Here is a 278,779-nt window from a genome sequence, read left to right as displayed (position 1 = left end):
TGCCACAACTGGCTCCACACAGCACTCAGAAGGACAAGAGCTCCAGCTCTACACTCCTTTGTGTGGAGCAACAAGGTCTGTTTAATGCAAGTGTAAGTGCTTTTCACCAGGCTAAAACCACCACGCAAACAGAGGGAACAGGTTAGACCGTAACCAAAATGAATACCAAGCAGCACAGTATGTGTTTGGGTAGAAATGTCTCCTGTGCTCCTCCCTCCACCTGACACAAACAAATAAGGCCATGGACAAGCACTGCCACTCATGCTCGGCCAAAGTTTAGTGCTCGTCAGCATCTTCTGTGTCACCAGCAACAGTGCAGAGGCGTCTCATGGCAGGAAACTTTTTCACTTTGAGGCTAGAATTTAGGCACGTTTTTTTCATCTCACTTCAAAGGTATACTGAAAGCCTGTCCCAAGATGAAGGTTTTAGGATTAGGTCCACAGGAGGAACATGCAAAGCACCTACCAATGAAAGGTGCCTCTTGCAGACCCCATCAGGAGTGCACACTGTGGCATGAGAGGCTCCCAAAGCTCCCAGAGAGGCTGGAAGATGAGCAAGTACTAGTTAAGCAAGCCAAGAAACTGGCATCAATGAGAGCAACACAAGCACTATCATCTTTTAAAGCATGCACAAACACAGAGCTGCAGCAGACACACATCTCGAAAAAAGAAAAGGGATGGCAGAAGACAGTGATGCCTCCAGGAAGGATTTCCCAGCGTAAGTTGCCTGGATATGACCACCTGCCTGTGGCACCAGTCACCAGCTTGTAGCTGCACACACGGTACCTTCCAAACCAAGAATCCCACCCATCCCAGTCTGCCCAGACCAGAACTTACACACCAGACACCTATTTCCCCTCTAACCTTGCTCCCAACTTGTCCCATATTTTGGATGAACAGTTTAGTCTTTCTTGCTCTACCACAGGCAGACAGAGCTTCAGACAGTGCCATGCAGTTGTTTGGCAGGGGGCAGAGAGCCTGCACATTATCCAGGTTTACTTCCACCAAAAGGAGCAGAGCAGCACATGCTGGCCTTGTAGCATCCCAGGAGTTGCTACTAGCAGGAGTCTTGCTAAAGACCCACAAACATGAGCTCTGCAGCACCACACAGTTATAACTCACTGCATCACAAACTGACCACACCTTCAAGCAGACCCAGTGGTCTCAACAGTGTGTGTGGAAGACAGGCCCAAGAACTGTGGAGGATGTTAGCTGTGAGATCACTCTCTTTGTTGCTGTAATTGAGTCAGGTCAGCACCAGGAACCTGGCAGTTGCTGCTCAGGAAGTCTGCTCTGTGCTGTCCATTACCTCTGCTCAGATCCCCACCCAGGGCTTCCAACCAGATCACCAAGCCACACTAAAAATAGGCAGCTCACAAAACCAGCTCTTGGCTCTCACCACTCCACCCTCAAAGTACAGACACTAACTATATTGCCTCCTGCAAACAAAGGAGAATTCACTCCTCCATCTATTTATAATCTGCTTATTCACAGCTTGCAAGCACAGATTCTTTTCAGATGAGGAGCTTGGGGGAAGAGGTTATGCTTTTTCTGGTTCCATGTTCTGCAGACCCAAGCACTCAATGTGGTCATTCCTTCACCATCTGAGGTTTTTCTCTTTCTTTTGGCTCTCACCTCTAGCCTTGGGGATATCTTGTCCATCACCATGCAGAGCATGATACAGTCCCACTCCTGTGCCTCTGCGAGAACATGGTAGAGCCAGGCATGGCTATGGTATTCTGATTTAAGTAGCATAAACCATCTTTGCATTAATATAAAATGTTTATACCTTCTTTACTCCACTTGTGACTCACAGTGTATCTGCAGGACGAAAAGCACCACTGGACACTTTGTTTAGGCACACATTCCCAGCTCTTGGCTACGCTGGAAGAGCTGTAATAATGAAAACAACAGTGGAAAATGTCTGGCTAAAGACTGGGTCAAAAGCCTCCACCTTGCCCTGCTGCCCAGCCCCACATCAGTGCCTCACTTTAGCAAGAGCTGCTGCCTGGCTTCTTGCAGCTTCTCTGACAGTTCCATCCTAAGTCTTTGAAATCCACCACAAAAGCAGCAATGCATTAGTCCACCTTCCACAGCTGGCTCAGGGAGTTGTCTGCAAGCTACAGGATAGCTGATCACTACACTAGATAGCCAGAAGCCAAAGCTACACCTGCTAACCACCTCTATGTACCTTACTAGAAAGACTGTAGTAATTAAAAATTTCCAGTTTGAAAGTGCAAAAAGAAGTATTAATAGCATTAAAGTGATGAAAGTGTCCATGGCATTGTCTACACTCACCAATAAGAACTTCAGCCAGGCTAATAACTCTGCATTGCAATCCCCAGAAAGACTGGGGCAGCAAACCTCTAGGGGTTCTGCTAACAGATCTGGAGGACTGAGAGCCTTCAGAGCACCCGATGGTGTAAAGGTAAATGTGCTGCCCTTAAATCCAACCAGCTCCACCAACTCTAAATAAGTGGCAATGCCACCTCCAGCAGTGCCCCCCTGCACCTCTGGGTGGCCAGCCTGTGCTGAAGCCATCACTGCAGCACTCAAAGAGGTGCCACAAAGACACCAGCTCATCAGTGTCACACCCACACAAACTCCTGGCCAAACTCCCACTCCTGGAGGTGGGAGGGCAGAGGGACCATCTGAGCACACCACATCCCCAAAGCCAACTCCCTGCTATGATCTTCCTGCAGGACATGTATTCTGGTAACTCTGCTCCTCCTTGCAAGCTGGGAAAAGGCAGAGATCCAGAAAAACTGCTTGGAGAAAACTGTCCTTCCCTTTGTGAATAAGCAGCCGGATGGGCAAGGCTACCTTTTACAGTGGTACTTGGTGGAGAAAGATGTATGAAGACTCACATTGTGAGCTGACCAAGACTTGAGTTACTGGTCAAAGTCACTGCTGTGGTGCTACAATTTTACCTTTAGTTCTGCACTTCTGGTTGGCCTATTTTAATTAAGTTAAAACAAGAGTCCAGAAAACTGCTCTTAAAATTGTTTCCTGTATTTATATGTAATTCTTGCACATTTGGGCAGGTACCTGTTCACAGCTGGCCTCAACTCAGGACTAAGAAGTGCTGGCAGTCATGACTCCCTGTTTTATCAGACTTTTGCAACACAAGAGAAAATAAAAAACTAAAACAATGGGACACGTGATAGACACAAGAGCCAAAACAGACATCAGGCTCAGAAGAGTAAAGCCCTTTGACTTGCTTTTGTAAATAATTTGATTTCAAGTATTGGGAGAGTGGGTGTGGAATTGGGCTGTTACACCTTGATCATGATTTTACAATTCAAAGCTCAGAACAGCAGTACCAACCACAGGCCCTACTGAGTACACACACAAAGTCCTGTTCCATTTTCCTACATCACCAGCTAGAAATTGAACACTGGACCCACAAACATCAGTATCTTCTCCATGCCAGCTCAGTAGGCCAACCACAGTATTTTGTCCTACCCTGCTTTGACCGTATCTGTTAAAGAAGGCCTTTGAAAATGGTAACTACAGGAGCCTTTACAGCGTTAGCAGAGCTCAGAACTTTTAATATCTACAGGCCAGATTGAAAAGAAGGAGCAAGTGCACTGCCATGGAAGACCCCAAGCCAACAGTACCTTTTACAGAGTTCTCTAGCCAAGTGATAGAGCTTTTTTCCCCATCTGAAAGGATCCTTGAACAAGGAAGAGTGGAATTTGTTAGTCCTCTGTCACAAGGTAGATGAAAAGCAGACACTTCCTCAGTTAAAATACTGCCCGGATTTTAGTTACTACAACTACTTCACAGGCAATAAGAGGACTAACTTTTTTCTGCCATATTCATTTACACTACTCAGGCTGGAGAGAGCCACAAACACTTGAGCCATGGCATGCAGTCTCCCTTCATACTGGCAGGCAACAAATACAACCCGAATGAAGGAGAGAACATGCTACACAGCCTCGGTGTGTGCTCACACACTGTACAATCAAAGAATTCTGTGTGTATCCCCCACCCTTGCCCTTGCTAAGGTAATCAAAGCAGTAAATTATCCTTAGGGGCTCTGTCAGATCAGGTTTCAAAGTTGATCATTTCCCTGCACAAGAACACAGACTTAGCTTAAAAACCAAAATAAAACATAAACCCCATGCCTGTTCTCCCTATTCTCCTAGGACTCTAAAGTTGCTGTGTGTTGCTCAAAATAAAATAAATAAAAAACTCTAAACAAAACACAAAACGCCACATTATTGTGCTTCTCATGTCATGTGAGAATGAAAAGGCTATACTGTACTAATTCAATCCAAAATTGCATCAAGATTACTTCACCAGTTCAGCAAGACAACTGTGTCTGCACAGCCTGCCAGAGCTGCTGACAGCAGTCACAGCAAGAGCGAACAGAAAGTTACACAGCCTGTCCCCACACTCCCCTCTCAGCACCAAAATGTCAACCCCCTTCTCCCAGTGACAGGTAGCAACTTGCACTGTCACTCACTTGCTGAATTTTCAAAGACAGATGTTGTTCTTTTCCCAGTGTTTGGGTGATATAACTATTTTGTTATCTTCTCTGCATTCCCTCCCTTCAAACCTCCCAACTTGTGATGGCAACAGGGAGTTTAACCAGATCAAGGCTGCGGATGCACAGAGCCATTCCACACCACCCTGCCATCCACTGTGCCCTCATCTGCACCCCCAGGCCAGCCCTTATCTCACACCGGGGCTGGAAGCTCCTGGGAGCAAAGGCTGCCTTTCTACCTTGTTGTTTGCACAGCACATAGCACAGAGGCCTTCACACACTGATAGGCTTCAGGTGTTTTAACAGTACAAACAGGAGTTGTGCAATGCCCTGGGGATGTCAAACAGCTGGGCTCTCGCAGTCCCTGCTTCTCATACCAACCCTGCAAACAGGCAGAGAGTATTTGTTTGTGCAAACCAGTACCACTGTGTGAGGAGATCAGAGCCTGCTGCAGCCAGAAGGCATTCCTCACAGTTAAGTTCCTTGGAAATCCCCTTGCATAAGGAGTGCCTGGGGAATTCACACAGCAGTAACGCCTTGGACCCAAACATTCATCACTGGCATCATCAATTAAGGCTTATGTTTTAGAGGTGTACAAAATATCCATCTCTATCTCCACTACAGAAGATAAGAGTGATTTGGCTGGAAAAAGGAAGTGTAAACACCTAAGTGAATCCACCCCAGCTAGTTTTTGGATCAGGGATGAAACAGTCAGGACAAAAGCAAAATTACATTTTTTACCTTTTCTCTTTTGAACATAATTCCTCACTACACAAAGCTGGTCTCTGGCCTCCAGCAATGAAGGGGCATCTCAGGGAGACTCATAGTGTCTGCTTTTTGTTCATCTCTATCTCTTCTTCTGCCATTCTGGGGGGCTCACCTGTAGTCAGGGGTAAGGGTGACACAAGACTCCTCCTTCCTCAGCCTGGCCAGGAGTGCTCCACCCTCCAGCTGCAGCCTGACCAACCGTGTGTCTTCAAGAACATTCTTCATCAACTGCCTGTAGTTCCTCAGCAGCACAGCTGCATCCTGGAGGGGTCACAAGAGGGAGATGAGCATTTACTGCAATCTACAGGCAATGAGGGAACAGGCAAAAACCAGCACCCAAGCCAGAACACACCCAAACCACATCTCACCTGGGCCCACCCTAGCAAAGAGTGAGGTTGGTTCCCACAGCTGTTTCTCTCAAGCCTGCCAAGTCCAAAGTGATAAACAGTGCTCCTTATGCTCCCAATATTTCCCCACCAGGCTAAAATTGTAACCCAGTTCTTATCATCTGCTGTTCCATTCAGCCTCCATTTTCCACTCACAGCTGGCTCCTACTGTTCTGAGCACCTGGACCTGCACGGCTTCCAGCCTTGGGACAAGATGCATGTGAGAGGTTTCTGGATATACAGATGGGTGCAGGAAGGCCCAGAGAGGCCACTATAATATCTTCCATTGATTTACTGCTGGGACCCTCAGTGCAGAGCAGGCAGCAATCTCCCACCACACTGAGGTACAGCAGCTTTTCAAGAGGAGGAACAGAATGTTTGTGACAACACAGGTTTGGTGCTTGTACCTTCCCCTCCTCTTGCCCATTTCCAGACTTCTGATCTGGAGGCAGCAAAGCTGGAACCACGCACAGAACTGTGCTGTCACCTAACTTTATTCTACCAGGCCTTTCACCTCTGATGACAGGTGAGGGACAGGCTTACCTCAGCTTTTTCTGGTAATTTTCCAGATTCCACTTTGTGAATAGCTCCCTGAAGGAAGGCACAAGCACCTTGGCATCCTTGTAGCAAGTGTTCCAGCTTCTATGAGAAAAAAGACCAAGGCAGAGATCATTGCCTCACAGCTGACAGGAAAGGTATCTTTTGTGCTTGCAGAAAGTTAAAAGTACAAAACCAAGAGAGAATCAAACACATTAAGCCAAAGGTTCAATTACACTATCTAGTGAGGCTGAACCAGCAGAGAGAGGCCCATCATACTACTCTAAGGCCTCTGTACAGACCTTATAAACTTGCATATTAGTGCGTGTATGGGGAATGCTTTATAGAAAAGAAAATCAGTCCACTTATGTCCCACATTCTTCTACTATTAGCATTTCCTGTAACTTCTCATGATGATGAATCACTATGCATGAATTTCAGAGAAACAAAACATAATACGACTACTTGGAATTTTTCTACTTTAAATCATTTCTCTTTGTGTTAAAAGTAGCATAAACTAAAGAATAGGAAACTGGAAAGCTTTCAAAATGAAGCACCTTAAGCTATGGACAAATCTGAAATACTTCCTCGCTCTGGAGTGGGGGGAAGGGGAGAGAAAAACAAACAAACAAAAAAAGACCAAACGTTTCCTAAGGGTTCGTGAGGCACTATTTTTAAGAAAAGTCAGATATAAAGCCTACGTATTGTCAGATGCCACCCTCTAGTCACTGAAATGAGAGAAGGGAGAAACAGCTATTCCAAAATAACTGTGCTCAAAACAAAACAAAAAAGCAGCTGTTTGAATCTTTACTGAATTGAACTCCCTCCTCCCCAGAGTGCTGGAACAGCCCCAGCAGTGACAGATTAGGAGGCAGGATGCAGGTGAGATCACTGAGACAGGAAATAAACGCTATTTGCCACTTAGCTGCAGAGCTAAAGGGGCTGAGCACGTGGGCCATTATCACACACAGTACAGACAGGCAATCCATACAAACTGATTCCCATATTAACTCCCTTTGGTAACATTTTACATGTTAAGATGTAAGACACAAACAAGCAGCAGTCTGGTACCACACTCCTTCCTTCAAGAATGACCCTTCTGCACACACAGAGCACCTCAACTCTTAAGGTATTCTCAACTCTGTCCAGAAAACTAACCCATAACCTCTTGCAAAGACTCTCTGCTTCCTCACTGCCAAATAAGTTTCAACTTCTCAAATTCAATTCCATGCACCAACATTAGGCTTCTGTACCTCTACAGCATCAGCACTGTGGCATACTAGTATTTTTAGATGAAAGTTTAAAAAAATGGGTTCCAAAATAAGCTGGAAAAGATGAGTTAGCATTTGACACATGCCAAGCCTAACTGCTATAGCCATAGTGGTTTTATCAATGACATCTTGATCTGCTTCAAATGCTGCACCGCGCCATGCAGCACTCCAGGCAGCGAAGTTGGAGCCAAAAGACCACTGGATCCTCTGGAAGCTGAGGTGACAATTCTGTCATCCACCAGGGTGAGCAAGTCAACCTCAGTGTGAAGACAGCCAACTCATGTGCAGATTTACAGAGATTTAATCCTGTCTAGTCTCAGCACGTCAAACAATTCTTAACTCTCAATACAGTTTTTTAAAGATTCAACAAGCACATAGTCCAGAGCACTCAGGCTCCCTCCACAGCACAAGTGGACACAGAGCTGGGTACTGGTGCTACAGATGCAGATTTCTGGCAGTCTGCACATGCCCTGCTGCATGGAAGTAAAAGATATTCCTAGGAGAAGAATTCTGAACTGATTAGCAGGGACTTCTAAATCTCACTCTTGCAAGGACTGCAGTTTTCCTAAAGGGTTCTTAGCCTGATCTGGGGAACTTGCTACAAAACCAGAAACTTTAACTATTTTTATTACTCAAATTGTTGATTGTTAGTTCAATGAAAACACAACACCAACACGTTCTCCCGAGTTTAGTTTGAGAAGTGCATGTTCTTAATCCTCTGAGTATAACTGAAGAGCCACTCCGTATCAAACAAAACAGGATTCCAGTTCAGATTTGACCATATTTTAAAGGGAAGGAAGAATTAATGCAATTCAAGCAGATGAGTTAAAAACTAAAATTTTACTTCCTGCAGTCGTGCCAATGGGGTCACAATGTGCATCCATTTTATGAAGACAGTATTAGCATTCTTTTGATAACAGAGATTCATTTGCACACACAGCTATTACAGGAACATTGTCTTTTAATGCTTGTAGGTTCAGCTGCTGACAGGTTCCTCTTGCTTCCCCCGTTACCACTGCTGGTCTCAGACACCAAAGCACACAAGACATCCTCCTACTCACCATGCGGAAGCTCAACCAGTCCCGGTGGCAGTACGGGAAGGTCCCATCCAGTTCCAGAGGCAGCTGTGAGCTGTCTATGTGCTTATGGAGGGATTTCATGGAGGTGAGAAGTTCAAACTGCACAGGAATAGAAGAAAAAAAAAGCACGCTTGCTTTTGAGTGTGAGTATTGGAGGAGGAGGGGAAGACAGAACCTTGATGTCTTTATCTTGCACAGAAACACAACACACAGTATATATCACTACAATATAAAGGAAAAAAAATCAATTCAATCTTAGAGCAGCTTGGTGAGCAGCTCAGTGGGCAAACCCTGAAGGAATGCAGGCCACAACATGCTGTTCCACCAGGCAGAACATCTGTGATGGAAGTCTGGCAGCAGCCAGCCCTTCTCCAGAGCCAGCACCTCCCAGTGTAAGCAGAGCAACTCCCTTCTATGTTCCCACATTGTGCTGCGATTTGCATTTGTTTGGAGAGTCTGGGAGGTTAAATCCAGCCCCTAAGTTTCCTCACCTCACTTCCTGGAAAAACAGTCTAACAGCAGCTTCTGCCTTCCCCTCAACTCTACACTCATGACAGCAGCTGTTTGCTACAGGAGTTTCATGGATCTTGACACAGATCACTTGCCTTCTGTGAGTCTCTAGGACCTCAGAGCATTTTTATACCCACTAGAGCAACAAGTGCTCCTGCAGGTACATGGAAGCCAGCCCAGACACAAACTCAGGTGCAGACATTTAACTCCCACACACACACTGTGAAGTTCCCACCTCCTTACAAAATAGTGATGATGCTTCCAATTCCTCCTGCATGCCCATGTCTTTATTAGTCTTTCCTCTGGTTCCCTCCTACACTGTTTGTATTTGTTCAATGTGTTTAATGTCTTCTGTAGCTCTCACTGCATGCACATGCCTGCAGCCCCCATTTTGACTTCAAATTCTTCCACATGGGGGCAATGAGGAAGTGGACTAATAGCATTTGTTATTCTTTAGTCTTTTGGGACACTACAGCACACACAGAGCAAGCAAACCTGATGCCCATCACATCATCTTCATCCACAGAAACCAAAAAGGAAGTCTTGGCCTACTCTGAAGCCTACAGGGTTTCAGCAGGCACAGAATTTCAGTCCAATCTTTTATCTTGCAACAGTTTTAAGAACAGAGGGAGAAGCCTAAGATGCAGTTTGATCCTCTATTCGCTCGCCACAGAGTGGCTGGGAGCCTACATTTTCTATACAGCTATGGCATACCAAGGCAGTTTTATGTCTAGTGAGGGAATTCACCGATGTTGGGATAACTTTCCTTCATGTTACTCTTCCCAGACATTTCAGCTGCAAATGCCCACCTCCTCTTTCCCTTCTTGCACAGGTCTCTCAGCCACTGACAGCAGCACGTGAGGAGAGGAAACATGAGATATACAAAATCCAGGAAAGCAACAAGCACCTTCAAAGGTGGAGTTCAGGATTTAGCCTAATGTGATCTCCTCCTGACCAAGAATTTCCCTCCTTGTTAATAGGAGAACATGAAAAACATCACTATTACTGTTAATTGTGCAGGCCTCTTCCAACAAACCCTCTGGTCTTGAGGGCCCCAGCAGCCTGACATAATGTCAAATGGCAAATGTCACTGATGGACTTGGCAATAAACAGAGCATGACAGAGATCTGTTCAGATCCCATAAACATTAAAACCCCATAAATACCACACCTGTAAGGGCCCACAACCATAAACACAGAGAACAGCTACAGAGATTTCATGTGAGAATCACCACACATCAAAGACAGAAAACTTGTTTGGAAAGCTAAACAAAGGACGTCAAGAGCTGCCCAGCAAAGCCCCAGGTTCCATTACCTGTCCTGCTGGTGGCTTCTCCATCCGAAAAGTCAGATCTCTTTCAACCAGAAGCAGTACCCCATGGATACAAGGAGGATCCATGTCCTACAACAGAGCAGAGCACAAATCCATTACTGATCTCTCTGGGATACTAAGGAGAATGTATCATACCAGGTTTGTACACAAGATTGCAATTTGTCCTTCAAAGGCATCTACGAAGCCCAGAAGGCAGTCACCAGGATTAGGGAAGGCCAGTCTACAGAGCACCAGGGCAACGTCCTTAGGGTAGTTTGCTTTAGATCAACTAGTCCTGCAATATTTAAGAAAGTGATGGAAGAGGTCAGGTCTTGGCTGTACTAAAAAAGCTCTTTTACACAGGGAAGTGTGTCAGGATTAAAAAAAAAACAAAACCAAAAAAACCCAAAACCAAAAACCACTTTCAGTGTCCAAGTCTTTTCTTGGTAACTTTCCTGTTCACTTCACCTAACTGAAAGGAAGTTGCCTTTTTATTTCCCCCCCACAGTGCCACAGATGTCGTCTTGTCTTTACTTACTGCCAATTTACAATCAAGTACTTGCATCCTGTTTCTACTGTTCAACCGACAGAAATTCCAAATACAAGGGATGTCTGGAGCTGTAGTTCAAACCCAGTGATCCAGGAGCAGCTCTGCAATTACAGAAGCATTCTACACGGAAGTGAGAAACAGGCACGGAGAGCGACAGCAGGAAGAGGGAAACGTGGCTGAAAGATCCAAGACCATGGAGACAGGGCTCACCACAAACATGATGCCTGGACCAGGAAAGCAAAGGGAAGAGCCATTTAAGCTGTCATGCCACATGGTTAAAACAAGAGCCATCCCATTCAGATTGTCTCCTGCACGGTTTTTCCTTCTGCAAGGATCTCAGGAACTTGATTCTTTGTCAAGCAACAAATCCTTTCTAGTATTGCTCAAGCTGTGAGGAACCTGCCACAGAGCAGGCCAGACAGCAAAGGAAACCTGTTTAAATAAAGAGCTCCAGCCCTGTGTAGGGTTAAATACCTGCCAGGAACAGCAGAGCCAGAGTACAAAGGCAAGTGGACCAGCAGAGACTGAGCCACCTAATGTGACACTGGTCCCTGCTCAGCAATTAAGAAACAATGCCAACACAAGGAGCCCCAGTTCTACAACTAAAACCAGCAGCAGATATTCCAGAGCAGAGGAAGATGACCTTTCTCTCATCCAGTCCTAAACCAGGATCCTTTTAAACAGGAAGGAAAAAAATCTCAAGTGGAACATCTTTCCAAACCATGAGAGGTTTCTAATTCTTCTGAAATCCCCTTCTCCAAAGGTAATTATTCACACTTTCACTGCTATTCGAACACTGATCAAAAGGCCAAAAAGAATTTACTGCATAATTAGACTGCATTAGGTAAATACTGAAGGTCATTTGAAGAGAGGGTGGGGAGATATTACAGCTGTATCAGCAGCTCTGAATTTATCTGCTAGAAAGGATGAAGACTAGGCACAGCTTCAAGACAGATGATGGTACTAAACAACTTGACTCTTACACAATCCCTCTTCTACTCCAACAGTCATGAGATGAGGGATAAAGGTAGAGATGGTGTAACAAGAGGTTACCACAATAGCCAAAACACTCACTTGTTTGTTTGTTACTTCTGAAAATAGAAACTGAAAAACCATTCATAAAGAAATCTGTCAGGGGAGAAGTTCATGGTTTTCCAATCCAAGAAGCAGCTGTATTTTCAAAGAAATCAAGTATTTTTCATTATATTTTTTTTAATTTAAACAGCTGAGAGAAGCTTAACAGCACTGATGGAGCAATCCAGAGACTGAAACAGTTTACAGGAGCACCTGGAAACAGCAGGATGCTGAGGAAGCTTTCCTGCAGCTTCTGCACAATGCCTTACCACCTTTGCTAACAAAGCCAGCTACATGGGAGTAAAGAAACAGTTTCACACATAGAAGTGAACTCCTCACCTCCCACAACAGGTAAAAGTGAGGACAGCATAAAATAGAGGGGCTCAGAAAGCACCAGGTTAAATACCCATCCTTTTATAATTATTCTTTAAGAAGAGAATTAGATACTTCCTTCAATGTTTCTCAGACTGAAGTTTCAGTCCAGGCTATGGCCAAACTTAAGACTGGCACAGTCTGAAGCCCAGACTGCCAAGGAATGTCTGTGCAGAGGGGACAGTGCCCAGATATCCCAGTCAATCTCAAAGTACCCATTCCAACGAAGTGGCAAGAAGCCCCTGGTCTTTAACATCAGACCAAGGTCCTCTGTACTTCTACAGTGAGTGGGAATGCAAATACAACTCTTGAACAGAAAGGTTTGCACAGAACTTCTCTGCTTTCAAATGCTGAACTGATTCTTCCCAATCCAACACACAAATACAGCAGATTACAAGATTAAGCATTTGAACTGATCTGTGAAATTCAAAAGAATCTCGGTCTATGAAGACTCAGGCAGAGGGAAATCCCACAAGTATCTGCTCACTGAAGGCCAGTGCCATGTTCCTCTGTCCATGCCCTGCCTGCTCAGCCCAGCACTACTGATCAGCAAAGTTCCTCTGAACAGATGCCCCAGCACAGAGCTTACTGGTGACAATGTGTGACCAAACCTCACAGCGTTCACCTCTGCAAAGGTCCTTGCTCCAGAGCATCATTACACAGTTTTCCACAGGAACAAGCATGATCTTCTCTTGCAGTGTGTACACACTGCACATTTCCCTTCACCCCTGCATAGAGCTGCAAGAGTTCCTCCTGCTTCTTCCTGACTCACTTCTACAGAAGCTCTTTATTGTGCCCCTGCTCCCTCTGCACCCACTGCTGTCTGGGACAGGAAGACTGCCCAGTCACCCAATATTCTAAAAAGGAAGGAGGTAAAAAAAGTCTTGCAGAATGCAATTGCCCCAACCCTGAAGGCAGAGAGGACAAGCTTCCCTTCCACCAGTTCACCAGGTGGGTCTAGGCAGAGCAATGGACGTGGTCCCAGTGCTGTAGGGAAAACGAACCTGAAAGCACCAAAGGCTGTCTAGTAGCATTTAATTTCATTTGTGCATTCATTCTGGAAAGATGGAGATGTGGAAGAAGGATTTCCTCAGACTGACAGATCTTGACCCAGAAACCTTTGCTCCCCAGGATCAGTCTTCACTCCCCAGGAGACTCTCTAGGCCTAACAGATCCAAGCACTGCAGCAGGAAGGGATTCTGCATTAGGGGCATCCAATCTGTGCTTAATCACAATGGAGCAGTGCTTCCCACTGCTGGGTCAAGAGGAAAGCAGGCCTTCAGAATTTAACAAGCAACACTGGACTTCAACATTTAACAGCTCCCACCATTATTATCATAGCAGGCTTCACAAAAACCATGTAAGTAAAATCCTTTTTAAGTAGAGTGTAGGACAGCAGAAAAATGAGCTCCCGACAGTCTGCCAGAGGTAAGAGACACTGAGATGTGTCAGGGATTTCAGAAAGGACCCCAAGGAGATGATTTGCTCTGTGACCTTAGAAGCATAACAGTCTCTGCCTCTGCAGCCACTGGCCACCAAGCCCTGCTGTACTCTGAAATGCTTAGCTTGCCTCAGTTTTCTGTATTACACACAGTGTTCTGTATTACTCTCTCCTTGTTCCAGAGCAGAGGAGAATATGGCCATGGTATCATGGAACAAATGCTGAGGATCTCCAAAGGGCTCAGAGGGGCCAGGGGATTACTGCTGTGCCATAACCAGATGATGAGCTACCTGAAGGGGTCTCCTTTATGGAGTTTTTAGAGGAGTCAGTGTAAGATTCAAAAAACCATAAGCAATCAACCTCTGTCAGTCACTGTTACCTGGAGCACACACTCAGGTCCAGCAATGTGTCTTGCAGTACATTAATCTCTGTTAAGTAACTGTTGCACCACCCTGATAAGGAGACGCTCAGAGCCAAACAGCCATCACAGCAGGATATTACAGAGACACTGCAAAAAGCTTTACCCCTCCCTCATTTCAGAGGGGAAACTTAAGGTTAAAGTAGCATTATTATCATGCTTGTATGAGAGTGGGGACAGCCAGAACATGTTGCTGGTGTCCAAATCATCCCACTAAGACCACCGTGCAATTTACACAGGCAGTCAAACACTCAAAAGGTTTAGGAAGTCCACTGCCATGTGGGCACAGCATAAACAGAACATACTTGTTTGTTACCTCTGCAGAACTGAGCAGGGCACCAGAATACTCCTTCACCACAGAGAATGAGGATGCTGATAGAGCTCACAGCTCCACCCAGCCCAGGAAGCAGGAGGACAGACCTCTGACTCAGACCCAACTCTCAGATGTGGCACTGAAGCACAGAAACCACAGCTTCATTAAAACATTGCCCTGTTGCAGTTTGCAGAGTTTGAGTCCTAAGAGACCTAAGCTCTGATTTAAAAGAACACCTGCTTAAACAGGATTAGTCATCACTACAACCCAGCATTTCCCTGGCTTTCTAACAGAGCAGACAGAAACTATCTGGGAGCAGGGGCAACACAGCCCATTGGTTTTCCAAGTGACTGATATGAAAGCCTTTGACCTGAAGCAATATAGAGTTACAGAACATCCGATTCCAATCATTCACTGACAGCTACATCAACAGCTGCATGTGCTTTTCCACCTGGCATGGCAAGCAGTTCCTTCTCTTCCCAAGGCAGCAGGCAGAGGCCTCTCTTCCTCCCTTCTCTGTGGTGAGCAAAAATCCCTGCACATTTCACACAGACCTTCAGTGCAGGGGACAACACCTACAAGCAGGATAATTCGTAACAGCATTTACATTTGGGCACAGGCTGTTTTGAGCATGAAAGTGAAAATAAAGTTGGAGGGATGGGGAGGGTTGTTCTCCCCTAACTCAGACTTGCTTTCATTTTTTTTGCTTTGTCTGCAATCTGGTAAGGCCGAATCACCCACCTAAAGCAGGGTTGGCTGCATGATTCCACCTCCCAAAGCCAACTGAGAGCCAGGTGCCAGATGGAGGCATAAGCAGCAGATGGAGATGTACCATGCCAGCACAACAGTGAGCCAGCCAGTGTTCCTCTGCCCAAGCTCAAGGCTCACCTGCAATATGCTGAATGCCTTGAAGAGAGCAGGAACTGGTGAACAGCGACGAGCATCCACAAGAACAGTTAGACCCAAAGCCTGACATTCTGGTCTGCAAGAATAAAGATACAAAAGGTCAACTTCATCACCAATGAAAATCAAAAAGATTATGGATACAGAACATGTAGTCATAACAGGGTGAAAAAACAGTACGTTATGGCTTTGTAAGGACAGGGAACTAACTAGCCACCTTCTCCTAACCAAAACATGTATATGGAAACCATCACTGGATTGCTCAGTTTTTACTTCTGCTATATGATTTCTGTGATCTCCACCCAACTTCCCATTTATCCAGTTCCTAGAATACATATCACTGATAGCAAAGGTGTTCATACCCGCAGGGAAGGAAGAGTCTGTCATAGTGAAAGGCAGAGCAGTGCAGCAGACCCCAGCCTGCAGACTCCAGAATATATTTTCAGCCAGACACCAAGGCAAATTTCCTGAACTCTTGCAGATCCTCCCTCCCTCTCAGCTAGGAGGGATGGCCCTACAATATCATGTCACAACACTACCATGGAGCTGCTGCATGACTGCCCCATCATAGCTCCCAAATCCCATTTTCTGAGCTAATGAATGATCGCAAGAAGGGCTTGGATTCATAGCAACACACAAAAACATTCAGTACATAACCAATTCTACCACCCTACGTGCAGAAGGCATATATAGAATACACAGAGTACTTGCTGAACACAAAGCTGTTCACCCCAGCAGGAGATCCCCACCTGTTTTGGGACAGTATGGACAAGGTTCCTAGGCCAATAAAGTCACAGAATCACAGAATATTCTGAGTTGGAAAGCACACACCAAGCCCATCAAGTCCAACCCTTAAGTGAATGGCCCATACGGGGCCACAACCTTGGTACAATTAGCACCATGCTCTAACCAACTGAGTTAATCTCAAATCAACCCCTTCTATTCACTGCCTCCATTCCCGCATCCCCAAAGGGCAAAGTGGACAGGGCAGCAGCTGTCCCCTCCATCAGACCAAGAGTGCCACAAACCTTGGGATGCTATGCAAGTACAGCAGAAGGCGTACAAGCTCAGTGGTGTTGCAGTGGGGGTTTAGCCAGGCTGTGTTCCTTGTTGTTATTATGGCCACTGCACGTCCCGATTTATCTCTCGTACCTGTAACAAGAGGGGGAAAGTCACACAAAGAATTCAACAGAGCCTGGCTCCAGGTGTGTTATGCCTCATTTTCTACTACAATTCCATCACCTTCCTGGAAATCCACCACAGAACTCAATATAGTGTATGTTGCAGATGGCTGGAGGCGATAAACATACTTCCAAAGTACCCAACTGCTGCCCCAGAGCAAAGTAGCTGAGTTTTGCTTATCTTTGTCTCATGGTAGTGTTAAATTTGGACTGCTCTAATCTACCCACACATTTTTTATAAATATGGCCAAAGTTGGCTAATGCTAATCCAGCCTTGTGAGAAAAGCAAGAACCTCAGGAACTCAAGATAAAGAATCTCACCTTAACATTGCTGTCAGATGAGAGAACACAGACAGGTGTGCAGAACATGCACTGTGTAAGGAGACTGGGCACACACACTGCAGGCTGAGCCCAGCACATGAGCAGCCATCTCCTCCTGGGAGCAATGTCCTGGAGCAGGAGCCCAGAGCTGCTCCTCAGAGGTGGTAGAACGGACAGCCCAGGAGCACATACCCCTGCCTGTCTCCAGCTCTGACAAGGGAGAGTCAGTGCCAGGCATTTATTAGTTTCAGAGCTCGCTCAGAGAACAGATAAGGCACAGTATGGGCAATATGGCTGAGTTGTGGTATGCTGAGGAGGGAGAAACCCCTTTGCTTCAGTTAGCCAGAAAGGACAATGCTTCTCTGCACCCCATTTTACAAAAGCCCAAAGACGTAATTTATTACAGGAGGAGAAGGATGTAACAGTGCCTGTTCTGGAATGACACCCTCCAGCCTCCTCTCTAAATGCAAAGGCAAGATAAAGAGCAGGTGGACCCCTTTGGAGACCCATAGCTGTCTCTGCCACTCAAAAGCAGGCAGTGTCTCTGGAGTGAAGCTGCTCAAGTGACAGCACTCACAGGTCACCAGGAAGGTGATCTGAAGAACAGCAGAGACAACATGTCTATTGTGTGAAAAGTAATTTTTAAGAACAGGAGCCATTTCCTGTCATACAAATTGTATGAGAAAGAGGCAGTGGCAAAATTCCCAAGCACAGGAGAAAACCAAAGGCTTAGAGAAAGCTGTGTCCTTCTGTCTCTTCTGAACTCTATTGCTACCACAGGAGATACTGTATGGACCACCTCTCTCCCCATCCCAGGGACAAGCATGCAAGTTGACAGGTAAAAAAGGACACAGATGGATGGCCCCAAGCATGGAAAAGCCCCCTGGACTGATGTAAATCTGTCACTAGGACATGATTTGAGTAAGGGCCACAGACACAGATGGGCATCATTTCAAAGCAGGGCTTCTTCCCTCCCAGGGACCAAAACAGTGACACAGGCTTTCTCCTTTAACAAAAATCTTTCATCATCTGTGGGATTCAGGAGGACTTTTATTACTCTGAAATGTTGTGGCTTAGACCCTACATAATCAAAGAGATGAATTTTAAAAAGCTTATTAATATACCTTGTTTCATAAGCCAAGGGGATCATCACAAAATAAATAAATAAAGCAAAATAAATAAAAAATAAAGCACTCGATTACTGAAAAAATGGCTCAATAACCTGTCTTGGTAAAAACTCTTAAACACTGAAGGAACTTTTTTTGTCCATCAGAGGCTGGGCATCACCAGAACTTCACCAAACCTGGAACTTCCATAGAGTAGTCTCAAAATTGCTTAACCAGGTCAAAAAACCAACCACAGCCACTGGGGCCCAGTCTCCAACAGTGGCATAACCAAGATCATACAAAAGCAGAAAGCAGAACTGAAACTATCCTAAAAGTTTCAGCTAACTATATCAGCTACTAGTTTATTAATTAGCTTTTGTTCACTCTTCACTATAAAAGGTTTTTTTTCTAATGTAATTATTGTATCATTACCAATGACTAACATAAAGCATTTAACTGAGTGGTGTGTTCCCTTAGGTGTGACAGTACAGTTGAGCTCATGCAATAGCACAGCCTGGGAGCTCCTCTCAAAGATCCCTCTCTAACCCTGCAATTTTTTGGCTGTTACACACAGCACAAAAACATCCAACCTGATCAGCAGACCTGAAGATTAGAAATTCTTCTTTGGAATTTATTGTAACAATTACCTCTCAAAGCAAAGTCACATGTCTGAACGTACTACCACAACCCTACCCAGCAACTGTTTTTTTATTTCACTGTCTTCCAGATATTGGAAAAGTCTTAATTTCCCTTTCTCCTTCCTTGCAGAAAAGTGATTTCACCTCTTTCCCAATGATCTTATGAGATAAACAACCTTCCACTCTTTTGCCGTAAGACAATCAGTTTAGTGACAAGAAAGGGATGTCACCCTTCTCTGCATCACCTCCAGTATTTGCCACTTCCTTTTATAACACAGCCCAAACTATTGGAGAGGCATTACCAACAAGTACTCAGAGGTAAAAATCACTCTTGTCTAGTCCTCCCACTCCCTTTACACATCTGAGGTCAAAATTGGTCTGGCAGCCCCAGCACATTGTGGGAGCCCCCTGTGCTGCCTTTCTGCTCTCCTTCCCAATTCCTTCACATTACACAGGTCAGCCTGACCCCTGCTCTGCTCTCGGCCCACTCACACGTGGCTCCTGAGTTGATCAAATGCCAGCATCTTCCTGCACCACCACGGACAACCCTCCCACTGGCTCTGGAAGGACACAAGCCCACAGGGGCTCTTTGTACAGATGCTGCCAAATGCTGTTTCTCCCTAGAGAGGTAGATCTCACTTCCTCTGCTTTACTCACGTTTGGTTAAACACAAAGACATCTTGTGTGGGCCTTGCACACCAAGTGATCCTGCCCAACACCCTCAGCTTTGTTCACCCCTCTGCCAGTGTTTGCCCCATGCAGAAGTTTTATCAGCAGCCATTTGATACTTGCTGCTCTAACAGATGCAAACACTGAATAATGTCTGACCTACAACTTGATCTTGGCAGAACAATTCTGGGGAGCCCTCTCTTGATAGCTACTTTTGTCATCTGCTATTCAGCTAAACTATCATTTATCCCACACACTGCTCATCCACACTTCACTGGGATATTCCTTTCAACCCTATGTGTCATGAAATCAAATGTTTTCTAAAAATCTAGTATATCTAGGTAGCTACACTCAATCAACCAAACTTCTAATTACCAAGAATAAAACTGGTTTTCAAGAGCCCTGTCACAGAGCATCTTCTACACACCTATCCTTTAATTACCTACCAAGGGAATCAAGTTCCTATTGCTCTGACCAAGCCTGATGTCAGGCCCCCCAGCCCATTATTAACTGCATCCTCACTCTTCCCTTTTTGAACTCGTGGTGAGGCCACAGATTTGGCATTTCTGACTCACACATGCTTGGTTAACATTTTGAGACTCCTGGGAGCAAATTAACATTACTTTCATGGGAGGGAAGTTCTACTTCCTGTCCTGCCCATTCAGAAACTTTAGAGGATTCAAGAAGTGTTGCTTCTGGAGAGGTTTGAGGTGAAAGAAATGGAACTGGCACCAGTCTCCGGTGCTGCAAAACAGAGGCTCATCTCCCTTGCCCCACCTGCAAACCACATTTCCCAGACATTCTGGCCCAGCTACTCACCAGGCAGGTAGGCAACTCCACTCCTGAGCACTTCTGGGTTCACATCCCTGACTATGGTAGGTGCAAACTGACCACCCCAGGCAGTTCCAGATGTTGGGGATGTTGGGGGAGTAACTGGTGTCGAAGTTTCCTCCAGGGCACTGACTTTACTCACTGGTTTCAACACATTCGTGCCAGGTGCTTCTTTTCTCAGCTCTGTTCCTTCTGATACCATCCCTGTAAGACAAGCAGCAAACAGAATCTCAAGCAGAGCTGCACCCAAAAGGTCCCATGTAAGTACTGGACAGGGGAGGGATGTGCCCCCCGCACTCTGCAGCTCCTTCAGTCCTCGTGCCAGCCACACGTGTGTTCAAAAACTGGTTAGAACATTGATACTACCATAATTCTAAAAAAATAAAGCAATTTATTGTGAAGTTTGTGAAGAACAAAAGCTCGATTCAGATCAGGATTACTGTAGTCAAAGTCATTTTTGAAGGTAACATATCAAGCAGTACATGTCTGCTCACAGCCTGGTGCAGTGCAAGGCCCTGGCTGAGCTCCAGCACCCTGAGCTGCTGAAGTGATAAACCAGCTTCTGACAGGGAAGGCAACTCCATCAGAGCAGAGTTACTCCCTCAACACCACTTTCAGATTAGTTCCTGAAAATATGAAGCCAGTTTAAGACTGACAAATCAGCTGGAAATTAGCCAAAGAGACCCTGTTCTGCTTGTCCAGACTTTTTAAATTAACAGTTAATGTGAAAGTCCAAAACCTATTTTAAAACACTGAAGAACAGGATGATTACACCAATCAGCTCCTGCTCAAGAACTACAGAGAATGCTTCTTTTGTCTGACACCTCAGCTCTGAAGTACCAGTTATCAGAATCGGTTAATTCTAAAATTAAATATCCTGGCTACTACATGGAAACTAAGGCTACTTTTATCAAGTTTACATTTTCATGTAAAATTATCTGAAGAAAAAAAGTATCTACCCTCTGTGTAAGAAATATTATTCCCCATTTCCCAACATCACAAAAATTAGAAGAGTACGCCTTCAATAATTCATAGAGTTGGACCAAGGGTTGGACTCGATGATCTTGGAGGTCTTTTCCAACCCAATCGATTCTATGATTCTATGATTTTCAGCATCCTAAGCATACAGCTTGGCTATCCCAGTGTTTACAAAAACCTGTAATAAACAAAAGGCTGTACTGCACTGCAAATTCTGATACTTCAGTATCTACCAACACAAATATCAACCTTTCCTCAGGAAAACAAGAGTGGAGTATTTATTTCCTTGCTATGAAGTCAGACATTCTAATTGCTATTTAAAATTGACTTCAACCATCCTACCTTCCTGCTGCATCAACAATGCTGCCACTTGACTCAGTTTATTTACTAACAGATTCCAATACTTCATTAAAGAGCAGGACCAGGAACAAAGCAGTCCTTGAAGTGGCTTTCAATACAAGTTTTAGCAGTGAAGGAGATTTACAGGTTGAGGCTTAGCCTGAACTGCTTTCAAAATTGCTAAAGTGGGTGAGAGAAGTGCCCTGAGCAGCATGGCTCACTGTGCCAAATTACCCATCCAACACTGGGGGGAAGCTGGGAGGGGCTCTGGGGCTCTGCACCATCGAGGTCACGATGGAGTAGCTGCTCCTTCCTCTTTGTAACACCCTCTTCAGGAACATACCCGATACCAAGTTTGGCATCTGCTGCATTTGGCCACATAAGCTGCTACAATGGCTTCAGGGCTCTGCCCAGTTCTGGGCCATTCCAGAGTGTTCCTCAGCCTCCTCCTCCCAGTGGTGCAAGGGGTCATCCACTTGGGATAATGCTGTAGATCTTCCTGAAGCACCATTTTAGAGGAGCACTGATGTCCCACACTTAGGGTTTCTTAAGTATCAGTCATGTACATTGTGCCCAAAGGTTTCACATTAAGGGCTGACAGACTTTCTAGGAGAACATGGAATCACCTACCAAGGAGCTGTAAGGCCTGGCAATAAGCAGAACCACACAGTTTGTAGTAAAGGAATCTGCACTAAAAGACAAAAGCCCACAATGAGGACCAAAAGGTGGCATTTAAAGAGGACAAGAAAGGGAATACAAATAGCTATGTTCCACATAGCTACCACACCAGGGCAAGAGAAAAATATAAATGTTCATGACAACTCTGCCTGGGATATCTCTTAGGAATGAGGTAGCAGTTCCCAAAATCTAAAAAGAGAAGCATTTTGCTCAGCCCACCATGCACAGTCCTGGGGCTTTTCAGCCCTAGGAGAACCTCCTTGGAGCTGTGCAGCCTCCAGACTTAGCCCATCTTGCCCAGATGAGCATCTTCCCTAAGCTGTTTCTGGGGCTCAGCTCAGATATGCAGACCCCACTTCTCTGGAAGAGGCCTAAGCACAGTTTGTTATGTGCAATCTGGGGCAGAGGCACTTCCTAAAGCGGAAATTGTAGAAGGAGGAGGATTACATCTAAAAGCAAACTGGGAACAGGGACATCTGAATTTGCCATGTTTGCAGGTTCCACCTCTCCCCGAGGTCAAGGAAGTGGTAGAGGAGGATTTGCTTGTGTGCATTTCAAAGAGACATTAGCATTTTCCCTGCAAACTGCCTGGGCGCCAGTATCATCTATGCTAACATCACACAGTAACTGGGAGCAGGAATGGAGCGCCCTAACAGGTGCTGCTGAATATGCCCCAGAGTGGCTTTTCAGGTTATTTCTTGAATATCAAGATATTTTCCACCCACAAAATAGAGGAATTCTTTCCAGAACTGCAAAGTTTCAAAACTCACCTTCACTTACATGTTAGTCATTAGGAAAAAAACAGCAGTCACATTATCTGTGAATGGAACCAGTGTAAATTTTAAGCCACCAACTCAAAACAGTTCACATTTGTCTCTCAGACTTTATTTTATTTATGTCTTTCCATGTAAGACTATATTTGTGCAGAAAATAAGCTCGCTGGGAGTGGAACGAAAGGGAGAGAGTTACAGGACAAGGAAAAACCTGCAGACACAGCAAACTCGGATGCCCTAGTTCTGAATGTGTACTTTGACATAATCTACACTATCTGCTGTAAGAAGCAAGCTCTTCCACCTCACACAGAGCAAATCATGCCTCTGCCCACTGCTGCTGAGGTGTGAACTGAGGCGTGATTTGAATTGACCCAGCACAGCTTAAGCTTTGCTGTTATTTATAGTTTAGACAAGATATCCACAGTTTCCAATCACAGTAGCAAAATGACCCCAACAAGACAGTTACAGAGAATTTAACTCATCTACACAGTGAACGGCTGGAAAAGTAAAGTCCATGTGTAGGACATTTGCTTCTCTTTGTAATTTTATCTCTGAATTATCTTATTAGTATATCTCTGAGGGTTTAATGGTGCTAGATAAGGGGATGGCTTGTTTGGATCTCAAAGTAATCAAAGGTAATTGAAAGGATTAAGCTTTTAATAGTACCAGCTATAGTGTTTAAGGCATACTCCCAGCATTAACAGATATTTGAGCTTCCCTTTGCCTTACAGTTTGTTTGGTTAGCTTGGGTGTTTTTTCTAGCAGTTTAGGTTTCCTTTTGCCTTACAAAACACTGAGATAACAGCATTTGTTTTTTTCTACACTGCAATGCCCAAGTTTAACATCAACAGACTTGAGCCATGAATGTCATTTATTTTAGCCAAATCTCCAGAATCATTTATGTGGTCTTTCATTACAAACTCCACACGCACTCCAGAGGGGTCCAACATTGCTGAAATTTCCAGCAGTGGCCAAGACTCATTCCTTGGAGCAGCAAGAACATCACACTTATTATCTCCTAATGACCTGGACCAGGCTAATTTTAGATAGAAGAGATGGGATCAGTGAACAAGCAGCCACTGGAATCACGAGCAAAGTGTCCCCCCAGCACACAACACAGACTAGGTTTTCTGAGGCTTGGTCCTGAGCAAACATGAAGTCAAGGCAGGTTCAGCTTGGCCAGGAATGGATACCCACGGCACGGTCATTTCCTGGCATACATCCCCTGGGAGTCACAGACAGGCAGAAGGGGATCTTTTTCTTTTGATCTTGGTGGTAGATGCTCAGAGACATTAACATCAGAAACAGAAACTTTTGGGCTAACCCCTCCATTTCAGAGAAGAGAAATGCTTGTCACTCCAAAAGGAACAGAAATGCCTGGCAACTGTGGGCTTGCTTTTAACTATGGAATTAAACTATTTTGGGGATAAGTTAATGAAAATTTATTTTAATCAATAGACCCTAATCTAGCTCCATTAGGAGGCTGCCAGGTAAAATGTGACTTTTGGACACTTGAGAAAGTAGCTGTGTGCAGCCAAACAGAGTCATGCTGCAGTGCTGAGGGAGGCTTTGGCCACACAATCTGGGACCAGGGCAAGCACTGTACTGGCAGCACATCCCCAGACAACCGGCTCTGGATCTGCTCCCCCATGGGATCAGACAGTGTGGGTCTGTACCACCAACCGTTTCAGCTCACTCCGACATTTCAAGCCGGATGATTTTCCTACCCAGGGGTCTCAGGGAATAGGAGCTGTTGAACTGGAATGGCACGTTTCCCCCGCCCCCGCCACACACACGCTCCTCGGTGTGATCTGCATATCCAGCTACAGCTTTCCAGACTCAGCAGTTTGGCGAAGCCCACACCGTGTCCATGCAGCACTGCCGGCCCACAGTCCGGTGCAAAAGGTGGACACCTGGATTGCCCCCTCAATTCTTTGTGAAGAAGCACAGCTCCAGCACAGGCACCAGAAAATTGGGGTACTACCTGCTTGAACACTCGTTCTGAGTTGAAGTTAGAGGCTGAATTTCTCTGTGATCTCCCACTCCAGTTAAACAGCTCTTACTTGAAACATAATCAAGCTGAAGAAAGCACGCGAGAGGGGAAGGAAGGGAAGGGGGGAATCCCTCAGCTCCGCAGTTTGCTGCCCAGATCAGTTACCAGCACACAAATTAGTTGATCTTCAGGTCACATTACACAGCCAGTATTTTACTGTGGCATCCACCGCTGCTTCCTCCTGCCACAACCATCTTCCTAAAGCCAGTTTCCAACACTGAAAGACTTGTACAGTTACACTCTCACCTCAAGCATTCCTATTGTGTGCATCCATAATGTGTACATCATGATGGAACGGGTGGAGGTCACCAGCAATCAGATTAACTGAAATTAAAAGTCTCTTACACTGGAACTTTGTTCTGTACCGATGTAAATTTGCAAAGAATTATTAAACAAAATACCACAATAAACCCAATTGTGAAGAGAAAGCTAATTTCACACCACAAACATGACAATCTAACCACCTTCCTGTAGTTTGTGCTATTCCCCCAGATTCTCCCAGCAGATGTACTCATCAAACCCTGCTGGATAAGTAGGGCTCAAGCAGTACTCCTAGAGGACTTGGCTTTCAATCCATGTGACCAAACAGACAAACATCCAATAGCTGTACCTTTAGGAGATGATGCCCCAGAAGTTGCTTCTGGGTGGAACTGCAGAGTGGTGGGCTCTGTATGCCCCTCAGCAGGGCCTGAGGACGGTGGTCCAACCTCCAGTTCCTCTTCAATGGATTCCAGTGTTGTTGAGGCTCCAGTCTTTGACTTTTCTGCATAAGAAAAACTTCCCTGGTTCTCCTCCATTCCTTGCAAGTCCTGCACTGCAACATTCTCTGGGTTCAGCACAGAGCTCTCTTCACTTTCATGGCCCTGGTTTTCCACCACTCTTTGTGGTTCCTCAAACCTCTCTCCAGACCTCTGGGTTTTGAATTGACTTGAGCCTTCTGCTTGTGCATCAGAGCCCAAAGAGTCACTGTTATTTAATTGTTCTGCCATCTGACCCCCCTCTGACTGCATGGTTTGGAGTAGTGTGGTTTCTTCGGCCCTCTTATGCTCTTGCTTTTCACCATCTGACAAAGACCCACCTGTAGGAGCTTCAACAGAACAGTGACTATGTCTAGTCTGGTTTTCATTGGCTGTCAACATATCCTTAATCTCTTTGACTTCTTCTTGGTTGTCCCTTCTTCCCACCTCAAATTCATCTCCTTCTCCTTGCTTCTGTTCTGGAGAATTTAATGAGGAACTAAGATTTGCTTCCTTATTGCTGCAGCACGAACCTCCATCTGCCACGTTCCCTGAAGGACAGCCTCTGTCCACACCTACATCTGAACTCTCAGGCAATGTAGTGGCCTGCACTGGCACACTTTCATTGACATTCTGGCAAGAGACATCAGAATCTTCCTTCACTGTGCAGCATGGTCCTGAAGGTCCTAGGGCAGACACAGGACAGGCATCCACCTCTGTTGGTTTATTTTGCCCCTCAGTCAGTGGTTCCAGCAGCACCTCCTCCTCCACCACAGCATTCAGAACTGTTTCTGGGCTCTGCTCCGATGTTTTGACACCAGCATTTCTGTGAGGTCCATCACTCTCTTCCTCCACGTTCCCAGGAGCACCAGGTGTTTGTGCTTTGCAGCTGACACCATCTCCAGCACACACATCACTGTAGCTGCACAATGCATATCTCCAATCCAGGGAGTGTTCACTGCAAGTCTCCTGCTCCTGCTCTTCTGTGCTGCAAGCAGGAGACTCAGACACAGGAAAATTATTCCCCATGTTCCCAGGACGAACTGGTATCAGCTGACCTTCTGGAGACAGCTTGCCATGTGCCATCATTTTGCTGCTTTCCAATGGAATGACATTTTTAAGAACTTCTCTAGGAGTGCTCAGAGTGTCCATCTGACAGTGCTCCTTCTGCATAAGTGCTGACTGAATTAAGTTCTTGGAGTAGGTGCTGTCTTGTATGACAATAAGGCTGTGCTTGCCTTCAGACTCATTCACTCGTGCTCTGGGCTGAGTTAGGTAATTTAAAGCCAGAGATCGAGTTAAAGAGCCTGATTGTGGCCCAAATCTGGGCAGCGAAACTTCTGCCAGCTCAACGTACTCCCCTTCAAGGTCACTTAAGTTCTCTTGAGGCACAGGACTCGTACAGACACCATTGACAAGAGCCTCACTCAGCTCTGGAGCTGTGCTGCTAATGACCAGGTTGTCTTGACTTGGATGTTGTTCCTGCAGATACTGAGACCCCAAGTCTGGTGAACTGCACTCAGTATGGTCCGTGGGGAGGCACAATATTGAACGTTCCTCTGTTACTTCTGGAGAGATGATACTGTTTTCAATTATTTTTGGTTTGTTTATAAACTCAGGATTAACCACTTTATCCCAGGGGATACGAAATACTTTATCATCAGTGGTCAGTAAACAATTTTCCAGTGCTATACCCATCCGCTCTCCATTGAACGTACTCAGCCATTCCAGAGTAAAAATAGAGGTATATGAAACTTCTGGAACCACCACTTCCTCTACATTATGCTTGTCTTTTGCCAAACACTTCAATACAATTCGTGGAGACTTCTTCTGATGGGGGACCACCTGCAGGTAGAAATCACCAGGCTCCAAGGCTCTCCAGTCAATGGAAGCCAGCTGGATCACAATCTTCTCGTGGATACACAGGGGCCAGCCCTCATGGCGGAACAGCAACCCACAATAACGAGCCTATGGAGACAAGAGAAAGTGTTTTCAGCATCAGGAACAGACTTCAGCTCACGCTTTTCAATCAGAGATCAATAAAACAGTTGAACTGAGGGTCTCTGGTTATTGGTGTATGGGAGTTTTTCATACTGAGGTCTTCTCTTTAAAAAGCAGAAACAAGAAAAGCTACCAACGCAAATCACATATGCAAGACAGGCAGGGACAAGTTACACTGGGAGGCTGCAGGAGACACTGCAAAGACAAAGCAGGAGAAAGAAAGCAGCAAATGAGGAAAGCACAGCAAGCCATGAAGAAGGCAGCAAGTCCCATCAGCAAACTGTGAGCAACTACATTTAACATACCAGCAATTTCCTCATTCCCTGAGCAGCACTCAGGCCAAGTCTCAGCCAAATCCCAGTCAAGTAAATGAACTGAAGTTCCACAGCTGAACTGACTTGACTCAATTATTTACACAACTTCAAAAACCAATTTCAGTGCTTGGAACATGACTCTGTTTGGGAGTATTTAAATTAAGACACGATACAAGCCATCAGTTCCACAATTAATTTCATCTTTCTCTGTACGACAGGGTTTTAGATTCAATTCATTCAAATCCTTTGCCATACAGCAGAGAAACCACAGAACTAGAAGGAACTTCCTGGATCCTAACACACCTTGAAACAAGAGGTACTGGCATAAAGTAATCTCATTCTTATGTTCATCAAGCGTTACCCTTCAGCCCAGACAGGTTTCTGTTTCTCACTGCACCTGATACAAAGTTGCTCAGAGGCTTGGAAGTCCAAATCACCCTTCAGATCCAGTGAGTCCTCCTCCTCAACCCTGGAGCTCATTTTCTGGATGTGTTCCAAATTGCTTAGATTTATTAAGCCATGTCACATCACCTCAGCACATCTACCTTGATCATCTCGTGGGCCTGCCTGAAGTCTCCTTCATGACGATTTTTTTTTTTTTAGAAACAAATGTCTTTGTTCTACTTGTTCATTGTGCAGAACACTGTCTATAACGGCACCAGGATTTCCCAACTGTGCTAGAAGCATCTCAAAGTTAAGATCCTACTTGTCTTTCAGACACACCCCTACACTAACCCAGTCACCCACTAGTTTTAATTTTCAAACTGATGACCCCATTTCACAACAGAAATTCTGCCTGTGGAGGCACATGCCTGCCCTCCAAGCCTACCGCTATAAAAATTTAAGTACAAAGTTTTAGAGCTCATCTTGTGCAATACATTCATCACCCTCCTCTTCCAGGTTACTGTTTGTGTCTACCAGGCTGGTTTCACCACAAGTATGTCACATACATACTCTTACTTTTTATGCCAATGTCATGGATGAGAAGCAGTGAGTGCCTCATGACTCCTGCCTCCAACTCAGTTTTCCCTGCAGTACAAACACCCTTCCTTGCTCCAGTTTGTTGCCCATCTTGCAATACTTGCAGAAACCTCAATGCCTTTGACACAGTAATTAATTTTCCCTATGACTCCATAATAAATCCTTTATGAAACAGATTAGACAATGAAACTTATCTCTCTAGAAAGAGATGGCTTATGAAAAAAGGCTGGTACCTGCTATGGAGAAAACCACATGAAAATGTTACCCAGTTTTTAATGGGTCAGTTAATTCAGTCCTTGCTCAGTGCGTGTTGTTGTACACTCAGCTTGTTCTCTGTATTTTGTTACTAGCCCTGACTTAACAGATTCAATAAAATCCCTGTTACCAGACATTTGGCACTACATGGTAACTTCTTCCACATTCCAGGATGGAGATCAGCCAGTCCTATTTCTTTGACATAGTCACAGGATCACAGAATCAACTGGGTTGGAAAGGACCTTCGAGATTATCAAGCCCAACCCTTGGTCCAACTCCAGTCCACTCAAGTCTGTATCATTTCAGTCCCAGCAGTTTTATTTCTGTTCACTCAGTGCAACCACCCTCCTGTTGTACCTACATGCTGTATCACTACAAAACTGAACCTTACTTTAATTTTCATTCCCTTGGAGGATTGTATTAATACTATCTTTATATCCTAACCTGGAACTCAGATCAAACTCACCTCCCTTACTTTTCTGTTTCTACTAAATTACAGCCAAAAAGCCCTATAACCAAACACACAGCTCCCTCAAAGGCACAGAGAGCTAAACTTTGCAGTCTGATGTTCCCAGACTTTCTGATCTCCAAGACACAGATGTGTTCACCAGTTGGTTCCTTTCTTACAAAGCACAGTTAAACTCAGCAGCCCTGGGCTGCCTCTTCCAGCACAGTGTGCAGAAGCTGCTGCTGGTTTCAGCCTCAGGCTGAAGGCACTTCATGGACTTTCCATCAGGCTCAAGACTCACACAGCACCTCAGTCAACAAAGCACAGAAGTGCTCAAGTCAAGTACTTTGTACCAAAGTTTTTAAACAAAAGAAATATGCAATTTTCTATAAGAGACTATGAAATTGCACCCTACACACCAACCTCTTCTGCCACTAAATATCTCCTCGTATATATATTAAGGCCATCTGTACCAAAGTTTTTTCAGTGGAAGAAGAGGCAGACATAGATATCAGTTTGCAAACTATAACAAATAGTTTATAGGACTGAAAAGTAAAAGATACCATTAGCAGCAACATTAACATAAAGCTGAATTCCATCTGCACCTCCCTGACACAGGCATTCTGTTAAAATCTGGATGCAGAGTAATCTTTTGGGGGCTACTCATACATTAAGAAATCCAAAAGCCCAACCTCACTGCTTAGATAACTTGTTTGCCTACTGACTGACAATGAGAAAAAAACTCAGCAATAAAATCACCAAAACCAAACTGCAGAATGCATTGACAATTCTGGAAAACCCTACAAAGCCACAGTCTAAACTGCAGCAAGAGCCAGAGTAACATCCAAGCAGGAATTTAAGTCCCTCAATAGCCCAAACATTACAGAGCTTTAGAACTTTAGAAGTAAAGCATCCTCATGCTGCTCCTGCTCCAAAATGCACCTTCAAAGAGAAGATTACATGAAGAGGCTTATTACAGTCCTTTTAACATTTCATTTTGAGGCTCAAGTATTTGCTTTTCTCATGTCCAAACACTACTGAGCTAAACCAGGCTCATCAGAGGAGTGCCAGGAACACCCTCTCCGCCCAACAGCTGCAGCCAGGAATAAAGCTGGCTCTGAGGAGAGAGCTGGGCTCCAAGGACTAAGATGGCACGGAGGTGGAATCTCCCAGAGCTGGAGGGATGGTTAGGCTGGAACAGATTGTTTAGCTCAGGATGTCACCTGAAGGCCAGGGCAACACCTGGTTTTTAACTTTGTGCTAAGCAGAGACAGATCCCTTGGAACACCCCGTGCAGCCCCTGAGGAAGGAATCACACACAGCCTGCTGATTTTAATACACCCAGCTGAAGCCCATGAACTTGTCTAACACTTCATGAAGCCACTTACACTTTTGTCACTGCAGAGGCTGACAAAAATCTAGTGCTCTCAAGATTTCCTACAGTAGTTGTTCAGACCAAGGTCATGTCTTTTCCCTTTAGTGTGTTTAGGCAAAGCTCATATGGAACAGCTGAACTAGAAACTAAGGAGGAAGCATTGCAGGCAAAACTTTCAAAAATCAAGTAGTAAGAAATAGCCCTTTGTCATTTCAGACAGTAAAAACAAAGGAAGGGGCACACAGTGAAGGTTTGGGGAAGAGGAGTCCACAGCAAGTGAAAAAAAATTTCAGCAATAAAAAAGTAAAAAGCAAAAAAGCAAACATCTAAATAAAATATTGAACCACCTGGGACAACCTCTAAAGAGAGTACAAGGTACCTACAGTTTCCTTCTCCTGATCTCCCTGTATTGCCACCCTGGAAGTACAAAATCATGAGTCAAGCCCAGAAAGGATCACCAGCAATGAGGAAAGACTCTCGCTGCTCACTTTTCCATACAATTCCCTTCTCAACAAAAGCTTCCAACACCTAATGCTGAGCCCTGGGCAACCCTTGCTGGTGGTGGCTGCCCCACCAGCCCCACACTTTGTGGCTCCTGGGCAGGCCAGGGAGTGTCAGGCAGGCCCCCAAGCACAGCTCGTGCCCCTCCACTATCTCCCCAGCTGTGCTGCACGTGTGGGACAGACCCACCGTCCTGGTTCCTGCTCCCACAGCAAACCCCAAACACCACAGCCCCCACTGCCCGTCACCTGAGCCCAAGCTCCAGGCCAGCCCAGGGGGCCACCAGCACCCACTGCTCTCACCCCTCACAACTCAGGGACCCCCCAGCACCCACTGCCCTCACCCCTCCCAACTCAGGGACGCCCCAGCATCCACTGCCCTCACTCCTCCCAACTCACGGACCCCCCAGCACCCACTGACCTCACATCCCTCTCTCACTCTGGGTCCTGCAGCACCCCCTGCCCTCACCTCTCCCACCTCGGAGCCCCCACCGGCCCCGCCGCCCTCGCACCTCTCCCGCCTCGGGGCCAACGGCCTCAGGGTCAAGTGCTCCTCGTGCCGCACTGTCCGTCAAGGCAGCCCCACGCTCCTATTGGCCGACGTGGCCCCAGCTGTCCTCCCATTGGCTGCCGGGGAGCGCAAGGCCCGCCCCGCCGCCGCACCCGCGTGCCACCCGTCCTGCCCCGCGGGCAGCGCGGGCTCCGGGGCCTGTCCCTGACCCTGTCCCTGTCCCTGTCCCTGTCCCTGTCCGGCGCACCCCTCCTGCTCCCAACACTTCCCCGTTGGGACGGCAGCACTGTGGCTTCAGCGCCCTGCTGCTTCCCCTCCCTCTCTTCCACCACCTCCCCGGCCCGAGGCACCGCTGGAAGCTGCCGGGATCTCAGGGAGTGGGGACGTTGCTACTTTGGTTGCTTCGGTGAGGCCGATGTTTTGGGGAAGACTGTGAAGTGTCTTGCAATAATTACCAGTTTGTACAAACGAAAAGGCTTTTGTTTCTTTAAAGGGGAAAAACGTGTGATGCACCATCGAATTAGAAAATGCTGCTACAGATACTGATGAATAATTCCTATTCCGGTGCTCAGGGTAAAAAAGAGCAGCTCCCCAAAGTTCTTATACACAACCTCGGATCCTCCTTGGCTTACAAACACACAGCTGGCAGCAAGCTGGAGACTGATTGACGATACAGTGGGATGGGACAAACACTGCACCAAAACACACTTGCGAGATGTGCAGCTTACATGGATCCATCCTATGTGATGGGTCTTTCCCCACAGCATTTCTCCTCAAGACAAATTAGTAACTGATTGTTTCAGCTTCTATTTAATATATTTCTTCCTCCTAGAAGTCCCTTGCCCTGTACCGCGAGGACTTCTCTCAAGAGCCTGGCTACACACCTGCTCTGCATTCAGAGACAAGAGGGCTAGACCAAACCCAAGTTTTAAGTTGTTGGGGCTGGTTGTTTTGTTTGGGTTTTTTCATCTGCAGACTTGAAGCCAAGTTTGTGATGGAGGCGTTTGACTCATCATTTCTAACATTTAGACTCCCAACAGTAACACACGTTAATCTTGGACTCGTTCTGGCACTAAATGTAACGTGACTCCTCGGGGCTACTGAGCCTTGCGACTGTTCCAGCACTCATCAAAGGGGAGCTGAAGTTCTGGGAAAAACACCGACTGACAGCATTTTGCCCCACATGTCCTCCTGCCAGTGGCAGGAGCCCGACAGCTTCATCCACAAGGCCAGGGAACGGCTGAGGTCAGAGGCCACCTGAGTCAGCCATATCCAGCAAACGCTTTGCTAAAGCTTTTCCTGTCAATCCCTTAAGCCTTCTGTTCATTGTTCCTGGTTATGGAAGGTGAAGGCACTATTCCACACCTGATCTCGGCATGGGTTTAGCTTCAACAACCACTTCTCAGCTGTTTCCTAATTGTCTGCCTGCCCTGTGGGTCTCACACCTCCCACCTAGGCTGCCGTACTTACTTTTTGCCAGCCGTTTTACATACGGGAGCCGAAAGAAAACTCTCCAAGAGAGCCTCCACGGGCCTTAGAGAGCATGATGTACTCACACAGGCATCCTGCTGAATGCACTGCAGGATGTGCTTGGCTGGAATCAGGAAGTCTATGAGGTAGCGCAGTCCATCCCCACGGTACGTCTTCTCCACCACATCAAAAACTTGGCACAGAACAGTGGCTGCGGTAGCCTCAAACGGAGGGTAGAGTGTTGATAACGTACTCTGAATGCAGCCGTCCAGCGACTCCGAGTCCTGCCGAGAGAGAAAGCGTTAGTGGTACCACTGCACGATTCGCCCTGGTGCCCTGACGAGCCCCACGCCCAGGAGCGCGGCCATCTCCAAACGCAGGAGGAGCGGAGATCAAAGGACAAAAGAGCTGTCCTTTCTAGCTTCTTTTGGCACCAGCGATTCCAGGTAAACACAGAAAAGCTCTCCCAAAACGGGAGTGGAGTGCTCACAGAGTGCTGTGCACAGCGGCGAGAATTCCCAGCTTTTGCTTACGCAGCAAGTCCTTCTGCTGCCTGCGCGGGGTGGGGCGGCTGTTAGACCACACCATGGCACGTGAGCGCGTGTGAGCGAGCGAGTCATGGGTGGGCACCTCAGCGGGACCATGTTCTGGGTACCCAGGGCTGGAGATACCAGCCAGCACTTGGGTACATTAAAGCCCAGAGTTACGCTCCTCTGTGGGCTGAAGGGAGTTGCAGGAACAACAGCTGGGCTGAAGGTCCTAAGCCTGCTGTGCTCTGGAGTCCCAGCACAGGGTTAGTTGTTGGAGCGCTTGGTCCCGAGGACAGCCACTCACCAGTGCAATTCCTCATTATTCAAACCTGTTTGCCTCTCATGAAAGGCTCCACTCCAGGAGCCAGGAATTTTCTGCAGTGAGAGATGCCTCACAACAGGATTCACAGGCTGTATGTGAACAGAGCTGCCTGCAGTCCCTGAGCACTCACACTGATACGTAGGATGTCTGTTTCCAGCCCAGGGATCAGAGGAGATGGCTTCCCTGAATCCACCTTCATTTGGGAGAACCTGCCAGCCAGAGCCTGCCCATGGTGTCAGGACCAATTCCAGTGCCAGAGGCCAAAACCTGAGTTATTGCATGGGTGTAAATCAAGAGAGCTTGCCAAAAAGTAACAATAAAAAAAGTAAAGCTGTATGTATCTGGGGAGAGGATCAGAATCCCTCCTTTCCTTTCTATTTTAGAGGGGATCCCTTGGGCTAACTTACAGCCAGTGGGAGTAAGTTTTGCTACAAAACCAAATGAAAGTTTCCTCAGGTGTCTGGCCAGATCCTCATCTGATCTAAATCCACCATGTTTCACTAGGGACAAGAAAAGCATTTCAGTTGCTGGCCCAAAAGCCCTACAGCCTCCTGCAGAACAGGAACAGCCACATGGACATGCCTGAAAACATACCTCAGTCCCACAGAAAGATTGGGAGAGAAAGTTAAACAAAGCAGTGCCACAACAGCTTACGCCACCACCAGGGAACAGTAGGATGAAGGGACAGGGAGGAAGTAAAGTTTCACTTCTTCCACTCCACAGCAGCACATGTTCATCATTCCAAATACTTTCACTGGCCTGAGAAAATGTACGTCTCAGAGCAAGCCTGAACTGACCTGCAGCCTGAGCAGAGATGATGCTCCTCACAAGCCTTCCCACCTCTCACAGCTCAACATTCTCCAAGTTCCTCCTTTTGAGGGTTGGGTGGTTTAGGCACAATATAAACTCCCTGTTCTGTTGTAAAGCCTTGTAGGACAGCCTGTGGGCCTGCACAGCAGAGGTGGGGACACCCAGGCGATGCCTCCACAATCCCTGCCTGCAACAAGCTGGCAGAACACGTGTGACAGGCAAACCACACACTGCCTGTGGCATGGCACTGCTTCCTTACCTTTTCTGCTGTTTCTCCAGATGTCAGCAACAAGCAAGGCTCCTAAAGTGTTCACACCTTTTCTGAGAAATCAGCTGCCTCCTGCAATACTCCCCAAGGCCAATGCAACCAGACAAAGAGAGGTTAAGGAGCTGTTTTCCATATTCATAGAAGCATAGATTATCCTGAGTTGGAATTCTTAATCCAATATTCTTAACCCAGGGACTCAGAAAGCAGGAGCCCTACATGCACACTTCCAAGCACTGAATGCTAGGGATGAGCATTTAATCCCAGCCCTAAACGGGAGAAGGCTTTTTTAGACAAGTTCCTTCCCACTCAGAAAAATAATAACTTCTGTTGACACCAACCTGTCCCAGCAAGTGCCTTCGACCTTGTCAGATAAAACTGGCCTTCACACAGGTGCTCTCCCACCCAGTACCAGCTGCCTGCTTGGGCACTATCACAGTAGCATTGCTGCTGGTAGCATTTGACAACAATCTCCCTCTGACCCTCCACAGCCCACAGGTTCAAACCATCAGTCAAAAACAGCTGGGGTTGATTCTGTGACATCTTCTGTCCCCGTGCTCTGCCTGAGCAAAATTCTTTCAGATATCAATTCCTCACCAAAAGAAATTTGTTAAGTTTACTGTTGCAAATAAAACAAAGAAGTCAAAATATTTGCACATGAGTCAGTGCATCGCTCTAAGGTTCTCACACCATTCCTGCTGCCTTAGCAAAGCCTTCACAAAACAATTATTAACATTGGCACCGAATCAAAAATCCTTTATATGGTTAAAATAAACCAGGTCGTACATTATCCTTTCTTTAGTAAAACACAGAGTAACCATAGCCTGTAGCCATTGCAGAGTGCACTGCTAACAGTGCACTCCATAGCACGGAAGCTTTATCTCCCTGTGGCTAGACTACACCATGAAGCCATGATAGCTGTGCAGGCTTCCACGGGACAGAAAGAAGGTTTCAACTCCTGCCATTTAATAGGAAGAGATGTTTGCCCCAATCTCTGCTAATTCCACATGAAAAGTCCTGAACAGGGAGTAAATTCCCACATCCTACCAAGCCGCATGTGATTGTAGCACCAGCATCCTTGGGCAGCTACAGAACAAGGGGATGGATGCAGCCTTCATGTGCCACAAATGACTGTGGAAGTGACACCACTTTTCAGTGCTCCCACCCACCCAGAGTTGTCACCCAGGGATGTGTCCTGCCAGGGTAGAGGGTGAAACATGGCAGTGCCTCGGAAGCCACCTTGAAAACACAGAGGGTGGAACATGGCAGAGCCTATAACAGCAGGAGATTCACCTCTAATCAGGGACTCATTAACCCAACTCACAATCTGAGGGGTGGGACTGCTTATTTGTATTAATTAACTACTCAGATTGCAGAGGGGTCAGAGGACAGGGCCTCAGCAAAGACTGTAAGAGGACACATGGTCCTACTGTTGACTGTGGAAGCCCAGATGGCCAAGCCACCCTGCACTCAGGGCCTGCTGCCACGCACCGCAAAGAGGCACAGGGAACTCACACAAACAAGAGATGGGGATAGTGCCATGTGGTCCAGGCGCTGATAAACCTGAAGTCCAGAGCCCATCCTACCTAAACACATCATGGAATCATAGAACGCATAAGGTTGGAAGGCACCACTGGGAAGTCATCTAGTCCAAATGCCCTGCTCCAGCAGGCTGTCCTAGATCGTATTAGGGGTCCCCTAAAGCATGTCATTCCACATGATTTTTTAATATCTCCAGAGAAGGAGACTCCTCAATCTCTCTGGGCAACCTACTTCAGAGCTTCCATCCCTCAGCTCAAGCTGGCAACACAACCCCCAGCAGGCATGAGGAGAAACTTCAGTGACCCAGGATGAGTGGACAGCATCTGGAGAGGAGGAGAGCAAGCTAAAACTAGCAAGGATCCAAGGAGATGGCACTCCTGCCCCAGCACACTTCCACCACAGCCAGCCCACAGCGGCCCCCAAGAGCTGACAGAGCCCAGCACAGGAGCCTCCTGGGGAAAGCAGCCTCCTTCAGGGACTGCAAATTTCAACCTTCCCTGCGTCCAACACTGTTGCCACATCCCCTTCACAGAAAAGGTCCTGGACACTTGTTCCTTTTCAGCCACTTGGCACAAACACTAACCAAGGCGCTTTCCAAGCAAACCAGAGAGCATCTCCCCAAGCAAAAGATGTCTTGGAACTCAAATGCTTCTTTGTCAATAGCACAGGAGGACCTATGAACTCCAGCTCACTGCCACCACTCCACCACACCTCCCAAAAGAGAAACATGCTTTTAAAATAACTCCTCTATAAATCAAAGCGCTAAATAAAGCCCAGGTTAAGGTCACGTCCGGCCAAACTGGCTTTCACTGCTGCTCAGCTGGGAGCTGGCTGCAGGGGCTGGAGCACAGCAAGGAAGAGGAAAGCAGCACATGGAGATGGGATGGGCTCCATGGGCTGAACCATGTGACAGGAACAACCCAGCATGGTCCCACCCAGAGGGCAGGGGAGCAGGGAGAACCCAGGAGGACATCACAGCTGGCAGAGGGCTTAGGTCTGAATAGGGATAGCAATGAATGGGGTAGGTGGGCTGCCCTCCCTCTCCTGCATATCACAGGAGCCACAGATGCTGTGAAATGAATAAAGCCATAAAGACTGTTGTGGAAAAGCTCTGCCGCTCAGCCCTTCTCCATCACAAACTGCAGCAATACCAGGTGTCAAGCAGAAACGACGTTACAAGTGCTTGGGCAAAAGCCCCAAGCCAAAACTGTGGTAGTCAATACAGGACTAAGAAGGAGGCAGCAGGAAGAGGAGCCTGGGATCTGTTACAGACCTGCTCAGGGGACACATCTACCTCTCCTGATACAAGCAGCTACTGTAGGATCTGAGAGGAACCTGCCAAGAGGCATCTGAAGTAACCAAGACCTTCTTGAGCTTTTCTAGGTGTATAGATTGAATGTGCTGCCTACCTTTGTGGGCATGAAGAGAATGACATAGCAGCTCCAGCCACTGGGAACTCCTGTCATGCTACATTTCTTTCTGACTCAGGACTCAGCTTCTTCCTCTTTGAGACCTGCTGCTCACCAGTTAAGTTTAAACCTGGAGAACCTCTTACAGGTTTGGAGAACAGTAAGTCAGCCTGCCTGGGGAGCAGAGAGAGCACACACACTGCGCACAGCATTAGAATACCTATGCTCTTCTAGCATGAGACAGCAACCCAAGTGGCTCAGGACAATGAAAGTCAATGCAGGGTGGGGGCTGCAACTCTGCTGGACCCACCTGGGCCCACAAAGCCTTGCCAGCATTTTCCCTACAACTCACCCAAGCACTTTGCTAATTTTGCCTACAAAATGCTGAGTCTTGGTCAAGGTGAATGTGAAGAGGCACAGATCTTCCCTGCTGACAGCCCAGATGCTGTCTGTGGACTCCTAAAAAATATTGTTATAGTGAGACCAGACTAACTGTTTGACTAACCCATGACTTATGGCAGACAACACTCCTTTCCAGCAAGCTGGAATACCCCATGTAACATGCTGAGGATTCATCCTGCAGCAGGAGTTTAGATAAAGAACCTGCAGCTTTGCTGTCAGAAACCCAGACCCCATCTGGGCCAACAAAGAATGGAACTACATGTCCCAAAGTGCCCCGGTTAAATCCAGAGCTTGCCGTGGCTTGGCAGAGCAAGGAACATAGCTGGGCAGTGGAGCAGAGCCCAGAGAGGCTGCGAGCACAGCGAGTGGTGCCCGTGGTACACCCAGCTCTGAGTCACCCAGTGTCTCGGCTCCCGCTCAGCAGGGAGGCCGTGCCAGGAACTCCCGCAACTTTGTCCTCCTTTGGCCAACTGCCCAGAGCCTGGCCACGTCCTGCACACACCCACATGCCTAGGTACCAACAGACAGTGCTAGAGCAGGACAGAAAACACAAGAGTCTGCAAAGGTGAGGGGAAGAGATGACCCAACCCTCACACACTCCAGACTGGAAAGTAGAAATAACAGCAAAACTGGGAAGAGGCAGAGCTCCAAGCAACACAACACAGCGCCTGCCCGTGGCCCCCAGCCAGCTTTGGGACTGGGAGAAAAGGAGCTCACAGCAGGGGCTGAGCAGGGCTGGGTTAGCTGGTCCCTCCGCCAGCAAAGGCTGCCGTGCTGCGCCGCTTGGCTGGGACTGCTCAGCTCTCAGCTGACGTGAGAAACCTCATTTCCAGTAAAAACAGACCTCTGGGCTTTCCATGAAGCCTTTCCACTTTCTGACACAAAGCCGAAAGACAGGCTGCTTTGCCTTTAAAAACGAGACAGTTCTCTGTTCAAAAGATCTTTGGCTAAAAACAAGGCTTGTTTTTCTGACAAAATTTGAGATTTCCCACTCCATTGCTGCAGGGAGGAGAACCCTCCCAGCCCCATTTCCTGAGCCATTCTAATCACAGCGGCAATGAGTTCAAGACAGAAAAATCTTCCCAGAGCAAGTGCCAGCTCCCCCCTCTGCTGCTCACTCTGAGACTCAGGGGGAGGCTGAGAGGAGGGCGCCTGCCTTCGGCACCCTGCTTGCCTCTGGATAAAATAATGCACTATTAAGTGGGGCAGCTATAGAGGTAGGTATTCCCACTCCTGTAATTATACCACCTTCCTGTGAGATAACCAGGAACGGCTCTACCTGCTCTTTGGCCTATTGTTTTAGGCTTTTCGGGGATAAAAGCACAACACCCTGTTCCACTTGGGAGGAAAGTGTTTGCAGTCTCACCCAGGCCAGCTTTGCTCAAGGGCTCTGCCTCTGAAAGCAACCTGCCTTCTGCATGTCACCATAGCATCCCATGCAGAGGGCATGGCTGTAGCCTGGCTCTGCTGCCCTGCCACTGGGGCAGGCAGGATGGCTCCACAGCCTGTGGATAAACCAGCTCCTACAGCCTTGCAGGGAGTGGTGCTCAGCAGACAGAGCTCAGAGAATCATTTCCAGATGCCTCCCTCTGTTCTCCCAGCCCTTCTCTGTGTTGACGCGGCTGCGGCAGCCAAAGCAGCTCCTACTGGGCAGCACACAGGATTATCATTCCAGGCACTGCAGGAAAACAAGCGCTTGGAAGCGATTAACTCATGATCTCTCATTTAATTAAACAAAGGGAAAAATGATGTATTTGCTTTTCAGCTCCCAGTTCCCTCTTCTGCGCATGCTGTAGGTCTGGGCTTGCGCAGCTGGTGAAAGGCAGGCCCAGAGCTGGGCAATCTCCTCACCAGCCTTGTTTTCACTCAAGGGGGACATCCCAGATTGCTCTGAAAGTGAAGTGTGACCTCCTGCGAGCTTCAGCTTTGGAGCTAGTGCACAGCCACACCAATGCTGTCCTTATCCCGGAACAAAAGGCAGGGAATAGCAGATGGCAGAGGCAGCCTGGTACAGGTACATCCCTGGCTCTGTACCACCCTGCAGGTGGCTTAACACAGACATTATCATATGGCAACATGACTGATCACCTGAGCCTGCCCTCCAGCCCAAGAGCTAGGTTTACATGGGTCTAATACAGCATCCTCCTCCTTACTGACCTTACTTCTCTCTACCCTTTCCTTTAGGTTTTCCCACTCCAGATTCTCTGAAGCAGAACCTGTAACTGTCTCCTTTGTCTGTGCAACACCCAACACATCAGAAAAGCTTCTGAAAACTGCTGAACAGATTGAAGAGGCCAAAGCAGGGATGACCCACAAGCCAAAGTTTTCTTTTAGCAGAAAGGGGCAGACCTGGGAAGTGGAGATAAGCCTTTCCTCATGGGTATGTGTCCTGCTCACAAATGAGCTCTCAATGAACTGAGCAGGAGGTAGGTGTTATTCAGACCAACAAATGAGTCCTGCTGCCAAAGACCTGTTACTTTCCATTAGCAATAGATCAAGGATATGATACAGGTGTTTAAAGGGCAGCTGAGAGAACGGATCAAAGCCCTGTCCTTAAACAGTCATCTTCCAGCTGAAACCAGGGCCCACAAGTGGATGAGAACAGCTATATGTAAAACACCATCCTTCAGCTGGACACCAGCTTATTTTGGTTTAGTTTAATCAAAGGATTAAGTCCTTAATCCGAAATAACTGTCTAAGCACATTTTTTTTTTAAATATCATTGGTATAGCTCTAACCATGCAATTAAGAAAGTGTAATTCTGTGTAAGAATTCTGCGTAATGCAAAGCTTTGGGTACTTTTCAAACACCCTTCTCAGCAACAGAATCATGCTGGAAAAGCATTAGCACATGTCAGCCATGGTTTCACTGCCCTCACGTGCCTCTCCACCTCCTCCAGACTCCCTGGAGTTCTTCTCTTAGCTCCTGCTGCCAGACTGCATGCGCTGCCCTGGCTTGGGCACCAACAGTCTCGCCATGCCACCATATGCCACAGTCCAGCCAGGGATCTCCACATTCAAAGTGTCATGTTCCTACAACAGGCTTGGACAAAGCTTGCTAAATCCTGTTAGATATCGCAGACAGAGCCAAGAATTTCCCAGGCCACTTCTATACAAGTCCCAGGGCATTGCAGCAGACTCCCTTTCTTTACAGAGCTCTTCTTACATATGCACTGAAAACCTTTCTCTCTGCTACCCAACAAAGGAAACTGCTTGAGCTCATTCATCTTATTATTGACAGCATTTGCTCCACTCTCAACTTCAGGCATTGGCAACTACCTGGCAAACCAACCCAAGCAGTAACATGTTGTGCCCCTTCCCATTTGTGCCTAATGTGTACCAAGTAACAGGGCACTCCAGCCTGATGAAAGATTTGTTTATACCAGCCAGCTATAAAATACCCTGGGTAAGTTCTTTACCAATCAGGTCAGCTCATTTTAACACCTTTTAGATATAGGCATTAGGCCATAGCCAACTCCTTGTGTTCCGACACCCATCTGGGGGCATCTTACAACAGATGGGCAGCCGCCTGTGCTCAAAAAAAAAAATGATAATCCTTCAGCAGACCAGCTGACAAGTGCCAAAAACGATCTCCATGGGGTCAGTATTTAGATTATTAGTTCTGTGCCAGTGTTGTACACGTTCTGGGCTCACGTTCAGATCTCATCCCTTCCTTTGCAAGGTGCATGAGCTGCTGGACAGACTCCCATGGGGGCTCATGGATTCTCCACATCTCACCAACTTAATAATTGAGGGTGGATGCCATGGAGAAATGACCTTGTTTTAGTTAAAGGGTTCCCAGATTGAATGTAGGAACTAGGTAACAGTCTATGGTCCCAGGATCCCATAACAGATGAGCCATAGTTCCTTTTGGCCTTAAACACACTGTATTACCATGTGCTCATGAAATACAAGTCCTGCTATGCCAGAAGAGAACAGAAATGCTCTGGAGTTGCAATTCCAGAAGGAGCCAGCTGACTGGAAGAGAAAACAGTAAGTGCAGAAGGATCTTCCTTGGAGAAGAATATCCCTGCACACCTCTGATACAAGAAAGCAGCTGACAGCAGCAATCAGATCCCACCTCTGAGGAAGAGGCTGTAAGGAAGGATGAACCAGAAGAACAGAACAGGCAGTACAGCCATGCCCATGGCTATGCCGTTTCAGCTATGGGCCACCCCAAGGGAGAAGTGCTCCTGGTTACAGGGACCCAGATTTGCTCCAGCATTCTCCAGGCTCACTGGGGAACAGAAACACGTGTGCTCAAGCTCTCCTGCCCCTGAGCAGCAAACCTGAGACAGAAGTCAGATGAAAACATTTCCCCTCTATCTGGGTACAGCACTAAATGTATGCCTCTTGGAAAGCTAAGTAAATCAGTCATAAACTCTTTGCTTTTACTAAACTCCTGAGTTAGAAAGGGGTGAACACAGGCTTTTAAAGCTACTCCCTTTATAGCTTTTTTTTCCTAAACAGAAAACAGTCTCACGTGTCCCATTATTTCCATACATATCAAAGGAGGGTGGAGATTTAACGAGCAATTTCTAAAAGATCTTTGTGCACAGAAGGGATGTATGCCAAAACGTGGGTGGTTATAAGCCCAAACACAAAGGAGAATACATCCACAGGCATTTTTCCCCTTGATCCATTAACGGGTCTGCATACCAGCCTCCTGAGCATATGAGAGGGACCTTGTTCAAAAGGTAAATGTATTCAGCAAGATGACAACAGGCAGCAAGTAACCCACATCCTTTAACCATGTTGGAGGCTCAGCAGTGCCGGGTTTTTGTTGGGAGGCACTGAGATCTCTGACAGGCAGCCTCAGGGAAGGTATCCTCCTGAAGGAACCTGCTCAGGAAGCCTCTGCCACACCCAACACAGGTGCAAAGCTCAAGGTGGACACCTAGCTCAGGTCACCAGAACTCCAGCATCTTTCCTTCTGTGCACCACACACAGAAACACATCCCATTGGGGGTGACTATAAAGCCCCATGGAGGCTCTCCTCTTCCATATCCACCAGTGTCTAGGTTGAGCACATGCCAGTCTTTGCCTGGTCCCCATTTCCCTTCAGCTGAGCCATTTGATTCTATTCAAAAAAATGTCTGGTTGCACCAGCTGGAGCAAGGGTTCATCCTGGCCTTCCCAGCCTGATGGCAGAATGGTAAATTCAAGCAGACAGAAAGACTTTCAGATTCATTCTGTGCTGCTTTGATCTTTGAAGTTTCAGCTTGGTGTCCAGTGATGCAAAAAATGGGATACATACGAAACCAGCCAGGAGCACTTACCACAAGAAAGGCTCCATTTTTTTGTTAATTTTTTAATGAAAGACTAGGCCAGCCAACAGAGATGAGGCACTCGGTGTGGCAGAGAGGTATTAGCATGGTCAAACCTTCAGAGTCAACAAGGGCACATCCACTCACTTCTCTGAGCTGCAACTCAGGTACCATGAGTGGTGTGGAAAGTACAGAGCATCCCATGGCCAGACGTGAGCAGCTCACTCCAGAAGCATCTCCTTGCTTTTTATTGCTTTCCAGTCAGCGACATGTCTAATCCTTGTGCTGCTACTCCCTTTTTCAGACCTTGGATACACTGAACTCTGCAGGACTGGAACAGGGGGTTCCCTTATGGGTGGGGAGCCAGGAATACAAACAAAAGGTGCTCTGATTTGAGTGCCCACAGGTAGGTTCAGTTTATAGTCCCCACAGAAGACACCTTCACTGTTTTTACAGAGATTTTTTCAGCACTTCGGTGCTAAAGGGGCCTGTAGCCCCCTGATGTGACTTTCACCCACACTCGGCCACCAGTGCTCAGGTTTAGGCTGTGCACACAGCCCGTAGGATGGTTCAAGTTTTGCACAGATTGGTTGCAGACAGGGTTATGTTTGAGATGAAACTACAAAATTAGGCTTCATGAGCTGAGTGGCTGTGCTTGTGCCCTAGTATTTAAAGGCAGACTTGCCGGCTATCATGAAGTGACCAGCTACAAGATGCTGACAAGACATTATGATCTCTTCTGCTAGCAGGATGTGCCCTCAGGCTGATTGCCCATGGGGCTAGATGGCAGTATGGCCAACAGGGGGTTATGCTACAAGATGCTGGTTTTCCCAAAATAAATGCTGACACTCAGCACAGAGTTCTCCTTGGACACCTGCAACACCTCACCATAAGCACTTGCTGTCTTGCCTTCCCACGTGGTACTAGAACACATTTAGCGATTCCTGGGTGGAGATGCCTGGATGCAGCTGGCCTGTCACCCGCATTTAGCCATTATTTTTAATGCTACAATGAATGTCATGTTCACCTGCCCAGTGCTTTTGGAAAGAAGCTGGGTAAAATGCAAGTTGTCATCCCTGTTACCCCAGAGGAGGTGCCTTCAAACTGCTTCCATGTGCTCAGGATTATGTGTCTGGACTTTGTCTGCGTTCCAACATCTTACTCACGGCTTTGGCACAGAAATAAAGAAAGAAGATCCCCAATGCTTAAAGCTCTTTGTGATTCCCAGACTCATTTCCTTCCCACCCTGGGAGAAGACATAACTGGACAATAAAAGACCCTGTTTTCTGCTGAAACCTATCCTCTCTCTTACCAGCACAAAGGTGCCACCTGAACTTCTCCACAGGAAGCACCAGGCGAGGTGAAGCCCTTTCCCATTTCCTAACAGGGAACAAGGGCAGACCCCCAGTCACAAAAACCATGATGGGATGAGCAAGGTAGACAGAGCCCAGCCAGGCTTGTGCTTTGCTCACACCATTGGGTTTCCACAGCTGCAAAAGTCACTTGTAGTGGAAGTGGGTTACTTTGGACCAAGGTATCTCACTGCATTTGGTGCTTTAGGCACCCCTCAGCGGCCACAACCATATGCACTTGTACACACACCACATCAGCCCTAACACTGAAACCCCAAGAAGAGGAATCACCTGCCTCATGCAGAGCAGGGCAGCCAGCAGTTGTCCCTCGCCAGATATCCATCAGGAGCCAAGCCTCCAAGTGTCCTGCAGACTGTTGGAGGCAATGGAAAAGTCTCTTGCAGGCCAGCAGTCTGACACATGTTCACTGAGATCCCTTTTCTTTGCCTGCAGAGTTTGATTCACCAGGACACTAAAAACTCAAGTTAAACAGAATAGCTTGGAGCTGCAGTCACAACTTGATTGCTCACAAAAATGCATCTCCAAAAAGGCAGACTGGTCTACCACAGCATTGAGAATAGACACCTGCCATGGACCACAGATGTCCACAGTGGCAAGAGCACCCATTACTGGGTCTGTGGCAGCTTGACCTCTGCTTCCTGCTCCTTACAGCTGCACTGAGCACCTGAGAGGCACATGATCCCTCCTCAGCAGTGATACACTGTCCCTGCAAGCCCATAACCCACCATGGGCACCTGGACTGGTCATCGGACTGCCCTACACAAAGGACTCTGCTTCTGACAGCTTTTACATCACACATTAGAATAATGTGAAGAAGGACCTGAAGGGGGATAAAGCACTTGGGAATCAAAAAGTGACCTCCAGCTTGCAGGAGCAGAGTAGCAGCAGTTGATCTCTGCCTCAGACCTCCCAGAGCAGTTTCACAAGTGCTGCTCCAGCCCCTCTGGCAAAATGTAGCCCATGGGACTGCAAAGGACAGCCTCCACCCTGCACAGCCCCAAAGAGTGCTCTCCTTCAATCTCAACTTCATACAGTAACAGCATAGCCCAAAAATTGCCAGGAACACACAAGGCATGGGGTGAGGGAAAGAAGTCCCTTGACTGAGATGAAGAAGTGGAAGAAGCAAGATGCCTGCAGACCTCCATAGCAGGACAGGAGAGAAAAGCACATCATGGCTCTGACAGGCATGTGAGGCTACACAGCACCACAGAATCCTCTGCAGAGTAGCTGGAGTATGGCAAAGGGAAAAACATGGTCTGTAAGGTTAGCTCAGGGTGCAGAAGTGAGAAGTTGGTCAACTCATCCTTCGATGAAAGCCAAGCTTTTTCCAGGCTCAAAAGCTGAACTTTTAAGAAAGAGCAAGTCACTGCCAGGCACAGCAGCAATGTGAGCTGCTTGTGCCCCTCACGGACTTTGTTCCCTCTGCTGTGGGAAAGCAGCCCGTGACACAGCAGGTCACCTCCAGATTTAGGGCTGCAGAGCACATGAATTCCAGCCTCAGCCCAGAAGCAAACTGTCAGAACACAGGTTGGTGCTCAGTGAGATCTCCCCACAGGGCCAGCAATTCTGCCAGTCTCTGCCAGCCCAGGGCTGGGCACCTCTGTCTGCAGGGCAGCACCAGTGAGTCTGGGCAGGGAATGGCCAGGGAGATCAGGTACTCTGCAGCCCACGGGGCTCACTGGCCTCACCTCTCCCCAGACAAGGATCCCTTGCAGAACTGGCACTGAAAGGGAAAAGTCCCTGCTTAGCTCCAGGGGTTCTCTGACCTCCAGATGCCCACCCTGGGCAGGAGAAAAGAAGCTGATATTCTCCCCTTCCCCAGACTCTGCAAAGGAGGAGTGCCCACAACCCCAGAGCAGGATTGGCAAAGAGTGAGGGCAGGAGGAGAGCCCAGCATCCAGGCAGCCCGAAAGACAGGCCCCATCCCAGCTCCTCTCTCCAGCACTGCACTCCAACGGGCAGGCACTTAACAGGGGGTCAGTGCCAACAAGCGCTCCGTGTCCCGGCTGCCACCGTTCAGGACTGGCACCAAGGGTAACCACCCGAGTAACGGGAAGTGCCAAAAGAGTATCCCACTCCCAGCACTAGTGCCGTGCACTGGCTCCAGGCAGGCTGCCCCGATAGCAGCTCCATCCCGCTCAGCCCTGCTGGTGCCCAGGGCAAGAGCCCTTCACAGAGATTTTCTTACCATGTTCCCGGCCTTCTTTATTGCCCCTCAATTCCAAAGACAGCGTCTTTTCTCTTTTTCCTCCATGTGTACGACGGGGCGTCTCCTCTCCTCTCCGACGTGAACCACCGAAGCACTTTGAGTTCTGGACTGTAATCCAAGCCCTCACCGCCCCCAGCACAGCTCCAACTAATCTAACTCATGACATTACCGGGGCTGAGCAGGGGACCTCGAAGGTTTCTCTGACAGCCAACTCCAGCGCTAGACAGCAGAAGGGCATAGCGAGAGCAGGGCGCGGCGTCCCGCAGCCCTGCGGGGGGCCTTGGGGACACGGGCAGAGCCAGAGACGCTTCTGGGCTGCTCCTTACGGCATCGCTGCCATCCACGGCCCTCGGAGCGCCGGGGCCGCCGCACAGACCCGCTCAATGAGGGCGCGTCGTGGCAGGGAGCTGCTTTTGCCCGGGAAGATCTGAATAGCTGCTAAAGGAGAACAAGCCCACGGCAGGCATCCCAAGAAGGTCTCCAGCTTCGCAAAGGGGTTTCCAGCAAAATCCTCGTCTCCCCACCGTCCCCCGCCCACCCGCCCCTCCTTTTGGCTTGTTTTTCTCTGAGTCCAAAGAAGTTTCTCCGCTCCACGAGGTCCTGGGGCAGCGCTGCAGGTTAAGCAAAATGACGAGAAACAAACAGAGAGAGTGCTCTGAAATACTGTTTTTCTAACTTCTAAAAGGAAAACAGAGAGCAGTGACCGCTTCAGGCAACAGCAACAAACTGCACTGGGATCGGGAGAGAGATGTGGAGACCTCACCCCCTCCCAAAGGAGGAAGTAATTTAACACGGCAAGTTTCTCCACCCCTCCATTAATTGTTTAAGATGGCCAGGGGCCAAAAGCAGTGCCCGAGCACTAGGAAGGTCACCAAACAGGCAGGCAGCAGCCTACAGAAGTGACAACGGGAAAGGGCAGAGCCACAGAGGCGGAGAGGGAGGAGAGAGGCAGGTGCCGCGGGGCATCCCAGGATCCTCTGACACACAAAGGCTTTGTGTAACGGGAAGCAGGGCGGGAAGTGACACACAGGCAAAACCTTGGAGCCCTGGGCACGAAGTGCAGGGCCTGGGATGAGAAACTGCTTCCCAGACCAAGCAGTGCATAGTCTTGGCAGCCTCAGTGAGGACTGACCCTCCATCAAGGAGTCCACAGTGCTGGTACGGGGTTGTCCCCGCTTCTGGGAGAGGTTACACAAACCAATGTATCTCAAGAGGGAAAGTGACTCAGACCTATAGCAGGAGGGAAGGCATCTCCTGGATGGACAAGCTCAGTAGAGCAGCACAGGGTGCTTGCCTGATGAAGCTGGAGCAACTGGTACCAACACCTCTGCTGCCTTGGCTCAAGGGGCAGATTCCCACAGCTTTCCCAAGCCCTGCTCCAGAGGGCCAGCAGCAGGGCCCACACAGGCTGGTCCAGCTCAAGACCACCTTCATGTACTCATTTCCCAGGGGCAACTGCCAACACTTGGTCCTAAAACCCCATTGCACATGATGGCCTCATAGCATGTTTTCAGATCTAACCAGCAACTGAGCAGCCCCAAAGCCAACCATTCAATCCACCCACTGCTTGGTGTGCTGCTGCATTCCCTGTGGGCACCAAGGACAGGTGACAGTCCCTGCAGGGTTGCAGTTTGCTTTTCTTAAGAAAAATGAGATGTCCTCCTCCTAAAAGGGGCTGCAACACTGACAGTGACCAGAGCTGGGCAGCTGTTTCACTGTCCGCACTTGGCTTGCAAACACCCTGTGCTTGCAGAGGCTCCCCCAGGGCCTCTGTAGGCAGTGTCCATGTCAGGTGACGGTAGTTGCTAATCCCAAACTGGGTGAAGGAGAGCATCCCTGCCACTGCAACAGGTATTAACAACCCAGCACAGGCACTACCTAGTTGTTGTCATCTGCAATAACTCACTTGAGATCTTAGATTTTGTCTGTGGATACAGGACAGCCTTTCTTTCTCCATCATATTCATTGCAAGAGGATGAGGAACCTGGCATAGTTCCCCCCAAAGTCTACGACCACTGCTTTCACCATCTGCACAAAATTACATTTGTAAAGTAGCTTTGGCCTTCATCTATTCCCAAAACGCATCTCCCAGCCCACAAACATGGCTACATTTGGCCAACCTTTGCAACATCTTCCTGCAGGTGCTGGGAGTGACCCTGACTGCCTCCCTCCCAGAAAGAGCACCGAGAACAATGTCTCTGCAGCACTCACATGGCTGGCAGGGACAAGGCTTATGCTATCAAAAGTGCCAAGCTATTTCTGTTGGAGACTTATCCACATCACAGAATAAAAGGAGGTAGAAGAGATCCACCTCACCTCTCACTCCTAGATGTTTTATAGAAATGTCCCTGCTTTTTCTACAGCTGCAGCAATACATGTAGGTTCCCCTCCAGGAGGCCACAGATGCCCAGGACTAACCCAAATTATAAAACCATAGAGGAACCCTGAGGTGCAAGGAACCCACATGGATCAGAGTCCAGTTCGCGGTTCTTCACAGGACAACCCCAAAAGTCACACCATGTGTGATCGCACCATCCTTTTACACAATTGTTTTTATCCAGCAAATAGGTCTCTGCAATTACCCTGGGGTCTGCAGGGACACCAGTCTCCAAGTAGAGATCTGAAGCCTTTATGCTGTCTGGCCACCAAGGCTGGGCTCTTCAGGGCTACTTCAGCAGATGAGGAAGGCACCACAGAAGTGCACAGAGCCTGATTCCTATCCCTTTTTCCATGACAACTGAAAGCTCTCCGCAAGCTCCCAAGCCAATACCACTCAGGAGGATGCAGGAAGTTGGAATTTATAGAGGCAGAGGGGGAACAGGCTGTTGAACACAGGAGCAGCTTAGAGCCCAACCTCACACCTCCTCCCCTTCCTACACTGCACTCCAAGCTCAGGAGCACCCCCATCACAGTTGGAGGCAGTGACGTGATTTCCTGTGCTGTGGCACAGCACTAAGGGGAACATCTCACTGCTATTTACTCATGGCTGGATTCTAATATAGTTTCTTTTTTTTTAAATTGTAAAGTGGCCTTTCCCTCTTCTCCTGCATTGTAGATCCATTTCCCACATAAGCACATGGGAGACAGCTGTAGCCAGCACTTCAGTGGGTGTTAAAAAGCCCCTCTTGACTGAGGCTGACAACAATGCTGTGCTTGTTCCCCAGCACAGTCTCACACTGTGTCCTCACTCTTGCATGAGGCCTGTGCTTTCCTCAGGGTGGGTTTAATTGCTGGAGCCACTGCAAAAGGCTGCTGTCATCCATGCTGGCAGAGATCTGAGTGCTCCAGCTTCCCATTCAGCAGACCCAGGTCCTTTGCATGGACTAAGGGGCAATTTTACACCGAGGGAACCTTTTTGGTACCCACCTGCAGCACCTGCTGGGTATTGCTAAGCTCTACCTGTCCCAGAGGTGAAATACAGCAAAAGGCAGCAGATGCTAATATCAGGAAGAATGGGGAGCTCAACTCTGAAGATTGTGGATCCTTCCCAGAGTTGAAAAAGAAGGAGACGGGAGAAGGGTCAGTACAACAACTGTTCTGAAAACTTCAGACCCTCATCTCTTTCTCCTCTGTCCCCTTCCCCTTTTCTTGATCTAGTTTCTGGTGCTGCAGTATTTCTCAAGTGCCTGAAGCAGTACCACAACCTTGAGCCCTGGAAGAACTGGGAGAGAGTGCAGACAGAGGTAGACAGCAGGGAAAGGACTTCTGCCTTTGAGTCAACACCAGCAGAGTTCTGCTTATTTTTAGTTGTGCAAATCAGGAAATGCTCAATTCTTTTATGAATAGGATTCAGCTATTTTGGAAGAAACACAGGACAGATGTTTTAAATGCCAGATAAGGACATCTCCTAACCTAGGGGAAGTTGTGCAATATGAATGTTAGCAGGATGATTATACTACAGGGGCCAAAAGCTCTTAGGAAAATACCACCATGAGGTCCACAGCAATTTAGCATGCAGTCCTCAGCACAGGGAAATTCCTATGGCCACAGAGACTCCTGAGGGAAAGGAGAGTCCAGGAGCAGGCTGTGGCACAGCAGTACTCCAGGACCTACAGCTCCTGCTGACCCATTTATCAATGGATGCCTCCATCTACGTCGAGGAATCTCATCTCCAGACTGGGTTTCTCCACTAGCTCCTGCGTCCATAGACATGGCAATGCAGACATCCCATGGATTAAGCTGTACCCAGAAAGTGTGTGGGTGTGGGTGTGGGTGTGTGTGGCTCAGCTTCTCCAACGAAGATTTGGGAAGGGCTGTCCCCACGTGGGTGTGCCCTTCCAGCCTGCACAGTGGATTTTTTTTCAGGTGAGGCACAGCGTGACCCAGAAAGTACAGTTTCAAGAAAGGTACATTAAAATCTCACCAAGATATCCACCATGAATCCTCATAGAATATCCTGACTTGGAAGGGACTCACAAGAATCATCAAAGTTCAAATCCAATCATAATTCCTTTCCAATGGCAGCCTACAAAAGCATGGAAAGCCACCAAGAAACAGCATTAGACCCAAGCTCAAGGAATTGCCTTAAAACCAGCAATAGATTTTGCTCAAAACAGGTTTTGTGAAAGAAAAGCAACAAGTGCTGCAGCAAGTAGAGCTGCAAGCAACCCCCTGCACAAGCGTTTGAGGAAAGAACTAGTTCTCTCCCCATTAGGGAGACAAGAGCCAGTTGTATGAGTTTAATAACAGTTAAACCTTTATTTCAGATCACAAGTAAAGCAGGTCTTGGCTTCACAAAAGCACATCTTGGTTTAACTAATTAATTTGATAATCCGCTATTTGCAATCCTCAGGAGACATTCAGCTTCTAAAGCAAGTAATTACCACTAAGTGGCAACCTCTTTGTGAGGCCCAGTCTGATTAGGGAAAAAAGTTTCTTAAGCCAGAAATATAATCATGGTGTGATTTCCCAGAAGGACTGGAGGAGAGACTACATAACAACAGCTGGTCACACTCACCATCTGAAGGAGCAGGAGCAACTCAATTACTAGGTCTCCAGCTACAATTCAAGATGTTGTTCGGAGCCACGTGCAATTATGGTGCGCAGTTACCCATCAGGAGGCTTTACAGGAAGTGTTTTATAGGGACAGAAGTCAGGAATGTCCCACTTAGGGGGTCTCAAATATTCACATGTGCCATGAGGAAAAGGGGCTGAGGGGAAATAAAAATAAAAGAAATAAAATATACACATCAGGCCTGCTGCAGCATGTGTTGAGGGAGGTGACTCTTCCTCCTCTGCCCTCATGAGACCCCACCTGGAGTACTGCATCCAGGTCTGGGGTCCTTAGCACAGGAATGACATGGACCTATTAGAGCAGATCCAGAGGAGGCCATGAAGGTGATCCCAGGGCTGGAGCAGCTTTGCTGGGGAGGCAGGCTGAGAGAGTTAGGACTGTTCTGCCTGAAGCAGAGAAGGCTTTGGGAAGACCTTAGAGCAGCCTTCAGTACCTAAAGGAGGCTTACAAAAAGAGAACAAGTTTTTATGGAGGCAGAGAGTGACAGGACAAGGGGAAGTGGTTTTAAAAGAGGAGAGATTTAGATTAGATGTTAGGAAGAAATTCTTTACTCAGAGGGTGGTGAGGCACTGACACAGGTTGCCCAGAAAAGCAGTGGATGCCCCATCCCTAGAAGTGTCCAAGGCCAGGCTGGATGGGGCTTTGAGCAACTTGATCTAACTAGTGGCATCCCTGCCCTTGCCAAAGAGGTTGGAACTTTGAGGTCCCTTCCAGTCCAAACTATTCTATGATTCTATCTGCAAGCTCAGATAGAATCTGAGCTTGCAGTCCCCCAGAGAAGAGATCCAGGCAGGGGAATGCCAGCCTTATATCCTCTCTGCCCAGATATTAAGGCACACTTTGATGACACACAGTGCCTTCCCAGACAAGCCAGCTGGACTCCATACATGCAGAGCACTTGCTAATTAGAATAGCTCCAGGCATCCACAAGTGCCCTGGGGTCTTGGCTCAGCAACAGCCTAGCACTGGCATCGATTTCTGCCCGAGCCCACAGGACAGAGTCTTCCTTCTGCACACATCCAGGACACCCATCTCAGGCTGAGCAGCTTTGGGCTGGGGGGGCCAGAGGTGCCTCCAGGCCTTGTGAAGTGGCCATGCTGCACACCACTCATGGGCTAACACCTCTACAACAATCTCCAGTGACTTCTCATTGAAGTCATGTCCGCAGCCAGCATGGGTAGGAGCAGGGCTTGGATGGAAGCCAGGGCTCCTGCCCCAATCAGGCACCCTCCCAGTAAGCACATTTTCTCTATGGTACCTCAAGGTGTTTCCCCTCTGCAACAGACTCCACTCTTGGGTGCTGGGTCTCAGCATCCCAGGGCTCAGAGCACTAGGCAGGTGCACTGGTTGGCAGGACACGACTATAAAGCAAAGAAGATCCCTCCCCAGGAGCCTGGAATAGAGACCTGTAGGATGCAGAGCCAGGCAGAGGCACACCTCTCTGGGTGTGGGTGCAGTCAAGAGAGTTTAAATGGTTTAAGAGGGGCTGCCCGTCTGTCTCCATGGAGTTTAGGCACTGTTAACCTTTGCTGAGAACAAAGTGCTCTTGGCTGAGAAATCCAACTGCAGTTTCAGAACTGCTGCTTCAAAACTCAGCACCATCTCTGAACAGAAGAACAGATCAGCTTTCTCTGAAGAGCAGCCTAAAACTGGCCTCTCTCTCTCCAGATCCCATGTATTTAATGGCACAGGAGAGTCATCTGTTTACCTTCCCTGCTGGCAGTGATGTTGCATGCTATTTAGTCCTCACAGCAGATGTTTACTCTGAGACAGCACGCTCACCTCTGAGCTAGACATGCCAGTGGGCACCCACACCCTTCCTGTCCCAGTGCCTCTCCCACAGACACAGGAGATATGGAACACGGGGTCACACGCTGCTGTACATGCTGTCCTCAGTCACAGCTGCCAAGGCCCACTCCTCTTTCCAGGTCTGCTTGACAGAACAAGGGTTGTGATGACAGATGCCCCTCCATGGCTCCACACCACCAGGAGCCCCCCCCAGCTGTGTCCCTGCTCTGTGCCCAGCTCACACCTGAGCAACCAGCACCCACAGGACATGTGCCCAGCCCACACCGAGGGTATATCCTACTAAGCACCAATCATTACCACACAAGGGCTGGGGCACATTTCTGAGCTGAAGACCCATCCCTTCTCTTTCCAAAACTAACCTAAATCCAACTATGTCCTTCATGGAGGGACAGCTGACCACTCTAACCAGGCAAATGGGGACCCCCACTCTGACCACTGGCTGCAGTCTCTGCCCTACAGTTCGCAGAGCCATGGCCATCACCCAGGACCTACCTGGGGCAACAGTCAGGGACTCTGAACCAGGAGCTGTGACCCCTAGAGTTGTTACTTCCCTTGGGTGCACATTCTGCAAGCCCCTCCCCAGCCCACCGAGCCCTTCACAAACCCAAACACTTACAGCCAACACTTGCAGAGCCTGTGCCCAGCAGATCCCAGCAGTTCCTGCAGACCATTCTCCCATGGCAGAGTCTCCAGAGAGAAGGAAAGCTCTCACCTGCCTGCAGTTTGCTCCTCCAGAACAGGCAGACAGAAGAGCAGCTGAGTTAGCTCAGCACTCCCTAAGGCAGAGCCATGGCCCGAGGGTGCAGCTCCAGCTGCAGTCAGTGCCTTATAGAGCCAGGTGGGCGTTCCTGGGACCAGCTCTCACAGCTGGACTGTGTTGCCCACTGAACTCCAGTCCCTCAGGTCCTCCACATGTTTCTCAAAGTACCCTTAGTCTAACTGCTGTTTTCTGCAGGGGAATGGCAACCTGCTCAGAGCTGAGTGACAGTGTCCTCTGGTACAGGAGGGACCTGCTTTGTCCCCCACCAGCCTTGCCCAGCTGAGTAGCAGCTGAGAAAGATCTCAGCCATCCATCTGTCTCAACAGAGCAGCTCTGCAAGACTCCAGGCCGTTTAAGTCACTCTGCAGCAGTGAAAGAGCAGTTTGGGGTCAGGGTCTTCTCCCAAGGGCAGTCTGGAGCCAACTCTGCTGTCTGCAGATCCAGAGCACAGGAGGTGATGGAAAGGCTCCTCAGATGCCACTGGGAAGGGCTGGTTTGACAGGAATAGGAGCAGTTTGCCATGGAACATCCACAGCTGGCAATTAGAGGAGTGAACCTCAGGCAATGCTTATAGCAAGGATGCCAGGCAGGAACACAGATGGGACACAGGGCACAGTGGGATCCTGGAAGAGGCGGTGTGATGTGGTTCACAGCTCCTACACCAGGAACCCTTAATTTCCATGCTGGAGGGAGAGGATCCTGCACCAGGAAGGAGCACAAGACTGACATGCTGATGGTTGTGCCAGCTGGAGTGGGCACCTCCCCTCCACAGCACCAGGGCTGGAGAGCAGGGCAGGAAAGGGTGTGATTCAGTGCCATCAGCAGCAATAACAATGTGTCTCCTGAAGGAGATGAGCAGCTTCCCCTTCAGACAGACAGGGTGGAGGTCTCCTGCCTCCTGCCATCAATTTCTCCTGGTTCCCTCTCACTTGCCTTTTTTCTATCACCACTGCTGCTCTCTCCCTCCTTGCAGAGGGATCTCTGCTCCCAAACTGAGTCACAGGGTAAGGCCAGTTGCAGAGCAGCCACAGAAAGGGACTGGGAGGCTTAAACCCTTCTGGGATTCATGCAGGACTGTTGGACTCGGGCCAGGAGCCTCTGGAGGAGCTCGGCAGGAGGTGGGACAAGCACTTTGAGAGCTTTCTTCCCACCACAGATCCATGCAAGTGTGTGTTGTCTTTTTCTTCTTTATACAATCATAGGGGTTGGAATACAATTAAGGGGTTGGAACGAACCTTGAAGATCAAATAGTCCCGTGCCATGGGCAGGGACACCTCCCGCTTGACCAGGTTGCTCAAGGAAGGCCTTGTCCAGCCTGGCCTTGAACCTCCATGGGCAGCCCATGCCAGTGTCTCACCATGCTCACAGCAAAACAAACAAACAAACAAACAAACAAAAAAGGTTTGGTTTTGGGTCATATTTTATAGCCCCTGCCTGTGTTTGCTGCTGGGGGAGATGAAGGTGTCTGAGGAAGAGCGTGCACAGTTCCCAAGCAGTGTGTCCAGCAGCTGCCTGTACACCGCAGCGGCCATCAGGACAGTGGGAGGGATCCGAGTGGACCCGACCGCGCTGTACACCAAAGGAGGTCTGAAACCACTACAAATACATTACTGCTTTACCTCCCCTTTCACGGAGTTGCGGGGCCTTCACACTGCGCTGCGCTCCCGCTCACACCGCGGCCTCTCTCAGGGGGCGGCCGCCATCTTGGGGGGGGGGGGGGGGGGGCGGTGCGGAGGCGAGGCCTGGGCGCGGGGCGACACCTGCCGGCGGTGCTGGGCGGCGCGCGCGATCCCGCCGCTCCCGCTTCTCCCTCTTGTCCCGCTGTCCCCGCCGCTCCCATTCCTGCCTCCGCTCCCGCTTCTCCCTGTTCTGCCGCTGTCCCCGCCGCTCCCGCTTCTCCCTCTTATCCCGCCGCTCCTGCTTCTCCCGCCGTCCCCGCTGTCCCCGTGGCTACTGCTTCTCCCGCTGTCCCCGCCGCTTCCGCTGTCTCCGCCGGTCCTGCTTCTCCTGCTGTCTCCGCTTCTCCCGCTCCCGCTGTCCCCGCCGCTCCCTCCGTCCCCGTTTCTCCCGCCGCTCCCGCTTCTCTGGTCTTTCCCGTCTCTCCCGCTGCTCCCGCCGTCCCCGACCACCGAGCTCCGTGCGGCAGCCCCGCCGCGGCACAGCCGGCGCCGCCTCCTCTTCCGACCCTGGCCGGAGGGAAGATGCTCCCCCTACACCCCTGCCCCTCCATCCCCACCAGGTTGCGGGCGGTTTGGTTGCCTTTGGTTAAGCTGCACAGCCCCCGCACGTGGAGCTGGATTTATAGACAAATACAAGCACAGCGAGGTATCTGCCTGACTATTTCCCCTCTTCGTTGCACTCCTTCAGTCTGTAATTTCCTGTTTGCTCCTAAAGAAAGCTATTTTTACTAGGGAAAAAAAACAAACAAAAAAATCAAACGTTTATAACAGTCCTGTCTGTTCCCTGGCAGGATAAAGCAAAGATTGGAGTGAGCCTGGCAGGCGTCATGGATTAACTCGCCGGCAGCAGCCTGTCCCACCTGCTGGCTCCACAGCCCTTCCACCCCGACACAAGTGGCTCATGCTCCTTCCAGCTGGCTCCTACCAGCAGCCCCACACTATTACATGGGAAACCATCATACTTATTGACTTTCATAGTTGTTTCTTTTTTTTTTCATCTTTCTGGGGTACCTGTCTGAAGCTTCTGTCAGCTTTCTCTGTAAAGAGGAGAGGGTAGGGCTGTCTACTGGAAATATGTGTGTCTACATGCACGTACATGGTCGACAAGAGGAGAGCCTGACTTTGGGAGATGGGCCTGTCTAAGAGAGCAGACAGGAGCCAAGTGTCCAGGAGAAATTTGGAGGGGCTGATACCTGCACAAGTGATACTCATGTGGCCCCAGAACCAGCCATGCCTTGAGGAGGGCTCTCAGGGCACCTCTGAGCCCACAATTCATCCAGCTGCCTGTAAGAGCCTCAGAGCCCAAAAACTGAGAGGGAGCCACACACAGTGAGGCCTCAGGTGTGTGCACAGTCAGAAGCTGACTTTGCCCCAGCCAGCCATGGAGCCAAAGCAAAGCTTTAACTGGCTCTCCAACTCCAACAGTGTAGGCTTAGCTGGGCTCCAAGAGGCAAAACTGGTGTGCCAGCAGGGATTGCCCTGCATTGCTGTGAGAGACGAAACCACAGATACAGCAGAGCTACTGCAGAGTCTGATCTCCACTGGTACCCCGTGGCCCTTCCAAGCTTTTCTTCATAGATTTTCCACAAGTTTGGGGTGACCTGTGGTCTGATGGAGACCTGACTAGTTGGGCTGGTGGCCACCTCCCCAGAGTGCCCTTAGCATGCTCCCTCCCTCTCCAACCAACCCCCCACAGGTTTCATTTACCTTCAGGACTGCCTGGCTGTGTGTCCACAGACGGCAGGATAAGACAAGGTGAGAGGAGCCCAGGCAGATTCTTCAGGGATCTTTGCCCTCCTGGTGGCTGTGAGGAAAAGCTCTGGCTGGCTGCGGGGAAGATCACAGCTCTGCAATCTGGAGTGCTTTTAAAATCAAAGCCTCCACCATGTTGTCATTCATCCTGGGTGTTCTGTGGGAGTCCCCAGGAGTAGCAGCCTGGTCACACAGTCGTCCAGGGATTCCCACAGTTTGCGCCTCCAGGGAAAAGCAGGGAAATCTGAATCACGAAGGGTGGTGTGGATCACCCCATCCAGCTCCTGCTGACCTAAAGATCTCACTGATCTTGTCTGTCCTCAGCCATTCTACACTGCAGCCCGTTTCCCTGCACAGCCGGGGTGTGGGGAAAGCCTCCTGGCCAGTCCTGCAGCCCGGCGGGTGGCACAGCCGCTGGAGAGGGTCCCCAGCTCTGCGGGGAGCGCGGGGACAGTCACTGCCGGCAGATGTCGAGCAGACACGGGGCAGCCGAGGGGCTGGCTCGACACGCGCCCGAGGGGTGCAGCGCGGAGCACAAAGGGTCTCCCATCCTGGCCGCTCTGCCCTGGAACGCAGCTTGGGAACCACTGCCCAGCGCAAATCTGTTCCTCATTATCCTCCCCGGCTGCCAACTGATCCCAGCTCCGTCACCAGCCGCTCGCTGCACAGCCCCGGCCAGCTCGCATCCCGTCAGCCGGGCAACTTCTGCACGGCTTCACCAGCCAGTGCAGTGGAACAGACCCTGACCAGGGCTGGCATCCCCTCTCCGGAGGTAATGCCAGAGTGAAAACGAAATGTTCACCAACAAGCATAGAAGGGTTCCACTGAAAGCAGGGATGAGGGATAGCTGCTTCACGTGAGAGGAGCAGGAAGGCAAATGCAGGAGAATTCAGGAGAGGTGTTCAGTCTGATCATACCCTGGTGAGATGGATGCCTGCCTGGTTGGCAGGAGCAGGAAGGAGCAAGGAACAGACTGATGTGCCTTCAAAACAAAATGCCAGAGAAAACCAGCTTTAGGAAGACAAGGCAGAAGGGATTTACAACAGGGCACAGAGAAACTAGATCCCAAGTCTTCTCGGAGACACACATGGAAGAACAAGAGGCAACAGGAAGAACCTACGCCAGGGAAGTATTTACTGGGCGTAAAGAGAAATGAATTCTCTGCAAGACTGTGCAGCCATGGTGTGGCTCTGGGACAGGGACAGTTGACTCCTCCATCCTTGGGCACATTGCAAATCCAGAGCTCTGAGCTACCTGCTCTAGCTTTGCCATCAGCCCTGTATCGAGCTGGGGTTGGACTGGAGGCTCCCCCAAGCCCCTTCCAACCTAAAATTGACATGATGCTTCAACTTGCATTGTGCAACAGCAAGGTGGTGATTTTAAGACTCACTTGGAAGACAGCCAACACCAATCCGCTGCCCACAACTCTTCTATCTGGTTAATGCCAGAGCTGCCTTACATCTCCTGCTGACTTCACAAGTTTTGGTACCACAGAGAAAGTGGAGGAGCTGAGTATCAGAGGAAGTAAATCCCTGTGGAAAAAATGTGAATGTTTAATGGCAGGCTTTAACAGAAGCCTACGTGCAAAATGGCAGGTCTGTGATAGTCAGCTCTGGGATGAGGTTTGCTTACAGTAAGTCAGAGGGGTTGTATGTTCTGGGTTACAGTCTGAGTAGCAGCTCCTCTGGTTGTGCCTTACTCTGTCCTAAAGAAGCAGAGGTTTGGGCACATGTGTTTGTGGTTTGGTTCGTTTCTTGCGTTTTTCCACTGAGGCACTTCAGTATTTTTAGGCTGAAAGAGACAGCTCTGTGCTGTGCTGGAAGGATCAGAGCAGTCTTGTGCAGGCAAGATGCTGTAAAGTGAAATATAGAGAGTGAAGTACAAGTATAAAAACTGACAAAACCCTGTGGGGAAGAGCGTAGCAGGAGCCACCATCCTCGCTCACAACAGGGCTGAGGTTAAGGATGGGAAGAAGGGGCTTCAAGCTACTGGCTGGTGGCATGGAAAGCCTGCACACACATTAGCTTCTAGGGTCAGATATCTGTGTGAGCCAGCAGCAACCAGCACCAGCATTTCCTGAAGCTGAGATGTCTGCTTTCCCTCCATTGAAGAACCAGGAGGCCATAGACCCACCGCTTCCAGGAAACAACCTGGTGCACTGCCAAAGTAATCCTGTCTGCAGGAGAGGCTGCCACTGACGTCCAGCACACAGAGCGCAGCTCAGCCAGCATGGCCGTGGGATGCAAAGCAGATGGGGAATGTTAGGAGGAGAAAGAGCTTCCACAGGGGGCCAGTGCAAAGTTCCCCAAGGCTAGGAGCTGTATATGACCCTGCCAAAAAAGGTCTGGGGTTGATGGTTCTATACAAGCCAAACATCCACCTTGTGAATCAAGTAAACACTCTCCTTCAGGAAAAGCGGAGGCAGGAGATCAAGGGAAGAGCAAAACCAGCACACACACCGATGCAGGGAGGCTCCTGTGATCCAGAATACCCTGAAACGGACTTGTTTGGACCATATTTTTGGCAAGGAGAAAGGTGGCACAGACATGGGAAGATGTGGCTTCCCAGCACACTGCTGCTCTGCTGCTGCTACAGCTCCGGGCAGGAGGGCTGCTCCCCCTGCACCGCCTGGCCACGGCTGCAGGCAAGCACCTCTTTGGAAAGAATTTCACATTTTCCGGAAACATTGTGGAAACCAGGAAATCCATTTAGGCACATCGAGGCTGAGAGGGGGGCTGGGGCCTCGGGTGGAGAAGAATGGAAAGGCACAGGGGACACAGTGCCTGTGAAGGAGAACCGAACCATGATGGGCTGAGGTACCCAGACAGCAGAGACCAGACCACAACATCTGCTCCAACTCCAGTTTATTTAACATTACAAAATACTCTGCATATATTCTCACATTATAACAATATTCTTGCAAATAAGATATTAAGTCTTGAGTCATTTGTGGTGCCCATGGCTACAGAAAACACTGACCCATCTAAGATTTAATATGGCCTAATATCAGAAATCAAAACCAGAGTAAGTCATACCTGAAATGCAAAACTATATAAAAACCTTTTAAAAACCTCATGCTTATCTGGTGGAACAGATAAAAGGTCTCTGCTGAGCCCTGCCACCAGTGCCAGGGCTCCCATCAGCTCACTTCCTCCACACTGGGCTCACCCACCCAGTGCATCCAAATGTCCTCTTGGCACCTGCTGTCTCAGCACACCCATAGAGCTGGAACAGGCAGGTTTTTTACCCACTTTGGGATATTAACAGACCAAGTCCCCATTTTTCCCTAAGAGGAGCACCCCCAACCCTCTTGCACTGCCAGCGCCCAGCCATTGTGCTCTTTTGTGTGCTGAGCAGTCCTTGCAGAGCAATCCTTGGCCCTTGGGGTCACACGTGGAATAATGCACTATGTGGGCCACTGCCACTAGGTGCCACCACCCTCTCAGGAGGAAGCAGGGATGGCTGGGAGGCAGGTGGTGGGGCAGACTTTTGAAGATGGACTCGGCTCACACCCATCACCCCTGTTCCTGATGTACATTCATACCTGCTGCTGCCTTCACTCCTTGCACCATGGTCAGCCCTCACAAATTATGGGCCCCAGACAACTGGAGGGACTGGGACATGGGCAGGATGAATGCCAAGGATGTTGTGGAGGGCAGCTGCCTTCTACCAAAGCCAGAAAGCTGAACACTGCAGGTATTTGGAACACATCCAGACAACAGGTGTAGGCTGGCACAGCAGGTTGGCTGCTAGAGGAGTCCCTGTGCGTACAGGTTCACTAGTCCAGCTCCTGGTGGAGCCAAACCCCAGGAGCGCTGCTTCCAGTCCTGAGAAGGTCATGGCCTTGCCTCTGTGGTGCCTCCATAACCAGGGGAACACAGAGCTGCCATGGCAAGGAGTCCATCTTTGGTCTCCTTGCTGAGCTCCATGCATGCTGTGAGGAATGAGCACTGTGGCCACCTTGAAGTCAACAGCTCAGTCACTGGGTGTGGATGGGCTCTCATGCACCGGCCTCCACTCACAGTCATTTCTCCAGAGGTCTCCCACTCACAGCCAGGCTGAAGATCAGCTCGTACTCCTACACCTGTGAGCAGCCATAGCCCATTAACCAGCACCTCCACACCTCAGGGCAGCATAGCCACAATAGGATCAAGTCCAGTGGGAATCCCAACCCCCCTGGGAGGAACATCTCAATCCTCCTGGCTGCTGAGATGTGTAGGGACCAAAGAGGATGAATAAGGTTTGGGGTCTGTGCCTCCCCAGGTGGACAGGGCTGGTACCTGCTGTTGCAGCACTTAGCCAAGTTATTGACCAGGTTTGCATCAGCAGGTGCATGGGCAAAGCCTTCCCTGGAGTGCAGCTTCAGGAGGAGTACTGGGTTCTCCTGCCACTCCTGGAATTTCTGGAGACACACAGAAGCTTTACAACGCAAGACAGCAGAGCAGTCAGCAGGTCACAGCCTGTCTGCAGCCCCCAGCCCCTTCCCCACCCACAGGGTGCCTCAGAGGTGGCTTGCTCTGTTGAACATCAGCCACCTGGGCTCCACGGTGGGTGGCACCCTGCCCTGCTCCTCTGTAGCCATCAAAGGCTGCAGTTCCTGCTGCTCAGGGCTGTCTGGGCTGCTGTCACTCTGTGACCGGCCAGTCTTGGAGATGTGGCTGGGGAACTGGAAGCAGGATCTCTGCTCTGGCATCGCCTGGCTTGCAGACTGGGGTTGTTCCTCCAGCACAGGGCAGGCAAATCTCCTGTGCTGAGGTCCACTCTCAATGCCTGGTGGGGAGGCAATACTCTCCAGGGAAGAGATGCTTTGGTTCCAAGCCTTCTGCATATCCACTGGCACGATTTTGGTGGTTTCCGAGGAGACATAAACAGCCAGATCAGCCTGGTCTCCTTTCCACGGCAGCTCCTTTTCTGCCAAGGTGGGTGATGGTGGGATGATGCAGGGGCTGGGGCAGACATCCAGGCTGCCTGTGGATGCAGAAGGAGGCACAGTGAGAGGGACTTGCACAGCTCTCAGTCTCCTCTTGAACCCAAGTCTTTCCTTGAACCCTGCAGGCATTGCAGAACAAACCGCTACTGAATGGCCATAGAATCCTAGAAAATATCCTGAGTTGGAAGGGATTACAAGGATCATGAAGTCCAGCTAGTGGCCTTTTGTAAGTCAGTCCCAAGAATCACACCATCTGCTGGCCCAGGGATGCAGGAGACACCAGGGAGGCTCTGCCATGCCTCCTGAGGACAGCAATTCTCCCATTCATGCTCTAGTGACTTTAGTTTTGCCTAGGCCAAGACAAATTTTCTCCACAGGTGGAGGAAAGACAAGCTACCCAATGGCAGCTGCCCTGGTGGGGAGCATTGGTGCCTACCAGGAGTTGTCTTTCCCTGCAAGACCTCATCGGTGGCTCGAGCGACAAACACAATGCCTTCATCGTCCTCTCTCTCCGTCTCTGAGCTATCGCTCTCCTCCTCCTCTGAGCTGACCATCACCAGGACAGGAGCTGCAGCCAGATAAAGGGAGTGGTTTTGGAGGATGGGGCACCCTCCCCATGGGAGGATGGGGAAGGACTGCATCCATGGGAGAAGGATTTGGTGCACGTGCAACCCTGGATGCTCTCATGCCACTGAGCTGGCAGTGAGCAGGCACAGTGGGTGCTCCCATTCCATCCCACCAGGTGCTTTTGCCAGGATCTGCCATCCTCACCTGCCACTGGCCTTACCTGACTCCTGCCAGGGGACATTTCTCTGTGTCTTCCCATTGGATGCCTCTTTGGTCAGGGAGATGTTCTTCTGTGAGGGAAGAGGGACTGGGTGGGACCACCCCTGTGCAAAACCCTAACCCCAACAGGTGGCCCTGCCATCCAGGGTAGCCTTGACCATGCAGATTCCCACTCTAGTTACATGGCAGATGGCAGTCAGTGGTTCCTAGTCCTTATGCTTTGCATCCTCACGGCCCTACAACAAACTGCCCAGCTGAAATGGCTTCAAAAGCGTCCAAACAAGAGAAGACATCTAAGGCTCAATTTAAGGTGCAGTGCCACACTTCTGAGACTGGATCTGCACCAACATTCAAGCTGCTTTATACTGAGTGCTCTTGGAAAATCAATGGTCCCAGGCTTGGGACCACTTTGCTCAGGGAAGAGCCACTCCACAGTAGTGCTGGCATGGTAGGGACACACGGACATGAGATACCCACATGCTCACATGCAGCATCACCAGAACTGAGATGAGATGAGCTGCTTTCACTGCTGGCCATGGAGCTGCCAGTGCCCTGCAGCGCCTCACCTACACCCCAAAGGAGCTCTCTGACTGCATTGTGGGGGGAAGGCAAACCTCAGAGATAGGAAAACAGCAGAAGTTTTGGAGTGCTTGCCTTTTTCCTGCCCTTTTCCTTCAGCCTAGCCTTGCTCTTGGAGAAGCAGACATTGTGCTTTGTGGACTTGAAGGTCTCCAGACGCCTCTTCATGTTCTGCCGGAAGATTTCTTTATCTTGGCGCTCTTGTTTATCTGGAGAGATGAAGTGACGGCTGTAGCTGGCCTTGTACTGGCCGAGGAAGAGGCAAAGAGACACAGGGTGAGCAGCTGGCCCCACAGAGCATCCTCCATCCCTGCTCCTCTTATGGGTGCTGCTCCCCTCAGGGTCAGCCGCACGCCACGGCCCGGGAGCGCTCACCCGCCGGCGGGGCTTGTAGAGGCTCCCTCGCAGCACGTGGTGCATGGCAGCGTCCTCCTTGTCCCGGCGGCTCCGCACCGTGTCAATCACCTGCAGGTCCAGGCATGCACCGCTCCCACTCTCCCTCCTGGGGGCAGATGAAGATGGAGGGGTTGGACTCCATGCCTGCATTGTGCTAGCCCCCTGCCAGCCCTGGCACAACCTGTCTCCAGGGAAGAGGGCGGCTGGGAGGTCTGCCCAGAGGCTCCAGGGGATGCTCCTACTCACAAGAGGTTTGTGACTGATGACTCTGACATGGACGTGCGGCTGGGCATGGAGGGCAGCGCCAGCTTGGCTGCTGAGTGCACATGGCCACCCTGGGAGGTGGAAGGCAAGGCTGGCATTGGGGCAGCAAGGACCCAGCTGGACTGGGAGGGGTCCCCACTGCCTGGCCAGAGGGTGCACATGTAACCTCTACTGTCAGGGCCATCTTGCCGACTGGCCCCCATCATGTGCCCTTACCTGATCAACAAAGCTGATAGCATCACGGATGTTCAGCTTGTAATAAACATCCCAGATCTCATCCCGCAGCCTGTAGGCAGATTTCCGCATCAGGAGCTGGCTCAGGTACTTCTTGTCGAACTGTTCCCACCTGTCACGAGATGAAGACAGGCACTTTAGCTCCCATGGGGCACCACGGCCAGAGATACCTGCCCACACAAGGCTGAGTGTCCAAATCATGGCAAAGGGAGACTGTGCACACAGGGCCTGGCTGTGCACAGGAGATACTGCCAGGGAAGGCAGGAGGGTAGGGGACATGCTGACCCTTCATCCCTGCCCAAGGGGAAGCCAGAGACCAGCAGGTCTGGGGGAGGCAATGGGAGTGGGACTGAGGCCAGCATGGCTGCCCTGCTGGAGCACTTCCCCTTCAGGAAACAGGCTTTTTGCATCCTTTTCCTGTCGCTGTGCTGCAGATAAACACTGCCCAGGCAGGAACAGGGCTGTTCCCTCCTCAACGCCCAGCACAGCTCCATCCACGAGGAGGCACAGGGCCACTGCCACCAACACAGACACCCCACATCCCTCCAGCAGCTTCAACCTTGGCAAGCATGCCAGCTCCACACCATTCCTAAAGGTATTCCTGACCTCTCTCTGGGATACCTTTGGGACCTTGATTTGCTGCACAACAGCAACCAGATGGTACCTATCCAGACTGATGGACAGACATAGAGCCTTCCTGGTCCTGCTGTGCTGCCTACAGCAGGCATGTCTTCCTGTAGGGACCTTGGGATATCCCCATGGCTGGCACATTCCTCTGCCCACCTGATGGCTGGCAGAGGATCCTGGCTAAGACACTCACTTGTCCCGCCAGTAGTGGTAGCCGTGGTGCCCCACGATGTCCTCCACAGCTGCCAGGATGTGGTCAAAGGCCTTGAGTGGGGGAAAGAGGGTGAGAGTGGTGGCAAGGCTGCAGATACCCAGGGATGCCGAGGCTGTGCATGGCCCTCGCCCAGCCCCACTAGTGTGGGAAGCCAGGAAGCCTCTGGCACTTGCACCTACGTGCTCATGCAGCTCCTCATTTAGCGTGGGCTTGTGGTGGTCACTGCGCTTCACCTTCAGCCATGTCACCAGAGGTTTGATGGTGAGGCCCTAGAATGGCAGGAGAAGGCAAGGGAAAGACTAGGAGGGCAAGAGGGTGCACATCTGGGGCACGGGGAGCAGAAGCAGCACAAAGTGACCAGGGACAACGGCTGTGCCAGACAGGTGTGCTCCTAGCAGCCCAACCCCCTGTGCCATGTCATACCTCCCCAGTCCCCCTTCCCTTGGGCTCATATCCATCCTCCCTCTGGCTCCCCTTCTTGGGATGCAGGAACCCCAGAGCCAGGGCCCATCAGCAGCTTTGTAAAGAGAATCACTTGTCCAGGCACATGCCATCACTGGCCTTGGAGCCAGTGCCAGAACAAGAGGCCAGGTGGGGAAAGAAAACGGGCCATGGCCCGATCGCAACAGTTACCATGGCAGTCCTGCACATTTGGTGATGGATGGGGTGCCAGAAGGCACCAAGGACCAAAGGTCACTTGAAAAGAGATACTTTCCCCAAGCATATATCCCCAGGCCAACTCTAGGGCTAGAAAGCACTGCTGGAGGAGGGCACAGTGTCCACCCTCACCTGCACAATGACAGTGAAGAACACCACCACGATGGTTGTTGCCACAAAGTAGTCCTTGGCTTTCACTTTTTCCCTGTCCAGCAGGATGACCAGGGCGAAGGCCACGGCCCCACGGAGGCCACCATATGACATGACCACCTGGTCGATCCTGTCCAGGGGGATGAGACGGAAGCGGTTGAGCACACAGGTCTGAAGGACAACACCTAAGGAAGAAGGAGAAGGAGAGCCTGGGATGCTGGAAGCACCCTGCCTGCTCCTGGAGATAGTATAAAATCCCATCCAGGAGCAATGGCTGGCCTTGTATGCCAACCTTTCTTGGACAGTTCCCCTTTTTGGCATGAAAAGGGCCAGGTGCTTCTGGCCAGACACACAGCAAGGCAGACTGACCCACGGCTCTGAAGAGCAGGATAAAGAACAGGGTTCCCAGCACCAGTGCTGTGTCCCATGCCCACTTGGAGGTATCCACAGCTGAGATGCCAAGAAACATGAAGATGATGGTTTCTGAACTGCTGGCCAGTGTCTTCATGGTGTATTTGACCGTGGTGCGGGATTTCTGGGAGATATTGGCTTCCACATACTTCTTGCAGCAGATCCCACAGAAGGTGACTCTGCAGAGGGGCAGAAGGAGCTGGCATGGCCCTACGGCAGGATGAGGAGTGGGTCTGCTCGCTGCCTCTTTCTGCTCAGAACTGCAACCCAGATTTCCTGGAGGCCTTTGGAGGACCCCAGTACTCACGCCAGGATGGAGGAGAGCGAGACCATCTCAGCAGCAAGGTACGCAACGTAGGCCAGGAGGAAGACAAAGAGTGGCTCGATGATGCGCACGCGCTTGGTGAACCGCGTGATCAGGGCCAGGAGGAAGGCGAAGAGCAGCCCCACAGCCGTGCCCCCCAGGCTCACCAGGAAGAAGGAGGCTGTTGGGAGGAGAAGACCCATCTGCACAATAAGTGAACGGGCCCAGCTCCTGTGCCCCATGGCCACATCATGCTGGGTTGGCCAAGCCCTGTGTTCACACCCAGGTCCCCACCAAGCACCTCACAGAGCATGGAGCTTTGGATCATCACAAAGCATCCCCAAGAGCACCTCTGTTATGGAGACAGGCTGACAGAGTTGGGGTTGTTCAGCCTGGAGAAGAGAAGGCTCTGGGGAGATCTTAGAGTCTCTTCCAGTACCTAAAGGGGCTCCAAAAGAGCTGGAGAAGGACTTTTGACAGGGGCACGGAGTGACAGGACAAGGGGGAATTGTTTTAAACCGACAGAGGGCATGATTAGATTGGATATTAGGAAGAAATTCTTTGTGAGGGTGGTGAGGCACTGGAACAGGTTGTCCAGAGCAGCTGTGGCTGCCCCATCCCTGGAAATATTCAAAGCCAGGTTGGACCGGGCTTGGGGAAACCTGGTCTAGTGGAAGGTTTCACTGCCCATGGCAGGGGGATGGAACAAGATGGTCTTTAAGGTCCCTTCTAACCCAAACCATTCTCTGATTCTCTGCTGACAGCCAGGATGTGTCCACTGGGATGGAGACGACAGACCTGGGTGCTCAGTGCCCACCCCACAGGAAAACCACATCCATGCTTGCCCCTCTCCATTTCCACCGTGGAGAAAGAGGCAGGTGGCACATACTCACCTACCCCCTTCACGTAGTCTGTGGCACGGATGTGTGCTGGGCCCAGCTCCACAAAAGAGTTGAAGACCTTGTACAGAACCTGCAGGCAAGGCAAATCCTTTGAGGAATGCAGGATATTGCCCTGCCATTAGAAGGGCAGGATGGACCCTGTAAAAGAGGCATCTCCTGCCACAAACCTGCCAGGTGAGACAGCTCATCTCAGCCGGCAAAGCCCCAGGGCCAAGAAAGAGGAAAGACCAAGAGAGCATGGCACGGGTCTGACCCTAGCTTGGGGATGTCACCTGCATCCTCTGACCTGGGAGAGTCCAGAACCCTGGACCACACTGCGCTCCACATTTGGGTCCCCCAAGCTGCAACTCACCACAGTGACAGCATCATTCAGGAGAGACTCGCCAAACACAATGATGAAAAGGGTCTCATTTACATGGACCTCTTCAAAGACAGCAAGCACTGCCACAGGGTCCACAGCTGAGATGAGGCTGCCGAAGAGCAGGAAATCCATCAGCCCAGCTTCAACACCTGGATCTGATAGGACAGAAGGACCCAGGTGAGGCGAGTCATCCATCCCAGAGTCCCTCTAACCAGGCTGAAACAAGCCTGTCCCTCATCTGATCCCAGCTGCAGCACCTCAACTGGGAGTGCACTGGGGTGAACCCACTGAGATTGTTCCCAGAGCTCTGGGGTGCTCCTGGTAAAGCAGAGGCTCAGCACATCCTTGCTGCAACAGGACAGGAGCATGAGGGATATCTCCCTTAACATACATGTGCATTGCTGCTCCTGTACCACCAAAAGAGGTTCAGCAGCCTCACCTGAGGTTCAGGCATCAAGCAGTTCCTTAGGTGTCAGGAGAGCTCAAAAAACAACCCAGGCCAGCCAGGGCCAGTGGCTCCAGCCAAGCAAGGGAACACGGCAGCGAGCCAGCAACACTAGCCAAGGTCAGCGACAAAAATAGCAAAGACATGAATCAGCCCAGTGCCAAGCAGGGCCCATTTGTCCTGCACACTTGACCATCCTGCCAGAGCACTATTCCCAGGATACCAAGACCCAGAGCATGACTCCCAGAATGCCAGAACCCTGTTTGTGCTATAATTCCTAGGAATCTACGGCAGGGAGAGACAGTGGGCTATGAAACTGGGGTGCTTTGCACCTCCAAACTATTTTTTGTGGATGTGCAGCCCTACATACCCACCCATGAGCCTGGCCTGGTGCAGCCCCCAGAGTGCAGTGCCGGTGGCAAAGGAGTTCCAGAGTGTGCCCACCACCGCGTAGGTGAGAATGGCACCAATGTTGTCGAAGAACAGCCGGCTGGGCATGAAGTACCCCGAGTCCAGGACGATGGGGGGCAGAAGGAAGAGGAAGAACATGTTTGGCTCCAGCTGGTATTCGGCTTTCTTTGCCACAGCCAACACGATGCCCCCCAGGCCCAGCCCCAGCAGGATGAGGAGGCAGCTCTCCGGGACAACGGATGTCACCTTTCTTGACAGGTGGAAAACTAGAAAGAAAAGAGGAATGAAAGCATCAGCCAAACAGGCACATAGACAGAGCATTCCAAATCCTCAGGCTCTACAGACAGGTTGGATGATGCATGGTGGATGGGGGGAGGACAAGGGAGCACCTAAGGAAAGGCTGCTTCATGGCCATGTGCACACTGAAGACCTTCCAGCTACCTCCCAGGTCAGGATTTTAGGTCCCTCATGCTTTGGGATCTCCCTCTCTTCCTCAGCCACTGTCTAATAAGCCAAGCAGCCAGGCATTTTGCTTTTCTTGGTTTCTGGTATCTGCACTTACAGGATTAAAGCAGTCAAGTGAGCACGTTCACAGTGTCACACGCATTGCTGGCTGCTATTTGAGCGAAGAAATCCTGGTTCACTGGGACATGTTACCCCACTTGGAGCCAAGGATGCTCTGTCTTGGTGTTGTGGTGACCTTGTTTGCATCTGTCTCAGCAAGCAGCCAGAGCAGCCAGCAAACCACTGCAGCACAAGCCATGCCAGAGCACAACCTCCCTCGGCACCAGATAACCTACCTGCATGCAAAAACACAGGCACTCGGGAGCTGCAGATTTAGAGATGCTCAGAATAATCATTTTATTCCATGCAGGGTTTGGACCAAATCTTAAGCTACCGTGGAACAGGATGTATTTTGTGAAGCAAGCAGAGGGTGCCCTGGTATTCATCCATCAGCAATGTGGCAGTGAGCCTGCAGCTCAGGCACAAGTCAGCAGGATGCCAGCACAGGGGACTTGCTCCTCCAGACTTTATCCCCAAGGCCAGGTGTCCTATGAAATCCCAAATCAGTCCAGATTCCAGGCAGGCAACCCCCATCCCTATGGGTTTCTCCTCCCTAGCACAGGGTACTGTATTTTTGCTGTCCCCCAAAGAGCAGTGACTGGGGAAAGGCTGTCAAGGGTCACAGCAGTTTTGCCTCCCCCCGCCCCCTTCACTGAGTTCTGCCATCACTTGTGACATCCAGCCAGGTCTGTAGCATGACTTGGCCATCAGAAGAAGAACCCTTCTCCTGGGAAGAGGGTTCCTCCAGGGACTTCCAGAGCCACCTCTGTCCTTGCACACTCAGCAGGTACAAGGACCATCAGAGCAGGCTCTGAGCCATCACTTGGCTGCAAGCCCAGCCCTGCTGCCAACCTAAAACCCAGTACCTACGGCTCTTTAGCTGGATTAAAGGTGCCCATTGTGTGTGCCAAGTCATCCCTCCAGAAGGAAAACTGTGCTCTGGTCGTGCATCAACCCGAGGTCACTTGGCTGCTTCTCTCCTTCGGAACCCCCATGGACTAAGGTCTACCTAGACCAGTGTCCTGTCTCCAACAGCACAGACCTGGAGAGGAGCCCAGGAATAGGCAGTGCTTCATCAGTAGGTTTCCATGTCTCTATACCCTTGTCATTCTCCTCTGAACCTGTCCCAGCCCTGCTCTATCCTTTCTGAGACAGGTCCAAGTGTCTCTGAGATGTCACCCTGGGAATTGAGGTCATGGCCCCCTGATGTTCTCCCTTTCTTCCTTCCTAACATCTCTTAGGTGATTTGCTTTCCCTCACCACAGCTGAGCTCTGAATTTGAGGAGATAATTCAATGTCAAAGATCTGGTTCCCAACTAGAGACAACATCTTTGAGCCCACCACCCAACATGCAAGCTAAGGGCCACTTTTCCTCTCATTGAGGACCTCAAGAGGTTGCTCCTTGGCACAGCAAGCCCTGTCCATGCCGTGCTGGTGAGCCCCAACAGTGGTCTTCTGCATAACACACTTGAAACAGTGCTGCAGCCAGCAGGGGCAGAGCAGCGAGCACAGGGATGGCATGACCTGCCAGCTCACCAGGAAAGAGCACCCAGACCAAATCTCTGCTGTAACTCTGCCACTGAGCATCCCAGCCACAGAGCCTGGGGCAACCCCCTCATCCCCAGCTGCCTCCGCTCACTGCTACAGGCTGCAATACAGCCCTTGAGGTCATAGTGATATGGACACTACAGCCCTCCAAGCAGACCCACACCCTGGAGAAGGGCTGGCTGAGCTTAATCCAAACTGAATTCCTGCTAAATGACCATACAAGCTGCTGCAGAGCCCTGTTCACTCCACATAAGCTGCTGCAGAGCCCTGTTCACCCCACACAAGCTGCCTTCACCAGGGGATGAATGGTGCTCGCTCAGCGCTTGCAGCAGGCTGTGAAACCTCTTCCCACCCACGGGAACAAAGCTCTGAAGTTTTCAAGAAAGGAACGAGGAGTCCAGCCCCTTTCTGCATACTCAGGAACATTGCCAAGATCCCTGTTCCCTGCTTCAGCAACCCATCTGCATTCCCCATGCTGTGGAGGTATGTCCTGGCTGGCTGGAGAGACCCAGGAGAGCCTGCAGGGATGCTGTGGGGACATGGGTCCTGGATGTCATCTATCATGGAAGTGTTCAAGGTCAGGATGGATGGGACTTTGAGCAATCGGGTCTAGTGGAAGGTGTCCCCGCCATGGCAGGGGGTTGAAACTAGATGAATTTTAAAGTTCCTTCCAACCCAAACCATTCTTAGTTCTATGTATTCTTCCCCCAAGCCAAAACACTTGGGCAAAGAAAGGAGCAGCATCAATGGGAAAGACCCTGTTTGTCCAAAAATCCCCTGGCTGATGGGGAAAGCTGCCAACTTCCCAAGCAAATGGCAGCACATGAGCTCCCCTGTGTTGCCGGGAGCTGCCAGTGGGGACAGGCAGAACGAGCTCTAATTTTACATGCACTAGTCAAGGATTTCAGCATTAAAGGTTCCCACAGCAACAGTAACTTAGCCACATGTGAATTAACTTCAGAGCCATAATCCATACACAGGCATCCATAATATAGTATTTGCCACTGAGAGGACTTGGGGCCAAAACCTGCTGTGCTCCTCTGGAGTCTGGGAAGTGGTGAAACACCTAAACAGGAGGAGCTGGAGACAGAGGTGATGGTGCGAGGAGAGATGGTTGCAACCCATGGGGATGCTGCTGGGTTGAAAAACATCTGTCAGCTGGGAAACCCCTGTCCATGAGGCAGCTGTGAGTAAGGAGCATACCTGGGGCAATGCTCATCACATCTCTCTTCCCCCCACCCCATGCTCTGACCAAGGATGGAAAAGAGGCAGTAAAGCCTGGATGATGCCCCACTGTGCAGGAAGGCAACACCCAAGCCAGTTTTTCCCCGCCCCGGATGTTTGCTGGCTCAGGGCACCCCAGCATCGTGACTGCCTCTGAGAACAGAGCCCACAGTGTCATTTCCCCATCACCCAGGCATGGGGCCACTTCCTCCCCTGCAGTCACAGGGCTGTGAGCTGACAGCCCAGTGCCACAACCACAACGGTTCCCCTGCGCCAGCCTGTGCCCCGAGTCCATGGCCACCACAGCTGGCACGGTCATCTCTGCTCCCCAGAATCCTCCACCCCTGGTTCATCTCCTCTGTGCACCCTGGGGACATGCCAGCTCTGGGGACATCCATGCCAGGGTGCTGCCCACTGCCCTGTGTCCAGGTCTGGATATTCCGGATGTCATTCCTGACTCCGGGCTCTGAGCATCCATTGGACCCATTGGATATGCTAAACCAGGCAACCCGAAGCTACGAATCATCAGGGTTCTGTCTCCCAGATGGAGAGGAAGAGTGACCATCAGCTTTTCTCAGGCCTGTAAAAGTGTGGCAGGTTTGGGGGCTTGGAAAGGATCCCAGCCTGCACCCACCATGGCAAAGTCCAGGGTGATGAGGGGAGCATATCAAGGAAAACCTGCACAGGGAGCAGCTCCAGAGAGAGGTTTAAGAGAAGAAAATAAGAGCTGGGGAAGGCAATTGCCTCTGTCGTCTTCTGCAGGTAGGAGGGACACACTCAGCTGCTGGAGGTGGCACAGCTACAGCAGAGGACTGTCTTTTCAAGCTTACAACGCCCTTTAATTCATTCCTCGCGATGCTTCAGGTCTCCCTTGCGAGAAGGCAAGGAAGGAGAGGAGCGTGAGGTCCACAGTGATGCTTGGGACAGGCAGAGGCCAGTTGGTGGTCACAGCTATAGCTGTCCCCTGTGTACCGAGTGCTGCTGCAAGTCCCTGCCTGCTCGGAGCCTCCCCTGCCTAACTCTGCACACACTGGTTCCAAACTAGGAGGGTCCTCGCACCCCCACCACGGGGGCTGTGCCCACAGTGGGGTCCCCGAGGAGGAAACCTGCCTCAAGGTCACAGTCTCATGGCCGGGGCCCAGTTCTGCAGGCAGGGGTACTGCGGAAGACCAGCCCCTGTGGACCCTGCTTGGCACCCACGCACGGGTGTACCCTCCCCAGCGCCCTGGGTGCTGGTGGGGGAGCCCAGCCCTGCGCAGCTCACACACACCCTCCTTGCGCCTTCCCACGCAGGCTCTGGCGGCCGACCCTCCCCCGGCTGCGTGGTCCTGTGCTGGGGAGCGCGAGAGCCCGAGGCGACGCCGATCCGGAGTGACTCACTGGAGGGGACTGCAGGTACGGACCCGTCCCCGGGCTGCTGGCAACACATCCTGCCTGACACCGGCACAACCAAGCCCTTCCCGGGGCTGGGGGGCGGGGGGCTCAATGGCTTCCAGTGCAGTCCCAGCCTTTGGGAATACGGGACATCCTTTGGGGCATCTCTTCCCTTCTCCGTGCCCACCCATCCACTCGTCCATCCATCACAGGGAAAACGGCCTCGGGCCCCCACCTCGTCCTTCGGGTGGTACCTTCACCTCGTCCCCGCGCATCACGCCACAGCAGGGCACGGAGGATGTGGCATGGAGTGGTCCCCGACCTCCGCAGGCTGGGGTTGGTGACTAGCCGGGTTTATCCCCATGACCTGTGTCCCGGTACGCAGTGACACCTCTCGCGCCGGTAGCCCCCGGGCTCCCCGGAGATGCCGCATCCCTCCCCCGCCTTCCCCGGGAGGTGGGCACGGCTGCTCCCGGGGGACCGGGGCGGGAAGGGACACGGGGACACTTACCGATCTTGGCCAGGCTGGCCACCAGGATCCAGGCGGCCACCAGGCAGGGCGCCTGCACCTCCTGCCACTGCCACCGCAGCAGCTCAGCTCCCGCCGGAGCGGCGGGGCCGGCGGAGGCCGCCGAGGGCTGCATGGCCCCGCTGCTCCCGCCGCTCCGCTCTGCCGCGGTCCCGGTCCCGGCCCCTGCCCGCGTCACACGCACGTGGGGCCGCGCCGGGACGGCCCCGCGCCCCACGCCATGGGCCCCGCCCCGACCGGGACCGGCCCGCCCCGGACCCCCAGCACTGCCCCCGGTACTGTCCCGGGTCCTCCGGTAGTCCCCCACACCCGCCGTACTGCCCCAGCCCCACCCCAGTACTGCCCAAGCACCCCATCCCCCAGTACCGCCCCAGAGCTCAGTACCTGCCCCGGACCCCAGTACCACCCTGCTTGTATCCCCCTCCATCCCAGCTCATCTGCACCCTCCTGGAACCTCCTGCCCTGCATTAGTCCCCTTGCCCCATGCCAGGCCCGTGCCCCTGTCTCAGTCCTCCCTGCAACTGCCCCACTGCCACCTGCATCATCCTGGTGCCCCCACACTTGGCCTGGTGGCCCCAAGCTCATGCCAATCCCCTGGCACCTGCCTGGTGTCCCCTGCATCACCTTGGTCTCCTGTGCCTGCCTCAGTGCCCTTGCTCTGGCTGAGTTGCCCCACACTCATTCAGTCCTACTGATCAAAATTCCCAATCTCCCCACACACTTCATCACACTCTCAGCCAGATCATTCCCAGCTGAGACCACCCACCCTGCCCCAGATGCTGCCTGAGCACCAGGTTACCACCCGTGGGGGGCACCAAAAATTCCTTCTCCCCCTCACCTTCTCAGCCCCTCTCAGAAACCACTAAAAGCTCCTGCTTTTAGTGCCCCATCCAGTTCCCCATCTCTCACATCCTTTACTTGAGGCTGCCAACTCCAGGATCCTTTGTCCTGGGCAGGCAGCAAGGAATGCCCAGGGAGCTCAGAGAGCCACAATGCTGCTGGGCAGAGGACAGGAGGGGACACTAGCAGAGAGCTTCATGGAGAGCCATCTCTGACCTGTGTCTGTATGTCCCCAGAGCCAGGACACAACACCTTGGCCAGACTTCTTAGGACTGGCGGGGCATGGACACTTTTGGATGCTGAGTGCCAGGCTGAGCCCCATGACCAGAGGAAAATGGGCTGCAGGACACCTTCCTGGCAGCCTTAGTGCCAGCACTTCTTTGCATTGCTCTGCTTGGGCACAAATGTACTGCAAATATTTGCCAGTTGAAGCCAACAGCTGGGGAATGCAGGCTGGAGCCAGGAGCAAGGGGAAAGCTCCCTGCCCACTGCTCTATCATGTCTGACCATTGTCACTGCCCAGGTAATCTGTCAAAAACTAAAATGGTTTTTGCACAACCTTTCCCTTGTGGAGTTGTGCTCAGTGTGCCCAGCAACACTTCATAGAGTCATGGAATCATTTAGGTGGGAAAAGCCCTGTAAGAGCACCAAGTGCAGCTGTTACCCCAGCATTGCCAATTTCACCACTAAGTCATATCCCCAAGTGCCACACCTACACGTCTTTTAAACACCTCCAGGGATGATGACTTCACCATCACCCTAGGCAGCCTATTCTAGGGCTTGACAACCATTTCCATGAAGAAATTTTTCCTAATATCCAGCTGAAAACTCCCCTAGTGCAACTTGAGGCCATTTCCCTTTGTCCTGTTACTTGTTACCTCGGAGAAGAGCCAAACTCCCACATTGCCACAACCTCCTTTCAGGGACTTCAAACAGTTGTAGGCTAATGTTGACTCCAAGAGTGATGACACCTTCTTCAGTTCCCAGTCCCATCCCTGGTGCATCCATATTTCCTTCCTGGGTCCCCCAAGGCATCCTGTCTCTCCTTTGCATCCTCATTTCCAAGCCTCCCATAGCCTTGGCAATTAACACAACATGGTCCATCATTAGCATTCACACTTCGGATGTATGACACTCTCGTGAGAGCCAACACTGGCCTTGGAGGCTCTGAGCTGCCCTGCTTTCAGGGCAGCACCACAGCACCCATGACTTCGGGCAGCTCATCCCATGCCACTTCCCCGCTGCGCTGCTTCCTCCATGCCCCAGGATGGGGAGGTGCAGTCCATCTCTGCTCCAGTTCACCCGGGGCAAGCAGCCCTACCTGGCCCCCCGGGGCAGCCCGGAGCATCCTGGGGCCTGGGTCTTCCCAGTGGCGCCCTCCTGGTCCTGAAGCACCTCTGACGCGGGAGCATTGCAGAGCGCGGAGCATCCCTGATTGCCGGAGCATCCCAGCGGAGCACCTCAGAGTCTGGAGCAACCCTCACGCCAGAGCAGAGCGCCGCAGAGTCTGGAGCATCCCGTCGGGATGCCCGCGGGAGGGCGCACCGCTGCTGCTCCGGGACGGGGCGGGACCGAAGGGGCTGTACCGATGGCCGTGTCCGCCCCGCTGTCCCCGGGCGCGGCGCCGCTCGGGGCCGCGGCGGCGGCGGGACCATGGCGATGGTGGAGGTGGCGGAGGCGGCGGTGCCCTGCCGGGTGCAGTACCTGGAGGATGCGGATCCCTTCGGCTGCGGCAGCTTCCCGGAGCCCCGGCGAGCCCCGGTTTACGCCGTGGCGGAGGCGCTGGCCCTGGGGGCGCAGCTGCCCGCGGTGCACCGCCTGCTCGGGGCCCCGCTGCCGGTGAGTGGGTACGGGCGGCCGTGGGGAAGGTACCGGGCAGACATCGGACGGGGGTTGGGGAGGGGATTGCTGGCCAGAGAGGGCTGGGGGACAAGGAATGGGGCGGTATACCCCGGGCAGCAGTCCCGGTGTGACTCACGGTGGGACGCGTGAGCCCCCGCGGGAGATGCCAGCTCTCGTCCGGCCCCGGATGAGTCGGCAGGGAGGAAGAGGATGTGCTTTCTCAGAGCAGGCAGGAACCCAGGCAGGGGGAGGCAGACGTCCATCCCCGTGTCGTCGGGGGAGAGCCAGGCAGCGTGCGCCCACCCTGGCATCCCACGCCGGCTACCAGGAGTAGAGCTGAAACTCAACGGGAGCGCACCGGCTCCCAAACCCCGGGGACCCTTCCAGTATCCCCGCTCACTGGGGCAACTGGGCCTTGAGGAGGTGCCAGTGGGGCTGGAGGACTGTCAGCCCCTCATCAGCCTTTCTTTAGCCTCCCATCTCTCTGGTACGGCGGCAGCTTTGCCGCCAGAGAGCAGGGCGAAAATTCGTGCTGAGCAATTTCCTCCAGCCGGGAGAAAGGCAGGAGAATGAAGGTGACGCGAGGCGTTGTTATCTTGCATGTGGGTCCTCAGGCCTGCCTCGGGCTGGTGAAAAGAGGCTGGGAAATGGAGGAGACAAGGGAGACGGAGAACCTTCCCTGGGTATCTCCTATTGGTGGTAGCATCCTTCACAGGATGGGAACAGGCTTGTTTTCCTCCTTAGGAACACAAGACCCAGGAGAGCTTTGGCAATGGCCGAGCATCTGTCTTGCAGCACCACAGGAGTGCAGGGAAGGGAGGCAGGAACCCAGACTGGCTGGGGGTGTGGAGTCAGAGCCGGAGAGGAGAAATGGGACAACAGGAGGGAGAAATCAACTTGGTGTGCCTGGCGCTGAGCTTACAGGCCTGTCAGGGGAGAGTGGATTGCTGTGAGACCTTTGCCTGCACCAAAAAAACTCCCCTTTATCCCCCTTTTAATTTTTCTTGAAGCAAAGCACCAGCGTCTCATGTCGCCGTCATGGGATTTTTAGGCGATTTTTAGGCGGTGACTAAACGGAGTTTGTTTGGGAACAAACAGCCCAGAGACATGACGAATGGAGCAAACTCAAATTTCAGGCGTGTGCTCTGCTCCCTGGGCAGGAGCTGGCTGTAACAGGATCGCCTGCCCGGAGTGCTGCCATGGTGGCACAGGGAGGGGACTGGACGCAGAGTTCCTAAGGGCAGGAGCATTGCAGGAAGGTCCTGTGCCCAGCAAAGGTGTGTTGATCCTGGGATTTCGGGTTCTGTTCTCTGCCTAAGCCAAGCTCTGGATGTTTTTTCCTGTAGTTTCCTTGCATCACCCCACGATCCTTAGTGAAATCGCAGGTGAGCTGGTAGGACCCTGTTCTGGGTTTATAAACCAGATTCGTGAGTTATATACGTTATACAGGTTATAAACCATGCTGCCTTTACTACATGGAGCTTTCTGAGCCAGCGAGGTCTGCAGTGTGTCCCACTGGTGACCTGGGGTGCTGGCTGGGGTTTGTGTGAGCCGATGTCTTCACTGGGAGCCTCCTGCAGCAGGATTTACACCCTGTGGAGTGAGATCAGTCTCCTGAAACACCTAGTTCAGTCCAGTTTCAGAGCTGGCACCCTTGGAGCCATGCTGATGTCGTTACCCTGGCATGACCAGCTGAAATCTCCCCTGGTACTCTTTGTGCCAGGTAGCGCTTAACTCCATTAGTCGCCACCCTAAAATTAGTAAATGAACAGTTGGAATTTTCCCAAGGAACTGGCTGTAAAAAAATTCAGCTGGGGATGCCTGGTGCCAGGTTTGTCCTGCTGGGCAGTGTGCCTGAACCTGCAGAGCACTGGGAAGAGGATGCAGTAGCCGGGAGGGAGCTGGGCTAGAGGTTCGCATATCATCATCGACACATCAAGCCACAGGCACCAAGGGGATGAGCTGCCATGGAGGAGCAGCTGGGTCCTGCCCTCCCTGGGCACAGCAAAGCTGCTCCCCATGCTGGGAACAGTCTAGAGATGATGAGCAAGAGGTTTCTTGTGCCGGCATCGCTGTCTTGAACAGCCTGTCCTGCCCCATGACACCCTCGGTGCTTCCTCTCCCTGAGCACGACCTGTCGCTGATGACTTTTTCATGTTCTCCGGAAAGACTTTGTGCTTGGAAATACCTTCCAGCTTTGTTTTCTGCTGCTGCATTGTTTGCCTCCAGGCAGATACTATCTCCTCCTGCTTTTCAGCATTTTTCTAGTACCCTTGGGCGATGCTCACAACCTCTACAAGCAGGTTTTGACAGGGCAGGTTTTTTTGGCTGCCCTTTCAGTCCCCAAAGGACTGTGTTCCCTTGCCCCCAGCACTATCTCACCTCTGAATCTGGGGATCTTTCCAAACAATTGCAAAACCCAGAGCTGGAATTTTGCTTGCTCCTTCCTCCCCCGGAAACCTGGGAAGAGCAAACAGCTCGCTGGCCTCAGTACCATAAGTTCACTGAGAGCTCTTGTGCTTGATAGAGGAGCTGCTGGGGTGTGAAGTGTGCAAGCTCCATCCCACAGCCCTGTTGCCCTCTGTTTCCTAAAGGGCTTGAAGAGGGGCTTTGCTGAGCATTTTTGCCCCAGTTAGCTTCTGGAAGGCACCAAAGTGGTGAGATGAGTCCTCAGTGGCACTGCTGTCCCCCAGTTTGTTGCATACTTAGAGCCAAGTGTCAGTGCTCAGCAGCCCCCGGCACTCTTCAGCTCCCAACTCCCTCCTTGATGGATCCAGGGCAGGGACTGCAGCCAAGTGTTCATGCCGTGGTTTTACCAGGACACCGCTGCTCCCCAGCACTGGGGTCCTCACACTGCTGCAGCTCTGTTGATCAGTAATGAGGGATCTGTTAATGAGCAATGAGCCTGGCTGGAGTAGCTTCAAGAGGGACACATGTGAAGTTCTGGGCCAACTCTGGGTGACCTCAGGAGATCCCTCCTGTCTTGGGTATTATTCCCCACCCCCGTGATAAGGCAATGGCAGTGTTCCCATTCACTTGCTGCCCATCCATCATGCAGGAATGGACAGGAGGCAGCACCTGAGTTCCCTGGCAGTAGACACCCCTCTTAGCCCTAAAACTGAATCGTGGTGAACACGCTTGTTTGGAGTGGGGCTTGCTCCTGTAGCGTAGCCCTATAAACCTTCAGTCCTTGGATGTTTTGGGAGAGTAAGCAAAGGCTGGTGGTGCCAGGGGTTTCTGACCTGCTGGTGCCTTGTGTTTAACTGCTGCCTACTATACTACATAAATAAAATATTTTTTCTGTCCTGTCCCCATAGCCTTTTCTAGAAGAGCTGCAGCAATGTTGGGAAATTGTGGTTGCTGCAACAATAGAGTGTTAGAAAGCGAGTAAAAGTGTTTCCTTTGCTGGCAGATAAAGAGGATATTCACTGCCTGGCCTTGGGGCATCTTCCCATGTGGGGATGTCATGAGAGGGGTGAGCAGGAAGATGTGATGCTGTGGTGGGTGGTGTGAGTTCGGCTGTGAGTGGAGGATGTTTCCATCCTGGAGGTGGAGATGTCTCCATCACAGTCCCATAGAATCCTGGAATGATTTGCATTGGAAGGGACCTTAAAGCGATCATCTAGTTCCAGTCCCGTGCAGTGGACAAGGACACCTTCCACTTGACCATGTTCCTCCAAGTCCCATCCAACCTGGTCTTGAAATCTTCCAGGGATGGGGCATTCCATGCAGACAGAGGAACCTTTTCCAGGTCCTTGTCCCCTGCTGGGGCTGGCACCAGCATCTTGTCCTCAGCAGGACCCCAGTGTGGTGGGTGAAACACATCTGTGCTGTTGCAGGATGGCTGGGACTCGCATGAGCTGTGGGCTGGATGTGTGAGCGTGGGACTCTCTCCTCTCCCAGCTCTGCTTTGCCCTCAAGTCCCCATTGCCCTCAAATCCTGGCTCATTTTATAATGGTTTTCCGGTTTTCCAGGCAGGAGACAGATGGATCAGAGCCACCCTGCACTGGGAGCTGTCAGCAACCCGTGACCCCAGCATGCTGTCCTCAGCAGCATGACCCTGAGGTCCCAGCTCAGATCCTGCAGGGCATAAACCCCTTGTCCAAATATCCAGAGTAACCCTGGCTCTGGTCGATGCTTCCTGGTGCGGAAGTGCCCCCTGGGATTTTTGTCAGGGCAGCAGGAGCCTAGGACAGCCTGTCTTCATGCCCAGGGGATGGTGTTGGCCGAGGGGGTAGCAACCAAACCCAGGCCCAGTACTTGAAGCATCCCTAGTGGGAAGCACTGCCAAGCTCACACAGGAAATACATGAGATTGGGTCCCAGAGGCTTGGCCTCCCCCTCCAGCTGGGACGTATCACTGGCCCCGTAGGAGCTGGGGATGTTGGCTCTGGCTTGCTGGGGCTCTGGCAGCCCAGAGAAGGCAAAGCTTTTGTGCCGGAGCTGATTTGCTCTTTGCTGTGTTTGAGTGTCTGGGTGAATGCAGGGATGCCCAGGAGGATTCTCGGATGCCTGTGGGGATACAAGGATGGCTGGGAGGATGCAGGGATGCCCAGAAGGACGCAGGGTAGCCAGAAGGATGCAGGGATGGCTGGAAGGATGCCCAGGAGGGTACAGGATTGCCTGGGTGGCTGCAAGGATGCCTGAGTGGATGCAGGAATACTGAGGGATGAAGGAGAGCCTGTTCCTGTGGAGGAACTGAAGGTTTCCCCAGTAAGCAAATCCTGCATGGGGTCAGTGTGAAGCAGCCAGGAGCACCTGCGCAGTGCCAGCAGGTGTTTGTGCACGTTGCCATGGCTGGCTGGAGTGGCTGATGACCATGGGAGGTGGAGCAGGACATAAACGTCCAACCCAGCAGTGCCTTGCTAAATTGCCCATTATGCCAAGGTGTAGTCAGTGTTAATTACTTCAGTGCATATGGCTTTTTTACTTTGTGTCACACTTGCAGTGAATTTATATGTGTGAGCTCTTGCACAGCCTTGAGACTCGAAGAGATGGGAATGTCATGGAAAGGAACCTCAGTGAGTTGCAGGAGCCATACCCAGCATTGCTGTGAGTGTCCAAGGCCACAGTGGGGAAAGATATTGGTGGGAAAGACAGAGGAGCTGTGACTGTTCCCATCTGAGCTCCTCAGCCATGGGGCTGTGCTTGGAGCTTTGTTGCAATTTGTTGCAGTGGGCTTTTAGATGGCTGATGGGTGCCCACCTCTTTACCCCACTGCTGTTTGTACCACTTGCTCTTTTTTGCAGCAGGAGCAGCATTAATAATGAGGTTTTATCCCCAGTCTTTTAGCTCCTGCTGTGCCGATCTGTTCCTCGGAGTTGGGGTGGGCAGGGCAGGAGGGTTTGCAAATGCTTTAGGAACAGGTCCAACTGTGCTGGGGAGGCAAAGTGCTGGCACTGCCCTCCCTCTGCTTCTACTCATACCTCAAGTGTGAATTGCCCTGTCCCAGGAGACCTGCCTGGGTGCTGTGGGGTGTTGCTGGCTCCTAAGTGGCTCAGGGGCTTTGTGGGTGTTGTACCCACTGGCTGGGGTGTGCTGTGGGTGCTGTAGGTGGACTTTCTGGGAAAATGCCCTTGCCCCAGCCTTGTCTCAGGCTGTGCTTTTCCCCAGTGGAAAATGCCACGTGGACGTGGGCTGAGTTGTGTCAGCCAGGGGACATCCCTGTGGGGCTTGCCCTGGTGTGGGGTGTCCCTGGCTGGGCTGGGTGCCTTGGCAGACACAGTCCCCACGGGTGCAGGCGATTCGTCAGCCCTGGAGGGAGGAGGATCCTGCTCCAGTCACAGCCCTGCTGACTAAGAGGAGCCCCAGGGAGGGGAGCAGCCTCTTGCCATGGCTCCCACCCAAGAGATTGCCAAGGAACCTGGCACTCAGCCTTTCCCAGCCTGGGGCTCCACATTTCTCACTAGTTAGTGCTGGGATGAGGTGAAGGGTGCTGGGGCATCTGCCTGCATGGCCAGTGCCTGGGGACAGGTGGGACCTGTCACCCTGCTCCAGGATGTGTTTGCCTGCTGGGTTCAGTATGGGCAGGAGAGTGACCCAGGAGTGCTCCAGGAGCCAGGAAGGCCATGGTGGGCACAGGGGCTCATCCTGGTTGTCTACATCCCCAGCTGGAGGACTGCACACTGCAGGTTTCACCCTCTGGACACTACCTGGACCTTGACTTGTCCCTGCTGGAGCAGAAGGATGATCTGGAGGGTTTCTATGAGGAGGTCAGGTGAGACATGTGGGGTGCCTGAGCCCCCTGGAGACAGGACACGGGGGCCCCGTGTGTGTATGAACACCATGGGCAAGGGGCCAGGGGCTGGGGTGGTCCCACTGCAGGTGCTCACATCACGTTTTCCTCTGTCCTAGGAAGGGGAGAAGGCCGACCCTGATCCTGCGCACACAGCTCTCCGTCCGAGTCCATGCCATCATTGGTGAGTTGGGGCTGCTCCCTCTTCCAGGCTGGTGTCTCAACGGGCTCATCCAGCCCAGATGGTGGGGGTTTGGCCTCTGTGGTGAGTTTTGGCCAGGCTTTTTGTGATGGAGAGAGGGAGCAATACAGCCCAGAGCTGCTCCCGCCCCGTAACCCCTCCCAGATATCAGGGCACATGGTCCCCATGGGGCACCCGCTGGGTTAATCCCCTCCACCCTCAGAGATCGAGGTTTTTGCCTCTTGGGCTGGGAGTCCACCGCCCACTGCAGTTATTCTGGGTCATTTAGGCAAGCTCTAAATATAGCTTTGCGGGAGACAAACAAACAGCTCTTGTGCAGCAGAAAGTGCTGCCGTGGTTTCGGGCAGCCTGCTCCGACGTCCTGCAAAATATTTGGGAGTCTCAAGCTTTTTTTTATTCTTTAGCAGGGGGAAAATGAGCACTGAGTGGAGTGATGCCAGATGGGCATCAGCTGGCTGTGCAGGGATGCATCTGGGCCATGTGGGAAGGGGCAGGAAGCCCAGGGTCAGGGTCATGGCCATGCTCTTTGCCAGCAGTTCCCAGGCTCTATCTGAGCTCTGGGCTCTTCTGCTTTCCCCTCTGGCTGCTCTGCCTTCCCTCTCAGCTGCTCTGACAAGCTGACAAGCGAGCGGAGGAGGCTGCTGGGACATTGTGTTTTACAGGGCATATCTGTAGGACTCTTTAGACATTTTGTATTTGGCTTGCTACAGCTCTAAGCCTGACCCAAATAAGTTGGGATGCCTGGCTAACTCAATTTTTTAGTGTGGGAAGTGCTGACTCACAATGGTTTTTGTGTCCTTGTGGGGCTTTCCAGCTTCCTGTTGCCCCAGCTGCTCCATGCTGGCTCCTGTATGAGGGCACCATCCCCATAAGCACATATGGGGACAGTGACGCTCCTGTCCCCAGGCAGCCAGTGTCACACTGCCCTTCTGCCCATCCCCATTCTGCAGTTTTTCCCAAGCCACAGGGCTGCTGGGGGCCCTGGGACCATGGCATGGCTGTGCCTGGGGGAGGGATGGTTAAAAGTAGCTCAGGCTTCTGCCCGAGTTCCTGTTTAGGTTGTGCTCAGGAAACCAGAGGGGATATTTGTGTCATTGCTGGCCAGAAGAAAAGAAAAAAAAGGAAATAGGAAAGTGGGAGGGCTGAAATACGTAGTTGTGGAGCAGCAGCTGCTTCCACCCAGAGTGTCCACAGCTGAGGGCAATGCCAGCATCCTGGGCAAGTGGCACAGGGGTTAAGTCAGGATATGGGAGTTCCAGGGAAGCTGGGAGCCCCTGTGGGTCAGGCCCTCATGCCACATTTCTCCTTTCCCCCCAGAGAAGCTGTACAACTCACAGGGGCCGGAGCTGCGGCGGTCCCTCTTCTCCCTGAAGCAGCTCTTCCAGGTACGGTGATGCTGGTGTGGTGGGAGGCCAAGGGCCTCCCCCAGCACTGGCTGCCCACCCCACACTGGGGTAACACCTGGCCTTCACCCCACAGGAGGACAAGGACCTGGTGCCCGAGTTTGTGAACCTGGATGGGTTGACGTGCCTGATCAAAGTGGGGGCAGAGGCCGACCAGAACTACCAGAACTACATCCTGCGGGGTTGGTATTTGGGCACAGGGTGCCTCTGGAGCAGGCTGCCTACAGGAGCTGTGAATGCTTCATCCCTGGAAGTGTTCAAGGCCAGGTTGGATGGGGCTTTGATAGAACTTGGTCTAACAGAAGGTGTCCCTGCTCATGACATGAGGGTTGGAATGAGATGGTCTTTAAACAATTCCAGAATTCTATGCTTATCCCCAAGGAGGAGGGCTGGCATGCAGGGGGTGAGAGCTGGCAAGTTCACCAGGGCTACTTTTCACAGCTCCCAGACATTGCTGTGGCAATGCTGTGCAGGGATGGAAATGCCCAACCCCTGCCTGCCATGCCATCAGTCTGCCCACTCTCTGCCTTACAGCCTTGAGCCAGATCATGCTCTTCGTGGACGGGATGCAGGGTGTCATCAACCACAATGAGACTGTCCAGTGGCTGTACACACTGTCAGGAAGCCCAGTAAGTGTCTGTTTCTCCTGGGGGGCTGTCTGTGCCCCTGCTGCACCCCCTTCCCTGCCATCACCTGTCCCCTTGCATCATCCCTCAGAGGACGTGCTCCATTCTCAGGCCTCAGGGCTCAATGCCCTGGTATGTTTGCTTGTGTTAGGTACTGCTCCCACCTATCTGGAAGTCACCTAGGGTTGGCAGAGCTCTCTGTCCTGATGTGGCCACCTTCCTAGGCAGAGCTTGAGTTAGATGGTCCTGCTCCAGGTCTGGAGCCAGTGCCCCTTGGCCATCAGCATCACAGCTGAGGTCCCTGGCCCCATGACAAAGCCCCCAGGCATAGGCACCCCAGCATCATGCTGGCAGCCCCCTGCCACTGCTGTTGTCCCAGCTGCTATCCCTTGTCCCAGTTTCGCCTGGTGGTGAAGATGGCACTGAAGCTGCTCCTGGTGTTCGTGGAGTACACAGACCCCAATGCCTTGCTCCTCATCCGCGCTGTCAATGCCGTGGACCAGGCGAGAGGTGGGTGCAGCCCCAGGCTCCTGCAAGGTCCCCACAGGGGGATGGTGTCCCCTCCTTGTCCATATGTCACCTGCACTTGCTGCTTTTCCCAGGTGCCTGTCCATGGTCCAACCTGATGGCCATCCTGAAGCAACGCCACGGGGCTGACACAGAGCTGCTGGTGTTCACCATGACACTGATCAACAAGGTCTGGGGGGGTGTCCCTGTGGTGCCATGCTGGTGGGGCTTGGGGTGAGTCACCCCAGTCCCAGCAGCATCCCTCTGGTCCTGCTCAGACACTGGCAGCCCTCCCGGACCAGGACACCTTCTACGACGTGACTGACTGCCTGGAGCAGCAGGGCATGGAGCAGGTGGTGCAGGAGTACCTGGGCAGCAAGGGCACCGACCTTGACTTGAAGCAGCAGTTCACACTCTATGAAGTGAGTAGGGCACCTGCAGGATCTGGCCACATGCCACATCCAGTGTCAGCAGGGAGGCTGTGTTCATGGGGTGGGAGGGGTGCTGCTGTGCCCAGTGCCATGTCCCCCGGCCCCTCCACAGAGTGCTCTCAAGCTGGAGGATGGCGTGGAAGAGCTGCCCTCGGGGGGACGCAAGGAGCGGAGGAGGACAGACGAGGGCCGGCGTGGGTGGAGATCCCAGGGCAGCTGCCCAGAGCCCAGTGCTGATGCCCAGTCATTTCTGGAGTCCCCTGGCACTCCAAAGGAGCCCCCAGCTGAGGACACCCGAGCTGTCCCCTCACCGGGCAGCCCAGTAGAGTAAGTGTGGCTGGAGGTGATCCGTGGTGGGGGGTTCCTATTGGAATGGTGAAGACACTGGGATGCAGTATAAGCAGCAGTCAGATCTGTGCCAGTGCCAGGGTGAAGGGCAGTCCTGTGGTACTTGCCCTCACTCCCTGTCACCTCTTCTTCCAGACCCTCTCCCACCAGCACTTACAACAGCGCATCCAGCGTGCGGCTGGCCCTGGCCTCCCCACAAGCCGAGAAGGAGCAGCCCTCAGGCCCAGGAGAGCGCAGTGTTTACAAGTAAGGAGCCAGAAGGGGCTGGGCACATGGGGATCCCCCAGGGTGGCAAGATGGGCTCCCAGGAGCATGAGGTGTGCCTATTCCAGGGCACACTCTGCCTTTCCCAGGGGGAAACAGTCTGGGAAGGCACTGGGGTTGGAGACATATGTGGTGGGGCAGCGGGTATTAGAGGGTTTGGACAGGGGCTCCAGGGCATCCTTTGGGCACTCACAGCTCTGCTCCAGCTCCTCATTCTCCTCTCTGCCCATGCTTGTCCTCTCCTCTGCCCACTCTTTCTATCTTTCCTTTTGCAGGCTGCGCCAAACTTCCCCTGTCTGGTAAGTGCCTGGGCTCTGCATGCGCGTGCTCCCTCCCAGCACGATCATAGAATCATTGGATCGTGGAATGGTTTGGGTTGGAAGGGACCTTAAAGATCACCTAGTTCTAACCACCCTGCCATAGGCAGGGACATCTTCCACTAGACCAGGCTGCTCAAAGCCCCATCCAGCCTGGCCTTGAACATTTCAAGGCATGGGGCACCCACATCTTTGAGCAACCCATTCCAGTGCCTCATCACCCTCACAAGGAAGAATTTCTTCCTAATATCCAATTTAAACCTACTCTCTTTCAGTTTAAAGACATTCTCCCTTATCCTATCCCATGATGCTCTGGGGGGAGTGGGCACTTGCACCCACCTCGCTGCCCCCATCCTTCGCCTCTCCCCTTCAAGCCCTGCCTGCGGGACCCCAGCCCACTCCCCCCATCACCAGCATCCCCCATAGGTTGATGGAACCCTCTGATCCCCACTGTGGGGTGAGGTGTCCCTGCTGGGGGTGGCACAGCCTGTGCCAGGTGTCCTGGCCTGGTGGGGCAAATGGTGTCCCATCTCACCAGCAACCAATGCCATGTGGTGCCTGGGCAGGAGGGGACTTGCTGTAGCTCTCCCAACTCCCCATGAATGCTGGGGCCACCAGGTGACAGCAGGGTGAGGGTCTCATGCTGGAGGGCTGCAGGACACATGAGCCCCAGGGGGCTGCCAGCAGTGGGGGCTAACCCCTGTTTTCCCTCAGGCGGGAGGATGCCCCCTCCTTGCATGGGGACAAGCCTATTTTGAGGAAGTTTGAGTAAGTAGAGGCATGAGTGTGACTCCAGGCGTGTGCTTCCTCGGGCCAGTGCCTGGCTGGAGGTGTCTGGGCTTCAGCCATGCAGGGCATGAGGAGCAGGAGGGTCCCTGGATGTCTCTACCTGGGCACCCTCCTGGATTTTGCAGCTTTTGTATGAAGGTTGCAGTGAGCACCAGTCTTTGGGACCAACTGGTGACAGTGGCACCCTGATGGCACAAGCCTTCAGCTCCCATGGGGTCTCCTCCCCGAGCCATGGGGGCATCACCTGTCTCTGCAGGGCTCAGAGGAGGCTGGATCCTCCAGGTCCCCAGTGCAGTGTGGCCAGTGCAGGGGATTTCTGTGCTGTGGGACTGGCTGTGCAGTGTGGCATGGCATGGTGTGCCCATTGTCCCCATTGTCCCCATCCCTGCCTTGCTCCCAGCCAGTGTCCACCCCTGTCTTGCAGAGCTCGCTTTTTGGAGAACCTGGCTGCAGCCCAGAAAGAGAAGATCTCTTCCATGGCCAAGGGACGGCTTGATGTCCTCAGTGATGCTACACTGGAGCATCCTACTGCTCTTGCATGGGAAAGCACCCCTGATTCCAGGACAGAGCCATCCAGCATAAGTAGGTGCTGCCAGGGTGTGTGTTCCCAACTTATCAGGGTCCCTGAGGTGGGGGTTAGTGGCCCCTCTGCCCCCATCCCACAGCTGTGATACCCAGAGCGAGGCAGGAGCTGATGGTTCCTCCTTGCTCAAAACACTGGCATCTGAGCACACCCTACCAGGGAGCAGGACCCCAACTCTACATAGAACCCAGCACTACCTGCCCCCTCCAAGCGTGTTGTCCCAGCTTCTCCCTCTCTCCCTCCAGGGTCTCGCCTCGCTCGGTCTGACGCCACCGACTCCTGCAGCACCATCTCCTCTGACACCAAGTTTATGCTGGACATGCTCTATGCCAAGGGCTCCTCAGAGCTGGGGAAGGAGAAGGTGTTCCGTGAGGTCCCGTCATCCCCTCAAATCCAGGGTGAGGCAGAGATGGATGCCAAGGGAGGTAGCAGCCAGGAGCAAGAGAGTGCCTGGCTCCATGGCAGGGCTCCAGATGGGCCAGTGGCCAGTGCCCATGCCAAGCTGGTACGTGCCATGTCCAGCATAGATGCTGAGACCCACACACAAAAGCTGGAGAACACCGGGATGATGCCCATCAAGAAGGACATGGAGCTGACATGGGAGCGCCTGGAGGCCAGCCCCATGCAGCTGAAAATCAAAGACCTGGACTTCACTGATTTGGGAGAAGAAGAAGATTTTGACATCCTGGACACAGGGCCAATGACCAATGGCTCCTTCCTCCATTCTGGCATTGAAGCAAGGAGTGCTGGAACTTATATGGTTCCCCCTCCACCTCCTCCCATCCCTGGTTGCCCAGCACCTCCACCTCCACCTCCTCCCATCCCTGGTTGTCCACCACCTCCACCTCCACCTCCTTCAGTCCCTGGTTGCCCACCACCACCACCTCCACCTCCTGCCATCCCTGGTTGCCCACCACCTCCACCTCCCATGGCCCCTGGCTGCCCACCCCCACCAGGGCTGCCAGGCTCCTCAGCAACAGACGGTCCCTCCCAGGCCAAGAAGAGGACAGTGAAGCTCTTCTGGAAGGAGCTGAAGCAGCTAGATGGCACTGTGGGGCCAGGCAAGTTTGGCCAGGGGACACTGTGGGCATCACTGCAGAATGTTGAGGTCAATGCTGCAAAACTGGAGCATCTCTTTGAGTCACGGTCAAAGGAAGTGCCAGCTTCAAAGGTACCGATGGGCACCCATCAGCCAAGGGGACTTGATGGGTGGGAGGAAGGCTGTTTGTTCCTGTGGGGACCCTTGGCATGCACTGTCACCCCTATGCTATGCCAAGGATGGGTACTGGCAGCCTGGAGGCTTGGTGGGGATGGCAATGGGCAGTGCACAGGTTTGGCTCACCATGGGGTCTGTGATCGACTCTCTGTGCCCATGATGAGTTCATGAGCCCTTAGCCTGGCTGTCCCCACCTATCCTGTCCTCTTTGCAGAAAGCCATCGATGGGAAGAAGGTGGTGGTGGTGCTGGATCCCAAGAGGAGCAATGCCATCAACATTGGCCTCACAGTGCTGCCACCTGTCCACATCATCAAGACTGCTGTGCTCACCTTTGACGAGTTTGCAGTCAATAAGGAAGGGATTGAGGTGAGCCCAGCAGAAGCTTGGCCCCTCTGTGGTCCTCATGCACATCATTTCACCTGGCCAGGAGACCTCCATGCTATGATGCCTGGGGTGACACGTGTCATGATAAAATGTCTGGAGCCTGACATATCCCTCTTTCGCTGCTGTAGAAAATCCTGACCATGGTCCCAACTGAGGAGGAGAAGCAGAAGATCCAGGAGGCCCAGCTGGCCAACCCTGATGTGCCCTTGGGCTCTGCGGAGCAGTTCCTGCTCGCCCTGTCTTCCATCAGTGACCTCGCGGCCAGGCTCCAGCTCTGGGCCTTCAAGCTGGACTACGAGAGCCTGGAGCAGGTAGAGAGTCATGTACCCATCTCCCTTCTGCCCTCCCACGACTGCCACCCCAGCAGCGCTGAGCGCTCGGCCAAGCATGTTCGTGGTGGGGACCAGCCCAGTGTCCAAGCATGGAAGAGGCCATCCTGGTTGGGGATGGGCTGCAGGTCCCAAAGCCAAGCACGGGCTTAAGTTGACTAGGAGGTGATTGTCATCCTGGGTGAATGCTGAAGTTCCCAAGGGAGAGGGTGGCCAAGGGGTCTCACCTGCCTCTCTTGTCACCCAGGAAATTGCAGAGCCACTCTTTGATCTGAAGGTGGGCATGGAGCAGCTGGCAAGAAATCACACCTTCAAGTGCATCCTGGCCACACTGCTGGCCATGGGCAACTTCTTGAATGGTTCCCAGGTGAGGAGCAGGGTGAGGACCAGCCATGGTGCGTGGGCATAACCAGGAGGGACCATGGAGAGCCTGAGATGGCACCTGGGGCCGGGTGGGGACCCAGTGGGTCTGCAGAGTGGAGATCTGGTGGAGGAGGGATGGCGAGTTCCTACTGAGTCCATTGCATTTCAGAGCAGAGGGTTTGAGCTGGGCTACTTGGAGAAGGTCTCGGAAGTGAAGGACACAGTGCACCGTCAGTCCCTGCTCTACCATCTCTGCCAGATGGTGGTAGAGAAGTTCCCAGAAACCACTGATCTCTACTCGGAGATTGCCTCCATCACCCGCTCTGCCAAGGTGAGGCAAGGCAGGTGACACCCGGGCAAGGAGAGAAGGCGGGTCCTGTAGTTGCCCAGCTCCAGCGTGGCTAAGGGCTGACATCTCACTCTTCCAGGTTGACTTTGAAGAGCTGTCCAACAGCCTGGTGCAGCTGGAGAGGAGGTGCAGGGCCTCCTGGGATAACCTGAAGGTGATTGCCAAGCATGAGAGCAAGCCAGTGCTGAAGGCCAAGCTGACAGAGTTCCTCAAGGACAGCACTCAGCGCATCATCGTCTTGAAGGTGGTGCACAGGCGTGTCCTCAACAGGTTGGTGACTTGAGGTTCTGGGGACATAGCAGAAGCCCTGCAGTCCTGTTGGTCCTCCATGACTGATGTTCCCATAGGTTTCACTCCTTCCTGCTGTACCTGGGCTACCCGGTGAGCGCAGCGCGGGACGTGAAGGTGACACCCATCTGCAAACTGCTGCGGGAGTTCGCCCTGGAGTACCGCACCTGCCGGGAGCGCGTCCTGCAGCAGCAGAAGAAACGGGCTGCCCACCGTGAGCGCAACAAGACCCGGGGACGGCTCATCACCGAGGTTTGGGGACACTCAGCTGGATGCCACCAGGAGGGGATGCCACCAGGAGGGGATGCCCCCAGGTGATGCCCCTCACATCCCTGACACCCACCTCTCCTCCCACTGCAGACCGAGAAGTTCTCTGGCATTGCTGAGGCCATTTTGCCACCTGCCGTGGTGTCCAGCAGCCCCAAGGAGCAGATGGAAGCAGGTCACGAGAATATGAAGAGTGTGCTGACCTCCCCAGTGGATATTCCTGCCCGCCGCAGCCGGGCCAGCCAGGGTAGGAGTGGGATGACAAAGGCACTCAGAGCATGCCCGGCTGGCTGGGCATGGCTGATTGCCAGTGTTCTCACTGTCCCATGCAGGAACAGGGCATTCCACCCCAACCCAGGGTTCCTCAGCCCAGGAGGATGTTCCCAGCTCCCCAGATGATGCTTCAGATGAAATCATGGACCAGCTGGTGAAATCAGTGACTCACAATGCCAACCCCCGGCCCTGTACCAACAAGGAGCGCAGGAGGTCCCGTGGCAATAGAAAGTCCTGTAAGTACCATCACTGTCCCCATAACCTGTCCCATCTGTCCCCATGCTCTGTCCCTGTACTCTGTCCCATCTCCATGTCCCTGTCCCACCTCTGTCCCTGCCCAGGTGCTCTTCCCACCTCTGTGTTCCTGTCCCCTTACTGTTTCCTATCTCTTTGTCCCTGTCCCTGTGCCTTGTCCCATCTCTATATCTCTCTTCCCATGCTCTGCCCAGTCCTTGTACTCTGTCTCATCTCTGTCCCTGTCCCCATCTTCTGTCCCATCTCCATGTCTCTGTGCTCTGTCCCCATGACTTGTCCTATCTCTATGTCCATATTCCATGTGCTGCCTGGCTCCTTCCCCCTGGGCCACCAATAATCTGCCATGCTAAGCCCACCGGGCCACAGCAGGATGTACCCTGAGAACAGTCCATGCCACTGCCCTGCACTGCCACTCCCCCCAGCATGCCAGGACTGCTGTGTCTGGGCAGGCACCCAGTGTGTGGGGACCCTGGCACTGAGTGCTGCTCGTGCTGCCAGTGCCACACTCTCCTCTTCCTGCAGTGCGACGGACGCTGAAGGGAGGGCTCAGTGAAGAACTGGTGCAGGCACTGGGCCTGGGCCGGGCGCCCGGCATGGATGTCTGAGGCAGCCAAGTGGACTCATCCTGCTCCCCACCACCAGCAACCCCAGGGCAAATGTTGTGGCAGGCCCTGTGACACACTTCAGGATTGGCACACTCCACACCTTTGGTCTCACCTCACTTTTCCCGCCTGGTCTCCAGCTCACTGAGGTGCAGGAAGCAGGATGGGAGTGATGCCCCAGAGCTGCTCCATGGTGACTGGGATGGAGGATGCTCAGCATCCGTCCATGGAGGCTCAGGGTTCATCTTCTCAGCAGTATTATAGGGGTCAAGGGACTGGACCCAGGCCCCCCCGGGAACTGGGTCTGGCCCATGGCTGCTGTGGCAATAAAGTGATCTGACATGCTGTCAGTGTCCCTTGTCACTGTACCTGAGAGGCCAGAATGATGTGGTACTGCCCCCTGGACAAGCCAGTATCCCTCAACCCTGCTGCCTGGGGCAAGCACTCAGTCAGCCCAGTGGCTTGCAGGCACCATTCTGCCTTTGGGGACAGCATGATCCCATCTGTACTGGGACATTTGAGGGACCTTTCCAGAAGGAGCAAAGACTGCTGCCAGGCTCAAGGCTGCACACTCAAGGGCAGGAGCAGCAGCTCACGCACAAGGCCACAGCACAGTAAAATCATGTCTTACCTCACATCTTGCTTATAAACCTCTCCTGGGGGGTTTTAGGCAGATGTGGACCTGGGTAAGAGGCAAGGTGGTTGTTCCCCTCCAGGACCAGATCTGGGGCACAGTAGCCACGTTGCAAGCCTTGACACCATTCCCTGTGTTTGGCAGAAACAGGCTACCTGGTGCTGTAAATGCAGCAAGGGCAGCATCCGTCTGTCCCTAAGGGGGACTGGAAGATGTCCTTGCCACCTGCGGTTCCATCATGGCTCATGCCATGCTACACACAGATTAAACCCCACACTGGTGCTGGCTGCAATACTCCCCGTGGATAGATAGCATTTCTGAGCATCCGCCTGTGCTTTGGGCACTGTTATCCATGGTAGAGGCATTTGGGAATGGTGTCACGTCATCCATCATGGCAGCTTCTCCTCGGCACTGCCCTGGTGCTGCCTCCAGCCCTGAATCCCACACAGCAGATCTCTGTGGCTTTCAAGGAATGAAGAAAAACTCCACCAGGCAGGGCAGCTTCTTCCTCCTGGCTATCTCTGCCCAGTGTTGTCCCTCTCCCACGAGGCTGGACATGCTGGTGGCCTCAAAGGTGCTGGGCAACAACAGCCTGTTCCAGCTTGTGGCGTGTCTGAGATGCTCCTGGGTGGCTCTGCAAACAGCAAGATACCACGCTAAGAGTTGCAGGTGTTCCAGAGGTGGCCCAAGATGTTGTTTGGCTCTCCAGCCCTCTGGGTACTTGACGTGGGGCTGCAAAGAGAGGACAAAGAGGTTATGATAGGCAACACTAAGCCAGAGCAGGAAGCAGAAAGGGATGGGAAAGCATCTTCCTGAACTCCTTAACCTGCCCCAGGTGCCTAAGTGATGTTACATGTGACAATCCCAAGTCTATTGCTCCCCAGGGCCTTGTTGGGGGAAACTGAGGCAGGGTGCTGGGGAATGTGTCCCCCTCCAGGTGGTTTGGTGGCACTTAGGGTAGCCATGTGCTCAGCAAAGAACTCTGCCAACACGTTTGGGTTTTTCCACTTTTCTTTTTTCAGCCTTGATGATGTTTCCAGGATTCCCAGCCCAGCCCCGGGCACATGCTGCCCTTGAGCGGCGCCTGAAGTGCTTGGCTTGGCTGCAACACAAGTGGCTTATGCCAAAAATACAAAGGCAGGGGCGGCCGCCCCGGGAAGGAGGGGGGGTGGAGGGATGCTGGAGACACCTTTGCGAGCGGAGGCAGGTTCGTGGCTGTCACATGAGGCTTGGTGGGGACCTGGGGCATGGATGGCCTCAGGCAGATCAGCAGAGCTGGGGTTGGGATGCTGCACCCCCAGCTGACTGATCCGGGTGAGATGAGGTGACCCTGTCCGAGCATTCCGCCAAACCCATTCCCTCCATTCCTTCCTCCATTCCCATCCCTGTGTGGCTCCCAGGGCCACGAGCTGTGTCCTGCTGCCACGAGGGGGCACGGCGGCCACGCGCAAGGCGAGGCCACCCGAGCCACCCTCCGCGTCCTGCCGCTATGCAGGCACTCGCCGCTGGCCTTCAGTTTGCAGTCCCCACCTTGCCTGACACCCGGGGGGGCTGCACTCTGCTCCCCCTCCATCCTGCCTCTTTCATGTGCCCGGTGGAGTGACAGCCACGTCCTTGGTCCTGGCCGTTTGTCTGGCTGGTGAGGACAGGCTTCTGTCCCCTGTGCTCAGATGTGTCTCCAGCGCTTGTCCCTGGCCCCCATCCTGCCCTGGCCCCCGTCCAGGCAGTGGGGAGGAGCAGGAAACAGCGGGGAGGACCCCAGCAAGTTGTCCCCTTCCTTCTCCATTCCATCCTTTCTTAGGGACTGTGCCCGTACAGGGTCCTGTTTGCTGCCAGCCCACGAGGTCAGCTCCAGCCTCAGCTACATGGGCATGCCACCCCCAAGCTCAGGGTGGGGGATTGCCCACAGTCCTGGCCTTGTGGCTGCCATGAAACCCCACCATCTTGTGTGAGAAGCACAATTCCCACCAGGGATAGCACAACCCCACCTCTGTTGCCAAGTCAGAGCCACCCAGTGCATTTCTTGCAAGCACCAGAGCACTCTGACTACCTTCTGGGAGCACTGTGATCATTTACCACTCCCCAAATTCCTCCTCCTGCCTCAGCTGGAGGACTTCTCTACTTCCTGGCCCCAGCTCTCTTAAGCAACTCCAGGCTGGCAACACACTGCATTCTGCAACCACCTTCCCCAGCAGGATGGAGGTGTGGGATGGGAACCAGGTCACAGCTGCTGTGACCTACTGCCCTCTTCCCTGGGGGCAGAGGGAGCAGTATGTCACTTGGAGTGTGGTCCAGGTGGCTTCCCCGGGCATCTGACTTGTGGCCAAGGGGAAGCCACATTCCCCCTGTCTCCATCATCCCAGTGCAGAGGTAGAGCCCCTGTCATGGGCATGGAAGAGATGGGAGATGGGAAGGTGATGCTGGGCTGGCAAAGCAAGCCTGGTAAGAGTTCCACACATGCCTCAGGAGGGCACCAAGCATTAGCGGAGCTGGAATCACTTTGGAATATCACCAATGCATCATAGCCACACCAAAGGAGCCAGGTCTCTGCAACCCAAAAGCAGGTCTGGTCTGGAGAACCGTGGTGCAGAGAGCCCAGCCAACAAAGAGGCTGCCAAGGTCATGCAGGCACAGTGACACAGGGTCCCCACTGGGGCAGAAGGTGAAACCTCTCCCAAAGCCATGAATGCAGCTGGAAGCAGAGTCGTGTTTTGTAAATACCTGGGGATCCTGCACAACCTGAAAAGACAAGTCAGAGACAGGAATGTTCCGAAGACAAGGGGATTTGGAAATAGCCAGACTCAGGGTCAATGCTTGGCTGAATGCTCCACATTGCCAGCAAGACTGCCCTGGGGAGCAGCCCTGGTACTTCCCAAAGAAGCTGCTCAAGACACACCACCATGGGAGCAGGGAGATCCTGCCCAGACGCTGAGGAGAGGTTTGGGCTATGCCCATCATCCAGCTGAGGTGTGTGGAAACCCCCCACAGATGGAGGATGAAAGCTTGGACAAGGCTGATCCCACCAATGTGGCATCAGATGCAGGGGGATGAAGGGCACTAACAGTCACCTTTGGTTTACAGCTTCAAAACATAAGGAAAGCCCAAAAAAGTCCTCGGTCAAATAAGGTGCAAGGCTTTCTGGAGCTTAGCCTGGCTTAGCTGAATCACAGCTACCCGTGGATCTGCACTCCCTGGAGAAGAAAGCCACAATAACAGAGTTCCCGCTACAGCAGTGAGGTTCAACCAGAACCACTAGAACTGCGCAAGTTCAGTGGTAGGGCACAAATATTCGGTGCCAGGAGTAATTAATCACCGTCCTCTGCAAGACACTCTGGGTCAAAATGAGAGTTAATTCCAGACGGTGCAACAGCCTTTGTCAACCCTGAACTGTCTCCGGCCCCAGATGCCAGGGGCCTCTGGTGTCCCAAATCTTCAATGTGAAGGATAAACCCACATCCATCCAAAGGCTGTTTGAGGACATGGTACGAGACAGAAGGAGCCCCATGTGCTATAGTCAGCAAGGCATATCCCCTTTCCTGTGGATTTGATGGTCCATGGTTGGTACCCAGACCACAAGTGACATACAAGGGGGTTTCAGCCACATAGTTCCCTCTCCTGAGACAACTGCTCCCAGGGAAGGACTCCCTCACTCATGGACTTCCTCACTCATGGCCTGAGTGAGGAAGAAAGTGCTGGCAAAAATCTCCATCAGTGTCGAACAGACAAAAGTGCCCTGTTAGGCACTCGCCTGGGTGGTGTTTCCTGAGGAGATAATAGCCCTGGAAGAAGGACTTGCTGTTTTGGAGAAGATTAAGTACCTGTGGGAGCAGCATGTGGATGAATCACAACCCTCATGGGCTTAGAGCCCCTGGAAATGGCTCATGGCACTTTGAAAACAATGTTGTGAATCTTCTGCAGATCAGATTAGGGAGTGGAACAATTATCTCAAAACCTGTTAGTCATGGGAGGCTCCAGGAGCTGGAGGAACAGCCTAGGGCAAGGGGAGCACTAGGAAAACGTGTGTCCCCCCTCCCGGGGACCTGCGTGAGCAGCCCCAGGAAGGGTGTGGGAGGTGGCTGTGGTTGAACCAGCCCCACTTCCCCTGCAGAAGGTGAGCTGTAATTAGCAGAATGGGTACGGAAGAGCTCAAGTAGGTCAAAAGGTAAAGGGGCTATCGCTGGTGTTTCCTCACAGCATGGCGCAGCTGGGAGGCACCTCAGTGTTGAGCAATGGGCAGATGAACAAGGCCAGGTGCTGTCTTCAAGGGAAGATCTGCCAAGGTCACCCTGACAACACGCCAGCCTTTTAGGGGAAAGCTGGGGAACAACCAGAGCCAGCGAATGGTGCTGCTGGTCCAGCCCCACTGCACTGGACTTCATGCTGAGACCATCCACAGGAAGCTCTGACTGCCACAACAGAGAACACCATGGCTATCTACAACCCAACTTGAGGCATCCCACAAGAAGGGCACCCCAAGACCATGTGTGAGGAGCTATAGAAGGGATGGATAGATTGACATCCAACCCAGTCCTCAAGGGGATTGCAGGAATTCATATTGTGTTTTGGGAACAGGCACATCTACCTTCTGTGAAACACTGTTATGAGTGCAGCCTCTACATTCTGGCTCTCTGAAAAGCATCATATCCCTATCCCTGCTCTCTTGCATGCCTCAGCACCTCTGGCTTGGCCAGTACAGTAAGGGATGCTCTCCCTTGGAAAACAGCTTTTCTCCAACAGTTTTCAATCCCCAGTGAAGTGATGAATGGGGAAGTTTAACTGGGCCCAGTTCAGAGCCCAAGTTCCCCGAGGCTCTGCCTTGTGGTCACCTCCATTGTTCTCACTGAGTTCAGTAGCCCAGGGCCGCAAGCAAGCAGATTCCTGTGGGAGAGCCCGCGGATATGCTGTTGCATCCCTCCTCCTCTACCTCACCGGCATTCCCAACATTCCCTTGAGCACTGTGAACTCAGCTGAGTGCCACCACCACGCCCCTGCAAAACCACTCCAGCCTGTTTGATGCTGGACTTCTGCAGCGCTGCCGTTGTCATCGCCACTGATGAAATGTGTTTTTCTGCCAGTACCAGGGAGGTTGTTTCCAACAAGGATGGCACACACATCCCTGGCACATGCCACCACCACACCAGGCCTTGCAGGATTTGGTGGTGCAGCCAGTGCTGATGGAGCATGGCTGGCAGAGCCTGGCTCCTCCAGGAACGGAGAGTGGTGTGGATGCTGGTACCTGAAAGGCCATGAGGAGGGCACTGGGGGTCAGGCCCATGGCAGGGACGCACGAAGGATCACCAAGTACGGAGACTTGGTGAAATATTAAAGCAGGTGCTTAATAAAGCGAGCCCAGCGGCAGCAATTACCCTGTGTAATTAACCTGGGAAGGAGAGGACTTTGCCCTTCCAGACAGGTGGTGCAGGGAGCTCCTGCGGGTACCTGCTGAAGATGGCACAGACCTGGCACCTGGCACTGCGTGACAGGGCTCCCACGAGCCTCACTGGGAGAGGCAAGGAGTCGACCATCCAGCATGGAAGCCATGCTGGAATCCCAGAATCACAACAGGTAGGTGGGGGGCAGGGTGCTGTCCGCTCTGGGTGCTGAGAAATGGTTTGGGATCTCTCAAGGGTGTTGACCCCAAATCCCAGGTTGCAGCTGGGAGGGATTCACACCTCACCTGCCTGCTCTGGGCACCAGGATGAACCAACCAAGTGTGGCTGGCCAAGGCACTGGGACCCTGGTGGCTCAGCACCCATCTGGTGCCCTCCAGCAGACCAGCAGGTCCTGAGGGCACCACCCTGCACAGGGAAACTCAATAGAGGGGTGGCCCTGTGGGTGGCTGTGGCCTCTGTTCCCCATGTCCCAGCTGGATGTGGGTGCTGGTGGCACTGGTTCTGGCTCAGGCAATGGGCAGGGGAGCCTCCCTCCCACCAAGCCGCCCTGGATGCAGTGCCATTTCCTGCCAGGAAGCTCTGCCGAGCACAGGCATCAAGCCAAGCCATGTCAGGCTGAACTAAGCCAAGCTGAGCTGAGTTCAAATAAACTGAGCTGAGCTGAACCAAGCTGAGCTGAGCTGTGCTTACTTAGGTGGCATGATGATGAACCAGCCTGAGCCAAACTGTGCTGTAGGTGCCACAACATCTCAAGCCATGCTGAACCAAGTTGAACCATGCTGGACTGAGATGAGCTGACTTGCATCAAGCTGAGCTGTGCTGAGCCAAGCCAAGCTGAGCCGAACTGAGCTGAGTCAAGCTGAGCTGAACCAAGCTGAGTCAAGCTGAGCTGTCCCTACCTAGGTGACATGATGTGATGTCCTAAGCTGTGCTGAGCTGAGTCATGCTGAGCCATTCCAAGCTCTACTGAGCTAAGCTATGCCTATTGAGGTAGCATGAGGTCTTCAGGCATGCTGAGCTGAGCCAAGCCAAGGTGTGCCAAGCTGAGCTGTGCCTGCCTAGGTGGTATTATGTCCCAAACTGTCCTGAGCCAAGATGAACTGAGCTGAGCTGAATTGCACATATCTCGGTGGCACAATGTCCTGAGTTGAGCTGAGCAGTGCTGAGTTGAATCACACCCACTGATGCCACAATGTCTTGAGTAGGGCTCAGCTGAGCTGAGCTGAGCCAATCCAAGCTGTGCCAAGCTGATCTGTGCCTTACCTGGGTGGCATCATGTCCCAAATAGGGCTGAGCCATGCTGAGCCATGCCAAGCTGAGCTGAATTGTGCCTACTGAGGTGGCACAATGTCCTGAGCTCAGCTGAGCTGAGCCAAGCCAAGCCAAGCCAAGCTGAACTGTGCCTGTCTGGCACATCAACATATCCTGAGCTGTGCTACGCTGTGCTGATCTGGCTGAGCTGTGCATATCTAGGTAGCGTGGTGTCCTGAGCTGTCCTGAGCTGAGCTGTGCCAAGCTGGACCAAGCTGAATCATGCTTTTTTAGGTGGCATAATGTCCTGAGCAGGGCTGAGCCAATCTAAGCTGTGCTGACTCGAGGTGAGCCGTGCCTATTGAGGTGGCACAACGTCCCGAGCAGAGCTGAGACGAGCTGAGCTCTGCCTACCCAGGTGGCATCATGTCCCGAGCTGGGCTGAGCTGAGACATGTCAGGCTGAGCCATGCTGAGCGCACCTACCTAGGCAGCACAATATCCTGAGCAGGACTAAGTCAAGCCAAGCTATGCCAAGCCGAGCCGCGCAGAGCCGAGCCTTGCTGAGCCGTGCCTACCAAGGCGGCATGATGTCCCGAGCCGTGCTGCGCCGCGCCACGCCAAACCACACCGAGCCGAGCTGGGACGAGTCATGGGTACCAAGGCGCTCCGCCTTCCCCCCCGCCCGGCCGCGGGTGCCAGTGCCGGTGTCCCGGTGTCCCGGCGGCTCCCGGTGCCCGGCACTCCCGTCCCGCCAGTCTCCCATTGGCGGCGGCCGGTCCCGCCCCGCCTCGCTCCCCCGCCGGGCGGGTATAAACGGGCGCGGTGGGGCGGGCGAGCGGCAGCGGCGGGGCCGTGCCGGGCCCGGGATTGGGACCGGGATGGAGCCGGGGCTGGAGCGCTGGGCGCACGGCGCGCTGTGGGCGGTGCTGGCCGGCAGCCTGGCGCTGCGGGCGGCGCGGCGGGCGCCGGGGCCGGGCCCGGGCCGGGGGCTGGGGCCGCCGCTGGGCCGGGGGCTGGTGCTGCCGCTGGCGCTGCTGGCCGCGCTGCAGAGCCTATGCCGCGCCTGGCTGCCGCTGCCCCTGGGGCTGGCCCTGGCCGCCGCCGCCGCCGGGCTGCTGCTGTGGCGGGCGGCGCCCCGCGGGCTGCTGCCGGTGGCGGGCAGAGCCGTCCTTGTCACAGGTGAGTGCGGGGACACGGCCTCGACGCCCCGACGGCAGCGCCTGGGCTCGGCGGGGAACGGAGTGGGGTGTCCCGCAGGCACCGGGACGATGCTGGCAGCGCGGTCCCGCTGGGGACCAGCCGCTGCTGCCAGCGCATCCCTCATCCTCCTCCACGTCCAAGCAGAACTGGTCAGGCTGTACTTGCCCCCGAAGCAGGGAGTTGTATTGGCCCCTCGAGTATTGAGTACCAGTTGCAGCACGATGTCGAGAGCTGCTTCGTCTGGAAGCCCCAAGATTGTATGGGATAGAGCTAGAGTGCTGGCTTGTGACCCCCTTGGCTGGCCCAAAGGCTACCCTCTCCTCTGCTCTGAAGCTGTACTTGTTCTTGGAAAGCTACTTGTGGCCTCTCTAGAGGCTGCAACAGAGCTGGCTACCCAGGGCTGAGCATCACTGCTTCATCCGGAGCTCTGTCCTGGGAGCTGCTGAGGGCAAGTGAGGCTGTTCCTCCCACTGTGTGGTTCTCCTTGGGAAATGCTGCCCACTCCCCTTTGTTGGGCTGCCTGGCCCAGAGCTCCTCCATGGGGAAGGTGGCTACACAGGGCATGTGCTGTGTTCTCAGCATTTGCACAGCTCTGTCTTGGTACTGAATCTCTTTAGGATATCTTGGTATACAAATGCTTTCCCCACTCCTTCTGCCTGGCAGGGGAACTGTAGGATGATGAAGAGAGCTGGGCTCGGCAGTGCTTTGCTGTGAGGCGATGGCAGTAGAAGGGTGAGGAGGAGGTGCTGGAGCTGGGGTGGATTTTGCTGCAGGTGTGCTCGGAAGGTGCTGCTGGCTCTGCATGGATGCAGAGGAGAGGGAAACTTGTGGGCACAACCTTAGTGGTGCTCCCAAGGACAGGAGCCTGCATCCTGGTGGGAATGCCTGGGCTGAGCTTGGAGACTCCCAAGTGGGAGAAGGGGATTTATGTTTCCTAAAAAATTGAGGCAGGAGCTCTTTCCTCCTTCCAGCTTGAAGGGCTCTGTGGCATTGGTGGGAAGTACAGGGAAGCCCCTCTGGAGGAAGACGATTGAAGGAGCAAGGCGGTGGATGAATGAATGATTCAACTGAGTGAAGGTCAAAGCCCTGTTGGGGCAGGGCTGCCTGGGGAGGACAGGTCTGATAGCCGTGTACTCAGAGGTGCCCTGTGGCACACCAGCTCTGGCAGCCCTGGCTCTCTGGCATTGCCTGTATAATTAGTGAGTCAGTGGCTGGAACAAGGTGTTCTTACCCCGGTGTGTTGAGGTGACACCTCTGCAGTTCTGGTGTGTTTGCTCTTCGCCGTAAATACTTTGTGGTTTTACAGGTTCGAGGCGCAGCCTGTGGTGCGGGATGTGTTTCTGTACTGCTGCTCCACCAGGTGCCTGCCAAGGGGCAGATGCAAGGGCTCCTCTGCTGGGAATGGCATCCCTCACTTGAGTATCTGCATGGTAATTAGCCTGATACTTTGGTGGATTAATTCCAGACACCTCCTGGCAACTAGGTATTGAGTCGCTGCTGGTGTCTCCTGTGGGAGCAGCCGGGGTGGGGATCAGAGGATCAGCTCTGGCCTTCCTCCTCTTGCCAATGGGAAGCAAAGTCCAGCAGAGTGAGAAGCATGGAGTTGGATATCTGGGGATGCTGGGCATCTGTGAAGGTGTGTGAGGTCAGGGACAACGCTTCTGCTGCTCTGTATATTGTGCTGGACTCTGCAGGTCAGATGAGAAATGCCACAAAATCCTTCCTGATGCCAGCTGTAGAGTACTGCAAGCCTCAGTCTGAAAAGCTTTGGGCATGATTTCCTTGTATGCACTTCTTGGCTGCTGTCTTAATCTTGTATCAGGTTCAGTGATGCTTATCTGGAGCAATGAAATGTGGCTACGGTGCTGTTTTATCTCCCAGTCGATGTGTCACAGCACTTCCAGCTGCCCACTCTCCCTGGGAACAACCCTAAGTTGAGCTCTGTGTGTGATGCTCCAGCCCCATGTGCTAGTCCGGACATTGCTGGCTAAATAAAACTTAGTTTATGGGAGGGAGTGAAGGAAAACTAACTGTGCAGCTCAGTGGGAAAATAGCTGAGCAGCTGTGGAGCTGCTGCAGAGCGAAGCTGCTGACCCTGTGGTAGCAGCAGGGACTGGAAAGTTGTGGCGTTTCCCATCTGTTGCAGGTTTGCATTTCGGCTGTTGCACGTGGGACTGTGGCTTGGCTGGAGCAGGAATGGGCAGCTGCCTGCTGCCAGAGGGGAGCAAGGAATGCTGTTCTCTTCCATGGTGCATCCCCTGGGCTAGCAAAGTAGGTGGTTGCTTGTCCCTGCAGGGATATGTTTGTCTGGGACTGCAACCTTGGAGCTCTTGTTCTTCATCCCAGTGGTCCAGCTTCTCCAGGAGCATGGCTCCAGTGGATGCAGCCTGGCTGGGGGCAGGGGTTGAGGAAAGCCTTAATCCTGTCTTCCTAGAGGAGGTCACAGCTGTTTGCAGGGAGGAGAATACCCTCCTGTGCAATGGGGGGGTGGGAGGGGTCAGCCCCAGGAGGATGGTGGGGATGAGAAGGGGAGTGGAGATCAGCTGCTCCAGTCCAGGATGGGAGGGAGACAGCAGCCATCTCTGTGCCTCCCTTGGTGTGTTGTGCTTAGCCTGACCCTGCCTTAAAAATGAGCCCATGCCTGGCATAGGCTTTGGCCAAACATGGGACCCCAACATGCCTGTGGTGTGGGCAGCCTGGGTATGGGCAGCTGCCTGACCTGAGGCTGATCTGGCACCAGGAAACTGCAAGGCACCAGATTCCTCTCCATGGTGTGTGACAGGGCAACCCGTGGTGCTGTGCTGCTGGTTGGCACCCATGGGCCAGTGGTGCCAGTGGCTCACTGGGAGCTCCTCTTCCCAAATCTGCAGTGGCACTAATTGGGTGTCCTTAGGGCCACCGGACTCCTCAGAGCCGTGTGAGCAGAGGAGCGGTCTTGCATTCCATACTCTTTCCCATCAGGAATTGATACTAAAAGCAGAACCTGTGCAAGGGTGATGGTCTGCAAAAGCAGCCTTGGAGGGAGGTTATGAACTGCGGTTGCTCAGCCTCTCCAGATCCATGCTGACAGCACTTCAGTGCAAGCTTTGGCTTTGACTGGGTCAGTTTAGATATGAGCCTAGACCATCATTTGGTCCCTGTGATCTTAGAGGATGCCTGTGAAATTCACTGAGTCCATGCAAGCCACCCAACACAACTGGGTATGGTGCTTGGAGGTGGTGAGGGGGTGGCAGGGAGCATCCCGGGGCTCCACTGTGCAGCTGGAGCAGTGCAAGCTTCTTGCTGTTGTGTAGCTCTGCCATGTGTGACTGCTTGGGGTGGTTCTTTGGACAGTAGCCAGTTGCCCGATTTACTGCAAATCCTTGGAAAAGACCAAGTGCAAATTAGCCCATAGACCCTGCCTGCCTGCAGGGCTTTGCCAGAACAGAGGGAGAACAGGAGTTATGTGGCAAGGTATCAGTTCATGCAATTCAGCTTGAATGAGAAGTCGAAAACAGTGAGCTGTTGCTCTGTCTGTGATGGCTGCACCTGAATTAACTCTGAAATAACCTAAAACATCAGGATTGCTGCCTGAGGGAGATAACTTGTGTCTCCTGCATCCTTACTCCTCCTTGGTGCAGCCTATGAAGACAGGAGCACCTGTGGATTGATCTGTCTTCCCACAAATCATCTCTGTGAGCAAAACTGGTTGGCAGGTCAGGCTGCCCAGACCCAAACCAGCCCTGTTCTCCTCTCTTCTCCTTTCTGCTGCAGGGGAAGCATGGTTTTCCTGGTGGGTTGCTCTCATTACAATCGCATGGCCCATTAACAGCCTGAAATAGGTCAGAGCTTCAGATCATGTTCAAGGTTAACAGAGGTTTTGCAACTTGATCATAGTCAAGCTGCACTTCAGCATTTCCCATGGACTCCACAGATGTGGAAGCATCTGGTGACTACAGCAGGACTGAGTGATTCAGTCCAGATGTTGGGACTCACTTTCTGCGGCAAAGGTAAATGACTTTCGGTGGTAAAAGAGCAGCATCGCTCCCGTCTGGACTTTGATATTGTCTCAGATCTATTTTCCAGCTAAACAAGGTGATTGAGAGATTTCAGGGGGTCAAGGCTTTGGGGTTGGGTCTGGGATGGGCACTTCTGTGCCAGGGCATGGCTGGAGCATTGGCACAGCATGGTCACAGCCTGTGTTTGGTGCTGAGCCTGCCAGCAGCCTCACCATGAGAAGAGCTTCAAGTAAAGGTGCTTTAGTTCTCCACAGGTGACTTCTACTCTGTTTCTGGAGCTAGTGAGCCAGCTCAGAGGTACCTGAGGTCTTTCCCCAGGCTGAGTGCAGGGGGGTTGGGACTAGGTGATCTTTAAGGTCCCTGCCAACCCAAACCATTCTGTGATTCCCTATGTGCAGGCTGATAATCAGCTTATTCCCTGAAGTTGCTCTGATTTTTCCAGAATCTATTAAAAATTAACAGCAGAGACAACTGCTCCCTCCAAGCTGAGGTGGGACAGGACCAAAATCAAACACCTAAACTCCAGCTCTTGTGTACAAGCAATTCCTGGCATATTTAAAACAAAAAAACCCCAAGGGCAACATTTAACTCTAGTTAAATGCTGGCATTTGGGAGCAGAACAGGAAAGCTGCTTTCTCTCCTCTTTGCAGGGGTGAAGATTTCCCACTTCTTTGTCAGCAGCCCTCCATGGATTTAGGACTCTTCTTCCCCTTTTGAGGTTTCTTCAGAAATAGATGCCCACCCCTGCTCACCCCAGGCATGTGGACAGATATGCTTGGCTTTTTCTCACTTATCTATAAAAAAAGCACTTTCAAAGCCTGCTAATGACACAGACCTGTTGGGGTGGGGTGTTTTATTACCACTGATCAAAAATGATGAGCACAGCTAATTAGGAGGAAAAGCGCATTGAGGTTTCATACTGTGGGAGACCAGAGTTGGTAGAGAAACCCAAGCAGACTTGATTAGCCCTCGGGGTTATGCAGGGACATGAGAGCAACAAAGCAGAGACTTCCCTGCTGAAATGAGATTGTCAGATGGGAACGGATGCTTTCTGAAGGAGAGAAGTGTAGGCAGTTGCTGCCCTCTAGTCCAATGAGCACATCTTTAATGAGGTCTGGGATTGTGTTACCCACTGTTGAGTCTAGCTCCCCTCAAGCTGGGATCTGGTTACTGAAGAGCCATTGCTGCTTTTACTACTGGTAGCACAGGAGTGGTAGACTTGCCCAGCCAGGGTTTTGTTTGAGTAGGGATGGGGTGAAGTGGGCTCTTTAAGATGTTTCCACCAAACCTAGGCAAGTATTTGCCTTACCTCTGTAGTCTTCTTTCAGTGCTGGTCTAACTCTCTAGCTGTAGGGTTTTTCCCTAGGAGGAAAGGCTGCAGGGCTTCTGTACGTCTTCACCTGATGTCCCTCCTGCTATCTCGGATCTGAAATACTGCTATGAAACCTCCAAGGCCAGGCTGGATGGGGCTTGGAGCAACATGGGCTAGTGAAAGGTGTCCCTGCCCATGGCAAAGGGGTTGGAAGTGAATGATCTTTAAGGTCCCTTTGAACCCAAACCTTTCTATGGTAAGGTGAAAAATGCCCAAGGCTGTTGCCTTCACACTGTTAGTGCATTGCTATAGGTATAGTTTGGAACATTTTACTTTTAACCTCCCCAGCATATGCCAGTTACCTCCTCCACTCCCTTCTGGCTACTGTGGCACATCCACCATCTCCAATTCCCATTCTTCTGTCCGAGCTTGTGCCTGCTTCCATGCAACATATCACTTCTGTTTCCTCCTGCCCTGGAATGCTGCCAGGCCCTGAGCTTTATCAGCTTCCCCCTTGAGACTTGGCTTCCCTGTCACACATGGTGCTGTCCTGGGATTTTCTGGCTCTAAGGCTGTAATCTTGAAAAGCAGTTTTTGGCTTTACAGGCTTTGTGGTGGTGCTTCCTCTTGCTGGGTGGTTGACCCTGTTGAGCCAGATGGTGGGGACTCCAAGGCAGGCTGGGAATGAAGAGGAGGGATGGGCTGGTGAGCTGAGGTACCTGCCCTGATCTCTTCTGTGGCAGCTTTGAATGTCTGGCCTTTTATAATCATAGAATCTCTGAATGGTTTGGGTTGGAAAGGATCTTAAGGACCATCTTGTTCCAACCCCCTGCCATGGGCAGGGACACCTTTCACTAGACCAGGTTACTCCAGGCCACATCCACCCTGGCCTTTAATGCTTTCAGGGATGGGGCATCCACAGCTTCTCTGGCCAACCTGTGCCAGGGCCTCACCCCTCTCTGAGGATCTGCCATGACAATGCTTGTTCCTCTCCAGGGTCCTGGTTACCAGGTGGGGATAAGGTCTAACCTTGGGTGTGCAGCCATCCTGTGGGGACTTCTGCCCCTCCTTCAGCTGCTGTGCTGGACTCTGCCTAAGATGCAGGGCACATTTGGGTGCTGCATTGCCCAGGTCAGCATGATTATATCCAAGCACATCAGCCTGGAAGTCCACCTTCATGCATTTTGGGGAAAATGCACCAGAAGTCTTATGATACTCAAACTCTGACTTTAAAGACCTGGTGAGAGCTGCAGGTGGAGGGTGAGGATGGGACAGCTTGAATTGGGTATGGAAAGGGTTGATGTGGCTTGGGGTGGACGTGGGGTACAGCTCTGAGCCTGGGGGCTTAAACAGCTTAGTGTGTTTCAAAAGCAGTTCAGGCAGTAGCTTGGTGTTTGCTTAAGTGTTTTGCTCTGTTTCTAAAAAAAAAAAAAGGGTCCCAAGCTCCACATGGATCTGGAAGCTGCAAGAGAAAATAGTTGGTGCAGCTGCAGAGCCCATCCTGATGTTGGGATGGGCAGGGCTTGCACCAGTTTTTTTGCTTGCCTGCACTTGTGGCACATGGTGGGAGTTTTTCTTGTAACAAGGAGGGTGATGAGATGGTGCCTTACAAGAAAAGTAGAATTTAATCACCAAAATACCCATGAACTGGTAGAGCTCCATTGAAACCACCATAGCCTTATTCTTGTGCTACAAACTCTGAGCTGCTTTGGTCAGCACTGTCTCAGCACGGCTTTTTCCCTATTGGCATCAACCTGTGAGTTGCCCACAGTGCTGTGGGGAGGTTTGGCACCCTGTCCTGCCACTTCAGGGCTCTTCCATGGCTGATCTGTCCCACTGTGTGGCCACAGATTCTCCTGGTCCTGCAGTGGCTTTGGTGCTTTGCTGTCCTGGGTAGAAATACCTTCCCTGAAAGGTCCCAGGATGGTGATGGCTCATAGTGGTCCACATAGAAGAACTGATCTTCTTTGCTGCTTGTGGATGACTTAGACCTGCCTGTAGCAGACCTTAGGGATGACCTGCCTCTCCTTGCTCATTAGCACATAGGGAAGATGGATATGGGGTTTGGCTGGTGGTTCTCCAGCCTGCTGGGAGTCCCTGGAGAGCCCTTTTGCAGCCCAGCAGGTGCCTCACCCATGGCTTTCCTGCCACCACTTTGTTCTCTGGGAGCATCTCAAGTGCTGCATCTCCAGTGCCACATCCCAGCTTTCCAGCCTGGCTCCCACCTGGCCTCCTCCTGTCTAAGAGCCCAGGCTGGTGTTGCTGGTGCTGGCTTGGCACAGATCTGGTTGAGATGTCCTTGGGCCATGGATGTCCTTCTCAGCGACAGCTCTTCCTGATGGATGCCTTTAGCAGCTTGTCAGCTCCATGTTCCCAGTTCACAATGTTCCCTCTGAAGGTGATTATTAACCCGGTTATCGCCACAGCTCTTCACTACTTCCTCTTCTTGGAGGAACATCCATCCCAGTCCATCCCAGATTAGTTCTGATGTAGAGGCTGTGCCAGCTGATGTCAGCACTGCCGTCTTATCTCGCTCATCCCTGCCCGAGGGAAGCTCAAATCCTTGTCTGTGAGAGTCCTGACACACCTTTTTGGGAGAGGATCTCCCCTCAGTGGAGACAGCAGCTGCCGGAAGGTGCCGTCCAGCACTGGGTGCTGTGAGCAGCTGCTTCTAGGAAATTCCTGTAGCCTTTTTCTGCGAAGCACTGCAGTGGTGCTGCCACTGACACTTCCTCCCCCCTGCCTGCTCATGAGCCCAGGGTTGCTCCTCACAAGCAGCAGCATTACTGCTGTGCCAGGGCTGGTTATTTCCCAGATCCCAGCCTCCTCGAATATCCCACCAGGCACTGGCCTTGTGCAGGGGGAGGTGTCTGGGCTCATTCCTGTCCCGGCTGCCCCAGGGGACTGACAAGCTCCTGCCTTCATTAGCGCCACTGGTTGCAGGCAGCATCTGCTACTCACAGCTTTGGTGGGGAATAAGGCATCTGGGTGGCTTTTAGTGGCAGTGCTGGGGTGGACTCCTGACACTGATTTATCTTCCAGCTGGTCTTGTGCCGTTGGGTTTCCTATGCTGCTACACCAGCTCCTGAGAAATGGGCTTTAATTCAGGAGGTGGGCGCATCTACAGCAGCCTCAGGGCTCCTCGTCATCTCTGCCTGGTTGCATTGGTTGTCTAGGCAGAAAATCAGATTTCCTCCCCTTCTCTTGGTTTGTTAAGTGGAAGATAACTTCCCGGGTGGAGGTGATGGCGTGTGAGGCTCCAGAAACACTTGGCTAATCTGTTGTAATTCATACCATCTGGCTATTGTCCCCGGCACAGGAAGGGGGTAGGTCAGCCATGTACCCCCTGTGGTGATGGACATCCCAGCTCTGCCTTCTGCCATGGGTTATGGGTCTCCCTGGGGAGCTGACAGTCTGTGTCACCCTTACCAGACCCATAGAACCTGCTAGAGGGATGTGGATAGGGCTATTTATCTTGGAATATGGGAGCTATCTCTGTCCAAGTGCATGTGCCAGCTGTACCATGCAGGAGGGGTCCTGGGGGAGCAGGGGATCTCAGCAGAATAGGGTAAGTGTGTGCCATCCCTGGCTCAGGTCCTGCCCAGGAAGGAGGCTGAGGCAGGGGTGCCCACCCAAGCTGCTTGAGTGGGTGGCTCCTGCACTGTCCACTTGCTGGGGATTTGGGGATGGGATTTGGGTCATCCCTGAAGGCATCTCCTGGCTTTAATTTAATTTAATTACACTGTGGCTTCCTGAGCCCAGGGGCTGAGGACAAGCAGCCCATCCCAGATCCATCTGTCTGTGCCTGGGCATGTGGGCTGCTCCTGGGGGGCTCTGTGGGGAGTGGGAACATGGCAAGCCATGACACCGTGTGACACACTGGCTGGAGTGGTTTCCTGATCCTGTTGACAGTGATGCCACCAGCTGTGATGGGTTAAGGGCTGTGGGTGCCCCTGCCTGGCCCCACTTCCCTGGCAAGACCTCAGGTGTGGGCAGGTGGTGGCCAATGTCTGGCTCAGCTGCTGGGGGCACAAGTGCTCCTGCTTTTCTCTTCCTCCCTCCCTGTGCCCTGCCCTGCTCAGGGCTGACATTACCCTGTTATTGCTTCTTGCTCCAAATGTGTGCAGCATCCAGGAGGTGTTGGCCACAGGGCCTTGCCCTGCCCATGCAGTGTTTCTGGGCATTTCATCCTGCCTGGACCTGCAGTGACCAGGGACCTCTTCCAAGTCTCTTTTGGGGACTGTCATCCCCTCCCCTGGCACCATCCCTGCTTGGTGCCACCTCACCCTGGGCTTCCTCAACCACAAGGTGCCCGTTCTCCCAGGATGAAGCTGAGATGAACATACTCTTAGTAGCTGAGTTGGATGAGTTCCTGCTCAGGTGCCCAGCTGAGCCTCCCTGCAGTGTTGGTTGCCTGGCTAAATCCCATCTCGTGCCTGGAGAAGCTGGATCCAAGATGGTGGTGAATCCTGTCAGGGTCAGAAGGCCATGTTTAGTTTGGCATCCCAGGCAGGATTTGAGCCTGAGCCTATGGAAACAAGGCTCAGTGTGTTAATCCATTCGGCCTTGGCACCCCAGCTCCCCTCTGGTTGATGGTGTCCTTGAGCCTGGCACTGTCCCAGGGCTGGGACGCTGGTGACAGTGGTGACAGCACTGCAAGAACTTGCAAGGCATCTTGGACAGGGTGGTGGAACATACAGCCCTAAAGATCTGTGTGGGAGGTGGGATTGATGTCCTGGGATTTGAGGAACAGCAGGGGGCACCCAGGTAATGGCCTGCAGAGCTGGGGAGGGGATGATGCTCCTCTGGGTGCCCAACCCAGCTGGCAAGTGCCTGGCTGGTGAAAGATGGAGCATCCTCAAGGGATGCCCCCAGCTGACAGGTGCCTGGGGAGCAGCCCCTGGGTCTGCTGACTGCCCACACCCTCAGGGTAATGCTGGGGGAGCTGGTCCATCACAGGGATGCTCAGCCCTGTAGCAAACCCTCTTCAGCTTCCACACTGGGGGCCCAGGATAGGGTGGCTGTAGAGGCAGCAGCTCCAGGGAGATGCTGCTGTGCCCAGGCACCCACCAGGCTCTGGGCATCTTCACAGCCACGGAAATTCTTCAGTCAAGCTGTGCTTTGCACTGCTGAGGTTTTGCAGGTCTGCACTGCTCCTCTCCCATTGTTCATGGCTTGGGGATGAGAATGCACAGCTTGTACTTCAGGGATGAGGATTTACATAGCTCAGGGCTTGAGGGTGAGGATGTATACAGCTCATGGCTTGGTGATGAGGATGCTCAGCTTGGAGCTCAGGGATTAAGATGCACAGATTGCAGTTCCACAGCTCAGGGATGAGGCTGCACAGCTTGGGGCTCGGGGCTGAGGACTCACAGCTCGCATCTTGGGAGGGGAAGCCACTCCTATGTTGCATTAGGATGAGTGCTGCAGCCCCGTGCCACCAGCCCTCAATCACGTGCCATGCCTGTGGTGGGTGCAGGGGCAGGGGGTGGCTGTGTTTTGGCAGCTCCTGGGCCAGAGCTGTGTTATTGCCCATTTCTGCTCTGCTCAGCAAACTTGCAGTGCTGATTTTGAGCACGTTGGTGCTGGTGCAGGAGCAGGGTGAATACCTGAGACAGCAAAACTTTAGTGCACTGCCATGCCTGACTCACCTGAAAGAAACGTGTCCACACCAAACCGGGACTGCGGCTTCAGCTGGCTCCTGTCGGAGAGGAAGCACAAGCGGCGCAAGTGGGCTGGGAGCTGCCGGGCTGGCACAGCCCCGTGGTGGCTCTTCTGTCACTGGTGAAGGGCATCTCTGGGCAGTGGGTGCACGATGCTGTGGGGCCAGTCCTCTTTGCACTCCCTGAGTGGGTGGGAGGCCACCCCAATGGCAATGCTGGAGGCCGAACTTTTTTGCTTGCTTAAGATAAGCAAGCAAAAGGCTTGTCATGCTGAAATCCCAGTGGAGGCTGGCATGTCCTGCTTCTGGGGGAGCCACTGGAGTGTGTGGAGCTTCTGTGAAGTCCTTGGGAATTGCCACTGACCCCCTGCTCCAGCAAAACCCCGTCCGGCCCCTGGTGCGGGAGTTTGCCCCGGCTTGCCGAGCCTGCGGAGCGAGCGCTGCTGGATTTTGTAAACTGGATTCGGGCTCTGCTCTGCTCCTGCTGCAGCAAAAGCTTTTATCTGCTGGCCCAGGGTCCGTGGGGATGCGATGGGGGGTTTCATGGCACCTGCTGTCCTCTGCTGCGTTCCCTGTGCTGATCTTCTCCTGTGCTTGGTCTGACCATGTCCCTTCCACCGGCACAACTGCAAAACCAGTTGGCGAGCTGGGAGCTGGGGCGGGAGGAACTGGCGCCGGCATCTCCTCGTGATGCAGCATCCTGGGAGGGCGGCGAGCCCAGCGCCAGCCTCGCCGGGGCTGCACAGACTGGCCGGCTCCAGTGATCCTGGTGGGGCCAAACCAGCGGTGACGGCTCCTGCGCCAGTTCCAGCGTGGCCAGCTGGTGTGCTGGTGGCCATGGGGAGCAAGCATGGCTCTGGGCTAGCTGCCCTGCTTTGGGGCCACGTGTTATGAGCCCAGGGGCTTCACTGTCCCTCCCTGCACTCTTGGCTAGGCCTGAGCACAGCAGATGCGAAGCTGAGCAGCGTCAGAGACCTTAAATAACACCAGAGCATCCTCACCCTTCTGGCCCTGGGCCTCCTGCCAGCCTCCTGGGAGGTTTTTTTTTGGTGTGTGTGTGTGAATAAATTAGAACTTCCGAAACAAACCCTCTGACCGCCGTGCTCCTCTAAGGCAAAACAAATCCTCCCTGGCTTGGACAGCATGTGGCCATGTTTGCTCCCTCCTTGCCAGACCTGCCTGAAACAATTGGGCAAACCTGTCTCTCTCAGGTTTTTGGGATGTTTTGAGGCTCATGTGGTGGTAGGAAACTTCATGCTTGAACTGGAAGCTTTTCTTGCTGGCTGTGTGGGAGCAGCACAGGTAACCGTGTCCTGTCAGCTGTGTTATGGTGAGGCTGTGGCCACGAGCACTTTTATTTTTAAACCTTATCTTTATTGTAGTTTTCTCCTGCACTGCTGGGAAAGGTGAAATGCCCCTTATCTGTTTGGCTTCTGGCAGCATGAGCTGTTCCTGAGGAGAGGTGGATGTGCTGCACGGGCAGCACCTTCAGCATTCCCTGTGGCACTGGGGTGTCGGGGGTGGGGGGGGGGGTGTGATGTGGGGGCAATGCCCCAGGGTGATGCTGAGCCAATCTGGCACACATCCATGATGGATGTTGGCTATTGCATGGGAATGGGAGGTCCCTGCAGCCCCTTCCTGCCATCTGAGCACCTCCGGGGTGTGTTATCACTCTGGCCTCTGGCCAGAGGCTTAATTATTGGTTTCTGACGCGGCAATAAGCTGAGTTGGGGACTGGCCCAGAGCCGCTGAGCTGATGGTTTAGGTGGCACCTGAAGAGCTGGAAGTACCCTGATCCCAGCCTGGGGGTATGGAAGCTGGTGGGCAGCCAGTTCTTGTGCCTCCCTGATGCTGGTGGGAGGGGTGCTGGGATCTCATGGGTGACAGTCCCCAGAGCTGCCGTTGCATCCATCCCGGGCTGGTTCCAGGTGCCACACAGGGCCCCTTCTCAGGGATGTCCCAAGGAGCACCCAAGGGTGCCAGGCAGGAGGGTGCAGGGCCATGGGGCTGCCCCTGCAGCACTCCCCTGTTAATGGTTAATGTGCCTGGGCAGTGCCTGTGGCACGGAGCTATCAGTGCTGCCATCAGCCCTGGGAACAGCCTGTACTTTGCTGCAGCTGTTTGTTTGCATCCCGGCCGCTCCACCCTGGCCACCGGCCCGCAACATCCAGCTCCCACCCGGGCTGTCCCCCAGCCACCCCGATGGTGGCTCTGCGGGTGACTGTCACCTGTAGTGCCCGTTTGAGCCGAGATGGAGGAAATGAGGCTGGGATCCAGCATGGAGAACCCAGTGGTCTCCAGAGTGGGACAGCCCGGTCAGATGCTCCCCTGAACGATGCAGGGTAGCAGGAGCAGACCAGAATCCCTTTCCCCCTACACTTTTTAATCCCCTTACCCCCAGCCAGGCCAGAGAGTCCTCTGCCTCCTGGCCACTACTTCTGGGAGGCGAAAACCATTCCACAAAAGGCAGCATCTCCCACGAAGCCTCATGCCAGCTCTGAAAGGTGCTTGATGGAGCTTTTAGAGGCTATTTTGGGAGTTTATGGCTCCCACCCCGCATTGCTGCAGGGCTCTGGGCTGTCCTGGTGCCTTGCAGGTGCCTGAGGGTTTACATGCACCTTTAATCAGAGAGGCGCTTGGGGTGATGGGGTTGCAGATAAGGGAATGTTTTCTTCCGCAATAGAGAAAAAACCCCAGCTCCGCAACCTGCGAATGCCCCAGGGCAAGGTCACGTCTTCGTGGGTCAGGATTTGCAGCAGGATGATAAGGCAAGGTGGTTCGCAGACAAGGAGAACTTATACTGGGGTAGAGTTTTGGTCCCTGGGGCTGGTCCCTGGAGGCGGAGAGGCAGAGCTAGGGGATCTCTGGAGGCTGGGGACAGACAGTGGCTGTCACTGGCCACTGAAAGGCTCCTCCTGTCTCTTTCAGGATGTGACTCGGGCTTTGGGCAGGCGACAGCCCAGCACTTGGACTCCATGGGGTTTCGGGTGTTCGCCAGCGTGCTGGACCTGCAGAGTCCTGGTGCCCAGGAGCTGCGCCAGAGCTGCTCATCAAGGCTGACACTGCTGCAGATGGACCTGACCAAGCCGGATGACATCCAGCATGTCCTGCAGCACATCCAGGCCCACACCAACAGCACAGGTAAGAGCCCTTGGTGGCCCCCCAGGACCCCTTTCAGCTCCACCTCAGCTTGCAGTTAGCGTGGCAGTGCCAAGTCTCCATACTGGGCTGCATCCCTATGGGCACCTGTGCCAACAGCCTCTGCTAACAGCGCTTGTCCTTGGGCACTCTGCAATTCCTCTGCAGGACCCCTGTGAGCCTGGGGAGCAGCTGGGATCCCCTGGATGGGGGTCCTGTTTCAGGTCACCTTTTCAAGCATCCCATCCCTGCAGGACTCTGGGGCCTGGTGAACAATGCTGGCTTCAACGACACCATTGCTGATGCTGAGCTCTCACCGCTGGGCAAGTTTCGCACCTGCATGGAGGTGAATTTCTTCGGCTCTCTGGAGCTCACCAAGGGGCTGCTACCCCTGCTCCGCTCCGCCGGCGGCCGCATCGTCACCGTGAGCAGCCCTGCAGGTGAGCAGCCTCCCACCAGCCTGGGCACCCCTGGCACCCCCAGCAGAGCATCCCCATGGTGTGCTGTGACTCCCATCCCCCGGGCACCTCTGTTTTCCCAGTCAGCTGCATCAGACTGGCACCAGGCACCATAGGATGAGGTGGCAGCATTGCTGAGCTCCACAGTGGGCACAGGGAAATGGGGAGCCATGGGGCCTGGGGACAGGCTGCCAGACAACAGCATGGGCAACCCAAGCCTGGCTGCCATGCGCCTCCATCATGGATGACAGCCCTGGCCAGGGTCCCCCACCCTGACTCTTTTTTTCTCCATTAGAACACATTAATCCTCTTTGGGCATGATGACCCCTAGCTTTGGCTGGATGGGGAGGTAAAACCAGTTTCCTCTTCCCTTCCCACCCTTTTTTCTCCATTAAAACATTCATTTGAATCTAATTCCAGTTGTTTTCTCATCAAAACTAACCTAAGCCCTCCCCTTGTACAAAGACTGGAGGCACAGCCCTTCAGAAGCCAACCCCCAGTCCCTGCCTGCCCCCGGCCATGCAGGCACCCATTTGAGCATCATTAACTCATCCCTTCACTCCTACCAGGTGACATGCCCTTCCCCTGCCTGGCAGCCTATGGGGCTTCAAAGGCAGCCCTCAGCCTGCTCATGGACACCTTCCGCAGTGAGCTCCAGCCCTGGGGTGTCAAAGTCAGCCTCATCCTGCCTGGCTACTACAAAACAGGTAAGAGGTTCGGTGCCTGCTGGCTGCCTGTGCCCACAGGCAAAGGGCTGGTATTCCAGGGAGGCAGATGGAGCAATGGGAGGAGCAGCTGGTGGTGCAGGACGGGATGCAGTTTCTGAGCATCTCCAGATATGTCTCTGGGAACAGTGGCTATCCTGTGGCCATTGAGCTCCGGGAAATAGGGTCAGGATCAAGTTCTGCCAGCAGATTCTATGCCAGCAGGGCTTGTCAAAGCAACTCAGCCACATTTATGGTAGTACCATCCCTGCTGCAGGCAGTCTGAGACCTCTGGTTGAGTCCAGGGCTACCAAGAGCCACCATGGTGCTCCCATTGCGCTTCCCTCATGGCAGATCTTTGCCAGGGCTTCAGCAGGACCTTCTCAGGAGGCTGGAAGGTGACTTGGGCTGCTGGCACCCATAGCAGGCGGGCTGGAGGAGGACGGGCCACACAGCTCACGGGCGGACTGTGTCCTTGCAGGGACGACGTGCGACCCTGCCTTCTGGAACCTGCAGAAGCAGCGGCTGTTGGCCAGCCTGCCCCGGGAGCTGCTGCAGGCCTATGGTGAGGACTACGTGGAGGAGATCAACCACCAGTTCATCCAGTTCATGAAGGTGGCGGTGGAGGACCTGAGCGCAGTGGTGAACAGCATCACGGACGGGCTCCTGGCTGCCAACCCAGCTGTGCGCTACTACCCAGGGCAGGGCCTTGGGCTCATGTATTTCATACACCGCTACCTGCCCTATTTTGTTCGAGACTTGTTCTTGAAAGGATTCTTCATCAACCCCAAGCTGCCCCGAGCGCTGCGGCGAGAGCACCACAACGAAATGAAGAAGGCCTGACCTTGGCCGGCATGTGGCCTTTCCCAGGATTTCCAGGCACACCAGCCCCCAAGCGTGTGCACAGCCAGAGGCGTCGCCCTTCCTGCACCGTGGGGGAACAATCAGCACTAGACGTTAAAAACCAAATTTCTTTCCAAAATCAGGTAGATCTATTTTCTATTGTGTGAGAATCAACATTTTCTAGAGACCTTGGTTTTGTACTTTTTCTAACCGTGCATCCTCCAAGGGGCCCATCCCTGCCTGCACAGCAGCTCTGCACCACAGGCTGGGATGTACCTCAGGCATTTCCTCAGCTACCCACCACCTTCCTTACTGCTCTCAGAGCTATTCGTCTCCGTCACCTCTTGGCTGGGTCAGGGCTGGGACCCTGTGGCTGCTGCCTCCCTGCCACTCATTCCACACTCCACATGCTCTTGGTGAGCGCAGGGGCCAAGGCCAGGCTGCCAGTGCTGCAGAGCTCTTCACGAGATGAACTACGTGATTGTCACTTTTTAAATAAATCCATTCTTGATATTCCAACAGGTTCTGGCTGTCTCCTTCTGCAGTGCAGCGCTGATGCTCGTCAGGGAGGCCCTGCCTGTGGACAGAGCTCAGCTGGGTCACACTGGCACCACGCTGGGCAGTGGCAGAAGCCATGTGTCGGACAGCAGGTGCCATAGGCAGTCCCAGAGAAGGGGTCAGTCTGCCAGGAAGGGCTTGTGCCCGCTCCTGGCTCCTCTTCAACCCTATCCCAAAAGCTTCTTTTTGCTTTGCTCTGCTCCAACTCTGTGGTCCTGTTGTGGCAAGGATGGAAGGAGTGATGGTGCCACACATGGACAGCCCCACACAGGGTGACAAGCCATAGAGCTCCCTTGGGTAGCAGCCCTCAGCTCAGCACCCAGCTGCACCTACAGGCCAGGCACTGCCCTGGGCCCCATGGGTGGTATGACCACCCTGCCTCTGGGAGAAACAAGTGTCCCAAGTCACACAGGAGCCACACCAACCTCCACTACCACAACTATCAGATTCCCTGAGGAAGAGGCCATGTGGCTGATGGAGGCTCTGCCTAGGGCTGTGGAAGCAGGTGCCAAAGTAAGCAGGAGAGCACAGTGCAGTAGGCAGATATTTATTGATGTAGAGAGGAGGGAATCACAGGAAAACAAACTGCAGAGGTGACCACAGCACAAGCTGGGACAGAGGCGCTATCCATTCATTGGTCCCTCCCCGCAGCAGCATCCAGCATGTTTCCCATCAGCAAAGCTTCTCTGCTGCCACAGCACATCTCCCAGAACTCGAGTGCAAGTAGGAGCTAGCCAGGACTGAGCAGCAAGGAACAGGGCTGCCACACCATGCCCAGAGCTTGGCTCCCACCCCAGACCAACAGATAGGCAGGCCCTGGGACACATCTGCCCTCACCAGGGTGACCAAGGGCTGCTCTGTCCCATGGCCAGCAGTGCTGTACAGCTCCATGGCACTGCCAGCCTGCCCTCCACTGGGGAGGAGACTGGATGTTTGCCCTGGGGTTGTGCAGGGGTCTATCAACATATGCAGAACCCAAAGAAGCCCAGGCTCTGGCGAGGTTGTGGCAGTAAACTGTGAGCTGTGGGTCTCCTGGGCAGGAAGCAGCTCAGCCAGCTTATGGAACCCTGTCCAGGGCAGCAGGGAGACTGAAGAGAGCTGCTTGTGCAGACACAGCAAGGCTGCACGAGTGTAAATGCTGCCAGAGTGGGAGGAGTGTGTTCTACAAGCACTCTGGCTCAGCCATCACGTTCCCACAGGCTCCGTCCCAGTCTTGGCTAGGGTTGCTCAGTCTCTCCCAGGTCAGGGTTTGCTACAAGGGGATGCAGGGATTGCACAGCAGCACCGGCTACGCTACAAACCACACTCAAACTACATCTCACAGGAACAACGCTGGGTAAGAGGTGTGCAGAGCACTGAGAGAGGACCCCCAGCCATGGCAGACCTGACCTGTTCCTCTGCAGCGCTGGGACCCCCTTGGAGGCAGCCCCCCCAGCTTGTGCTTGCTCTATGACCATAAGCGCATACAGCAATTAGTACAGGAACACTGGAACTACTGGATACACAGCAGGAGGTGCCCCTCCTGCTGCACAGGGCCAGCCCTGGGCCACTGGTCCCTCTGGACGCCTCACAGCACACACAACTCAAACTTCAGCTTGTGAATAATTTAACTAGCAACTATAGAGTTTCCTCATCTGATCCAGTTCCACAGATGGGACATCCCTTGGAGTCTGGGCAAGGGACAACTCAGGGAGTTAGACAGGAGTCCCTCCGGACTCCAAGGGTGGAAGGGCCAGACAAGAGCAGAGCAGGGTTAGAAGATGGGAATGTAGTTGTCAATCTTGGTCCTGTGCCTCTGGGCGATGCACTCTGCGATCCACACAATGTTGCGGCACTCCTGCTCCTTCAGCTTCACAAAGGCATAGAACACTCCAAAGTGGAACTGGTTGAGGAAGGCCAGCTTGTTCAGCTTCACCTGGGGAAAGCCCAAAGGAGGACATGTCACTTGTCCACCTCAGATGGGAGGAGTTGTTTAAGGTAAGTGTGGACCCAACTTGGCAGGGCCAGTGACTTCCTAGCAGGCTGGAATGCTCAGCACAGGTATCCTGCTCTGCATCTCTCTACATCCTCAGGACAGCTCTTACCTAAAGCACATGGCTCAGGACAGGCTCTGACATTTGAAGGGGGAAACATTTGTGACCCTCAGGTACTATGAAAATCTTCCTTTCCCATGTAACTACACTCTGGTTTACTATCAATGGACCAAATATCCACCAGCAGCCCCAAACGTGCTTCAATCTGTCTGGGTGAGAAAACATATTGAGCATCATGCTGGGCCGCCATTCTCATGCAGGAGCAGGGGGCGAACATGCTTTTCCTTTCCCCAAACCTTGTTAATCCTCAGCACTGCTAACAGGGCAGCAGACCAGCTTGCTGCCATCCTGACCTTTGCAAATGGCACATGCCAAGAAGTACCTCAGGTCTCACCTCATGCTCAAAGAACCGGTCTTCAAGGGTTTTGTCTCCAGGGTTGCTGCCAGCCCCTTCAAACAGCAGCTTGTACTCCTGTGGGAAGGCATTACATGAGGATATATCCCACACCCAAGCTCAACAGCACCTGGGGGCCCCCTATGTCAGACAGACACACCAGCCTCCCTGTTAGATCAGCAGAGGACACCAAAATGAAGAGTCCTGCCCCTTCCCCAAAATGTGAAGTTCTCAAAGCCATATTGTTACTTTGATCCTGCAGGAAGAGGATATCAGGTACAGCCCCTTCCATGTACAGACTGAAGTGTTTGGGCCAGGCCCCTGTGCCCACACCCACTGGTACATGCCTTGGCTGCTCAGTAAGGGGCACTGAGCTTTCTGACTCCAACAGGTCCCCTGCCATGCACAAGAGCAGCTTGAGAACACAGACCCATCTAAACATGTGCTTCCGGGTCAGTGTCTCCCCTACAACTGAACCAGAGCTCAGGGCTGGAGACAGGACACACCATCTCTTACTGAAGACACATTTCCGCTCCCAAACCAGGCAAGGAGAGACTGTCATTGCTACCACATTGATACCTCAAGGGTTTGGTGGTGAGGGCAGTCCCACACTCTGGGACAGGGCACACAGACTCCCAATCAGCACTGTAATGACAGCCATGACTGACAAGCCAATGGCATCATAGATAAGCCAAGCCCGACTTGCCCAAGCAGAGCACAGGACCAACAGCAGTAGCAGAAGACAGACATCCCTCTCCCCAAGTTCTCCAATTCACAAGTTCCCCCAGATCCCTGAGAAGTTCTGATCCAGAGCAGGTCCTTGTACCAGTCCCCAAGGCCCTCACCCCAGAGCACTCACAGGATAGTAGTCAGCAACATTTTTGACTTGCTCGTAGTCATCTGCCCTGGCCAGTTGAGCCAGGCCCTCGGGGTAGAGCTTGCCACAGTGTGGGAACAGCTTGGCTCGGTCCTCCTTGGACAGCTCAGTACCAAAGGAGTTGATGGTGATAATGAAGGCCCTCCGGTCAGCTTCAAACTGGAGGAGAAGAGCAGTTCACCTTGGGATGCAACATCCCTCTCAGAGACCAGCAGATACCACAGTTGCTCCGCACAGAGCCACATCAGAGGGCAGCATGAGGAGCCTGCCAGGACATGTACAGCTCTCCAGTGCTCAGCCAGGCCAGGCTACATGTAAAGGGAACCATTATGTCCTACAGCTGATGCCTGGGGAGCATTCAGGTGAGGAAATCTCCAGCCCAGGCACACTCCAAATCCTGCCCAAGTCGTGTCTCTCACCTACTGCTCCTGAGCCCTGCACATCCCACAGCATGTGTTGACATGGAGAAAGGCTGTGCCCTGAACAGCTCTGGTTGCTCTCCTGATCATTATCCATAAGAGAGAATGAGTATGTTACCACAAAGCCAACAAATTTGTCAGCACCTGGGAAGATCAGGACTGGGGAACCAAAGTTATATGCAGGCAGTGTTGCCCAGGTCTCCCAGTGAGCAGGCAGAGTGGGCATGGGGTTGCTGAAGAGTATCTTGAGCACCCTAAATTTGGCAGGCAATCTGGGTCTGAGCAGAGAGCAATGAACATCAGTGCCACACCATCCAGCTCTGGGAGTTTCCAGACTTACCTCCAGGATTGGGCACATGGCATCTGCTGTGGTACCTCCCAGTGTCTTGCAGAACTTGTAGAAGGACTCAAGGTAAGCCTGGAAAAGAGAGGCCAGATGAGCACTCTGTTAAACAGCTTCATCTGCCCCACAGGGCCGTTCAACAGAGGACAAACAGCAAGCAAGGAGGATCCCAGATGCTCTCTAACACAGCACAGGCACTCTGGCTCCATGTGAACTTGCCTCCACAAGGACAGTGCTTCCCCAGGAGCTGCAGACATGAGGGGTTGTGGTTGGGTTCATCCAAGTGAATGCATGAGCTTACTGTGGGCAAGATCCCCAGGCAGCAAGGCTAAAGTCTATTTTTCTCCTTTGAATCATCTCACTCATTTACTGAAGTCTCACGTGGTTTCCTGACCCTGCTCTGGCCTCCAAAAACATGCCAAGCCACACAACCATAGCTGCAAGACCAACACTCAGAATGTACCGCTGTGTAAGCAGAGTCAAGAGATGAGACAGGACATCTGTGAAAGAAACCAGCCATTCTAATTCTCTTTTCACACTGTGGCCTCTTGGTCTCCATCCCAACTGGAGCATTGCAGAAAACATAAGGCCAGGGACAGCTACTCTGCCTCCAGGAAACGTAATCCTTTGTGGAGATGTACTGTAATCCAGCTGGAAGATGACTGTCTCCCAGGGGGAGCCCAGGGAGGCTGTGCATGGCTAAAAGAACCGTTCAGCAAAAACGTTCCCAGAAGAAGTGATCATGTGATAAAACACTTCCCTGGGCAGAGAGCTGCAACCAGAGTCACTTCAAAGGGATGATGGAATAAAATGATGCTGAGACATCACAACAACTCCAGGACTGAAGATGGACCAAGAATGCACATGTTGGACACTCTCAGCACTAGGAAAGCACCTGGATTACTGTGTTCTGTAAACATTTGTTACCACACAGTGCAAGAGGAGAGTACTGGGGTGAGCATCACACAGAAAAGAAACATCCTCTCCCAGCACTTGCCACTCTCAGGTGGAAGAGAACACTGGTCTGCAGTGTTACTGCAGGAACAAGGACATGGATAATGGAGTTTGTTTGAGGCTGACAGGAGAGGGAACACGAATAAGAGTTCAGTCACTATCTCTTCCCTTATCAGTTCATGCACAAACCTAAGGCTTTAGAAGCAAAAGCAGGTGTACTCAAATATGCAGCAGTGAATGAGGATCTGGTATCACTGACACCATGGAAACAGAGTAAAACAGCCGCACTGGGTGCCCTCCCAGTGACAGCAACTTACAGAAACTCTCTGGTGTCCTGAAGCCCTTATCCCAGGAATGAGGGTTTCTTTGCATTTAATGATCCCTAATAGACTTTCACTTCTATGAACCCACACTCTCTGCCTCCTGCCAGCCTCGTTTGTTGTCAAATCCAGCCTAAAGTAAGACCTGTGGCCTGTCCATCCACGTTGACTTTTCCAACATTATCTGTGGATACCACCACAGCTGGGATTCCCTCCTTTTCCAGGTAAGCAATCCTAGCTATTTTCTGTAGTTTTCCATAAAGAAGTCATCATACCCAAGCCTTTAAATGTGTCCTCCTTATCACCTTCTCTTGTTCTACTCTTCATACTTGCAGATGAGAGGAGTCAGACAGTCTCCATGTCAAACACACTTAACAGATGGATGCAGCAGCACAGTGATAACTGTGCAGTTCTTTTCTACTGTTAGGAACATGTTAACTTGTAGAGAGACACTTGCTTAGGTCAACCACTACCCAAGATTCCATTTAGTAGCAGGAAGGAACAAGGAGACCCTCAGCGTAGAAGCAGTTAGGATTATCTCCTTGTTACTGTGATACATCACATTTATCCACACTAATTATCCTGCTTTACTTTATTGTCCAGTCACAAAGCTCCTTCAGGTGGTTCCAACGAGAAGGTTGGCAGCAAAGGCCAACAGTTGTAGAGCTTCACTTCAACATATCCACTGAAAAAGTGGAACAAAGGGAGCAAGCACTGAAGATAACAATGCCAGGACACCTCAATTGCAGGACTCGGCTGCTGACTGCCCCCTACACTAAGCACTGACCACTTTTAACCTCTGTGCACCATCCTAAACACACTTCCATTTGAGAACCTTCTCACTTGTCATTGCAAACTAGAAACCTTTGTAATGGCTTTCCTCCTTCCACTCAACCCTTCTGTCAACACGCTCACAGACTCCTTCAAAAAACTTCCAGTATGTCTGGGAGGCAGCACTTCCCCTTCCCATGCCAGTTCCTCACAGACAAAGGCATCCATCCCGGGCACCCGCCTGTTTCTTGGAGCAGCTCTCTGCAGATTTCACACTGGATTTTATTCCCTAATTTGCATTGTATTACACATTTTTCAATCCCTAGGGAGAGAGGTGACTTCAAGTGAGAGTCTGTAAGCAACAGTCACCTTTTCCACCCCTGTAGCCCTGTGATTTGTTATGTATGAAGCCCCTCTGTTCCCCAGGGGCTGCTCTTTAGCCAGAACCAGTCCCAGCACACATCAAAGGATACCAGGCACCTATGCTTCCATTTGGGGGTAGGAAGAGCAGAATGCAAAGCACTATCAGGCCCCAAAAAGGTGATGGGAGAGGACATGGTAGCTGGGATCCAAAGAGATGCCCCCCCAACCTCCTTCCCAACCTGTCGTCCCTGTGGTCAGTCTGCTCCCTGTCTTTCCCCTCCTGCCTCACCTCAACACAGAGGCCTGTGCTCTGCATGGCTGTGGGTGTTTATGCACACAGCCATCCCTCCCCATTACAGCAAAGGCCAGGACATGCCAGAGGCCACAGGCAGCTGGGCGTGACTGCCGACACACTACTCCTTCTCCCCTCCCTTTGCCTTCTTCCCTTCACGCCTGACCTGCTCTCTGCCTCTCCAAACAGGCCACAGCTTCCTTGGGAAGCAGAGGTCACACTGACTGCAAAGCTGGCTGTGACCAGCCAAAACAAGGTTGACAGATACAATCTGCATCCCACCCTTGATCCAGAGAGTTGAGATGGAGCGATAGCCACAGCCTGCACATAAACACTGCCAGCTAAAACCAGACGGGCCCTGTAGAGGAGATGACAGCTCAGGACAAGGAGATCCTTAGCCCCTCCATATCCCTGTGCCAACACTCTCCCCCAAGCTTGCACCTTTTACACTCCTCTGTCAAGAACAACTAACCCCAAACACGGTCATGGAAGGCTTGGGCAGACTGTTGGAGGGTCTTCAGAAAAGGCTCAAGACAGGGAGCCAAGCCCGGGGGAGCCCTTCAACCAGGTCTAAGATCTGGTAATTTTGAATGCATTTAACAACACATCTGAACTCCTGTGGTGAGGGAGCAGCCCTCTCCTGCCTGCCTGGGGCCTGAGCAGATTCAGTCAAAGGCAAAATCTCTTGCACAGACTCTAACAGTTCCAGAAAAAACCCCCACTCTGCCTGGCTCTGGTGCCCTGCCTTAGCAGGGCTGTGTGATCAGATGTCAGGCCCCTCCAAGAGCACTATCTTTACTTTCCAATGGATGCAACTAGTTCTTGGCCATGTTTAATCATCACTCCAGGATAAAACACACACAGAAAGCAACATCATTTTTATGTCTACTCCACTAGAAAAACACCCTTTCTTCTTTAATTGAAGAAACGCAGCCTAGGTTGGAGCTCCTGACCCAAGACAGAGCCATAGTCACACTAGTAATAAACATGTAAATCAACATCTCTTTCCCTTCCCAAAGACTCATTTACCTTATAAAGCGTGTTTCGAATTATTTCAATGTTCATTTCATCCAGGTCCTGTTCAGATATGCAGTCTTGGAAGAAAGCAGCTGAAACAGAGCCACAGACAGAGTTAGCACTACCCTAACTAGACCCATGCTCAGCACTTTCCAGACTCCTCAATGACACCAGGCAGAAGCACACCTGGGTTGAGCTTGTCCTTCCTAGTCCTGGCCCTTATCTTCAGCAGCCGCCAAATTGCCATGACTCAAAACCCCAGGCTCCACCATGGTTCCCTAGGCCATAATAATTTTTGGGGTTCTCACATGAAGATCTTTGTTCACCTTTTAAGTCCTATGGTTGGGCTAACAGCCTATTCTCAGCTCTAGCCCACAGCTCCAGTGTCAGAGCAGTCTGTATTTACAAACAAGCAGACCCTAAACTGTTTCCAGTTTGGGCAGGGGCTTGGAAAACAAGGCAGCTTCAAACTGCCCACTGCTGCATGGCAGGAGCACTTAAGCACCTGTGAGACAGCAGCCACTGAGTCCTGAGAAACTGATGCTTCCCCTTCCTTCTCCAGTATTTCAGTGGGATTGAGAAGGCATGGGGATGCCACAGCTCCTACGGTCTATGACACTCCATGGTTGGGTTGGAGTCAGGAGTTGTTTCTCCTGGGCAGGTCTATTAGTCCCACTTTCCACTTCTTCTGAGGGTTTTTATTTCTCTAGCTGGAGGTTAGCAACAGGAGACAGGATGAATGAGTAGGATTTGGTGGGATGCTCAGCCCTACACACTTTGCCAGAGTACCTCTGGGGGGGAGTTTGAGAAGTTGTTGTCCCCTACAGAACACAGATTTCAGACTGAACACAGGGTGCTGCAAGCTGTAGATAAAGATGAGTCTTGTACATCTCAGTGTAACCTAATGCTTCTGTGCTCTTGTTTGCAAGTGAGTGGTACAATAAAACCCAGTGGTGGGACTTTATGACTTCTTTAACTCTCACTCAGCAACCAACTTTGCTGAATTTGCTACAAAGAGAAATCTGATCTGTCTCAGCTTACACAGTCCAGCTGTGGGTACCAGACACCACATTCACGCTGAGAACCGACCAGTGCTCTGCTCTGTGTGACGCACCAGGTGCGCTGCAGGCTCACACCTCTGGCCTGCACCACTTCAGAGCACGAGCTGCCTGGCAGGGACAGCAGCCACACTGTGGGGCTGGAGGGTCCTCAGCAGGGGTTACACCCCTGCAAAGGTTTCTCTGCAACAGCACCAGAGCCCAGTGCCACGTGGCTGGGGGAGCATTGCTCCCAACAGTTGGCAAAAACGCAAACAGAGTGTGCCAGGACTGGTTTTTACTGCAGGACCCGCTGGCCAGCCTGGATAGCTAAGCAGTGGCTACTTCAGAGTGGCAGAGGAATGAGTACACAGCTATTTCAGTTCCTGGCCCTCTAATATCCCAAATTAGGCTTACAGCAAGTCTCATTTTGCCCTGCTAACCTATGAAAGCCATTTGGGGTTAGGCATTCCCACCAAGCCACGTAGCTACTCAAGTACTTTTAGGAGATAGAGCTGCTGTTTCTTTGCGTGTGGTCACTGGAAAGAGTGCAAGTTAAACAACTGGAGCCTGCATGCCTGCTTGTTTAGGCAACACAGCTACTCCCCATGTTCCCCTGTTGAAGAAATGCCACACTGGTTGGTACACAGCCCCAAGGGCATGGCCAGGGCAAAGGCCTGGAGAGTCAGTCCAGCCAGGGCAGAAACAGGCAAAACTAACTCATGCACAAGTACATGAATGCACAAGAGGCAAAGACCCTCGACTGGGTCTGCATTCTTCAGAACCACCTCACCCCTGACATGGGGTATATTCACTCCACACACTCCTGTAGGCTTTAAGATCTCAGAGCTACTGTCTCTGAAATACTCTGATCCATCTTATTGCCAAAATGGGAAGGTCCCCATTTACTTGTGAGGAGGATTTTCTTCCCACATATCATCCCTGCAGTGGGCTCAACTCAGCTGCCTGCAAAGCCTCACTTCTCCTGCTGTGCTGTTGCCCTGCCTTGCAACCCAGATCTCTTGAGACATGTTCTTCCTCCTTTGCTGGGCAGAAGTCATTTTTCCATGACAACTACTTCACTTGCCCCATCATTCCACGGAGCATTTGCAAAAGCACTTTCAATTCCAAAACCAACTATCTCTATCAAAGACAATATGATGACTGAGTGTTTTGTTCTTTCTAGCAACCCCAAAAGAATGATTAATCACTGACTCAGGCATATCTCATTACATTTTTGCCCACATAGGCTAAACTTACAAGTCACCTGTGACTACCTCTCCTACTACTGCAAAAAGACTACCATTTTTTCTCCAGAACCAATTCCCACACCTTCTATCTTTAGAGAACATATCTGTCTGATTAGCTGTTCACAAGACTCTTGGTTTTAGCATTATATGCCTCCTCAACAAGCTTGTAGCCCTAAAACAATATACCTCAGCCTGAGACAGAATACCTCAGTGCAGGATCCTGCTATATAATGAGTTTTAAACGGCTTTTGGAGATTTCTTTGCTTACTGTGGTTGTTTGGGCTCTTTTTATATAAAGAGCTTTCATTTAGCTAGTGCTAATTTTAGTATTCTCAGACCAAGACTGGGCATGTGCAGATCTCTGTAAATATCTAAAAAAATTGCCTAAAGAAATTTCCCAATGGTCCAATTAAAAGTGCTGGAAATCAAGTGACTCCTTCCAGAAGACCTGATAGCCCTTCACTAAGAAAGCTCAAGGCCTGGTTCACACAAACCAAACTCTCCAGCAGTCTGCACTACCACTGTGTTGGCCTGGACACTTATCGAAGGGTACAGAGAGCTAGCTGGTCCTCCAGAGGAAAAACTGGCATAGGACAGGCATAAACCTGAACTCAAGCCCAGCCACCACAGGCAATACAGCCACAGCTGTGCATTACCCACTGCTTTGTCTTCCTGGAGCACAACTTAGGCTTGGCTGGAGCAAGTTAGACTGGGGAAGAAAAGGACATCTGTTCCATCACACACAGCTGAGAGGTATTTTGACCGGCTCCACTCACCCAGGGGAGTGTCCACCAGGATTGCATTGTAGAGCTCCGCGGGCGTCTGAGCAATGTTCACAGCTTCCATCTGCTCAAAACTTCCCAGGGGGTGGCACTTGGGCACCAGTTCGGAGATTGAACGCTGGTGCAGAGTCCCAGTGATCAGCAGAATGACATTGTCAATCATGTAGCTGTACCTGGAGGAAAGAAAGGAGGACTGAAACAACACAAATAATATGAAACCCACCACCAGGCATACATCATCTCCCTATAAAAGGCCCCAGAAAGATGCGCCCTTCCCACACAGAAACAGTAAGGCACCTCCCTGGTGCCTGCCTATCATACCAGCCTAAGAAAAGGCGGTCATGCATAATCCCAGGCTGTGATTTATGCCACAGCTGAACCACACCATCTGGGTATCGCCCACCTAACACCAAAGAGCATGAGATTGGAAGGGACTTTTGGAGGTCTCTGGCCCAATCGCCTGCTCTGAGCAAGGCTGGCTTCAGCTGCTCAGGGCTTTGTCCAGATGACCTCAGAGTTATTTGCAAGGATGTGTATCTCACAACCTCCCCAGGGCTCTGCTTCAGTGTCTGACCACACTCACAATGAAAAGCCTTTTCCCAACATTCCCCCATGGCCACTTGTCTACTGTCTCTCCTCCTAACATCCCCCACCTCCACGAGGAGCCTGGCTTCAGCTTTCCCACACCTCCCACAAGGTAGCTGGGAACATTTGTCCTTCCAGCATTCCCATTCCCACTGCTCTCCTCACATTGCCATGCCCTGCAGAGAGCCTGTACAAAAGTGTGCGTGGTAGGACAGCAGCAAAGAGGAATGCACAGATAGCCTGAGCAGAGCTCAGCTCCAGTGCCAGCAACACCACTCCATCTTGCCAAGAGAAAGGAGGAAGGGTCACGTTTCTGCAGTCCTGCTCCCTTCCAAAAACAACAGGGCTGGCACAACCTTCATTCTTGCCCTCACAAAACTACACTCAAGATTTTTCACACCTCCACCACTAAAAGCTACAAACTTCTTTGCATTAGCCCAAGCTATGACATCCTTAACTCAAGTTCTCTGCTTATGTTGTTCAGGATTAGCAGATTCAGTCTTTGGCACTGCAGCAATGGGACATTCAGTCTGGAATCACAGCACTTCTCAGAAATTCCACCAACACAAGCCCTTTGTGGCCCTTCTCTCCAGTATGTCCATGTTTCTCCTGCACTGAGAAGCCAAGAACTGGGCACTGCACACCAGGTGAGGCTTCCACCAGTGCTGAGTAGAGGAAAGAAAACCTCCCAGTTCTCCCCAACCAGCTAAGCCACAAGCCAACCAAGAGGAGAACTTGAAAAATACCAAGCGAGATAAGGGGTCTCTTCCAGTCAGCAGAAGTTGCCATTGCAAATGTCCCTCAGCAGCACAGGGAAGAGGCACAGATCCTGGAAGAGCAAGATAGTCTGCATTTTACACTCCCTTGCTCTCACTGCTAGTTCTAACTCTAAAAAATTAGATAATGGAAAAGACCTGAAGAAGCTCCTTGGCAAGAGCTACTCCAAAATAAACGAGATCAGGACTCAAGTCAAATGGCAGAAGCAGCTATGCAAGTCTGGAGCTGGAGCTCTGCTGAGGGTCAGGCTTCCCATGTGTACTGAAGAAAGGGAAGTTAAGGCCAGCACCTCGGGACTGGGGTGAGGGCAGGGATGGCAAGGCTCTGCTGATGTTTGCCAGACAGGCATTCAGATGGTGCTGGTCTTTGCATTTCCAAGCTAACAAGCAGGACATAGTGCAGCCCTGTTTCCCTTTAACCACATCAAAGGTAACTAAGCAGAGCCAGTTAAAGGCAGATTTCAGTAGTTTTTATTAGATGGGCTTACTGCCTCTCAAATATGCTCAAAGGGCACGCCCATGAACAAACCAAATCCACACCTTAGTTCCTCAAACAGGTGCTGCTCTTTTGCTTCCACACTGCTGGGCTGAGTAACGCACCTCCAGGCCCTGTGATTTTTGCAGAGCCCTTCTGTGTTTGCGCCTGCCTTTCCTGGTTTAATCTAGAACCAGGGCAAACAGCACAAGCTTCAGGTACTAGGAAACCTCCTTTTTTGACCTTTAATCCACAAGGTCATTATCTTCCCTTCTGTTTGTGCAGCTCTCACCATGGAGATGATTGCAATCTCCAGGACAGCAAGAAGGGCCTGTTTATGAGAACTGAGTAAGTCCCTTGCAGTAAAAGCAATTGGTTCCTGGTAAATACAGGCATCTGCACCCTAACACAGATGCATCTCCACAAGGTGTGCCACAGCAAGGACACAGAAGATCATTTCCCAGCTCCACCATCTGCCCTCAAACATGCAAGATTCCTTAGTGAGACACAGTAGCTTTGATACTCTCACCAACGCAAGGCAACAACAAAGGTGAGACCAAATTTGCTACTTCAACTCAGTCTACAGTGAAGGAACAGGTAAGGAAGTATGGTCATCACACAGTGTGTCAGCACACCTCCTTCCTGGCCCCAGCTTTACCACAGGTATCATTTTCCACAAGATATTTGCAACTTGCAAGAAGCCTGGCCAAAGTCAACTGCACAAAAAGGAACTGAGGAAAAATAACCAGAGCCCTTCTGCTCACAGGTTTTCAGAGCACCTTACTGGAGTCACACCAAGCTCATCCATGCCCTCCCAGTCTGGGTGTGCACAAAAGCCATGGCAAGGTTTGGGGAGAGCTGCCAAAATCTGACCCTCCTCAGATGTGGAAGCTACACCTTCTGACTGATGGTCCCAGGAAAGACAACCCAGCTGGGTGCCACGGCCATAGAGGAAAGCACGGCTCTCATTTAATTTATACCCCTTAACTTGCTTGTTTCCTCATTCTTCAGGGAAGTCTGGGGAAACACATGGTCAGTAGTTCAAATGCCAAGGCCTCTAATGAGGCATCGACTATTTTAAAGACACCACTTCAATCTTGCTGTCAAAGGATTCATCCCTGCAGGGGAAGTTACCATGTGCAAGATAGAGGGGAAATTTCTCATTCAAATTTCCATTGTGACAGCATTTCAAATCTTCATGATAACAAAGGAGATACAGCAGGACAAAGGTCTTCTTGTGCCTGCCCAGGCCAGGCAGACACCAGCACCATGACCTAATCCTTTCCAACAGTTCCATTTCCTTCATGCAAGCCCAGACCACACTTATTCATGTTCAGTCCCTGCTTCATCCCAGTAAAACCAGTCATGCCTTAGGCACTCGTGACTGTGAGGCAAGTCTTCCAGTGCCAGGGCAGCTGGAAAAGCCTCTTCTCGTCTGTGGAAGGGGCAACACTTTCTTTCCTCTGCCAGGGCTCAACAGAATACATCTGCCTCTACCAGCACAGCTGTCCCACAAGCACAGCAGAGGTCCTGGCTATGCTGGCATTTTCTCCCAGGCCCAAAGAATTAGATTCATGACAGTGGCAGCAGTTTTCTTGGGAACCTCCAACTACTTGTGTAATAGAGCAGCTTTTGTCATCATCTTCCTCATCTCCTGTAAGGCTCAGAGCAGCTTCAAATGTTTCAGCTTTCACAGTTAAGGCATGCTCACATCCCTTCAAGAGCCTTTCAACCTTCACTAGCTGTCCGAACAGCTAAGAAAAGCACCAAACTACAGAAAACATGAGTACTTGGTCACTTGCACCCCATCAAGGCTTTACTTCAGTCCACTTGGATAATCTTTTCATAGCAAAACTCTCTTAGGCACAAACATGTTTGAAAATCTTGAGCTGCTTTCTGCCCAAGCACATGGGCACAAAACCAGTGTATGCTCAGCCAGAGTTTGATGCACAGTTACACCCTGCCTTGCTCTTCCTGTCACCGCTGAACTGAGGTGTGGTATATTCCAGAAATTCACATTCACAGAAATACAATTTTAGCCAATACTGAGAAGCATCAGTAACATCTCGCACAAGAGCAGAATTTTTTATTAAAGGGCAGAAAAAAGTCAGCAAACACAGAAAAATCATCAATGTCATCCACAGCAGGAGAGAGATGATGGTTTACAGCTTCCTGAAGTCCAAGACAACTGGAGTCAGTATCTTTGCTCCTCCAGCGACGTCCACTTCAGGATAATACACAATGGGTGACACTCTGATAACAAGAATGAAGTCAGGCCAGGACATGCCTAGATAAGCCCAAAGAGGTGGGTGGGTGGGGAAAAAACTTCCTTTCAGTAGCAGCAGACCAGAGTTCATTCTCACTGCTGGTTTTGGGAGGTCTGGTCTCAGGCAGATAGTGCAGAGACCCCTCACAGAGAACAGAGGAGAGCCAGCTCCCAAAAGGTAAAGTCTGGGATAGTCATCCATGGATAGTTTCAGAGTAGAATCAAGCTGAGTAGAGCATCTGTGCAAAAGACATGTACAGGTACTTTATGTTTTCCTCCCTCTGGTGTTATTTAAGTACATGAGACATCCAAGAAAGGCTGCAGTGGCCCTCTGAATATTGGGAAAGGCTGTTTTAGCAGGGGAGCACGTGAAATGCATGAACACTCATCACATGGGGCATTTACAACTTGGCCTCAAGGCACTTAGGCATAGCCCTGCAAGGCAGTGACCCCAAAACAGTTAGAGCTTCTCCCTCCCCCACTTACTAATCTAATCTAATCATAAAGAGTCATTGTCCTACAGCAGATAGGTTGTTTTTTTATTGCTTTCTGTTCCAGGATACTAAAGAAACCGTTAACAATACTGCAAGTGGTCACAAAGCATGACTAATGACGGAACATTGCATGACCTGCGATTCTCAGGGATCCTCCAAAAGTTGAGCCAAACTGTAGCTTAACAGCTGCTCTGCAAAGGGTCATGAGGACAGCCCTCATGTCACAGCCAACACAGAGAGCAGTGGGTCGATGCAGAGGTGCATGGCAGGGGTTTACTGGGATGGGGTAAGGTATTTCATTGCTCAGGCAACTTTAATGCTTTCCAGCATTAAACCCTAACACAGACTACTGTGAGCAAGGCCAAAGTCCCTATGTGACTGCATTGGGCAGCTACTCAGATTACTATAGAAGAATGTGTTCATTTTGGGATGAAAAAGGGAAATCTCCAGTGGGATCAGAGCAATGCTCTGCACTCGGCATGAATTCTAGAGGCAGCTTTAAAAGATAATGAAGTTGTTTTGACTATAGTCTCTCTAGCTTCCCTCTTGCAGCTCATTCATGTGCTCAGGGCTTGTTGGGGGAAGTAACTTCGGGGAAAAGTTTCAGGCTGGTTATATTGCTGCTTCCTTGGGTTTGTGCACAAATACACAGACCCACCTCTGTATCCCACTGGATACTGTGCTGGTACACAGAGCCACTTGTCACACCTCTCTCAAGCTCCAAATGTTAGGCAGTCCAGGGGGAAAGCAACACACAGACTTCAAAGCACAAAAGAGCAGTGCCTGACACTAAGAATAGTGCCAACAGCTGAGATGTTTGTATCTGGAGGGTCGGTTTAAGATCATTAGTAAACAACTGCACAGCTGTCCTGAACTGGAAAGGAGAGGCACATCAGGAAGAGCTCAGTGCCTCACTGAGACTTGTTTGAGTAATAGACAATGGATGTGAAGAGAGTCAAATCCTTGAATCAGTTTTTAGGCTCATACCAGACCATGTCAGACCAGCGGCTTCTGGCCAGGAGCAGTTCTGCCCCTCATCTGCAGCTGAGGCTCACACAGTCCAGCAGGAGCAGATGCAGCATGTGATGGTCTCCACTCAAAGTGTCCTTGCTGATCTCTTCCTATCTTTGCACACTGTCTTTCCTAGACTCACACCAACACAAACCACACCTAAGTAGTAGGTTCATGAACCTGCCAAAGAGAAAGCCAAGAATTTCTCAGCTACCACAAACCGAGGGCACTCAGCCAATAAGTGGGTGCCCTGCTAAACTTAGATCAGCAAGACCATTTCAGAGCAAAGAGTTATAACTCCACAGTAGTACAGAGGCTGTGGCAGCCTTTCAAACCCAAGTATCCAGGAATGTTCTCAGCATTAATCTATATTTAGCAGCATCTCCACATGATTTTTACCATCCTCTAGTCTAGGTCTCTTGGGATACTGACCTCAGTTTTCCACTTGTATCATCTGTTAACCTCTAAGCAGCGATACAGTGTTTGCTGCATGAAAGGCTAACGAGAAAAAAGATAGAAGTACTTTTAAATTCAAGGCTTTATGAATTTGACACTGTGTGCTAGGTCAGTACAAACCCCTTGAAACACCAGGGAATGTTTTGAACACCTTGTAGCCTCGTGCAACAATCTCTGATTGCCTAAACTTGATGCCTGAAAGCTTGAGAAACACTAGGCTGATATGCAAAGCTGAGTGCTGGCACTCTGTGCCATGCTGAGCAGACTTCAGCACTAATTACACTTTAAATATTGTCCAGAAACATCTAACCACGCTGCTTTCACACAGACCAGCTGCAGAAATAAACCTGCATAAACTTTTTCTTATTTTACATATAAAGTCCAAACCCCAAAACATTTCAAGGATATAAAACAAGAGCAAAGGCTGCTCTGTTCCCTTTATCCCTCGAACTTTCTGTAGTAGTTCTGAAAACTGAATGAGTTTAATGGCCTAAAAGCTTTTAACCTGCCTCTCAGTGAATATGTGGTCTGGACCCACCTGAAGTGCAGAACATTTCTGTGCATGCAGACCTGCTGCCAGCAGAAGAAAATTCATCATTCCACTTGACATTCAGCAAACCACATGAGGCAGACACAAGATTTAGCTCAGCCTCTAAATATTGCGGTACTCAGGCAAAGCTCTACATGAGTATTGAAGTACAGACTTCAAACCAGCACACAGAATGGATCTAAGAGAGGTGACTAAGACCCAAGATGCCCCCCAAAGCCTTCAGAAGCAGTGCCCTTGGCCTCCAGGCCTTCTCTGGGCTGAACTTGCCCATCTAGAGCATTGGCTGAGGCAAATCAAAAGGAAAATTAAGGCTGCTAAGGTCTAGCACCAGAAAACCTTGGGAATGGTTTCAGTCAAGGAGTGAAGCATGTTACATGGGAACAGAAGTGCTCAGTGAGCATTCACACAGCTGAAGGCACCACACACAGGTTGTCTTCTAGAAAAGTCACAAGCACACAGGTCACAAGCACACCGAGGAGCACTGAAAACTTCCTAACACATATGTTCTCTTCCCTTCCTGTTTTATGCCTCTAACAGACACACTGTTCAGCCTGTCAAGGGAAGGGCTGCAAGGAGGAACATGGGGGAAGTACAAGGATCGTTCCCATGAACTACAGAATCATCAGAAGAATTCAGCTTTAAAAAAGCCCAGGAAGACAGAGAAGTCCACACACTCCCATGGATGAAACCACATCAGCTTGAACAGAGATGTTATGCAGGGGTGGTAAGTTCTCTCCTAATCACACAGAGCTTGCATGCCAGAGCCCCTTCTCAGGGTTGCAGTTTCAGTACAGATTTCTCTCTTAGTGAAACAGGGGCTGACATCTGTAGCCCATCACTTGCTTTTGCTGCATCTTTACTGCCCCCAGTAACATTTTGTTAGCTCTTCTGATCACTGCCACAGCTCACTGTTTGCTTGGCACCATGTTAACACTTTCCAAAGGAAGAACAGTGATGGTCAGGAGGAACAATGTTATTCCAGTTCAAATCCACTGACCAAATGAAATGTTTTCCAGGCACCAAAGGTCTGGGAAAAAAGCATACCCTCAATGTAACATACAGTGAAACAGAGCTTTCAAAGATTCCCTTTGCAATGAGGGCACCCGCAGGCACACCACAACTCCCACAGTCACCACCATGCAGCCCAGTCCATCATCACAGACATTGGTTCTGGGAAACTGGGATAATATCAGCATCTGTTGGACATGCAGGAGAGCAGATGCAGTTCTGATGCCACCACCCAGAGGACACAACTCTGTGATCATTTCCACACCATTAGCTACATGCCCTCTTATTTTAAATATTGCATAATCCCTCCAAGAACTTGGCTTATCAGTTCAACTTTGTACTCTCTGCAAACAGGGAAGCTGTTTGTCAGAAACCTGCTTTGCCAAAACCATCTCAGCCAGAAAAGGTTCTTAAACCTTTTATTGCAGGATCCTCAGCCACTATGGTAATTTCTTCTTCCTAATCCCACCACCACCAAGGAGTCAACAACTAACTGAAATAGTATAGTACAATTTTAACCACAGCAGCATTAGGAAGGATCCCTCAGATTGTTGCGTTTGCCCAAATGAACTGCAAGTGTCTAATGGAAAGCATCTGGAGTTTTTTCCTTCTGCAGGAAAGGACTTCAAAAGGCTGCAGTCATATTTTGTAACCTCCAGTTATGCCAAGATGCACACTCCATTACATTTAGAATAAAGACAGGCAACTTCCTACTCCAGAGAAGAGGATTACTGCTCTTCAGCTCAAGTAGCAATTGAAACACTTTGGCTCCAGAAAAACCCTGCTGCAAAATTAAAACTGAACTCTAAGCTGTGCAGCAGAAACTAGATCCATCCAGTGCAGGGGAGAGGCAGAGCAGGACTGGGTCAGGGAGAAGGTAACAGAGGGAAGTGTCAGCTAAGAAAAGGCATGCGCAAGGGGAAAAGGTACATGCAGCCTCATCAAAAACATGCCTTGTGACCACAAAAACATACTGAGAGCCAAGTTCCCAGCTGCATCCTCAGGGCAAAAAAAGAACCCAGTTCCCAGCCCTTGCAGACTGGCAAAGTAAAGATAAAAGATGACCTAGTCTGTCCTCTGACAACAGGCTTGATCACAGATTTGGAAGATATGTTTAGACCCAGCTCAGTCCCCGACCTCACTCTGACAGCACACTCAGTGTCCCCACACTTACCAGCAGCTCCTCCACCTGAACACAAGATCATCAACCCCTTTTCTGCCCATCAGGTTGCTGTGAGGGCTCAAGGGCCCAGCTGCTGCCAGAGCCCTGACACACCAGGCTGCTGCAAAGCCAGGCTTTACAGAGCAGGGAAGAGACTCTGCTGAAGCAAGGGGGAAAAAACCCTAACAAAACAAAACAAAACCAAACCCTTTTCCCTGCCACTGGAAAAATACTAAAGCTGACAATCTGACCAGGCTACAGCAGGCTAGAGTCAGGATTCTTTATCATAGTGTCACCCCTATCTAAACCATATACAGGAACACTGGAAGGAAGGAGAAATGGGACATGGCACCGTGTCATGCTAACACAAAGAACAAAGCCTTCACAGAAAGGCAGGGCAGCACATCACTGAGAAGAACCTAAAACCCACTTCCATCCCACAAGTCAATATGTGCTTGTTGAATTCAGGAAGTGGGTTTTGCTGTTTCAAGAACACTTAATACCTGTTTGTTGCTGCCCTGCAGAACAGCGCTGCATTCCCTCAGCCAAACAGGCCATTGTTTGTGTTGGAGCAGAGATGTTAACAGTCAATTTGTGCCTATCAGTCAGAACCTACTATGGCTGGCTCAAAGACATGGGGAAGTACCAGCAGTCTTCCAGCAAGGAGCTGCGTGGCAAGATGCAGAGCTAGCAGGTGTTTATAGAGACTGCAGCAGGCTCAGCAAGTCGAGTTCTCTCTTGCCACAATATGCAGTGGCAGAGGCTGCCAGCTACAGTCACCACTTGAAAAAACAAATTGAGGAAGTTGGCTGATTTCCCTTATTTTGGTACTAAGAACGTAACACTTGCCACAGAAGAGTTCCTGGAGAGGACTGGAGCCAGGAAAGAGTCAGCGTGGTGCCAGGAGAGGATCACAACAGGACAAAAATCAGTGTCAGCAAGTGACTAGGGGAACAAAGACCGTGCTTTGGGATTGCTGCCTGGCTGCATTCTGGGGTCAGTTTCGTTTGTGTGCTTTTAAACACAGTCCTTCCCTTAACTCCCGTCCACCTCCCCAGGTGACCCCCCTCACTCAGGCTCGGTGCGCACCTGGGAGGGGCAGCACGGGGCTGGAGCGCCACCTTCCGGCAAGTCACGGGCAGCGCCGCCTCCCTGTCCTCCCCGGAGCCGGGCACGGCACATCCTCCTGAGGCCGAGCGAGAATTCGCACCCTCCTTCCGGTGCTCCAAAGCCCTTGCAACTGCCCCCACTGCTGCTTCTCCTTCCCCTGGCCTCACCCAGTTCACGGCCTGCTTCCAAGAGGCAACTGAAATGAGGTGGCATCATTTCACGTGGGACAAACGGCGTGGCTACTGGCAGGTTGGTTCTGGACCCATCAGAGGGGACAAAGATTTCAGCTGCTACCAAGATCAGACCGTTCCCCAGATCTTCTCAGCAACGTGCCCTGGATCAAGATCTGAGCATCCTCCAAAACCAAGCACAACAGTCACCTGATTATTAACTCAAAACCACCCCAAAGGTCCAGCAGGACATTCAGGAAGGAGAAAGTCTGACTATTTTTTAAATGCTTGATCCAGCTTCTGGCACCAGCCATGCACACCCTGGCCACCCTCACTGAGCTGGTACACAAGTATCAATGGGCCTTGATGGACCTGTCTTGTGTGAGGTTATCCAAGAGTCTAAGAAGGCAAAAAAAGTAAGTACATACAAAGAAAACCAGCAGTGAGTTCAGAGCTGAACTGGATATGCTGCAAAACATTTCGTTCCATTTTGAGCCAGACACACCTACAATACCATTTAATCTCTGTTTACAGCTCAAGAGAGTCTCAGTGAACTCAAGCTTTCCTCCTGCAGATGCCAGCCCTGCTCAAACTTTCCACATCTTTCTACCATTTTTTATTTCACTTCAGTCTGTACACTTTTAGCACACAGATACATCCAGCTGAGTACAATTTCTTCCTCTGACCACCTGGTGCCTCAATCGCCCCAAGCTGTCTATCAGGAACAGTCTTCACCATTTCCTGCTCAAGTTTCATTAACTGCCCCAAAAGAATGGAGTGGGAAATGGCAATGTACAAAAGGCAAAGATAAATCACCCCATATCTGCGTGTGCAGCCAGGGTAAAAGATCAAACAGCACAGGCTTGTCCCGGTGTCCCCCAGGCAGGCAGGATGACATTGGTACCTCTGTGTGCACAGGCACAACTGACAACATCCTCTGTCTGAAAGTTCCTACAGCACTGCCTCCATACAAGCCTGGGGTAGAGGAAAGCCACTGCCAGCTCCAAACAGAGCTGTTCTCCTCTCCAGCTATTTGGGATATACATGGGACACTTCACACTGTCAGCAGACAAAATCTGACATTTCTGTCCCCTGCCCCAGTCCAAGGCCTCCAACAACCCCCAGGATGGCTTCAGGAAACACAGTCTCAAAGGCAGCCCAAGAAGACACATCTTGTCTACCCTCTTTTCTACTAGCCCTGTCACCAAATACCAGGTTTATCAAGACAAGATTTTAAGACCCACTGGGCAAAACTACCACTCTCTTCCAACTCCTTGTTTCACCGTCCTCAATCTTCTGTTTTAACTTGTCTATAGTGTCAATAGAAATTAGAGATTCTAATACCCTGACAGTGACCTTGGACCAGCTGAAGTTGGTAACACCTTCTCTGTCATTAATACCCCAGTGGTGTGATGAGTGCAGACCCAGAGGAGACTCTTCCATCACTGGTGCAGCAGAACCACGACAAAACATAACTGAACACTTGCATTCCTTGCACAAAAGGCACTGCAAGAGAGTGGAGACAATCCATATGGGAAACAGCTTTTTCCTGCTTCACCTTTGCCTTTCTCTAGGCAGCACTGCAGACAGTGGCATTAAACCAAATCTTGTGGGTAAAAAAGAAGAGATATGAGTGAAGACAAACTGAGGAAGAAACATCCTGTGCCGAATGGAACCAATATATTCAAGAAGAGATTATGCAGTAGCAAGAGACTGAGATATCTGCACAGAATGAAGTTTTGCCATAGAGAACTCATCAAAATGAGAGTGACAGAAGCAGCACACAATCAAGTTAAATCAAGTTGAGGACAAAATATCAGTTTAAAAAAAAAGCAATTCTAACAGCTGGTAAGAACCAGCCTTTCTGACTAAACAAGATGTTTAAGGTCTTCTGCACAACTTGAGCTGGATGTAGACACTGGATAAAGGTCAACAGGACTGATGTAACAGGAAACTGGTTCTCCATGGCCATCCGCAGCCTTCCTGCCAAGTCAGGCAGTGTGTGACCAGGGCAGCCACAGCCTGAAACCTTTCAGTTCATCTTTTTCCACACACTACTTTTCAAAGTGAGACTGACAGGCAACAGCAAAGTTTTAAAGTCTGCAAGACACTCCTGTGCTGGCCAAACTACTGCTATGACAGAAGCATTAGTGATTACAATGATAATTCCATAGAGACTAAATGTTTTCATAAACCCATAAGGCAGCAAAGGAAAAGCATCAGAGGAGGACAACCTACCAAATATTGCCAAGCTCAAACAGCACCAATTTCTTTACAGCATATTCAAGACGGGCAAAGAGATGTTTTTGAAAAAATTGTAGAGAGAATAGAAGAGATTGCTCCATACAACTAAGATGAACTAGAAATTGCTTCATGCATTGCAAACACTGCTGCAAGATGGGAGCATAGTAACAACTTGCCCCACATTTGGGTCCAAACATGAAAACTCCAGGAATTTGAGCAACAAGCATATATCAAAAAGCTATTAGAAAACAGGAAAGGCTTAAGGAGACAGGCAGCTTTAGCACAGTGACCCAGAAAATAACAGATACGAGCCACTGGGTTAGAAAAGTGAGATAGTGGTAGTGTCCAGACACAGAAAGAAGTGAACACAAAGGTGCATGGCAGAGACTCAAGTATTTACTCAATATGTGCAAATGCAAGAGATGCCACAGACATAAAAAAAATTTTTTAATTTTTCAGCAACCACAAAGGTCTTCCTACATCAACCTTCATCATTCAAAAACCTCTGTCTGGTAAGCAGGATAACATACACACAACTAATGGATTAAATACCACTTGCCAGAGTGCCTGTGATGAGCCCCGGCTCGCTGTTCCAGAGCTGGTGCATTAACTGCTACTTGAGAACAAAGTACAATCTTCTTCTCAGAGATGCAAGCTAAAGGGATGTTCTACTGAACCACAAATTCACTTTTGTCTGTGAGACATCTCCTGGGTGGTTAGAGGACACCACTGGCTGTGCAGTTTGCAAGCCAAGCTAGAGCTTACAGGAATACAGACAAAGGAAAGGAAAAATGTGAATTTTACCTCCGTGTTTCAGATGCAAACTAGAACAACTGGAATCAATCTGAGGCTGGCAAGTTCATTTTATTACTGAATAAAACAAGAGCAGCATGCAGGGAAGCAAAGGGTTGTGCAAAACCACCAGAAAATACCTCGAGAGCACTGTGCTATTTCAAGCTTTTCACATCAGCAGAAACTGCTGTGGAAGCACCGTGTATTTCCATGAACTGCTGAGGCTGCTGCAGCCCTGTGTTTCCCTGCTGAGCATTCCAGGCCCTGCCTTCCCCTCATGCTGGCATTTGTCGGATCCCAACGAACTGTCCAAGAAAAACAAACCAGTCAAGGGTTAACACGAACAGGAAAAGCTGTTCAATTTTTTGGCCAGCTCAACTCCCTGAACCAGTTTGTGATGGGGTCAGAGAAAGGCCCACAGACCCTGGGGTGGGACAGGAGGATCACTCAGCCCTGATGAAGCCTGATTGACCTCAGTGGCTCAGAACTAGCAGCCAACTGCCATCATGCACGTGCACATCATCCCTACATTTTCCAGCAGGACTGTATTCTTTTAAAAAAATCAAGCATTTAACACAATGACATCTCTAGTAGAGACTGAACCAATTCTTCAATAGGAGGCAGCCAAGCAGCTGTGCCAAGGGAGCGCACACATTCCAGGAGCAGAAGACTTATAACAACACAGTGACACTGATGCAGGAAGGATTTTTGATTTTCACATTTTATAGATTTTAGGAACACAGTAGCTGTAGCAAAGCAGATTTTTAGTGGGTTAATATTTCTAGCAGCTTAAGTTTAATGTCTTTCTATCGCTACCCCCTGTCCCAGAACAGGGAGTTTAAATTCCTTAGCTGTTTAGTCTCTTGTTCAAGGTAGAAGATTGAAAATATCAAAAGAAGACACAAACACGGGGCAGAGTGACCCAGAAGTAAGAACACTGGAAAACCTCCAAGAGCCCTTTGTCTGCTGAAGAAGAGGAAGACTGACGAAGAGAGGGTCTCATCGACCCCAGACCCAATTCCTAAGGGGGTGGGACTGGGGCAGGACAGAGGTGGAACTGGAAATGTGTAAAGTGATGATTGGATGGATCATATTATAAAAGCTATGGAAATTAAAGCTTGCCCTCATACACGTCAATGTATTCCTGGGCAAGCCTGGGTGCTCATTAAAGTAACTACCCTTTATCTTATCTCCTACTAAAATTTGGCTTGGAGTCTTTTTTACAGACTTTTAAGGCATCACACAGTGCTGCTGGTTTGAGACCTTCAGATACAACCAAAACAGTTTTATTCAAGAAGTGGCAGAAAGCACAGCAGGCACAGGGCTGAGAGAGGGAAGCTGATCTTGAGAGCTCCCAAGTCTCAAAAAATAGAAAGTTTCAAATGCTGCTCATGAACAGCTGGAACTCACGTGATGAAGTCCAGAAAACTTGCCAGGGGCTCGTAGGCGTGGTTCCTCATGTGACGGAACTCCACCACCATCTTCTCCTTCAGCTTGTCGTCTATGACGGACACAGTGAGCGGGGAGGCTTCATTGGCCAGGAAGTTCCCATAGTCTGTGCTCTGGAGGTGCAGTTTCAAGTCTGAAAAAGAAAGAAAAATTCCACTCTACAGGGTTTTGTGTTGGGTTTTTGGTTTTTTCAGCACAGCCAAGAAAGCTGTTGCTCAGCACTTCTTTAGGCATTTTCTCCTCTGAAGAATCTCCTAGACAAAACTTGTGGGTTCAGTCATACACTTATATTGGTGCTCAATTTTATCATGGATAACCCAAATTCAGGAAAAGATCAGTGCTTCAACTTATCAGCCTTGTTTCATCTTAAGAAGGAAACTGAGCCACCATCTGTGTAACTGAGCACACACTGGTGCCAGCTGTTCATTGTGCTTGGTCAAGGTGTAAGCTTAGTCATTTTGTCGGAAGTTATTTGCTAGAAATCTGGGAAGGAGAAAAGAAACAACTTAAACACTCCCTCTAGCCCAAAGGGCTGTGGTTGCAGGCTTCTCTGAAGTATCACAACCAAGACTCCAGCTGTACCCACAAGCAACTTTCCCCAGACAGGAGTGATGTGGAGGCATCTGAAAAGCTTTAAAACCCAAAAAGACACAGTCAGCTTGGTATTACATCATCAAGCCAGCCCAGTTAATTGCACTGATAAAGAGAAATTGGGCATTAAGAGGTAGAGAGGGGCTGGTGAAGATGAAGGCCATTTAAATCCATCTCACAGGGCAGGCAATCCCTGCCCAGGATGGAAGAACACGCTCAGAAGTCTTCCCCTCCTCCAGTTTCAAGCAGAGGAAACCTTTGTTTCCTCTGTTACCCCTGCTGCAGGTCAGGTGCCCAACCAAGCTGCAGTCCTGGCCAACAAGCAACCACAACATGCTGAGCTCTGTCAAGATAAAAGCCCTATTTGAGCCAAAAGCATTTATGTGTCTCTATGGAAAAACTGAATCCAAAACTGAGAAGCATCATATAATCCTACTCCTCAAAGCTCTACTAGTTGCACTGGTACACAGTGTTCATCTCCCTTCAGCTTCTCCTCAGAGGGCCAGTTAGCCAAGCATCCTCCCAGGGATTCAAGACCTTTATGGGGAAAGGAGAGCAGCTGGAAGAGTTGAGTCAAACCAGATGTGAACACATCATCCAGAGAAAACAAAGAAGACATTTCTCCCTAGTTTCTCTGAGGCAGCAGTGCTGAGGCTGCCTTTCCCTTCTGCTGAGCCATACAAGTCCTCAAAATCAGGGCATCTGTGGCACCCAGGTCAGAGCAAGGACTCAGCCAGGCTTGAGGAGTTTTGTGTTTTGATATTCCACCCAGCCACAGACATGAGCTGGAGAGCTCCACCTCAGCCTCCAACCCGAACTTGTACAGCACAATATCATCCTCAGCCTGAGGGATGGAAATTGTTATTGATGGTAATCACTTCCTAAAGCCTACAAAAAGCCCAGCTCACAGGCAGCTCCCTGTGTGCAAAGGGTTCTCACCCATCTGTTCTATAATTGCTTGATTTCAAAAAGCTAAGATATAGTTATAGAGGAGGAAATCTACTGGAATTACATCTTAATGAGTTTTTGTCCTGCTTGTGGAAGCTCTTGAATCATGAGCTTTGGAGTCTGAGTGGAAATTAAGTTCTGCTCACAGATCAGGACTTTACTAGTTCACTTTTAGCAGAAGCTGGAGAAAACATGAAGCAAAACTGATCAATGAAAATGTTCAATGAACATGAGAGAAAGGGTCCTGGTAAGGTTGTTACACCTGTAAAATGAGGTTGTGAAGAAGGGGACAGGGTCCTGAAGTAGCTACAATTATATACCTCCTACTTGCAGTTCCCTGTAACTGTGCAGAACACTAATGAAAGCTAAGCCTGCCCAAAAAGGCATGTGATGTTGTTTTGCAGGACCTTGGAGAGGAAGCAGCTATTGCATATCCTACCAGACCAGTCTTCAGTATGGAAGCTTCCAAAGGTTACAGCTTGTTTCCTCAAGTCCAATATCATTGGTTTGTTTGGTGTCATCACAACCAAAAACTCTTATTTGAGGTTGCAAGAAGTTGCTTTGCTATGAGGTCACTTGATGCCAGAGACACAGCGACAGGAAAAGGACAGTTTGCTGCACCTCCAGGAAGTCAGAGCTGCACAGCATCTGGACCAGAGGCACACAGGATGCACGCTGTGCCTTGCAGGCTCTCCCTCAACAGCCCTGAGCAAGATCCCACAAGCTGCTTGGCTAGAACATTTTGCCCTGCTCCATAAGGGGGTTGTCCCCCCAACCCCACAGCACAAGAGCCAGCACATTATGTTGCAACTGGAATAAAGGCCATGTTTATGTAACACTTGGAATTCATTTTTACAGGGAGGGCCAGCCACGAAATGCAGAAACTACACTTTTCTGAATCTCAGCATCCAAGCAGACAAAACAGAACATACCAGATTTATGAACCCTGACTCCATGCATCCCACAGTGTACCAGTGCCTTACACGAGCCTGTCCTCCTCCAGATGCTGGGCTGGTCACTGAGCCTCAGCCAAGAGGGTGAGCTCCCAAGTTTAGGAGCTTTTAATAGAACTATTCACATATCAGGCTTCTCAGTTAAGAACAAATTAATCCCGTGGTTTCACAAATCTCCTGCCAGAAGAGATGTCTCAGTAGCACGGTGACTAATAAGTGGACCCACTGCTGAGCAAGCCCCATGTTCTCCAACAGCCCAAGTTCCTAACACAAGTTCAGACTGAGCTGGAGTCGGGTTCTGGCAGCAAGAGCAGCCCCTTGGCAGGGGCAGCTGCCACAGATCCCACACGCTGCATGTCAACACGATGCCGGCTGCAAGTCTTCTGACATGCCTCTTCCTGAGCTGCCTGCTGGAAGGGAGGGAGACCTGCACCTGGAGCCCAGCTCCTCCCAAGATGCTCCTCCAGATGCTGACTAACAGCAGCACATGGCCTCAACCCAGCCAGTGATTTTAAGAGGTATATTTTCCTGTTATGGCATTTTTCCAAGCGGTTCACACACTTTAAGTAACAGACTGAGCCAGTATTTGGCAAGAGAGCACTTGAATGACCACAACACTTTTACTCACTCTCCTCCCCACCAAAACCTGGTAAATTATGACCAGGTCACAGCACCCAGAAAGCTGCCTTGTGCAAGAGCACAACAGCTTTTCAGAACAACAGCCTTTTTCAGCTGAGTAGGGTAGTGCTTGGGATTACCATGACATGTATTTACAGCCACCTCCATTCAACTCTTGGATCAGGCACTCTGGTTTTTATGCAGCTGCCTGTACATAGGCCCCAAACACAGCAAAACTTAACACACTGTTGATGATCCAACACAATCCAGATGACGCTTTCTCGAGACTTCAGATCCACAGCAATACAACCATCCTCTCCTGCAAGTTTGTTTTGCCGTAACAAGGAATCAAGCCGTTAGTCTGGCAGACATCTGTCAGTCAAAGCCTGTCCTGTAAGTCCTGCTCAGACAGAGTGATCCATGGCCCCATCAGCTCAGACTTCCACCCCTTCCTTCTTCAGCATCCTGCCTTAACTGCATTGCAGATCTCTGAATCAAGTTAAGGGCTCAAGCACTTCCAGGCAAGGACTGATCTGTCTTCTCAGGCACAGGCACAGAATCAGCTTCTGCAACTTCCAAGCTGAACTGATGTTTTTGCACAAATTATCTGCTGTAACCCCGACATTTCCCTCCAAAGCACCTGGGGCCATCACTGCCTATATAAAAATCAAAATATCATTTGCAATCTCGCAGGTTGGAGGCAGTAAGGCAGCTGAGGGATTACACAGCAGATCAGCTACATTGCCCACGTCTCCCTTCAGGAGACTGCAGTCATTACCATTTGCTCTGTTGCTGTTTATTTGGTCTGTTTATAGCCACCTCAGACACTTCTGAAGCTTATTCTCTGAAATCTCACCCAAAAAGTACTCAAAAACCCTTTGTTTCCTGCAGAATGTAAGACCTTTCCTGTGGTTGCACACCACCAGCAGTGATGTACTGCTGTCAGGCAGCAAATTCCTCTGGGCCACACAAAGAGAAGCATCATCTTTGGCCTTTTTTCTCCATCAGTGTCTCACCTTCAGCTCTTCACCTGTTTGAGATGTCCTCAGCAACAAACAGCAGCCTCTCATCCCTTCCTGGCACTGAATTCACCTGCTCTCAGAGCTTCAAACCCAGCACAGTCAGGTTGTGCTTTCCCAAGCAGGCAGCCCGCTCCTAATCTGCCCAAAAGGCAAGGTCTCCTTTCCTCCTCTGCCTGAATCCCCAACGAGCTTCTCCTCCCCTCAACAAGCAGACTGTTCACAGCCACAGCTGTGACCTCAGAGGTCCAGGGCACTAACAGGACATCAGCCCAGCACCTTGTGCAGTGCTTTAGGGGACAGGCAACAAATCACTCAGAAGCTAAAATAAACAGAGCAGAAAGCAGCCTCATGCTGCAGGAGCTGACAGCTGAGCAAAAACAACAAGATGAAAGCACTGACAGGCTGCCGAGCAGCAGTACCTGCCAGGAAACCCGTCACCATCATCTTCTAACAAGGGGCAGGACCCAAACAAGGGCTGAAGCTGCAACACTACTGAGAAGCTGACCTCGGCTGCTGCTTGAAGTTTAGCTAAAAGAACCTATGAAGTAGGTCCCTGCCCAGTAAGGGAGGCCAGAACAAACAGCAAAGAGCCTCTGCTGAACCCTGCAGGAAGCCAAGGACCACAGTGTTTGTTTGCCACCATGATCTAGCAGGCTATGGAAGTGCTATCATTCTTCCAGTAAAAAATGTTTTCCTGGAGCTTGGTTTAACAGGACAGTAGATTATACCAGAGGTTATACCAGAGGATGCAGGACAGAGCACTGAGATTAGCAGGACAGCCGTTCACACACTGTCATGTTGTGCATGAGCAGCCAGCATTCACAAGACAGGAATGGTCTACACTCTCCTCAGATTTCACTGTGCCCCAACACTCTGCCTCATCTGGCAGGAGAAAGCTCTTGGGGACAGTCCTCCTGCTCAGTTCCAGCATGCAAGGCTCAGCTTTTCACACAGGGCTGCTGCATATGCCAGGAGACAGAGCATCCTCATCATGTAGGTGAGGATAAAAGGTCCCCACCACATTATGGCTTGGCTTTACACCCACCGAGTTCAGACCAAACCACTCTGAGTTCTGGATGGATCTGAGCACAGCCACACTTCAGGACCATCAAGTGGCCTCTCCTTGCTTGGTAGCACAGCAAAGCAGCTGCACAGGAAATTATCTATCCCATTCCCCCATCACCTGTGAGAACATCAGGAGCTCCACCAAAAGCACTCCTGGAAGCAAGTCTGGAGCTGCAACAGCTTCTCTACACAACAGAGGAGGACATGCTGCCCATGTGGTTATGCTGAAAGGGAAGACCAACTCCAGCCTTTTTGGGGTCCAAATTCCAGGATCCCAGTCATCAAATGGAAAAGAGAAGGGTAGCACAACCTCTCCACCTCTCCTCTCAGTGAAAAGAGACGTGCTGAACACCTCAAAGCAAAGGGTGCCTCTAGGGGATGACCGTGAAATAAAGCACACACTGAAACCAGCCTGGTGCAGAGAGGACACACTCCATGGACAGATCCCACCTCTCCACGTGTACATCACTGTTTCTGTTTCCATACAGTGTGTGAGTCCCCAGCTGAGCTGATTACATGGACAGAGGCACGAGCAACCACAGAGTGGTGGTGTCAGAATCACAAAGCCTCTGGAAAACCTCTCCCAGCAGAGGCCCACAGGCTTGAATCATGTCCTTGCAACTACTCAGCAGGCCACTTCACCCAGCCAGCAGCTGGATTTCACCACACCAATCACCTCTACAATACTGGCAGGTCAGAAAGAAAGCAGTTTTCTACACTGTTGCTGTGGAAGCAAGAGGAATTATTAGCAATAGGAGACTCATGAACATTGACCTGAATGTAAAGGCATTCCTGGTTCTAAACAAGATGAGTTTGTGCATTTCTCAGGCTCCACGTGCTTTTTGCAGTAGGCAGAATTGCAGATCAGCAGTAAAGTCAGCCCATAACCAACATTCTGGGCCCAGAATAAACTCAGCTTCTTAAAAGTGGCACCAGTGACCAACTGTATCAACAGCTTTTCATTCTCCAGAGAGGATACCAGACCTTCCACAGGCTACCACAGCTTTAGGAGTTGGAGATGACTCATCAACCTTTCGACAGCAGAAATTTGGATGACTCCTAAATCTGGTTGCCCCAGATAGATTCCACTCAAGCACAGATCTGTGTTCACACCACTGGAGGCTCCAGGTCCTTCACTGACACCTTGCGTCAGAACCAAGAACTGGATACAATGCAGAAGGCCAGGCAGCTTCCAAGCAATCCCAGCACAGGAGCACAGCACAGGGCCTCTGGCTGAGAAACAGTCAAAGCACCTGGACTTTTGGAGCTGAATGAAGGGATTAAACGTGTTATTGATGCAGGGTTTATGAGAAAGCTTAAGCCAAAACAGCTCTCACTGCCCCCCTCGTTCCTGGACATGTTTTTCTGCTCTTATTAAGGCCAGCTCAGGAGCCTGACCACAGACAGCCCATTTGGCTATTTCTGACTCAACAAGAAGAGCGAGCTGGAATCAGGTTACTTTGTGCTCAGACAAGCAGAGACAACAGAGGATCACAGAAAAGCGGGATTTCCTCCTTCCAACAGTGCTGCCAGCCCAAGTTCTGAAGCACAGAAGTTAATCCTGTTGTGCTTCCAGACCGATCCAAGCTTAGGAGAGGGAGCAGCATTTCAGAGCTGGAAGCACAGCATCCTCCAAGCAGTGCCAACAGCAACAAGCTGCTACCCAATTCCCAGATACCCAATTTCCAGGGCCAGGCCCAGAACAGCCTTGGTCCTTCAGGATTTCTCCACGGCCAAGGTGACCACTTGCTCCAGGACAGGGACAAATCTGCAGAGCCAGATTTGCACACAAGAGGCAGCAGCAAAGACAAAACAGAGAGCAGAGAAGCATGTGTGAGTATTTTATGCCCCAGTACTTATTCTGTCTGCTTACACGCCAGCCACTGCCTGGATTTAGTGCAGACAAGTACATGGAAAAGGAAGAACGCATGTTAGAAGTTTATGGAGCACAGAAAACAAGTACTGAAATGGGAGAACTGGAACTAAAGGGATAGAGGAAAGAAACGGTCTGACCACAGACCCGTGTAAGTGACCAAGAGCAACACCCCTTTGAAGGCAAACACCTCTACAAAAGCTCACCAGGCAGGGGCACAGAAAGCCTGGTGGAGGAGGAACAAGATTGACAGAGAACTTGGAAGAGCCTTCAGGTTCTGCATGAAGCAGGACAAGGACCACAGCAGGAGCCACCACCAGAGAACTGCCAGGGACAGAACAACACAACAAACACATGGGAACTCCAACCTGACTCATTCCAAATACAGGAAACACCACTCTGAGGGAGAATTAGGTTTGAGCAACTTGGTTCAGAAAGCAAGGAAGGGAGAAAAAAAGGGAAGCTCTCAGTACAGAAAGATTCCAAAGAGGAAGTCAAGTGCAGGGAAGGTGATACAATCACAGTTCATGTCGAAATTTGTGACTACCCAGACAGCAGGAGAAACTCTCACTGCCCTCTTTCAGGAATGACAGTGATTGCTGCAAGCAAAGAGCTGCAAAAAAGAGAAGCTGAAAAGGAGCTTCTGACCTAATTAAAAACATCCTGGGAATTTTTAAGGCAGAGGCTGGGGCACATCCCAGCACCCTGTTTACATTCTGTTGTTACCTGGAGCGAGCAGCTCCAGGGTAACTTTTATCCAGGGGTCAACTGGTCAGGGATGCATCTACATACTCAAAGGTAATTAACCACCTAGCAATGATTGTCAATACAAAGCTGACTCTTAACAAATACTTTGGAAGAAAGAATGATCCAGTAATTATAGTCCCACTGACTGAAACGACCAACATCTCTGGGTATTTATGTTTCTAGTCTAGAGTTCAAGAGAGGCCTGGTTTTAATCTTTGTGATTTTTGACCCAGGTTGTAGACACCACTGAGTGAAAACTGTCAAGCAGGTCACCGATCAGAGCAACAGTTTAGCAGCAACTAATTAAGCTGATGAGCTGACCACAAGTGATCTCAGAATCCCAGAACAGTTTGGGCTGGGAGGACCTTTAAAGGCCATCTAGTCCAACCCCCTGCAATGGGCAGGGGCACCTCCCACTAGACCAGGTGGCTCAGAGCCCTGTCCAAACTGGCCCTGAACATTTCCAGGGATGGAGCAGCCACAGCTTCTCTGGGCAACCTGTGCCAGGGCCTCACCAACCTCACTGTAAAAAAAATGAGTGTCGCAGAGCAAAATCTCCACATTTCTCCAGGTTTGTACATCGGATTCAGAAAAAAGATGATGGCTGGGAGTCAGAATTAGCCTTGAGAGAGAACTCGAGATCACTGGCAACAGGTAATTAATTGGTGAATTTACTCAGATGTGCACTGGTTTTTGCCCACTAGTGATCCTTCAGTAACAGCAGGTACTTTCCTGGGCGACCTGATCTCCTTAAAACTAATCACGGGTATCAAGCCTTGTTAGATCACCCCAATAACCTTCTGGCCTCAAAAAGGCTTCCCGCCGTTTAGGGAGTGCAGGCACAAAGCCAGTGCCACAAGCAATGTCCGACAAAACCCACCCGGCTCCCAACAACCACAGGGCACGCAGCAGAGCCATTCAGACACCCCAGCAGAGCCCTGGGAGCTGCCTCAAACCGCTGTATCAGCTGCTGCATCACACGGCCGGGCCGGCCGGGAAACTGAGTCAGCCGAGGCGGGGCCGGGACACGAGTGCGGCCTCAGCCCAGGGGTGAAGAGAGGACAGGACCTCAGAAACGCCGCTGTCGACACTTTTCGCTGCCGTGTCGCCTCCCCAAAGCCTCTCACCATCTCCCCTAAGCCCGGACCTGACCCTCAGGATGGCGAGGGAAAGGAAGGGGTGGGGGGGAGTGTTCCCGCTCGCTCAGACCCCCCCCACCACTCACCCTCCAGGCTCTCGCACTGCACCAGGTTCACGTAGTCCCCTTGCCGGAGTACCCCCGCCTTGAAGCCGCGAACCAGCCCCTCCAGGTACCCGTTATCCACGTTGAAATACAGCTCCGGGAAGCACGACATGGCGGCGGGGACGGGCCGGGAGCGCCGCCGCCTCACGTGACCCGCGGATCACGTGGCACGGCCCTTCCCGGCAATCTCGGCGCGCGGGGCGGAGTCTGAAGGGCCGCGATGGCGGCGGGGCCGGGGCGGGGCCGGGGCGGGGCGGGGCCGGGGCGGGCCGGGGCGGGGCCGGAGCGGGGCGGGGCCGGAGCGGGGCGGGGCGGGGCCGGAGGGGGCGGGGCGGGGCCCGGGGCGGGGCGGGGCCGGAGCGGGGCGGGGCCCGGAGCGGGGCGGGGCCGGAGCGGGGCGGGGCCCGAGCGGGGCGGGGCCCGGGGCGGGGCGGGGCCGGGGCGGGGCGGGGCCGGAGCGGGCCGCGCGGTATGGGGTGTTCGGTACTGCAAAATGCAGAATAGAGAAGGTTATCTTAGGTCAGGGTGGTCTTCGGTGTAAAAGGTTCGTAATATTTTCAAGTCTAAGCAGCAGAAAAGGTGGACTGATCAGTGGGACTGGCGCCAGGCAGCATCCCTTACTCAGGGGCATCCTGGAGCTAACACAGGCTTTAGGAGTGTTGTAAATCAAGTTGTTGATGTTTATGTATACGTTGCTCATTTGGCAAAATACTCCAGGTCCATGTTTTCTGTCTATGCATCTATCTGTCTGACTGTCTATCCATCTATCTGTCTGTCTGTCTATATCTCTCTATGTGTCTATCATCTATCTATCTGTATTTATCATATATCTTATCTGTCTATCTAATCTATCTATATGCCTGTCTACATATATCTATTATCCATTTATCTATCTATCTATCTATCTATCTATCTATCTATCTATCTATCTATCATCTATCTCTATGCCTATCTATCTATCCATATTGGTCTATCTGCATATCTACCTATCTTCTCTATCTTATCTGTCTGTCATCTTCATTATAATACTAAAAATCACACCTACAGGTCAAAAAGACCCTGCCCAGGTGAGGACCTTTCCCCTGAGCATGAGTGGAAGTTACCTGGGCTAACTGATTTGTATGGAAATTACTAATCAATCCTGACCGAGGGGCTGTGCTTGGGAAGTAACTAACTCTGAATTTGTGTGTAAATAACAACAGAAGGCCCAGTGGGGTGTGCGGGGTTTGTGGAACACCACTGAGCACCCAGAGGCTCGGGCAGCTCCGAAATCAATAGTGTCTCTTTTGAGTGTATCATTACTGGCTTGTTGCACATGGAATGAACAGGATTTTTTGGGCAGCAGCAGCAGAGCCAAGACACCTCCTGTGGAGATGCCCCTTACCCAGCCAGGAAGGGCACCTTTTGTGTGGTGTGGAGGTGCCCTGGGCTCTCATCCAACTGTGTGTAGGCGCCCTCACCTCCCCTGGGATCCCCAGCAGACGCATCACACCATTCCCACGCAGCAATGGCTTTTGCAAAGGGCTGGTTTATTGGAGCAGCAGAGAGGGAGGCACAGGAGGGCAGGGAGCAGCCCCATGGGGTGGGCGCTAGTTCTTGCCACAGGGGAGGTTGGTGCTGATTTTCCTGCAGTAGCAAAAGGCATTGAAGAAGCGGCAGTAGCAGGTGGCACAGGGGTCACAGCAGGGGATCTGGTGGCCGAGGCAGGACTCCAGGAGACGGACACAGCGGCGGGGGGAGCGCTCCTCACGGCCCGCAGCCTGCAGCTCTGCGGATGATGGCTGGAGGGGAGAGAGGAGGAAGAGGAGGGGAGGAGTTGGTGCTGGACCACTGTGCCAGCAATAGAGAACTGCATGGGAGAGGGCCAGGAGTGGCTGCTGAAACTGGCCACTGCCAGCAGTGGAAGCTGCTGTTGTGCCCAACTCTGGGCTCAGGCTGTTGGGAACCATTGCTGAGCCCTGTGGACTCTCTGCAGGGTTCACTGCCTCATCCACTGTGGCTCAAGGCCCTCCTGCACACAGTTATTTTGAAGCACAGCCTGGACTTTAGTGAAGGGTGCTGTGTCCTCTGCTCAGAGGGACTGACATGGAGCCAGGCAAAACATGGCACTGCCTGGTGAGCTCTTGCTCTGCAGAGGCTTCCTGGGCTGTGCTTGAGGTTAATTACATGAACTGCAGGAGCACAGGCTTGCACCACCCTCCTTTGTAGGGTGCTGCAGCTCGTTGCAGCTCTGAGCAGCCTCAGCTCATCCCAACCCTGGCTGCTCCCAAGGCAATGAACAGATAGTCCCTTCCCAGGCAGCACCATGTTGGGCTCCAAACCCCTTTGGCCCTGGGAGCTGCTGTAGCCTAAGGCTTTCCTGCTCTTTGAGGTGTCTGTAAGAAAGCTCAGAGTTACCTGTGGTTCCAGCATGCCACCTCTCCTCACGAGGTCACCATCGGTTTCTTGGACCTCAAGGGCCATCTGCTCAAACCCCAGCCTGGGAAGAGGTCCTGCAAGATACAGAGAAACTGGACAAGGAGGCTGCTATGAGGTCACCTCTGGTTCTGCTCCCCATAGCTGTGTGTCCCCACAAAAAAACTGCCCCACTTCCTGTGGGTGGGCAGGCAGCTCTCATCAGCCAGGGCTGGAAAACACTGTGCTGCTTTAGGGGGAACCTCACTTCAATTGTGGGGCATTTGTCATTCCAGCAAGCAGCTGGTGGGGGTCAGTGGAGAGTGGGGTGCCCCAGGACTCACCTGCTGGCTCTGCAGATGCCTCCTTGGCTTTGCGCTGCAGGCTGGCGTGGTGGGCTCTATCCACCCCCTCCAGCCCGATGCTCGCCTTCTGCAGGTGGCCACAGCTGAGGTCAGTGGTGTGGAGGTCCAGGACAGCCTGGATCCCTTGCAGCAGCCCACAGCACAGCAGCAGCACGTTCAGCATGGTCCTGGGGGACAGCCTGTGCAGAGGGGCCCAGCCAGTGTCAGCTCCCGCACTGCTGTCACCCCCCAAGCAGTGCTGCAGCAGCGAGGGGCAGCCCTGCCAGCACAGCCACTGTGCCAGGCTGTGTGCTCCCTTGGACTTGAGACCCCTTTTCTGGGCTCCCACACACCTGGGAGTATCACGTGGACACTTCAGAGGTATCACACCTGCTGTGGGGCACCCCACATGTGGGCACATTCATGATCTCCCCACAGAGAGGGCTGAGCAGCAGAGAATGGACTTGATCAATCCTTTGTGCAGAGGTCCAGGTCTCCCTGCCCCACTCACAGCCTTCAGCAGCCACCAGACCATTGAGGGGCACGGGATGTAGCCAAAACATCCGGCATGGCTCCTGCCAGCTCAGAGCATGGAAATGCCAGTGGAGGCTGGGCGCTGGGCAGGAGGAGGACCACAGCAGGCCCAGCTGGGGGAAGGACTGGGCAAGCTGGTTTGGGGGACAAGCTGTGGGCTTTGGGGACCTGAAAGCTGTAAAAAGCAGAGACACTTAGGGAGCAAAAGAAAAGGGGCCAGGAGGGGCTACCACAGTTGCTGCTGTCAGCCAAATCCTGGGAAATCCAGTGCCTGCTGCTTTAACAACCCTGGGACTCCAGCCGCTCAATGGTGGCCACTCCTTTCCTCCCCATCCCACAAAACCACCCAGCTCTTTGCTGGGACAGACCCCTCTGTGCCACAGGGAGCCCCCCACCCGTGGGTGTTGCACCCCACATGCTCCCAAGACCCTTCCCATGGTAAGCACTGACCTCTCCCAGTGGAGAGGGGGCTTGTTGTTCACTGCTCCACCAAGCCCGCTGGAAGCGCAGCCACCGCTCTCTGCCTCAATGTCCTCCTCCCCACATGCTTACTGGGATTTATATTGGCTTTTTATTAATTAAGTGCTGCAGCCACATGACTCCACTAACTACTAGGTAGGTGGGATTCTCTGGAAAACGGGCTTTGTCTGGAAGGAGAACAACTACTGGGGCAATGCATGGGAGGGCGGACTCCCATTCTGTGCCCCGCACAGCTGTGGGAGGGACAGCTGCCTGCTAGCTCCAAACTCCTGTTTTTTGGAAGTGATCCCCGCCGCTGTTCCAGACTTCTTCCCTTCCCAGCCATGCCTGAGCAGCACCAAGGCTGCAACCTGAGGACACCTCCTAGTTCCCAAATAGAGAATTATCAGGGCTACGCACTCCTCACCAAAAACATGGGAAGCTCGACTGGTTTTCAAACCTATCAATATTTCCTGGCAAGCATCCAGTCATGGTACAGAGCCTCCAGAAGTCCTCTAGCTTCTGACTACTGGCCATCTGCAGATTCTTCAGGGTCCCACCTGTGCTGCGTCTCTCATTCATGTCTCCTTTGCAAAACCTGCAGCACCCCAGAGCCAGGTTCGTTTTGGGAATGCCCATGGCCTTAAGTCCTGCAAGGATAAGGATAAGACATGACAGGGATTCAGTGGGATGTGATGTACCCAGCAAGGGAGGCTGACAGCCTGGGCTCTGCCCTAACTAGCTGCTCCTCAACTGAGGGAACCCTCCAGGCCTCCCAGCAGGTCCCCAGCAGAGCATGAGCCACCACTTCCCGCTGCAGCTCCAGCCCTGGGGTTCTTTGGAGGTCCTGTATGCCCCTCGCATGTCATGATCTGATTCCTGCTGCATCTGATGGACAGGCTGAGCGAGTATGGGACCAGCGAGAGGCTCCACTGCCATATCCCATTCCCTCTGGCTGCAGGCAGCTTCTGGAAACACTCAGCACCCGCCTGGCTCTCCCAGTGCACAAAGCCCAGTCAGGACCCCCCTGTACAGCACCCCGATGTCTTCTGCACCCACATGCCTGGATGAAGGCTCATCTTGGGTTAGGAGCAGGTTTGGCAGCCATTCCCATTCCCATTCCCATTCCTATCCCCGAGGCCCAGGTGGGTGCCGAGTGCACCCTCCAGCCCCAGCTCCTGCATCCCCATCCCCGGGGGCTCCGGGTGTGCAGTCCGTGCCGCCCCCGGCCCCGCTGCCGCCGCCCCCGCCCGGGGCGCTCGGCACGGCTCATTAGGGGCTGTTTGCAGCCGGCGGGGCCGCGGGCCAGGACTTCTGGGAAGGCATTAGCGGGAATGAGGGCGGCAGCGCTGAGAGCTTTTTAATCTGCAGGAGCAACATCTGCTTTGTGCGCATCCCCATGGCCAGTAACGAGCTAAATGAGGCGGCCGGGCCGTTTCCAGGAAAAGCGGGCTCACAGCGAGGGGGGAAAGGGGGGCCAGGGCTGCGCCCCCGGCTCCAGGGAGGGTGGGAGCGGGCGATGAGCAGGGCAGTGGCACAGCGGTGAGAAGCCACCCCGGGCAGGGGCGCAGAGGAGCGGGAGCCCGTCCCACAACGGGTCCCTCGGGAGGCAACCCCGGGCTGGGTGCTCTCCCTCTCCTCCTGGAAGCATCCAGGCAGGCGGGCGGCTCATTCAGCTCATCCCCAGCCCTCGTTACCGCTCATGCTGCCCCAGTCCCGCCACCCCAAACGGGCAGTAACGAGCCGAGCCGAGCCGGGCCGGGACAGCGGTGCCCGGGGCTTCTCCGTCGGGAGAGGGGGATGCGCATCCCACCGGACACACCGGTCCGGGCCCTTTAAGGCGCGATCCCGGAGCCGCCTGACGTCAGCGGGGCGGGCGCGCCCGGGCACCGCAGCCCCGGCGGCCGCAGCTCCGCGCCCCGGAGAGAGCGGCTCCATCGGGGCGCACCGCGGGGCAGGGGCTGCGGTGGGTGTCGGGGGGCTGCAGCGAGGGGGCGGGGGGGGCCCGGGGTGCTGGGGTCTGAAGGTGGCGGCACTGGAGTGCCCAGGGTGCTGGACACCTGGAGGTTGTCAATATTGGGGTGCCCGGGGTGCTGGAGTATGGAAGTGGGAGTATGGGGTGACAGGGGTGCTGGGAACACGGAGGTGGGGAGTAGGGGTGCTCAGGGTGATGGGGGACTGTTGACAGCGCTATTGGAGTGCCCAGGGTGCTGTGACAGCTGGACGTGGGGGGGATCAGTCTGCCCTGAGTTGCTGGGAAGTAGCGGAGGAGTATGGGAATGTCCAGGGTGCTGGGAACTGAAAGAGAGAGTGTTTGGGGTGCAGGGGACCTGGACGTGGGGAACGGTGGACCCCAGGATATTCAGGAGTGGAAGTGGGAGGACTGGAACATCCTGAGTGTTGGGAACTGGAGGTGAGAATACAGATGGGTGCCTAGGTCCTGGGATGGGGACTGGGAGATGAAGTGTCAGGGGTGCCCAGGCTGTTGGGCACTCTGATTGTCCTGGGTATCCCGTTGTCTGTGGTGCTGGGGGACCTGGTATTTGGGGGTGCACCATCCCTCACCCCACAGTGCTCAGCATCTCCTCCATCCCACAGCGCCCCATGCCCAACCGCACCTGAGGCTGCCACCATGGCCGGGGCGCAGGGCTGTGGTGAGGGCAAGATCGCGGGGCTGTACGACCTGGAGCGCACGCTGGGCAAGGGCCACTTCGCCGTGGTGAAGCTGGCACGGCACGTCTTCACCGGGCAGCGCGTGGCCGTCAAGGTGATTGACAAGAGCAAGCTGGCGGGGGAGGCGGCGGGGCAGCTCCTGCAGGAGGTGCGCTGCATGAAGCTGGTCCAGCACCCCAACGTGGTGCGTCTCTACGAGGTCATCGACACCCACGCCAAGCTATACCTCATCCTGGAGCTGGGCGACGGCGGTGACATGTTCGACCACATCATGCGACACGAGGGCGGGCTGGCCGAGCCACGTGCCAAGCACTACTTCGCACAGATCGTCCACGCCATCTCCTACTGCCACAAGCTCCACGTGGTGCACCGTGACCTCAAGCCCGAGAATGTGGTCTTCTTCCAAGAGCAGGGGGTGGTCAAGCTCACCGACTTCGGCTTCAGCAACCGCTTCCAGCCCGGCAAGATGCTCACCACCAGCTGCGGCTCCCTGGCCTACTCAGCGCCGGAGATCCTGCTCGGGGACGAGTACGATGCCCCGGCTGTCGGTAAGGGTGGTGAGGCACTCTGGGGACCTGCCTCCCTCGTATCCTTTGCCTGGAGTGTGGTCCTGCTGGCCAGATACCACCTCGCTTTTGGCCCCTTGTGCTGGGAGCACCCGGTGGCACTGCTGTCCCTGCAGGGAGCTGGCCCGTCCCTTGGGTGCTCAGCTGCCCAGCCCTGCCCTGGCACAGAGGGGTCCTCCCTGCAGAGACCATCCCAGCACCCACAGGGATCCCAGAGAGCGATGGTTCATGGTGGGGAGGGGAAAAAGCCCGAGCAGGCTGTGAGTCTGTGGTGGCATCCGCCGGGGCTCAGGGGAAGCAGCTGCCGGCAATCTGGCGCTCGTGGTTATTTGGGTGTGAGGCCGGAAGGAAATCTGCTTGGGATGCTGCTCTTTGGGTGGAGGAGCTCTGAAAGTTTCCTTTGCTCCATCCCCGCCCTGAAAACCACTTCCTCTCCATGGCTCCCAGTGCCCTTCCTCCCCTGGCTGGGGCACAGGGGTCTGGGGAGACTGTCCCAAGGCACAGGGAGCTGGGCTGGGGGCTGCCAGAGGCTCTTCTGTGACAGAGGGGACATGAGAGGAAAGCAGGATCTGAGCTGGCTGGCTGGCTGGAATTAGGGCAGAAGGATTTAGCAAAGCAAAACACGAGCCCTTAAAGGAAAAAGCCCAATGTTGGCTCAGGAAAAGGCGGATCCTGAGTAGAGAAGAGGGATAGCTTGTGGAGGCGGTAGAAAAATAAGCTGGTGGCGCTGCAAAGGGAAATGAAGGGAGAAAACTGACGCAGATGAGAAATTTTCAAACACTTGACTTAAGCAGCTGAAGGTATTAAACAGAGCCCCAGAGTGTGCTCAACATCCTAAACGTGCCTTCTCCGGGGTTTTGTGTTCTGGGCAGGAGGGACCAGTGAAGATGCCACTGGCTCCATTGCTGTCCTGAGGATAGGACAGTGATCCTGCTCCAGGTGATGCCCACACAGCTGGAAAGCTGAGATCAGTGCTGTGTCCCTGTCCCATCCCTCTAGTGTGTCTTGTGGCACAGCCCAGTGCCAGGATGGTTTGTGGTGGGGTCTGGAAACTGGGAAGCTGAGGAATGACATGAGACAGTGCCATGGGTAGGTGGGTGGGTGGCCAGTGGGACAGAGCTTGAGGCTGGCCTCCCTGTACCTGCCTGGATAGGGGGATAAGACCTCAACTGCTTTGGTGAAGCCCCTTGTCACCTGCTTGGATGTGGGGATCGGGAAGATCTTTCCCTACCTTGGAGGTTCTGTGGTCCCCCTGTCCTCAGGGCAGGATCTGGGATCTGTTACCTCCAAGGAGCATCCCAGTGAGCACTAGTAGTGTCTGCTGGATCAGCATTAGGGGCTGGGAGGGTGGTCCCCCTCCCTCAGGGTCCTGGGGATGAGGGATCTCTCCTGGGCCATGGTGAGGGCAACCTGAACTGCTTCTCCTGCTTCTTGCAGACATCTGGAGCCTGGGAGTCATCCTCTACATGCTGGTGTGTGGCCACCCACCCTTCCAGGAGGCCAATGACAGTGAGACCCTCACCATGATCATGGACTGCCGCTACACTGTGCCCCCGCACGTCTCGGCCCAGTGCTCTGAGTAAGCGTCACCCCTCTCACTGTATCCCCCTGACCCCAACGTGCTGCCCCTTGATCGGTGCCCCATCCCTAATGGATGCCTGGGAGCTGAGGTGGGAGAAGGGGTAAAGCTGCCTAGTTTGGGGTTCACGTGATGCTGCAGGGTTGCAGCATCACTCCTCTCTCCCAGTCTCATCTCCAGGATGCTGCAGCGGGACCCAAAGCAACGAGCATCCCTGGAGCAGATCGAGGGCCACCCGTGGCTGCAGGGGGTGGACCCGTCCCCCGCCAGCCGCTCCCTGCTGCCCCTCACCTCCCACAAGCGCGTGTCCCAGGAGGAGCACGAGATCATCCTCCAGGCCATGATGTGTGGGAACATTGCGGATCGGGAAACCATTCAGGAGTGAGCGATGGGGTGGGGTGAACCGAGGTGGGAGCCCCTGCAAAGGGCTCTGGGGGTGCCAGCACATCCATCGTGTGCTGATGTGAGCCCCTCGGTCCTGCTCAGGGCGCTGGAAGCCGACCGCTACAACCACATCACGGCCACGTACTTCCTGCTGGCGGAGAGGATGCTGCGGGAGAAGCAGGAGAAGCAGGGACACCGCCTCAGCCTCGTCTACAACCTGGCCAAGGAGGTGCAGAGCAGGTGAGCCCTCCTGCTGCCCCCTGTCCCACATCCCCCCCATGCCATCCTGGGTCTCCAGTCCCCTTCTTTGCCACAACCCTTTGGATGCCCAGCTGGGTTGCCAATATCTCCCTCTCTTCCCTTCACCAGGACCAACTTATCGGACACCTTTGGCTCTGGGGGCAGTGCTGGCAGCCTCCTGCCCTTCACAGAGCCCGGTAGCCTCACTGCGGGGGCCCGGCTGTCCCCTGGAGGGGACATTGGTGGCCGGCAGCCCACTGGAACACTGCTGAAGGTCCCTGCCGTTGACACCACCATCACCAAGAGCACCCCAGCCCTGCAGCAGATCTGCGAGGAGGAAGAGGAGGATGAGGATGATGAGGAGGGGAGGCCCAGTGCCATGGAGAGGAAGAGCAGCTCACTGAACCAGGAGCAGATGCGAGCCTTCCTGCGTGCCCACCGCCCACCTGGCCGCGGGGAGGTTTGGGGGTCGGGGGCTGAGCTGGGGGGCCGGGGCGGGCGCCCAGGGGCAGCCTGGGCTGGGAAGGGAGTGAGTGGGGGCCAGAGTCTCCTGGCACTGCGGGGCCATGGAGCTGAGCCCCCTAGGAGGGAGGAGGACACAGAGCCTGCGGGCTCCTCAACAGAGTTCTCCAAGGAAAGGGGAGCCGTCCTGACACCCCAGAGCAGCTATGCTGGGGTACCCCAGGTGCTGGGGGCAGAGACAGCCCCCGCCACCCTCCCAAGCCCCACAGACACGTCCTCAGGGCAGGGGGCTCCCACCAGTCCTGCCCGGCAGTCGGTGGGGAGCTCAGGCACCGAAGGGGGTGCGGAGAGTGTGATCAAGCTGGACCCGGGGAAGAGCAAGGGGGGCAGCCTGCGGGACAGGCTCCTGCAGATCCCACTGTGTGAGAAAGCCCTGGCCTTCAAACTCCGGCCGGGCTCCAAGGAGAGCCTCCTCTCGCTGGGGCAGTTCAACTGCTGTCACGTCATTTAAGGCCCCAGGGTGAGGGACCAACCCCGCTGTGGGGTCTGGGAGGGCACCCACTCCCCTGCCTTCGGTCTGCCAGTGGCCGTAGGGCTGGTGAGGGGCACAGTGCCCTGCTTTGTCACCCACAGTGGCCACCCTGTCAGCCCCCACCCCAGGCACCAGCTGTGACAGACCCCTCCAGGACAGGCCTGTCCAAGGGCAGAGCGGACTGGGGTCTGTCCCTTCACTGGCCAGCGTGTCCCCAGACCCCAGGACAGCTCCCTGACCCTGCTGGAGTGGGATGGACCACGACACTTTTTTAACTACTAGAAATAATTTTTTTAAATAGTCTATTTTAATGTAATTAAATAGAGATTGCTATATCCCCCTGGCCCCCCCAGGCCGGTGATGCCCAGCCCCGCAGAGTGCATGGCCTGGGCCAGGCTGTCCTGCCTGCAGCCCCCCTGCTGGCCCCGGGGCCAGGCACAGCCTGGCCCATGACCCCAGGCCATCCCTTGGGCCCTCCCCACAAATAAGCTTCCTATTTATTATCTCTTTGTTTTCTTGCTGGCAAGAAATGAATGACGATGGAGCCGTGAGCCGGTGCTCGGCCTGAGCTGCGGCGTGTGCGCGTGGAAGGATCGGAGCCGCTGGGAAGCAAAGTTCAATCAGGACAATAAAATAAGCTCGTGGGTTGATGCAGGTGCAGTGTCTTGTTGCAAAAACATCACTGCCCCCCCGCAGTCTTGCCAAGGTTAGGCCAGCAGAGATGGCATCCCGTGCACCAGGGGTGGGTTCCCAGGACCACCTGCCCGAGCTGGGGTGGGCACGGACCCAAAAGGGAGCTGGGAGTGGGGAACAGAGGGGAGTAAGGATGGGTATGAGCAAGACTCAAAGGTGCAGGGATGCCCTGGACATGCCAAAAGCCTTACCCACACTCTGCCCCAGGATCCCCCCAATAGCTTTCCTCACCCTCAGCCTCGGGTGACCTAAGCCTAGGGCCCCGGCCAAGCCCTCAATTCCCACCCCAGCCCTGGCTTCTGTGCCTCTCGCTCCACCCATTCTATTTCTCACAGCTTTCAGGTGTAACACCTTTGCTTGCTTTCCCTGACAACATGGGATCCCTGTCTTTGCAGTACTGGCTGTGTGGAAGAAGACAGTGGTGCTGCATGGGTGTCACATGGGATGGAGTTGGGCCTAAAACATTCCTTGGGGAGGTGATGGTGGGAAAAGAAACAGGCACTCCAGCAGCAGGAGGGGGTTGTTGTTTCCACCAACAAGACTTTTGCCTTTTATCCTCCTAAAGGAGAAAGCTATCGCCTGAACAGGGGCTTGAACCCTGGACCCTCAGATTAAAAGTCTGATGCTCTCCCAACTGAGCTATCCAGGCTCACATTGAGTGTCACAGGGGTGTCCACATCAGGCAGTGGGGACCCCACTTCACTGCAGCGTTTGGAAGGACAATGTGGAGGGACCCACTTTGACCTCTTCCACCCCCACACCACCCCAACGAGGCTGCCACTGCACACCGGGCTGAACACCCAGCTCCTGGGAACCCCATGGGCACTAATCCGGCACGGGCATGCACCCTGGGAAGATGCCGGTGCTGTAGAGATGCGGTGGCAGGGAGGGGAGCAGAATGCTGCAGGAGCAGCTGTAAAACCTCCGCCGGTCCCCACCGCTCCCAGAGGGAGGCAGGAGGGTCCAGCCGTGGGAGAGAAGCGGCAGCGGGGGATGTGCCCACACAGGGGGCCGTGTTCCTGTCTGTGGGGTCCCCGCTCGTGGCTGTGCCTGCACAGGGGTCTGGGGTCCGTGCTCTGCGCTGCGGCTGCAGCAACTCCGGTTCGAATCCGCGTTCCAGCAGCGCTTTTGCAGAAGCCGCGTTAAGGCGGGAGGGAGGGAGGCGGCTGCGAGGGGTTGGGTTGCGGAGACGCGAAGCCCGCAGAGGGGCTGCGAGCTCGGGTGGGCCCCCAAAGGCCACCCCACATATTCTCTTGCCCTTCCTCCCCTTTTTGCAGGAAAGGACCTCTCTGCCCCACTGGGAGCCCACCCTGACAGCTCCGCTCGGCGAGGGCTGAGGGGGTTAAAACCGATCCCAAATGCTGATGGGGCGGAAGAGCCCCGTGGGGCCTCTTCAAACATCTCGTGCGCACTAATTGGATTAATTAGAGCAGCCAGTGATGGCATCGGCCCCCCCTGTGCAGGGACCGGGGACGGGACTAATGAGCGGCCCTGTAGGGGAGATCAGAGTGCGGTGACGGTGTTAACTGAAAAGGGCATGAGCTTAATTATCCTCATTAATTAGAACCCGCTGCTTTTAACGCATATTGGAGGTGTGACCTCGCCTGGGCACCCCCGGGCACGGGGATGGGATGGAGGCAGTAGGGCGGGGGGACGGGCGTGTGAGCCCTCAGACCTCGCAGAGAGACACGCGGTGGTCCCTGATACCCACCGAATAAGGACCTCAGGCCCTTCAGGGTGTGCAGGGAGGCCCCCGAACCCGCAGGAGGTGCTGTGAGCCCCGCACATCCCGAGACCGCTCCCGAGAGCGCTTGCGCCGCCGTTCCCCCCGGCTCTTTCTGTCCCTCCGCGGCCCCCGTCAGCGCGGCCCGCGGAAGGGGGCGGAGCCACCCCGCCTACCTGGAAGGGCCCGGGCGGGGCCGGGTGGTGCGGAACCACGTGTAGGCAGCGCCATGGCGTCGGCGCCCAAGAGGGTCAAGGTACGGGGTATGCCGGGGACTCCCCGGGGGCCGAACGGGCCCCGGGATCGGTCCCGCGGCTCCTTCCACCTCACGCCGTGTTTCCATCCACAGGCGGCGGCCGAAAGCGGTGCCCGGGGGAAGGGCAGCGCCGACCCCCTCTCCGGGTTCTTGGCGTGGTGCGAGCGGGCCGGAGTGGAGCTCAGCTCCAAGGTGAGGCACTGTGGGCCGGGCCGGGCTCCCCCGGGACCGCTTCGGTCCTCTCGGCTCGCCCGTCACCGCTCTGCTCTCGGCCCAGGTGCGCCTGAGCAGAGAGGGCGCGGTGGCGGGGTACGGCCTGTTGGCCGCGGAGGAGCTGGAGGCGGGAGAGGTGCTGTTCACCATCCCTCGCACGGCGCTGCTGTCCCAGCACACAACCTCCATCCACACCCTCTTGCAGGAAGGTGAGTGCAAGCTCCTTGTGGCACTCAGGTCTGCTTTACCTTTTAAAGGAGTGAGGGGGGGCTGGGATAAAGCCTTGGGAACTTTCCTGCTGGAGGGTTTTTAGAGAACAGGGGAGCAAGGCGGGGAGGGGGCTGGGCACCCCCTCACTTCCCTCAGGGGAGCCCGGAGCTCTGCTGGGCAGGCCATGCCCATTAATCCAGTATCTCCAACTTGTAAGTGACAGGCTTATGTCACTTTTGCGCTCCTGGAGGCCCAGGACAGGCCCTGCTAGGAAAAGGAACAGTTCCTTGGTTCCTGGGAGAGCTCCAGAGCGGCAGCTTCTGGTTCAGCTCAGGAAAAACCCACAACAAACCAGAGTAAAAGCAGAACTCCTGCCTTCAGGCTGAACAGGACTGAGGCTTGTCTTGGGCTTTGGTTTGTGGAGGAAAAACACCTCAGATCAACTTACATGTTCTCCGTCGTGTCTGGTTCTGCAGCCCAGGAGTCCCTGCAGAGCCAGTCCGGGTGGGTCCCTCTCCTGCTGGCCCTGCTGCACGAATACACAGCCAGCAACTCCCACTGGCAGCCGTATTTCTCCCTCTGGCAGGATTTCCGGAGCCTGGATCACCCCATGTTCTGGTAAGCAGGGCTGTTCTGTAAGCATGTTCTGGAACCAGCAGGGCTGTGGGGAGGCCCGGGCTGGCAGCTGGAGGCAGGCACAGGGCAGGGCTGCTGAGCAGAGTCTTGGGCGTGGATGTGGTATCCTGCTGGGTGACCCCATCCATGTGCTGTTGCTGGCAGGAGTCTAAGGGACTCTCCTGGAGTTACGCTACAGGCATTGCCAGAGAACAGGGATCTGGAGAGCACAGGCAATGCTGGTATTTTGGAGAAGAAAGGAGTGTGTAGACTCTTCTTTCTGAGGCAGATGGAGAAAAATCTGCTGTTTTTCTTGCAACAGGCCTGAAGAAGAGCGGACAAGGCTCCTGCAGGGCACAGGCATTCCTGAAGCTGTGGACAAGGATTTAGCCAACATCCACCTGGAGTACAGCTCCATCATCCTCCCTTTCATGGAGTCCCACCCCAATGTCTTTGACCCCAAGCTGCACACACTGGAATTGTATAAGGAGCTGGTGGCATTTGTCATGGCATACAGGTGGGAAGTGAGGGCTCTGCTCCAACAAGGAGTAAGGACAAGGAGTAGGATCATAGGAAAGATTACAGGCTGTATTACTTAAAGGTTGCAGTTGCATGACAATGTAAGTGTAAGATACAGCTTGCCCAGTGCTGCCACCTGTCCAACCAGCTTGTCTTCACCTCCCTTCTTTTAGCTTTCAAGAACCTTTGGAGGAGGAGGATGAAGATGAGAAAGGGCCCAATCCTCCCATGATGGTGCCTGTAGCAGACATTTTGAATCATGTGGCCAACCACAACGCCAACCTGGAATACTCTCCTGTGAGTGCGAAGCTGCTGTGCCGGGCATTGTCACAGCCTGGTTCGCCTTTTGTGAATGGAGACACACCTGGGCAGTGAGTCTGCCCTGTTAATATAAAGCTCTGCTGCATTTTTGGTGTTCATTAGGAAGAGCTCAGGGTCAGCTGAGCCACTCTGAAACGCCGTGTTTCCCAGTGGGATCAGCACAGCTCTGAGCTCTCCTCTCCCTGCCTGCAGCACTGCTTGCGAATGGTGACAACACAGCCTGTCAGGAGGGGACAGGAGATCTTCAACACCTACGGGCAGATGGCCAACTGGCAGCTGCTGCACATGTACGGCTTCGCAGAGCCGTACCCGGGCAACACCCACGACACCGCCGACATCCAGATGGTGACGGTGCGCGCGGCAGCGCTGCAGGGTGAGTGGCACCCATGGCCGCTCAGGGAGAGGATGGGGTAGGGAACCCATTAAACAGAGATGTAATGGAACAGGGATCGAGGATGATGTGAAAAATAAGCCTGTTCCACAGCATTTCAGGTGCTGGGGCCACGCCTTGATTTCAGCTGGATTTGCAGCTCTGTTGTCTTCAAAACAGGTGCCAGAAGTGAAGCGCAGCGGCAACTGGTCTCAGAGCAGTGGGACTTCCTGTGCCAGCTGGAGATGGTGGGGGAGGAGGGTGCCTTTGTGCTTGGCTGGGATGAGGTGCTGACAGAGGAAGAGCTGTCCGTGACCCTGAAGGTGAGCACTGCCAGGGTGGGGGAAGAGCACAGAGTGCAGCCGGGCAAACCAGCAGTGCAGAACAGCTCAGTGATGGGGACAAGCATGGGAAGGTAGTTGGGTACTAACACTCCTCTTTGAGCAGTGGTAGGGGGTGTGGCTGCCCAGCTCCCAGGTGCTGCTAAGGCATCTTCCTCTCCTCAACTAGCCACCCATCAGTACTCATGGCTCTGTGGCCACTGCTGTTCTAGAGAGCTGTCAAAACTCGGTAAATGACAGCTGAGATATCCTTTAAGACTGTTACTGACACCCAGGTTTGCAATTTGAATGTTGTTCTAACCCACAAGTTGCTTGCAATTAGGTATCTAAGCCCATTTTAGTCTCTTAACCATTAGTGTGGCTGAGGAATAACTCACCTGCTCCAAGTGGCTCTTCCACAGACGCTGATGTACTCACACTGCCAGTGACTTGTCCCTTTGCCTGGGTCACTACAGGTGCTGTGCATGTCAGAAGAAGAATTCAAGGAGTATAAGGAACAAGATGGCTGGGAAGATGACAGTGAGGAAGAGGAAAACTCTACTCTTTCAAATGAGGCTCTCTCCAGACTTAAAACCCCTTGCAAGAAGCTCCTTTATGACAGTGTGCTGCTGACCTTGGAGTCTTATGGGTCAGACCTGAAAGCAGAGCAGGACTTGCTAAATAACAAGGAGGCTTATGAGAAACTGAGTCGAAGGGAGCAGCAAGCTCTGCACGTTCGCTACGGACAGAAAAGGATCCTGCATCAGCTGCTGGAGCTGCTACAATAGAAACTTCCCTGGACGTGACCTGCCTGGGAGTGATCCGGAGGGGAAGGTCAGCCCCTCTGGACATCTCTTCTGCAGCAGGGAGGACAGATGGCCTATGGGCCCACTTGTCTCTCATATGGCATGTGGCTTTTTAGCTACTTCTACATAAAGAACTATCTTCACAGCACAGAAGTAGTTTTGGGTGGCATCATACGATGAGAGCTCTGGATCACAGATACCACCTTATTCCAGAGGCCTTAGGAAACCCCAGACCTCCTAACGGCATTTTAGGAAGGCAGACGTACACTGTCAGAACAGCAAGTGGGTTCCCTCATTCAGCATCAGAAATATAAGGCCAGAGCTGCTCCTTGTCCAGATTAAGAGGGCAGAAATCCAGCTGGTAGCTCTTACCTTACAGCCGTTCAGAGTAAACACCTCCTGACAACACTAAACCCTTCAACTCCGAAATCCAGCTGGATTGGACCTTCCTGTTCATGACATCCAGGTGGGAGACTGGGTCTGTCTAAGACTGTGGAACAATAAGCCACTAAAGGAACACTGGAAAGGACCATACGAGGGTCTTCTCCCAACATCCGTGGCTGCAAAACTTCAGGGACTAAAGCTGTGGAACCACCACTCATGAGTGAAGAAAACCACAGGATTAGATAAGTGAGAAGCCACCCCTCTGGATCTTTGGAACTAAACTAATTAAAAAGTAACTTCATGAACTGTACCTGGGAAGAAGGCCTGTCTTACACAGAACTTGAATGCCCTCAAGGAGTAGTAGCATTTCTAACTGCAGTTATTATATTACATAAACACAGTTGCACAGATCAGGATTGTTGAGACAGTGCCAGATGTCAAACTTGGTATAATGTTGCTACAATTTTACATTGATTAAGCCCCTTTCTGTGACATGTTTCCCTGAATTACCCTAATATTTCTGAATATGAAATTTACATAAATGATCCTTTTGCTTTCTCTTGTCCAGTCAAATACTGTAATAAGCAACAAATTGTACAATGGTTTAAGGAGGACAGAAGGGAATTTAAATTATTAATGCTCCAACTAGATGGGAACCCAACAATACTCTCTAGAATCTCCCCTGAAGCATAAGGAGGATGAAGGTAAATATCACTGCTGAGTCATAGCAGATGAGGTAGTAGCAGAAAGCCATTGGATACAAGTAAAGGTAAAAGGAAATCCCTTAAATGCCTCCCCAACCCCTCAAGCCTGGGAAATTAGCCCATACATCATTAAGGAGGTAGGGAAACAACAAATACTATTTAATATTTACTATACTTAAAACTAAAGTATATGATATTAATCCTATTATTGGTCTAGGCATGATCAATAATGAAACCACAATGTATCCAACAGAACACACAGTATGGGCCCATACAGAAAGAAACATGACAAATGTCAGCACCTGCACAGCACAAGAACAAGTGTTTGTGAAGGAAATAGAACTGAAGCTCAAGATACCGGCCAAGATACAGAACAGAGTATCTGTAATTTTGAAATTTGGCCAGAGATTAATATAAACTCAGTACTTTTATAGATAGGTAAAGGGTGTGTATGCTTTAGTATTCCTTGGGAATACACAGAAATGGATAATCAATCAAGCCACATTCTAATTTTAGTGTTTGTAAATTTACCCAGATCAGAGGCTGCCATTTTAACTATTCAGCCCCAGTAACTCCCAACTAATAAAACGAAATTATACCTTAATTAACTATACAATCTACCTCTATGGGTGTAAGCCTTATGCTAGTAAAAAACTGCTACAACAAAAATTTGCAAAGGCTGTTAAAAGAAGCTGAAGAGAGTAGTCAAAAGACTTTGATTACTGTCCATCATGACACCAAAGAAATCCATCAGGTAATGGAAAGAGTAAAGAAAGATGGACATCTCCATTGGTGGTATATTTTATTTGGATGGGCTCCAACAGCACCAGAATTTATAATAAAATGGTACCTCCCATAATTATCTTGTTAATACTAACCTTCATTTTAGTGCTACGATTGTCTATGGAAATGTAGAGAATCATGCAACACATACCTCCAAAATTTAAATATAACTGGGAGCAATAGTAGCCAAAAGAATGTGGAAGTTTTAAATAAAATACTTAAAAAACTTCCAAGGGGGGGAATTGATGTCTTTAAGCAGAATTCTCTGTCCCTTCCTTTGATCTCTGTTGCAGATGGAAGCTGGTGATATCATTCTCACCTTTAACCCTTCTTGGATACAAAGAGATGTTAAGAGGTGTGTTAAACCAGTGTAGCTTAATACTTATGGAAATCTTTTGTATTTATGTCCTGCTTGGCAGTTGTTTAGAACATGTGGAGCCCCAGCTACGGATCACATCTTATTTGGCACTGAACTTTGGGTTCTGTCCTGAGCTGAACGTTGCATGAAACTGAGTAGGGGGCAGCTCCCCAAATAACCAGAGACCTCTGAAAAGGCTCCTCAGGCACAGTAACAAGGACTGCATAAGGTTGCACAAGCTTAATGACTCTGCATTAGGTGGGAGGTAATTATGTATTACTAGATTGGTTGGTGTATCTAAACTTTAGTGTCTAAATTCTCTCACTTTTTTCTCCTTGGTGTGCCTCATTTGTGGAAGAAGTTCCACTTTGCACCCTGTGCTGAATAAACAATGTCTGCTTTCTAAAGCTGACTGTCCACGTTTAGAGAGTTCCTAAAATTCAGCAACAAGGGGAGGATATGGAGTGCAGTGGCCTCCATCCTACCAGCCCAATTTGTGTTACTGGGATCTTGGCTGAGTCCTGTTCACCTTGCTGCCTCTCTTCACACCAGCCTGACAGCTGTTAAAGCCTCAGGGATCCAGCTTTGTGCAGCAGCATTAGTACAGAAACAGACACCTTTGAGCCATCAGGACAAGGCAATAAGCTTTGCAGATGGTCTTGCTCTAGAGTTAAATGGAAGAAAAAAAATCCCATGGTATCTGGAGCAGATAAAGAAAAACAGGTTGCTGGTAATTCTCTGTCCTAACCCAAGAAGAGGAAGAGGAAACTGGAGTTGCAACAGCAGAAGCAAAAAATTCCAACTTCAAAAGACTCAGTTTCTGCACAACTGCTGACCTGCTAAAGAAATGCCAGGGAACAGAACCTGGCCACAGTCTACCTGACACACAGGTGACAAAAACAGTGCCCAGAACAAACAGAGAATTCCCTTTGAGCTGTTTTCTACTGATAGTACTGGCTCAGTGGCCCTTTGGAGATGGTTAATGGTCCATGCAGCAAACACAAAGCCAGGTACAGAACCCCTTAAACCTAAGTAGGAAATCCCGACCTCTCTCCCTATACCACTGCAGTCAATTAGCTTTAACAAAGTAATGTTATGAAAAAACAAAACAGTGAAAGCTCTATTTCCCAGCATCTGCTAGGTTGCAAGGCACAGGCTAAGGGATTCTGCAGTAATAGCAACACTGAAGCTGCCCACTCTTTACCACAGCCTTGGGCAAATCCCTGCTGCAGGGAGTCACAGCAGGGTGGAAGGCACTACACGTGATGGGATGTCTACACTCTCTATCCCTCCACTGCAGTCTCCTGAGACAAACTCTGCTCATGAACCTGCAATTAAGGCATTTCTATTTCCACACAACTGTCATTTCTTTTGCACTTCAAAGCAAAGCCCTCTCTAGTCGTTACATCTCCCTGCTGACCTCACACTGGAGAACAAACCCAGTTGCTTTCAACAGGCAGTGCCCAAAACACCCTGGAAAACTGCATGTTTTGGATGGGTGGAACAGACTTTGAAAGACACCAACTGGCCAGGATGGAACTGGAGAGAATAAGCACAGTGGCACGTGCTGCATGTCATGACTTTTAATGTGTAACTACAGTATGCATACATACAAGAGTGGGAGAACTAAAGCCCAAGAACTAGAAAGGCTACAAAATACAACACATGGACCAATACTTTACAAAACATTGAAAATCCTTACAAAATGGGCTGTATTGGTCCTTTGGGTTTTTTGTTTTTCTTCTTTCTCCTTTTTTTTTTCTAATTTTTTTTTTTTACAAACTTATACTGTGTGGTCACAGGGTAGGGGTGGGAAAAGGTCTAGATTGAACCCCTCATCTTTCAAAATTTACAACCGTCAAAAAAAAGAAAAAAATAAAGAAGCTATAGGCCTGGTCTCTGGTTTATTTACTGAAAACAGCTGACCCTCAGCTAAGGGCCAGTTTCTTCTCCAACAGGAAAGAGGCATTCTCCAACTGCCACTCCACTTGCTGTCCATCAGCATTCCATGAGGGTGAGGTGTTGAAAGCAACACTGAACCTTAACCCCTCCCTCACCCCTCCCATACTCCATAGAATTCCCGTATTTCAAACACATCCACCTTTTTTTTTTAAACAACTTAATGATTGAAAGGTCCCCCATCCACATAAAGAAAAATAAGTTACTTATTATAACTGGCTTTTCAATATTCTTTGGGAGTCTGGGAATGTCAGGACAAGGAGGTCTGCCCCAGACAAGTGCTTGGCATCAGCAGCTGCCCCTTTATTACAAGCTGGACAGTCACCAGTTACCCACCTGCCTTTTACACAATTTGCACAAACCCAAAAGTCCAGACAAAATGTTTCTGTTCCTTGTATTTACACTAGTTTAAAATGATATTCACAGCATCTTCTGAATTTTGGCCAAAAGTCAAAAAATTTGTCTCAAACTTTGGAACATGCCCACATAAGACTTTCACCCAGGGTCTGTTGCGTCTACCCAATCGAGGGGGCTGGGAAGGTCAGGAGGAGCCTTACAGAGTCTTCAGTCAGTCAATGGGACAGGACCTCCAGGCTGGCACGCTTAGAACATGGGATGTAGCTCATCTAACTGGCACCAGTCCCTTCCATGACTTGCTGGGCCTGCTTCTGCCCCATGCAGCACTGTGCAACCGACTGGAACAACCTGCACAGGGAAGAGCAAAGAGGTGGCAGATGCATTTATGGCAGGAAATGGTCCTTCCACTAGGACAGCACCGAAACTCAAGGTGCAACTGCTTCAGCTGTACCATTTTAATGATTCTGTGGTTAAGTTGTACTCACTTCTCAATTTCTGGAGCGCAGTGAACAAACTCATGGTTCCAGAACTTAAACGCTGGATTTTTTATCAGCTCAATGAAAGTAATAAGGAGACCCCAGGGATGAGGCCTATTTACAATCAGTCGTTCCAAGAGAACCCTGAAATCCAAAAGAAAAAACACTTAGAGCTCAAAAGATCCAAAATATAGAAGGAAGGAAGGCAAAAAGCTACATGTTGGCAAGCGAAATGCCTTCCCTCTCACCTTGTGATCTGTTCCTGGATAGCTTCAGTGTTGGCCTCTGCAAACAGGTACAGCATGGTGCAGCTGAAGTAGTGGGTGTGACTGTTGGGGTATCGCAGCTGGTTGGCAATGGCGTTCAGGAAGAGGTACCGGCCTGCAGAACAGGAATGGTGAGTACAAACAGCTTCCCTTACACTCACACACAAAGGAATAAAGAAGCAACTAGTGGTGCTTGAAATTAACATTTGTGTGCCTGTCTTCATAGAATCATAGAATCGATTGGGTTGGAAAAGACCTCCGAGATCATCAAGTCCAACCCTTGGGCCAACTCCAGTCCCTTTACCAGATCATGGCACTCAGTACCACGGTCAATCTCAATTTAAAAACCTCCAGGGATGGGGAATCCACCCCCTCTCTGGGCAGGCCATTCCAATGCCTGATTACTCTCTCTCAACTAACATATGTAAAAACTGTATTGACTGGGGCTGATGGGACAGAAAAGTTCAAGTCTTCATTAAGTGTTTCTGATTCTCTTGAATATTTCAAACTTTTGGTTATAATATTGCTCCTGTACTCAGAGTTTACTATTCTAACATAGCATTTCCTTACTGTGAATTCACTAGCAGCTACATGAAATCACAGATCATCAGGGTTGGAACAGACGTTAAAGATCAAGTCCAACACCCAGCACTCCCACTTTAATCCCTAAACCAAATCACCGGATCCAGACATCTCCTAACACCTCTGGGATGGTGACTCCACCACCTCCCTGGGCAACCTATTCCAATGCCTGACTACCCTAACAGTGAAAAAGAAAATTCTAGCATCTAATTTGAATTTCCCTGTCTCAGCTTAGGGCCATTTCCTCTTGTTCTCTCACTGCAGGCACAGTAGGAAGAGACTGACCCCCCACCTTGCTACAACCCCCTTTCAGGTAGTTGTAGAGAGTCAATGAGGTCCCCCCTGAGCCTCCTCTTTTTGAGACTCTTGGCTGTTCCTCATAAGATATGTTTCCTAGACATTTTAGAAGCCTTGCTGCCCTTTGCTGGACATGCTCCAGCAACTCAACGTCCTTTTTAAAGTGAGCAGCCCACTTGCTGTAAATGTGACATCACATGATCCAGGGCTGCTTCCAGCTCACCTTCAGTGTCCAGGTCTACTGCCAAATTCTGGAAGATGTCCATGTGAGCTGAGTGGGTAATGGTGCTCATAGAGGGTGTGCTGCCTTTGTTATGAATGTGTGCAATAGCTTGAGTACCAACATAGAGCACCAGTGCATTAATCAGCTGGATGTTGTAGCGGTTGCCAGGTTCATTTGATACCTAATAACAAAGATATGAAAGGCATTAACAGTTTATATTCCTTCAGCACTCGAAGGTACAGCATGTACAACAACAACATCCCAGCATCGTGATTATACAGAAGATAACACACCCAAAAATTAAATTTGGCATTTACCCATTTCTAATACAGGATATATTATAGCTTATTATATTATATTCAAATATACATATTAAAAAGCATCAGCAAAGTGTTGATAGATCCAAAAGACATTTTTTTCACTCTGTACCTAAAAAAGCAAAGATCAGGTAGGCAATGTGAATTCACCAGCAGTGCCAGAGGCCAAAGCACACCCCCCTCTCCGTGTGAATGTTTTTGTCTAAGCAATTCTCTGAGGAAGTCCAACTTCAGACTTGAGTTTGCTGCAAGCCAAGCCATGTGATGTCTGAAACGTGGTTTTAGCCACAGCTCTGCACTAGGTTTTAGCTAATCCCTTTTTTACCCCTAAAGCATTAGCATGTGGATCCATGTATTTCTGTATCAATTGATCTATCTGAAGTCAAAATTTAATCAGATTCTAAAAGACTTCAATACATTTGAATATCCTGCTAAGGAGTGGCAGAAGAATTATTCAGAGATATGTGCATTTTCATAGGCTTTTCTACTGCCTGGAATACATGTTAACCAACACACCAAGGAAATTCCAGCAAGAAAGAATACTGACTGAGCCAGGGAGATCATTTGACCCCCACTATTTAAACTGAGCATCCTCAGAAATGTCAAAAACCTCATACTTACTTGTAGGTTGCTGCGCAAATCAGACAAAAAAGTAACAGGAGAACGGGTTTTGAGATAAGAATCCAAGTCTTTCTTGAATTGAGGTGGCATCACTCCAGTGAAATTCGTGAGTATTCGTGGAGCAATATTAATCTCACTTAACATGTCCACCTGTTGAGAGAAACCCCAGTCAGTTAAGCCATAAAAAAAAAAATCTCTAAAGTAACAAATTGCAAAAGCTGACCTGTAAGTGACATTACACCAACTACTGTTGTTGATCACTTTTCCTTCCAGCAATGAAAAGGAAACACTAAACATTTGCAGATTTCAGAAGAAACTTGATTTCTAACATGCAAACGTATTACATGATGTCTTGAAAAACTGGGAGGATAAAAACTCAAGATGGTCTGGTAGTTTAAAACAGTACAAACATCCCCACAAGTCAAGAAGAGCTTTCTCAGTGATAGCTTAGTGCTGCAGCTTTGCTCCCACCACCCTGCACAGATCAGGCAGGGAAGAACAACAGGACAGTGCTGTAGCAGTGTGAGGAAGTTTGCTTCTAATCATCCCAGATTAGTTGACTGCCATATACCCAAACATTTAATTAGGTAACATTAACACTTCTCAAAGTCTTTCCCCATTATGCAAGAGGCTTGCTTCAGAATGCTGCTTTATCTCATTATTTTAAAGACAGAATGGCATCAAGTGCTTCTCATCTAAAAGCATTTACAGTCACACAGTGCTCGGACACCAGCCCTCCCACAATGAGCTGCAAGGACTCCAATCTCCAGCATCCCGTGGAGCACAAACTACACAACTCTGCATGAGCTGAACAAAATGGCAGCAAGAACCAACTGGCTGAACTGTCAAACAGCAAAGCCACAAAGGCTGCTCAAGCAGCCTGTTCTTCAGTGAGAAATGAGACAGGAACAAGACAAAGATGCCCTTGCTCCAACACTGTGTGCCAGTCAGACAAAGGGATGCCATCAAGTCAGTCTCCCTTGGCAAAAAGAAAAGCCCTCTGGTTTTCCATACAAGCACAAGGTTCTTGGTGCAGTTCTCAAGTAACACAAATCTCAGTCTGTCCTTTCAGGCTGAATGTGCACAGCCCTTACAAGCAAGCCAAATATCTACTGGTGTTAATAAAGCCATACAGAGCAGAGGCAAGCTTTATGCTTCCAGATGTAGCAAGTTTCATACAGGACAAGGGTTGTATCCTGCTCTGTATGGAACGTGTCAAACACGGACCATTACAAACATACTGAAGCCTATCAGCTTTAAAAACTGCTGTTCTGCCAGATTCTGTCTCACTTAAGTTTCAAAGTAGTTAACTTTTGAATGGTTGCATTAATTCTAGTATCAAGTATTTAAACTGGTCCCAAAATTCCACAGGCTCTGCCAAAAATACTGAATAAAGAGTACTTGGAGCATTAAAAATTTCTGTTATCAAACTCCTCAAAGTAAGTCCTACCTTTAGATTGGGGGTGAAAGGGTCTGGAAGCCTCATGTTCCGTGGGAAGGCACTCAGGATCAGATTCCTTAGCTGAATACAGTTAGGTGGGATCACATCACAGAACCCATAGTGGTAGTCACAAAGAAATTCTGGGAAATCATGCAGCAAGACCAACAACACACGCAGAGTGCCCTGTAAAATAAAATATATGAGGTGTGTAAATGCCAATAATGCCCAAAAACTTGCAGAGACATTATTCTATGTCATGTGGTTAACACTACCAAGAGGAAATTAATCTGGTGTCTCTGTCACACACCAATTTGCATTCAATTCTTAGATATAAGGTAATAGCAAATCCTATTTTGCTATTAGAACATCCCTACTTTCAGACAACTTTGTTTGGAAGTAGCATCTATCAGACGACTTTTTTTTTTTACCTTGTAAAGAATTTGCATAGGTTTGGTGAGTTCCACATTTCTAAGGAAAGGAGCCAAATACTTGAATAGATCGATCAATAACTGAGCATACATAGGCCAACCCTGTCAAGAGAAAAAACAACAGGTGGAAAACATGCAACAAAGAGCAGTTACATTAATTTCTAAACTATAATTAGACTAATCTTTATGTAAGCCCAGATGGAAGAGCTTAGCTCCTGCCAGCTCTGCTGCAGAGTGCAGCACAGCCAAGTTCAAGGCTTCAGCTGCACATCACTGTGCCACAGGTGCTTCCAGAACACTCAACATGCCACACTGAGCTGACATATTTTTCCAAGAAAGGCTACAGCTCTTCTAAACATTGAAAAAGACATGTTTATTACATTCAGTTCACCCTATATTCCATAGTTACTGACACACAGACTCTCCTCCATGCAGTTAGCTTACTGTGAATATGGAAGACAACAAAAATAGAACAGCCATGCTACTAGTGCACTTCTAGAGATGTGAAACAGCATCACACCAGACAGGCATCTGTGTGAGCTTTTGAATTCAGAAGAGATAAACTGCAGCCACACCTTCTGCTGTGGTGTATGTGCCAGCATTCTTGCAATAAATATCCGATGGGAGATCAGTTCCAGCCAGGCATAAACAAAACCTGGAGCTTTTGTAGGCCTCAGGATGTGAAATGTGTTACTGAAAGAAAAGTTAGAGCAGGTTAGAAGTGCACAGCAATAAGACTGCTTTTCATAACATTGAGGGTAAAACATATACAGCCCTAAAAGCAAAGGCATTTGAGCATTTTGGGGTTTTTACCAGTCATTTTCCTTAAAACAAGCAAGTGGACAGTCCACAGGAGAACCAGCTACTCCAAAGGTGATTAAGCCACCATAAAGGAACAGTCACAGACTTTAGGTGAAAACCCTTGATCCTGCCAAAAAAGGCTGAGCATTTTGGCCAATCCCAAATACATACCAGAAAGCTGTGAGTGTCTGGAAGTTGATGGTCTCCAGCACATGCTCAGGAGCATTTAATTCCAACAGCAACATGATGAAAATGCGATGGTAAGGAAGTTGCTGGAACTCACTCTGCCGAACATCGTGGTCTTGCAAAAGAACTCCCACCACGATACCAAGAACCTGAAGAGATCAAGATATTCAATTGGTGGCTGCAAGAATTACTTTGCAAGTTAGCCTACAGACAATACTTTAACCATTGGTAAAAAATATAATCAGTAGATTCTAACGAGAACCAAAAATCCCAGCTATTGGAAGTGGTGCATGAATTAGTACTACAGTTTGTTTCAGGAACTACCAACCACTATTCTTTGCTCTCCCTGTCCCTTGGATCACAATCACAATGACTGACTGGGCAGTGTTGGAAGGTCTTAACTACCCGAGACCATCCAGCCCTAAACCAAGTAGTGTAAGAGCATAGGCAACACCCTCACAGCATCAAGGCAAACACTCAGGAATCACAAACCTTAAACCACATTTCATATTCCTCAAAACAACAGCAGCTGACTTTTTCACTTCAAGGCACAAGGGTGAGTTTCTGGTTGGTTTGAGATGAAATCTTTGTGAACAAGAATGCCACTTGACACCTTGATGCTTAACTTAAAAGCTTATTTCAGTGCCCAACCTATAGTCCTCATCTGACACTTCAGCAGCAGCCTTAGTAGCATGAAGGTCTACACCTTTACAGCAAAGGTAGAGCCACTAACACATGTTAAATGCAGCGAGTACAACGAGGGTGCCCAACCTTGTTCAGAAGGTTGATCTTTGTGACTGTGTTGGTTGCCTCCCCAGAGTGCTTCACTAGCAGTGCAATGAGTCGCACAAAGGCATCCAGGTTGTGGTAGCACTTGGCTCGGATCATAGTGGGGTTGGCTGCAGGGTTGTGCTGCTGCTCCGCCAGAGCACGGTAGCTGATCTCAACACACATTTCGGTGCACAGACGGAAAAAACGGGTGATAAGGTCATCTGTTTTCAGGATCCCTTGCTGGTGCATCTATCCAGGAAAGGAAAAAACCTCAGCACCATAACCACACAAAGTTCATTTTACAACTTATTTCAAACAACACAACTTTTACAAAGCGCTCACCTTGCCTTCCGCCATTAATTTTTACCATATTCTTCAGAGAGATTAGTATTAGCAAGGCAATTTGAGAGTGGCAAGACAATTTTAGCAAACATATTTACTCCCAAGTAGAATCTTTTGAATCCCAACTCTTTTGAAACATCAGCATAGCTGAAGACCCCGTTTCAGTGCCAGTTCTGCCACCAGCACTCAACCCTGCAGGAAGGACAGCACAGGTGGCAGCTTGGTCTGTCAGGGGCCCAGAGGGGGAGTACAAGCTCTGGAAATGGCACATTCCAGCTACCACCTCAGGAACCATCACTACTTTCCAACCACATTCTGCAGAAGCAAACTGCATTTGGAGAGTGAATTTTCCTGACATGAACATTACAGGCAGAGAAACTGGGGGGGCTTTTTTGTTTTGCACTGGGGGGTTGAAACCCCAGAGACCTCCTTTTATTTGTTACCCACAGTATTAAAGCCATCAGAATGAAACAAATTACTTCAGGAAACTTCTGGGTTTTGAATAAAGCATCCTAATTCTAAACTCCTACTGCATAGAAATAAAGCTGTAAAAACAGCATAACTGATAACTTGGAAATAAGGTGGAGAACTTCTAATATTTTTGGGAAAACGTTTTTTTTCTAATTAAAAAAAGGGGAATTTATGTATCTGCCTTCAAAGTTCTATGTTTCTTCTGTCCTAAAGATGAGTGGAAAGAAAGCAATACTTAAGCAGCCAAAATTACAGTAATTCAAGTTCCGTAACAGAACCTTATTCAATGCAGTTATTATAAAAAATTCCTTTAAGATCCATCACTAAACCCTGTAAGTAAATAAACACTGCACTTCAATATATTTAAATTACTATCTCAATACTGATCAAGTATGTATAAAAGGTAAGCAGTGAAGTGTTCACAAAAGTGTATTGAGTATTATGACTACACTATATTGAAGCATGATTTAAGGTTAAAAAAAAGTGATGTCACATGAATAGGTAAAACATTTTTTAAAAAGTGGGTTTAGCACAGTATCTATTTAAAAACATTAAAAAATGCAGTAGAAGTCAGACCAACAAGAAGCTGTCTACAAACCAGTACACAACGACACTAAAGTCACATGAAAATATCACTGCATCAGTCACAATCTTTATCCATACTTCGTAGCTTTAACTTCTTTTCATTAGTAGCTGCAAAATCTGCAGTACTTCTGTGGTAGTGGTACAGAAGTTAAAAAGAACACAATGCAAATAGACTAAGTCAGGGGCTTCTATGATTCCTTGCAGCTGCAGTCAGGGAGCTGCCTGCAAGGAACACAGTTTTAGGAAGATGACTGCAGATATACAGGGAGTTTGTTACTACACATGTTGGGCTACTGAGTATCTCCCTTCTCAATCACACCTGGAAGGCAGGTCTGTGCTGTTCATCACACCTCTTAAGGTGCCCTGGAGTGACATGTCGGAGGTGGCTTAAATTTAGGCACCACTTCAGCTAATGAAGTTTCAAGTTTTTCCTCACTAATGATTTCAGCCCACATGATCTCAAACAATTTACCTGAATCTCTGTCAGCAATTTCCTCCTGTAGGCTGTCAGAGCTTTCTCTGTTACCCATAAGGAGCAACACTAGTCAAGCTCCATTACTATTCCCAACAGTTCTCTCACTGAAGTTCTCTTTTCACAAAATTTACCTCAGAACTCACAGATACTGATAACATCTTCCTACAGTATCTGAAAAACATGATTTTGTGGAGGACATGGGTTTCCATAGAACGTTGCCACCAAAACCAGCCAAAATTTTGGCAGTCAACTGCCATACACCTGAAAGTTTCAAATGGGTGCCTAACACAGGTTATAACACTGCTTTAAAATGGAGGGCATCACACCCTACTTATGTTGAATAAAAAGCACCTTTCTTTCCAAAAGCTCTACCTGTCCAACAAACGCAGAGAATGCTTTGGTACTGTCACGGCCTGCTGCAGCTGAATGGTAGAGGTTCACCCACTCCCTCAGCAGGTACTCTGCCTTCTCCCTCAGGCCTGGTGGGTCATCATACTCAGAAGCTTGGGAAATTCCTGAGTGCATCATGAAATTAGGACCTCCATGAGCACGGTCAATCATTGCCTCATAGTTTGATCGGACCACTTCCATCAGCTGGGGTAATCTACGAACAGACCAGAGCAAGAGGTGGGTTAGAATTCCTCCTCCCCCAGAGCGTGCAGGAACTACAAGTTTAGTCAAATAGAGCTGATATTTCTTATACTAAATCTTTGTATCTTTCATTCTTCACTGGAATAGCAGAAATAAGTCATGAAAGCAGATACATTCATGATGAAAGAAGGAACACTGAAATCACACATGCTTTGAAGTTTCATTCCAATTTGTACAGCAGAGTGCTGCAACAAAGCACCCCAGAGACTAGAAACAGCTTCGCTTCTGCAGACTTCAGGAGCCCTAAAGTGCTCCCAGACTGTGAGATGCCAATGCTGAACAGCCTGACTTGGGGCACTGAATTTGGCTACAGTGAAAGTCAAGCCATACAGTGAAGACCATCTATCCACTCCAACTGCAGATGAATTGACTTTTGTTTTGGACCTCCCACTGGCAGCTGTGTTGGTAGTGGCAGTCACTGCCACCAGCCAGCTGCTGGATGCTCTCACAGCATTCCAAAGGTCTCCAAGCTCCAATCCATGCTATTCTCAAACCCAGCAACAACTGCTTCCACCTTAGTAACAGCAGGTCTGCAAGTCTCAGAGGTATTTCCAGGTGCTGTAGCAACATTTGCTTCCCAGTTATCTCGTGGTGGATACACAAGCCATGTGAGAGTGCTGGAGGACTGCTTCGTAGGCTTTAAAAAGAAAGGACTGTCCAATTTTGCTTGTGATTAACAAATTAACACCTCAATATGGAAGATTTAAATAGGAAAGAATATTGTCTAAATTTGAGATAAAGCAGGAATTCAAGCAACTTTCTTACAGTATTTTGGAGCACATTGCATAGAGAGATTTTCCTGGTTGAGCATTCAGTTTGACATGATGCTGCACCTGCCTCTACTTGGACTAAGATGAGCACATTTACATTAGTGACAGTTCAAACTGAATGATATGAGACATTGTCTATGTAACATTCAAAATACAAATGAGCAGAAAAAAAAGTACCATATTGCACAGTATTACAATCTTACCCTTCTGGGGCGTTTCCTCTGGAATGAGCATTAATTCTCATGAGTGTCTCAATGGTGTGAAACAGATCTGCTTCTGTTACATGAGCGACGCTTCTCTCATCCACCAACAGGATCTTTACCAACTGCATGGCAAAAGCCACAGCCATGTAGTTCAGGCCATTCTCCATGGACTGTGAACATGAAAAAGGCAATTAAAGTTCAGCCACAAATCTTGCAGTTGACTGACAAGTATCTCTTCTCCAAAAGAGCAGGTTCCCTTTACCTGAGCCAAGTGAAGGTCATACTGCTGCATGTTAACAAGGTGATTACGGATTAGCAGCTCCACAGCTTCCACATTGTACTTGTACTCATCTCTGCACTCGATCAGGCACCTGAAGAAATGGACTTCTTTTAAAAAGTGTACTCAACTATACAGATTAAGTGAAGCAACTCAAATTCAGTACTTCAGAAACTGTGCCATTCACTGTCATTCGTTATTCAGCTCCAAAAGAAGCCTCTTTCAGAGCACTCTCTAAGGTAATGTTTTGAGTTCGGAACAGTCAGACTCAAGCACTTGTTGCTTTGCACAACTGGTCACAACAGCCCTTCAAGAGCCTCAATTTATTCAACAAAAGAAGCCTCTCTTCCAAGGACAACATGGCACATCTCTCCAACTGAAACACTAGTGCTTCCCTACAGGCATATGCCACGTCACAACAGTTTGTGACAGAATATAGAGATACTCTGCAAAATGAGGGGGGGAGGGAAAGCCCAGAGCATCTCTAATGCTTAATTCCATTAAAGATTCCTGTTATGTTCTGGGATGAAACAGCATTATCAGAAGATATAGTTAATTTTGACAAAAAAGCTGTTAGTTTTTGTCTGTTCAAATGCAGCAATGCAACATATTAACAGGCAAGTGACTCAGAGTAACACAGGAACTCCCAAAAGATGACCAAAGCTGCACCAAGGTTCCTGTTGCCTCATAACTGACCTAGTGATCTGTTTATTACACCAGGGAGATCCGTAGGCACGGCCATCCTGCAGAGCCTTCAGCACGAGCAGGTGACACTCGCGGTAGCGGAGCAGCAGGTCAGCATCAGCTCCACTGGTGGCATCCAGCAAGCCCTCTACAGCCTAGAATACATGCAACCTGTTAGAGGGAGAAACAAGTCCTCTTCCAAACCTTCTGCACGTTACATCAGTAAGAGCTATTACCAGAACACTTGGCAGACACAAAAAAAGATCAGTTTAGTAAGTGTGCTGACCCCTTGATAAGACCATGTGAGATTTTACCGGCTACTAATACATCTATGCGTTCACTGGACACAGCTGTGCTACCACAAACAAACCTACAGGTCTCCCTACGCTCCACTAGTTTTGTATGTGCACCAAAACATATGACAGACTGTGTTAGTTTGTGCTGCAGCCTCTCTAAGTCAGTGCTTGCTCGGCGGTTCTGCATATGGCTCATGGAAAACTACATGACAAAAGATTTCCAGAATCTGCTAGAACCCAGTGAGCAGGTAGGTTTCCTCAGGAAAGAACTGCAGCACTCCAGATGCATCTTTCTCAGTCCACAGCAAATGGAAGATGAGTCTTAAAGGGGTAGCACAACTCACTTGGTCAAGTCCTAGTCAGGACTGGAGCATTTAATAGGTACAAGCACTATCAGAGAAGAAAAGGAGTCTCTCCAGCTTTCAGTTACTTTTGTTTTGGCACTGTTCTTGGATCCTCGTGCAGACAGCTCAGTATTCTTCCACTATTCTCAAATGAATTTTTCTCCATGTCTGTCACCTGCTCTGCACTACTACACAGGCCCTACTGCCAGCTCAGCTCACAGAGCCCACTGCAACATTCCCCACCGGTACAGCCTTACAAATTCTGGCTGGGATGGAGTTAATTTGCTTCACAGCAGCCCATATGGTGCTGTGCTTTAGACTTGTGCTGAAAGCGTGTTAACAACACAACAGAGTTTTGCCAAATGCTGAACAGTGCTCACACAGCATCAAGGCTTTTTCTATCCCCAGCCTACCCACCAGTGGGCACACTGGAGATGGGCAAGAGGTTGGGAAGCAACACAGCCAGAACAGCTGACCCAAACTGAATAAAGGGATATTCTATACTGTATGACATCACGCTTGGCAATAAAAGCTTAGGGAAAGGAGGATGAAGAAGGGCATTCACAGTTCTGATGTCTGCAATCCCAAGCAAATGTCACATGTCTGAAGCCCTGCTTTCCAAGAAGCAGCCGGACATCTGTCTGCTGACGGGAAGTAGTGATTTTTACTTTTGTTTGCACACACAGCTTTGGGTTTCCCTACCAAACTGAGAAAACGTGAATGAACACATCATCTTGTCTTCCCTCTCTTTAATCCCTGTCCTGCAGAAGAGCAGAATGAGCAAGCAGGTGGGGACTGATGCCTGACTGTTGGCCAGGGTCAACCCACCACACACACTCATTTATCAGTCAGTGCAAAATAAACCCCCGAAGTGTGCCACTAGAAACCCAGTACTATGCTCAACACTATCTACCTACAAGGGCTGTTCAAACATTGTTTTAGCCTCCAAATCATCTTAAAATTGAAGACTACTCTAGACAGCAAGAGCTCTCTACTTGCCACATCTGAACAAAACTCCCTCAAGTCCCAGGATTCTGTACCTGACTCTTTCCACAGCAGCCTGGAACTGTGTGTACAACACACCAAGTGAACACTGTGGCTCCCTTCCAATTTTATTTACTGAATTTCCAAAGACAGCAGCTCAGTACTGTTCACCAAACAAGTACCACAGGACACAGGAAGAAACACAGTCACCAGCAAGACAATCCATGAGCCAGATGATTAATAAACTCTAGACAAGATGTTACAGGGAATTGTCAAGACTCACCTTCTGCAGGAGTCCAAGTGCAGCAATAGCATCACGGGAGTTCCGAGCCACTACCACAGCCTCCAAGAGGCTACGCAATGCTTGAACTTGAGGATTCATGGCCAGGGTGTGTGGAATGGACTGCAGGTGCTGCTCCAGTTCTGTCATACATTTGTCATAGATTTGCGCTACATCATCTGTAGCCCAAGCTTGCTGCTTCAGAGAAAGTGGGAATGAGTGATTTTTGCAAGGATTGTGTTTGTGACACTCAAATACTGACTGGCTCTTCTGCTTCAGAAATTGTAGCACCCAGAATTTAGATTTCGACAGTACTGTGCTTTAGTTATTCTGGCACTTTAAACACACAAGTATGAGCAAATCAAGCAGTAGAAATAACCAGCAAACAATTCTAGCAGTAGAATCACAGAATGGTTTCAGCTGGAAGAGACTCTTCAAAGAGTATCTAGTTCCATTCCCCCTGCCATGGGCAGGGACACCTTTCACTAGACCAGGTTGCTCGAAGCCCCATCCGAGCTGGCCTTGAACACTTCCAGGGATGGGGCAGCCACAGCTTGTCTGGGCAACCTGTTCCAGTGCCTCACTACTCTGACAAGGAAGAATTTCTTCTTAACATCTAATCTAAACCTGTCCCTTGTCACTTTGAAGCTATTCCACCTTGTTCTGTCACTAAGGCCTTAACTCCTGAAGATCAAGCATGCATACAAAAACCTGCTCAAAATTCATGCTTGCCATCCATGACCTTCCAGCAAAAGTAACCTGGAATCTGAATAAAATGTTTCATTACTAAACTACACATAGTAATCATAACTTGCAGAACTTGTCCCAATTTGGTTTAAAAACCCCTAAGACTGGATGAAGTTTTCTGTTGCCTTTACTCTGTCATTAGAATTAATGCATCTTTCAATCACTTTTCCCAAACAATACAAACTCCTGATTCTTACAAGTCTCTAGCAAGAGACACAGGTTCTCCAGCAGTCTCCAAAAGGGCTACAGTACTCTCAAGCTGATTAATTCAAAAACCTCTACCTTCATGGGCTGAGCCAAGAATCCTGTAGGCTGAGTTAAGTCATTGGTAGGCAAGAAGCCAGGGACATTGCGTGCAAACTCTTCATAAACAGCCAGCTGTTTTGGGTCCACACCTCCAACCTTTGCAAAGAGAAGAACAGGCATTAATTTCACTGGGACAGTAAAAAACAAGGGCAGTTTGTTAACAGACAGCTGCTCAGTCATATTCTTAAACTGAGTGGCCTGGACATCAAGAAGCAGGATTCAGCTGCTCTGCACTGAGGTCTTCCCTCTCCTGTGACACCTCCTAACAGGAGGATTTTGCTCTAAAACTGAAACTCACATTTCCAGAAACAAAAATAACTCAATACTGAGAAATGCTCTGGTGAAAGCACATGGTAAATCCTTTAAAGAAGAAACTATAAAGGAGGCAAGACAGCAAAACATACGGGTCATCTTTCAGTGAGAGGAACAGCACAGCAAAGGACAGGACTTAGAATATCCTCAAGGAATTGAGGAAAATTACACGCTCATTTTGAAACAATGTATTTGTGTTTCCATACTAATCAGATAACAGCAGCTGTACTGTTAGGCAACACTACAATACACAGGATTGCTCAGTTGAAGCTGTGCCACCCAATTTTCATGACCAGGAGGGGGAGAAAAGCAGCACGAGGAGAGAGCTCACTCATGTCCTTACCTTTAACCTGATCTGTTCTGGCATCCGCTCGGCCTGGTAAGTTAACACAACAGGATCACAGTACCGACGGCCCTCCTGTCTGGCATGTTTTCTGAGCTCAAATTCCTGGGAAAAATACAAACCCCACACTGAATTTCAGACACCGAGTCTGGATGTATATGAGCACATACAATACTTTTATAAGACAGGAGTCCCATACTTACAGTTGCGAGCCTCTTGTCCATCTCAGGGCCTGCCTTTTCCACAGCTGTCTTCTGGATAAAGCAGCAGGCAAGCTCACAGTTATCCTGTGCTAACTGGGCAGCTGCCTGCTCCATCATGTCCCTCTGCTGTGGCGAGGCTGCCTATTGAAAATCACAACAATCAGTGAAGGCTGTAGATTTTCCCTGTATATTACTAGCCTTAAAATCTGCACCACTGCCTATACAGAACACCAGCAATAAGGAGGAATGCTCTTAGGATCCTGCTCTCTTCCCATGGAATATACAACAAATTTAATTTTGCATAGCTCTGAATAAAACATGTAGGCAAGACGACAGTAAAGACTTTCAACAAGGAACAAAATAGCAGGAGTTCTCCATCTTCTCCACCTCCCTATCTCCAGGGCACAGAAATAAAGCCCTGCTTTAGAGGGATGCACACAGAGCAATGCTAATGCAAGGAAAGCCTCACATCACAGCACAAGTTTTCCCACTCCCTCGGTTGTAATTGGAAGACATAAAGGCACAGAACTAACAATGCAAAACAGCAGTCCTAAGCTTTTTCCAGTGGGTTCCCTTTCTTATACAATTTTCTTCTTTTCTTCTCAGAGTTTGCTTTAAGAGAACTCTGAACAGACTGTCTTATTTTTCAGGGTGCAAAGCAGCAACTCCCATTAGAAATGGAATACATCTATAAAGAGAAACTGTCCCATCTACTTGGACTTTCTTGTCTGTTAAGATCTACCCCTCTTTCATTAATTCCTCAGAACTACACTACTTTTTCTAACTCACTTCATACAATGAGCCAGGCACAAATTTTAAGGTATCTGGTACAGCACTTTTTTCTGCAACACAATGCTTTCTAAAACTATCCCTTAAGAAAACCTCCCTGGATAGCAACTGGCTTTGTATCAATGACATGTGTTGAGGGATAAAAAAAAAAAACTATTAAGTTACAATTTGGTAGCATTTACAACATTTTGCAAACGCAACAATACACAGGTCTAAGTCTTCCACAAAACCTGAATTCCTTTTGCATATGCACATTCTTCAGTGGCACATCCTACCTGGTCAATATGCACACCTCTAATATCAGTCTGCAATCACTCTGCCTGCACAACTGAAGTGTTACATCTCTTGTATCTTCTTGTACCACTCAAAAATTAACCAGCATTTCTCCACCACGTCCCTATTCAAGATGTAGTTTTATCTGACTCTGAGAATTCTAAGTGGTGGCTGCTGTTCTGGGCCAGCAGTTCCCAAGCTGTTTCATTCAGTCCAGAAGGGAAAGCTAGTGCTTCAGCTCAAACTTTGTTCATTAAGAGACCTGGAAAGTCTCTAGAAAACCCAATAAATTCATAAGCTTTGCAGAACACTGTTAACTACCTATCTGCTAACAGCACAAGTAAATAAAATCTGCCTGAAGCATGCACGCTGAAACAATTCAAGACATCACCAGAATCAATTCAGTCCTCCCCACTTTAGCTTTTCTACCTCACAGCCCACAGAAAGTTAAGCACTCCAAGGCTTCTGTGATGTGATTAAACTCAAGAAGACACTGGGGCAAAATAAAAAGGTAGTCAGGAAGTTTGTGTGCAAAATAGTATGATCCACCTTACCAGATTAAGAGTGTTTAACATGAGCTGTAATCTCAACATACTTTTTTCACTGTAATTCCAGAAGAGCCATGAGACTTTTATCCAGTGAATTAATCTTCACGCTAATTAAGCCAGGAAATTAACCAACAAGTCTGCAGATGGAGAACTGATTTGCTAATGCTGGATGCCTGCTGCCCTGTAAATTGGAAATAAACTGCGATGATGGGACTCTTACCCTCAGTGCAGTGGCAAAGCTGTTTTTCAGGTTGGTAGCTATGCTCATCAGCAGGGGCTCCCTGCAGGTGATCATGGCCATGCCAGCAGTCAGGTTCCGCATCATGTGGTGTGCGGCCACGCGCATCCGCGACTCCTCCGAGTCCAGGGCAAAGTCCTTCCTGACTATCTGCTCACAAGTCGTCATGGCAATCTTAATGGATCTGTCGACCACGGGATGGACGAGGTCCTGCACGGCTCGCTCTATGGCCTGCCGCACACACTGCTTCAGCTGCGGGTGCGCCTGGAACAGCGGAATCTGCAGGGGGATTAGCAAGGTTGAGAGAATGAAGGACACTGAACCCACCCACCCGACACAGCTGCGTTTGCTGGACAACTCCTAAGTGCACTGTCATAGCCTGTGCGGTTCCACAGGCAGCTATTACAGTGTTAGATAAATCTGAAACCAGGACAAAAGATCATTTTTCTTACTAAGTTGCAGCTGAGCACAATGCAAAGGCTGACTGAAGAGCTAGGCCGCTGAGTGTTCAAAAGGAGCACAGCAGCAACTGTCCCAACTGACATATTGCCAGATAAACCAGATACTAATGTCACAGTTAAAGATCACCTGACCATCTTGGGGTTGCTAATGCAACTACTAATCACCTCAGAAGTTCTCCATGTGGTTACTCATTTTAGCATTCAACTTTCCCATTCCTTCAGACAAGTGACTCTTCAGTAACTTCAGTTTACAAAATGCAGATCCCACCCACTGAGATCTGTGGCAAATATGGTGGTGAAAATTCTTTCAGCAAACCAAATCACCTCTGAAACTTACCGTTGGATTTAAGGTAATATGTGGAGCCAACCCTCCTAAAGAATAGACGTTGATGTCGTGGTAACTGTACTGGGGCTGAGGAGGGACCGTGGCTGTACACGTGGTGCTGGTGGCTGGAGTTGTAGAAGCAGCTGGAGAACACAAGTAGATTTGTATTGAGCCATTAGTGAAAAGCACATGCTTATCATGCAAGTATATACATTTAAACTAGAAAGTGAGCAAGAAACAAAAGTTTTGCAGTTTCATCATGAAACCTTCAAAATTCACGAGCAACTTTTATTCACCATTTTCCCAATGACATCTTCCAAAGTAGCTTCAACATGTTCTAACAGAACTGTCTGTGACAACAGTTCAGCCCCTGATGTCTTGCTAGTAGATCCTGCCCCACTCCCTTCTAAGGAGCATATACAGAACTAGTCCCCATGAGGCTTCCATTACCTTCCCATCTCCAAACTCTGTACAGCTACTTCTATTACAAAACTATCCAAGTGCTCCCAAGCGTTCAGGAAAGTTACAACAGCATATTGTAGCTTTGTATTTTCTTCATAATAGCAAAACCTGTCTTATTTGAACTTCAGCAGTGTGGTTCTGGATTCCATAGGAGATGTACTTACTAGTTGTTGTGATGGGTGGTAGCTCTTCTGGCTGCTTCACATCCTTCTTTGGAGCAGACAGCTGCTCATCCAGATTTTTCAGACGATCTTTATCCTTCAGGAGACTTCCAGGTTTCAGCTCATTGATGTCTAGTGCAAGATTCTTGCAGAGCACCTCAATCTCAAACTTCAGATTCAACTGCAAAACAATTCTAGTTTAGGTTGTGTCACAAGGAAAATGCGCAAAACACCTACTGGGCCCCTCTGCCCATGAGCTCCCCCACTCTAACCTCCCACCTTTCAGAGACTAATAGTGACTGAGGATCAGACACGTATCATGCACTTTGACCTCACAGGAGAAGTGTTTCACCCAAGTTCTACCAAATTAAGCAATGCCCAAGTGATCACCCCATGCTAAAGCAGCAGACAGTGCTGCTTGCTCCTTCCTAACATCCTTCTTGACTGTTAGATCAAGAGAACCTCACATTCAGTAGGTACAGAAAGGAAAAACAGAAGTTTACTTTTAGATCATGTTCTTGATGTAGTTCAGCTAAAACATTCATAATGGCCATTGTCCATGGGTTTGGAGGCCTGAAAACCTACAAGATAAAGAAGAGAGCAGTATTACATAAACTTCTTCAATCATCTGGATAGCTTACAGTTTTGGAACACAACCAGCTATGTTGTGTATACAGCCATGGAAACCTTTGTACAGCTGCAATTAGGGTTGAATTTAGTACTCTAGTAATAATTATTCCACTAACTTAAGTTTAACTGGTAGTACATTAGGGAGCAAAGTGAAAAACTGTAAACACAATGACCGGGTACTTCGGAGAGATCAGTTCTATGTCAAGTAGAACTGACAAGCTGACCAGGGTCAAATGGCTGGGAGGAATGAAAACAAAATAATCAAAGAATAAATATATCCTAGAACCCTTATGATGGCATCCTTCCACTTCTCAATAGAGTTCTGTTCAAGGATACCACAGTACAGTTTGGCCAATACCACCTACTTATATGGCAAAAATGCATGGGCTATGTACTTTCCCTCAAAACAGAACTCCTTCACTTTAAGCCCTTATATCTGTTTTCTTTCTCTCCAGGGAATTCAATCAGTTTTCACTTTGTGACAAAAGCTAATTACTTTCTGCAATATTTTGTCACTTGAGTAATAACTCTGTCAGCACAAAGACACTTACCACACTCCTGACACTGGATTCCAAGACTTTGGCAACAAATGGCACTACATAAAGCAATTCCTGCTGTCCCTTCACATATGCTTCCAATAGGAGGGATTTCACGTCCAAATCCTGAAAAATACCATCAACAATTGAAGTGGAAAGGAGGGTGGAGAAAACAGCAAACACACTGCAAAAGTCCACTTACAAACGACTTCACTTTCTGATACAGCCAAGGCTGAGTCAAGACAGCCCTTGAATTTTAGACTGTTAAGCAACAGTTACTTTTTGAACAGAGATTTACATATCTACATTTTCACATGGGATTAAATGAGTTCCTGCTGAAGTAAATATAGCTACTAACTTTTCTGATACAAAAAATACATTTAGAAGTCTTACATGACCAACTACGGAAACATACTTTGTACTTGGCACACAAAAGAGGCACCAGAAAGGTGATAACATTTCCCAAATAGCTTATGCTACTTGCATAACACCATCTCAATGCATGCCAAAGCAATCTGTAAAGACAGAAGCTCACCGTGTGCAAGATGGGCTTATTTTTAGCCATGGTAATCATTCCCAGCCAGTGACCAAGGTTCTTTAACAAGGAACGGTCTGAGAAGTTGGCTGCAGCTTTATCTGATGTCAGTAGCACCTAATGAAAACAAAACAAAACAAAAAAAGGCAGCTTGAGCAACAACCAGAAGATATCAGACTCTGAACCAAATCCAACAGCTGATCTGACTGGAGGCAGTTGCAGAACATCAGGTTCTCAGCTTCAATCCCATTACAGAGATACTGAAGCAGCCTTTTCTTTAAGATAGCAATCTTTAAATCTGTCCTGTAGTGACTGCAAAGTTCATTTTTTATAAGCATCAAAAAAGAGAATTACACTTTCCCAGACCTTACCATTTACTCCGGTGAGACTGTTAGGACTACTCACTTAGTCTAACTTTGTGCAGGCAATGCTTCCTCTTAATGCCTCATGACAGACCTGAAGGCTGTAGGTTGCACTTTGAGGGAAATTCAATTCTCACATCAAGACTAAAATCATGTCACAAGTGTTCGGCTGTTAGTTCTGTTCCTCAGCTTCAGAGGAGCATCAGCTGAATGGAGGCAAGGTCAGCTGTGCTCTGAAGAGCCAGGAGATGCTTTTGCACTACAGCGTAACCCACGGTGGTCAGGAAATTCCACCAACAGGTTTAAAAATAGTGCTTGCTTCACAAAGTGGTTTCATGTCTTCATCACTTCTGGGCTACTGCCTCTTCCTCCTCCTCCCCTTCATATTACCTTAGCTCTCTAGTAAATTTTGGTTGTTACACCCCCATTTTCTAAACACTCCCCTTCCCTTTTATTCCTCTTTGACCAAAACAGCAGTGTAGTTTTCTTATCTTTACACTTTCCCCACACAAAACAACCACACCATAAGTAATTTCTCCCTAAGTTATAATTTGCAAACCTCACACAGATTTCAAGTCTACCTAATTAAATAGATTCAAATGCAATTTTTCTCTCCTGTTATTAACATCTTTTGTACATTCCCAACTGAAAAGAATGCTAGTATTCAAATATTACTTGCAAGTTTAATAGTAAACTAGGAAGTAGATTTTTGAATTATATTCTGTATTCGAGGATCAGCAACATGGTCAGCAAAGAGCATGAGAACAGCACACTCCTAAATCTTTAACGCAGGTATACCTAAAAATATTAGAAAACATGCACTACTCACCTTGATATTTCTGTAGGTTTCATTCAGAACCATTTTATTAAACTCTGGATTCTTAAGTGTGTCAAGGAAGTTTGAATATAAACTGTGAAAGTTAGGCTCAATACTGACTCTCTTCATCACAAGATACTGTGATACCCAAGGCATGAACTCTTCTTTCACTGTTTCCTTCAATTCTTCCACCTGTGGTCAAATCAAAGAGAAAGCACACCACAAAGTAGATGAGAAGGAAACCAAAACCTTCTGGGGTCAGCTCTGACCAACACATATTCATGGTCACTCAATTGCTTTTAACACTAATGTTCTTCTAAGAAAAATATTTCAATCGGTGTCTCATTATCCCAAGATTTGGTCAACCAGTAAAGATGTAATCACAAAATCAACAAGGCATAGTAATCTGCCCCTCCTTCACTTCTCAGCTTTTTACCAGACAACTGAAAATAAATGTTGTCATCCTAATCACTCAAGCCATCTGTCCACGAAATGGTAAATTACATGAGTGGCACAGGTGGCAGCAGGACTGCACCTTTCTACTGTTCAGAAATATAGATTAAAAAACCCCAAAACTACTTTTACTTGCATTCTTCCATACTTACCTTCTGTGTCATATTTGACTGAGACAGATTATTGAAGATGAAAGCAATTTTTTCCTGGACATTCTCTGGAGGTTCCACAATTCTCTCTGTTTGATCTGTTGCTACTAACAGCGTATCAATGTTGGTGGTATTAATGGAAGGCTGAGGGGAGGACAAGAAGTTAATAATAGACAACACCCAGAGGTAACACCAAAAGAAACTTTGCTCTGTTCTGTCAAGCCAAAACAGAATTGAGCTTTATCAGGAGACATTTACTGCTTCAGATTCATTTTCAGCAGCACTCTACAGGAGCCAAGTGATTTTTCTTACCCTAAAAATCATGATCAATACTTAGCAGAAGAATGCTGCTGCACAAACCCCCTTTACAGTCATATATAACAGGTGCCACTGCAATGGCACCTGTTAGGCTAACGGCCTGCACACAATTTTAGCTTGGAGAAAAATCACAGTACAATAGTGAGCAGCACTTAGCACAGCAGAGGGGCTCCAGGGCAATGCAGTGCTGATTGGGGAAGGAGGAATCCCAGAGGTTCACTTCTAAGACAGCATGTCAAGTGTAAGTCAACAGAATGTGAGGCAGGACCCTACAACTGCAGGTCTGAACCCCACGGCTTTAGCAGCTGCTACATTGCAATTAAGGGAAAAGGAGATGCAGTTTTAAATATCAATCCTGGCTGGAGCTTAAAATGGGAAAATATAAATACCTTAAAGTAACAACTATCTATGTGACATACTCAGGTGTGAAAGACAGTAACAGTTACACTAAGAACTGTCCCCCCCAGAATGTTCACAACATTTTCGGCTACTTGTGGCTTTTGCCTCCTTTACAGAGAACTATTCAAAGGCAATCCCAAGCAGCAAGGCAGGCTCGACTTCACAGTGCATCAGTTATCACACAGCAACAGCACCACCCATCCTCAGTGAACACATGGGACCAAGTGTGCCCCAAAACTTTCTGTGCAATAGCCAATAGCACCAATCTGCCAACCCTGTAATAACTCTGACAACCAGTTCAGAGAGTTGTTTATGTACTAAAGATGTGAAAAACCTAATGCAGTTAGAATTGTGAGGTCAGACATGTGCAGTAAGTGTTCTCAAGCAGAACAGCAGCTGCCAACTACTTCAAGAGTCCTATTGCAAGTCATTAACAGAAACAATTGCTCTGTAATTGTCTTGAGAAAGCCTCAAGAAAAACATTTCAACTGGACACCAAAGGAATTGTGTAGTTTAAAGATTAAAAACACCTTGTCTCTACAAAAATGTTGGTTGTATTTTAAAGGTTTATATGCTTTAAATATAAAATAGGCCCGACAGTTTGAACTCAGTACAGAGTAGCACTCTAACACCTCTGCTTCTCTGGGAAGGGCACAATGACACAACACTCACCGGCACGTCTTTCTTGAAGCTGACTCCAGTTGGTCGGGTGATGGTGATGGTTTTTGCAACGGTGGTGGTGGTTGAGGTGGTCACTATAGTGCTGACTTGGCCAGCAAGAGGAGCTTTTGCTGGAACCTGGGCCTGGGCCTGAGCCTGGGCAAGTGCAATACTTCCAGGGGTGGTGATTGATCCCTGCATCTTCACAGGAGGATCTCTGGATTGCTGTCCATACTCTATGTACTAAAATAGAGTGAACAAGAACATACCAAAGTTCACAGGCAGGAACAGAACTACAGGCTGTTTTAGCATGAGCACTATAAAGGTATGACAATAATTGCTCAAATATCTGACACTAATGCTGTAAGGGAATGTGCAAAATACAACCGTACACTCCTGTAAATCATATCCTATCACTACTGACTTTCTCACTGGAGAGGAGCCTCAAACTCTACCTCAGGGCTCAACAGGTTAATGTCAAGCATCATGAGACCCGACACCCTTAAAATTTTACAGAGCACTACTCAAAAACCCCCATCCCCATCACCCCAGGCCTGAAACAGCAAAGTCAAAGAGGAGAAAGAGCTTAAAAGCAATGTGTGAGTATCAAGAAGCTGCCTACAAAGCAGGTAAGAAGTCTTCTGCAGGGACGTCAACAGCTAAATAGAAAAGCCTGAAGCTCACCATTAATAAGCAAAACCAGTTCTGAAATGGCCAACTTCAAGATATTACATATTGTGAAGTAGTTCCATAGCAAAAAATTATGTTTCTCCCCCACTTCTATATGTTTCCTCAGAAACTGGTAACATCAGACTGCCATTTAAGGGATAGTCTGAAAACTGTCAGTGAAACCCAGACTGCTACTGGACTTTCCAGCTTTGGGTATAAGGCCTTCTCTATCATAATGGAACATTTTTCCTTATTTAGCTCATGCTCTCAAGCTTTTCTGTATTTCCACCAATAAAAGCACATTCAAGGCAGATATCATATGATGAACACTGCTTGGGACTACACAGTACTTCCATGGCTCCCACCAGACCTTCAGGAATGAAATTTTTCCTGGATTATTTTAGCAGGTCGGAGTATGAAATTGTATAAACCAAGATGAATGCCCTTTATTTTAGAGAAAAACCCCAAATTGTTAAGGAACTGGAATATGAATTCATTGAGGCACTTTAAAACCTCTGTGCATGGACATGTGCATTGGTTGGTCCCACAGTTATAAACAAGTAGCTATTTCAACATAAGCAACCCAAAGAGACTTTTGGAAACAGGGCAGGTCCAGATAACCACCTTCACCTGCCCACCCTATCCCACAGAAAAACCTTTAAGAAAAGGCATTCGATTCTGTGGATGTACATGGTCTATAATCACAACAGCTGAGACTACTTTTCCAAAGGAAAACAGAAATTTGCTCAAAAGAATGTAAGATCATACAAAGTTGGTGTCACTAATACAAACTCACCTCCTGTAAATGATGTGGGAACTGTATAAAGTGACTAATAGAAGCCAAGTGCTGACAATACTGGGGATAGTCCTTCAATCTGTCAGACAAAACATGCATTAGTCAGAAGTATACGCCCAGATCAGAAACAGTACTAGAGAAACACGAATATCAGACTGGTGTGTAATTCCCATACTGCATCACAGAATTACTTCTGGACTCCTTACAGCAGCTGTGCTACAAATAAAACACAAGGTTTATTTACAGCAACTCATCTCTATACTTCTGCCTGAGCACACAATTGCATTTATATTCAGTGTTTTCAACAAGATTACTGGCTAAGTCTTTGCAGTCTGGCTCAGTGCATTTTAAACAGCAAACGAGAGCAGCCCTCACATCCAGAATTTCCTCTATCTGCAATTCATTTAAAGCTTTGAGAAAGTTTGGGGCTTTTTAAGATTATTTTGCCATACTTGAGATTTCTGTGTAAGACCAAAGTCCTAGAGCTAAGTTCCTCACCAGTCCTTCACCAATGAACAGTGCAAACAGCACTCCATGGAATGCACTTGTGAAGAGTAGTAACGTTCACTCCATTTCTAACAGACTTCATCTAACTCAACACTTAATTATTTTTATAAACAAAGTCTACTAATTTTCAGCATCTGCTCATCCCACAGTTATAGAGGTATACCACAGCAAACATTTTCATTTAGAAAAGTCACCCTTTAACCAGCACATTCACACTTTTTGTTTCAGCTCAGCACATCTCTGAGGTAATCCTGAAGCTGAGGTGTGTAAATTTCTAACACATATAAGCAATCTTGCACTGCACGATTAGAGCAGGTTCAACATCCACAAGACAATACATGTACTATCCAGAAGTTACCAAAACTGACACTCACCTATTTTTAAATCTATCTAGTGCAGCAATACCAAAATAGTACATTTTGGATCCAAAAGGCTTTCGTAAGGCTTCAAGAACATAGCGCAGGGCCAGGCCCAGAGCCATGTAAGTAACCAGTCCTTTCTCTATAATCCCACCGAAGAGACAGGCTGTTATGTGCAGCTCCTTATCCGGGTACTGGGGAAAGAAACGATATTCCTCAAACAAGTTCCTCAGCATACAGTTGAACACTTCTCGTTCACGTTTTATGTTGGAGTCCTTAAACCTTTGCAGCATTTCCAAGACCTGCAAAGAAATTGGAAATTGTTACCAACAAATTTGCTTTATTCCAGTCCTTCCACATTTTCACGTTTCAGGAGTGTTTGCAACTACTGAGGTAAACTGTGCTATCACACGTGAGAAGCCACTGCCTCAAGGGCATCTCATTGTAGCCAGGAGACATGGCAGCACCACAATGAGCTTCCTCTTCAGACTTGAGTTTTCTCCATTTTCTTTCAAGTAATTGTCTTCACACAAAACTTTTTTTGGTGACTGCCTACTCCACTACTTTCAAATTAAAATTAATGTTGTGTCCTCCATAATTTATAACCACACAAATATATTAAAGTAAATTTGAAGTACTTCAAAGAGCAAGTACATCAGACCAATAATTACTCTCATAGAGACTAACCAAAATAATTATCAAAAGCTCAGAAGGTAGAACTTGGGACACTTTTATATATATGGATGTCACAGTCATTTTTAGATACTTAAAAAACATATATTCAAGATAATTTATACAGACTATTTAAAGGCACTCTAACACTTTTCAAAACAAAGGCTTCCACATCACATCGAATACTTCCCACTTAGCAGCATTTTAGGAGTGTTAATTAGACCTCTAAAGCTTTTCAGTCCACAGAAGTCAAAGCTGAATGTAATATGATCAACTGAAAGTCTGCTGTGAAAACACCTTAAATCAAGCCAAAAAGCAATGCTGCAAGCATCTATACAAGCGTTTTATTTTTTACTAAACTAATACATGAAGGAATAATTACCATCAACTTTACTGCAAGTCTTTGGGCAGGTGATGCAACTGCTACAGAAGGGAACTCACCTCATCCACAGACATGGTCGGATGTGGTGGATGGTTGTAAATACGCTGGAAGTAGCTGTTTGCCTCATCATCTATTTCTTTGCTAAAGTGCTGATTAGCCTCTGGCCACACCTGAGATAAGTCAGCTGTTAAAAAAGGGAACAGGTATCACACTCAGGACAACTTCAGGTGGTCAGGATTTCATCTAACCCTTTTCAATTCTTCCACCAATCTATACAGAACATTCTAGTTCTTCTGAAAAGCAGGATATTTAACCTTTCTATTAGACAGGAATTATTACTGAAAAATCTGGTTTCAATAGGCTGTACTTATATAAAAAAGCCTGAATCCTAAGACAGCATTAACCTCACACTGTTGTACTACTAGAACCCTCTGCATCCCAAGCTAACCTCAACTGACAACTAAATAAATGAATGCAGAACAGACTGGAACAAAGCATGCTACACAACACTGACATGCACACAAACTTGCACACAAACTTTCAGGCCAGCCAGTGAGCTTCCAACAAGTTCATACTGAATGTTCAAGACTCAAAATATAAACCAACGGTCATTACAGCCACCCCCACTGATACATCTGCAAAGACAGGTAACTTTGCTGTTATTACAGGTGGGTTCTTTGATAGCTCTTCCCTAACAGTGATGTGGAAGGAAGGTTTAGCATATGGCTGTGCTTCCTGAACATCTGTCTGCTTCAACAATTCATTGTGAGCACACTGCAGAGGCGTAAATGAGTTAAGACTTAGTGTTAGGAACCACATTATTCCTTCCAAAAACTACCTTCCCACCAAATTCTGTTACTCTTATTTGTATCCCATGTTGCAGTCTATTTCACTGCTTCATCTCTCAAGTTCCCTGCTGCAACAGGACCATACCCAGGTAGCTTTGTTTAACCTTGTTACAAAAAACCCAAAGGTACCAGGCACATACAGGTTCTCTGTCAAGAGCAGAACACATTTTTGTTCAAAACACAGCACCGCAGAAAAAGGGCAGAAACGTGCTGTTCATGCAAATCTGTAACACATGTTATACTTTTATGCTAATAGGGTTTTTTTTAAGCCACACAGGGCTCTGATCAAGCTTTTTAGGATACAGGTTTAGAAACACCTTTTTCAAACAAACAGAATAATACAGGAGCCACATTTTTAACATTTACCACCTACAGTTCCAAGCCTTCCCTGAAGGAAACACAGATTAACTGCAGACCACAGTCACACTTCACAGCCACAGACAACACTACCACTTACAAGGTTTCATCTTACTCTGCTGGAATGTAGGCTGGTTCAGTCCAGATGTGCTCAGCTTCCTTTGCACGAATGGGTCATTGTTCACTGCAGGAAGGCCCAGGGCTCCAGTTCCTATGCCAGTCAGGCTACCCGTAGTAAGACCACCTACTGCAAAGCAAACAACTGGTCATCTCAGCTGCACACTCAGTATGCACTTACAACTCCTCCTAAGCACTTGTCATTTCCAAGAACTCAAGAGCTTAACTTCATAGCTGCCTAATATCAAGGAATTTTAACTTGAACAATTCATCTTTGTCCCAATTTAAAATGATGATGCTGCTAAACTTCTCAAAACACTCATCCTCTTCACGCTCAAACTTTTTACCTATTGCAGCTATAACACTCTGAAATGCTGTTTGAACAATGACTCAGGAGTGTGTAATTCCCTCCCACACAACACAGCTGTTTGGCTGGTGTGATGTCCTGCCCTTAAAGGGAAGGAAGCACCTAACACACCAGTTTTTCCAGTCTCAGCAGTAACAGAGCCTGAGCTCTGCCATGTCAAAAACAAACCAGCCCACCACAACAGCAGTACCTGGAAGCTGAGAAGAGAGTCCTCCAATGCCACTGAAACCTGTTGTCTGATTTTGGGTGGAAAGAGGGGGGAACGCTTTTGCTGGTGACTGAGGAGTACTGAAGGCAGAGCCCAGGTTGGGAGGGAAGCCTTGCATGCTCTGGGTGTGAGGAGCAGCTGAGCCACCTATACTAAGAGATGCCATTCCTGCAAGCGAGTCGATCTGAATGAAGAGAGGAAGGTTATACAGACATCCATAAACCAAAATCCAGCTGATTTTTGGCATGTTTTGTATAAAGACAGCTACAACGTATCAAAACATTTCTGAGAAAAGCCTTTCTGAATGGTTACTGTAAATTCTGAAGTCATTCAGATCACCCCAAAAGATTAACTTGTCTAGAGAATGCACTTTCGTTTTTCTTCTACAACCCCATGAAATCCTATTCTCTCAGAGCTTTAACAGAAAGGCTTATTGTTCCACAGTCTGTAGCTAAGTGTAACACAACAGCAAATGCTTGCAATAAGCGGCATTTATTTCTACTTGCAGATTTTCATACTAGAATAGTTTATGCTCTGCAGTTTGCAACCTCAGACCTCACCCCAAAACTTAAAAAGCTATTTCATCTCAACCCTTACAAAGTATTTTTGACTGACTGAAGGATCCCACTATGTCCATTCTTCCCAGCTAAATACCTGAATGAAGTCTTCAATAAAAAAGAACTAAGACCTAGGTGATGAGGAGGGAAGACACAATACAAGCTGACAAAGCAGTAAGTTACAGAACTGACTAGAAACAGCACAAAATGGTGTTATCTACCCAGAAGACAGCATGACTACAGACTAACAATTGCTGCTCTGTTTGTTCATATCAGTTATTTGCAGCACATTGTCAAGATAATGGTACATCTGATGAGCAACTTCAATAAAGCAACAATCTACAAGGAAACTGCTCTCTATGTTTAGTTTATGTAATCTACTGACAATTCAGTCATTCTTAAATGCTGAATTACCACTATTTCATGTGAAAAACCTGTCACCACTTCAAAATTGAATGTAACTGCTAGAAGCAAAACCTGACTGTAACGTGTTGCTCCCAGAGGAGGAAGGGATGATGAGTGGCAGGGAGTAACTGAAATGTACCTTGTTTTTAAAAGAGCAGTTCAGTTGAGAGCTGAAGAGCCCCAGTTATAACAAGTCCTTATGCTCTAGCACTGTGGCTTGGCCCGTGAAGCTACAAACAAGACACATCAGGTTCAAAGGCAGTGCTTAATTCTCAAAAGTCTTAGTAAATTTTAGCACTTTAAAAGAAAGCCTCAGTTATTTTAAATAAACTAAACATCTGTCCCGCTTCAGTGCTCCCATCCTGTAATACTTCAGTTACTTCTTACAGGCATTTGTGAAGTCAAGGACAGTTCTGAGCTACAACCCTCAGACAATACTCTGCAGTTACAAGTAAGTTATCCAGACATGCAAGCACAAAAGTACATGAGCCAGATGATGTTTGACTTAGTCCTGCAGGAAGAGCTCAACTAACAGAGCAGAAGTAGTGCCAACCAAAGCACCTTGTGCAGATGCAGCCCGTTGTTTGTACCTGCACAGGTGAGATGGCATCCAGGCTGCTGGCACTGGGCGGGCGTCCCTTGGGCATCACTCCCGGCGGGGGCTGCCGAGCCTTGTTCATGACGTTACTGCAGTTTGCTACCATGGTGAGGATCGTCTCTGACAACTCCTGAGAAACACTCCTAGGACACAGAAGCAGGACAGTGAGCCATGTGACACTCATGAAACTAAGGCACCTAACTGACTTGGTTTTCCTACAGAAATTGAGGCCACATTTCATAAAAAGAAGTTGCAAAACAACCCTAGCAGAAGCTAAATTTTATTTGCAAAACTTGCCTTAGATCATCTCCCAAGAGAAACAGCTATATTAAAATAGTTTAAACTGTAGTTCTAAAAATTAATTTCTAATGGACTATTTCCTTGTTTTCAATAATTCAAATACTCCTTTATAGTTACCCCAGCAATTAAGGACTTACAGAAAGTTGGGATATGTACCTAAATGGCTGCAACAGTTCTTTGGAAGAGCAGACCACCTTTTATAGCATTAGTCTGCTGTTGTCCACATTATAGGCTATATACAGCTTAGCCTTGTGAATTAGAACATACAATTAGTGATGCTATGATCCCTTTTTCACACCCACTCCTCGAGGCTCCTTCCTGTCCCTGAATCTCACCACACCCAAGGTCTTCCTAAAATAGGGGTGTCAGAGACTGAAACGGTTAATGATTTATGCATTCTAAGAGACTTTGCAGGCTTTTGATACCATCTGATGGGCAGTTGGGGCCCATCCCCTCCTCCAGTGCTAAAGGTGTGGAGCCCTGAAGAGGCAAGAAGAGCCATTGCCCAGCCCTCCACATGAACTCGGCGAATATTGGGGGTTCACAACCCCCTGTCTCGGGAGGAGGGGCAAAAGGCGTGCTGAGGGTATAAAAATGGACTGGTGAGTTTGGGAATTTGGGTTCTGTTCCTGACCTCCACCACCTGCAGATGGAGACCACGGCCTGCAGGACTGCTGAGATGCAACGCTGGATGTCTGGGTGGTGACTATGAAACATTCTCATCTTTTCTCATCTCTTCTTTTTCCTTGCTGTCCTGGACTCCTCTGTCTTTCTTCCCCCTATGCATCTCTTCCCCCCCCCTTCCCCGTTATCTTCTATGTCACATTACACGGAATTGTTAAATAAACACCGATTATATAGTGTCGTTTCACTTTAATCCACTCCAAAGGGATTGATTAATACAACCTCGGTTACCCCCATCCCCTTCCCAGGAGCGGGTCGTGACAAGGGGATGCATGGGCTACATACTCAAAGACAAATACATGATGAGAGGTAAATGCCACCACCTGCTTCACCGAAATTGATCAATCTACAAACGGAAAGCCATGCTTTATGCACTAACATTAAAACAAAACAGAGTCAGGAAACCCAACTATTCAAGGTAAACATAAACAAAAACCATCAGAAAACTCAAAACTTAGGCAAAAAGCCACTGCACAACTGAGAGCAGCCAGTATCTCTTTCCAAAGTGTTCCATGTCTGACTGCCAGGTTCCCAAAGTGGAAGGAAAGTCATCTCTGCTGGTCACAAACATCCCAACAGAACACTCACATTTTCCACTTGGAAAATACAGCAAATTATTGATGCTTTCCTGAACTTTAGTTTTACCTTTCTTGTGAGGGCAGCTTAAGCTGTAGATGCCTTCCTGTAGTGGTGCAACTATACCAATACAGCTTTATTGTTCCATTAACCTTGTCTGGAGACCCCTCATTTGAACTCATTTTTCACAAGATTTTACTGAACAACTGTTGGGTTGAGGGGAAAAAGAAGGACAGAGGAACCATCCTGGTTATTAAGGCAGGAAAATAAAGTGTGGATCAGCCTTCAGCTTAGGCAGTATCCCATTACAGGCTACAGTGAGCTAATTAAGGGCTTCCAGTTGTTCTCTAAAGCCAGTGATCCATTATGCAGTGCGGGGGGGGAAAAGCTCACCCACAAAAGACAGGGGAATATGGGATAATATCGTGGGTGAGCAGCTTTCCATACAGGGCAACAAAGCAGTTCATTAACTGTTTCACAAGCCGGTTCCTTGGCACACAAACATCCTCTCACCAGGTTTTGTGTCAAAGATTTCAAAAGAAAGGGACTTGAAGGGTTGTGTGACAATGCAATTGGAAACCTACCTTCAAAAAAACCTGAAGAGATTTCTTTTTCAGAAAGCGCAATCAGGCATGAAGACAGAGCTCTGAGCATGCTCAGTATTTACAAAATGGATTTGCCCTCATCACAGTGCTCAGTCTCAAAAATCTCAAAATTTAAAAGTATGCATGACCAATCACAAGCAGCACAGGTTTTTCTCTGTTGCAGCAGGCATTCCAAGACATACAGCACTGCAGTCAGCCATGGACAGGGGACTGAAGGGCACAGTTAACATGTGATTACCACCCTGTCTTTTGCCCTCCTTTTTCAGGGGCTAAACTTGCAGTTTTTATGCTTCAATACCACAGCATGCTTTTGTAATACAAATTCCAATCTGCTGTAGATAGATAATATGGCAGCCCACAGTGAGGACAGACATACAGTTCCAGAGTTCAATCCTTATGGTGACTGGTTGGGCCATTTGTGCTTTAAGAGAACCACTCATGTTCTGTTCTGTCCTGCCATCTGCCAGGCAGGCTGAAGGTTAACTTCAGTATCATTTCAGGAGACACACTGCTCTATCAAGATGCAAACAGCACAATACTTTCTGCCTGCAGAGAACTGCGGGATCTGAAAAGCAAAACAAAAAACCAAAAAAACCCAACAAATCCAAAGCTCACAAAAAAGCAGCCTCTGCATTTGAGGCAAATGAGGTTGGTCTGAGAGCCAGGGACCACAGTCAGCCACCTCTAGAGCAACAAAACTGTCAATATAAAGGAAATTTTAGCTCACAGGAATAACACTGCCACATTTATTGACCTTTTGTTTTTCTTTAAATCCCTTCTTACAAAGCAGGAGAAAGCCTTTTCGTTCCCAAGGCACAGGTACACAGGAGCCTCTTCCCTTTCTGAGACAGGGACTGAGAAAAGGTGACCTTCCCCACACTGACATACTTGGACGGTGCAGGACACGAGTGCAGGGAAGAGGCACTGCTGCCCCTCTCAACTCACTGCAGCTCCAGGGGCGATGCTTATAAGGGAGGACTTCTCATAAGCAGCTTGTTAATCAATTGCATGCTTGGTCAGTCTGTGGTGCCTGTAACCACCCTGACTTCATTGTAAAAACACTCAGCAACAGAAGAACATTTATTCTCTTTGAGGACTCTCTGTTACATGATGCCACAACTGCAGTCTCACCAGTGATAAACAAGTTACACCAAAGTGTCAGAACATGCAGGGTCCTGGGGACTAAAAAGAAACATCTTCCTGGGCAGAAAACAGGATAAGAAGTAACTATTGCCTAATTAAAGAGTAGGCTCCTAAATCAACAGATTTAGGAGATGGCAGACTTCAGCTAGTGAAGTGGAACTACTCTCCCAGATGTATTTAATATTTACTGTGATTTTAATCTTCTATTCTTCACAATGCCTGCTTCCATTCGTGACTGAAACCTGAGCTCATCAAAGCAACTGCTTCATGAAAGAAATCCAAGCTTTTTCATTCTAAAGCTCAAAGAGAATAACTGATGGAAAATGACTGCAAGTAGGTCACATTCTTGTATAAAAGGGAATACAAGGAGCTATAAAAAGAAACCAAAAGCTCAGAGAATTGTGCCAGTAGAGAACTAGTGGCTTTTGGAATTAATGGAATAAATAAAACTTGGTAACACATTAAGATTCAGAACACAGTGACATAAGATGCAACTCAAGCCTACAGTTACCTAATAAACCTCTAAAACGTAGACACCACAGCATGCACAATAAGGAATGCAAGTTCATTTGTGAACTAGTCTCAGAAGATGCACTTTTGAGTTGAAAAATAACAGTTCTCTCTTCAGTTCAAGACATGTGTATTTCAGAAACAGTATTTCAACTGCATTTTGAAGTTCAATTGCACAGGTTCCAGCAGTCAGGAGACTCCTTTCTGCTAAAATCTTACAGCTACTTCAAATTCCCTTTCAGTTCCAATACCCATTGTGACAACTCTGTGTTGGTACTGATTTCCCAGCACCTACTGGAGAGCTATGAATCATCCCAGGTACCTTTAATGATGCTTCTCATCTCTTTCAAGATAACACTGGCTAAGTCAAAGGACACAGCATAAGCCTCAAATCAGTAACACGCACTGGGATGTGCCAGGCTCATTTGGTGCCAAAACGCAACAGCAAAATGAGCACCATCTCCAGCTTACAGTCTCTCTGGCTCACACATCACCCTACAACAGGTCTCATTAACTGCAGCAGTGTTTCAGAGTTAAATACCATCTCGGTTTGACAGCATGAAGAAATGACAATGCAAATATTTTACAACATTCAGTCACATTTACCACGTGTGTACACAATACTTGAAGGCCGATGTGTCCAGTTTCAGTTTCCATCAGCCCCCCTGAAGTCTACCCCTACCTCTAGCAAACAAAACAGCTCTCAGACCCACACCTTTTTTCTTTGGCTAAACAATCTCATCTGCAAAAGATCTTCAGTATTTCCCACCTTTGACTACTCTGAGCCTCAAATGAAGACAACAGAAATTACATGCCTAGTTTCAATGTCAATTACACCACAATCATCACTCACCACTTTTCTCCTACACATAAGGAACTCCAGGGGCCCCTTACTGCCAAGGCAGTAACCAGAGGCATTTCCTCAGCACAATCACAAATCCCTTATACAGTCAGTTTTCCAAGATGCTGTCTCATTCTGTAGCCATGGACTGTACTCCTTTGTCTGAGTTACAGCCCTGTATCCAGTCATTAACAGCTGAGGATCTGACTCACCAGCCAGTCCCCAGACACCAAGATCACCTCACCAGCTCCATGAGGAAGACAAGCTCAAGCTCTCATGACCTTGCCTACAACATCAGCTTCAATGCAAAATGAAACTACTACTGCACCTACCCCTGCAAGTTTATACATTCTCATTAACCCCGTTCTCCACGTGAAATTCCAAACCAGCTGTGATCATGCGCCAGAAAACAAGTTGCAAAGAGATTACACATTTGGCATAAGCAACATAATCCTTACCCAGCACAAGCTTGCAGACAGGCCAACATTGTTGCCAAGGTTTCTGGAGGAAGCTGAGCACTTTTGGGCTGATCTTTTTCAGGAGCAAGGCCACCCAGAATAGATGGACATCTTCTCTTTAAGAAAGTCATACAGGCCTGGATGAAAGGCTCCTGAGGAAAAAACATTATCTTAATCTCCCAATCTACATTCAAGACACTATTTCAAACTTGGCAATTGCACTGTGGAAAGAATTGCACTAAGCTACTATAGTTCAGTGAAAATGTTGAACTATCAGACCATGGACACTTTCCACAACTTTAAAGCTACTTATAAAATTGTTAAAGTGACTTAAGTTAGTCACTGATATGAATGCAGAAATAAAAAGAAAAATCCTGCTTTACCCCATGCTCCCGAATTTTATCTGTGAGCCATTTGTCAAGTTTGAGGTATTCCCGTCGAGAGGCAAGTGCAGCAAGGTCAATAACAAAGGCAAATGGAGTACCATTTAGCAGCATTGACAAGGCCTAAAGAAAGAAAATCAGAAGACTACTAGTGAAGACACACGGACACCCTTTCTCCTTCTTGTTCTAGCCCCCAAACACCTTTTAGTAAAGAAATCTTATTATCACATGCTGCTCATGCTTTCTTTGTCAACAAAAATTGGTACTACCAACTTCACTTACAGCTTGCTCATGAGACAAATAAGCAAGAGCTCAGATTTGAAATCATGACTTTTACCTTCTCTGAAGTGACCTTGAGCTGACAGTTTTAAATTCCTCTCTATATGAAAACCCACCAGCAAGTGGTTGAGAACTACCAAGTTGACATTGCAAAAAATTAAGCAGAAGAAACAAGCAAACAGACCTCAACCCCTTCTGAGACACTTGGAGTATGTCTGCGCTAAGGGATCATCTCTGAACACAGCAATTGCTACAACAAAACTGACTTCAAGCAGCAGCAGGAGCTCTTGCACTTTGTGACACCCTAATGATTTTGCATCTAACTTCAGGAAGCAATAAAGGCCTCAAAGAAGTTAATCAAAACTTCCAGTCTTTCATGAATGTGTAAAAATTAAGAAGCAGTAGCATTGTAAAGAAATCCCCATTCCATTATGCTTAGCAGTGCCACTTTTGCACAAATATCTCACAGATATTTTCTACATTTTCACTTCAGCAGTACTCAAGGTTAAAACAGTCAAAGCTCTTTCTGGATTTACAAGCAATTTTGTTGTACTGCTTCCCAAGGTACTTGTCAGCTAAGCCACAATTACCAACTCCACTGTAAATACCAAGTGGAATGTCTTGGACTCGTAACTGGGCAGGCTGGAAACATCTGTAGTCAGATACCACAACTCAGCTGAGGAGTACTTAAAGGCACATGAACACAGGCTTTTTTTTGTTTTAAGATGAGGGACAGCAGCAACAAATGAATTCAGACATGCTTAAACAAAGTAATCCTTACTACATTAGTCTAAGTTAAGCTTAGCCTTTGTTAAAAGATGAGCAAGTCAGCAAAAGACACCAGACAGCAAGTAGTGGCAGCATTCTGCAAAACTCACCTTCAAGTCTTGGGCAACATCAAGAATACGTGACAATTTTGCCTGGTCATACTGCTCCCCTCTCATGTACCATTCTGCCATTGCATGCATGATAAGCTGACGAATTGAAGGAGACTGACCCTGGGAGAACAAAATTAGAATTGTACTTCATAGTTCTGGGATAGGATCAACGATGTGAACATTCAGCAGGGTATTTTACATCTAAAGCTCAACATTCATGCATATTTACTCTTTAGCTTCAGAACTTGCTTTTGAGTTGAGCCTTTTCTATGCAAGAATAAACTATCCAGGAGCTACAACTAAAGGATGTAGCATGACTGCAAACGGTAACTATGTACACGTTTCTCTCTTTCCTACCATGTCCAGGTTCAATTCATCTCAATTGTAGACAAATTGCTTTTGGAATATGCAAGTCATTTAAAAAAATGTTATGCCTGACATGTCCTGAAGTAAGAATTCAACATCAGACCTTAAGATGGAAAACATAGTACCTAGCTCTGCTCACACAGGGGCAATTACAAACCACAACACAACTAAGACTTTGATGGCAGCAAGTGATTTGTTTAAAGGAAAAGCGGAATGGCACCATGTCCCATGGCAACCATCATTCTGTTCTTTATTCTGAAATCTACCCTGTGGAAAAACTGCCTATTTTGACATTTCAAGACCTTAAGCAAAAAGCACATCAGATCAATCCTACTCCCATTTCTTCAATTTGAAGACTTTCATATGGAAAAATAGAAAACACTCACAGCATTCATCTAGCAAATAGTCACAATTTTGCAGTGAATGTGGACAAGGACCTCAGAGGTCAAGCTTCTTGCCATTAACTGTATGCAATCACAGCAAGATGTTTCCTAATGCAGATTCCCTCCCATTCCAGAGGCTTTCTCTGCTTTAAGTTTCTTACGAGTTCTATTTCCTTAACTACCAGCCCTTGCAATGACAAGGGCACACCAAACAGCAAATCCATTAAAAGTATGGGATTTGCAAATAGAGCTACCATATCTCTACATGGAAGTTCTCCTTGAAAAAGGTCAGCAGACAGTCCTAAGTCTTCAGAAACACCCCACACTGTGAAAACTCATGGTGCAGGTAGTTTCTTTATGCCTAGAATAATCTTCTGGCAAGTACAAAAGAGATTATTTTGGTATAAACCTCTTCACCTCTTAATCCTTTAAGTTTTTACACTTCAAACGTGTGAAGCTGAGTCGAGCAGAGCAGGGTGATGCTGTTGTGAAGTTATTGGGGGTTTCTTTTGTTACGTTGATTTTTTTTTAAACGGTGGTCCATTTTAGTTAAAATTGAAAGGTTTAAAAAAGTCCAACTTGGCTTTGTCTCTCTACTTTTCCAGGTATAGTTTCTCACTAAATATTATTGAAAATCAAATCATAACAGTTTGCTTCAAGTCTGGGAGGGGACAACTCATTTATTTGCATCAACCACTGATAATTTACCCCTTGGGTTTTAAACTGACCAGTTCATACACGAATTGTTGTTGAGTGTTCAGGTTACATGAACAGACCACAGGCACACTCCAGTGAAAACTCACCTGTCCATGCCATGCGTAGTGCAAAATGATGGCAGAGTTGGGGTGGTTGCCAAGGAAAATTGGCATGAGCGTGGAGATGAGTTCATGGCGCAGGGTGTGCCAGGACGTGTTGATCTGCAGTAAGGCCAAAACCAGCATATCTGGGCAATGCTTGATAGGAAAACTGAAGAGCTGCTTCACCTGCTCATACTGTCCCACTTCTGCCAATCGTAACAGAGACTCAATCAAATCCAGGCTCTTCCTAACAAAAGACAAAAAACAAACAGACAACCCCCACAAAGTTACCAAGCAGAAATCTCACAGGGTCCTGGAGCCAAGTTTTTGTAGAGCAACTGTAAGGCAACATAGAGCAACGCCCACTGCAAACAACCTGACACTGCAGCTCTTACAGAAAGTAACTCACAACTTCTGACTCTGTTAGGAAAGAGAGAACTGAAAGCTGATGTTGAGGTGGGTCACTTGGATAATTTAACTTGAAATGTTCTTCCAGAAATGGAATATACTTTTTAAAACACCTTTAAGCCCCCACTTGTGAAACTCAGTGAAGATACTCTACTTGGTTTGTCTGCTTTATGGACAAGTAATCAATGTCTGTGTACCTGTATCTCCCATCCTTAAATTCCCTATTTTAGGCCATACAACTAGAAAACAAGCAAATATCTTTACTGAAATGAACTACATGGGTATATCAAAAGAAGAGGTGTAAAGTTCAGCTCAGAAACTCACACCAGACAGTTTTATGTAGTAACTTGCCAATAGCTACATAAATGTACTATTTAAATCCCAGGACTTCTTTCATACAAGTAGAGCAAGCTTCCCTAATGTTATCTTGGGAAAGACAAATTTAAATTCACATTACCTCCTCTACCCTCTCCTTTCAGCTTGCAGTATATGCCAAAATACACCAGCAGAAATTCTCCAGACAAGCCAAGGACTCCAATAAAACCAAGAACTGGCAGAACATTTTCAGGTGTTATGGAAGTACACAGAAAGTTCTTATAATGTGAGTACTTTCACAAATCAAATATGGCACAAACACAAATGGCTGATCTACTGGGATGTACACAGAGCTACAAATACATCTGGCTGCATAAAGCCAGCTGTGGGCAGACAAGCAATCGAACTCTAGGTATGAAAACCAGTAGGGAACAGGATTACCATGTAGCAATTTCTCGATTGTCATCCTCTGGTGGTGCTTTCAGGATGTCTGTGGCAACAGTATGGCAAGGGTAGTCAGCAAAACAGAAGATGTCAGGGTTTATGAGGGAATGTTGAATGAAGGAGAGCTGGAATAAAAAAAGACATTAAAAACAGTTTAGATATTTAGAGTTTCAGGTTCCTTCCACTTTATCACATGACACATTTATGAGAATGATGCAAATCAACAAAGCAGCAGAGATGAGCCAAGCTTTACTGCCAGGGTGTTCTACCTAAGACTGAACCTCACAATTCTCCCAGGACTTCTGAAAGGGACAGATACAGGCATGCTGAGGGTATTTGTTTGCACAAAGCTGTGGCCTGTTTGTGGAACCAGGTAAAACAGCAGCAGCAGTGTGGTGCTCCACTGCACCACACACCAGAACTCTGCCAAGGCCAAAGGTGCTGTCACAGTGCACAGCAAGTGACCATCTCCTCCCACACTATCACACACTGGTGAACTATAGGCTGTACTTCAGTAACACACCTGAGGACGTACAAGCCAAGGTCTCAAATGTGGCTCATCTAAAAACTCACATTACCAATCCAAGAAATTCAAGAACTCCACAAATATTCTATAGATAGAGCAGAAATGTTGGGAAATCTACCTGGCCCTCTGCATGCTTCCAAGGTCTGTATATGGCATTAACTGGAAAAACCTCCATGCCCAGCCCTCTCTGGATGCCAAACACCACAATATGCAGGCCCTTGCTGTCACGAATCTGAAATCCTGGATGGTCCAATTCATACGTTACTACTTTGAAGTCCAGGGTGGGGTTCTGCAACAAGACAAAGAAGGGTAGTAGTCAGCCTTAACATTATGATTCTCTGTACTATCTTGTAAGAGCCTCTCTTAATCAGTATTTTACCCAGCTTAACATACACCTGACTTTTAGTTGGTATTTAGATAGTTGGGAGAATTTGATGCAAGTTAATGTGTGAAACCAGCCTGTGAGATTGCACTTGCCAGGCACTACAGTAGCTGTCTATTTTTCCAAAGATTTCATTAACAAGTCTTTTAAAAGACCCAAACATATCTCTCCTTTCTTAGTATACAAACATTCCTTTTGTAGGCTTCCATATGTCTTCTAATGAAAAGCAGAAGGGTCTGACCCACTGGTAAGCAGAACTTGCTTCTCCTTTTGCAAAATGTTACCTGCTAGTCCTTGTAAAGCACCTATTACATTTTCAGAAATAGTGTGAAAATGGATAAGGGAGCTCGGAGGCAACTGTGGCCACTGTACAACATAAACCACTTATTTGAGACACAGGTGAGCAAAAAGACAAAGTTATTTGTATGGCCCAAGGTTTAGAAAAAAATAATTGACACCTGCATTACCTTAGAGGGAACACAGAGGAAAAAAAAAATCACGAAAAAAATAAGGTATGCCAAGGAAATGGCACTCACATTTACCAGAGTTAATTACAAAAATTGCTGCTTATAAAGTGGTGAAAAAACATTCCTATTTCTAAAGCATCATTATACACAAAAAGTATTTAGTGTTTTGGAATAAGTAGCTATAAAAATACTGTTTCATTTTCATCATTAATGCCTGCAGTGAGAAGCTTTTCAAAACAACGTGCCTGATGCACAAAATTTTCCCTTGTCAGAAATACGCTGAAACACAAAAACCCTCAGAGAACACATGCTGGAGTACGTGGGAGCAGTGTGGAAAAAATCTCAAATTGCACCCGAGTTACTCATTCAAACAGCTTTTATTTCCCACCATTCCTGAAAATTTTCTTGTTCATGAGGAGAAAAAACCCAATCATTTAAGTGCAGTTACATTAAGGATGTTCAAAGTTATTCAGGCTGTTTGAACTGAAAAGGTTTATAATCACACTGAGACATGAACTGCTTTCAGATATTCCAAGTAAAAGACCAAGACGATCGCAAGACTTACCAGCTCTTTAAGAACATCAATCAAGACCTCCACATTCCAGGTATGGGCTTGGGTACCATCACTCTTATCTTTCCCATCACTCCAAATCCCACTGCCAGGAGCCGAAATAGACTGCAAGTCAAATACACAGAATCAAACACTAGTTGAAAATAAAGCAGTTCCAACAGCCACTGGATCCAGAACTCCCTGCACTGGGAAGGTATAATCAGAAGTTCAGACCAGTAACAACACCAGTTTTACACTTCTGAGAACCTTTCATTTTCTCAAGTACCACACAAATTTTCAGCAGAATTGCTGAAAGTGCAAGTCTTGAATAATATTAGCAATTGTTAAATCACTAGAGGCTGGCATTTTAACTCCTCTTTTTCTGCTGAAATATAATCCCCAGCCCAATAGGCCACTCACTTGTAATGGAATACCGTCCGTCAGTCCCGAATGAGTGCGAGCCATCATCCCCAAAACCCTGGCAACCTGGGCAGCCGTGACTTCCCGAACACCAAACTGCACAATTATGTTGCGACATTCTTCAACACTAAGATGCAACAAAACACAAAGATCTTAATATGAAAGCAGATTTCACCATGGCAAAATATAAGACGGATGTAAACAAGACCTCTGAGCACAGTTGGGACCACACAGATTGTTGGGAGAAACTAATTTGAGACTAAAACATGACCATTCACTCAACTTCAGTCACATCAGTCAAATGGTCCAACATAACAAAATTCCAGGACAATCAAGAAGAAAAATTCAGGAGACAGTCTGTGCAATTATTTCCATAAAACATTCTGTGCCATGTTTGCAGTTCAAAGCCAGGCGTACTGAAGTGACAGGGAGAGATGTTACACAGACTGTGCTCTGTCAAAGCAAAGGCACAGGGCAGGTTTAGCACTGTTTTTGATTAAAAGCACTTCCACGCATTGACCTGTGATACAGAGCTTCAAAGAATCAAGTTTTCTGCTGTCTAAAAGTGAAACAAAGGCTTTGAGAATGCACATTTCAAAACAATGATGTGCACTGTTCAAAGGTAAGCTGTGAACATTTGCCTTTCAGCCTGATGCAAGGCATGGCATCCCTGAGCAGAGGTCACAAGCAAAAACCTTCAAGTAGCCAAAAGAGCAAACAATGAACAGGTGCTCAAGTTGCAATTTTAGAACTGAAGGCTTTTTCTGTACTTTCTTTTCATTTTGTGAACACTTCCTAACTAGGCCAACAAGATTTATATAGCATCAGTCATCATCACGGCCAGGCTTCATGAATGAAGATTTGGGAAGGGCTCTCCCCACGTGGGTGTGCCCTTTGAGCCTGCACGTGGATGTTTTAGGTGAGGCACAGTGTGCACGGAACTGGCCCCACCCTTTGCTCCTGAGGTTCATCTGCCACGGTCGAGCGAGCTTGGACAGTGACAGGGAAGTCCCTCAGGACCAGAACCTACAGGCCCCAGTATGGCACTACTCCCAGGAGGTCTCCCATCCAAGCACTAACCAGGCCGGACCCTGCTTGGCTTCCGAGATCTGACAGGATTGGATGTCAGGGAGGCATTTAACTGCATACAGCATCACTACAAATTGTTTTAGTAAAAGCAGTCATTTTCAGTATCTTCCAATGGACTTACTGTGTTTCCACTTCATGGTTTAAACCAAAACTTACAGTAATACCTTTGAGATTTGATTAGCTCCCCAAAAGAAGGTTATAAAACCTTCAAAAGGAATATGAATCCTTTTATGTAGCACTTCTTACCATGACAAAATCCTGTGCAGTGTCCACAGATGTATTATACACATTAGAAGAAAGCAAAATATAAAACAGGAATCCAAACAAATGACCTCATAATATTTAATGAGATTCTAGTTACTTTAGTATGGTTAGGTGTTCTTTACCTTTTGCCTCGAGAAATAAGAAAGAAAACCTCTGCCACCCAAGATGCTTGAAAATTTCATTTTCCTACAAACCTTGCACAAAAGCCGTAGCCAACTTCCTGCATGAAATCTGCCAGAGAACTCTCCATCATGGTTTTGGCTATCCCTCCAGAATCAGGCAGGATCCTGTCCATTAGAATGTCCCGTTTTTCAGGGTATAGAAGTGGTGCAAGCACCACAGGGCAACGCTCCTGGGGAAAATCTAAAGGAAAGAGTAATAAAAAAAAATGTCAAATTCCCAGAACACCAGCTGCAAGTAAAAGGCTTTTCAAAATTACTTCCATTGGTGTGCTGCAGTTGCCCTATTGCTGCAGAAATCAAGAGGGCACTCATGCAGCAGCTCTCAATCCCACTCTCAGTTCTCTAATGGAAAGAGCGAATACTTCTGGAAGGTAAAGTTTAAGAGAGACATGTGTGGATGGGAGTTCTGCTCGCAGTGGAAAGCAGCAAAGACACCTTGTGGGTGGCCCTTCCTGAGACAGCATGGTCTTTAAGATGACACATAATGTACATCTCCCCTTCAAGCCCATTCAGAGAAGAGTTCCCAATAACCCAAAGCAAAGTGTCAGGAATTACAGTAGCTAATACACTAACTTTCATTAAAGTAAGTATGAACTAAGAAGTTATATTTAAACAATTAGAACAAATATTTTGCTCTTGTGTAAGGAGTACCTTTCTCTAGATCTGTGCAGAACCAAAAAGTGGGTTAAATTCAGTTATCCTGAGTTCAAATCCTCCCTATTCTGATAGGTCTACAGCAAACATTCATTTTGGAAAGGAAAAGACTACCATATATATAATGTCCTCTGCAAGGGCCACAGCAGCTTCCAAGAAATGAACCAGAGTTTAACTCAGAAGCACCTCCCTCCCTGTGCTAGTGTTTTCTCATGAATCTGCATCCAATATAAACACCACAGTGCTTCAAATGGTGCTGTATGTTCCTTACACTGTAAGGAGTTTCTCAACTGCTGTGCACTGAGCTGCTTTAGTTAAATCCATAAATAACAGGCCACACAAGTAAACACAGACTTGAATATACACTACTTAATGTGTACTTACCACAACTTTTCAGAAACATGAGACCATGACACTACTCATTGAAAGCAAAACAGTACATTATGGCCTACAGCTGGAACATTTTTCTGTCAGTTTAGAGCTAAGAAAATTTGCTGAGTTCTACCTCACCAAGCTCCCCACAACTCCAGCACTCAGCACTGAAAGCAAGTGAGGAAATTCCCTCTCAAAGTTTGCATCTAGCCAGGTTTCCTGAACAGCATTACTTACCTCTACGTAATGTTTTGAGGAAAGCGTCAATCTGCTCCTGTCCTACCCCAAAGGCTCCCTTCTGCCCAAAGAGGAGATGGGAGAGGAGAAGGTGCAGGACCTCTATTGCAATATCTTGGAAGCCACCTTCTTGATTTCCACTGACGTCCGCGTCAATGTACGAGCGCAAAAGATCCGGCAGTTTCTGTTTGATAAACTGGGCAGCTTTTGGAAACAAAACAGGCAAGAGTCAAAACCTTGAATTCTTTTTTAATATGAAGATTCATTTAGCTGGGTACCATTCTCTTAATTTGAGTTTGTTTACCACAAGCCACAACAGTTCAAATTTAAATGCAAGTATCATAAGCCACACCTCAGAACTCAAATATTAATGGACAGCTAGAAGCTATCACAGCACCTCAATGTGATTTGTTATCTAGGAAGTCATTAATGAAAGTGACCTTCAACTTCATAAAAGACACCTGTGTTACCTATTGCCCCTCCCAACAGCACTGCTAATTGTAAGCTCAGGCCAGACAGGCACACAGGTAGAAAGCTGAAAAAGAATGTCCCTGCTGCAGCACATCAGAAGCTGCACTTACCAAAACCTCGTAGATCTGAGCTGAAAGAGTTCAGTAAAGCGAGACCAAATATCACCTACAAACAGGAATAAACATTATAGTGAGGGGACATCATCCTTTCTAACAACCTCAGTCAAAAAAACAACCATTAAAGTATTTTTTAAATAAGTGTTCACCTACCTCTTGAACTTTACTTAATTTGATGACTTTACTCAATTGGGCAAATAAATGGGGTGAAGGCTTTAGACTCTGAAACAGATAAGAAGAGTTAAATAGAAGTTGTTATGGGGTTATTCTTACAATGTCACAGGCTACTTAGAGTCCATTTGAAAGTTTGGAATATTAGTAACTATTCTGCTGTAGGTTAGAACAAAGCTTATATGGCTAAACAAACATCTCTCCAACTAAACTGAAGGCTTCTTCCATATGTCCCACCCTTTCCCAATCAAACCACTATTATGGCTTTCATATAGAAACAAACAGGAATGGTGATCACTTATTAGTTTTGGATACATCTAAACTAAAAGCTTCTTCTACATATCCCATTCTTTCACTATTAAACCACTATCATGGCTTTCATATAGAAACAGCAGCATTGACGATTTATTTTTGTTCTGGTACCACAAACAAGCCATAAAGTACAGACATTAGATGAAGCTTTAAAATTAGACTGCAGCCATTCTGAGTGCTTGACTAACTTGCTTAGTTTAACAAAAAGCCCACACCAACAGGTGAAGCTCAATTTTTATACAAGGGAACACATGAGAAAACCAGCTGGTTTCCTACAGACCAATTCAGTGCAGTTTCTGACAGTGGGATCCCCTTCAAGAAGCAAACAAACCTTCTGATAGTGCAAGGGATTGTCAATGGCGTAGGACAGCGTCGAGATAAAGTTTGGTTTTGTAATCAGCGACGCACACTCCTGGATCAGAAATTGAGTCTGAAAAGAACAAGATAACTTGAGGACTCAGTTTCCTAACAGGACAATAAAACAAAACTACTGTTCACTGTGTGCAGTAAAAATAAACAATGATAAGATACTTGTAAGTGCCCACATTTTCACTAACATTAACTAGCTGCTTCTCATTGAATTCTTCTGCAGGTTTGTTTTGTTTTTAACACTGACAAGGTGCTGAATTATTCTCTATCATACGTGCAGTATTTCATTTGTTGTAAGCATCACATTCAACAGACAATCCAAGAGTCTTTGATTCATGTTTACGAGCTAAAAAGTCTGTGGCAAAACTGCTTAAGGATAAAAACACTCCTGCCAACAGACACAGCACCAGAAGTATCAGTGGATTTTGACAAAGTTTTAAAACACACAGAAAAGCTTTCAAAATAGAGTATTGCATGCGATAGAAAGAGCAATTTTACTGATGCTGTCTTTTTCCAGATTCATAGATTACAAGAGTCAGATATCAACAATTTATTGTCTTCTGACTTAATACTGCTGAAAAGTGCTTGAAGTTGAAAGGACATATATTAGAAGTTTGTCTGAAGCTACTGCTTCTAACTTGTCTTTGTGCTTAATATGGATCAAAACCTACTACAGATTTTTAACAACCCAAACTAATAAACAGATATCTCAGTGAAAACTGTACCTGATGAAAATCTTTGCCACTGCTTTTACCATCGCCACTGAAATCCACGTGCGAGAATAGACAGCGTAGTAAATGCCTGTCTGCCTCGGGACCGTGCCTATTCACAATCTGCAAAAAAGTATCAAAATACCAACGTGGTAGCCAACGGTTACTACAGAGCAGTATCTGGGTCTGGTACCATGGATACAGTGATGGTTCTAGAGGTTAAGCCATCAACAGTCTCAACAAAACTGCTGAGAATGTTCACCAGTAACTTAAACACCAAGTCATTAATTCTATTTGCAAATGAAAAGTACAAACAAAGAGATAAAGAATCTAAACACAAGTCACTGACATAGAAGCTATGCATTTCAGGGGTAGCGCTTTTAAAAAACTAAGTAAAAAGGGTTTTCTGGTTACCCAGAGGACAGTTTCAAGCTTTTCTGCCACTAAAGCAGCCCAGAATCCACAGTGCAACGACCTGACTATTCCACGGTTTCTCCCACAGCTGCAGTGCCTGACTCCACAAGAGTACAGTCCTGGGACAGCATGCACCTCTGTGCTGTGCCTGTGTAGCAGGAATTTTCCAGGAGACAAGCCCTCAGACAGCACCTTCCCTGATCTTGCAGGCAGCTTCCATGTTGTCTCCTGGCCGTGACTGACTTTGCTCTGCTATTACTCTTTTAAGACACAAGGGAACATTATATATTACGCCAGGAAACTTCTCTGTCATCTAAAGAAAAAAGTTCATCTCAAACTGGCTCATTAACAAACTTAAAATTGAAGACCACATGCTGGACACCGACAGCTGAGACCTTTAACCAAGTCCTTCCCTGCCATTAGGGCTGATTCAACTGAACCCAATACCTGTCAGGAACAGATGATCTACATTTGTTAATTTTCAACACCATCATTCATTACTAAATCTTAACAGTATCACACTCTTGTTATCATCCTCTACCATTTGCCTTAACTCTTGGCTACAGTCCAGCTCATCAGACAGTTTTCTGAAGTAGCTCCAGATTGTCTCAGAAATTATTAACCCCACCTAAGTGCACAGCATTACTTGATTTTAATAGAACCCATACTGACAGAAATTCAAAGACACTTAACCAACAAGTGGCTTGCCTCTTTTGTCCAACCAGTAGCAGTTAATGTCAAACCCAACTTTCATGAACTGGCAACGTTTTCCCTGTTGTTTCCCCCTTTCCAGCTGCAGGAGACACACGAAATGTGCAAGCACAAACCCACAGCTCTGCTCTGGTCTGACTGCCTGACTCCATCCTGAATGTCCTCGTTTGCAGGTGGTGTCTTTGTGCAAAGAGACAAATAGGGTTGCTTTGCTTTAGGCTCTGTCTGCTCAGGCTCCGATGTTTGACTGTTTTAATCTCAATTTTTCTACTGTTACCTGACCCTGTGCTTCCCTTCCCCTCACAGCCTGCTTATTCCAGTGGCTGCCAAGTTTTGTTCTGCTGGAAAGAAACCTTCAAGTCAGATCTAGCTCTGCTTCTTGATCAGAGGCTACAATATACATGTCTGGGGCATGCTAGTCCAGAGCTAGAGATAAACATTTACAAGACACTGTATCCAGCCATAAAATAAGATCTGAAGATTATTTTTTTATCACAAGAGTGTCCAAGCACTGGCACAGGCAGCCCAGAGAGGTTGTGGAGTCTCCATTCATGCTGGTACTCAAAGCTGTCCAGACACATTGCTGTGCAACCCCCTCTGGATACTGAGCAGGAGGTTGGACCTGGTGACCAGCACAGGTCCCTTCCAACCTCAAACCAGTCTGTGATTCAGGATAGTCTGAGCCACCTGTATTTGGATTTATCATACAGGGACTAGTTGGATTTGTTTAGGCAAATACATAATAAGATTTAAAAAATAACTGTTTTTCTAGATTCAGCAAGTTCTGCTTTCCTACATGAACCTGTCTGCAAAGCCCTTTCCTCCTCTCCAACCAGGCTCTCCTTATTACTGCACGAAAAGGAAACCACGAAAACTCACTTCAGAGGAAGTAATTCTTTAGAATTTGTGTCTGAGAAATGCATATAAGTCTCTTTTTAACACTTATTTTTTTAAAGGAGAATTAAATCATCACCTCTGTTGAAGGACTACTGATAGCATGTTTACACAGAAATTAGTTGCTCAGGCTTTACCACTGTTACACTCGAGTGATGTATTTTAAGTGCACATGTCATTTTGGTCAGTTGTGACAAGAACAACTCCAAGTATGAATTTCCACATCTGCACATGCTTAGATGGAAGCTTTGTAAAATTGTGTGAATCATGTCAAAAATTTACACCAAGCAGTACCATGGGCAGACTTACAGCATACACATCTCTGCAACTATCTCATGAAAAGTTGTACTATCAACCACAAAAGTAAAGTAATATAAGGAAAATAATTTAAAAAAAAGACAATGGATTAAGATTGTAGGAATTTAGTCCTGAAATTCTGGATCTGTCTTTAAACCAAACCTACACAAACCAGCCATTTCCACACACCAGGTTCCAGTCTCTCCCCACAGGGAGTGGAACAGGCTGGGTGGGCGTGAAGGGTGAGGAACAATCTGCCCCTCCTAACAGAGCCATGAATGGTAACTCAACAGTATCTCCTCCCAAATCAAAGAAATGTTTATTATCCTTTACGCAAGTGCTCACATGACAGATCTGCAAGTCATGCTTCAGTCACACCTTGCTGCAAAATCCATCTGTTCAAAAGGACAGCCCGATCACAGATGAGCCCTTGGAGTGCTCAACTTGGAAAAACATGAGAAAGTTACAGGAGATCTAGTCCATCTCCAGTCTTACATTCAAAGCTGTAAATACTGCAGAAACCACCCTCCTTCTCACCTCAAGATAAGCAATGAATGTGCTTTTAAAGATATCAACTGTTATCAGAAACTCACTCTGCCTAAGCCTTCTGGCCTTCTAATCTGATTCAAATCACTGCAGGATTGAGCTGCTGCAGGAAAAAAAACATTTAACTGGCCCAGCTGTCTGCTGGGAACTGAACTAAACCAGTTTCTAAAACTGGCTCAGTAACATTCACTTCCTCCTAAGCACTCCTCTGTGGATAATGCTTTTCAGTCCACCCTGCTGGTAAGAGCTATTTTTAAAAAGGTCAGTTAAACAGAATTCTTGCCCAGATCACAAATATTTGGGTCTCAACATGTAGTTAGTTATTCTGCCTGCCTTCTGAAAGCCCACAGCCAAGACAATCAGCTTGGCTTCACAACTAAGCCAAGCTTCACTGAATGAGAAGAGGAACAAAAAACTTCCACCTGAGGTAAGAGAATGTATTCAGAGGTAAATTACCACATTCTCAAGCATTCAGTGAAACAACTACAAATGTGTATGTTTTCCTTCCCCTTCCAATCAATGTTCTACAGAATGTCCCAAAGTTTACTGGTTTAATCCAGAAAACCTGGAAATTGGCACATCATCCTCCAGGAGCAGGAGTTAATCCTAATATTCAACTACAAAGTTAATACTGGTCTGAGCTGTCACTTGCTTCATTCCATGACCTGACAGACGAACTAACAGGACTGTCAGACAGGCACTGCAATTCCCAACACCAGAGAAAGCAGCACACGGTAACATACACGAGAGCACTGTCAAGTACAATTCAAAGAGAAGAGAAACTCCATTTAACACTCCAGTTACCTTTCCAAAATTTATTCTGTAGCACCCTATCACTTTACTTACATGCTGTATTTCCTGCTGGCTGGCTCGGTAGTTTTTCTTGGTTAAATTGTCCACCAGGTAGCTGATTTGAGACAAGGCCAGCGAGAGCGAGTCAAGATTCATTGCTGGTTGGGGCGGAAGCAGGCGGCCGAGCCCGGCGCAAAATCACCATTATTCCCCTTTAGTCACCTCAGAGACAGGTCAATTTTTTTTCCCCCAATTAGTCTGTATCTGTTTCTGTGTTACTTTCTTCAGCTCTTTTTTCTCAGATGTCTTCGTCTGTTCTGAAACATGGCACCTGAAAAAACAATATCACAATAAAGCTCTGCAGCAACATCACATACTTTGTTCACAAAGAAATATTAAGTCTTCACAACACAAGTTTAGTTCTTTCCACACTACCAGACCACATTTATTTGTTTCTGCATTTTACCAGTCTGAAAGAGCCAGCAAAGAGCTCAGTGAGAAGAATGACTACCCTTTCAGTATGATGAGAAAGAAGAAAATGAGATGAATAATGAATCAGATACCACACAGCAACAATAAGAGGTCAGAATCATTCAAGGCATCATCACAAGTTTATATAAAAAAACGTGATTTACCATCTCTGCAATATTTTGCCTGGGTACCATTCAAGCAGTATTGCCTCAACCCTGCACACCAAAACAAGCAATTGTGAATGAGCAACACACAAAGAACTGCAATAAACTAACCCTAACATTTGGCTTATACTGAAACAGCTTTCCAGTGAGCTACAACAGCAGAGCTTGCCAGCTTAATAAATTTCTATGACAACACAAAACTTGGCACTTGACATCTCATCTGTTAAATTACAGATTGCCAATGAGACAAAATTGCATTCCAAAGCAAACCCTGCATATCCAACAGCCTGAGGAGCCTCAAAGAAAGCCCTAAGCTGCTCCACGAAGCAGCACTGTACATTATCAGGGATAGAATCAAGCTGGAAAGTAGCTGCTTGGAAGCTCTACTTGATTAAAACACAAAGGTCACTGGGCTTCATGCCAAGAAGAGTCTGAAGATCCCTTTTTCAGAATAAAAACTACTGCCTTGCTGACTTGGCTCTACGGCCAAAACCACCAGTACACGATTTCTGCCTCATCACGGAGATGGATGGCCCGGGTGGGGTGTTCACTTGGCACACGAACACCAAGGGCAAACCAGTCCAGGGAGCAGCTCCTGCAGCAGCCCAGCCCTGTGCCAGCCCTCCCTCAGTGAGGGCCCAACAGCAGCACAGAGAGCTGAGAACGCTGCGCTCAGTACAATTAGAACTCTTCTATCTCCCTCCATTCAAAGGTTTTCACTCGCTCACACACAGAACTACACCTTATTTGACATCTGCCTACATTTTAAAGCATCAGGAGCAACAAATCCTATCAGAGACAACGAAGGCCATTCTGCTCTCTCGAGAAGTTTATTTCATTAAATGAAGACATGAGTATGCTATTTTTAAGGAAAGTCAAATTAATGGACTTCCAGACTTTCATTATGCCACAGAAAAACCCTGCCCACTGCAAGACATCATGCAAGATCCTTCTTATGCAATAACAGTTACATCTTGTGAAGAACAAATTTTCAAGCAGTAATAGTGAAAACATTCTTCAATGACAAGGCAGTTGGGCTCTGAAAGAATTTCAGGGCATGTCTAAAACTGCAGTGAGAAGAATTACACGTAACTTCCAGTTCTTTTACACCTGACAAACTAGAATTCATCACCTTCACATACAGTTTAAAAGGTCACTGCCCACAAAACACCTTTGTAGAAAGGAGGACTGGCACAAAAGTTTAAAAACATTCCCAGTAGCACATGATTTTTTTTTAATAACCTTAAAATTGATCTTTTGGAATAATCCATAAAGTGTCACTGGGCATGGCAAGTACACACTTTCCAAGACAATCTTACTGTCAATGTTTAGCAACATAAAGCTTCTGTAAAACATTTGTTAAAAATCCAGCAGACAGACCTTGGCACGGCACTTGCACCCACCAAGGCCAGGCAGTCAGTGAGGGGAATCCAGTCCCATCAGAGCACCACATTCCAGCAATCGGCCTGAAAAACTCACAGGCTGTTTGAACTCGGGGCTCAGGAACAGGACACAAAGCAAAACTTCAACTTGGTAATTTTTTAACACAATAACAGAATTTCAAGAGTTTGCCTTTCAGGCCTCTTCCCTCTTGGAAGAAGACCCCCATTTCTCTGTATTGTTGCTCAGACCAATACAAACAGCACAGCAATCACACCTACTGCACCTAAAAATCAACCTTTCTGGTGCTGGAATTCTCAAGTTAGGCTCAATCTGAATGTGATCCTTCCTGCAGCTGCACAACACCCTGCCGAGCAGGGACACCGACAGTCCCACCCTCCCATTAGCATCTCTGTTGCCTTCCCAAAAAGCAGGGACTACCATCTCAGCATGCTTTGATTGCATGGAAGCTCAACAAGCTTTGCCACTTTCCAACTGCAAATCTGGCAGTGCCACTGGAGAGCCCAAGCTGGAAGCTAAATGGGATCTTCCCTTCCAAGGAAGCAGAACAAGAGCCTGAGCAAACACAGCGACTCAAGGACAGGACACAATAGCTGAGGAAACAGGTTCTCCCTCAAGTTCTAAACACACGGATTGCACGGTGTGTATCCCAACAGGAGGCACACCCCAACAGCTCCCACAAGCACCACATGGGCAGCACTGCAGAGATTCAAACAGCACAACTTAGGGGAGTTCACAAAATCAGAGCAATCAGGGGAGCCCTGCCTGGACAGCAGAACTCCACAGGTACCTCTCTCATCACTCAAAGCAAGGCTAAAATTCAATTGCTACAGCACTGATTAAGAAAGCAATGAATGCCATGCAAAGCAGAGTTTATTTTTAGGTGCAGGTATCCTTAGTGGGAAGGGGTCTCCTTACACCAGCCTAACAATTCAAGAAGCTTTCGGTCCATGGGACAAACTTGCCAGGTTCAGACAGGTCAGGCTCAAACACAGGGAGTTTATAAAAACAAAAAATTAGATTCACTGTCAAAATTAACTACTTTCAATCACAGATCCTGTACTACCATAATGGATTAAGATACCAAATACAGGATTCAGGAGTTCTTACAATATTACCCTTTTGTATTGTGCAGCGTTTTAGGAGGCAGAAAATATTTACCAAAATCTACAGCATTCGACAGCCTGAACACTCCAAGGAAAACATTGGGCCCTCCTCAAAACATTTGGCATCTATTTCAGTAGATTCTTTTCAACAGCAGAGTTCTGCTGGGCTATTGAAACATAAATGGGATAAACTTCAGGCAAGAATTCAGAAAGCACAAAAAGAGGGTCAATATGAAAACAGCCACCAGGTGTGACAGAAACATTCCCTGTTAACCAGAAATCACCAGGAGGAACTAAGCCTTGATGCTGAAGTTGACAAACCCGATGTTTTCCAAAAATTCAGAAAAAGTCTCACAAAGAAATTTCAAAATACCTCAAGCTGAACTTTGGATTTGGTTTTAGTATTTTGAAGATGTAACTATTAACTATTCCCACCGGGTTTCAAGAGCTGTAACGACTTTAGGCCACACCTGCTGCTTGTGGAGGATAAAACAGCCCAAGTGACCCAAACAGATCCGTGTTCGCTGATCAGGTTCCAACTCCTGTCAGAAAACATCACACAAAACATGCTAAAGGGACCCCTGTGAAACCTGCTCTTCAGAACAGGCTCTTCACTCCATTTCCAAACCCATGCACAAATAAAACACATGAGGAGCAGCACACCTTCCAAAGCCCTACATGGGAAGCAATCCAAGGGAGAAAGGAGGTTTCAAATCATACTGTACTTCAGATTTCAGGACATCTTCCATCTTTAAATTTACTGAAAGAAAAACCTCACAGTGTGAGTCATATGAGCAGTAAAATAAGTTCCCAATTAATTCAACCAATTCAAATTCAGGTGTTTACATACAGAAAAGCCACCTGAACATGTCATGTACTGGAAAGCTGCACACAATTCCAGTCAACCAGAAGTCACAATGATGATCAGACACAGTAACTTTGTTTACAGAGAGGCTGAACTGAGCACCAATTTTGTTGCCAAACACTCAGGCCAGTGAGTTTCAGGTTTGGAATGTACCTCAAATACATCAGTGCATCAAGCACGAGGCAGCTGCTTCAGGCACTGTCACACCCCAACCTGGATGCTTCAAAAAAACCTCAAGAAACTCTCACTTCCCACTTTTCCTTCAGAAAGGCTGCAGAATGAAGCTTGTCTTGGAGGGAAGGAAGGACCTGTTCTCAAAGGCTCTGTGCTGTTTTACCATCCAAAAGTGTTTTAAAACAGTTAAATGTGATTTCAAAGTCAAAGAACTGCAGTATTCATACAGCAGGGATGTTTATAGAAAAAAATGGTAAGTCTGGCTAAAATAATGATGTCCTTCACCAAGATCCTCAGTGGATCATGGTCAGTGATATCCCACCAAGGGGTCACAAAGCATCACTGTCCTCTATTCCAAAGTTATGCTTACAGAGTTTCTCCTCCACTTACTCAGCTGAACACCAACAGTAGCCATTCCAGCACCAATTAAATGAGTTAAATATCTCCAAAGAGGAGAGACAGTGGTTTGGAGACACCAAGCCAACAGCACCAATAGCAAACAGTGAACTTGGAAGCAAAAGGGCAGAAAAAGAATCGAGGCAAAAAGCCCAGGTAAGACAAACAAGCCCATTACCGACTAAGTTTGCTTCCTGTTTAGAAGAGTCACCCCACCTGGAGTCACCCTGTCTATAATTTCAGCCAATACCAAAGTAGTTACCTTAGAAACAGGAAGCACTTCAGTTGTGTGCACTAAGAATGACTGGTCAGGGTCACACCTGTTTTCTTACCTGCTTAAAAAAAAAGTTCCTGAGAGCAGCTGCCACAGTTCCTTGCAACAAGTGGGATTCAGAAACAGCCTGAACTCACGAGGTATCAACATCAGTGTGTTGTATTTTCAGAACTATCTTACTTCTGTTGTAAATACAGTCCAAGTTCTTCATGGTTTGTTGAAATTAAACTATGACTACTCACTAAAACTTCTTGTTTAAGGAGTACATGGTACTAATCCAAGTTAGAGAACTATTGCAAAGGGGGTATTGTACTAATATCTTATCTATCAAAACACCCAACTGTTGCTATTTCTAGTTTCGAATTAAGCACGTCTATTTCACTGGGCAGAGCGTTCTGAGCCGGAGCACAGCACTGAGAAGGATTTTCTTCCGTGTGCTCTGCAGGGGGGTTATGTCACCGGATTATTTACTACCGCTCACTTTTTCCGTGCTTTCTGCGGGCAAGTCACAACAACGCCGAGCTGCTACAGAGGCCGCCGAGCCCTGCCCGGCCCGCTCCGAACTCCACCTGTCACCGCCGGCGCTACACGAGCCAGGGGCGAGAACCGAGAGCAGCCCCAGCGCTGGCTGCTGCCCCGCCGCCTCCTGCCCCGAGCGCCGCGGGCCGGGAACCGCCGCGGGCCCCGCTGAGGCGCAGGACCGGGCGGCGGAGCGGGGAGGGCCGGGGGTCCCGCTGCTGCCCCCCAACGGGTGGGCCGGGTCGGCCGGGAGCCTAAGCCGGCCCCGCTGACCCCGCGCACCGCGGGCCGGCCCCGCCGTCTCCCGCCCCGCCAGGCCCGGACCCGGACCCGCCGCGGCCACACCGCGACCCGCGCCGGCCCGCACCCCCCCGTGCTCCCACCCCTCGCTCCCCCCAGCCCAACCCAGCCCAACCCAGCCGAGCCCAGCCCAGCCCAGCCCGGCCCGGCCCGGCCCGTCGGGCGCCGCTCGCACCTGGGCGGTGTCGGGAGGGCCGGGCCGGGGCCGCTCGCGCGCTGCTCTCGCGCCGCCGCCGTTCCGATACAAAATGGCGGACGGGGTCGCGCGCTCGCGCCGCGGCCTTTCCCCTCCCCCGTCCTCGCGCGGGGGGGCGGGCGGGCGGGGAGGGGGGCGAGGGGCGGGGCGAGCGCTGACCTGCCCCGCCCCCTCAGGGGCTCTCGACCAATGAAAGCGCGAGGCGGCCGGAGGAGCGACCAATCAGTGCGACGCGACCTGTGCTGGGCCGTCCCACCGCCCCCCGCGCGGAGCGAGCGCCGCGCGCCATTGGCCGGGAGCGGCCGAACTGCTTCCTGCGCTCTCAGCCAATCAGCGCTCCGCGAGCCCCCCCGCCCCCCCCGGGCACTTCTCGTCCCGCGCGTGCGCACTCGCGCCCAACGCGCGCTGGGGAAGCGGCCCAATGAGCGCGGGGGGGGCGGGGCCGGAAGCGGAAGGGGCGGGCAGGGCCAAAGGGCGCGTGGAGTCAGGGCAGGGGTGCCCCCCCCCGTGCCTGGCGGTGGTTCAGCCCAGGAAGGGCTTCCCCACCCCCCCCCCCCACCCCCACTGCAGTGGTGCGGCCCGACATGGCGGCCGGGGGTCCGCACAGCGCCCGCCGCCATCCAGGGGCCGCTTGGCCACTCACTCTGCCGAAATCCTCCCTCCATTTGCACCCTCCCGCAGAAGAGAGTCCCCTCACCCCCTTCCCGCCCGTCTCAGCCATCCCGCTCCCGCCTGCCGGCCCTGAGGTGGCACCTCCGAGGCTCACAGGGCCTCCCCCGGCCCCGAGTGCGAGGATACCGCGGAGGGTGAAGGCCTGAGGGATGCGGAGGGACCGCCAGCTCGGTGCCATCCATCTCCAAGCTGGGAGAGCTGGGATGGTATTTCAGGACACGGCTCCGTCCCCGTATCCCACCTGGGAGCGTCTCCCTCCCATAGAAACCACCTCGTGCTGCTCCGGAGTACACACACGTCACTTTTATTGAGTCCAAGTTCCTCCGCTTCCCACATGTACAAAATACATGTTAAAAGGCCGGTGTTTGTAAACAGTCAGGGGAGCAGTAAGGCAAACAGGAACAGCCACAGCACCTCCAGACCTGCCCTGCCCTCAGCCACGGATGACAACCAAAGACACTGTCCTCCTCCGCTTTGAGCTCCTCATGCCCAGCACGCCTTTGGAAAAGCCAGGGCCACAAGACCTACTGGGTACCAAACCCTTCTCCATCCTAGTGGGCAACAGGCACTGGAAGGCATTTTGGCACTGGCATCTGCTGAGCCTCCAGCATCTCTGCTGGGCTACGTGGGAGGTGGCTTTGTGCTCCTTACATCCTTATGCCAAGCCCCAGCACCTGTTGGCAGAAGGGGCTTCAGAGGCAGCTGCTGCCATACAAATGGGAGGTTTGCTGGAGCCTGGTTTTGTCAAAAGCTGAGGGCACAGAGGCTGGAGGTCCACTGGGACCAGAGGGCCCTGTGCCTTCACAGCATTCCTCAAACATTCCTACTGCACTTGGGGGTTTTCTTCCTCCTTCTTCATGTGGGTCTTCCCTGTCCCATCCCAAGCAGAGATGGGGACATTGCCATTTACACACAGCAGGAGTTAGTGAGGAAAACCCAAAAGTTTCCATGTGGGGAAGCACCCAAGTGCTGCCATCCCACCTGCAGCCTCTGGGTGCTGAGGGAGAGAACCATGGAGAGAAGTACAGGAGCACAGGCCATGGCTCACTGTGGTTCTCACCAGGGCCAGGCTCTGCACAAAGCCAGGCTGGACCCTCCACAGATGCAGCAATAGGTACATGTGAATACCTCCCCTCCCAGGGTTTTAGAAGCCAAACAAGGACAAAAGAAACTCAAAGACATATCCAGAGTGCTTTGCTGTTCAGGTTTAACTCACCCAACCAAATCTGCAGCTGGGGGAGCTGCTCAACCCAGCAAAAGCAGGAATGAAACTATCATTCAGACAGACGGAGGAACAGCCCAGAGCAACACCAGCCACAGAGAGTGTAAATGACCAAGGGAACAATATAAAACAAATTAATACTGACTGCTTTGTCCTTAAAGCATCCTTTAAAACCTACACCTGGCCTAGTCCCATTCCCTGGACACCTGGAAGAACAGGATTGGAAATTTTTAGAAGAGTTTTGCTTTAGTGTAGTGTCTCCAGTAGGTTGATGCAGCCATTGCAATTTGTCTACCAAGTGAGCAACCTCTGGCAGGGAGAACATTGCACTGGCCTGTCCCTACCCCAGGGTCATCCTGATCACCCCAAAACCCCAAAAAGTCAGGCTGAAGGTGATGGCCCCCTTTGTAAAAGAAAGTGCAGCCCAGGCAGAGGGAGATGTGAGAGCAGGAGCAGGAGACTGGTTGAGATGAGCCAGAGGAAGGCATAGTTCAAACCAAACACTGACACAGAAGATGACTATGGGGATGTCACCCTGTCTTGATAAACATGATTACTAGTTCCCTTTATGCAAAACACTTTCTCCCTCCAAAGCTGGGAGAAGAAGGAGTTTGAGCTGTGGAGAGGAGCTCCACCAGCACACGGGTACACAGACAAGAGCAGCATGGCTTCACAAACCCCAACCATGACCCCTTAGTGATGCCTAACAGAGTGATGTGTTTGTGTCCACCCTGAGGGCCAGAAAGGGCTTGCCCTGGACTGCAGGTTCCCTTGTAGTGTTGCTCTGGCTTCCCCAGGGAGCCAGGGCTGAGAGAAGCCTGACTGCCTGGCGCCTTAAGACAATGAAATACAAACCACCACAGGGCTTGTTCAGCCAAGCCCCAAGTTACAACACTCCTTTTGGATCTTCCCAACACACCAACGTGTTTTCTTCCCACTTCCCTTTGGTCCTAGGGGAAACCTGCATTTCCTCAGAAGCAGCAGTGCAGTCCAGCCTGCAGAAGTCAGGCTGTGAGATCCAGGAAGATGGCATTGGCAGTGGTCTGTCCGAAAATGAAGGCTCCGAGGACGACCATGAACACCCCGTAGCTGACCTGGGCCCACCAGCTGCGAGTGCAGGAGGACAGGACACGTTTAGAGGGGACCTTCACCCCAATACCCACAAGGGAAGTGGGGAGAGGGAAAGCACATTATAGTTACCTGATTGCCCTGGTTTCTTGGATCTCAGAGAGCTTGGCTTGAATCAGACAGAGCCCTGAAAGGCAGGGGAGGCAAATTAGACCCTGATGAGGACTGTCCCCTGGGGACTGAGCAGACACCCCACAAGCCAGGGAGCCACACTGCCTGTTACAGAGCAGAGTCCAGTCGAAATAATTGGGCTGCTGACTGAACTCACACCACATTTTTGTTGTTCTCTGAAAACCTCTGCATTCCTGCGACTCCATCCTGCTCCCTCCCTCTTCAAGACACATGGCCAAGAGACCTCTGTCAGCCCCTGGGCATCCCAGGATGCCCTACCTGGGAAGACAAAGATGAAGCAGGCAGCCAAGCCCCCAATGACGGAGATGACTTTGCCGATGTCAGGGATGAAGAGAGCCAGGAGCAGCGTCAGGAGGAACCAGCTGATGGTCTGAAGCACACGCCTCCTCCGCTCCCGAACCACGTCCTCTTCCACTGTCACCCCAGTGTAGCGGAGCCAGAGACCCTCCAAGACAGCCCTGTGGGAGGCAAAGACCCAGGGCAAGGGGTTTTCCCTGTGCTGCCCCTCCTGTCCACACCAGTCCCTGCCCTCCCCCAGTGCTCACCGGCCACAGAAGTGCAGGATGGGGTAGGATGTCAGCACACAGAGGATGATGAAGGCCCGGGCAAGGGCAACAGGGATGTCATTGGAGGGGTAGGACATCAAGACATCCTGGTCCACCCCAGCTCCAAAGGTTAGGAAGCCGCAGACACCTGCCAGGAAGGGAGCAATCAGCAGAGGACAGGGAAAAGTCTCCTGCACTCATGTTTGAAGAACCAGACTTGGATGGATATGGCACAGGGCACAGTGAAGAGAGGGTTAGATGGACTCCCCTCTCTACCCATTCTGTCCCTTGCTGACTGGCAGGCCCCTGCCCTCTGGAAGGTCACTGCCTCTCCAAGGAGTGTGCCACACTCACTTACCGGTGCCTGTGTAGACAAAGAGAGCGATCACCATGGCTACTGTCACCACGGCCCCCCAGGTCTTCACCTCCGGCTGCTTCATGCTGTTAAAGACGGGCACACTGCTCATGTGGCACTGCCAGGACACAGAGAGACAACAGGGATACACAATGGGCTGAGCCACGTGGGATCCCACTTGTGATATCCCAGGTTTGTTGTGATATCATGATCCCCCCAGGTTTGTTGCTGGAGAAGAAAATGTTGGGGTCAGGCTGCCCTGTACTTCCCAGCAGGGGTGAAACGGATCTGTCTCCATCCAGAGGTGGTGATATGTTAAAAGGGCTTCAATCTCCTCACAAAGCTGTGCAGTGAGCACATCAGGAAGGTTTTGGGCAGTCACCCAGGGCAGCATCCTTGGATCATGCTGGTCTCCCACTGAAGCATCCATGGTGTGGAAGGGGAGTGCCAGGCTCATGGCCTTACCTGGAACCCAAAGCAGATGGTGGGCATGGCATTGAAGACAGCTGTCCAGGTGGAGGGGCTGGTGGGAGAGAAACAGCCACCAGTCAGACCATGGCCCCCTGCACCCCCACCCAGTGCCCCAGGGGAGGATGAGCTGGGAGTGCTCAGTGTCTTTGCTGTTATTGCATTCCCCCACCTGGGATGATGCCACTGCATGGAGTGAGTGGGACCTGTCAGTCCCTGAAAACTAGGGCTTTTCAATGAGACAGAATTAGCCAAACCTGAACAGACAAAAGTATCAGCAGAAAATAAGGATCTAGCTGGGCAGTGCAAAAAACTGGTCTAGCCTTTGCTCTGCCCTAAAATTCCCACAGCTTGCATTGGCTCCAGAAACATCCCACTGTGAGGGAGGGAACAAGGCACAGGGCCTGTGCTGGCCAAGGAAATAACCAAAATCATCCCCAAATAAACAAAGCCCCTGCTGCTGAGTGAGCACAAGAATTGCACAGGGAACTCAGGGCCCAGATGTATCAGAGCTGAAAGTGCTCCTCAAAACCTGTAATGGAGTTGTGAGGACCTTCAATAAGTCCTTTTCCTCTTCTTCATCACCTGCTCCTCTGGAACAGGCAGAGGTGCAGCCCCATGGCAGGTTAAGGCGGCAACATGAAGCATATCCAGGGATGAGAGTCCTGAAAGATTTGTCCCAACCCTTTGCAGCTCTTGCTCCCACACCCCTGCTGGGTTCTGCAGTATTGTGATAGCACTGGCAGCATTATGTCATTTCCTCTCACCTGGTGGGGATCTCCACAGGCACCAGCTCCTTGTCAGGCCAGATGTACTTGATGATAATGACAGCAGTGACATACCAGGTGCCAATCACACTGAGGGAGCTGCAAGAGGAGATAGGAGACCATCAGTGCTCTGTCTCCCCAATCCATGGAGGGTCTCCTCCCAGCCTCTCCAGCCCCATCTTCCTCCTTGCACAGCCCAAGCCACTCCACTCCCCATCAGAACCACCCTTGCTCTCCTTTCACATGGGAATATGCCAGGCACTGTCACTCTCTGTCACCCAAGCAGATGTCAGCACAATTCTACGAGGCTCAGGGGCTGCCCTGTGCTCCTGTGAGTGGCAAACCTGCCAGACTTGGGTTTTGGGCAGGAGAAAGAGGCAAGTGTTGAAGCAGAGACACTGCTTGGATGGCACTGGCCCAGATGCATCAGGCAGGTTACACCAAGATGCTTGGTGGAGCAGGACTGGCCAGCAGATCACCCAGTCCAGGGACTCTTATTGGCTCTCCTGTCTGCTGGATGTCCAAAGACAGGGGAAATTGCACTTGAAAGCAGCTCTCCCTTCTACCAGCAATCAGAAGGGAGGGACACAAGCCCCAAAATACAACACTGTGGCTGCATGGTGCTCAGCAGCTCCTCTGCTTCCCAGATAGGGAAACTGAGGTACAGGAAGGCAGAGAGTGAACAGGCAGATGTGGCACTAGAACCACAGCATTTCCACTCTCCCATCCCCTGTGACTGTGCGTAGGTGGGTGCTGGTTGGCTCACTCCAGCTCCCAGCCCTCAAGGGCTCTCCCCACCCACCTGGCATATTTCTGGAAGCCGATCTCCTTGGGTATGGAGAGAGGGAGGATGAGGAGGAAGGCAGTGATGCTGATGGTAAACTTGCGGTCTGTGTACCAGTGGCTGTTCCCAGCTTCCTCAGGCTCCTTCACCAGAGCTGCAATGACTGTGGGAAGAGCCAGGACAAACAGGTTGTCCCTTCCAGTTGAAGGGACAGCAACTGGTTGTTTTTTGCTCTGTGGGACACACTTACTCTTGTCCTCCTGGTCTCCGATGATGATGAGGAAGGCGATACAGGTGCCAAAGGTGTAGACAGCGATGGCCACCTCACAGAGCACACCAGGCACCTTTCCACAGACAGCCCACACAACCTCCTGGTAGGTCCGCTCATTGCTGGCCTGCGAGCAGTATGCCAGGATCACCAGACCTCCGATGATGAAGATCAACATGCACTGCGAGATGGGAAGAGACGCGGAGGGGACACTGAGGCAAAAACATGACAAAGTCCCCAAAGCCACCCTGGGCAGCCACTCCTGAACACACTGAGCATCTCTGGTGCACCTCACCAGAGGGAAGAGCTTCTTCCCAGGAGCCTGGTTCTCCCTCAGCCCTTTCTGGGGTTCACATAACCCTTCATGCCCCCTCCCAGGATGGGACAGGGGACTTTCCCTTCCCCACCCTCTCACCATCTGCAGGGTGACACCAGCAGCCACACCGCCGGCCATGCTGAAGGCAGCAGGGAAGTTGAGCAGTCCAGCCCCGAGGGCAGCGTTGACCACAATGAAGACAGCTCCCAGAGCCGACGTGGCCCCCAGACCGTTTCCTTGGCTCTCTGCACTCTTGGGCACTGTCTCCACACTAGGGCTCTGCAGGAGCCTGGCCCGTTCCCCAGCATCATCGCTCCACTCCCAATCCTTGTAGTCACTGTTGATGCTCCCAGTGCCCTGAGCCATCGTCCTTCCTAGGGTGGCACACACCACTGTCCACGTCCCACTAGTGGTGCTGCGCCAGGCCAAGCCAATCTCCTAGAGGAGGGTCCTTTGGCAGCAGTAGCTCCATCAGGCAGGGAGGGCAGCAAACAGGCAGGCAGGGATGCAGCAACACGGGGGTCAGGCCCTGCTCCTAGAAAGGGATGAAGTTAAGTGTTAGTTAAATTGTGTTTACAAGGGGCAACCTGGGCATCAGATCTAGACATAAGGAAAACAAGTTCCCTGAGTCTCAGCTTGGGGGTTCACAGCACCAAGATGTCCTCGCACCAGCAAAGACACAGCAGAACTCACCTCTCGTCCCCTGAATCCATGGAGAGGACACTGCTGCTGTTGGATGGGGGGCTGAGCCCCGGCTGTGAGGCTGGGAAGCTGCAGCCTCACAGCAGGACTCGCCCTTCCGTGGGCACGAGACCCAGTGTCAAGGGCCACTTCCTGATTTCCAGCCCCAATTCCTGCAAGCTCTGCAAGAGCCTCTGTACACGTGCTCCTGGGTAAAGGGCAAGGCTGAGCTCAACAGGAATGACCCACGTGTGCAGCAGAAACACCGTGTCACCAGGGAAAGCAGGACTGGCCCCTTCCAGTGCACGCCCAAGGGGATCACCAGCACGAGATGTCTCAGAAGCTTTTGGACCTGAAGATCTGGTGTTTCCAGCATCGCAGCTTTTGGGGTTGGACAACCTAGACCTCATCCCAGGGCCTCCAAGCTGGAGGAAATCAACCCTCAAAACCTGGCAGTGCTTTGCAGGGACCCACACATCCAAGGGAAATCTCTTTAAAAGGGAAATCTTTTTCCTTTTTTCCCTCGACGATATCTACACAGACTCTTCCTGCCCAGTCCACCCTTTGCGTCTGGGCTATTTAAACCCCGTGCTTGTGCTACGAATCCTCTTCAAAGATTGCCGGGGAACGGGAGGAAGGGCTGCCCTCTGCCCCGTGGACAGGAGCGTAGAGGGGACGAGCCGGTGGGGCCGCGTGGGCTGCAGCTTCCACCCGGCAGAGGATGCCGCACGGGGTCGATGCTTCTCTCAGCGCCGGGGGAGGATACCGAAGGGTCCTTTCCCCCAGGCAAAGCCGCCATACTCTGACAACCAGAAACCCCGAGAGCAAGAGCTTCTCCGAGGGTGACTCGACAGACCTGCGGCCCCGCAGGGGCCTCGACGGCGACCCCTGCCCAAAAATGCAAGGCCCGGAGCCGGTGGCGGTCACCCCGCTGTCGCGGGGGATACCCCGGGGACGCGGCGCTGCCCCAGCGGAGCGCTGGGCCCCCCCACCCCCGGTACCGCCGCAGCCCGGCCCCACTCACCGGGCGGTGGGAGCGCGCCCCGCTCCGCTCGGCCCCGGCCCCGGTCCCAGCCCCAGCCCCAGCCCCTGCCGGGCTCGGAGGCGGTGGCAGCGCAGCGGCGGCTCCGCCCTGCCCGCTGCATGCCGGGGGTTGTAGTCCGGCCCCGCATCCCTGGGAGCATCGTGGAGGGGCTCCCCCCTCTTCGGACAACCGGCCCTGCGGCCGAGCCCCGCGGGGACCCGCGGCAAGGAGAGGACGAGACAGGGCTGTGCTCCAGGGTGCTTTTATTGTACAGAGAACGGGCGAGAGAGCCACCCCAGGCAGGGTAAAAGGGCTGGAGGAGGCAGCTCCCCGAGCCACGCAGAACCGGGGACCACAGCACAGGAACCCGCAGCGCCGCGGGCAGCACCCACGGCAGCAGCAGCAGCGGCAGCACGGAAAGCGGTTTATTGCACAAAGGACAGCAAGCAGCGGCTGTGGGCACCGGGCCAGTAAACAAGCGGTGTGGAAGTGCAAACCCTCCTTCAGGGAGCCGCGGGAGGCTTCAGCCTGCCAGCAAGTGTGGCAACAACTTGCCCTAGACTGCGAGAGGTGCACTAGACTGCTCTGTCGCAGCTCCAAGGGCCACACGACTGCCCTGGGCAGGAATGAGAAATGAAGACTGCTCTGCTAAATACCCTGGTATGGCTGCAGAGGGGAAAGGTGCCAACAGATGAAGAAAGCTCATGCAGACTCAGAGGTAATGCCCCCAAACCTGCCTCAGGAGGCTCCCTGGGCTGCCACAAGGAGAGACTGTCGTGCTCCAGCCGTTGAGGATAACCCCATGTCCCAAGGCAGATAGTCTGGGAACTTGTCCTCTTCCCAGCAACATCTACATTCAACCCCGTAGGCTTTGAGCTCCATGATACCAACTCCCACCCTGGGACCTCAGCTTACACAGCCCTGTACTCTTAGAGCACACCAGTGGGAACTGCCTATATGGGTTCTCAGGAGATCAGGGTTTCACTGGCCATACAAGACCCTGGCTGATGGCACATCCCCAGGAGGGAATGTTTGGTGCATGGAAGGGACAGGATCCAGCTGCACACTGACAGGATGACGTCCCAAGCTCAATGTAGCCATGCACCCGTTTATTTGGATTAAAAATCATAGTCCAGTCAGTCACAGGACCTCAGGGACACAGTTCAGAAGGACAGTCATCAGCTCTCAAACTTCCCTCAGGATCTTTCCTTCCTGTCTTCTGGTGTCACCAGAAATCTGGTTGAACAGAGCAGATGAGAGGGACACAGCAGGGCCAACCTCTTGGGTTATGGCTTTGGAACACACAAAGACGAAGGGAGGGTTGCTGAATGTACAGGCCTGGACTGCTGGACTTGGGGTGGGAATGGGGCGAGGCAGAGACCATCACAGAGCAGTTTTCAGAGGCGGTTCTTATTGGGGGGAATGAGAAAATTTCACCTCAGAGTATGAGAGTGAAATCAGGAGAAGGAGGCAGGTTTAGAGGAGAGACACTGGTCTGCCCCATGCACTGATGCCACTGTGAATTACACCTGAAAGAAGAGTCCCAGATGGAAGGAGCGAAGCCAACGATGGAGCAGAATTTGGTAGTAAGAAGTCCTCAGAGCTGGTTGTCAGAGGACAGCTTTGGTGCTGCCCAGCCCTGGGCTGGGAGGATGGAGGAAGATGGAGCCTGCTGGAAGCAGGGACCAGCTGAGGAGGTGGGAGCAGCACACTGGAGCAGCCCTCCCAGTCAGCCCACCCAGCCCCCTGCCCACTGCCACTTGGGCCAGCAGCCAACATCCTCACAAAGCCTTCTCATGGGAAAATGAGTGTGGGCTTCGGAAGCCTTTGGTGCCTACACCAGTAGGATGGCATTGTTAAGCATTTGCTTCCTCCAGTGCAGATGAGTGCTGGGGCTGATGGAGAAAGGATGGACAGCAGGGAAGAACAGCTGTGATGAGCAGGAGCCAGCAATGATGTCCCTGCTCCACAATGCAGGGAGGATTTGACTAGGCTTCTACAAGAACTCATCTACAAGATACATTCAGCGGCGGCTTCAAGTGCTGTGGTTGGAAGTATTCTGCTTGTTTCTTTTCCCTCCCTGTCTTCAACTGGTGGGAAAGGGAAAGCCACCAGCTCCAGGGCACCTTTGTCTTTACTTTGTGACTTGATGGATGGCATGAGCCAAGTAACCTACATTGCCTGATGAAACTCCTGCCACAGAAATGCGTCCATCCTTTGTCATGTAGACGGAGAACTCCTTTATCAGCCGCTCCACCTGGGGAGAAAGAGCACAGTTAACTGCAGGCCAACCTCTGCTCTGTCAGCAGAGTGCAAATTTACCCAGTTTGCCAAAACTCAAAGCAAACTGGGGTGCCAGCAGACAGGGCATCCCACTATCTGCAGTCTGCAGTGCCAAGAGATGCTGCTAAGCTCTGAGGCCATGCAGCAACACTGCAGATGTTCAGCTGGAAGAGTCACCTCAGAGCAGCACCAAGTGACTGCTTCCTTTGATAGACATCCAGGCTACATTTGCTTTCAACCTCCCCAGGTACAGCAGGGAACAGAACAAGACCCATGTCCCCATGATGCGCCAGTGCTGAGAGCTTGGAGGATATTTTTCCCAAAGAAGAACCGCTTACAAGGGCTCATTTTGGCATCTGCAATCAACAACTTACTAATAAGGACCACAAATGACACTTTGAGACCACAGGAATTGTGTGTACCTGCTCAGGCTTCAGCCCTGTGAAGCAGAACATGCCAATCTGGTCAGTGATGTGCTGCCAGTTGTGGGAGGATCCCTCTTTCTTGAGGTTGGACACCAGCTGATTCCGCATGCTGATGATTCGGTCAGCCATGCCCTTCACTTCCACGAGCCTGAGGAGCCAACCAAGGAACCACTCAGAGCAGGGCTGGAACATACAAACACTGCTCTCCCCACCCCAGCTACTGGGAATCAACCTCTCCACCTACAGGGGCCTCATACGAGGGTGCAGATAAGCAAAGACAAGGGAGTATGAAGATGTGGCTCCAGCTGGGCAGCTGCTTTTTTCTCCTGATACCTGAAGGTGACTGCTATGTATTTATTCCATATTGTTGGACACTACTACCAGAGTACAGGCATCTCTCACGTTTGAAAGCCACAGGTAGAATGACTCACAGCAGCACTGCCCAAACCCAGATAAAATATCTGCAGATAAACCAAGAGTGCAGGGATAGCTTCCTGTGCAGGCAGACAGGCCCTGCTCCAAGGCAGCACAGCTAGGAGACATCTCTGCTGGGCCCTGGATCAGGCACAAACATCAGGCTGCCAAAAGAACACAGCCCCCAGCGAGGCCACAGCACACTGCCAGCCTTTGTTCTGCCAGGCCAGCTGCTGGGAGAGACCCAGCACCGAGTGCCTGGGAGAACAGCACAGGCTGATGCCAGGAAGCAGGCTTAGTGCATGAGGGTTACATTCCTGGGTCTTATTCCCAGGGAGCTTATGCTTCCATTTCCCCCATGTGAGAGACACTACGTGGCTACAACACCTCAGTCAGACTTTTACACTCCTTGGTTAGGCAGCTCCTGCAGCCCTTAATCCTAGGGGAGCTTTATCCCTTCCTTTACAGTGTTTTCTGCCTTAGTAACACACGGAAAACTTGTCTGTGTCAGGCTACACTGGTACCAGCTGATGCCAGGACATAAGTAGGGATTTCTCCAGAGGAAAGGGGTGGCACATGGTTCTGACTTCCTAAATCCAAAAGCTGCCCATGACAGTGGCAGGCAGTAAGTACAGCGCAGTAAGTACAGCACAATAAGGGCTGTCACAAAGACACCTCACTGTTGTGAGCATTACAGGTTCCTTCTTACCACTCCTTCCGAAGGTCAGGGGTGTTCAGGATCATAGAGGCAATGCGGGCTCCATTCACAGGTGGGTTGGAGTACATCGGACGGATGAGGATCTTCAGCTGTGACTCGACCCTCTTGGCTTCCTCTGCATCACTGCAGATCACTGTGAAGGCACCTGCACGCTCTCCTGAAAGTGAAGGATAGAATATCCAGAATTAGAAGAGACCCAACCACAAGGATCTTCAAGTCCAGCTTCTGGCCCTGCACAGAACAACCCCTAAAATTCCACCATGTGCCTTAGAACATTGTCCAAGCAGGATTCCGGCAGGCTTGCTGCTATGACCCCTCCCCAGGGAGCCTGATCCAGTGCCCAGTACCCAGAGGCCATTCAAGCCCTCTGGGCAAAGAACATATTCCTAATAATCCAATTTAAACCTCCTCTGGCAGAGCTCCAGCCATTCCCTCGAGTCCTGTCACTGGTCACAGAGAGCAGAGATCGGAGCTTCCTCTCCACTGCCCTTTGGGAGAAGCTGCAGCCTGTGATGACTCTGCCCTCAGTCTCCTTCAGACTGAACAAGCCTTAGCAGCTCATTATATGGCTTGCCCTCTAGACCCTTCGCCATCTTTTCAGCCTCCTCTGGACACTCTCTAAAAGCTCTATATCCTTATACTGTGATGCCCAAAGCCACAGTTTTAGTGGATCCCTGTTCTCGGGAAGTGTCTCCACCAGCTCCCAGCAGGCTGAACTGCAGGATGAACACAGGCAGCAGGAAAACACTTGCTGCTAAACCCGAGGCATCAGGGTCCTTCCAGCAGCCTGGGTGAAACCATTTCCACGCCACCTGCCCTACTCACCGTACAGCCCCATGTTCTTAGCGAAGGACTGTGACAGGACGATGTTGATGCCCTGCTCGATGAAATGCCGCACAGCCCAGGCGTCCCGGTTGATGTCCCCGCTGGCAAAGCCCTGGTAGGCCATGTCAAAGTACACGAGGAGGTTTCGTTTCTGCCAATAAAGAGGGGACAGAGTGTCACAGGAGCTGAGCACCCCTACAGGGAGCAGGCTGAAAAAAGCCATGCAGGCTCTGCCCACCTGCAACCTTTCTCCTTCAGGAGAGCCACGGCACAGGGAAGCAGCCCAAAACCTGCAGCTACCCACAACACATCAAAAGAGCAGCTAAAAACCCTCCAGTGTCATGTGTAGTCTGGCACAGGAGGCACAGAAGTAATAAAATATTTTATTTCAGTGCCTTCTGTATTATCAGTTTTCAGGGAAAGTACCTGAGAACTCTCTAGGCAGGTGTCTGCTCTTCCAGTGCCTCCAGGAAGATAATCCAGCTGCACTGCTCCTCAGACAGGAGACCCACAGCCTTCTGTGGGCCCCAGAAGCCACTTTGATATCTGCCAATTCTCAGGACACAACTTAAGGCCAGGCATCCTCAAGCCAAATTTCACTTGCTACAGCCTGAGGGAGCAGCAGGGAGGAGAAGGTAGAACCTGTCCCTGTCTGTTTCCAGCTGAAGTTTGCGAGGAGACACCAGGCACATGAAAGATCTTCCAGCATTTTTAATACACCAGCACTGGGAGCTCTGCTGCAGCCATCACAGATCACTCTTTCAACCCTGCTCTCCTTTCAGGTCTCCCTGTCCCAGCTTCCTGGGAAGGTGCCAGCAGAAAGTCTGATGGTTGGCTAGAAACTTGATGGGTGCATTTGGCTCCTTTCAGGAACATGACACTCATCCTGGCTTCAGGGAAGGCAGTAACCTTTAGCGAAATGAAGACTCTGTCCCACCCGTGAAAGGCCAGAGATGTGGTTTTCCCAGGAATGGTACAGTACCCCTGGGACACTACTCACCTTCACTGTAGCTGCCAACTCCTTCCACTGCTCCTGCCGGGGATCCACCCCAGTGGGGTTGTGAGCACAGGCATGCAAGAGGATGATGCTCTTCTCTGGAATTTTCTAAGGAAGATGTTACAGAGAATAAATTATTAATGGTGTCTGAGCACTCTCCTCAGCAGCTGAGATGAGACTTGTGCCATAGACAGCTTAGCTGAGCTCTGCAGGGCTTCCAGACTTGTTTTAGCACCTTCAGACATCATAGAATGACAGAATATCCTGAGTTGGAAGGGACCCACATGGATCACTGAGTCCAGCTCCTGGCTCTGCACAGGACAACCCCAAGAATCACACCATGTGCACAAGCACAAGTTGTCGAAGCACTCTGTGAACTCTGGCAGGCTTGGTACCATGACCACTTCCTTGGGCAGCCTGTTCCAAAGCCCAGCCACCCTCTGCATGAAGAACCTTTTCCTAATATCCAGCCTAAACCACCTCTGATAGCTTCAGGCCTCTTCATCACATTTAGGGTAAAGTACCATCATCACCCATCTCCCCACATCACCTCCCTGCTTCCAGGCATGGAAGGCAACTCACAGAAATGTCATCCATGGCTCCAGAGAAGTCAAGACTGCATGTCTTGGGGTCGTAGTAGCGGTAAGCCTGAAGCTGCAAGCCAGCATCACGGAAGATGGGTGTGTGATTGCCCCAGGATGGTTTGGGTAGATATACATCACGGCTCGCCTTGAAGAACCGTTGCTGGTCAAGAGAAAAACATCGTGTTCAAACAGGTTGAATAGAGTCAAGCAGTCAGAAACCCCTAAAGATTCAGCTCTGGTCAAAATATAGCCTTTCCTTCCCCCATTGACCAGGGACTCACCAAAAAGTTGGCTCCAATTCGCAGAGATCCAGTCCCAGAAATGCCCTGCACGGTGACATACTGCAAGGGAAGGAACAAATACTTGAGCCTGAGCAACCACATTGTGATACATGAGAAGTGCAGTTAGTGCATCAGCACTGGCAGAACCACACCAAATCAGGGACAAGGTGCTGGAGGGTCAGCACCTCTAGCTGCAGGGCAGGGAGCTGAATGCCCTAGCAGGGTTAAATCCCCTCCTTGGACAGGCCTGTTTCACTCCAGCCTTCAGAGGAAGCAGTTTGCCTTGGGCCCAGCCAGCCCACAGCTCAGAGGCATCAGTACCTGCTGTGTCCCAGCCCGCTCCTTACCCGGCCACTCTTTATGACCTCACTGTTTTCACCCAGAGCCAGCTCTGCAGCTGCCCGGGTGAAATCCGCTAGTCCCCCAATGGGCAAGTACTCCTTGTCCATCTTCTTGGATGCTATCATGGCCTCCGCCTGGAAAAGAGGACACACATTCACCAAAGATGGCATTACTGCTGAGAGGACAGTGGACAGGTTAAGGTCCCTTCTGTGCACATTTGCTTGCTCAAAAAGGGAAGAAGTTGGTTTACAGGAGTTTCTGTTCAGGGCTCAGTGCAAGCAAGGGGCAGTGGGAAACATTTCAGGTACCAGGGGACATGGTGCCCAGTGGCCATGAGAGCCCTCAGTGGGTGCCAGTGTCGGTACAGCTGAGCCAGGACACTCAACACCAGAGGAGAGCAGCACTTCCAGCCCTTTCCGGGTCAGTGCTGCTACACATGGACATACATTTCTCTGCCCAGGCAGGAACTGTCCTGTAGAAAGGTGAGTCTTGAGTGTTACTGAAAGACAGATATTATGTCTACATAGGGGACATCCCTAAACCAGGTAAGGTACAAAGGCTTTTGCAGGGCCTCATCATGCTGAGAGTAGGACAGACCCTGGCAGCATCCACGTACCACCAGGAAACTGTTCCTGCAACACCATCCAGGCTCCCTGGTTGTGATCCAGCTGCACAGGGAGAGGGAGGGCACAGGAAGGCTTTAAACTCCACACTGATGAAACACATGAACAACACACCCTCCCAGTGTCAAGGAGAGCAGCCAATCAATGTGTTTTTCAGCTGCCAGATATTTAACAGCATATTTCCACCCTGCCAGCCCTGAAATACCCTGTAATCCCCTAAAGGGCAATGTCCATACCCAGCTCCCTGGGCTGGAGTTTTAGATTGGCTTATGGGGAAACTGGCAACATCAGCTCAGCAGAATTTCTAAGACTAATCCATTAAGGGGACAATGTCAGCTCTTTCCTCCCATGTGGGGTGGCCCAGGGAACATCAGCCTATTCAAGAAACACCTTGAAGTTGAGAGGACAGGTGCATTGGAGGGGTTATGCAAGTCAGCAACGAGTTATAGAGTTACCTGCAAGTCACAGACTTCCTGTTTGTCTCCTGCTATCTAATGGCTCTGTCATGTCTCAAAAGAGTTAGTCCTGCTAAGGAAGATATCCAGGAACATATTCTGCTCTGTCAGTGACAAAACCTATTTTAAGGACCAAGACACAAACCTTGCCTAGCAGCCTTCCCCCTCCCTGACCCCCGGCCCTGGCCCTGCTCAGCAGCCAGCACCCGGCTCACCTTGCGGACACAGCTGAGGACATACGGCTTCCCATTGTCATCCCGGTATGCTCCAACACCCAGGTTCATCTTCTTGGAGTTGGTGTCGCGCTTGAAAGCTTCTGTCACCCCCAGGATGGGGTCGGGGGGACCCATCTCCACATGGGACCACCATGAGCTACAGGGAAAAAGAAGAAGGTAAGAATTAGGCTTGAGAACTGGGCAGAGACGTGCACCAACATGGCTAGAGAGAAACTCTCAAGGGAAAACTTGTCTTTAAACTGATGAAAAAGCTGCAAGTAGTGTTACGAGAATTATCCATGGGGGAAAAAAACCCAAAAAACCTCTTTAGCTCCATGATCTGGCACTGCATTTTACGTTGCAGAATGGGCAAAGAGTCTCAGTTCACTGAGGCTGAAGATAATTGACTCCCTCTCATGACGAAAGGGCCCTGTTTGCCTTATGTGCTGACACCACGAAGAGTCCAGGAAACAGAAACCTTGAACTCTTATGCTTTGGACAAGTGCCCAAAGCCCGCAGGTGGGATTACATAGGTCAATACCCTCCAGGGAACCTTGGCCAGACCCAGATAATTGCACAAAACATGAATATGGAGCTTCTTCCACACTCCTGAAAGGGCTCTAATGTGCGAAAACGAATCTATTTTTCCCACAACACTGGCTGACTTATTAAAGATACTTCTATTTCCTGCACTACAAATTCTGCCTCACGTGTTATTGTAGCCATGTGCTGTTTTCCTGGAAATGGCAGAAGACACTTTCTTCCCAGTGACAAGCGACAGGCTCCCATGAGAAGGTCCCTTCCCCTGCTGTCAAGCACAAACCCTGCTGTGTCAGGAGGTGCTTTGTACCCTGCTCCCACAGCACAACAAACCACCTGCCTCTGCCCTGTTGGCAGCACACCCTGAAGATAGAGACACTTTCTTAATGTCAAGGGCAGACCAGACCATGCTATAAAAAGAAACTCGTTATTTCCTTTGGCTGCAGCCTCTGTCTAGTCCCACATCCAGGCTTTGCAGGCCTGACGACAGTGCAGGAGCAGCAGCATGGTGGTTTGTAACCTGTGTGGCACAGGCTGAGGCCACCGTGGCTGCCACAGCCCCCTCCTGAAGGCTGAATTACTAAAGACAACTCCACGCAGCTCTGAGCATCCAGACTCATGGCACCAAACCGGTGCTTACCCAGGTGCCAGAGCTCAGTGGGGAACAAAGGGTGCATCACAAGGTGGACTGGGTTTATCTCCTCTGGGGCAGGACTCAGTCTTGATTGCTGAAGAAGAAACAGCCAGAGAGATGTATCAGCTTTACTAAGCCTTGCAGCCTGGGAAATGTCACCTCATCTAAAGACAACAACCTGTCCCAACTTGGGAATGCTGTCCTGGAGCTGGATTCTGCCCCAGGCAATGCAGGCAGCCTGGAGCCAGCTCAGGGCCAGCCAGAGCTGCGGCTGGGTGCTCAGTGCAGACTCTGTAGGCAGATACAGATCTGTGGGCAGCAGGGCCAGGCAGGTTGAGGAAGCTCTAACATGACCAGCAGAACTCAAAAAATTATCTTTCCTCTCCACTCTGTCCCTGGTTTAGGTCCATTTAGACCCAGCTTACTCACTACACAAATATACTTTGCACTGTCCCATGGAAATAGGTTGAATTTCACAGAGTCCTAAACATCATTTGTGCTTTTCAGATCAACTGCTCTCCCCATCAGCACAATACTTCCATATAAACCACCTGTATTTCTACTCTCAATAGGGTGTGTGGAAAAAAAGGCAGCAAACTGAGCCACCTCAGGTAGTTTAAAAATGGAAGATGTCCTTAACGTGTTTTAAACCACTAACCAGTCTTAATTACCTCTTAAGTATAGGATCAGCTTGGAAAGGGGAATGAGTCAGTCATGCCAACAACACACACTCTCCAGAGAGGGACAGGGGCTGCAGCCAGCGTGGGGGAGTGACCTGGGGAACCAACCTGAGCAGGACACGTCAAGGGGGCTGTCAGGGCAAAATCCCACTGCAGATTCAGACAGCATGAAATGCTGCTTTGGAAAAACCTCTCTCAATGCCTTCCTGGCAACAGAGGGGCAAGGGAAGAGAGAAACACTGTGTAGGACTGTGTCCCTCTGCAATTTACCTGGTTTAGGATTATTTTGGTATGGAGGGCTGTGGCAGCCTGGCTATCTATTTTAAAGACCTGCTGCTTTGGAGATGGATCTGATGGCACCTTCTTTCTGCTGGGCTTTTCTCCAAGCAGCTTACAGTGTTTGGGGTATTTAGGTCCCGATCCTGCAAAGACTTAAGCAGGTCATTGGGCTCTAACATACTGCAATTACTGCTGATCCTGCAGGCATTTACCTAAGCTGCAGCACAGAGAGTTAAGTACTTTTGTTCTGCTTGGGTTTTTCTGTGGGCTTAAGGCACCGAAGGGTAGGTTTAGGACTGATTTTCCTGTTCTCAGCCTGAAGGTTTCCAGGTAAAGGCCAGGGAGGTGAGCTTGCCGGGAGACGGGAAAAAAATCCAGCCTGAGTTGTCCCAACACATCAAAGAGATCACAGAGGCAAAGCTTTCCCAAAGGGGTTTGGGAAAAGAGATCTGCTAGGGAACCAAGGCCACAAACCCTAACACACTGCTACCCCATGTTACTGTTGTTGTCCCTGCACTGCCCTATATTTTATTTTGAGCAACTAGAAGAACACTGGTCTTGAATAAAGGTCAAAGCTATAAACTGCACATCTGCTCTGCCAGGCCAGAGGTATTTCAGTGTGGAAAACTAACTGGAGGTAAATTTAAGCTGAGGATGAACTACCCGAGGAATATTCAATGTAAGCCAAAGCAAGCATGTTTTCCAGCTACAGGACTTCAACACAGAAGGCCAAGTCAGAGTTCAGATGCTCATCAAAGCTGGTATCCAAGTAGTCTCCATACTCTTCAGCCAGGCTGGTCTTCTGAGCCAGTTTAATGCACAGCTGCAAGTGCAGTAGGACAGAGGGGTGGGAAAAAGCACCAGAGCTGCACAATTTAGCAATGTTTTAAAAACGTATGTGGAGCTTATGGCACAGACCTGAGGTGTTAAGGACTCAAGCCAAGCCTGGAGAGCAAGAGTTTACAAGCCCAGCAAAGGTTTCCACGGTGGAGAGGTCAGCCTTCCTTGCCTGAGGTACAGCTACATAAGATACTGGATTTCAGAACCTCTGCCAAGACCCCCACAGAAGTTCTGCAAGCCAGGGCAGAGCCGAGGGGGCAAAGGCTGTCAGGCTGTCGAGATACCATAGCTAAAGCAAATATTTACACATGAACAATGCCAACAGGCTGCTGGCTACTACAAGGCCTTTCAAGCCCACATACTACTTGCCAGAGTGAGCTGCAGTAAGCTCCCCATCAAGAAAAACATTTAAACAGCTGTCTTGTGATACATCAGAGCACCAGACTGAGTTATCACCTTAATTAGCATTTGTGTGCCAAGGGAACCGTTTTAACCATTTACTATCTCTTTATCTTGGACCTGATTTCTGAAAGAGCATTCTCAGCACAGAGTAATGGTAACAGTTTGAGAGCCACCAGTTATGTTGCTGAAGATAAGGAAATAGAAACTGTTAATCAGTGCTTGGCATTCCTTGTTGCATAACAAACCACTATTCCTGAAGAGGAATAACGGGGGCTATGCACAAAGGCTCTTTACTTACAAAAGGGATGGCCAGTGTCTCTTGGGTGACCTCAATTCAGTTTGGTAATTTATAGCTTGCTGTATAACAAGCTTCAGAAAAGCAAAGCTAATGCCAGGAGGCTCCATACCTTTCACAGGCCTGCTACAGTCCTTGGGCACTAAACACAAGTTCTATACAGATGCTCGTCCATCCCTTCTGAGAAGAGCCAGAAGGCTGCCTCAGAAGGGGAGGCACAGGGAACATTCATCTTACAAGGGTTAATCAATATCTAATGGTCTTCTTTATCTGCTGGAATGGGGATTAAAAAACCCCCACTGATTTTCTGCTCTGACATGGGCTGGAAACTTTCTTAAAGCTTTCCCAGCCAATGTGGGCCAGGAGTCAGAGGGCTCTGGAGAGCAACAGGGCCTTGCCCAGATCCCTCTGCACACTCTGCTTCTGGACTCAGTGGCGTCCAGTGGTGTCAGTGCACTCTTGGACAAGACTTCCTGGTCTCAGTGGTGTTCCCAGCCCTGTGGCTCTCAGGCCACCTGTACTGTGTGGAGCTGTTCTGGGCTCTTTGCATGGCTCCAGCTGCACCCTGTGTCCTTCTATCCAATCCTCTGCTGACTGTGGAGTCCAGAGCTGCCAGTGCAGGACTGGTCCTCACAGAAACGCTGCTCACGCCAGGGTTTGCATCCCTGAGTGCACAGCTCTAGCACAGCCAGCACTACTCACACCCCTTTTCATGGGTCACAGGGTCGATATTCTTCCTAATATCAACTTGCTCTCTGCCAGTTTAAAGCCATTTCCCCTTGTCCTATCACACTCTGCCCTTGACAAAAGTCCCTCTCCAGCTCTCCTAGCCTCTTTAGGAACTGGAAGACCACAATTAGGTCAGCCCAGAGTCTTCTGTTCTCCAAGCTGAACCCCAACTCTCTCAGCCTCCCCTCATATGAAAGGTGCTCCAACCCTCTAACCATCTTCGTGGCCTCCACTGGACTCACTCCAACAGGTCCACGTCCCTCCTGTGCAGGTGTCCCAGACCCGCACATGGCCGCAGGAGGAGTCTCAGGAGAGTAAAGCAGAGGGGCAGAATCCCCCCCTCCCTTTACCTGCTGCCCACACTGCCGGTGATGCAGGCCGGGACACACACAGTCGGTTTCTGGGCTGCGAGTGCACATGGCCGGCTGGTGTCCAGCCTCTCATCGACCACATCACCCGTGCCCTGCAGCTCAGTGCTCAGCACCAGCTACACCCCAGCGCCGCTGCTCAAGGCACAGGGTCGGCCCTGCCCCGTTTTTCAGTGCACAGCCCTCTCAACCCCGATTGTCGCAGCCCCGTTTCTCAGGGCACAGCCCCCCCAGCCCCATTTCTCGGGCACAGCCCCCCAGCCCCATTTCTCGGGCACAGCAACCCCAGCCTCGTTTCTCGGGCACAGCTCCCCAGCCCCGTTTCTCGGGCACAGCAACCCCAGCCTCGTTTCTCGGGCACAGCACCCCCAGCCCCGTTTCTCGGGCACAGCATCCCCAGCCCCGGGGCGCAGCATCCCCAGCCCCGCTCCGGTCGGTCCCCGCTGCCCACGCGCCCTCCACGGCGGCGTCTCAAGGGCAGGCGGGGGGCGCGAGGCTGGGCCGCAGCCAATCAGAGCGCAGGAACCCCCCTCCCCAGCCAATCGGAGCGGGGTCCGTCCCTGCAGCGACCCCATTCCCGGCACGGCGACACCCGCGGGGGACGCGCCGCCCGCAGCCGCCCCCTGCCCGCCTCACCGCGGGGCTCCGCCGCATCGGCGGGCGCTCCCAGCGGCTGAGCCGCCCCTCAGCCCTCACCTGGCGCGGGAGGCGGCGGCGGCGAGGCGCGGGGCGGCGAGGAAGCGGCGGGTGTGCAGGAGGGCCATGGCGGCGGCGGCGGGATCACACCTCACACTGCGAGCGCCGACCCAGCGCCCCGCCCCGCGCATGCGCCGCCGACAGCCAGGCAGCGCCGGCGCTGCCCCCTGGCGGCCGGGACGGCTCATTGCAGCCGCACCGCGTGCCGGCTGTGCCGTGCCGGGCTGTGCGGGGCTGTGCGGGGCTGTGCGGGGCTGTGCCGGGCTGTGCCGGGCTGTGCCGGGCTGTAAGGGACTGTGCCGGCCTGTAGTGGGCTGTACCTGGTTGTACTGACCTGTGCCAGTCTGTACTGGGCTGTGCCAGGCTGTGCTGGGCTGCAAGGGACTGTACTGGCTGTACTGGGCTGTGCCGGGCTATAACGGGCTATATGGGCTGTGCCGGGCTGTGCCAGACTGTACTGATCTGCCCTAGGCTGTGCTGGAAAATGAGGACTCGAATGGGACACAGTGGGCCGTACCAGGCTGTACTGGGCTATCCTGTGTGTGCCAGGCTGTACTTAGCTGTACTGGGACATTCGGGACAGTACTGTACCATACCAGGCTGTACTGCGCTGTACTTGACCTGTATAGAGCTTTACAGCACCACATGGAGCCATACAGGTCTGTACAGGGCGATGGTGTGGTGCTCCCACACACGCTGGGTGGCACTGCGGCTCCACCAGCATTGGCACCCTGGGACTGGTTTCCAAAATTGAGAATGGGAGAAATAACCCTTGGGATGGCCCAGAGGGTTTGTCAGGGTAGCTGAGAGGGGTAACTGGGAGGTACTGGGAGTTACTGGGAGGTGTGCTGTCCTGGGACATGAGTGTCCCCAGCCTGCCTGTACTCTGCTCTCCAGGGATTTTCCAATGGCCCTCCATTCCACAGGGCATTCCCAAAAGCACCATCTCCCTCCCCAACCCAGAAACCACATCCTCAGTGTGACCAGGGTGTGGGGGGTTCCCCCTCTCCCTGTCAGCCCCCAGCCCACCAAGGGAAGGAGAAATAGGGGCTCCAGTTTAGCAGTACTTGAATTTATTAGTAAACTGTTCTTTGGTAAATGATAAAAACGCAAAAAGAGACCAAAGGAATGAAAACAACACCCTCCCCCCCACCGAAAAAATCATATAATTAAACAAAACAGGCAGATGGGTAAAAAAAAAAAGTTTTCCCCCCTCAAATGGGATTTTAGCAAACTACAGCAAACCCAAGAGCAGGTGGGGAAGCGCTGCAGTGATGGGGGCTCCCCTGTTGTGCTTGGTTTTGGGGAGGAGGAGCACACGGTGTGTGTATGGGGGGATCCTACATGGGCGGCTCCTGGCAGAGCACCATCTCCAGTTCCTTGCGGTAGAGTTTGCCCCCGTCGGAGAGGTTCATGATGCTCTTCCTGTAGTTGGTGAGCTGCTGGATGTTCATCTCCTGCAAGGCATGGAGGGAGCAGTGGGGGTGGGCATTCCATTTCTTCCTGAGGAGCACCCCCAGGCTGGGATTACACCCCCTCCAGCTCCACTGCAGCTTCCCATGAGGATGCAGGGCCAGCAGCTCCTTCCCATGGAACACAGACACAGCAGGGTGGAAGATGCTGCTGAGTAAAGGGAGGAGGATCTGGGGGGCTCTGGGGGCAGCACCCAGGCTCTGTCCCCCCCCACTTACTTTCTTATTCTTCTCATACAGGTCTTTCAAAAGTGCATCCAGCTCATTCTCATCAATGAAGCCGTTTCCATCCTGGGTAATGGGGAAGGGTCATCAGCAGCAGGGAGGACACAAACCCCACAATTCTCCCTTGGGCATAGGTGCAGGGGGCACTCCCAGACTCACCCAGCACAACCAGGGGTAAACCCAACACACCCCAAACCAGAGCAGGGAATTGACCCTACCAAAACCACATGATTTTGGGATATTTTTGGCCAAGTTATATTTATTTGAGGAAGTTTCCTGGGAGCTGGCTCCCTACCTTGTCATAGAAGGCAAAGATGGCATTGAACTCCTCCGAGGACAGCTTCATCCCCTGGGAAGTGGCAAGGGACACCAGGACGTGAGGGAGGGGATGGAGGCGTAAGCAATGGGAACAGGTTATTATTATTATTGTTATTGATACTGTTGTTATTATTATTGTTATTATTTTACCTGAAATTTCAGAAGGAAGTTTTCTTGCACAGGCAAAAGTCTGAAAAACAAGCAGGGCAGGGAAGAGTGGGAAACAGCCAGAAAAAAAGACACTTTTTTAATCTACAATGACTTTTTGCTCAGAAACATGAGCAAATTAAAGAGAAAAGCAGTTTTCTTTGGAAGCTGGAGCAAACTCTTCCTAGACACAAACATTTCAGGTCTTTCTCTCCCAACTGCTTCCTTCTCATTGCCTGTAATCTTACCGGGACATCTCGGAGAGGCCCAGCTTCCCATCGCCGTTCATGTCAAACATCCGCAGCTGTTGGGACATGAGCATCACATGGTCACCCATTGTTTCCCCCTCCTCTCCATCCCACCTGCCATGGGGTGGCGAGACCCCAGGGGTGGGAAACAGTCCCGCAGGTCCCACTCACAATGGTCTGTGTGTACTCCTGCAGCTTGGGCTCGTCATAGGGCCGGTTTGCCTTCTTCAGCAGGTCCGACAGGAAACCCTGGGATGAGAGGGCTTTGCTGGCTGTCCCCATCCCCAGCTCTCCCAGCAGGAATGTCCCACTGGCAAGGACCCAGCTCAGCTCACCCCATGCCCACGACCCACCTTGAGCTCGTTGGCCTCAATGTAGCCGCTGCGGTCTGTGTCGTACCTGCGCCAAGCCTGTGATGGGACCACCATGAGCCTTAGCGTGGGCTTCTGTCCCCCATTTCCCACCTGACATGTGTATGCCCCCATAAATCTCCTCCTAGGAGCATCCTCCCATCACCCTAATGGAGAGGGGTTATTTCACAGCTCCCATCTTGGCTTGTGGTGACCGCTCTGGTGCCACATGCCCTCCCTTGGGGCTGAATGCTTTTGTTCAGCACCATGCCAAGAGTTCAAGCACTATTGTCCTCATGGCAGTACACAGGACCAGGCTTTAACACTTAATAATATTTAACTGAATCTCCCAATTAAACAGTGGTGCCAGCTTACCCACCCCATGCCACAGGGTGCTCTTATTTCTGCCATTGCCTTCACCTGGGGTTCATTTTCCAAGTACAGGCTTCCTCCTTCCCAGGACACTGCACATTCCCCTCCAACCCCAGCCGTGTTTTGTTCCCCATCCACAATTTCCCTTCCACCTGCATGGGTTCACCCCATACAAGGGCATGGTGAGGTTATGAAGTGGCCCAGGGCAGTGTTGGCTTCAGCACATCCCTTGGGTACTGTGGACCAACTATGAGGGGGAATTTACAGAACAGCCCCAAATCCTTGCAGCTCACTTTGCCCAGAGTGGGGACAAGGCACCTCACTGCCCTGAGATGTGCTGAAGGTGTACTGAGGACTGGGAAAATTCACCACACTCCTACTCTCCCCTCAGACCAGCCCTGCCTCACTTAGCTCAGTACTGAGTTAATCCCAGGAGTTTGTGGGAAACTAGGGGAGGTTTGGGCAATTCCAGCTTTCACAGTGGAGCTGGGCACTGAGGATGGAATCCCATGGGGAGCCCCAGCACAGCCTGTCCCACTCACCTCCATGAACTCTGAGCTGGAGCCCACATGCTGGCGGAAACACAGCAGGAAATTCTCCTCCGTGGGCAGGATCTGGGCCAGCTGCAGGGAACACGAGCATCAGAGGGAAACCCAAGCATTGGGAGCAGGGGGGAAACAAGAGGATCAGTGGAGGAAATACAAGCACCCTGGGGGTTTGTCAGGTTCAGCACCACTCACCTCTGCCATCTCAATTTTGCCATCTGCGTTTTTGTCATACTTGTGCATGAACTCCTTCATCTTGTCACCCAAGTTGTCTTTCCTTGAGTCCTGCCAGCAAGGAGAGAGAGAGAGAATGGGAGCATTTCCCATCCCTCCCTGTGCTGGTGTTCCCTCACTTCCCTCCCAGAGGAGCCCTAGTTCCACTCATCCGTGCCATTGCCAAAGGAGATGGGGCTGACATGAGTCTGAATCTTTGGGCAGGAGGGAACAGGGGAAGGAAGGAAAAAAAGCCAGGAGATGCCCTTACCACACCTGCCCCCTTCCTTGCACTTTCCAGCTCCTGGAAGAAATTTTCCAGCTCTTTGCCTTCAATGTAGCCATTTCCTGGGGAATGAAAAAAAAATGCAGTAAGACTTCTCCAGTGTTGGAGGGCAGGAGAAGAGGGATAGATGTTCCCAGGGGTTATAGGACTTGTTCCCTCCTCACAGGGACGTGGCTCCAGGGCACTGCCAATGCCAATGCTCAGCGTTATACAAACTAGCAATGGCCAAATTTGCCCAGGTGACACATAGCCCTGGACTTATCCCCTGCACCCACTTGCAGGGCACAGGGCACTTTGTCCATCTTGGTCTTTGCTGCATTTTCTGCAACTGGTGCTTCAACCAGATAGTTTTAATAAACCTCCCCATCCTACCTGAGCATGTCCCAAAGCAGGACTGTCTCTTCTCAACCCACTGTGGGGTCCATGAGTGCAAATGGGGAGCAGAGAAAATACACCTGACACAGCATCCACTTCCCCTGATGCAGGATCAGCCCCAGTAGGATCAGCAGGATCAGCAGGGAGGGGTCAGCCCAATGCTGACGTCTGAGGCAGCCAGGAGCTCTGAAAGGTCCCTGTCCTGTGTACCCCATATCCCTTGCTGATGATATCTGTGCTGAGATGTGGTTCCTCCAGAACCTGGGATATCTGCAGCCCTGCCCTGCCCTGCCTGTGGGATCCTCGGTTGTAGGATGGCTCAGACAGGTCCCAGCCATGAACAGCTCCCAAAGCACTGGGCCTTGGTGGCATTTGGGGGTGGCCAATGCGCCTTGAAGCAGCAGGGCCACACCACAGGGGACAGCAGTGAGGACACTGCCACCATGGTGCTGCCAGCCAAGATGTCACCTCTCTGCCAGAAATGTTCCCACCCACCAACATCTGGGCACAGCTGAGGGATGCTGCCATTTCCTCGGAAGTGCCTGGCTGAGGGGTAGCCAGGGTTCTTCCTTATGGGCATTCCCCCCCAAACTGCTCCACATTTCGGCCTCTGGAGGCTTGGACCACAGCACCCTGCTCTGCACTGCCTTCGACATCATCACCTGCAGGCTCCCCAGCAGCATCTTCTATCCCTGCAACACAGTGGTTAGGAATAACCCATCCACATTGCAGCTTGAAACACCTGGGGAAGTCCAGAGCACCCTCCTCTTGGGTCACCACACCTGTATGGACCAGCAGCATCCTTCCCAGGAGAGGACAAAGGGCTCGGGTGATACTGGGGTGCTGGAGTGAGCCACTGAGGTGCTTGGCTTTCCATTGCTCTTCCCAAGGGCTTTGCTTTTGTGGGCACAGGAGAACCCCAAGCTCCCTTGAATTCAGTTGGAAAAAAAATCAACAAAAGTTTTTAGCTGAGAAAGAGAATAAGGCCAAGAAAAGCTGTGGCCAACAGCTTGGCTTCCTCCAAGCAGCAGCTTGGACAGGTCTGATCCATGTCTGCAGAGCAGTGGGGTGTGAAGTGTCATGGAAAATCCGGTCCATGCGGCTGCACCTCGGAACCCTCAGGGCAGCTGTGGCTGGCAAAGAGAGGACATCAAAGACATCCGAGGAGAAATCTGAGGCATGAGGAGCCTTGAGGGGAAGCAGCTCAAAGGATGGAAGCCCCATCAGTGGGGTTTAAGTGCAGGGATGAGCTTGGTTGAAGTAATCCCATCCACGGGGGAATGAATCCCATGTCCTCCATCGGCAAAGGGAAGCAGCTAGGGCTGTTGGAGCTCCCACTTGGTGCAGCTGAGCATCGTCCTTGCCAAGGCCACCTTCTTCCCTGATGCCCGAGTCTCTCCTCTCCTGGGCACCCGCTGTGCTGCAGCCCAGTAGCCTTGCCCTGCCCAGGGGCCGCGGGCCAAGCTGGATCCGTGCCTGCCGCTGTGTTTTGGAGATGACAGAGCACATCCAAGGGCGCAGCAGGATGTGCTGCAAGGAGGCAGCTGAACACCCACACCAGGAACTGCCCACTCCCACTGGGGTGCCACCTTTCCAACCCCTTGGTGCCTGCCCCAGTGCCAGCTCCAGCAGTGGAAGGGACTTATAGCCACATTCCCCAGTGTTGCAGGGCTGCAGGGGAGACCCTGACAGTGCAGCCGGAGCAAGCTGAGCTCCAGCTCCAGCAGCACAGCCGAGGAGGCTGAGTGACGCAGTTCCCAGGAGGGTTTTGGTCCCCAAACCTCTCTGCAGGAACAGGAGACCCAGCAAAGGGCAGGAGTGCTCCCTTGGACTGCTCTTCTCAGGGGGTTGAGCCTCCTTCACAGCAGCACAGAACTGAAAGAAACTATTTTACCACAAAACGATGCTGCTTTTTGCATTTCCCCTGCTTTCTGGGTCTGGCAGTGGTGAGAACAGGAGTGTCCTGTCCAGCTGTGATTTCATGGGAAGGTGACATCTCCGTAGCGGACACGGTCGTTTGCCACAGCATCCCTAGGCAGAGGTTTTTGTGGGACTGGGAAGCAGGCGGGGAGGGACCGAGCACTCCAGACACGGAGAGATCGTTCCTCAGCTCACTCCGGGCGTGGGACACCCGCGCTGTCACCCGTGGCAAGCGGTGGCCCCGGGGCCAAGCTGGTGGCCGAGCTGCCCCCTTCCCTCCAGGTGACAAGGATGAGGCACCGCTGAAGTGGGAGTTGGAGGGGGTCGAGAGGGCACTGGGCAGGGAAGGGGTACCTCGGAAAGGGCAGAACCCCCAGAGCAGCGCCCAGAGATGACACCAGCCCTGAGCGAACTCCAGCTCTCAGGGCACTCGCAGGACATGCCAAGGAGAACCGGGACACTCCTGGCTCAGCACCCCATGGGCTGGGGGCTCCCAGTGGGGTCCGGTTCTGGGGCTACCCCTCCTTTCCCGACGGGGAGGGAGGTCCTGGGGGATGCATTGCCTTCCCAATCCCGGAGCTCCAACAGAAGGGGCTGAGCCTCGAGGGCTCTCCATCACCCCAGAGACTCCATCCTGAGGTCTCCCTATCCCGAGGGCTCTCCATCACTCCGGGGGCTCTCCGTTAATCCCCAGGCTGCGACCGTGGAGGTTCTAGTCTCTTCTCCGGGATGTCCAGGGACTCTCCACCGCCCTCACCCTCTCCCGCCCCGCTCCCTTTTGAGGATGCTCATCCCAGTGCCCTTCCCGCCGGTTTTTTGGGGGCGAGGTGTTCCCCGCGCCCCGGGACTGACCGTCCGCGTCGAAGTGCCGCCAGACGTCGAGGAACTGGGAGGCGGTGAGCTCGGCCAGGTGGAGGTGCGGGGCCTGCTGCGGGCCGGCCATCCCGCTCCCGATCCCGCTCCCGATCCCGCCGCTCCCGATCCCGTCGCCGCCCGCCGCCGCCTTTTATACCCGCCGCCGCCGCGCCGCCCGCCGCCGCCAGGGGGCGCCGCCGCCCCGGGACACCGGCCGGGCACGGGACGCAGCGGGACACCGGGATAACGGGACACTGGGATAAGGGGACATGGAATAACGGGGCACCGGGATAACGGGACACCGGGATAACGGGACACCAGGTTAACGGGACATGGGATAACGGGACACCGGGATTACGGGACATCGGGATAATGGGACACCAGGATACCGAGATAACGGGATAAGGGGACGTCGGGACAAGGAGACACATGGATATCGGGATACCAGGACATTGGGATAATGGGATACCAGGATACTAGGACATGGGGATACTGGGACATCGGGATACCAGGATACTGGGACACCGGGGGCAGCACTGGGCACCGGGCTCAGCAGCCTGGACCCTGCCAGTCGTCCCTGCCTTGTCACCTACTCTTGCTCTGTGCCACCTACCCTGCCCGATGTCACCCACCCCTACCCCGTGTCATCTACCCTTGCCCTGTACCATCTGCCCCATGCCCTCTATCCCTGCCCTATTACCTACTCCCGCTCAATGTCACCTACCCCTTTTCTGACACCTAGTCCTGCCCTGTCACCCTGCCCTGCCACCTCCTCCTGATGGTCACTCCATTCCTTCCCCAAGTTCCTGCATCCCTTCCTGTGCCACCCAGCCCCACCCCTGTCACCGTGCCCCTGCCCTATGTCACCACATCTGTCACTGTCCCCCTACCTCACAGCAGCTTCTCGGCTCATGATTTGCTGGTCCTGGCAGGCAGAGCAGGGCACAGTCCCTGTGTCACCACCACCAAGGGACCATATGATGGCCACAGCAGGGCTGTCATTTGTCACCCATGGCTGGAGTGAGAACACAAAACTTGGACACTGCATCCATCTTTTGGAAGAAAAACCAAGGAACCTTCAGATCAAGGCTCTGTCATCCCCTCTGGAGCAGGGCTCCTTGGAGGGGAGGGATGGGAAAGATGCTCAGCCCAAAAAACATTTCTCACTCTGGCTCCCCTTGCTGCTCACCATCTTATAGTGGGATTTTCTTTTCCCAAGTTTCCCCAAATTTCAGGGAAATTTCCAGGCCCAAACAAACAGCCACACGTGGGGTTTGTCACCAGCTCCAGCGCAGCCTGCCCAGGGGAAGCGTTGCTATGGCTACAGGGGGGAGGAAATTCAGATCCAGCGAGAAGGCTGAGGCGATGGAAGTGCTTAATTAAAGATGAGAAGGCATGAGGGAAGTTCAGATGTGCGCAGAGCAGGGATGTAGTTGGCAGCAAGCAGCTGTCCGGGGGACTGCCCATCCTGCTGGGTGCTGGTGTGTCTTATTTTTGTCTCTTGGCTGGGAAAAAAGGCAGAGTGAGGTGCTCCACATGAATGGCAGGGGATGCAGGCTTGGGGACTGGGGGAGCTCAGTGCAATGGAGGTGGCACCAAACCTGGCTTTAATGCCGTGGGAAGCTGGGGCAGGGCAGGGCACCAGACTCCAGGCATTGGAAGGGAGATGCTGCTCCAGCATCCCATGAGGAGAGCCATACTGGGACATCAAGCAAAAAGATGGCCTTCTCCTTCTCCCTGTTGCACAACACAGCCTTGAGGCACACATGACAAGCTGAAGGGTGTCCTGGGTATTCCATTCACATTTCCTGAGGTCTAGCACAGAGATTAGACCAAAAACCCCACTTTCTTTTTCCCATTGTTGCTGCACAGTTTTTCCCAGCAGAGCCCATTGCATTTCTATCCCACTCCCTCCAGAACAGTTTTTTTCTGGGGGCTGAGAGGGGGCACTCGCTGCCTCTGTAGGGCTGGGTTTAGGAATGTGTCTCCTGTTGTGCCAAAGCTGGGAAGAGAGGTGGCACAGATGTCCAACACTGGTCCATTTTCTGCTCCAGAGGGAGCAGAGCCCCAGCCCAGCACAGGGCAGCCCATCACAGTCCCACTGCTCCATGATGCTGAACTCTCTGCTAAAGAAGAGCCAAGATTGCTCCAAACTGGGACCTTGGAGCAAAATGTGGGGTCTGGGTGCATTCTCTGCCTTCTCTGGGGAAATACTTCCCCAAGCTTACTCTGCGAAGTGGACAGAGGGAAAAGGGGCTCGTTGCTGCAGGAAGGGATTTGCTAAGGTTGAGAAAGACTCTTAGAGAAGGCTGTGAAGATTCAGGCAAGGAAAGCAAGTGACGGTTCTTCTGTTTGAAGCCATCTTCCACATGGGTGTCTGGGCACAGGGGATGTCCCCTCTGCAGGAGAAAAGGTTGGATGGTTCCCTCCAGTCTTTATCCATGTCCCAGGTCTTAAATTACTTCCTAGGTTGAATATTGTCCTTCTTAGATTGACATGTCCTTCACCCAGAGGGTGGGCAGACAATGGAGCAGGTTCCCCAGGGCAGTGGTCAAGCACCAAGCCTGACTGAGCTCAAGGAATGTTTAGACAACTCTCAGGCACATTGTGTGATTATTATTGTTGTCCTGTGCAGGGCCAGGAGTGGGATTCGATGATCCTTGTGGGTCCCTTCCAACTCAGGAAAGTCTATGGTTCTATCTGAACATGCCATCAGATTTTGGAAATTACAGCCCATCACACTGCTTACAGAGTCAGGCTTTAATTCAGCAACACACTGGGATCAGCCCATTCTGTGACCCACATCGCTCCCCCTGCTCCCCACAGTCACCATGGCAGGGAAGAGTTTAATTCTTTTCAGCACATGAAATCCCTGCAGTGAAGACCTAAAGCTTTCAGAAAAAAACCCCAACAACACACCACTACAGCAGAACTCCCTTAATTCAACTGCAGGATTTCAATAAAGAGAAATATCTAAGGGAATTCTGTTAACTTGAAGGCAAGGCACACGCTCACTGCTGAGCTGAGACAGATAGCACAGGCTTTTAAAAGCTTTCTGATTTACTTTTATATAGGAAAGAATGCAAAAGGCAAACCTTATGTAAAAGAAAGTCTGGAAAACCGAGGCTTGCAAAGGAAACAGGATGGAGCACACCATCATATTTTTGGGGGTTGCAGGGTTATTTCTCAGATAACAGCAGAGATCTCTACTTATATACTCATGACAGTCCAGCCAAGGGCTGTGGCAGACATTTCTCCTCTTGGCCTCAGACTTTTATGTGGATCCCACATGAAGGCATCAGTATAACACCTCCATTTTCTCCAGAGAACTGAAAGCAACAGGAACTCATGATCTCAAAAGTTGTCTCTGGCACAGTGAGCAAAAAAAAGGCAAGGGCTGGCAGAAAGAATCGGCCAGACTGGCTCACAAATCCATGGCTGAGTGAGTATAGGAGGAGCTGTGCCAGCTGTGCCCTGCATGGACACAGGTTTTCCATGGATACCCCTGTCACAGGTAGAGCTGCACAGGACAGCCCGTGCTGGTGGCATTCCCTAACCAGGCAGCACCTGGGCTCACTGCTCACCACAGCACTGAGAAAGCCAAGATCATCATGCAGTCTGGGGCTCTCTTACCACTTGCCAGGTTTTTAACCTTTTTGTGCATCTTCCAGCTTATCCCTATGACCATAATGTCCTGGATTTCAGAAGTAGGTAAGTGGCACAGAGTACAGGAATGAAGAAAGTCTAGGTTGTTTTACAACCTACTCATTTCATTGCCAGAAAGCACCAAGAGCACTAAACAAAAGGCACAACATCAAGGAAATTGTCCTGCCTCCAGCACAGGTGACTTGCTGCACTGGCACCACTGCAGCTCATTCCACCTTCCAGCTGCAAGTTAATCGAGGTCCTTTGGTTCTTGGTATTTTTTCCATAAGTTTCTCAGCCTAGTGGGATCAGTAAGAAATACCCGTGCAAAGTTCTGGTCAAATGTGGGTCCTGTTTATCCTGCGCTTTGAGCTCTGGTCTCTCAGGGATATCCTCTAGCCTGGGGGTTGGATGCAGGGGGTACAGCTAAGCACCTCTTTCTTTCCTACAGAATGGCATTGGCACAGCAAACAAAATATTTTCAGGATCTCAGCAGGTTTTATTCCCTCACAGTTTCTACTCCACACATCTTACCTTGCATCCTTGTATTTCAGACTTTTGAAATTCATCAGCAGTAAAAAAAACCCACACGAAAATTGTATTAAAAGTATCTCCAAAGCCAGATGAACTCACATGGGTAAATGTATTCCCCCTCTCTCCCATAAAGCATGAATAAGATCCCTTCCAATGTGTCCAGAGCATCTTCCCTCTCATCATTTACAGGGACAAAAATGAGGACATTCATGCAGAGTTTGGGCCAACAAAGCCAGCCTTCGGCAGCAAAAAGAAGAGCACCAAACTGTTTACAGCTCAAATGCTATTTAGAAATTATTTCTTTAAAAACAGACAAAATTTGCCAAAGATTTAGTTGCACAGTGATTTTCAGATTCAATTTTAAGTTGTATTTAAGCTGTATTCAGACACAAGAGCAGGGTATCTGCCTCCAGTACAGCTGGAGAGAGGAGCAGACCCTGCCTGCTGAAAGCAGGTGCTGCTGCCAAGCTCCTCATCATCTCAAACCCCAACTCAGAAGTACCAACACAACAGCAGGGGTTTTTTGGATGCTTCCTTTCCCATCGCAGCCCAGCCTGACTCTGATTAATTAATGGAGCCTGCTGAAATCCCAGCCCTAGCTACTCTGGCTGCTGCCAGCTACAGCGAGCTGCACAGCTGCCTTCCACTCCCACTTGAGAGACTCTGTATTTACCAAGTATTAATTAGATGAATATGAAGCACCATTTTCTAGGCAGGGGAAATTATCTGCTCTCTCCCTGCCCTGTAACAAGCCCATACTGGGACAAGTCTGAAAAGAGAGCAGGTAGAAGTGGTTCCTTCTTGCTCTGCACATCTGCCACTTTTCATATTTCACTGCTTGTACTGCTCCCCGTGATGAGCACTTCACTCCTGCTGGATTTGAAAAGGCAACAGCCTCATGGAAGACAGAGCTGGAGTCTCTCTCCCTTTGCAGTTTACCACCAGAGCTGGTTCTCAAGACTGTCCTGACAGTCAGACCCACCAAATGGGAAGAGCTGCTGTCTCCAAGTGCTCCTCCAAGTTCCAGGAGCTGTTGAACAAGTGACTCTGCCAGAAAGGCACAAGCAATGAATCCTTCCCCTCCCCAAGTCCTCCAGACTAGGTTGGGCAAGTATTTGTCAGGGCTGACCAAAGGTAACCCTGCCCATGAGAAGAGAAGGGAACAGGGGGGTCACGTAAGATCTCCCCTACACCAGAAGTACACCATTTCATGAAAAACATTCACAGCACAACTGTTCCTCCTGGTGGCAACATCTGCACCGTGGATACTGCAGTTGACACCAGTAATTGCAGCATGAAGGGCTTCAAGCAAACACCCACTTGGAAAAAACTGGAAGAAATGTCAAGGAAGGCTGAAGGCTGTGACAGAGAGCAAGCACCAGTGGCAAACAACTGATCAGCTAAATTTAGGAAGGCAGGTTGGGAGCTCTCCATGACCAGTTGGGAGTCTTCAGTTCAGACCACTGAGTCAACTGAAAACATTTAGATATGACATTGATGGGCTTTATAGAGAGCTCCAAGATAAATGAAGGGAAAAAGGTTATCTAATAATTACAGTCACTGTTTCACATCCAGCTGCATCCAGGGCTCATCCTGACCTTTGAGGAACAATGAATAATGCACCATTCTTGTGACTGTTCCCCTTCCTTGATAGACCATCAGCACGCTGGTAAGAGAGAGCCTCTCCTGTTTGTCCTTTATTCACTGCTTGGTTCAATTTCTTTATGTAAGAGGACCTGGAAAGTCAGAGAAATATTATACCTGTTCCAAAATATTTCCACTGTAATTTCACATTACTAAACACCTCCAACCACTGGCACTCCAACATCTGCTGCAGGAAGAGCAGTGGAACAAAGCTGGTGTGAAACACTGGGTCAAACTGATCTGTCTGTCTTGGGAAACCAGAAAACCAGTCTCCAGTGCTCAAGCTTCTGATCTCCAAGACATCCAGAAACAGAAAGAACAACACCAGGCAGAGCTGGACTTGGATTTCTGTTCTGGCCATGTTTACACAGAACACAGGTAAGTCATGCCTTAGAGCTGAGCTGCATTTTCATCCCCTGTAAACTGGGCAATTAGGCTGGAGACAGAGTAGGGAGGTGTGAGGGGCACTGGGGGGAGCTGCATTGTAGCAAACAGCTATTGAGCTCTGCAGCTGGTCATGAGAAGCCAAGAATGAGCAAAGAGAGGGCTTTCTGGGAGACCATCTGGCATGGTAAGGGAGCACGACACCATGCATGGGTATGCAGTGGTTTTCCAAGCTGTAAAATCAATTGCAATTCACTTGCTCTGCAGCATTGCTTGTTCCAGGCTGATCTCACCTTCAGCCTCGCCCATTTCAAGTATCCAAAATTCAGAGTTGTTTTGTGGACTTCCACTGGCTTCAGACTGGGCCCCACCAAAGCATGCCCAGTAGGCACCAAGGCCCATGACCAACTCTTGCCTTGGCTCTTGTGCAACGGGGGAGCAGAGACTCAGGGCAGGAGGGTGCTGTGCCAAGAGAGACAGTGGCTGAGAAACACCAAACACTCTGCCCCAGAATGAAGGGGAGCTGTGGCTCACAGAAACCAAGGGTTCATTGATGACACTGGGGTTTGGGAATGTGCCCCAGTGTTTAAGTGCCAGCAAGCTGCTTTGGTCACTGGCTACTAACAAGGGGATCATTCTGGCAAAATTCAAAGCAAACCTCTGCAACAGTTCAGATAAAGCACAGACAAAGATCAAAAGGTCTATTCAAAATCAGAAGAGCAGGAGGGGACAGTCCCACCAACAGCTCTCCCACAGCACTTGCTGTTAGATATGGATGATGAAAGGGTGGAGGTCACGGGGAGTTTGTGCTTTCCCCCAGCTTCCCCAGGAGGTGCGTGACCAATTTCTGCAGGGCCTCAGCCCGGACCACTGAGATCCGCAGCACTTCCTCATGGTTGGCTTTCTCCTGACTGTTGTAGCTCATCACTGCTTTGTTGGTGATGAGGGAGATCCCAAGGACTCGGAGGCCACAATGCCTGGCTACAATCACCTCTGGGACAGTGCTCATGCCTGCAGTGGGAGAGGAAAGGACTGGAATCAGCCAGGATTTACACCAAAACAAGATCTCCCCAAAGCTCTCTGTTTCTGCACTCTGCAACAGTTAAAGGCTGTGATAGGTACAAGGCTCAAATAGCTGCAGCACTACAGTTAAAACTCTGCTCAGCACAATAAACCTCCCACATTTGATCCCCAAGCCACAGCTCCCTCCTCAAGACATGTCAGGCTGCTTGCAGCCTTGCGAAGGGAAGTACTGATGTGCTGTGTCATTTGGCTCTTCCCTTCCTCAGCTAAATAAGCTATCACAAAGAAAAATGGCTTTGAGGGAAGCTGAGCTCCTTTCCTCACACAAAACCAGTCTGCAAGTATTAATGAACAGACACCCATGAGCCAGGGGTCAATCTGGAGGACTCACATGGATCATGGGCAAGTATTAATGAACAGACACCGATGAGCCAGGGGTCAAGCTGGAGGACTCACATGGATCATGGGCAAGTATTAATGAACAGACACCGATGAGCCAGGGGTCAAGCTGGAGGAATCACATGGATCATGGCACTTACTTTCCTTGTATACAGTTGGGAAGGTATCCATAATTACCATCCCTAAACAAGACTCTTATGGAGAGGTGGTTTATAGGGGAAAAAGCACAGTGAAGATCTTTACAGTGTTGGAATTAAAAAAAAAAGAAAAATAGAAAAATACTTTATTTCTACTCAGTCCTGCTGAAAGTGGAGCCATCTGAGCATATGAGACTTGTGCTTGGGAAACAAACACAATGTTGTGCTGGAATCCCTAAGTATAGGGACTTTCTGCAGATCCACCCAAGGGGCTGCACTAAGCCACTGCAGAACGAAGCAGAAATACACAGAGCTTGTTTCTCCAGCCCCAGGAGACTTAACGAGTCAAAGACTGAAGCAAGTCAGCCTTGAGCAGAATTAACTGTTTAATCCATGTGCCCAACCAACCCTGCCAGCCCAGCCTGGGCAGCTTAGCTCACCTACAGCATCGGCTCCCAGTGCCTGCAGCATACGGCACTCGGCAATGGTCTCGTAGCAGGGCCCAGGCAGCACACAGTACACTCCCTCCCGGGTGAAGCTCAGGAAGCCCAGCTCCTGGGCACTCTCCTTTCCCAGGCTGAGCAGATCCTGTTCATAAGCATCTGACATGCAGGGAAACCTCACCCCAAACCTGCAAGGCAATAAAAGACAGCCATGTGATACTTGCCACTGCTACCTTCCCTCTGTAAGAATCCAGGGATTCTTTGCAGAAAGGGGAAGTGTTGCAGGCAGATCTGCCTCTGCCATTCCATCCTTATCATCAGATAATTCTGAGAATTCATAGAATAGCTTGGGTTGGAAGGGACCTTTAAAGGCCATCTAATCCCAATCCCTGCAATAAACAGGGACATCTTCAACTAGATCAGGTTGCTCAGAGCCCAGTCCAACCTGACCTTGAATGTTTCCAGGAACAGGGCATCTACCACCTCTCTGGGCATGACATTTTTCTAGATCTGATCGCCCAAAACTCAGCACACAGAGGTTATGACTGTTGGAAGGTCTGACACTGCTTTCCTACAGCACAAACCCTTCCAGAAGGGTCTTTCAATTCCTTCTGTCTCCAGGGAGCACTGATGGCCAGTTTTCTCTCTCTCCCCAGTAATTGCTCATAGTGATTTTTAAACGCTGTCCACCAAACAGTTGTTGTCCCCTGGGCTCCCAGATGCACAGAGGCCCCCAGGCTGCCTCAGGGAGGTGGTTTGAGCAGGCTCTGATGGAGCACCAGTCACTACATTTAAGTCCCATCACAGCAGGCAGCTACTAACATCTTGGAGCTCCAAGGCCATATTTAGGTAGCCTTCATCCTCTGTTTCAGGGCTGGGTCTTTTTCTTGCTTTAGGTCTTAAGATAACAGCTCTGTCTTTCTCCTGATGGAGTGAATCCTTCTATTGATTCATGGAGAGCAGAAGTAGATGGCAAAGATAGTTATGCTGCCACTGAGAAAACCTGGAAAATAAACTCCCAGCTGTGTTCCCCAGTGTGGTTCAGTAAGAGTGGACCAGGTCCCTCATTTAGGCTATTAAAGCTCCTGCTTGTTTACATGTTCTTCCAGCTGAATGCTGAGGGCAGTAGGTGGCTTATTTTGTTTTTATAAACACTAAATATTATATAAATAAAACCAAACTTTCCCTTCTGGTCTAAGGCAATAAGGATTCATCACTATGAAAATTGCTTCCCTTTCCTGAAGGGTGGCCAGCAATGTAGAAGCCAATCTCTAATTTATTTAAAAAAATATTATTTCCACATCACTTCATTGCCTCTGGTTTTGCTCTGTTGTGCTTAGATAAATCCTCCCTGGTAGCTCAGCTGGACAGGATTTTAGGAGTTTGCTCATCTAAAGCTCTGCAATACTTTGAAACCTGATTCATAAAGACCTTTTGCCCATTTTGCTGCCTTGGTCAGCAGTACAAAAGTCACCTCCCAGAGCACTGCAGTCTTCACCAGGAAGCTGCTTTTGGGAGGCAATGAGGCAGTTCTGCTGCCTTTGAACGTTGTCCAGATGCAGTTGTTTGATTGGCATTTCTCCTCCTGCTCCAGAGCAATTATGCAAGTCCAGAGAGCTTTAAACACTCCATGTGGCTTCTCTGCTTTTGATCATTCTTTCTTCCAACCCACGGCAATACCTACAAAGATGTAAAGATGTTCCACTTCAGATGGCTACTGTCCTCTTGCCATGGAATCACAGCACACTGTTTATTTCTCCTGAGGCAGCTGCCAGCCCCTCTCAGATTCTTCAGAAGCAGGAGCTGGGTCTGCTGTTACATCAGGAAGGAACTCACTGAAAGCCAGGCAGGCCACCTTACTCTCAGCAGAACTTTCTCTCTGGAAAGATTCAAGGACAATCCAGATGCCTGCCCTGCAAGCATGTCCATTGTTCAAGACAAGGGTACCAACCCAACAACAGATTTAACCATTTTATTATCTGAACTCACTCTTTGCTCAGAAACTACCACATCCTTCACCACCTCCCTTGCCCGTCCTCTGGCCTCATGCATCTCGCTTTCTCCTGGCCTTCTTTCCTGCCAGCTTGGTTCAGAAATAATCCTTTCTACTCTTTTCTCCTTATCACAATCCAGCCTCTTTCTTTCCTGCCATAAGGCTCATGACAGCTCTGGATCTTTACTGCTTCCATGTTGACTTTCCTGACAATTGATGTGCTTTCCTTTGCTCAGCCTGGATCTCCAGTGGATGTGTCCTGACACTCTTTTTAGCCCTGTTTGAGAGACAAATGGCTACTTTTTATGAACATCAGTCTCCTCTCAGTGCTATGACCTTGCTTGTGCTGGTTGTCTTCCACCCTACCAATCTAATGGTGTCTTAGAAGGATTTTAGGATCACAAATTCATGTTGGAAGGGGCCTCAAGATCATCTAGTCCAAAATCCTGTTAAAAGCAACTTTATGCTCAGTGGCAACTGCAGTCTGTGGTGAGGATATGTTGGAAGCCCCTTTGCACTGACCATAGGGTAAAGACTCTGCTACACAGCCAGTACAGAAAACCTGGCTTTCCAGCTCAACCAGCAGCAGGTCACTCTTGTAGATCCAGAGGTCTCTGGAGAAGCTCCCAAGACAATCACCTCTCATCAGAGCAATGCTTTCAAAGAACTCGGGCCATTAACAAAGGCACCCCAGTTTAATGACCCAGTTTAATGGTTATTAGGAGATATAGAGGTTTTATCTTTGCTCTGCTCTCCACTTACTCCCCGGCCTCTGTTGTAGCCCTTCCATCACATCAGAAATGGCTGTTGGTAAACACAGGCTGGGGACACCACAGTTCACTGACTGCTCAGTTAAGAGGAACCAGCAGAGAGAGGGGCTGACAAGAAGAGACAGCAGCAGGTCTCTGGCAGACGGTACAGCTGGTCATGGCAGAAGAAGGATCAGAAGACTCCTTGTATGAAAGAAAACCTTCTGGGAGTTTGTGTATAAACTCCTTACAGGCCTGTAAGAGTAAGCAATAGCCAAGGCAGGGTGCTTGGGGAAGGCAGGGCAGGTGGTACAGCACACACAGCTATTGCTTTAACTACTCCCTTGTGGATACCTGGAGCCAAACTCTGCTCTCAGTAAGTATTTGTCAGCAGGCAGTCCCAGACTGTGGCTGGAAGAACAGATTAATTGGTAACATGGAGCTGATGCCTACTTACCTCTCATCATTTGGTCCTCGCAGTGGATTCTGCCCTCCCCCACCAAACAAGCTGATGTGATCTCTTATGAACATGATGTCTCCCACTTGGAAGTGGGGATTCAGTCCTCCAGCAGCGTTTGTGACAATCAAGATCTCTACCCCCAAGAGAAAGAAGACCCTGATGGGAAAGGTGACCTGGAAGAACCAAAGGCATATGTGCAATGAGTCAGTAGACAGCTACTGCTACTACCTTTGTAGTATCACAATTTGTGGATGCAGAGAAGGGTCTATATATGGAGACAAAACAATGTTCTCTGATTTTAAATATTCCTCTAATTTAAACTTAATTTTATTGCTTTTTAAAAATATTAAAACATAATCTTGTAATGAATACTATTAAAATCCAAGCCCACATTCCTATGGTTGCACTAAGGTCAAATAAAGGTGGTACAGAAAGAACATGCAGATAGTTTTTCCTCACTGCCAAGGTCTTGCAGAGATCAAACCACTGTGCTGACTGAAGTAACTACTTATGCATATGGCCCTGGAGTGTAATCCAAAGTTAAGGAACAATTGGGAACTGAAAAAAAATCTAAGTTTGATTTTGAGGAGTTACAAAGGAATTGGGATGATACCTGCTACCTCTCAAATCCTAGTGAAGCTGTGAGCAGAAAACCTCCCAACTATGGACACCACTTCCTTAAGAAAATAGTTAATTTTAATAGATAAACATGTCCTGAGAAAGCTAGTTTTGTATTGAGTAATTTTAAAATAATTGTTTTTCTATAAGAAGCTGAGTGGTGCCAAATATTACAGTTTATATCCAAATGCAAATCAACCTCAGCCACAAGGAAAATCTCAAAACTATCCAAATGAAAAAGAACACACAACACTAATAAATAAATAAATATTACTGGTGTTTTCTAACAGAAATGTACATATGTTCATGTTGGGTAGCAAACATGCAACTACCCACACACTCCTATATGTTAGCTGGGAGGGAATAACAAGTTGCAGTAGCCATGGAGCTGTTTTTAGGGGGAAAAAAAGCTGTAAACTATACAAATGCAAAAGAAGATTAAAATAGATTATTCTTATCAGAGTTTTCTGGTTGCTGATTTAAATCACGATTAAGCTGACTGAGTTAAAGCATGTAAATTAATCTGCCTTGTATAATAAACTATTTCCCTGGTGAGTATAGCAGAGTTAGTCAATTTGTGTGGCTGCACAGCATCATCTTCACCAAGTAGGAGCCAACCACCTCGGGTTGAACTCCCAGTTTTATTTTCTGTGGAGAAATCTGAAATCTAAGAAAGATTCATTTCAAGAGCAATGTAAGTTCATCGTGAGAGCTGATGTCCTGCAGCTAGATAGCAAAGCAAGCAGTCACTTTAGCATTTTTTGCTTTTTTTACACTTCCCCTACGTGAGTGTTTTCCTTAAGGAGAACTCACCATGCTGACAGAGTAGCCTTCGTAATAATGGAACCGTCCCTGCATGCACACGCAGGGCTGCTTGTTCAGCTCCCCAAACACCAATCTGTCAGCGTGCCCTGCAACTGCAAACCAACAGAGTGTCATTTCAGTTACAGGTCTCGAGGTCTTTGACTTTAGGGGGATCTGTCAGTTGATGATTTTGCTTCACAGCAGGGCCAAGCACTGCAAAAACAGGAGCTGGAAGTCAAATAAATAAACAGATATTTCTGTGCCATGAAGTTTATATTTTTTTCACTGCAAGCACACATTTCACCACTGAGGGACTGGTTTGCAGAGCAATGCCAAGCAGTGTGTGTTGGCTTGAGTGACCTCTGTGTAAGGCTCTGCTGCAGAGCTGCCGAGGGGTGGGTGCTGCTGCCCTGGGCTGTGCTGACCTGTGCTCCGTGGGAAGTGAGGGATGTCCTCATATGGAAAGACTGTCTTGTTATCCAACAAATCAGCCAGACCTCCCAGGCCAGATCCGCAGATTATGGCGATTTTTGGGCGCTGGACAGTTCGGGCATGTAACCAATCTGCAGTTTCCTTATACACCTCGTAGCTATTTCTGCAGAAGGAAAACAGGTCAGTGAGACTATCAACCCATTCAAAGAAAAAGCTTCAAAGGATAGAAGTCCTGAAAAGGTGCAAAGAAAAAGAAATTTCATTAAGACTATAATAATAGAAGCTTCACTGCTATTATTGAAGATGTATTGCTTTTAATCTTATATATTTTATCCCTGGCTGCAGGAAAATCATCTGAATTCTCTGCTGGTTTCATTCTGTAGATGAAGAATGGCTAACAATATCTAGATCACAGGAGTGTCACAAGGCATAACCACTCCTGCTTCTGATGGGCTCTGGTCCCTCTCGAGTTACTGAAGGAAGGCAAAAGCACAGTTAGACTGAGAAATTGCAACCTCTATGTGTGTGCATGGGGATGTCCAGCCTCTGATGGGAAAATCCAAGAGGATGGAACTCTGAAGGCACCTGAACAGCATGGCTGGAGTGCTGTGCTGATGAAGAAGTATTCACTGTCCTCTGAAGTAGGCTGACTACTGAGATATGGGGCGAGGATCATTTACAGAGATGGAGAAGCCAATCTCTGATCAAAGTGTTGAGTGCCATCTGCTCCCAGTGCTTCCTTCAGGGCCTGGTACAACACCTTAGACACCCACCTTTTGATACCTCGTGACTTCAATACAGAAGGATAAACATGGAATTCTTAGTCAGCCTCTTCTCTCTCACAGAGTGGGCAGAGGGCACACCTACAGCTAGTCCTAGGCAAGAGTCTCAGTGACATCAGTCTACATCAAAACAAGTCAAACCCAGGAATTTGGGCTCTGGAGCTTATGCTGCCTGATTTAAGAGGGGGACTGCTCAAATATTTTGGCAAAAAAAAGTCTTATCCAGCATTGAGGCCCACTGCTAGAAAGTGGGACAGAAGTTAGCATTACAATGCCTGTTGTGTATTTGTCTCAGGAGAAGGGAGAGGAGTTCAATTTTTAACCTCCTAGCCCAGTATTCAGGTGCTTTAATCACAGTGTTGAAACACAATCAATGGGAAAATAATCCGATAATCCTGTTTCAAATAGGACAATGCAGATCACTTTCTGAAAGTCAATATCAAGGTTGATTGGAAACTCTTCTCAAAAGCAAGGATATCAATAGCAGTTATTGGTAGCAACTCAATCTTTACCATTGATGAGTAGAATTAATGACTGTAGATGGTGCAGGACAGGATCCTGGAGTGAACCAACACAGACAGGAGTAAGTGGGTTCTCTATATGAGAAGTTCATCTGCTTATTGAGAGGTGACAGAATCAGATACTGTGAGGCTGCAGGGGATGTAAAATCAACTGGAGGTGCTGATAAGAACTCACTGTCTGCTTCATGATTTTTTTTTTAATCAAGACTTGATTTCCAGAGGTGTAAACCTTAGTAATGTTTTGATGCTGCCTGCAGCTTTAGAGGACATGCAGACAAGCTTTCAGAGTGGTGCTCCTCACCCCAGGAGGTGTCAGGCCATTGACTAAGAGCATCTGAGTGTCTGGATACAACTGCTTCCTCCAACTGAGGTATCAGATACTGAAATAAAGGATCTCAATTCCATGTTTTATCTTCCTTTTATACTGACAGAGTAGGTAGTTATTTAACAGGTATTTTCTCTGAGCTTTTACTCTCCTAGCTGTCTAGCTCCTAATGTAAGTCCTGTCCAATGTACTGTACAATAAACTTATGTTCCTAGTTACATATTGTGATGTCAAAAATACTGGAAAATAGCATAAACCTGCAACCCAATGAGAAGAAATAACTTCCATATGCATGGATTAAAATGAAGAGTCATACTTAGCTGAAATACTTTTCAAAGGAAAAGTCTGGAGATGAGAAAGTTTATTTACCATCACATATTGTTGAATTTTCCAAGTGTATCATGTGGTCCTGAAATAAGCAGGAGCTGTGGAAATGACATTAATAAAGTCTATACTTGACTATATTATCGCTTGCTCCCAGACAAAAGCTTTAAAAGTGCTTTACATACATTAATGAACAATTTTACCCAATTTCTCTGTTGAATAACTGTAATCCTTGTTTAGAAATTCAAGGGAACCAAGAGAATTTATATGCAATACCCAAGCTTTTGACACACCCGTGGCAGGCATGAGAAAAGAACAAGGTCACCATGATCTGCTCTTCCTCTCGACCGTAATCCCCTTTGTCTCTATTTTTTTTAAAAAGGTGTATACACCCTTGCAAAATAACATCAATGGATATTATTCCTATATTCTCAGAAATTTTAGGAGTGTGGGATGAATAATTCAATGTCTGCTGAAGATATTGGGACTGACTGAGCTGTGCCAAGTTCCGGGGAATTTTTTTCTTTTTAAACAGAAGATATTAAAATACTTCTTATGCAAAGAACTAAACTCCAGTGCTGCATATGTCTCCTTGCCTGACTGGAGCTTCAGCAGGTGCAGAGGGGCCTGGCAGAGCTCTGTCCATCCCAAAGGCTTTGGACATGTCAGAGCTGTCCCTAGTGCTGAGAGCACAGACATGCCAAAATTAATCTGCTTGCAGTATTTAGTTTTCAGAAACTTTCCGGATGCACACATCAAAGGGACTGGCAAGCATTGATAATTTCTGAATATGAGGGAGATACCTGCTCAGCAGGAGCAGAGGGGTGACACCTGTGGGTCACCAAACACATTGTTTAGCCTGGACCTGCATGAGCACAAGGCTTGTGCCAGATTTTTGACAGCTGGAATTAATACATGTAGCACAAAGGCCCTTCTAGCTGCTCTGTCTCCAACAATGCACACCTAATAATAGTGCTCAGTAGCATCACTTTGGATTAAACCACAGGATCAGCTGAAAACACAATCCCCTTTATTGTGATTGCTGTCATCCACTGGAGAAACACATCTGTTGCAAAACATAGGACTGTCACCAGTGACAGATCTTTTATGGCATGAAAAAACCCACCCTCATTGTGCTCCTAGGGTGGCTGAAAGCTAATCCATGTAGAAAAGCAGACATATCCCAATAAACAGCTAAAGCACTACATTTAGGGACACACAGCCACACGTATTTGCAGTCCATGCCTCTCCACATGAGATATTTGCCTCTTCTGGCCCATAACCTTTCCCAAGGTTACCTCCTCACTGCCATATTTCATAATACCAGCACCTGACACAGGCAGATGGCCAGATTCCTCTTCAATAATATGATGTTTACTTCTGAGCAGCCTTTGTGTGACATTTATTGAGTGCCCAGTAGGAAGAACAGGAAAACAAGGTGAGGAAAAGCGACGAAATTTTGCCAACCCTTTCCAGCCAGGATGTCTGTGCACCCTGTTTCACAGCACCTTACCTGTCTTCCTCAGCATAGGCCATCCTCCTCCTCTCTGGTTAACCAAAAGAAGGGGACGGTTGCTGGAAATGGAGCTGCAGGTTTTGATTTGACCAAAGAGCAGAGGCCTATGGAACCTGCAGAAGCTGCTGCTGTCTCTGGCAGTGAGTCCAGGAGTTGTGTCCCAGCTTCCCTCTGCTCTCCCCTGAGCATCTCTAATCCCACAGTAGGAAGGGCATGGTCAGGACATCTGCTTTTCTGGCCTCACCCCACATGACACATATGCTCTGGAGCTCTGCAGAACGCTTACATGCAGGCACATACACTATAATGCAGATTAGGCCTGGAAATTTCACACGCACGCACACAACTTTTCAGCGGCTGACAAGGGATCTGCCTGGATTTGCCCGCTCTTGCGTCACCTGAGAACCTGCTGGCAGCTGGAGTCACCTGCTCCTTTGCAATTCAAACCCCTGGGAGCGTGGTATGAGCTCACTGTGCAGACCCTGCGAGATAACCTGTAACAGCTACTACTGCAAAGAGACCTTTCCATAGCTCCCATCATTCTCTTCCCATTCTTTCATGGCAACCAGGCATGATGACCCATTAGCTCCACTCCCTGGATTTTCTTTGCTCACATTTAATTGCCTCACCCTTCCCAAAAGGAAATACTGCTTTGGGGTATGCTAAGCCTCTGTTCAGCTGAGTATGGGACACACAGGAAGTCAGAGCCCCCACCATCTGCCCCTCTAATTTTAGCTTTGCTTTATATGAAAATAAAGTTTAAAACAACCTTGTCATATGGATCTGTTTGTGCGACAGTGTATGATCCCAGCAACTGATGTGAACCACATTTTACAGAGCCAGAGATGTTTCCAAGACAATTGAATGCCAAAACAATTCAAGAAAAGCGGTGATGAGTAGAGACCTTACATGCCCCAGCTAAAAGGCCACAGCTACAATATGCATTCACAGCTTCATAGATCAAGAAGAGACACATGGGGGTAGGATTTATAAATATCTGAAACAGGGACAAAGTCTCAATTAGAACTTGTCAATTCCTAGACAAATCAGCCAGACCTTAAAAAAACCCCAAAAAATCAGAAAACTGAGCAGCACCCATTTCAAGTCCTGTATTTCTTCTTGCTTTCATTCATCTTTACCTATTGGTCTTGAAGACCTCACATTAAATATCCCATTTGTTGCCCCAGAAAACTGCCTCAGAGAACTTCAAAGTCAAACAAGGTAAGAAATGCACCAAGAAAAACCTAGGCATTTTTAGAGATATACTTCATGCTGGAAAGCAGAAACCCAATGTCGGCCTCAATGCCAGCACAGGCTGGGAGTCTGTAACAACCAGCAGAATTTAATTTATTTCTTGAAAGATACAGTTGGCACCAAAGAAATAGAAAATGGATCTGAACAGAAACCATAATAAGGGCCCTTTTGCCTCAAGTTCGTGACCTTCTCCCTTTTCTTCCGTGTGTTCCCACTTCACCTTCTTTCTTACTTTCTCTTAGAAAGCTTCAAATGCCTGTTCTCTAAAGACGAGCAGGTGAGAGTGCTGCCACTTCAGGACCCAGCAGTACATTGCTGCCCTGGCGTGGTGCATCTTGCTGGAGGCAGTGGAAAAATCAACATTAAGGGTCTAATACTGCTCTCTATAAATCATTTTTCCCTTCTATGCCCTTTCTAACTTTGTTTTTATCATGTTCCCCCTCATTTTTCATGTCTCCTTTTTGTCATTCTCATTCTGGTATTTCTGAACCTCAGTCATCTCTGTCTCTGCCTGTTCTGGGTATATCCTCCATTTTCTACAACATTGTTTTTCTGTACAAAACACAGTAGTCTGGGAGCAGAGATGGTTTTAGGTAGATTTAACTGCACCAAACCCTGTGCCCAAAGAAGGCCCACACTGCTTAGCCCTGAGTCACTGTGCCAAAGGACTCTGAAAATCACCATCACCCCAAGAAACACTCACCTAAAACCAGGGTCTTAGAGCCACTTCCCAGCTCCCTCAAGCCTTTCTGCCCTCTGGAAGTCCAAGCTCCTCTTGCCAGCACTCAGGACTTCTTTGAAAGCCATTATTTGCCCCCACTAAATTAAATTACAGAGCAATGTTAGGCCCTTAACGTTGATTTTCCATACAGTTTGTTGGTATCAGCAGAGTTCTGATGCCCCCGAGATATGTTCCCTTCTTTAGCCTTAATCTGAT

At 50.1% G+C, this 278,779-nt stretch overlaps 13 protein-coding genes and 3 non-coding genes across 34 annotated transcripts in view; 4 read left to right on the top strand and 12 right to left on the bottom strand.

The window, feature by feature from the left end:
* PLEKHG4 (pleckstrin homology and RhoGEF domain containing G4) overlaps positions 1–48,220 on the bottom strand; it is an 85,027-nt gene extending 36,807 nt beyond the window's left edge. For all 5 annotated transcript variants that reach the window (XM_071567239.1, XM_071567241.1, XM_071567242.1 and 2 more), the window contains exons 1-10: positions 47,691–48,220; positions 33,670–33,867; positions 25,602–27,696; positions 20,159–20,374; positions 16,453–16,576; positions 15,410–15,503; positions 10,357–10,443; positions 8,515–8,631; positions 6,189–6,287; positions 5,372–5,520 (exon numbers count right to left, since the gene is read on the bottom strand). In XM_071567239.1, the coding sequence (XP_071423340.1) occupies positions 5,372–5,520; positions 6,189–6,287; positions 8,515–8,631; positions 10,357–10,443; positions 15,410–15,503; positions 16,453–16,576; positions 20,159–20,374; positions 25,602–27,696; positions 33,670–33,867; positions 47,691–47,693 (3,182 nt within the window). In that variant the 5' untranslated portion in view covers positions 47,694–48,220. The remainder of the gene's footprint in view (positions 1–5,371; positions 5,521–6,188; positions 6,288–8,514; positions 8,632–10,356; positions 10,444–15,409; positions 15,504–16,452; positions 16,577–20,158; positions 20,375–25,601; positions 27,697–33,669; positions 33,868–47,690) is intronic.
* Positions 48,221–61,572: 13,352 nt separating this feature from the next.
* On the bottom strand, positions 61,573–77,403 carry SLC9A5 (solute carrier family 9 member A5). Of its 3 annotated transcripts, none has more exons than XM_071567265.1 (16): positions 77,354–77,403; positions 70,360–70,662; positions 69,532–69,695; positions 69,171–69,249; positions 68,281–68,458; positions 67,932–68,152; positions 67,545–67,747; positions 66,935–67,024; positions 66,735–66,805; positions 65,897–66,026; positions 65,663–65,751; positions 65,396–65,522; positions 65,096–65,266; positions 64,443–64,512; positions 64,092–64,223; positions 61,573–63,693 (listed from the first exon to the last, which is right to left on the bottom strand). In XM_071567265.1, the coding sequence occupies exons 2-16, from the start codon at positions 70,532–70,534 to the stop codon at positions 63,227–63,229; spliced, it is 2,367 nt and encodes a 788-aa protein (XP_071423366.1). In that variant the 5' UTR covers positions 70,535–70,662; positions 77,354–77,403; the 3' UTR covers positions 61,573–63,226. The 3 variants fall into 3 exon arrangements, with proteins under 3 accessions (XP_071423366.1, XP_071423365.1, XP_071423367.1); XM_071567264.1 differs by lacking the exon at positions 77,354–77,403 and adding an exon at positions 75,618–75,794; XM_071567266.1 differs by lacking the exons at positions 69,532–69,695; positions 70,360–70,662; positions 77,354–77,403 and having other exon boundaries at positions 69,175–69,249.
* Positions 77,404–77,693: 290 nt separating this feature from the next.
* Positions 77,694–94,694, top strand: FHOD1 (formin homology 2 domain containing 1). The gene is made up of 22 exons (XM_071567263.1): positions 77,694–78,314; positions 84,428–84,534; positions 84,672–84,736; positions 86,072–86,139; positions 86,234–86,339; positions 86,692–86,786; positions 87,182–87,293; positions 87,386–87,480; positions 87,569–87,712; positions 87,834–88,048; positions 88,205–88,315; positions 89,864–90,021; positions 90,268–91,193; positions 91,453–91,605; positions 91,752–91,934; positions 92,200–92,319; positions 92,485–92,646; positions 92,744–92,934; positions 93,012–93,204; positions 93,313–93,466; positions 93,552–93,728; positions 94,270–94,694. Exons 1-22 carry the CDS (start codon positions 78,129–78,131, stop codon positions 94,350–94,352), a joined length of 3,804 nt encoding a protein of 1,267 aa, XP_071423364.1. The 5' UTR covers positions 77,694–78,128; the 3' UTR covers positions 94,353–94,694.
* Positions 94,695–102,337: 7,643 nt separating this feature from the next.
* Positions 102,338–119,463, top strand: HSD11B2 (hydroxysteroid 11-beta dehydrogenase 2). Its single transcript, XM_071567267.1, has 5 exons — positions 102,338–102,808; positions 116,730–116,942; positions 117,194–117,379; positions 117,967–118,104; positions 118,583–119,463. Exons 1-5 carry the CDS (start codon positions 102,508–102,510, stop codon positions 118,942–118,944), a joined length of 1,200 nt encoding a protein of 399 aa, XP_071423368.1. The 5' UTR covers positions 102,338–102,507; the 3' UTR covers positions 118,945–119,463.
* Positions 119,464–120,033: 570 nt separating this feature from the next.
* On the bottom strand, positions 120,034–154,149 carry ATP6V0D1 (ATPase H+ transporting V0 subunit d1). The gene is made up of 8 exons (XM_071567269.1): positions 153,945–154,149; positions 144,864–145,035; positions 130,349–130,527; positions 127,298–127,377; positions 123,566–123,643; positions 122,789–122,965; positions 121,930–122,007; positions 120,034–121,417 (listed from the first exon to the last, which is right to left on the bottom strand). The coding sequence occupies exons 1-8, from the start codon at positions 154,072–154,074 to the stop codon at positions 121,256–121,258; spliced, it is 1,056 nt and encodes a 351-aa protein (XP_071423370.1). The 5' UTR covers positions 154,075–154,149; the 3' UTR covers positions 120,034–121,255.
* A 1,328-nt stretch (positions 154,150–155,477) lies between these two features.
* On the bottom strand, positions 155,478–159,397 carry AGRP (agouti related neuropeptide). Its single transcript, XM_071567591.1, has 5 exons — positions 159,391–159,397; positions 158,154–158,343; positions 156,701–156,900; positions 156,360–156,454; positions 155,478–155,743 (listed from the first exon to the last, which is right to left on the bottom strand). Exons 1-5 carry the CDS (start codon positions 159,395–159,397, stop codon positions 155,552–155,554), a joined length of 684 nt encoding a protein of 227 aa, XP_071423692.1. The 3' UTR covers positions 155,478–155,551.
* A 175-nt stretch (positions 159,398–159,572) lies between these two features.
* Positions 159,573–164,779, top strand: LOC139677372 (SNF-related serine/threonine-protein kinase-like). 2 transcript variants are annotated; one of them, XM_071567273.1, is made up of 7 exons: positions 159,589–159,659; positions 160,019–160,106; positions 160,292–160,914; positions 162,370–162,511; positions 162,680–162,892; positions 162,998–163,135; positions 163,265–164,779. In XM_071567273.1, the coding sequence occupies exons 3-7, from the start codon at positions 160,326–160,328 to the stop codon at positions 164,106–164,108; spliced, it is 1,926 nt and encodes a 641-aa protein (XP_071423374.1). In that variant the 5' UTR covers positions 159,589–159,659; positions 160,019–160,106; positions 160,292–160,325; the 3' UTR covers positions 164,109–164,779. The 2 variants fall into 2 exon arrangements, with proteins under 2 accessions (XP_071423373.1, XP_071423374.1); XM_071567272.1 differs by lacking the exon at positions 160,019–160,106 and having other exon boundaries at positions 159,573–159,659.
* Positions 164,780–165,398: 619 nt separating this feature from the next.
* Positions 165,399–165,471, bottom strand: TRNAK-UUU (transfer RNA lysine (anticodon UUU)). The gene has a single exon. It is a non-coding gene; the product is annotated as a tRNA-Lys (tRNA).
* Positions 165,472–166,737: 1,266 nt separating this feature from the next.
* On the top strand, positions 166,738–173,829 carry SETD6 (SET domain containing 6, protein lysine methyltransferase). The gene is made up of 9 exons (XM_071567699.1): positions 166,738–166,801; positions 166,895–166,993; positions 167,079–167,223; positions 167,701–167,842; positions 168,162–168,356; positions 168,532–168,655; positions 168,872–169,052; positions 169,230–169,372; positions 169,846–173,829. The coding sequence occupies exons 1-9, from the start codon at positions 166,775–166,777 to the stop codon at positions 170,155–170,157; spliced, it is 1,368 nt and encodes a 455-aa protein (XP_071423800.1). The 5' UTR covers positions 166,738–166,774; the 3' UTR covers positions 170,158–173,829.
* A 143-nt stretch (positions 173,830–173,972) lies between these two features.
* Positions 173,973–230,635, bottom strand: CNOT1 (CCR4-NOT transcription complex subunit 1). 11 transcript variants are annotated; one of them, XM_071567688.1, is made up of 49 exons: positions 230,522–230,635; positions 224,731–225,007; positions 221,038–221,145; positions 220,275–220,373; positions 219,614–219,682; positions 219,455–219,509; positions 218,874–219,077; positions 217,623–217,791; positions 216,076–216,202; positions 215,671–215,781; positions 214,375–214,545; positions 213,728–213,855; positions 212,570–212,810; positions 211,018–211,137; positions 209,861–209,983; positions 209,478–209,629; positions 204,353–204,503; positions 202,783–202,984; positions 202,209–202,355; positions 200,963–201,087; positions 199,865–200,151; positions 198,984–199,062; positions 197,531–197,761; positions 196,145–196,285; positions 195,552–195,731; positions 194,361–194,477; positions 193,841–193,951; positions 193,163–193,240; positions 192,663–192,840; positions 192,049–192,179; positions 191,233–191,529; positions 189,403–189,543; positions 189,200–189,304; positions 188,521–188,640; positions 187,495–187,689; positions 185,600–185,742; positions 184,889–184,997; positions 184,627–184,796; positions 183,354–183,606; positions 181,130–181,378; positions 180,344–180,507; positions 179,947–180,064; positions 179,372–179,473; positions 178,953–179,126; positions 177,503–177,652; positions 176,565–176,745; positions 175,445–175,577; positions 175,206–175,340; positions 173,973–175,068 (listed from the first exon to the last, which is right to left on the bottom strand). In XM_071567688.1, the coding sequence occupies exons 2-49, from the start codon at positions 224,830–224,832 to the stop codon at positions 174,990–174,992; spliced, it is 7,155 nt and encodes a 2,384-aa protein (XP_071423789.1). In that variant the 5' UTR covers positions 224,833–225,007; positions 230,522–230,635; the 3' UTR covers positions 173,973–174,989. The 11 variants fall into 11 exon arrangements, with proteins under 11 accessions (XP_071423789.1, XP_071423794.1, XP_071423790.1 ...); XM_071567693.1 differs by having other exon boundaries at positions 183,375–183,606; XM_071567689.1 differs by having other exon boundaries at positions 187,495–187,686.
* On the bottom strand, positions 194,899–195,038 carry LOC139677737 (small nucleolar RNA SNORA46). Its single transcript, XR_011698918.1, has one exon. It is a non-coding gene; the product is annotated as a small nucleolar RNA SNORA46 (small nucleolar RNA).
* Positions 203,894–204,029, bottom strand: LOC139677738 (small nucleolar RNA SNORA50). The gene has a single exon (XR_011698919.1). It is a non-coding gene; the product is annotated as a small nucleolar RNA SNORA50 (small nucleolar RNA).
* A 2,713-nt stretch (positions 230,636–233,348) lies between the features above and the next one.
* SLC38A7 (solute carrier family 38 member 7) lies at positions 233,349–238,992 on the bottom strand. Of its 2 annotated transcripts, none has more exons than XM_071567705.1 (11): positions 238,905–238,992; positions 237,299–237,734; positions 236,866–237,064; positions 236,634–236,778; positions 235,832–235,930; positions 235,062–235,119; positions 234,600–234,714; positions 234,242–234,389; positions 233,955–234,154; positions 233,637–233,691; positions 233,349–233,543 (listed from the first exon to the last, which is right to left on the bottom strand). In XM_071567705.1, exons 2-11 carry the CDS (start codon positions 237,563–237,565, stop codon positions 233,441–233,443), a joined length of 1,389 nt encoding a protein of 462 aa, XP_071423806.1. In that variant the 5' UTR covers positions 237,566–237,734; positions 238,905–238,992; the 3' UTR covers positions 233,349–233,440. The 2 variants fall into 2 exon arrangements, with proteins under 2 accessions (XP_071423806.1, XP_071423807.1); XM_071567706.1 differs by lacking the exon at positions 238,905–238,992 and adding an exon at positions 237,893–238,044.
* A 1,000-nt stretch (positions 238,993–239,992) lies between these two features.
* Positions 239,993–252,663, bottom strand: GOT2 (glutamic-oxaloacetic transaminase 2). The gene is made up of 10 exons (XM_071567624.1): positions 252,530–252,663; positions 247,067–247,223; positions 245,779–245,907; positions 245,432–245,491; positions 245,149–245,310; positions 244,570–244,674; positions 243,570–243,720; positions 242,736–242,901; positions 241,610–241,760; positions 239,993–241,161 (listed from the first exon to the last, which is right to left on the bottom strand). Exons 1-10 carry the CDS (start codon positions 252,658–252,660, stop codon positions 241,039–241,041), a joined length of 1,335 nt encoding a protein of 444 aa, XP_071423725.1. The 5' UTR covers positions 252,661–252,663; the 3' UTR covers positions 239,993–241,038.
* A 924-nt stretch (positions 252,664–253,587) lies between these two features.
* On the bottom strand, positions 253,588–259,990 carry CALB2 (calbindin 2). Its single transcript, XM_071567468.1, has 11 exons — positions 259,853–259,990; positions 256,691–256,767; positions 256,402–256,491; positions 256,204–256,284; positions 255,293–255,349; positions 255,111–255,188; positions 254,940–254,995; positions 254,695–254,734; positions 254,522–254,575; positions 254,221–254,292; positions 253,588–253,986 (listed from the first exon to the last, which is right to left on the bottom strand). The coding sequence occupies exons 1-11, from the start codon at positions 259,941–259,943 to the stop codon at positions 253,870–253,872; spliced, it is 813 nt and encodes a 270-aa protein (XP_071423569.1). The 5' UTR covers positions 259,944–259,990; the 3' UTR covers positions 253,588–253,869.
* A 4,712-nt stretch (positions 259,991–264,702) lies between these two features.
* Positions 264,703–276,804, bottom strand: PNP (purine nucleoside phosphorylase). The gene is made up of 6 exons (XM_071567549.1): positions 276,586–276,804; positions 273,114–273,283; positions 272,698–272,801; positions 271,264–271,439; positions 268,062–268,252; positions 264,703–267,073 (listed from the first exon to the last, which is right to left on the bottom strand). The coding sequence occupies exons 1-6, from the start codon at positions 276,606–276,608 to the stop codon at positions 266,856–266,858; spliced, it is 882 nt and encodes a 293-aa protein (XP_071423650.1). The 5' UTR covers positions 276,609–276,804; the 3' UTR covers positions 264,703–266,855.
* Positions 276,805–278,779: the final 1,975 nt, after the last annotated feature.

The sequence above is a fragment of the Pithys albifrons genome, chromosome 12 (genome assembly GCF_047495875.1).
Source record: "Pithys albifrons albifrons isolate INPA30051 chromosome 12, PitAlb_v1, whole genome shotgun sequence".
In the NCBI taxonomy this organism is placed as follows: Eukaryota; Metazoa; Chordata; class Aves; order Passeriformes; family Thamnophilidae; genus Pithys; species Pithys albifrons.
This window is presented reverse-complemented; position numbering and strand designations above follow the sequence as displayed.

Excerpts from the sequence above, each read along its gene's own strand:
- AGRP (XM_071567591.1), bottom strand. Across the intron at positions 156,455-156,700 it reads GGCATCTGCAGAGCCAGCAG|GACCTCTTCCCAGGCTGGGG; the intron begins GTGAGTCCTGGG and ends TGTATCTTGCAG. Across the intron at positions 155,744-156,359 it reads GTGGCATGCTGGAACCACAG|CCATCATCCGCAGAGCTGCA; the intron begins GTAACTCTGAGC and ends TCTCCCCTCCAG.
- CNOT1 (XM_071567688.1), bottom strand. The coding sequence starts at position 224,832 with ATGAATCTTGACTCGCTCTCGCTGGCCTTGTCTCAAATCAGCTACCTG. Across the intron at positions 202,985-204,352 it reads ATGCCATCTCACCTGTGCAG|ATCGACTCGCTTGCAGGAAT; the intron begins GTACAAACAACG and ends CTCTTCATTCAG. Across the intron at positions 175,069-175,205 it reads TGCGCTCCAGAAATTGAGAA|GTTGTTCCAGTCGGTTGCAC; the intron begins GTGAGTACAACT and ends TTCCCTGTGCAG.
- LOC139677372 (XM_071567272.1), top strand. The coding sequence starts at position 160,326 with ATGGCCGGGGCGCAGGGCTGTGGTGAGGGCAAGATCGCGGGGCTGTAC. Across the intron at positions 162,512-162,679 it reads GTCTCGGCCCAGTGCTCTGA|TCTCATCTCCAGGATGCTGC; the intron begins GTAAGCGTCACC and ends CCTCTCTCCCAG. Across the intron at positions 163,136-163,264 it reads GCCAAGGAGGTGCAGAGCAG|GACCAACTTATCGGACACCT; the intron begins GTGAGCCCTCCT and ends TCCCTTCACCAG.
- CALB2 (XM_071567468.1), bottom strand. The coding sequence starts at position 259,943 with ATGGCCGGCCCGCAGCAGGCCCCGCACCTCCACCTGGCCGAGCTCACC. Across the intron at positions 256,492-256,690 it reads CAAGGAAGGGGGCAGGTGTG|GACTCAAGGAAAGACAACTT; the intron begins GTAAGGGCATCT and ends CCTTGCTGGCAG. Across the intron at positions 253,987-254,220 it reads TGTATGAGAAGAATAAGAAA|GAGATGAACATCCAGCAGCT; the intron begins GTAAGTGGGGGG and ends CATGCCTTGCAG.
- SETD6 (XM_071567699.1), top strand. The coding sequence starts at position 166,775 with ATGGCGTCGGCGCCCAAGAGGGTCAAG. Across the intron at positions 166,802-166,894 it reads CGGCGCCCAAGAGGGTCAAG|GCGGCGGCCGAAAGCGGTGC; the intron begins GTACGGGGTATG and ends TTCCATCCACAG. Across the intron at positions 169,053-169,229 it reads GCGCGCGGCAGCGCTGCAGG|GTGCCAGAAGTGAAGCGCAG; the intron begins GTGAGTGGCACC and ends TCTTCAAAACAG.
- SLC9A5 (XM_071567264.1), bottom strand. The coding sequence starts at position 75,750 with ATGCAGCCCTCGGCGGCCTCCGCCGGCCCCGCCGCTCCGGCGGGAGCT. Across the intron at positions 68,153-68,280 it reads TCGCTCTCCTCCATCCTGGC|AGTCACCTTCTGTGGGATCT; the intron begins GTGAGTACTGGG and ends GCCCCTCTGCAG. Across the intron at positions 64,224-64,442 it reads TGTCCCCTGGCAGGAGTCAG|CTCCTGTCCTGGTGATGGTC; the intron begins GTAAGGCCAGTG and ends ATCTGGCTGCAG.
- GOT2 (XM_071567624.1), bottom strand. The coding sequence starts at position 252,660 with ATGCGCGGGGCGGGGCGCTGGGTCGGCGCTCGCAGTGTGAGGTGTGAT. Across the intron at positions 247,224-252,529 it reads GCCGCCGCCTCCCGCGCCAG|CTCATGGTGGTCCCATGTGG; the intron begins GTGAGGGCTGAG and ends TTTTCCCTGTAG. Across the intron at positions 244,675-245,148 it reads GAGCCATGGATGACATTTCT|AAAATTCCAGAGAAGAGCAT; the intron begins GTGAGTTGCCTT and ends CATCTTCCTTAG.
- FHOD1 (XM_071567263.1), top strand. The coding sequence starts at position 78,129 with ATGGCGATGGTGGAGGTGGCGGAGGCGGCGGTGCCCTGCCGGGTGCAG. Across the intron at positions 88,049-88,204 it reads TCACCGGGCAGCCCAGTAGA|ACCCTCTCCCACCAGCACTT; the intron begins GTAAGTGTGGCT and ends CTCTTCTTCCAG. Across the intron at positions 88,316-89,863 it reads GGAGAGCGCAGTGTTTACAA|AGCTCGCTTTTTGGAGAACC; the intron begins GTAAGGAGCCAG and ends CCTGTCTTGCAG.
- ATP6V0D1 (XM_071567269.1), bottom strand. The coding sequence starts at position 154,074 with ATGTCGTGCTTCCCGGAGCTGTATTTCAACGTGGATAACGGGTACCTG. Across the intron at positions 127,378-130,348 it reads CCTGGTGGACACTCCCCTGG|CTGCTTTCTTCCAAGACTGC; the intron begins GTGAGTGGAGCC and ends GCTCTGTTTCAG. Across the intron at positions 121,418-121,929 it reads ACCGGTTCTTTGAGCATGAG|GTGAAGCTGAACAAGCTGGC; the intron begins GTGAGACCTGAG and ends GGCTTTCCCCAG.
- HSD11B2 (XM_071567267.1), top strand. The coding sequence starts at position 102,508 with ATGGAGCCGGGGCTGGAGCGCTGGGCGCACGGCGCGCTGTGGGCGGTG. Across the intron at positions 102,809-116,729 it reads CAGAGCCGTCCTTGTCACAG|GATGTGACTCGGGCTTTGGG; the intron begins GTGAGTGCGGGG and ends TGTCTCTTTCAG. Across the intron at positions 116,943-117,193 it reads GGCCCACACCAACAGCACAG|GACTCTGGGGCCTGGTGAAC; the intron begins GTAAGAGCCCTT and ends CCATCCCTGCAG.
- SLC38A7 (XM_071567705.1), bottom strand. The coding sequence starts at position 237,565 with ATGGCTCAGGGCACTGGGAGCATCAACAGTGACTACAAGGATTGGGAG. Across the intron at positions 237,065-237,298 it reads CTGGTGTCACCCTGCAGATG|TGCATGTTGATCTTCATCAT; the intron begins GTGAGAGGGTGG and ends CCCATCTCGCAG. Across the intron at positions 236,779-236,865 it reads CGGAGACCAGGAGGACAAGA|TCATTGCAGCTCTGGTGAAG; the intron begins GTAAGTGTGTCC and ends CTCTTCCCACAG.
- PNP (XM_071567549.1), bottom strand. The coding sequence starts at position 276,608 with ATGGCCTATGCTGAGGAAGACAG. Across the intron at positions 273,284-276,585 it reads GCCTATGCTGAGGAAGACAG|AAATAGCTACGAGGTGTATA; the intron begins GTAAGGTGCTGT and ends TTCCTTCTGCAG. Across the intron at positions 271,440-272,697 it reads AAGGCTACTCTGTCAGCATG|GTCACCTTTCCCATCAGGGT; the intron begins GTGAGTTCTCCT and ends TGGTTCTTCCAG.